This window comes from Lutra lutra, chromosome 1 (assembly GCF_902655055.1).
Source record: "Lutra lutra chromosome 1, mLutLut1.2, whole genome shotgun sequence".
In the NCBI taxonomy this organism is placed as follows: domain Eukaryota; kingdom Metazoa; phylum Chordata; class Mammalia; order Carnivora; family Mustelidae; genus Lutra; species Lutra lutra.
In genome coordinates this window covers 151,000,407-151,283,908 of record NC_062278.1, presented here as the reverse complement: position 1 = coordinate 151,283,908, position 283,502 = coordinate 151,000,407, and the positions used below count along the sequence as shown (strand labels likewise).

Here is a 283,502-nt window from a genome sequence, read left to right as displayed (position 1 = left end):
TTCTTTGGTTTGCATGGTTTGCAGATGGCTGCCTTCTCCCTTCCTCCAAACACAGACATTCTGAGTTACTGGGGTGGGGGGTCAGGACTTCAACATATGCATTTGGGGAGGGCACAGTTCAGCCCATGGCAGTGGCCTTGCCCTTCCGGTGGCCTGTACGTAGAGTCCTATATCCCCCCACAGCCTCCAACACTTGCTGCCATCCAGCTTTCTAAGTCTCACCCAACTAGTAGCATAAGGTGATATTTTACTGTTGTTTTAATATTCATTTCTCTGTATTCCTGATGATTTTAAACATCTTCCTATGTTTCTTAGCCTTTTGGGTTTTCTCTTCTGCAACTTGTTTTTCTATGAGGTTGCTGTCTTTCTTGCTGACCTATAGGAATTGCTTATGTAGCGATCCCTATCCGTTTCAGACATTGTAAAGATCTCGCATTCATTTCACTCTGCCTGTGACATCCTTACTTGCATTTAATCAAATTCATCAAGCATTTTACCTCAAAGGTTGTACCTGTAACTTTTTACTTTAGGAGCACTTTTCTATCCTAGGTCACAAAGGAACTTTCCTTCCTGTTCTTCAATGAACTTTCTAGTGTTTACCTTGCACATCCGACCCAGCAACATTGGAGAGCTGACTGCACAGCCAGGCAGCCCTCCCCGGCCAGGGGCACTGAAGGGGACCCCTTCCTCTCCAAGCCTCACTCCTTACGGGCACTGCTCAACGATGTGTGACAGTTGTCACGCAGCACTTCTGCTCCCGGGCCCCATTAGTGGGTAGAGCCCAAGAAAAAGGAAGGCAGTTCATCAGCCTGAACTGGCACCCAGCCCTCCTGGCGCAGAAAGGGCAGCTTTCATGGGCCAAGATTCCCCGTTTACTCTCTGCAGTGCCGCCAATGGCATAGGGAACCTTATTCCCAGCCCTGGGGAGGGAGCTCTAGGCTGCACTGTCACTGGCTCCCTAGGACATGCCTCAACTTCCCCACCTGAGCAACAAGGGGCTTGAACCGGGTGATGTCCCAAGGCTCTGCTGACTCCCAAATCCTGAACCCAATACCTTTGTGTTTATTTTGGAATATTTTGCCCTCCCCCCAAAGTTTTTTACTCAGGACAGATGGTGGAGAGAACCATGGAGCTCGAATTCCCCCGATGTGTTTGGGATACAGGCAGGAGAGGCTGGTGCATTTCCTTTCTGGGAATTCTGTCAGCTGCTTCAGGAAGGATCTCTGCAAAAGGGTGCCATCCCCTGGGCCTGGAGCCTGACGACCCGCTGGCGGCTGTGCCTCCTGCTGGCCATTTTGTGGCAGGGCTGGTCCTGGGAGACGGAAACCAAATGGGCCTCAGAGCGCAGACAGGAGCTCAGAGACTACAGCAGGGTAAATGCCGGCTACAGGCACAGATTAGCAGAAGCCAAGCCTGCAGATAAGGCAGGCCTCCCTGCCTGCCCCCACCCAGGGCTGCTCCCCGTGACTGCTATGTTGGCTTTTCCAAGGTCTCTCCTGGACCCATGATGGCATTCCAGAGTCTAGGTATTAGTGTTAAGGACTGAGGCAGCGCCCCTGTCCAGACACTGGACAGGAGGACCTGAATTCCACTTCTCTCAACATCCCCCCTCCATTATGCCAGACCCACCTCACACCCTCTCGGAAAACAGACCTGTTGCTCAGAATTTTTTTTTACACGAATACACGCACATTAATAAGCACCTTGGGTTTATTCTCCTCTCACTTCTGAAGCCACCTTATTTGATTTATATATACATAGTATATAAATGGCTAAACAATATTCTTTACATACGTTAACATGTTTAGGCTTTACTACTGTGTGAGAGTTTGTTAAAACATAGCCATCATTTATTCAAAATAGATCTTTGTTATTACATGAAAACAGTAAGAAGCTTGTACAACATGGACAGCAAGCATTCAAAACGAAGATGTGAAGTCAATGGTTTTGCCCTGGCTAAATCAGCCTCAATCTTTTATGCACTTAGTAGAAAGTCTATTAAATAGAATAGAATTCCGGGGGAGGTCAAGTCGTAGGAATAATTCATGAAATAATACTTCTGATGTAACCCCAGAATCACACGAGGGTTAAAGAAGGTCATATGTACCAAGCACAGGTTAGAACAATGGATCTGATCATTTTACCCTAAATAAAAGGCGCTTGTGGGCAGCAGCTCTGTCGTCAGTACACATGGCCAGATGTTTCCATATCCGGCCATTCCCAGATCACACTGACGAGGCCTTTTCCACAGGTTTCCTGCCAAGACGGTTTCCCAGAAACAGATCTGACATCACTGCTTCCCCGAAGGGAGAAGGTGGGAGAATCAGAGCTCTCCTCATTTGGGTGGGGGACAGACCCTGGGTTTGGTTCAACCTGCAGAACCAGCCTCCCTGGGTCCTGGAGGCCTCAACGCCAATGGTACCAAGAGCTCTGTGATTGGAGGGCAGGAGGCAGGTTCAAGGAGGAGAAAGAGAAGCCACTACCTTTCTAGAGTGAAAAAATGAGTCCATTTACATTGCAGTCTCATAAAATGCCCATTTCTGTAAGAAGACACAGCCACACCATGCTGCCTGAAGCTTGGACCTCCTTGTATAAGGTGAAGGCTTTTCTCCTCCTGCACGCGACCAAGGGATTCACCCAGCACTCTCCTCTACTAGGCTTTTATCCTCCTGCAAGCATGCAGGGGGAGCAGGCTGTTTCCGCCACTCCTCAGCTGAGGACACCGAGGCCTGTGGGCATGACATGCCCCTACCAGTGCAGGGCTGAGTAGAAGAGTCAAGCCGATCCCCAGGCCTCCCCCATCTCTCACAGGCACATCTCCTCTCTCTTCCTCCACCATGGACGCAGTGCACAGTGGAACTTCTCTGTACCTAGGCAGGATTCTGTGTGGAAACATCTGGAACGTGAACCATACTGCAGCAGGGGTGCACATCTATCTCCACAAATACTCCTGTGCCTCCTGGTCCTCACCTGTGCTGCTCTGGGCATGCATGGCAGCGGGCTCCTAAGGGCCACCAATCCCCCATATTACAGTGAGGGGTTGATTCCTTCCAGGAACAGCAAACATCAGCCCTGGATGCAGCCCCAACCTGCCCAGAGGCAGCTGCTTGAGGGCCCCCCACTCTGCTCCCCACCTGTGGCCTGCTTCCCATGCCCCCAACCGCTGGCCCTGCTGGGTGTCATTTTTGACTGTGAGCAGTGCTGAACACCCAAGTGCTCCTCCCCACTGAGCGTGGACTCCCACATGTGTGCTGAAGCTTCTAGCAGCACAGAGGCAGAGAGCTGGGCCTCAGGGCAGCCCAGCAACTACAATTGAAGATGGCTTTCTCATCCCTCCAGAGATTCCAGGTTCAGCCTGTGTGTTCAGGGCTGGAATGCATGGGACAGACATGGAAAGAGGCAGAGGAGTCCTAGAGAATGGGGCCACCTAAGAAAGGAACAGGGAGCTCCAGAGGAGGCAAATGTTTGAATTTCAGCACTCTTCTTGACACCCTTTGGCCTGCTCCTTAAGGAACTTTAAAATGGTGGGCCTTGCCTCACCATGCCTGCAACAAGAGTTCACATGTAACAGGGGGCAAGCCTGAGAAGCAAAACCAGGAGCCTCTAGTCACATTCCTTCTGCTGCCAGTGGTGGGGCTTCCTGTATTGAGAGGAAGTGCCAACCTAAATATGCCCCCCGACTGTCTCCAGCCAGGAAAAGGAAACTCAGGAATGATCCACATCACAGTAAGGCTAGCCTAGGGAAATGAAAACCAGAGTCTGTGCGTTTCTTTGACCAGCATACTTGGGGAAGGGAAAACCCTTCGGGCCTTGGCCCCTTGGTTGGGAAACCCTGGTCAAGAGTGCTGAGCCACACTGCCAGCCCAATACAGTAGATGGGAACAACGCACTCCGATGTTTAAGATCTTGCAGCATCTGATCCCAGAAGGCACTCTGAAGGTTTGTTTTCAACATTATTTCATCTATTCCTAGATCTACCCCTGGGAGGTCGGTTGGGCAGGTGGTATTTTACCCCTGGGAAAACAAAGTGCTAGAACAGCAATGAGTCTGTGGGGGAGTGAGGAGAACTCCTGCAAAGTGGCAGGGAGCAGCTTTCTAGCATCAAGGATGGCACAGCGGGGTTGCGGGGGTAGAGGGAGGCACAAAACTTCAGGCCTGAACCAGCCTGCGATTTCCCTTGGACAATATCCCCAGAACTTCTGTCCTATCACTTACCTCTTCCTCCAATAAGCTGAAGCGTCTTTCTGCTGGATTCTAGTTAAACAACACTTACGTACTGTTTGGCTAGGACATCTTTTCCCTTTTGTTTGCAAAAACCAATCTCAAACCCCATGTAGATGCTAATTGAGGACAACCACTTCCAACCAGGGGTAGATAACATCCCTGCTGCTGCAGAAGCATTCACCAGGAGGGACTTCTCTTCAGGGATGGTTCTCTACTGTCCGCTGAATGTGGATCACAGGCTCAGACCCCAAGAGCAAGAGCATCTGGGGTACAGGGCTACACGGCAACATCAGTAACACAGGGGCTCAAAATAAACAACTAAATAAACCTACAATTCACTTGTAAGCTGTTCTTATCAACTTTTAAAGCCCCACCCCCTTTTTTTTGGTGCTTCTAATTTACAAGGATTTGTTTCCCCTCCTTGGCTTCCCATTCTATTCTACCATCTCTTCAAAATTATGTCCCAGAAAACCTTTAGATGCACCTGCTGGGTATGCAGAAAATCATGCAGATGTAGAATCGAAGGAGAGACAACAATGAACTTGACATCTGAGGATAGTGCCAATATACCTCTCACAGCCAGATATTGTTTGATTAAAAATAGAAAATTGTATTATAAGAAAATAAAATGACTGCGGCAACATTTTCCCAACAATTTCCAGTCACATAAACTTGTTTTTCTTAAAGTGACATCAAGGTAGCTCAGTAGCAATACACTAACAGTAACAACCAACTACAACTGAATTCCCTAAAATAATATTCTTGCTTTCCCCCATGTACTCAATAACTCTTGAAATGGTTTCCAACTTTTTAAAAACTATCAAAGTAGGATTTCTTAATTTATTAAGACCACATAATTCAACCTTAAATCCCATGCAATTGCTGTTGAGCTATTCAGATTCCTACCAAGAAGAATCCAAAGGGCAGGCTCCCAATACGGTCTCCTGAATGGCACTGGACAACTCAGGCTGAAATTTCTGGAGACCTAAGGGACCTTATTCAGAGCCCCATTTTGGAAAGTTGTGATCAATCAACTATTTTGAAAATGAGACCAAAAAAGTAACTTTGCAGAGCACAGGGTTAGTTATACCTTGATGAAGCTTTAAAAAAATTAACACCTACTTAACTCCTGTTCATAAAGAATGAGGTTCTCGATCTAATTAAGATGACTGGGAAAGGTGTAAAGGAGTAATTAATTTGGGAGGGCTTCTGGGAACAGGGACACAAGGTCAGGCATTGCTCATCATTAAAATGACAGGTGCCCAGCTGCCATGTACAAGGCTTATGACAAGAGCATTTTTGTTTGTTTGTAATGCCCCCTGCATCTATAACGTGCCACTATGTGAATCCAGTCTGTGGCCCACTGCAGAGAGTCCTGAAATTCTCAGGCTTATAAGCTCATGGTCATGCTCACGATCTATGATCCAGTAGCACTGGTTACTCAATTTCTAAAATACTCAGATATGCCCTGCAAATAAATAAAAAAAACATTTCCATACCCACGCAGCTCCACCACCATAAAAAGTTGTAGATAAATTAAATAAATTCAGCTTTCTTAACCATTTTCTCAGCTTAAGTTTACCCTTTCCCTAAATGAAGATAAGTTCAATTTATATCCAAAATATATTTAAATATTCTAAAGGTACCATACCAGACCCAAGTTATCAAAAAATGTAAACAAAATTTATCTAGCTTATATTTCTGAGCTGTATTTTAAAATTTTTAATTCACCCTGTATTGACCCTCTATGAGAAACTAACCAAGTCACATTTAGACTGAAAAGCTGATTCGGATTTCAAAGTGGTTCCTCAGAGACAACTGCCAGTTACTAAAACTAGTGTTATTGGATTTCGTGGTTTATTGCGTCATTCGATTGAAAAGACCAAAACAATTCCGTTCTGATCTTCCAGTAATGCTCCTTGGGGGGTGAGCCCCCAAATTCTGCTGTCCCAAGGAGAGGTGCTGACCTGGAGATTCGCTGTAACGCTCAGCACAAAGCGGGGCCTGGGTCTCAAGCCACCTCCTGCCTTCCACTGCACCTGCTCAAAATCCCCCACTGTCGCTCTCCGCCTGGCTTGGTCGAAGGGAACTTCGAGGGTGAAAATCTGAGATGAAGTGGAGAAGCCAGAAGGGAAACAGAGATAACCCTCCTAAGAAAGCCAAAGGATCCATTCGTCACACAGAGTCGCCTTCACACTCCACAGTCCCACTGCTTCTCCTGAAGCTGCCTGGTCAGTATCTGATGCGAAGACAGAGAAGCCACCCCGATGTGAAAGAGGATTTGCCAGACATTCCGCAGCCCATGCAGGTACACGTTGCCCAGGCAGATAAAGAGCAGCAACAGCACCACCTTCCTTGTCCTGGCTGGACTGTAGAACAGGTACAAATAACACTGAAATGACACCAGAAGAGGCAGTCCAATCAGAGACGAGGAAATAGCCACGGGTCGGACGCAAGAAGCACGTCTTGCACCTGCACGCATGCGCACTGGCTTATTAAACCGAATTCACTAAGTGCGACCTGGACGCACTGGGTGAGTTGCTGGTAATCACTGGATGAAAGTGGAGATTCAGAAGACAGAAGAGAAGTGACACAGATATCACAGGAGGAATGAAAACACGGCACTCTTTAACACGTTTAAGAAACACAGAGCAATGCTCCGGCTGTGGGCTGTGGATAAAGAAGAGATGCAGGTAAGGGGAAGAGAGCCAGGCTAAGACACCCCAACGAGGCTGACTGGCCTCCAACTAAATTCTTCCTTCAGGGGAGTCATGACAGGCAGGACAGCCCGTGAAAGGAGCCATCTTTTATCATTTGTTTTTTCCTGAGTTACAACTACATCAGGGACCAACGTTCCCTAGACATCCCCCTTATCATGTCTTCAAAAACATTTCTGAAACAGGGAGAGTCTCACAGCCGGGAGAGCAACCGGTATTTTGTATAGGGCTATCACAGAGAAAAGAGGCCATTCTTGTTCTGCGAAAGGTAAAAAGTAGCTTTTTGGTTCAAAGTTGAAAAAAACAAGAAGCACATTCTCAAAACCCAGAGCAATTCAACAAAGGCTTAAGCTCCACTGGGTGGGGGAGAGCTCCCCATTGAAAGTGCTATCCAAGTAGGAATACAGCTGAGATAACAAAGGCCAAGGGATAAGACCCCCATCCCCCAGCCCTGAAACGCAGGCTCTGAGCACCTCAAATGGCAACACCCAAGGCTCCGGAGACTTGATTTCTCAAAAATGAGTGCATTTTCAGTCCTAGGTTGAAAATTTCTTTTGGGACAATCATGTCCTTCTTAAAAAATAGACCATTCTAGGACGGATGCAGAAAAGAGAAAAGAGAGGAAGTATCATGAGAACAGAAACTTTAATTGAAAGGAAAACAAACAAAAAAGCTTAAGAATGTAGAGAAAATACTGAAGTCCTCGCCTTTTGTGGAGAATGAGGAAAGAAAATTACAGTCAGGTTTTTTACTAGAATGAACTCTGCCTATAGGGGATTCAAGAGCTCCATTTTACTCCACCCCTTAAGTATGACACTTACTTGAAAATAACTAAATAATAATCAAAGCCCACTATTAATGTTGCAATGTTTATCTCATTTCCTAAGGACAGATTTGAATCAGATGGCATTACTATTAAAAACAATTTTGGGGAGGGGCTCCTGGGTGGCTCAGTTGGTTAAGTGTCTGCCTTTGGCTCAGGTCGTGATCTCAGGATTCTGGGACTGAGTCCCGCATGGGGCTCCCTGCTCACGGGGAGTCTGCGTCTACCTCTGCCCCTCCTCCCACTCATGTCCTGTCTCTCTCTCTCCCTCTCTCAAATAAATAAAATCTTAAAAAAAAAATTTTTTTTTTTTTTTTAACCTAGTCCTGGGTTTAAAAAAAAACACATATAAGTAGTGGTTACTTCTGCAGAAGGACAAATCTATACTTGGAGTGCCCTGACTATAAGTAAGACCCTGCCCGACATTAGTCAGGCCCAACCTAATCCCCACAGCAGTCTCATCCCTCCCTTCTTGGGTGTTGAGTCCAAATTTCTGGCTTCTGTTCAGCCATTGTCAAAGGCTCTGTGGCCTAGGGCAAGTGGCTTTCCCTTTCTAAGCCCAATATTCTTCCTCTGTAAAATGAAACAACTGGGCAGGATGGCCCTAGGGTCCCTCCAGTAAGGACCTAGTCCATGACATGCCTTGGTGGAACAAAATCACATCTAGAAACTTGTTGATGATTCCAAGAGAAGGACAAATTAAGTCCATGGAGTTCAACCCATTCATCAAAATATCAATGTTTCACCCACCTGGAAAATACAGGCTACAAAAGGAATAAGAAAAGCCAGAATATTTCCAATCTCCTCGTGGGCAACCTAAAACAAATATAAGAAACAGATACAAGAAAAGGAATATTCAGATGAATGGCAACACTAGGACATGAAGCCCTTCACACCTCGTTTGCTCTGGTATGGTGGATAATACAAAATCCCTGGCTGGGGGAGACATAAGTCCCCGTTTATTTACCAGAGCAAGGGTTGGCATGCAACTGTTTTCAACAGCCTGGGCGCACCACGCACCCTCATGTCCCTGTGCTTCTGTGCTAAGTGCCCAAGCTGGATTGCCTCCCAACGCCACCACTTCTCAAAATCCTACGCTTCTATCAGCACTCAGCTTTCCCTAACTCCACCCAACCCCGGGTACCGCTACCTCCTGAGTGATGTCACCACACTACCACCTTGCTGGCCAGGAACCTGTTCTAGTGTGTACAGATGCCTGGTAAGTATCGGGGTGTGAATAACCATGAACAAGAGTGGGAACCATGGCACACATTGGCTAAAGACAGGATATGGTGACAGGAGGTCACTGCTGCCCCTCTCCACACAGGTGAGCCTACATCAGTCTCCTGAGACCCAGCCTCAGCTGTGCTTCAGACTTTGGCTACCATCATCATGGCTGTGAGCATTACAGCTCTATTTTTAACAGTAGTATCTATCTGCTTACGCCTACAGTGATTCTGTACTTCTTAAAAAGTGTTTTAAAGGGCGCCTGGGTGGCTCAGTCATTAAGCGTCTGCCTTCAACTCAGGTCATGATCCCGGTGTTCTGGGATTGAGTTCCGCATTGGGCTCCCTGCTCCACGGGAAGCCTGCTTCTCCTTCTCCCACTCCCTCTGCTTGTGTTTCCTCTCTCACTGTCTCTCTCTCTGCCAAATAAATAAAATCTTTTTTTAAAAAAGTGTTTTTAAATACTTGAAATTTAGGGAAAAAAATGTTTTAAAAGCACTGAAATAGAAAGTTGCTTTGATTGGAGCAGGCTGGCAAATCAGCTTCCTGGTGCTACAGCTCTCTGACAAAGACACAGGGAGGGTAGTATCTGCATGATATAAATCAGAGTAGGAGGAACTTTTCCCAGGGGGACACAGCCTGAACCTCAAAGTTGTAGAATCAAATTTGCTCTTGAGCCATCGGGCCCCTGGTGTGACTCCTGGGGCCCCATGGATGTCTCCGTAGCACACTAGTTCTCACCAGATCCCCCTCGGGCCTCTGAGAACAACAGATACAAAAGAGCAAGTCTCATATTTGTTCAGCCAACTATAAAGAATGGACTTTAACATAAAAATCATATTTTAATTAAAAAATTTTGAAATCTTAGGGGCGCTTCGGTGGCTCAGTTGTGAAGTGTCTGCCTTCGGCTCGGGTCATGATCCCAGGGTCCTGGGATCGAGCCCCAAGAGCTCCCTGCTCAGGGGTAAGCCTGTTTCTCCCTCTCCCACTTGCCCTGCTTGTGTTCCCTCTCTTGGTGTATGTGTGTGTGTCTATCTCTCTGTCAAATAAATAAATAATCTTTTTAAAAAAAAATTTGAAATCTTGGTGCATAACAACCTTATAAGTGAAGTGGATCTCCACCAGTTTCTTCCACTATAGGTCCTTCAATGTAAAGTACAATAAAGAAAGGTTACCTGTAAAGAATGTTCTGCGAGGTGAATCCCACGGATGAGATTCAGAGCAGCACACATGATATTGAGAATAAGCGAGAGGACACCCAGGGCTGTCACTGGTTCCATTCGGAAATTAGGAGCTTCACAATTAAAAAAAATAAGTGTCTAGTGAACATAATTTCTACATGAAAGAAAAATAAACAGAGACATTAACTAGACCTCCACTAATGGCAGGCTCAGTATGTTAAACACAGAATTACAAACGTATTAGCTAAAAGCAGCAGCTGTTAGAGAGCAAAAAAGGCAAGAAATGAAGGACAGAATGGATCTGGGAATCTGAAGTGAGTTCTTCCAGAAAGAGGTCCTTCTCCAAAGAAGCACAGGTTTTTCAGGGCCTGATTTTCTCTCTATTTAAAGCTGTGGTTTTCAGCCAGCGGTGATTAACCCCTCAGTGGATATGTGGCAATGCTAGAGACATTTTGGGTTGTCAACACTGCAAACAGGGTGTCAGTGGTATCCAGTGGGTAGAGGCCATGAAGGCTTCTGAACATCCTACAATGCCCAGGACAGCCACTCACAATGAGGGATCATCTGGTACAAAATGTCAGTACGGCTTAGATTGAGAACTCCTGATTTAAAGCAATGTATGGCTTTATCTGTAAACTGGTTGTCAAATTCTGACAGCATTTCTATCATATACTTCAACTCTCAAATTTTAAACAAGGACAGTATTCAGTGTCTCCTGTGCTTCTAAAGTAATTCACAGCAAATGCAGTTTCTTAAATTCTAAAATAACTGGGAAGAGGAGGGAAACATTGATTATTTGAGCTATAAGCTGTTTCTGGAACTCTAGAACAAATGATCATTCTCTCTTCAAAGACATCTGCTAAGACTGATTCCAGGTCACACAATTAAATGGTGACTCCCTCCCACCCCCATTCTCTTACTGTGATCTTTTAAAATCATCCCTTCTTGTCCTACATTTCACACACACACACACTCACACACACACACACACACACGTACAAATATCTAGCCACAACCCTACTGATGCCTGTTGTTAGTGTGTTAGAGTTTCCACCGAGCTATCCAAGTTCCTATTAGAACAGAACATGCTACCTGTAAAGATTCTAGCCTCGGGACAATAGGGTGAGTCAAACCACTGTAAAATGTCCTAGAAAGATAAGCAAGTTGACATTTTCTGGATTTGCTTCTCTTGTCTAAGTGGTTAAAAAATAAAACACATATTACAAAGTTACCCCGTCTTTACATAAGGCAAAAGAAGCAGCTTGGGGCTCAAATGCCCCATGCTAAGAAAGTTAAGTCCATTCCCAATATAAATGACCACTTACTGACTGGCATGAAAGCCAATCCAGGAAAGTATTGGTTGAAATAGATTAAATCAAAACACAAAGGTAAGCCAAAAATGTGAACATTTTTAACACACCACTTTTAAATTTCAACCAATGAGCTCAGTATAAAAACTGTTAAGATAATTAGACTGTTATAGTGGAGACAACTCTATCTTTCAAAGAAGGATTCAGTTCTTACACCACTACAGAAGGCTTAGGATATAAATATCCACTTTAATTAAAAATTGGTTTGTGTGTAACAAGGAAAACAAAACAAAACAAAAAAAATCATGCTTTGTTACATGGTAGGTATTTAGTGACTAAAGGGGTTAATGCCAGATCACGTCACGGAATGCCAGGGCACTCAGCTTGGTAAACCACAGGGACAGATGGATGTCCCCAGGGCTCACGGAGAACCAGACAGTGAGAACGTTAGAAGCTGCAGCTCTGGCCCTACCTGCTATTATCCCCATGCCCTTCCCTCGCTCTGTTAAAGGGGACAAGGGTTTCTCAGTGGAGATTTGCAATGTTGCACTAAGTGATAAGGATTCCCTGGGGCACCTGGGTGGCTCAGTGGGTTAAGCCTCTGCCTTCAGCTCAGGTCATGATCCCAGAGTCCTGGGATTGAGCTCCACATGGGGCTCTCTGCTCAGCAGGGAGCCTGCTTCTCTCTCTCTGCCTACTTGTGATCTCTGTCAAATAAATAATAAAATCTTAAAAAAAAAAAAAAAAGATAAGGATTCCCTGTAAAAGCGAAAAATAGAAAAGAGAAAGAGAAAGAGCATGTATAAATCTACAGTTTAGTAAGTAACTTCCTTCATGTTGAAACTTGTAGACTTCACCCCAGTTAAGGAAACAATCTCTCAAGTCAATCTTCTGAACGTCATCACGAGTTGCCCACTCCCGCAATCAATTCGCTATCGTAAGAGTCAAGTGTTTTCTAACAGTCACCTGCAAACAGGATCAGTCCCTATATTTCCCCACATATTTCATCACCCACCCCCCAAAAAGCCTCCGATTTAAAGAAAAAAGAAAAAAAAAAAGGTCAGTGTCCATTTGAAATGCCTAACGTCATGCCATCTTCATCAACACCAGAGCACAGCTAACCACTTACCAGGCTCCAAGTGTATCTGTGTGTGACCGTTCATTATTCCATTTGCCACATCGGTGTCCTCCAGAGTGAGGACCACTGGAGGCTGGAACGCCAGCTCCTCCTGAATTTTTTCCAAGCTGCTCCCCATCTGAACACAACTTACGTGGTTAAAATGCCACTTCACTTTCTGAAGGATACTGTCTGCAAAAAGAGAGCAACCCAAGTTAAGCAGCTGCACGGGAATGGATCTCACAGAACAATACGTACAAAATGAAATTCACGTTTCTAAGCAAGCTACTAAGTCAGCCAGTGTGTTGAGACATACCTAACAGTCGAACAACTACTACGTGTCATTACCGGTCTCATCAATCTCTTCAGTGCATAATACTTAAAATACGCATGTCTACAGAGAAGGCAATGATGCTCTCCAGCATCTCAGCGATGAGGGAGTCAAAGGATAGGGGCTTGAGTCTTAGCTCAGCCACTTCTGATAGCACAGTCCAGGGCAATTCACTGAAACGTTTCAAAGCTTAACAAGGGAAGACAGTTATTCTTGAACTAATTACCCCAAAAAAAGGCATGTGAGAAAAAAATTACAAATAAATGTGATTCTATAAACTAAGATTCTATATTTGAAAGGTATTGGTTTTAATTATCGTATTTACCTTAGTATTAATCCACTACCAAGTTTTAGTAAGTATCTGAAGTAGTTTCAAACAGACTGGCAAAGCAAACTGATGCATAAGGCAGACACAGAATAGCTACTATGATATTCTCCTTCCACTCAGCAGGGGGCAGGCATGATGCTGGGGAAGGGTCTGCTGTCAGAGTGCACACAGCGCTTTAGCAGGAAAGCACATGCAGCGCCGAGGCGGGGAGAAGAACAGAGTCCACAGCTACTAAGGGACTGACAGCCAAGGGACTCCACAGCTGTGGTCTGTCCGGGGCTAGCTGCCCTCTTTGCAGGAAGAAGCGGGGCTGAGAGCAGCAGTGAACAAGGTCTCACAGGGAGACTTGGGGAGAACCTTCTGTCTGTGTCACAGGTCTGCCAGGCAAGAGGCCTGTATCCCAGGGACTTCCCCAGCACCTCTTAGGTGACAAAGAAATGCCAGCCGGTGGGCCACATGAGGGGGTCTGAGGGCTCTGGCAATAGTTCCAGAAAGTGACACTTCTCTGCACCCACCAGCTGCTGCCAGTCCCTTATTCGAGAGCATCACGGAGACAGCAGCTGTCTACACAGAGGCCACAGAAGGCCCCCCAACTCCCACCTCAACTCCTGTTCTCCCGAGAGCTCAGGATGACTTGACTCACCTGAGAAAAACAGAGCATACGCTGTAATTATCAAGCCTCTACAAGGCCTCTGTGGCAACGCCTAGGAAAAAACTACCCTCTTTCAGAGTAGTATTTCTGACCTCTGAGCAAAGGCCTAGTTTTTCTTATTTCCAAATGGATGCAGACCGATACTCTGATAAAAGGCAATAAAAAGACTGCAGGAATGTCAAATTACTGTATGAATTTCTAAACATTTGTTATTCTCACTTTCTGTACCAACCTCACGATAAGGGAACCACCCTTTGAGTAGTAACTCTAGAGCAGGGAGAGGTTGGCAAGTCTTCTTAAAGGGCTACATAGTCAATATTCTCAGCTTCTAGGGCCTGTATGGTCTCTGTCACAACTATTCAATTCTGCTGATGAGGGACAAAGCAGCCACAGGCGACCCATAAAATAATGAGCGTAGCTGACTTCCACTTTATTAAAAAAAGACAAACCAGGCACCTGGCCCTCGGACCACAGTTTGCTGACCCGTGCTTAGAGGACTAATGGGGAAAAACCGAGATGGGTTTCACCATTCCCCAACCCTGCCTCAGGCTCTGAGGAGATGGGAAGCCAGCACTAAGCCCTGAAGCTTTCCGGGCCGCGTCAATCACAGTGAAATCTCAGGGAACCAGGCTGACCTCCAGTGACATGCTACAGCACCTCCAGAGGTTTTCCTTGATGGCCAAAAGCCAAATCTAAACCATCAGTTTGACACACACAATGCCGTAAGAGAGAGCAATATATAAGAGAGAGGGTTACAAACCGAACTCAAGAAAGGCGTACGGCCTGGAGGCCAGGCCAATACAGGTGGTATCGTAGGAAGCTGTGAATTCCCACCACACGGTCTCCAGGAAGCAGAAGGCCATGGCTGCTGGACACTGGCGGGAGCAGATAGCCATGCAAGCCACATCCCGCAAAGAAGAGAAACTGAAACAAAGGGGCAACACCTGCATTAGCGGAGGGCCGACCCCTGTATTCCTGCCCCATACTCAGACACAGCCATGCCCGCGCCCGGCACCTGCCTGGCCTTGAGCAGCCCTGTAGCTGTTTGCTGCGTGTTTACTCTCTCTTCGGCTGGCCCTACCTGGCACTTTGCCTTTCTCATCCTTCCGCTAAACTAGGGAGCAGCTATTTGCCACTGACATTGTGTGATCGCTCTTTTTGATTCCTGAATGAGGGATGCATGTTCCACTAGGGAGAGGTAGCCTCAGGCTTCTCTATGCCTATAGAGCAAAATCTTCTTCTTCTTTAATCGACACTGAAAGCTTTCTAATGTTTAATCATCCTGGCATACTGAAATGAAGCCTTCTTGGGGGCAATTCATATATATTCACGTACACACAACTGCTAGATTTAGTTTGCTAATGTTTTCTTTAGGACTTTTGTGTCTATGTAATTTCCTTTCTTGCACTGTCTCTGGTTGTGGTATTGGGGTTATTCTGGTCTCATAAAACTGATGCAGGCTTTTCTCCTTCTTCCACTACTTTTCAGACTATCATGCTACCGTTTCAGGTTCTGGGGACTCAAGTTCTCTCTGTGGTGTCTACTGACTCCCACTCATTGAAAAATAGCTCTTTTGGTGTTCTGTAATTTTTGGTGAGAGGGACCAGTGTGAAGCTTTTTTTTTTTTTTTCTGTAAGAATCTCTCAAGGACTGAGTTGAGGCACACTTCTGGAGAAGCTTTTCATTTGCTCTGATCAGCTAGCTACTCCAGGAGTGTCATCAGTCTGGAACCAATACCAATCACTGAACCTTGGTTTAGACTTAAACTCCAGTCCCACATGAGGCACAGAAGCAGGGTTCCAATATCTTAGATGAGATTTTGCTTTTCCTTCCCATTCAAAGCCAAGTAAAGATGAGCAACTCCTGTACTGGTGGGCGGCTATTTCCCACCTGTCACGGTACCACCAGGGCTGTCGCCTGACCAGAAGGCCTTCCTCATGCCCGGGTCTTGTTCCTACGCCTCACCCAGTGGACGCCCACAGGCCTCTCCCTTTATTTGTGCGTGCTGAAACTCAGGGCCTGAGTTGATCCTGACTGTTCCCCAGGAGCCTCAGTGTCAGCTCACGCCCTTACCACCTTGATATCCTATTCCTTGTCACTTCTGGGACCTTGGGAATTCTTTCTTACCAGCTCAGCTACACATTGAGAACAATTTCTCATATACATTTACCCACATTTCAGGATGTTTCTGGCAAAGAGTTTTTAGGTTATACTGTTCTATCATCTTTTCTACATTAAAAACTTTGTCAATTAAAAAAAAAAAAAAAAGGACAGGACGCCTGGGTGGCTCAGCTGGTTAAGCGGCTGCCTTCGGCTCAGGTCATGATCCCAGCGTCCTGGGATCGAGTCCCACATCGGGCTCCTTGCTCAGCGGGGAGCCTGCTTCTCCCTCTGCCTCTGCCTACCACTCTGTCTGCCTGTGCTCATGCTCACTCCCCCCCCAACAAATAAATAAATAAAATCTTTAAAAAAAAAGAAAAAAAGGATAACCTCCTCCTTATACAAGGAACTTTCCAGAGGGCTTAAGTCTGTCTAGGGTGAGTATTTTCTATTTGAAAGAGAATCCCTATTTGTGGGCTGACTGTGTCTCCCAAAAAAGATATGCTGAAGTCCTAACTCCCAGTGCCTGTGACTATGACCTTATTTGGAAACAGTCTTTGCAGATGCAATCAAGATAAAATTAGGTTATAACGGATTGGGGTAGCCTCCATCCAATGACTGGTGTGAAATTTCGTTACAGAGACAGAGGGAAGAAGGCCATGTAACCAAGAAGGCAGAGACTGGAGTAACTCTTCCACGGGACATGGAATGACAAGGACTGCCAGCAACCACTAGAAGGTGGTAGAGAGGCATGCAAAGGCCTTCCTTAGAACCTCCAAGAGCCCATGCCCCTACGGACACCTTTACTTTGGACTTCTGGCCTCCAGAACTGTGAGAGAATAAATTCCTGATGTTGTAATTTATTAATAGTAACTGTGGGAAAATTTTTCAACCCCTTAACTATAAAATAAGCTATAATACTGCTTACCCGTATGGAAAAAAAAAAGCCTGTTTCATCTGTGAAAAATAATGGTGAATATTTAATCCAAAATACAAATGAGCAGAACATTTTACATTCCAGTTTTCACAAAAGACTGCTGAAACACCCAGAAAGTCCTTTGAAGTCACAGACCTTTTTTTCTTTTCTTATCAGAGAAAAGTTTTCCTATTTGCAGTCCAGCACCAAGTTCCCATAGGATGTTAGATAATCAGAGCATAATGAGGAAGGGACACAGAGGAAGGTGGTTTCAGGTATAGCTCAGTTTTTGCTCCTGAGCCCCCAGAGTCCACACACTAACAGAAGGGCAAGAGTAGGAGCAGCAGGCTCTGTGGGGGGCGAGGCGGGTGGCAATCACGCTCCCTTAATTCTCTGGCTGTAAATCCACACCACCTCAGACCACTATCTGACAGCAGACCCACTCGTGACACAGCATGTGATCACCTAATGTTATCCCCACACATGCTTCACAGTAAACCGAAGTTTGCAGATGTTCTGAAAAAGTGAGCATGCTTGCTTACTGTATATTGAAGTCACATCCTTCCGCAGAACCTCGACCTGGGTACTGGGCCAGTCGCAAGGCTAAAGTCTTGAGCCGTCTTCGGCATTCCAGAAAATCTTGAGTGTGGTAAAAGTCAGTGGAAGCAGAGAGAGGCAGTCCATCCCTCACCCTCACCACACAGGCAAAAAGGATCATAGACATGGTCTGCAGGGGAAGTCATGAGGACACCTGAGGAAAGCAAGGTCATCTTGTTACTGAAGGCAGATGATAGTGACAGAAACATCCCTGTGTCTGAAACGTCATTCTGGTGGTTTCACCCTCACCCCCACTGGAATTGCAGATGTTGCCTGTATTACTACCTTCCTGGCCTCTACTGCTATGTTGCTCCCTATCTTCCTCCTTTGTTTTCCTTCCTGTCTCTCCCTCACCTGTAACCCTGCTTTTCCTTCTAATGAATCTCTCCCCTTCCAGAATGAAACCAACTAGGATGAGGGAGAAAGGAATAGAGAAGCAAGGAAGCTGCATCAGAAAGGCTCAGGAGCAACAGCAATGACAGGTGGGTAGCTGGGACACAGGTAGCAAGATGGCCCCAAAGGGACTGGAGGTACCTGACCTGGAAGCATTAGGGGTGGGGTCCAGTGCCCTGTGCATTTCAGGTCACCCGGGGAGGCAGGTGTTGAACAGTTTAGTTGTCTTATCCTCACTGGCAGTAGAGGGATTCTGATCATCAACCTGAGTTGGTGGTGGGGAGAACAGAAGGCAAAAATGGAACTGAAAGCCAGAGTATGTCCTCCTGTATTTCTGCAAACATCTGATACCAAGCCAGTCTTCAAAATGATGACTGAGTCCCTACAGATGGCTAAAAAAGGAAGTAATTTAGCAAATTATATTACAGTGAGATCCTAAATATTTGGTCACAATATGTGGGCACTAGTAAGAGACAAAAGGAAATAGATTCTGAGCCCTCATGGTACTCTTGGCAAATCAGAACAAGGTGCTTCTCAGGGTAGAAACAGCCTGGACCAGTTCTGCTAGCAGAGCCTGGCTAGGTTTTAGCCCTAGCCGTTAACTCTGCAGGTGCTGGCACAGGGCATAACCTACACACATAAGCTATGGTAGCCCTACCACCAGAGATCAGTGAGGCGGCCACTGCAGCTTTAATGGCTCGTTCCATGCACCTACACATCCTGTTTCCAAGACTGGGTTTGTGAGGTCCTCTACCTGATGGGCTGTTAATAGGTACAGATGCTGGTAGACTTTCCTTTCCAAGAACTCCAAAGATGTAACCTCATTTGACCTCTCATTTCCTATAAGCAGGAAGAAAGGGGTACCCTCTGATGCACACTCTTCTCTTCACCTCTGTGGCTCGATGTATTCTCTGCCTGTGTCTGCTACTCCTCTGATCTCCCCATATCCAAATCCAGGTCAAGGACTGTCTCCAATCCACCCTTTCCGTGAAACCTTTCCCAGACTTGTCCAGGCAGAAGTACATCTACTTATCTCTTTGTTCTCTATTTTACTAATTTGCATTTCCATTACCTAAGTGTAAGTTTTAAGAATAAAGACCATATATAGGATGGATAAACGAATAATTATTCCCATTTTACCCATGAAGAGACTGCAGTGCTATAAAAACAAGAGAAGGCAAAAAGAAAAATTAGTCTATAAGCCAACAGATCCTACCAAGTCCATTGTCCCATCTCCCCACATATTCCATTGAGGAATAAAAATGTGAAAAGCCCCAGGAAAAATGCCTCCACACACAAAAGTGCTAAGTTCCCAGCACGGCTAGCAGGGCCTGGCCAACGGCCAGAAGGCCCTGTGGGCTGTACCACAGCTGTTTGGCCAATACTAAGACCTCGAGCACCGAAGAGGTCACCAGGGCTTGGATGTACGGAGGCTAATCTCATTACCTTCTTATACTTTCATGAATGTTTGAAATATTTAATTCAGAAATAAATTTTTAAAGATTTATGGGCACAAATCCCTGATAGAGACAGGGGAAGACTAAAAGATCAATGTGAGACTAGGACTTAGTGGGGAAACAAGAACCAGAACTTGCTTGTTACCTTGACAACAGTGTTATTTTGGTGAATGCAAGGTACAGCCATTCTGCAATGCATGTAGACAAGTGTTTAAGAATCCCTGTAATGAAGATGTTTCTGAGCACACTACTTGATAAGGAAGAACAACAACTTCAACAAGAATGCTAGGCCAAGATTTAAAGACGCTGAGTACTCCTCCCACCCTCCCTACTTCCCCACCACCAACCTAAAAAAGGGGAGAGAGAAAGAGAAAGAGAGAGAGAGAGAGAGAGAATATGAATCCATGAAATACCAAGAGAGTCAGAGACAGGACAGAAACACCCCAAGGCAAAATAAGAAAAGTACCTTCTAGGGGGCTGAGTAAATTCTGAGCTCTTTAAGGGAAAACAGTATGCATGTATTCCAACTGTCAACCCCCAATATCCTCTCTAGCGCTATTTTTATAGAACCTCTACTGTGTGCCAGGTATTGGTTTAAACCAGTAAAAAGGAAAACAATGAACTTTCCAAGTGATAGTAATCGAAGAACCAGTTCTACCACTCTCTAAAGGACCCAAACATCCCCTCCAGGCTCTCTACTTCACCCTCTTGATCCTTTTGGTGATAAAACCTGCCTCTCCTCAAACAATAGCATTCAAGATAGATAAAACCATTGGTCAGTTCTATCAAGTTAGTAGTACTGTAAACTAATGAAACCCACATCCATTTATTTAAAAATTTTTATGATGCTTACATGAAGGGGACACTGATATTAAGGGTCACCTGTGTTTGTGTACATGTATGAGTGTGTAAGTATATAGGACGGCAGCCGCCTGAGGCGTGGAGGGATTTTATACACGGCCTAAGAACAGAGACAACATGGTCTAAGAACAGAGACAACAGCATTTTATTCCTCTGTGACATGTACTTTGTATTCCAAAAGATGAAAAAACCTTAATACAAACAGGGAAAGGCTCATCTTTGTGTCTTCGGAGGGCCTGGTAAGAGCTTTGTATACTGTAGGGATCTGATGTTCGCAAATTCAGGTTATGAGCTATGATGAGATGGTCTATACTTGAATAAGAGATCTGATCACTGCTCAAAAAGAATGAACTGAGGACTTCTGCTTCTGAAAAGGTGGAGTTTAAGTACTTTTTCCTACTCCCACTAATAGTACTAAAAACCATGGACATTATTTATGAGATAAACATAAACATCTGAAAGGTGGAGAGAAGGTGGCAGACTAGCGAGGGACTTTGGGAACTGGGAAATATGACAGAGTTGTGTAAGCTTGCTCAGTTTTCTTTTTGCCTCATATATCCCGGTCTTGGTGCTGGAGAAGCTGGCAACTCAAAAATGCCAATGAATGTAGACAAAAAAAGAAGAAGGAGGAGAAAAAAAAAGACCCAACAATAAAAAAATTAAAAAAAAAAAAAATCCTCTCTCTATCCAAAGAAGCAGGAAAGGTGCATGCAGCCCAGCAAAACAGAAAAGTTTTAGACAAAAACATTCCACTCCAGTCAAACACCAAAGAAAAACTGTAGCCATCATTTATCTACAATAAAGGCTGAATTAAGAGCCCAGACTTCTACTCTTACCTGGCACTAATAAGGTGCCCCCCACAACTCTCCATGCTGCTGGCATGTCAGAGAAGACCAGGCAGGGAGCTACAGGCAGCAAGGAGCCAACCTCTCCCACTGTATCATTAAGGAGACAGAACTCCTATCTCTGCCCAGCAATAATGAGCAGCCCCTTTCCTCCAGGGAGCCAAAAAGAGGCCCAGTGGGGAAACCTGAACTTTTATTCCCACTTGGCAGTAATGAGATAGTGTTCCCACTTCCCTGCTAACATAAAGGCCAACTAAAACAGATCCAAGTAAGATCCAGAGTCTTGTAACATAACATCCAAGATGTCTGGGTTTCAATCAAAATTCACTGGCCATACTAAGAACCAGGAAAATCTCAGCTTGAGTAAGAAGAGACCATCAGCTGATGCTAACACCAAGATGATAGACTTTAAAGTAACTATCATAAAAAAGCTTCAATGAGCAATTATAAATACACTTGAAACAAATGAAAAATTAAAAGTCGCAGCAAAGAAATAGAAGATATAAAGAACCAGATGGAAGTTTTAGAATTTAAAAAATTCTAGAAGTAAAAAAATTCAATAGATGAGCTCAACAGCAAAATGGAGGGGACAGAAGAATGATTCAAATCAGTAGACATGAAGACAGAACAAAAAAATACTTAATTTGAACAATCTGAGAGAAATTAGATTGAAAATTATACAGAGTCTCAGGGACTGTAGGGCTATAACAAGTTATCTAACACACATGTCACTGGAGCACAAGAGAAAGAGAGCAGGACTGAAAAAGTATTCAAAGAGATCAGAAAATTTCCTAAATTTGACAAAAGATATAAGCCAACAGATTCAAAAAGCAGAATAAATCCCAGAAAGGATAAACCCAAAGAAATCCATGCCAACAAATACAACAGTCACTCTTGATAAAACTAGAGAGAGAAAAAATTTTGAAGGCAGCAAGAAATAATATCGGGGGGGGGGGGGAGGTTGGGGGCCAATTCAAATAACAGCAAATTTCTCATAGAAACCATGGAGGTCCAAAGAAAACATATTTCTCAAGTGCTAAAAGAACTGCCAACCTAGAATCCTGTATTTTCAGCAAAAATATCCTTCAAGAATGAAAGGAAAACTAAACCATATTTAGATGAAGAACACTGAAAGAATCTGTTACCAACACACCTGCTCTAAGAGAATGGCTAAAGGAAGTTCTCTAAACAGAAAGGAAATAATAAAAGAAAGAATCTTAGGAAAAAAGAAAACTCCACAGAGAGAACAAAAACATGGGAAAATACAAGATACTATCCTTCTTATAAGTTTTGTATATTATGTTTGATGATTAAAGCAATAACTAGAACATTTCTGGTGCTCTCAATGTATTTAGAGGAAATATTTAGGGGGTACAGAGATACAAAGGGAGGTAAAGTTTCTATGCTTCACTTGAAATGGTAAAATGCTAACTTCAGAAGACTATGATGAGTCATAAATATGCACAAACGTAGACATATGTATATGCATGTATAAGTATGTATATGTATATAAGCATGCATATACATATAATTACATACATATGTACACTGTAGCTGTATACTGGAGCAGCCACTGAAAAAGCTATAAAAAGAGATACCCTCAAAAACACCATATATAAATACAAATGGAATTCTAAAAGACATTTGAATTATTCACAGGCATGCAGGATCACAGGATCAAAAAACAATAAACAATAAACAGAAAACAAAAAAATAAAAGAGCATACTTAAGTTCTAATATATCAATGATTACATCAAATCTAAATGGTCTAAATATATATTAAAGACAGAGATTGACAGAGTTGATAAAAGACATGACCCAATTATTTACTTTCTCTAAGAAATTCACTTCAAATATAACAATATAGGTAAATTGAAAGTAAATAAATAGAAAAAAATACACCATGCAAACATTAATCAAAAGAAAGAGTGGGGCACCTGGGTGGCTCAGTCAGTTAAGCATCCAACTCTTAATTTCAGCTCAGGTCATGATCTCAGGGTTTTGGGATCCAGACCTGCATTGGATTCTGTGCTCAGCAGGGAGTCTGCTTGAGGATTCTCTCTCCCTCTCCCTCTGCCCCTGCCCATGTTCTCTCTCTCTCTCACACTCTCAAAAAAAAAAAAAAAAAAAAAAAAAAAAAAAAAAAAAGAATGAGTTACATTAAAATCAGATAAAGTACACTTCAAAGAAAATTCCAAAGATGGATAACATTACATAATAATAAAAGAATAAATCTACCAAGAAGACATAAAACTAAACATATATGCACCAAACAAAATAGGTGAAGCAAAATTGATAAGGTTAAAGGAGAAATAGACGAATCCACAACTACAGTTGAAAACTTCAACATTGCTCTCTCAACAATTGATAGAAAACCAGCAAAGATACAGAAGATCTCAACAACACTATCAACCAAAGTATGTAATCAACACTTAAAGAACACTGCATCCAACAAGAGAGTTCCTTTCAAGGACCCACAGAATATACAGCAAGATAGATGTGGGCCATAAAACAAACCTCAACAAATGTTTTAAAATGCATACAGAGTGTGATCTGGGACCACAATATAATCAATCTAAAAAGTAATAACAGAGAGGTACTAAAAACCTCCAAACACTTAAAAATTACACAACACATGGGGCACCTGGGTGGCTCAGTGGTTAAAGCCTCTGCCTTCAGCTCGGGTCATGATCTCAGGGTCCTGGGATCGAGCCCCACATCGGGCTCTCTGCTCACAGCAGGGAGCCTGCCTCCTCCTCCTCTCTCTCTCTGCCTGCCTCTCTGCCTACTCATGATCTGTCTGTCAAAATAAAAAAAAAAAAAAAATTACACAACACATTTTTAAATAACCCATGAGTCAAAAAGGAAGTCTCAAAGGAAACTTAAAAATACACTGAATAAAAAGGAAAAGTTATCAAAATTTGTGGGACACAGCTAAAGTAGTGTTAAGAGGGAAATTTATAGCACCAAATCCTAATATTAGAAAAAATAACAAGGGAATACTATAAACAACTCTATATCCATAAATCTGACAATGTAGATGAAATAGTCAGTTCCTCAAAAAGCACTACCACAATTCACCCAATATGAAATAGGTAATTTAAACAATCTTATAACCAAGTTTCCTATTAAGACATTTTCATTTGTAATTTTAGAACTTCTGCAATCTCTAAGCCGAGATGGTTTCACTGGATTCTACTGAACGTGTAAAAAATGTAACGAAGAATTAACACCAATTCTGCACAATCTCTTTCAAAAAATAAAAGAGGAAACAATTCTAAATTCTTTTTACGAAGATAATATGACCCTGATGTTAAACCCAGAAAACTATAGGCTAATAATCGTCATGAACTTATATGTGAAAATCCTTAACAAAATATTACCAACCAGAATTCAGCAATATAATAAAATGAATTAGACACCATAACCAAGTGAGTTTTATTACAAGGATGCAAGGCTGGCTAAACATAGTAAAATCAGTCACTATAATCCATTATATTAGCAGGCTAAAAAAAAAATCACACAATGATATCAATTAATATAGAAAGGACATCTAACGAAATTCAACACTTCCTCATGATAAAATCTTCAGCAAAATACAAAGAGAGGCGAACTTTCTCAACAAGGTGAAGAACATCTACAAAAAGCCTACAGCTAACATCATACTTAATGGTTAAAGACTGAATGCTTTCTCTCTAAAATCAGATATCAAACAATGATGTCTGTACTCACAGTTACTATTAAACATATTACTAGAAGTTCTACCCAGTGCAGTAAGGCAAGAAACAGAAATAAAAGGCATACAGATACAAAAGGAAGAAACAAAACTACTCTTATTTGCCAATGACATAACAATCTATACATGAAAAATCCTGAGGAGCCTACCAAAACACCTCCTAGAACTAATGAATTCAAAAAGGTTGCAAGATGTAAGATCAACATACAAAAATCAACTGTAGGGCGCCTGGGTGGCTCAGTGGGTTAAGGCCTCTGCCTCTGGCTCTGGTCACGATCTCAGGGTCCTGAGATGGGGTCCCGAATTGGGCTCTCTGCTCGGCGGGGAGCCTGCTTCCTCCTCTCTCTCTCTCTCTCTCTCTGCCTGCCTCTCTGCCTACTTGTGATCTTTCTCTGTGTGTCAAATAAATAAATAAATAAATATTTTTAAAAAAATCAACTGTATTTCTATAAACTAGCAAGAACACATAGAAAACAAAATTAAAAACAATTATGCCAAATTACAATTATGCCAAAAAATCTCAATGAAGCTATAATTTTTAAAATAAAATACTTAGGTATAAATTTAACTCAACATCTATAAGGCTTCTATGCTGAACACTACAAAACACTGCTGAAAGAAATCAAAGAAGTCTTAAATAAATGAGGAAATATACCATGATCATGGATCGGATGACTCAACGTAGTAAAGATGTTAATTCTCACCCAAATTGATACACTGGTTAAATGCACTTCCTATAAAAACAACAGAATGATAGTTTGTAGAGATAGATAAACCTATTCTAAAGTTTATGTGGGAAGGCAAAGAAACTAAAGTAGCTAAAACAATTTTTAAAAAGAATAAAGTGGAAGGAACCATGCTATCCTACTTCAAGACTTATTATATAGCTACACTAGTCAAGATTGAGTGCTACTGGCAGAGGAACAGAAACAAAGATCAATAGACAATACAGAAATAGACCTACAGAAGTACAGCCAAATGATTTTTGACAATGGTGCAAAAGCAATTCAGTGGATTGAGGATAGTTTTTTCTATAGTTGGTGATGCAGCAACGGATATCTATAAGGAAAGAAATTCTTGACCTAAATCTCACACCTTACATAAAAATCAATTCAAAATGTGTCATAAATGTAAATCTTAAAAAATAAAACTATAAAAATGGAAGAAAATAGAGAGGCAATCTTCAGGACTTGGAGAAGAGTTCTTAGACATGATACCAAAAGCATAATCCACAAAAGAAAAAAACAGTAAATTGGATTTCATCAAAATTAAAAATATTCAATCTGCAAAACCTCCTGCGAAAAGGATGAAAAGGCAATCCAGAGACTGGTAGAAAATATTTTTTAAACCACATATCTGATATATAGATATCTATATAACTGGAATCTATAAAGAACTCTCAAAATTCAACAGTAAAAAAAACAATCTAATTAGAAAATGGGTGAAGTACATGAACAGACATTTCACCAAAAAGAATACACAGGTGGCAAATAAGCACATGAAAAGATGTTCAGCATCACTAGCAATTAAGGGAAAAGTAACTTAAAATCACAATGAGATAATACTACATACCTATGAGAACAGCTAAAATTTTTTAAAGTGAAAATATCAAATGCTGGGAAGGCATGCATAGGAACTGAATCTCTCATATGTTACTATAAAACAGAACAGCCACTTGGGGAAAGTAGTTTGGCAGTGTCTTTTAAAACTAAACATGCAATTAACAAATGATCTATCAATCACACTCCTGGGCATTTATCTCAGAGAAATGAAAATTTATGTCCCCACAAACACCTGTGTACAATTGTTCTTAACAGCTTTATTTATAACAGTCAAGAACAGGAAATAACTAAATATCCTAAAAATAGTGAATGGTTAAAAAAACAATACATTCAGGGGCGCCTGGGTGGCTCAGTGGGTTAAAGCCTCTGCCTTCGGCTCAGGTCATGATCCCGGGGTTCTGGGACTGAGCCCCGCATCGGGGTCTCCTCTCAGCAGGGAGCCTGCTTCCTCCTCTCTCTCTGCCTGCCTCTCTGACTACTTGTGACCTCTCTCTCTGTCAAATAAATAAAAAATATCTTTAAAAAAAATACATTCATATAATGGAATACTACTCAGCACTAAAAAGAAAGGAACTATTGAAACTCAAAACAACTTGGATGGATCTCAAAAGCACGGTGTTGAACAACAACAAAAAAACCCTATCTCAAAAGGTCACGTATCATAGGAATCCTTTTATGTAACATTCTCAAAATGACAAAATTACAGAGATGGAGAAATGATTAGTGGTTGCCAAGGGTTAGGGTTGGTGGGGAGGAGGGGAATGAGTGTGACTAGTAAGGAGAACAAGAGGAAGATCTTTGTGGTGAAGCAACAATTCTGTATCTTGACTGTGATGGTGGTTATAGGAAACTACACATGGGGTAAAGTGACATGGAACTATATACACTTTATATCAACGTTAATTTCCTAGATTTGATATTGTACTATCCTTATTATGTAAGATGTAACCAATGGGGGAAACTAGGTAAAAGGTATATGGGGCCTCCCTATACTATCTTGGCAACTTCTTATAATTACTTTTAAATAAAATTTGAAGAAAAAAGTATTAACTTAAAGTCTTTATATCACTTACTTAAATGAGGCTTTTTATGTTTAAGTGTCATTTTCAAATAGTTCTATAAGTAGGCAATAATCTTTTCTGCTACTTAACTATAGTTTCAATGATTTATGCGCAAATGTTGAAAAACATGTTTATGGGGTGCCTGGGTGGCTTAGTTGTTAGGCATCTGCCTTTGGCTCAGGTCATGATCCTGGGGTCCTAGGATCGTGCCCAGCATCAGGCTCCCCACTCCGAGGGAAGCCTGCTTCTCCCTCTCCCACTCCCCGTTTGTGTTCCGTCTCTCGCTGTGTCTCTGTCAAGTAAATAAATAAAATCTTAAAAAAAAAAAATGAAAAACATGTTTTATAGCAAGCAGCTCCATAACTACATGACATTTCCAAACTGGAAGGTACTCTAATCTCAGAATTAATTACAATAAAAGCTGTTTACCGATAACTTGTATTCAGTTTAAAAAACAAGAAGTAGTGGTATAAATCTGGAAAATCATGCCACAATTATAGAAAAAAAAATATTATCCATTATATAAGGACAAAAGTAACCTCGGAGTACTCACACAGACACTAGTTTGTCTTCCAGGTCTTCCCAGCTCCTTCTACAGGTCAGTAGGCCTCATAACCTGACACCATGCCTGGCACACATGAGTAAGGTCTCAGTAAAAACTGCTAAGCAAATGAATGAATGACCTAAAAGCTGCTTTATTTTTGCCCACTGGGAAAAGAAATGTGGGTTTGCAGATCTTGCCATATTCTGATCCATATTTTGAGCACTGTTCCACAATAAATTTTTACTTAGAGAGGAAAAAAATTTATATAAATAGATTTTTTTAAAGTAGAAACTGAATTAGTAAGCAAATATACAGCACCCAAGTTACTATTAGGCTTTATGAAAATTATATTGTAATCTGTATCCCCCTTTCCCTAAATCCTCTTCTCAGCATCTATTTATAAACTGCTCATGTCATAGATTATCCCTCTTCTTCCAGCAAAGACTTTGTACCTAGCTGGAAGCCACCCTTGTTCCCACTGGTTTTTCTCCTCCCCACTTACACTTAGCCCTCTCCCAAATCCCTACCACATATACTCCTCCTCCTCCTCCCTCCAAAAGAGAGAGAGAAAGAAAACGTGAAAGAAAACATTAAATGACTAGGTCATGACCAGGCCTTGCAAAAGATTAACATAAGCAAACAAAAAAAGTTTTATTCGGCACTCAAATATTCAAACAAGTCTTGACCATAAGGCATATTACCCACTCCTCGAATATACAATGCAGAAAACAATACTGAGTTATGTCATCCTTACTGAATTCATCTTCAGCCACAAGACTTGAGAAATGGTTACCCAATTAAGATCACTCAGGCTCCTTTGTACCATGTTGGTTGGGGACAGTGTGGAGGGCGGGTGGTTAAGGTCAATTCTTTGATAGGAGCTAAGAAGAGTAGGGGACTGAACTTGATAGCCACTAATATTAAATGCGAGGCATTATGCTAGGAACTTTTAAACTGATAATGTTATTTAATGCTAATAACTATCTATGAGGTAGATAATCTAATAATCATAATCTATACTGAACAGGTGGGAAAACTGTAGTTTCAAAGGCATAAGTGATAGAGCCAGGATTCAAAACCAAACTTCCCTTACTCAAAATATTCAAAAGCCTGTGTAACCTTTTCACTTTATTCTGCCTCTCTAAATCCAGTCTTTGGGATTACACCTACTTTCTGCTAGAGCATTACTTACTAGTCAACTAATCAGAGACCTGTTAATAAAAGGAACAGAGGCCTAGGGTTACACTTGTTACAATTGTTCCTTACTCATTGTGTTTTTTTGAATAAGTCAGTTTTCCTCTCTGACCATCAATCACCTTTTGGATGCAGCTGGTTTCTGAAGCTCCTTCTAAGAATAAAACTTTCCAACTCCAGATGTCTTCTGTGTTGTCAACACATACAGATCTATAATAACCATCGTCTAAAATGTATTTTCCAGAGCAAACTCCATTATATCAACTTAATTAGATTTACCAATATTAAACCACTTTCAATTATTTTACATTCTAATTTTACTAAAATTACCTTTATCAGGATGAATTCCTTTGTAAACCTTAATTAAAATTACGTTTATCCATTGGTCTGAACCTTATTTTTTTGTTCTGACCCTGTAACAAATTTCACCAATTACTTTTGGCCACTGTGAATATTCTTTTGTGGCTCTGATTTCTAAAAACCTTTTTTCCCCAGAGTGCTTTTTATCCTTCTGGCTCCTGAGGTCTAGATGTAAGTCTATAATAGAAACAGATGTACAAAAAAAAAAAAAAGAAAGAAAGAAAGAAAGAAACAGATGTACATCACCTCCTACACCTGATAGTTCGGAAAAGCTGGTCCAATGCACCCAGTATTTGGTAACCCAAATCGTATAATTTCGGCATGCTAAGGAAACTTTTCTATTAAAATTAAACAGTACTCTGACAGGGGCTTCGTGGATAATCAAGGGAACGATCGCCCCCTCTCTCATTTGGACACACCCCTTCTCATCCCATTGGGAGCAGCGCTCGACGCGCATCTGTCAGCTTAGGGTTCCTGAAGGCGCGCGCCTCGGTTCTCCCCGAGTCCGGAGAACAGCCGGGGGAAGCGAGGGGGCAGACGACTCCTGGAAGCCCCACGAAGCCAGGTGGGGCTAAGCCCGGCCTGAGGGCGGGGCGGGCTCGGGGCCGCCTCCATCTCCAGGCCCGCCCTGTGCCACACCCGACGCCGCCCGCTTTCGGCTAACGGGCCGCGGCGCCCGCCTCCACCCGCGAGCCCTCACCTCGCCCTGACGGCGGCCTCCGGGAATCGGCGCCCGCCCGTTGCGCCCCCTCGCCGCCTCGCCGCGGTACCACCCGCCGCCTCCTCTGCAACCTCGGCCCACCGGGCGGACCCGGCCCAGGTCACTGGCGGATCCAGGCGCAGGTAGGCGGTGGTACGCATGCGCAAGTCTTGAATTCTCCATTCGCTGCTGCTAAGCGACACCCTCACCCGATCAGACCAATCCCGGAGCGCTTTCCCTGCCGGTCCGGGAGGAATCTTGAATGAGCGGGTTCTTAAAGGGCTGCAACCCAAATGTAGAGGGGGTGTGGCAGGGGCGCGCGCGCCTCCCAACTTAATTCCCATCTCCTGACTCTCACCCTCATGGGTTTGATGTCCAAGCCTGTAATTCCCACGTCCGGACGTGCCAGGAGACTTCTCGGTCTAAGCACGATTCCTGCCGGGGTAGAGTCCACAACTGACTTGCAGAGGCAGGGAGGTTCCGCGTAATTGCGCGACACGCCCCAGCTGTGTGTTCCGCTGTCTGCGCCCCGGGGCGGGGAGCAAGATAGGCAAGATAGGCAAACCAAAGAGCACCGCCTCCTGCCACACTGGATGAGGTGCTAAAGTCCGACCCCGTAGGCGTAGGGACACATCCCAGTCTGGGGATGGAGGCATTCATATCACAGATGGATGATCTAATGCAGAGGAGCAGAATTCGTCCATTTACTTTTCGTCCAACAAATTTTGAGCACCTGCTTTGCGCCAGACACTCTACCAGGCATTGGGGACACAACGAGGAACTCCTGACATTAAAAACTATGTTAAGAGAGGGCAGAGTGAGAGCACCCATCAAATAAACAATTACACATATGTTCAAATACAAACTGAGGTATATGTTCTTCAGAGAAGAACAAGGTTTTTCAGAGAAGTTACAGGAGGTTCTGTTCTGAACTTCGGAGTAAGAGGAGGCTTCCTTGAGAATGTGACACCTGCTGACTAGTAGCTAACTAAGCAAAGGGGGAAAGAAGAGTGTTTCAGACAGAGGGTAGAGTATGTATAAAGAACAGGGAGGCTCCTTGGAGGGATGAAAAGAAACAGGGTAGTACGTGAGAAACTAGTGTTTAACAGGCACAGAATTTCAGCTGGGGAAGATGAAAAAGTTCTGAAAAATGGATGATAGGGATGGCTGCACAACAACATAAAATTTTAAATGTCACAGAAATGTATATTTAAAAATGGTTAAAGTGGGGGCGCATGGGTGGCTTGGTTAGGTATCTGCTTTCAGCTCAGGTCATGATCCCAGGGTCCTGGAAGTGAGCCCAGTGTCAGGCTCCTTACCCAGCAGAGAGTCTGCTTCTCCTTCTGCCCCTCCCTCCCATTCGTGCTCTCTCTTGCTCACTCTCTTTCAAATAAATAAATAAAATCTTAAAATAAATAAAAGTTAAAATGGTTAAACTGGCAAATTTTATGTTATGTATATTTTGCCACACACACACACACACACACACACACACACACACACACAAAAGACATGGAAGGAAAAAATTCAGAGTTTAGAGAGTAAGGAATAGGGTGAGAACCACTAGAGAGAAGAGCTAAGTCTGTAGGATCTTATAGGCCCTGGCAGAAAGTTTAAGACAGTGGGAAACTGATCAAACTTGCGTATGTAAGATCACTTTGGCTGCTGTAGTTAAGACCAAAATGAAGAAGGCTCATGGAAGCTCTGACAGGTCCAGCTGGGAAGCCAGTGCAGCCATCTGGGCATGAGAGGATGATGCTAGAGCTTGGGCTTGGACTGGAGCCACAATGAGGAGGAAGAGAAGTAGCCAGTCTACAGACACTCATAGCAGCAAAATCAACAAGACGTGGTGGTGATTTGGATGTGGAAGAGTGACAAAGTATCTTCAAGGGTAATGCCACTCTTCAGCCTTGGGTGAATGGGTAGATAGTGGAAGGATTCATAGGACATAAAGAACACTGGAAGAGGACCTGATTTTGGAAAGAAGAATGACCACTAGTTCCATCTTAGACAAACTGAATTTGAGGCGCCTTTGAGATTTCTAGTTGGGATGTCAATGTAGGCAGTTGAATATATAATGTATGCATGAATATATATTCCATGTACCAGTCCGGGCTAGACATAGACTTTTTGAAAGTCACCACCACATGGGTGGAAATTGAAGCAGGGCAATTACATAGACAGAGAAAAATTACAAAATGAAAACAGAAGAGAGTTATGACAGAGTCCAAGACAAACTCCAGGGATCCCTGCCACCTGGTATTCACATTCTTGTGTAGTCCCCTCCCACACTGAGTCAGTGTTGGCCTGTGTGACGAATGATCATGAGCGTAGGTCATAAAAGGCACAAAGGATAAAGTCAATGGGATTTTTTGGGACTGACAAAGGAGACTGAAAAGGAGATTGAAAACCCCTTCACTGTATGGGCCTGGGAATAAGCTAGGATTCCCTCTCAAAGTGCATTCACAAGTGAATGAAAACAGGTTCTTCTCACCACAAGTCATGAAAACAAGGCTCTGGCTTGGATGGGGAAGGAAAAATTGGCACCAGACCCACAAAAACCCAGAGGTTCTGAAGCTCAGGCTATCAGAACCTGCAATGTGAGTGCTTTATAATAGGGCTTTGTGCCTTCTGACTGGTGCAGCTAGTGTGGCCCAGGCATCTCAGTGGACTGGGCTACAGAGGTGACGTGGCATCTGAAGTACTAGCCCTCCTCTCCAATCACTGGCCATTCTGACTCCAGAGGGTTTCTCTTCTGGGCTTCTTCATCCCTCCACTTCCAGGATCACACCCTAGATTGCTGTTATCACCGCAGAAGAGCTCCGTGTCCAAAGTTGTAAATGCAGACACCTGATCTCTGACTATTCTTAGGCTGTTCCCAGAAGTCTGCCCACTGTTCTCTAGCCTGCAGAAGCCTCCAGTCCACTTGGCCTTCTACTTTGTTCTGTGTATCACCTCTCTCCAAAGTTTATTTCCAATCACATCTCTCTACTCTTTCCCATCAGCTGAAAGTCCAAGATCTATCACTTCCATCACCTTCTTCCCAATATGCTCCATTGTGCAGTAATTCTTCTGTCACACCTGCCTGGCAGCACTCAAACTCTGGGGAAAAAAATTCAACCTTCTGGCTTCTCTATATCTGTTCCTGAGCTATAAGTATTGCTGGAAAAAAATCTCAAAGCCACACAGATTAGTGCTATGTACGTACATTGCCCACCTCCACCAAGTCCTTAACATGGTCCAGCATCCTATGTTTGCCTATCTCCAATTTTTCCCACAACCAACCTCGAAATCTCCCACATGCTCCCCAGATCTTTCACTCTTCAACATCCCCCTCCCTCTTCCAGATGCCTCCTTCACTGAGGAAAGAGCAACCATTAAAGTGAGAGTCCTCAGCTCCCACTAACTTCTGTCTCTCCAACTACCACTCATTCCCTTTTCCCTTTTACATCCAAACTTCCTGGGGGAAAGGGGCCTACTCTAAAGGTCCCATTTGCTTCACCTTTCCTGAATTTCACTGTCCCTGGGAATTCTCACTTTTGCCTCGACACATCACTGAAATTTCCTTCATTAAGGACATCAAAGTTCTAGTCTCTACCTTGATTGACCTTTCAACAGCCTTTGTAATTGCTTCTGTCATGCTTTCTCAGTCACTCTGATTTCTTATAGGACTGCCCCGCCTCTCCTGGATTTGGACGGGCCACGATTCCTGCGTGACCCTGGGCAAGGTACTCCCGCAGACAGACGGGACACCGTGCCTAAGCAGCGAGCCGCCTCTGCCAGACCCCGCCCCCGAGGCTAGCCCTCCGGACTGCGCAAATGCAAAGGAGGGGCAAACAGCTCCTAGCCCCGGGGACGGGGGCGGGGCCGAGACTGTCGCTCTAAGCATTGCTCTTGCGCGCCCAATCACAAATGACGTTCCGCCTGTTCACAGTCAACGAGAGGACCCAATCAACGCTGAGAACGTGGGCCCCACCTATCGTAGGTCCCTGCTGCGGCCGTAGTGCGTTTAGCTGGTTGGGTCCCATCTGGATGCGCTGGGGTCCGCAGGGCCTGAGGCCCAGGTCCAACCTGGCTTCCCGGGATGTCGGTGGCCTTCGTACCGGACTGGCTGAAAGGCAAGGCGGAAGTCAATCAGGAGACGATCCAGCGGGTGAGCGCTAACTCGGGCAGAGAGATGTTCCTTAGTTGAGATCCCAAGGGCTGCCGGTGGGTGCGGGAAGCTTCCTGGAGTGAGCGGAATCCCAGCTGAGGCTTGTGGTGTGCGTAGGGGGATGACTTTGCAGGGGTTTGGAGTGAGATGGGAACGAAGTTGGCAAAGGCACCGGGGCAGGACAGCCCGGCATTGGAGAGAGTTGGGGGAGGGCAGTGTTCTCTGCCGTCCTGATTACGCGCGCTGCACTGACCCCTTCTCTGGTCTTTCAGCTCTTGGAGGAGAATGACCAGCTCATCCGCTGTATAGTGGAGTATCAAAACAAAGGCCGGGCGAATGAGTGCGTCCAGTAAGTACCCGCCCAAACCCCCGACTTTTGAGTGCTGGGTGAAACCAGTGTTGTGATACAGCAGCTGCCCTGAACTAAGAGTCTTGCGTGATTGATCGCCGATGAGGCTCAGAGAGGTTACTTACCTGCCCAAGACTACACAGACAGCACATTGTGAAGCCTGGAGTTAGACGTGGCACCCTCTTCAAAATTTGACTTATGCTCATCGCAAACCTCCTTCACGTAAACGGGTCAGTTGATGACAACAGGGATGGGGAAGGGAACACATGGGAAACTAGTCTCAGGAGATGCTAGCTCTGGCCCGTTTCTCCTCCTGGATCCCCAGCTTATCCTTTTCCTGAGAGGGTCAGACCATTTGACTTTTTTTTTTTTTTTTTTTTTTTTTTTTTTAAGTAGGCTCCACGCCCAGTGTGGAGCCCAACACCGGTCTTGCACTCACCACTCTGAGATCTAGATCTGAGCTGAGATGAAGAGTCAGAAGCTTAACCGACAGAGCCACCCAGGTGCCCCACCCCCTTCATTTTCTAACTTGCACTTGGTCTGTAATGCACACAGGGACCAATAAAAGACTTCCACCTTAGGCCAAAGTCAAATTCTGCACAGTAATTGAATGTGCTATCTAGCTATATACCAAAATCAGAGAAAATAGTCTCTTGTAGGAATTATGCTCCATTTATTATAGAAAAGTACATTATTTCATTCTTACCGAAGACATCTTTAAGAAAACCATGCTTTTTTCCATCCCCTAAAAAAAATAAAATCAAATAAAATAAATCACCTATAGTTTCTCACTGAACAGCTCAGTGGAATAGTAGAGATAGCCATCTTTGTATAAGTCTTTACATTCAGTTCTGGCATCTGGTAGTTTACTTTTTTGCAGTTTATAGTAAACTCTCATTTTTCTATATGGAAAATAGTTGCAAAATATTCCTTTTGGTGTAGTGATTCTCAACCTGTGGGTAAGGAAGTTACCAAATTTCCTGGTGGGCTTTTTCACATTGCATGGGCCATGCTTCCTGCCCAAGTTCCCAGTCTGATTTGTCTTCCTGGGTAGAAAATTGTACCCCCTGATTGAGAATCACTACTTGTCGCGGCCGGCGCGACAAATCAGCCAGGAACATGCGGGTAAGAGGATGGTGAAAAGAAATTAAGAGACAGGGGCACCTGGGTGGCTCAGTGGGTTAAGCCTCTGCCTTCGGCTCGGGTCGTGATCCCAGGGTCCTGGGATCGAGCCCCGCATCGGACTCTCTGCTCAGCGGGGAGACTGCTTCCTCCTCTCTCTCTGCCTGCCTCTCTGCCTACTTGTGATTTCTGTCTGTCAAATAAATTTTAAAAAGAAAAAAAAAAAGAAATTAAGAGACAAAGAGATGGGGCCAGGAGGAGCACTGAGGAGGATGTCCAACAGCGCTAAATTTATTCAAAGCATTAAGGCCATATATATAGTGATATTACATCTGTGTCTAGTTAAACAACCACGAGTTCCTCGTGACGCCAAATGGCTGATGCCAGTACAAATACAGCAAACCTGAAAGTAATTTATGGGCTGTACTAGGGCAGCAAGGACCAGCAACGAACTTCTGACCCCAACTGAATTGTTCTCATTTGTTTAGCAAGCATGTGGAAGTCACGTAGGCGAGCGCACAACACATAGCACGGACCCTTTCTCAGTGCTACTCAACTTTTCCCGTCCTAAACCTTTTGTTAGGTTATTCAGACTTTAAAGGAGGCACAAGTCAGGGCCTGGTTTGGTCCTTGTCTCAAGCCTTATTGCGGCCTCCCACAACTATAGTAAGCTCAGATGATACCATAAGAGTGCCTTGTTCCTTCTTTAATTTTGTTCCACAAATACTTCATAACTACTACTGAATACCAGACACTGTATCAGCTACTGGGGAATCAGTATCAAAACCAGCTCTGCTTTTTATCAATCAGGTGCCACTCTGCTTTTATGGACTTTACATTCTAGAGCCTAGAATCTAGAGGGAGGAAGTCATACAATTAGGCACATACTAATAAGTGCTTTAAGTAAGAATAAAGCAGGCTAATTGGCAGGAAGGAGTGCTGAGCTAGCTAGATATTTAAAGCAGAGACAGCATTAGGTGGAAAAGCCCCCTTGACTGGAGCACACTAGTTGGCTTCAGGTCACAGCAAAGAGGACACTGCAGCCAGACCTCAGCCAGACCTCAGTGGGCGAAGGGAAAGTGGTAGAAGCTGAGGTCAGAGAGATGACCAGAGGCCCCAATCGTGTAGAGCTTTGTAGGCCACCAGAAGGGCTAGAAGGGCTCAGCTTTACTCAGAGTGAAATAGGAGCTTTTGGAGGGTTTAATTAGAGGTATGGCAAGTCTTGACTTAAACTGCACAATAATCACTTAGGTTGCTATGTGGGGGGTAGAGTAGGAGTGCAGAGGCAAGGCAGGGAGACCAGCTAGGAGACTGGTCCAATACAGCAAGGATAGTGGCTTGACCCAGAGAGGTAGCTATGAAAGTGATGTGTGAGAACAGATAGATTCTGGATGTATTTTTGTTGGTGTTAAACAAGGAGGTTGACGATAATGAATCATCCAATCAAGAGATGAGCCATTCCAATTGAGTGGGTAAATTCCTTTCCAGTCTTTTTTTCATGTTCAGCAAAACAAAGCCTCTAATTTTTGCCTCTTTTCACCCATAGGTACCAGCATGTGTTACACAGAAATCTCATTTATTTGGCTACCATTGCAGATGCCAACCCGACCAGTGCTTCAAAAGCAATGGAATAATCTTTCAGTTGGCTGTCCTGAGAACTTTACTGAGTATAATCCATGTTCTACGAAGTAAAGACAGGATCTTTACCAACTGAACTGCTTAAAACTTGAATGAACCCTCCGTGGCTCTTTTAAAAATGTGAAAATGTGAAGAAAGCTATTAAATGAACTGTATTTCAGTGTAAATATTTTAATAATTAAGCTCCAGACGTCCTCTTTCCTGAAATAAGTGTATTTGGATAACAGAGATGTCATGGGCATCTTCAATTCTACTTTTCAGTCTCAGCCTGAAGAGGAAAATGATCAGGTGATGGGGAATCAAGAGGAACTGGTGAGACTCCTGACTGACGCCCTGCCTAATGGATGTGTAATTGTGTGCTCCCTCCTCCAGTTTGTAGTTGTGGACCTGGCCATTTTCGGGTTGCTTTGAAATAAAGCCTGTCTTTCCACGAAACACTCATTTCAAGCCAGAGATTTGCGTATGATAAGTGTTGCATTTGGTCTTCTGGAAAAACTGTGGAGACTTAAAAAATATATATGTAATAACACCATTATCATTGCTAACAAAATGAATAGTAATTCTTAATATCATCTAATAATATCTTTTAAAATAGTTTTTAAAAATATCTTCTTCCTCTTATCTTTTTAAAGTTCTTGGCTGGGGGGGCGCCTGGGTGGCTCAGTGGGTTAAGCCGCTGCCTTCGGCTCAGGTCATGATCTCAGGGTCCTGGGATCGAGCCCCACATCGGGCTCTCTGCTCAGCAGTGAGCCTGCTTCCCCCTCTCTCTGCCTGCCTCTCTGCGTACTTGTGATGTCTTTCTCTCTCCGTCAAATAAATAAATAAAATCTTTAAAAAAAAAAAATAAAGCTCTTGGCTGGGGCTCTATACCAAAAGATTAACAAAAGCACATAAATTTAAGTTTTATGTGACATAGGAGCCCTTTATAAAGAAATGAAGACCCAAAGAAACAGTTAAACTTGATTATTTTTATATGTGATTAAATGAAAAGTGGAAAGCTGTGGAAAATTGAGAGGACAGAAGGATATGAGCTAAGTGTTGTAAATTGCGGGAACTTAGCATGGCCTTTTCATTCAAATTCTCAGTATCCCTCCATTTTAAGAGATAAGGATGCTCCTTTATTCTGGGCATAAGGAGGGCACCTCTCACAGGAGGGTCTCATGACCTGCTTCATGGGAGGTCAGAGAGTGCTTCCAACATCTGCCATTTCTCGACCTTCAGCTTAAAATATCCAGTAAGCCAAGGTGCCATAGTTTGGAGGAGCATGTCCTGAGCCCCATCAGTTATAGAATGTCTTTTTTTTTTTTAAGATTTTGTTTACTTACTTGTCAGAGAGACAGAGCACAAGCAGGGAGAGCAGCACACAGTGGCAGAAGCAGGCTTCCCACCAGGCAGGGAGCCCCATGTGGGACTCAATCCCAGCACCCTGGGATCACAACCTGAGCGGAAGGCAGATGCTTAACCAACTGAGCCACCCAGGCTTCCCCATAGAATGTCTTTTTGTTGATTTCTCTAACTCAGGATCCAAACAAGATTCATACACTACATTATGTTGATGTCCCTTAAGTCTCAATAAAAATAATTAGTAGTTCCCCTTCTTTGCCATTTGTTGGGAAAACTAGGTCATTTGCCCTAAAATTTCCCATTATAGAGTCACCTAGTTGGATCCCTATGGTGTCATTAAATATATCCCACTATTGCCCACTTTTCCTATAAACTGGTAGAGGTAGAGGCTCATTTGGACTCCAACTCTAATATTTTTGGCAAGTATACATCATGGGAGGTAAGAGATACTTGGTTTTGCATCACATCAGGAATGACCCGATTTATTAATCAGGTGCCCAATAGCCTTTCACCTAAATTATGATCTACCTAGTTTTGATCTATTACTTCATTAGGGATTGCATCCTGGTGATTTCCTATTTTATCATCCCTTCTGCCTGAATTAGCTTTGATCTATAAAGAACTTTGTCTTTGAGACTTACCTGTAAAATGAGGCAAGGAGATTTTCCTAAATGAACACAAAATTAGAACCTCCGGAGCCTGGCTCCTTTTGTAGGAATCAAGGTTGCAACGCAGAGAGACTATAATGTGTAAATAGTGAAGACAGACCTCATTTTGAATCCCAGTTCAAATCACAACCTCTGAGAGCTCTCATTTCCTCACCTATAAAATGAGGATAATGAAAGTAGTATCTGCCTTCTGAGGTTATAAGATTGAGATACTGTGATTGAGAGCTGGGCATGAAGTAAACACTCTGTGTGTTCATATGATCTCGGGGCTCTGGCCTTTTGGGCTCTTCTCAAGTCTGGGAAAAAGGCTGTTCTTTGCTCCTTCACCCATTCTTCCATCCTTAGGGTTCTAGCCAATTAGTGGACTCTTCCCCCATCCCAACTGTTCATGGGGTTGGTGCCCATACTCTATGCCAAATGGGCTGCTCACAGGCCTAACCTGATCAGCAGATACTGTGGGCACTATGCAACGTTTTTAGTTTTGAATTAGTTGCTAACATTTAGAGAGGATTTCCCATTATGGATTTCCCATTTCTAGCAATGCTGGGCCTGCAGGTCTCCATGGCAACCATCAGCTGGAGTTGGATGGCAGCTGTCTCCCTTTACTGGGCAGCTTGACTTGTTTATATATGGCTTGGCTCTAGCTGGAATGAGAGCACCAGCTGATGTTTCAATTTGGGTCTCGCCTAAAACAAGCCCGAAACAAGACCTTGGGTGCAGATAGTTTGTGAGATGATCCCAGGAAGCAGGAATAAGGCTGCAAGAAGAGTGAGATAGAGAAGGAGGAAAAGCCACTAAATGTATGTGTTACCAAGGTCACTGCTACAGGCAATAAGGACTCAGTCGCCAGGGGGCAAGAGGTGGGGGGCGATGATCTCAAAAGCATATAAATGTCCCAGAAGTATCTGCCTGAGTTGGGGTTGCCTACAGGGGAGTTAGTTCCCCTGAATTAACAAGCAGCCTTTGTAGCCAAGTCGGCCTTAGATGTCAGAGGAGAAAATAAAAAGTCACATGGCAGCTCCTGAGGTGGGCTTCTGCCAGCACAAGGTGAGTCTGACCTTGTAGAAACTGTCCACTACCAGCAAGGTAGGTGAGGGTCTGTGACAGAGCATCAGAGGTTCCACTATGGGCTCTGAGCAAGCCAGTAGGGCCTATAGGAGGTAAGTGTAGCAGGGGCAATGGTCTTGAAGACAAAGTTCAGTTCTCCCTCAGAGGGAAGGAGTTTTGTGACCTGCGTGTTTCCCTCCCTTTGTCTCTTGGAAGGTATTTCAGTCCACGTGTAGAGGACTGAAGCAGGGCCAATCAGAGGCCTCTGGAAATGGCCGAGGTGATTGAAGCCACAGTTTACCCTACTCTCCAGAGGGCCCTTTTCTGGGGAGATACACTGGAGAAGCTGGGGCAGGCCAGTTAGCTGTCCTCATACATGCCGCAGCTTACCTCTACCTGTCTGCTTCAGAGACAACCTGGAGCGTAAGTATCTGCCATCCCTCTTAAGGCACCCAGAAATCAATATAGTTATGAAAGGTGATTTAAAAAGGTAAAGACCAAACCTGACCACAATGTATTATCCACTCTCTCTTCTCAGAGGACCTCCTACTTCAAGATTAAGCCTCTCTACTCAGCCTGTCTGCGTTTTTCCAACTCTCAGGTCAAGCTGATCTCCCACCAGCCTACACGGGGCCCGAGCATTTCTCTGACATTTCCAAGCCTGCTTCCCAGAATTTGCAGCTGTGGTGACTTACTTCTGTCATTATCACATTCTCCTGAGATGAGGATATGGCAGCTAAAACAGAGAGCAGATAATTTGAGGTCAGGTTTATTCCACAAGATGTGAAGCTGTTTTTCCATTTCCTCTAAGGCTTTTTGACAGCGAGTCTGACTTTTGGGGACCCCATGTAACAATATGGCTAGGGAGGAAAGAATGTTCAGGGCTATTTCATATGCTCTTGAACGTCTGTAATAAGTTTCCATTACTAAAGGTGATCCTGAGTATATTTCTTAAGCTGGGTACATAGTATCTTCATTTTGTTGTTACTCTACCTCACACGTAATATGGTTTTGATTCCATACTAATTAAAGGAATTTGGGGAGCTTGGGGACTCAGTTGGTTAAGCAACTTCCTCTGGCTCAGGTTATGATCCAGGAGTCACAGGATCAAGTCCTGCACCGGGCTCCCTGCTCAGCAGGGAGTCTGCTTCTCCATTTGACCCTCCTCCCTATCATGCTCTCTCTCTCTCAAATAAATAAATAAAGTCTTTAAAAAATATATAAGCAATTTTAGGAAGTTAATTAATCTGTTACCTCTTTTCCCGATGAAAATCCTACAGATTCCTACGGAATCTCGATGTTCTGTTCCTTCACTGGGATCTTTCTTTCCTTCCTAAATCTTTTTAGTAAGAGTCTAGGGTCCAAAGGGAGGTTGTTTTCATTTCTGTTTATGATAAACTCATTCATTCAAAAAATACTTACTGATCCACTAGTATGTGCTGAAGGTACTACAGTGAGGAAGTCAGACAATGCCATTGCTCTCATGGTAACTTTATTCTTATATAAAGAAGACAACACAGTATAAATAACCTGTATTTATGGGGGAGTCAAGCAATAAAATAGAAACAATCAAGGAAAGCTTCACATGCTAATAAATGCCGTACAGAGAATTACAACAGGATCATGTGCTGGGGAGTGTCTGGGTGGCTACTTTCAAATTACGGAATCAAGAATGATGGGGCGCCTGGGTGGCTCAGCGGGTTAAGCTGCTGCCTTCGGCTCAGGTCATGATCTCAGGGTCCTGGGATCGAGCCCCGCATCAGGCTCTCTGCTCAGCAAAGAATCTGCTTCCTCCTGTCTCTCTGCCTGCCTCTCTGCCTGCTTGTGATCTCTCTCTGTCAAATAAATAAATAAATAATCTTTAAAAAAAAAAAAAAAAAAAGAATGACCTGAGGAGGTAAAATGGCAGCTGAGAGTTGAATAACAAGGAACCTGACATGTGACGGTCAAGGGAACTAGCAGTGCAGGCAGAAACAAGAACTATGCAAAGACTTTTCATTCCAAAGCGTTCTCTCTCTCTCCCATCCATTTATAGAGCAGTATTTGCCTATGTGATCATCAACTCAATTATAACATGAGTTCTCATTTGACTGGGCCTTGTGCTGGGCTCTACAGTGAGGAAAATAGAGAAGGGCACTGGGACTTGCTTTTAGGGAGCTCCCAATAAACCTGGCAAGTCAAAAGAGACCCACACCCAGCCACAGACCAGGGCACTATGTATGACCCAAGATGCTGAGAAACAGTCCAGATATTGAAGCTGCAGGGATTCCAAGTGTAAGTTATCAAGTGCTTTTTTTTTTAATGTGAAAGTTGCATTTTTTAAAAAAGATTTCATTTATTTATTTGACAGACAGAGATCACAAGTAGGCAGAGAGGCAGGCAGGGTGGGGTGGGGAGCAGGCTCCCCGCTGAGCAGAGCGCCTGATGTGGGGCTCAATCCCAAGACCCTGGGATCATGACCCGAGCTGAAGGCAGAGGCTTTAACCCACTGAGCCACCCAAGCGCCCCTCTCAAGTGCTTCTTATATATAGTTGGAAAAGTCTATGCTGAAAAGCATAGACTGAGCACTCTTGTCTGCTAACAAAAAATTGCCAGTTGCTGCAGTTTTCAGCATTCCACACTCATTCCTTAAAGTTTATTCCTTTAATTGTGCTGCATCTGACTCCCAACAGTTCATATCCATATCTCTATGCTGAGGACTTTTTTCTAAAACTGGAAGTCTGCCTTGCCCAGGCATAGCAGATCAGAAGAACCTGGGGATTACAGTGCTGGGAACAGCTCTCAACTAATGACTCAGTAGATGGGAGTATTAACATCCCAGCTCCCTCACCCATCCATAGAGACAATTCCAACATGTTTCTTCTTCTGTACTGGTTGCCAGAGTTCCCCCATCAGGGTTAAGGTCTAATCATCACTATGGTAGCTGGCTTAATAGCACACATTTTACTGCCTATCTTCCTTGTTCAATTCTCCACCCTCCAGATGCGAGTTTCTTAGGGCCGCGTCTTTTTTTTTTTTTTTTTAAGATTTTTTTTAATTTATTTATTTGACAGAGAGATCACAAGCAGGCAGAGAGGCAGGCAGAGAGAGGAGGAAGCAGGCTCCCCGCCAAGCAGAGAGCCCGACACGGGGCTCGATCCCAGGACTCTGAGACCACGACCCGAGCCAAAGGCAGCGGCTTAACCCACTGAGCCACCCAGGCGCCCCAGGGCCGCGTCTCAAATAAGCAACCTACACTCAAACCATTGTCTGAGAGTCTTCTTCTGAGAGAAACAACCAAGATACCAGTTGTTTAATGCCATATCCTTGGTGGGTAGACCCAGATGGACTGGCTGAGCAAATGTAGCCCCACAGCAGATGAAAAATTTTTACCAAAACCCAATCTACTTGCAAAAACGGGTGTCTAGAAAAGGCATCAGAGCCAAGGACAATTTAGAGTTTGAAATGAGAGAACAAGTTGATCAACACAGAGTAAGGAATCTGTCTGACAAGAAATGCTTATTGTAGTGAGTTTTTCATATGAATTTGATGGCATCCAAGCTCCCCACTAACAAGGATGAAGCCTTAGACATTTGTGAAAACACAGTCATGCTTTTTTTTTAAAAGATTTTTATTTATTTGACAGAGATCACAAGTAGGCAGAGAGGCAGGCAGAGAGAGAGAGGAGGAAGCAGGCTCCCCACCAAGCAGAGAGGTTGATGCCAGGACCCTGAGATCATGACCTGAGCCGAAGGCAGAGGCTCAACCCACTGAGCCACCCAGGAACCCCAAGGTCATGCTTTAAAGCAAGTTAGTGGGGGGGGGGGAAGCCACTTGCCTAAAATGCCAAAAGATGGGTGCATTATCCACATTTAAGGTAACTCCTTTTTTCTTTTCTTTTTTTTTAATTATTTAAGACCTTTATTAATGGGTGCTTGCTGTTTGTTGACTTTTTTTTTTAAATCAAGTTGTAAACTTCGATTGCAAATTAAAAATGAGGTTCTTAAAAATCTCAACTTGACCAGATATGAAATATAAAAACCTTCAAAGCTGTATTGAGAAAAATCAGGCTTTTAAAAAAAAACAAAAAACAAAACAAAACACCTCTGTCATTACCAAAAAGAAACATCTTTAGGCTAAAATAATAAAAACCCCATGCCACATACAGTTCTTCTTATCTGGTCAATAGGCAAAAAGCAAGCATTTAAGGTCTTCAGCTCCAATCTTCTGTTCATTTCTTATTGCTGGAATTTCATCTTCATTTCTTCGTGCTGGGTGACTAAACTGAAAAATGACGGTAGAAATGGTAAGCTGGCGTTTACTCAGCCTTGGGAGCGGACGAATTCTCAGCTGGCGGATTGGCTGCTCCTGTCTCTTTGCCACTTGTGGTTTAGGGTTATGTGGACGTCTGCCTCCGTAATTGAAGTTGTGGTGATGGGAGCGTGGAGGTGGCTGCTGACCTTGGATCTCATCTCCTTGGTTTTCCTTATCTTCCTCATTGCCATCCTTTCTAGGCTGTCTTTAGTGAGGAGGCCCCCTGCGGAATTGTGGTCTATAACCCCGATACATATTGTCTGGCTGGTCTACCTTGTTCTCCTCCATGCTGGTTGTCAGCACCTTCCACCACTTCTCCCTGCACAGGACTGCTGGAATGCAGCAGTCGAAGCCCATAGGGTCTCCCCACGTAGAAGGTGCTGTCGCCTGTAGAGCCAGCGCTGTTGGGCTTGGCCTTTGGGAGCACTTTCTGATCCTCCCTCTTTTCCGAATTCTCACTATTCTGGGAATTGCCAGGAATTGCGTGGAGGACCCCTGGGACATGGATACCGTCTGTAATGGTTCAGGTCTGCTGCGTGTTTACTGCCTTGCGCAGGAACTCCACCAGGGCTTGTCACAGCTGCTGCCTCCACACCCTTTTCTCCTTCAACAACATCAAACTCCACACTCTCTCCATCTTCCTCGCATAGGTGCTTCCCAGAGTTATTCTTCTTTATGGCAATCTGGTGTACAAATACGTCTTCCTGGGTGTCATTCCTGTTGATGAAACCATATCCGTTTCTTACACTGAATCATTTTACTGTTCCCAAAAACTTTCGCTGCAACAACCTTCCTGTCCCCGACAGCAGGTGCCGGGGATGGGAGGCCACCCGTGTTGCCGGGCTTGGTGCAGGCAGCGCTGGGGTGGGGGGGCGGCGGCCGCGGCTCTGTCTCCACCCTGCTGCTCATGGTGGTGGGGATGGTGGCTGTGGCCGGCTGCAGCTCTCCCCCAGGGTGTGATGGTAACTAGGCCGGTGGTGGCAGTAGGGTTACTTAGAGCTCTGTGGGGTCCGCTCTCCGCTCCCGATCGAACTCGACTTCTTAGACTTAGTAGTTGGCAGTCACTGCCCAAAGGGCCATCTCTGTGCTGCCATACCCCCATGCTTCTCCTGGTTACTAGCCCCACCCCAAGCTGATCAGCCTTGGTATCTGCCCACTATTGTGGCCGTCAAGACCAATAGGCATATGAACCCCATCACGTCAATCAAATCTCTCGCTGGGATTTTTCTCACTGGTGCTGGCAGGAAATGTGCTTTCCCCTCAGACTTCCCCAGGTATAAGGATGTGTGCTTGGAGCTGCTGTGGCCTTGTCTCCTGACCCTCATGGAGAAAGCCCATCTGCTCTTGACTAATAGCATGAGACTTACTCTGTCAAAACACATTTTCTGCAAAATGAAATGGTCTACTCCTTGTTTTCCACAAAAAAATCTAGGATTTAAGAAAAATGTTGTCAAATTTTCAATACATATTTTTATCAAATTCTGGTAATATTTGTTGCTGTGTTATAGGTCCTAAGATAACCCCAGGTTTGATGATTGGCTAGGAGGACTCATAGGATTCAGAATGTAACTGTACTCACAGCTATGATTTATTATACCAAAAGAACACAAAGCAAACTACCAAAGAGAAAAGGCATATGGGGTAAAGCCCAGAGGAAAACAGGTTCAAGCTTCCCCTTCCCAATGGAGTCACACAGGATGAGCTTAATTCCTCCAGGGATGAATCATAACAACACATGAGAAATGTCTACCAGGGAAGTTCATTAGAGACTCAGTGCCCAAAGTTTTCACTGGAGGATGGTCACATATGTACACATCCTCTACCTAGTACATACAAAATTTCCAGATTCCCAGAAGGAAAGCAGGTGTTCACCATAAACCATATTGTTTGCTCAAATAGTTTAGGCAGAGTGAAGCACTCAAATCACTTACCTCAAGTTTTCTGTAAGTGTAGGAAAATGACTATCATACAGATTCCCAGATTCCATCCAGAGAGCAACCTTTTAAGCAGGTTTTTCCAAAGATAGCAGTCTTGGACCTATTCTTTTCTGCACAATTTACCATTTAAGATACAGGATATCATTTTATAATGGTGTAAGCAAATAAGACAAAATTACATATGTATCTTCTCATTGGATTCCTTTTCTCTCCTTTTGTTTTTTTTTTCTAACCCTAAGAACATACAACGTAAAAGTCAATTTGGTAGAGATCCCTGCTTGAGGCTAAACTGTGGGACAATTGAGATAATCGTATGTCTTTCCTTTAATCTGTTAATATGGTGAATTATAGGAATAGATTCTCTGATGTTGAACCATCTTAGTATTCCTGAGTTAAAGCCAACCTAGGTCATGCACATTTGGGGGTTTAAATGCTGCTAAACTCCATTTCCTAATATTTTGTTTGGATTTTTAAATCCATGTATATAATGAGATTGGTCTATAACTTTCTTGCCCTATCTTTGTTTGGTATCCGTATCACAAGGTAAGTTAGGAAGCTGTCTTTTTCCGTTTTCTAAAATATTTTAAATGAGAAAAGATTATTGATACTTATGGGTCTGGTAAAATGGGCCCATGAAACAATGTGGAATCTGTGTTTTTGGAAAGGAAGACTGTTTATTCTTACTGATTTTTTTTTCTTACTGATTTTATTATGAGTAATTCCAAAGAAATATAAGAGTAGAGAACATATCTCAAAAATCCCCATATACCTCTCACCTAGACACAATAATTGTCAAGATTTTGCCACATTTGTTTCACTCATTATATAAAAAAAACTAAGAACATTTTCCTGCATAACCAAAATTTCATTATCTTTATCTTCATTATTAGGTACCTAACAAAATTAAGTATATTTCTTGGATTTCACCTAATATCTAGATCATTATCAAATTTCCCATTTGGTTATATCAAAATGTACTTCACAGTTGTTTGGAAGGAGATTAGGGATTACTAATTCAATTTCTTCAAAGGTTGCAGGTTTATTTAGGCCTTCCATTTCTTTGAGTCAATTTTGGTAATTTCTATTTTCTAGAAAATTATGTTTCATCCAAATTTCCCCACTAGCACTCCTGATTATTTTTGCTAGAGCTCTATCCATTGAAGTGCCAATTGCTGGTGTAATCCCACTTTAAAAGGCTTAACACCCAGAATCATTACCTGAAAACTCCTCCTACAAAGCGTTCTCCAAATTAAGCCTGAGTTTGTAAACTGCTTGGATATTATTTTTCTACTACTCTTGATGAGGGAGGAGGTATTAAGTCCTTTTGGTGGATGCTAGCCCTAGGCCTGCCTTGTCCCAGTAGTTTCTTCTTCACCTTAACCACAGACCAAATAGCATACCTTATCCTCAAATCATCTGAAATATAATTTCAACTCACAGGACAGAATAAAAGAATTTTGAGCAAGGAGGGAACTTAGAAAGTATTTCATCCTGCTTATTTTACAGTTGAAGAAATTGAACTCCAGGATCAAAGTGATTTGCCCTACATCATATAATCAGTGGCAGGAAAGAAACTTCAGTGGAGTGTCAAGATAAAAATGATTTTCAGGAGATTTAAAATATTTTAAATACTCCCCAAATTAAGCATTTCATTCCAGAGCTCTAAAGCCAATTTACATCGAAGCCAGCTGCCCAAAGCACAGTAATTACAAATCACTTCCCTGGGCAATGCTCCCGTTCTTTTCCTTTCACAAGTCTTTGTATGAAAGTTAGCTTTACCAACCCATTTCATCTATGAGTAGGTATGTACATTTCATCTTTTCCAAACCTATGGTTAGCTGTAACAGTGTAAGCAAAATCAGACCCAGGACCACTAGCTTCTCAATTCAGCCTAGGTTACAAAGGTGAAACCCAGGAGACTGTTGCTCTGATAGATACTGTAGACAGAGAGGTAGAACTGGCAACTTCTGACAAGGATAGCACTTTCATGAAGGTGCAGAAAGTCTCTGCACTTTACAAGGTGGCACAGATGCAAAAACAGATTAGAAACTACTTAAGTGAGCTTGATTTTTAAATTTACTATAAAGCTACAGTAATCAAAACAGTGTGCCATTTCACTCATTAGGATGGCAATTATTAAAAAAAAAAACAAACAGAAAATAACAAGTGTTGGTGAAGATGTTGAGAAATTGAAATCCTTGTGCAATGCAGATAGAAATGTAAAATAGTTCAGTCACTATGGAAAACAGAATGGCAGTTCCCCCATAAAAAACAGAATTAGCTTGGGATGCTTGGGTGGCTCAGTCCTTAAGTGTCTGCCTTTGGCTCAGCAGGGGAGTCCACTTCTCCAACTCTCTCTCCTTCTGCCCCTCTGCTGTCTCTCCCTCTCACTCTCTCAAATAAATAAATAAAATCTTTAAAAAAAATTTTTTTTAAAGATTTTATCTATTTGACAGAGAGAAAGAGAGCACAAGTAGGCAGAGAAGGAGACAGAGGGAGCGGGAGAAGCAGGCTCTCCACTGAGCAGGGAGCCTGATGCTGGGCTCAATCTCAGGATCCTGGGATCATGACCTGAGCTGAAGGCAGATGCTTAACTAACTGAGCCATCCAGGTGCCCTAAAAAAATAAAATAAAATAAAATAAAATAAAATAAAATAAAATAAAATAAAATAAAATAAAATAAATTTAAAACAGCTTATGACCCACCAAGTCTACTTCTGGGTGTATGCCCAAAGGAATTGAAAGCAGGATCTCAAAGAGATATTTACACACTCATCTTCACAGCAGCATTGTTCACAATAGCCAAATGATGGAAGCAACCCAAGTGTACATCTGCTGATGAATGGATAAAGAAATTATGGTATATTCATACAACGGAGTATTGTGTAGCCTTAAAAAAAGGAAATCCTCCAATATGTGAGAACATCGATGAAACTTGGGAATATTATGCTAAGTGAAACAAGTTAGACACCAAAGGACACATATTGTACGATTCCATTTAATATGTGGTAACTAAAACAGTCAAACTGTTAGTTAGAAGCAAATAGTAAAAGAGTGGTTGCCAGGGGATGGGAAGAGAGGGAAAGTAGTTCCTATCAACGGTTATAAAATCTCTCCCATGCAAAATGAATTCTAGAAATCTGCTTTACAACATTGGGCTATTGATAAAAATACCATATTGTACACCTGAAAATCTGTTAAGGTGGGGGGAGCTGGGTGGCTCTGTGGGTTGGGATCCAGCTGTGAGCCCAGTGCCAGGCTCCCTACTCAGTGAGGAGTCTGCTTGTCCCTTTCCCTCTGCTCTTCCTGCTACTCACTCAAGCACTCTCAAATAAATAAATAAAATCTGAAAATCTGTTAAGAGGGTAGATCTCATATAAAGTGTTCTTACCATAATAAATTAAAAAAAAAAAAAGGAGAGTGGTTGTCTGAGGCTGGGTAGAGAGAATGCAGTTATTGTTTAATGGATACAGAGTTTCAGTTTTCCAAAGTGAAAAAAGTTCTGTGGCTAGATGGTGGTGTTAATTGCACAACAATGTCAATGTACTGATTCTGAACCTTACACTTAAAAAGAGTTAAATGATAATTTTGTTAGTGTGTATTTTACAGTTTTTTTTAAAGATTTTATTTATTTATTTGACAAACTGAGATCACAAGTAGGCAGAGAAGCAGGCAGAGAGAGAGGAGGAAGCAGGCTCCCTGCTGAGCTGAGAGCCCGATGCGGGGCTCGATCCCAGGACTCGATCCCAGGACTCTGGGATCATGACCTGAGCCGAAGGCAGAGGCTTTAACCCACTGAGCCACCCAGGCGCCCTGTATTTTAGTTTTAAGAAAATAACTTAAAAACAAAAAAAAAACCAGTTTGGCCCTAACATAAAGATACATAGAACAGTTAACAAAATAGAGTCCAGAAACAGCAACACACAAAGCCAAGATAATTCAACAAACAAAAGGCAGGGTTCTTTTTCTCTTTCTTTCTTTCCTTTTTTTTTTTTTTTTTTGCTTGTTTCGTTTTTTTTTTTAAACAAATGGTGGTGGAACTCCTCCGTTTTCAAACTGAGAACAAAAACAAACAAAAAAACGAATCGCAACCTCTACCTGACACCCCAATGAAAAATTCCAATAGATTCTAGACTTACACGTAAAAGTTCTAGAGGAAAACACAGGAGAAAATTTTCCAGGAGTTTGGAGTAAACAGAGATTTCTTAGCACAGAAAAAGCAAACCACACGAAAAACTGATCGATCAACTTCAATAAAATTAACTGCTTTGCACAAACCACCATCAAAATAATGAAACGACCCAGCTCAGGAGAAAATACTCGGAATTATATATAACAGAAGATATGTATTTAGAACATACACATATCACCTGTTTAACAGAGCATTTGTACTCTGAACTCCCGCATTCAATGGTAAGACGAACACGAATACAACATGGGCAAAGGTCTTGAACTGACTTCACAAAAGATGAATGGGCTTGAACAAAGACTGTCCCTGCTATGCTGACGCCAGAGAAAAGACGGACGGACACCTAAGGCCTTTGAAGTGAAACAGTCTAAGAGGAAAAGAGTGTCATAACTACGCCTTGAGAAAACGAAAACAGGCCAAACGATCCGTCCGTTCACTGAACCTCGATTTCATTTCTCACGGCTTCCTCGCAAGTGTAGACAACACGGAAGCATCACGATACCGGAAAATGCGCGAACACTCACGGATCTTGAGGGAGGACCAGAGGAATCAGAGAGCGCAGGCATGATCAGAGCGCCCAGATTGGGCGACTGACTCTAACGCGAGGAAAGGGGCGGGGAAAAAGAAGACTAGCTCAGGTAGAGGAGCGCCGGGCTAGAAGCTCCTCCGGAGCTCCCAGACACGCCCACCTGCGCGCGCACTCTTCGGTTAAACACCCGCTTCGAGGCTGTGCTCTCGCGGTATTTGTCCCGACTCTCGCGGGGTTTAGCGTGGCACGGGCAGGCCGGCCTAGGGGAAGGGGTGGTGGTCCGTTAGTGGCGTTGGGCTCCGGCCGCTGCGGTGGCAGCGCTTTCCCCTCCGCTCACGGAGAGCTGCTCAGGCTGGAGGCCAACCAGGTGAAGAGCTCGCCCGCATGTGTGCGCGCTCTTTGGGAGTCGGGAGGCCCGGGGCTGGAGGGAACCCCCGCTCGGCCTCCGGTGGTATCGCGACGGGCCGGCGCGAGGCGATCGTGGCGCGGGCTCCGCCCCAGCCCCCGCCCTAGCTCCCGCCCTGATCGCTTTCCTCCCCCTTTCTCGTAGCTCTTGCCGCCGCCTCGGTCGCGATGGGGGCGCAGGACCGGCCGCAGTGCCACTTCGACATCGAGATCAACCGGGAGCCGGGTGAGCGGGAGGCTGGGCTCCTGCGGGGGCCTGGACCATCCTTGGGGAAGGGGAGGGGTCTATTCTCATCAACCCTCCCCCAACCCCTTTTGGGAGCGGGTAGGCGCAGTCAGCACTACCTTTGCTCCTGAGCGAAAATCAGTGGGAGAGGAGAGCGGCCGGAATCCGCCACTCCCATCCCACTCAGGGTCCGGGTCTCGCCCTCCGAAGCCCCTTGCCGGGACAGTCACGCCTTGCACCCCCGGACTGAGTGTTCGTACCATCCCTGGCGCCAAAGGGAAAGGGTGCAATCTGTCTCAGACTTTTTCTGTCTCAGTGTCTCTAAGGGGACAATCACTCCAATTCCTATTTCTGGTATTTTTCTCTGCTCTGAGGTTTGGATTCGTATATTTTGTATTACCTAATTCTTGTATATCGGTCTATTTTTCTTTAAGTATCTTTAGCCAGAATTTCTTGGTTCATGGGGAAATGACTTCGTGAAAGTCTTATGTGATAAAGCGAAGTGTTCTGTACCAACAGAGACTTGCAGCACGCATGCATTTAGCATTAATGCTTCGTCTTTCAAGGAATCCAGCCATTCCTTAATATATATTACTGAAAATAAAGTATTTTTTTCTAAATGGTAGTTGTTTCATTTTAAATAGCAGAGCCTGCTGGGTTCCGAACTGTTTTCTTAACCTTTTTTTTTTTTTTTTTTTTTTTTTGGTATCTGTGACATAAGTTTTAGTTGGAAATAAATATGCAGTCTTTGTGCAGCATCTTGTCCAGCAGATTCTTGAGAGCCTGCTGCTGTCCAAGACTCTGGGGATACAGCAATGAATAAAACAAAGGACTCTTCCTTGTAGTTTGTATTCTGCTGGGAGAAGACAGACCATAAACAAGGGGAAAAAAATACAGTGGCTTGTAGTAGGGGTACTGTTTTAATACGTTGGTCAGAAAAGGCTATTTTGAGATGACAGGCAAACATCTGAAGCAGAGGAGGGGGTAAGCCTTCCTGGATGTCTTTGAGGAGCATTTCTGGCCAAGGAAGTTAGTACAAAGGCACTGAGGAGGGAGTGTTCTTTGGTGTTTGAAGAACTGCCAGAAGCCCAGGGTGGAGTAGAGGAGGGATGAGAGTAGCAGGAAATGGCTATAGACCAACAGTAAGGACTTTTGACCCTGTGAGATAAGATATGGAAGGATTTTGAGCAAAGGAATGTTGTGATCTTAGAAATGTGGTTGCATTCTCTGTGTTTAATATTTTGAGCCTTGATCTTAATCCTTATCCTGTAGTGAGTCTGTGCTTCAGATAACAGGGCTTACTTTTTTTAAAGAATTAAAAATAGCAAATTGAACTTATTAAATAAAAAAGCTATTTGCCACTGTAAAAAAAATTAAAAATAGACTCATGAAAAGTATTCATATCCTAGATTTGCAAATAACCTTTGTTATGAAAAAGCTCCAGAATGTGTTGGTTAAATGTAGAACGAATTTCATGCTTATACTGTTCTACGTTAAGCCAGTTGATAATTGGCAATTTCATATAGTTCAATCTCCTATATAATACTTCAAGCACTTTTCAGTATATTACTTAAATAGTAGGTACTTGATTTTTACACAACTTTTAAGGATCACTTCAGCTGTTCAAGTGAGGTACCCTGCTTTGTAAGATTTAACCATTAGTAAGTATGTCATTGAGTACTTAGCCAAGTGATATTCTTGATTTCTTGTATTGTTAATACTTTACTTACTGTAAATAGAAAGTAGTATCAAAGATCCTTTAGGAGTGACCATACTGACCACATTAATGAGAGATCAAGAAGTACTGATAAGGGGCACCTGGGTGGCTCAGTTGGTGAAGCAACTGCCTTCAGCTCAGGTCGTGATCCCGAGTCCTGGGCGTGCCCCATGGGGAGATCCCTGCTCAGCAGGAAGTCCGCTTCTCCCTCTGATCCTCCCTTTCTTGTGCTTTCTCATTTTCTCTCTCAAGTAAGTAAAATCTTTTTTTTTTTTAAATTTTATTTATTTATTAATTGGACAGAGAATGACATTGAGAGAGGGAACATAAGCAGAGGGAGTGGAAGAGAGAAGTAGACTTCCTGCTGAGTAGGGAGCCCGATGCGGGGCTCATCCAGGATGACCTGAGCTGAAGGCAGATGCTTAACGACTGAGCCACCCAGGCGCCCCTCAAATAAGTAAAATCTTTAAAAGTTCTGATAGAAATTGAGTTGAATGCAGCACAGTATGTATTGTTTTCTATTACTATCCATGGAAATTTGTATGTTTTATAGTAAGTTATCAAGGCTTTTGAATTACAAAATGAGTTTTAAGTATGTGTTAGAAGAGGAAGGTGTCTATATAGAGAGTTTTCCTCTGTGAATCCAATAAAATAAGTTGGTTCCTATTTGAAATAATTCCAGGACTATACTTTAGGATTTTTTTTTCAGAAGGTTTTTAATTAAGATTTTAATTTCTTCAAAAGTTGCAGAACTATTCATCTTATTTCTTCTTGAGTGAGTTTATCTGTGGGATTTGTAGTGATAGCTCTTCTTTCATTCCTAATATTGATAATCTGTGCCCTTTGTCTTTTTTTCCTTGGTCTCTAGCTAGAGGTTTATCACTGTCATACTTACCATTTCAGAAAACTAAATTTTGGTTTTGTTGATCTTTTCCCCCTATTTTCTTCCAGTTTTAATGATTTCTGCTCTTCATATCTTTTCTGTTGCTTGCTTTGGATTACTTTGCTCTTTTTCTAGTTTCTGCGAGTGCAGATTTGTATTGTTGACTTGAGACCCTTTTCCAGTATAAGGATTTAATGCTATAAATTTCCTTTATATGCATGACCCCACAAATTTTGACATATTGTTCATTTTCTTTCAGCTCAGAATATTTTCTCTTTTCCCTTGAGGCTTAGTCTTTGGCTCAAGAATTATTGAGAAGTGTTTTAATTTCAGAGTACTTGGCTATTTTGCAGTTTTTGTGTTAATGATTTCTACTTTAATTCCATTATGGTTGGAGAACATACTTTATATGATCTCAGTTCTTCTAAAGTTATTAAGGTTTGATATGTTCTATTTTAGTGAATTTCCCATGTGCACTTTAAAAGAATATATATTCTGCTGTTTTTCCGTGGAGTGTCCTCTAAATGTCAACTTGAGTCAGTTGGCTAATGGTGTTGTTCAGTTTTTCCATATCCTGGCTGATTTTTTTGTCTTCTTGTTCTATTGTTTACCAAGAGAGGAATATCGAAGTCTCCATCGATAATTGTGGATTTAATTTCTTCTTTGAGTTCTGTTAGTTTTTGCTTTATTTTGTTTGAGGCTTTCTTATTAGTTGGATGCATATCCATTTAGGATTGTTATGTCTTCCTAACGAATTGACCCTTTTATCATTATGTAATGACCCTTGTTATTCCTGGTCATTTTTCTTGCTTGGAAACCTGCTTTGTCTGTTATGAATACTGCTACTTCATTTTTTTGTTAGTGTTTATCTGGTACGTCATTTTCTATCCTACTTTTAACTTATATTTAAAGTGTGTTTCTTGGGGTACCTTGCTGGCTCATTTGGTGGAGCATGAGGCTCTTGATCTCGGGATTGTGAGCTCAAGCTCCATGTTGGATGTAGAGATACTTGAAAATAAAATCTGGTGCACCTGTGTGGCTCAGTCGGTTGAGTCTCCAGCTCTTGAATTCAGCTCAGGTCATGAGCTAGTGGGGCCCTGCATTGGGTGTGGAGCCTGCTTGGGATTCTCCCTCTCCCTCTGCTCCCCGTCACCCCCCCCCCCAAAAAAAACCTTGAAAAAATAAAGTGGGTTTCTTACAGATGGTAAATAGATGGGTCTTTTTTTTTTTAACCCATTCTCATAATCTTTTAATCAGTATACTTAGGCTTTTACACTTAGTGCAATTATTATTTGTTTGGATTTGTCTTAATTGTTTTTGCTTCCTCTGTTTTCTTGCATTCTGGGTTATTTGAATATTTTTTAGTATTTCTTTTAAATTTTTCTGTTGACTTTTTGATGATCTTTATATTTTTTTTTAGTGGTTGCTTTAGAGATTATAATATATATCCTTGGCTTTTCACGGTGTACTTAGAATTAATATTTTACCACTTCAGGTGAAATGTTGAAACCATCCCACTATGTAATAACCCTTTACAACCTTTTGTTGTATTGGTTATATGTATTACATCTACAAACATTGAAAGCCTTTGCCTTCAAACGTCACACATACTAGCTTAAGAAGAGGAAAAAATATTATTAACTCACGTGTTTACATTTCTGATTCTTTTTTGTTCATTTCTGAAGTCTTAGGTTCCCTCTGGTATCATTTCCCTTTCACCTGAAGAATTTGTTTAAAGCATTTCTTTCAGAGCAGAACTTTGGCAATAAGTTCTCTTTTTTTTTTTAAAGATTTTATTTATTTATTTGAGAGAGAGACAGTGAGAGACAGCATGAGCGAGGAGAAGGTCAGAGGGAGAAGCAGACTCCCCATGGAGCTGGGAGCCCGATGTGGGACTCGATCCCGGGACCCCGGGATCATGACCTGAGCCGAAAGCAGTCCTCCAACCAACTGAGCCACCCAGGCGTCCCGGCAATAAGTTCTCTTTATTGGTTTTCTGGTTTTGGTTTTTCACCTGAGAATTTTACTTTGCCTTCTCTCTTTTTTTTTTTTTTTAAAGATTTTATTTATTTATTTGACAGAGAGAGATCACAAGTAGGCAGAGAGGCAGGCAGAGAAAGAGAGAGGAGGAAGCAGGCTCCATTCTGAGCAGAGAGCCCAATGCAGGGCTCAATCCCAGGACCCTGGGATCATGACCTGAGCTGAAGGCAGAGGCTTTAACCCACTGAGCCACCCAGGTGCCCCTCTTCTCCTTTTTTTTTTAAAGTAGGCTCCACGCCTAGCATGGAGCTCAGCAAGGGGCTTGAACTCACCACCCTGAGATCAACACCTGAGATCAAGAATCAGATGCCTAACGGACAGAGCCACCTAGGCACCCCAACTTTGCCTTTATTCTTGAAAGATATTTTCAGTAGTTACAGAATTTTGGGTTGATGATTACTTTTTTTTAAGCACTTGAAAAATGTTCCTTCTGGTCAGTTTGGTTTCTGATAAGAAATCTGTAGTCATGCAAATTTTTGTTGCCCCATATGTAATGTGTTGTTCTGGTGTGACTGCTTTTGAGATTTTTTTTATTTTGTCTCTAGATTTCAGCAGTTTTATTGTGATGTGTGTGGGTGTGAATTTCTTTGGTTTATTCTCTTTGGGGTTTCTGATCTTCTTGAATCTTTGTCTTTTGTGAAATATAAGACATTTTCAGCTACTACTTCTCCAGATAGTTTTCTGTCCAACACTCTTTCCTATCTTTCCAGGACTTTGATGACACAAATAAATCTTTTGATGTATTTTTTGAAGTCTGAGGCTTTGTTCAGTTTTTATTTTTGTCTTTTTTTCCTCTCTGTTTTGCACATTGAATAATTTCTATTAATTGGTTTTAAGTTCACTTTTTCCTCTGTCATCTTCATTGTATTGTTGAGCCCATCTCGTGAATTTTTAATTTTGACCATTTTATTTATTTTTTTAATTTCTTTGTGGTTTTGCTTGAGATTTTTTTTTTTCCATTCATTTTAAGAATATTTGTACTTAACATAGTGTGGTTGAAATAGCTGCTTTAAAGTCTTTGTCTTGGGGTGGTTGGGTGGCTCAGTCAGTTAAGCATCTGCCTTCAGCTAAGGTCATGATCCTGGAGTCCCAGGATTGAGTCCTACATTGGGCTCCCTGCTCATCGGAGAGTCTGCTTCTTCCTCTGCCCCTCATCCCGCTCTTGTGCTCTCTCTCACGCTGTCTCTCTCAAATAAATAAATAAAATCTTTAAAGTCTTTGTCTAACCATTTCTAGCATTGGTATTATCATAGAGTTGCTGTTTTTGCCCTTTCCTTATGGAATATGAGATTTTCATGGTTCTTTAAATGACAATAAATGTTGAATTGTATCTCGGACATTTTGTGTATTATGTTACATGACCCTGGGTCTAGTTTAAATCCGGTGGAGAGCCCTCACTGTTGGTGATGATGATGATTCTGTAGCAGGCAGTAAGCCTGGTTAGGTCTAGCCGGCAACCACCTTCTGCTGTTCAGAGTCATACCCACACATGTATAATGTATGGTTGAGCCCTGGAGTTCATAACACCATGGGACTGTTTTCTTGAGGGAGCTCCCTCTTCTTTGAGATTTCCCTAATATATTCTGGCCCTTAGGGACTCCCTTTTTTGGTCATCCAGCCAGAAAGCCAGGGTTTTAGTTTCCTTACTCTACGATGTGCTTCTTATAAATATGTCTGTCTCTGAGGCTAAGTGGCAAGAGAATTGAGAGTTAAAGAGCAGCAGGGATTCTTCTGTGCTCTTAGGAGCACAGTTCCTCTAGTCAGAAGGATTCTTTGCCTCCCTTGAAGTTTTATGTGCTTGTCCGGTCACCACTGTTCTTGCCACCATCCTTGTGGAATTGCCTAGGAGCTAGAACTAGAGAATGGAAAGAACGGAAAGAAAACGAGATTTCCCCCATTCACTGTCACCTGTAGGGGTCTCTTTCCTCAGAGCTCTTCTGTACCCAGAGTGCAGTTCCAGGTTTCAGATTGCTTTTGATTCCCAGCCACAAGATAAGGTAGGAAAACAAAATTCATTACTAATTCGGTGGACTTTTTTTGTGTTACTTCCCCAGTCTGCCTGCTTCCATTTTTTTTTTTTTCAGTGCTTAGATAATTGTTCCATGTTTTCTGTCCAAGGTTTCTTAGTTGCTTTCAGTGAGAAAGGTAGGGTAGAGTGTATTTATTCCATTTTTATTAAACCTGGAATTCCTTATAAATGTCTAAAAATGTTAACCGACAGAAATTAGCCAGTCATTTTTCATTGTCTTTACAAATAAGCTCTTGTTTCCTGAAGGCATTACTTTTTGTATGAAATGTGGTACCCAGTTTGGAAGTATGTGTGTATATATACGAAAACCTCATTGATTTCACATTGACAACTTCATTTTTCTAACAGACTTAACCTTAACCTTCTCTGGTTAAATGTTCTCTAGGGTTAGTGAGAGCCTCCCAGGGTGAGCATGAAATAGTCATCTTGTTTTTCCCTTTTTGGTGCCTCAGAAGCTTGCGTTTTCCTTGCCTTATCATTCAGATCCTTGGAGTCCAAGGAACCAGGTCTTAGATATCTGCCAATAAACTGATTTAATCCAGGTTAGTCAAGAATGGCCATTATGGGTTTTTTAAGTACATATGAGGGAGTTATCAGTAAGTTAAGTGAGGGTCATAAGTTGCCTTTATCACAACCTTGCTACGAGGGTACACCAAAAGTCACATTTTACCATACATAGACATTAGCAAACAAGTATGCCCACACATAAGAAAAAAAAGTTCTGTAAGTTTGATGGTGTCCCAGTTCTGTTTTCTTTCAGTGCCCCTGACACTTCTTATGTGAAAGATTCCTGCTCTTGAATATTGTCCTGCAAATGTTTGTCAGGTACCAGAATACTGTAAACATGTGGCTAGCCTCGGGATTTTTTGGTAGACCCAACCTCAGGTTCTACTCCAGTCGGTGACCCTCCAGATTCATTTGTCGTGTTAATGTAAGGGTATGGAATAGCTCCAGATATTTTTGTTCTGTCTGTATATCACTAATTCCGAACATCACTGATTTACCAGTAAAAACCCATTTCTAACGTGCATGTTGCTAGTAATAAAGCCCCAGGTTGATCAGAGATAGAATAGCAAAAGTATTTTTAGTAGCCATCTCTGAGGTGTGGCTTTTGATTCTCACTTTTAGAGGGTGTTTCTTTCTGGTTAAAGTTTAAAAACTCATCATTTATTTTTTTTTTTTCATGATTCCATCAACATTTATGTAAGGTATTTCAAAGTAAATTACAGTTATACTACATTATAATAGTAAAATGATATAGGCCTTTTGTTTTCAAATTGCAAGATGGCTTTCATGAGGGCCTAGGGTGTCAGACACCCATTTGTTCACTCTGATGACGCAACAGATATAATTCACAAGCAGTCAAGAAAACCTGTCTTCTACACCAGACATAACTGAGATTTGCAAAAATGTAAAATGATGACACATTAAAACCTCTTGTTCATTTTTGAAAATATAAATTATTAAAAATATTTGTGTTGGGACACCTGGGTGGCTCACTGGGTTAAATCCTCTGCCTTCTGCTCAGGTCGTGATTCCAGAGTCCTGGGATCGAGCCCCGAATTGGGCTCTCTGCTTGGCAGGGAGCCTGCTTCCTCCTCTCTCTCTGCCTGCCTCTCTGCCTACTTGTGATCTCTGTCAAATAGATAAATAAATAAAATCTTTAAAAAAAGTTTGTGTTAACATATAATAAGTTTATTAAAAACTGATTAACGTTTCTCCATTTTAATTTCTGTTATGATAAATATCAATAGATACAACCCATACAAAAAATCTTTAAGGTCCTCAGTAATTGTTAAGAATATAGAGGGGTGGGGCACTTGGGTGGTTCAGTTGGTTAAGTGGTTGCCCTTGGCTTAAGTCAAGATCTCAGAGTCCTGAGATCAAGTCCCCAGATCAGGTTCCCTGCTCATTGGGAAGTCTGCTTCTCCATCTCCCTCTGCTTGTGCTCTCTCGCATTCTCTCTCAAATAAATAAAATCTAAAAAAATATATATGGGGGGGGGGTTCCAAAAGCAAAAAGTTTGAGAACTACTGTTCTAGACACATGCTTTCACAGAATGCAAGCATTGGGCTTTATTTACAGATGTTTTGAACTTTTCTTTTGGCTATTATTTCACATTTATAAGAAGCTGAAAAATAAAATAAAAATCACCCATCTGTCCTTTATACAGAACCACCTCTTTACATTTTATTCCATTTGCTTATTTTTTTCTGCACATGCAATTTTTTCTGAATCATCTGAGGGTAAGTTACCTACATCATGGCTCTTTACTCATAAATACTTCAGTGTATTTTATTTAGCATATTTGTTTAGAATGGAGATGTTGCATAAGTGCAATGTAATTATCAACTTTATAAATTTGCATTGATGTGATACTTTAATCTACCATCTCTGTTCCTTCCATTTTTGTGATTGGCCCAAAAAGTCAATTATAGTATTCTTTCTCTTCCAATACAAAATCTAGTTTAGCCTCAGATACTGCATTCAGCTGCCATGTCACTTTATTCTCCATTTTTATACCTTTTTTCTATTTTTTTTTCTTTTATGACATTGACATTTTAGAGGAATACAGTGCCATTCCTCTTTTTTTTTTTTTTTTTTAAGATTTTATATATTTATTTGACAGAGCACAAGCAGAGGGAGAGGGAGAAGCAGACTTCCCAATGAGCAAGGAGCCCGATGGCAGGGCTCGATCCCAGGACCCAAGATCGTGACCTGAGCCGAAGGCAGTCATTTAACAGACTGAGCCACCCAGGTTCCCCGAAGTTTGTTTTCAAAAGTGATAACCAGGGTATTTTTTTAGAGGAATGATTGGCTTTGGAATTTTTTTTTTTTTTAATGTAGGCCTCAGAGCAATATTATAAAAACCTGGCAATTTATCAAAATAGATAAAAATAGATAAAGATAAAATATATAATAGATAGAAATATATATCTGAAATTGGTGTTTCTACTTCATTGACTAAAATTCACAAGGATCCAAAAAACAGTTGAAAATGGAGTACTACTTGTGACTTTGGGCAAGCCACTTGACCTCTTTGTAGAATGGAAATACTGTCAGTTTTGTCTTAATGTGGCTCTAAAGGTAGCACAGCAAAATTTGCTTATATTCAGAATTTCCCTTTAAACATCAGAGTCATCATATTTAAGATAGTTTCTGCTATGAGAGTGAGGCATGTGGGGATCTGGTATGTACTAAGGGAACAGGAGAAAGGCATTTGCTATCTCATCCTCACCCTGGTCCTGAGCTTGTGAATGGAGTGACTGGATGCAGTGGTCTCCACTATTTAGATAATTTCTTCCCTTTTTGTATACTCAGAAATTAAATAGGACTCCAGTGTAGTGGTAGTAGTAAAGTTGTTGGGAAGAATAATAAAATAATGCAACCAGCTACCTTACAGATAGCATTTTTATAAAATGAATTTATTGTGATGGCATGGATTAATTAAGGAACATGGTTTTAATTAGGCAGACTGCCGTTTGTGTTACAACAATCAGATAACAAGGTAGGGAGCTAGTATTGGAAACAAAGGCAATTGAACAGCACTGCTCTTCTAAATTATTCGTGTCTGTCCTAACTAATCTGAAAAACCACTGGAAGGATTATGCTAGTGAGAGTGCTGGGAAAAGGGGACAGAGTGAGGTGCGATCAGTTGTAGGATTTCCACAGTGATGTTGAAGTTTTACAGTGTACGACAGTGTACGCTTATAGCTAAAAACATGCCTTTATTAGTGATGCTCCTAACGAAAAAATCATTCTTATTTTTTTTAAAAGATTTATTTATTTATTTATTTGATAGAGATTACAAGTAGGCAGAGAGGCAGGCAGAGAGAGAGGAAGAAGCAGGCTCCCCACTAAGCAGAGAACCCAATGCGGGGCTTGATCCCAGAACCCCAGGATCATGACCTGAGCTGAAGGCAGAGGCTTTAACCCACTGAGCCACCCAGGTGCCCCCGAAAAAATCATTCTTTTTTTTTTTTTTTAAAGATTTTATTTATTTGACAGACAGAGATCACAAGTAGGCAGAGAGGCAGGCAGAGAGAGGAGGAAGCAGGCTCCCCGCTGAGCAGAGAGCCCGATGTGGGGCTCGATCCCAGGACCCTGGGATCATGACCTGAGCCGAAAGCAGAGGCTTTAACCCACTGAGCCACCCAGGCGCCCCCGAAAAAATCATTCTTAACTGCAATCTTAAATTCCCTTTTCTCCCACCTCCCATTTTCCCATAGAAACCATTGTTTTTATATGTGATTTTTGATAATGCAGTGTTTCTTTAAATGCTATCGTGTTACTTGCAGAGCAGACTGTTATTTGTAAAGAATCTGGCGCGGTATCTGACATGATTTTTTTTAATGCTTTAATTATTGTGTGTGCCTGAACATGAGCATGTACCCTGAGTCAAGTACATGGCTCTCATATTAAGGTATTTAGACAGACTTTTGTAAAGATTAAGCCTTTTTGTTCACATTTTAGGAAAAAGACTTGTTTCAGGTTTCTGTAAGCAAAAGGGTTTGGTATGGTTTCTTGCCCTTTTTTTGGTTTGTTCGTTCATTCATTCAGAAATTGGGCCTGAAGGGGCGCCTGGGTGGCTCAGTGGGTTAGGCCGCTGCCTTCGGCTCGGGTCATGGTCTCAGGGTCCTGGGATCGAGCCCCGCATCGGGCTCTCTGCTTGGCGGGGAGCCTGCTTCCTCCTCTCTCTCTGCCTGCCTCTCTGCCTGCTTGTGATCTCTCTCTGTCAAATAAATAAAATCTTTAAAAAAAAAAAAAAAAGAAAGAAAGAAATTGGGCCTGAAGAATGCAGTAATAACACCAGGCCTGATTGCATGGTTTTGAAGGCAGAAACATGGATTTTTATGGGGACTTTGAGAGGAGAAAGTTGACTTCATAGCACCCTCCTTTCCCTCTCCTTTCTCTTCCTCAACCCCAAGTGAAATATACAAACTTTTTTCCCCCCTTTTCTGCCTTTAACATAAGATGGCTGTTCCTTGTCTAACTCGTACCTCCTACCACCTCCTGCCCCCCCCACCTTGAATCCCTGTGCTTTTCTGTTACTTTTCTACCTTTGTTGATATTTGTCAGTGTTGTTGCCAGGGAATTGTGACTGGCATTAGTGGTATGAACTAGCTGTCCAGTACCATTCCTTACAGTTCTCTTTTGCACAGCATGTATGGAGTCTTCCCAGAATATATCTTTCAGCCTGAATCCTTGGGAGAACTTAGCGCTTACACAGATGGTCAGGTGTTCATTAAACACTTAGCTTACTGGGAATAAAAGCAGATGGAAACTAAAGAGATTTCTTTAAATAGGCAGAAAAAAGCTCAGGCTAAAAAGGGGAAGACTTGGGTGACTGACAGAGTTATCTAGAACTGAGGTAATGCTTTCAAAATTATCTCAGAAATTGCATTCAGAACCACTAGCTATGAATGCCTGACTGTATACCTTGCTACAGGTAGTTCCCTATTTTAGTTTGTGTTCCAAGAGACTGTGTCTTAAGTAGATTGCTATTTGGTGAAATCCCAAATTCCTGTTTCCAGTCCGTACAGACTTGCACAAATCACTGAAGCATTATTCTTAATTAGATAATTTGTGTAAGTAGAAGGCCTAAAAAGGGTAGATCTCTGTATTCAGGTTGGGTACCCCATATGATGGGGAAAAGGGAAGAGTTATGTCCCTAAATTAAACTCCAAGAAGGGATCCGCATAGGTAATGTAATTAATACAAAGACCTTGATGTTTTCATCAGAAACTGCAGTGACATTAGCAGTTTGGAAGTTACCCAAACAGACAGCCCAGATGGTGTGAACTACTACAACTACTGCTCTCTGTCTCCCTGCTCTTACCTAGCTGTTGTCATCACCTGAAAAACTTGGTGTTTTTTTCTAGAAGTCTAATTCTGGGAGTATAAGAAGGAGACTGTGAAGAGCAGAAATAAACCAAGGGTACCTAGCTTCTGCCCCAAGACAATCATCTTTCCCAGAGAGCCTGAATTTTTCCATTTAACTGTTAAATGCATACTGCAGTTCTGTTACACTGAAGTAAATGAGATCAGTTTGGGCAAATAAGCATCTCCTTTTAAAGAATGCTATCATTTCTAAGAAGATTTGTTTTTATACATGACCTGAACTTCATGCAGCAAGACTCCTTTCTTTAATTGATCGATGAGAGAGCCAGTCCAGGAATGTGTGGGGGGCAAGGGAGAGTTATGATGTTAGAACCTAGGAAGACAGCTGAGTATATTGGAAAGAGCACTGGTTGAGGACTCAGAAGACCAGGCTCTCGCTCTGCTCATTTCTATATAGGTGGCCTTTGATAAGTCACATTATTAATAGCTGTGATAATACGTGTGTGTGTGTGTGTGTGTGTGTGTGTGTGTGTGTGTGTGTGTAAAAAATTTTTTTAAAGTAGGCTCCATGCTCAGTGTAGAGCCCAACTCAGGGCTTGAACTCAACCCTGAGATCAAGACCAGAGCTGAGATTGAGAGTTGGACGCTTAACCGACTGGGCCACCCAGGTGCCCCAAAACCATGTATTTTTAGGTTGCCTTAGTCCGCACAATATTATGATGTAAGATTTATACCCATTTTACAAATGAGGAAACTCAGAGAGACTATTTGATCCAAGATCATATAGCTAGAAATTGATAGCCAGGTCTCTAGCCTAGGTTTTCTTTCTTATCTATTATACCATGGCTGCTGTGCAAAACCTAGGAATTAGCTTAATCGACTGAGCCACCTGGGCACCCCTTCATTCCTTGAAGAGCAGATTGGAGGGGAGTGCTGAGTCCTAGGGTACATTAGGATATTTGTTGGCCAAGGAGTGGAGCACCTGAGATGGGAAGGTTGGATATGGCAGTAGGGAATTCCTAAACAAAAAAGTATTTCTGAAATGTATCTTCCATTATCATTGGATACAGGAAGGGATGAAAAACTCCTTTTACTTCTTCCTCCCTTCCTAGAATTTTAGCTAATACTCTTAGTTATTTGCTTAATTACATCAAAATGATGGAACAGGTAGGCTTTCTTGGCTGTCCTCCGAACTTAATCACCACTTACAACACTGTTAGAAAATGTTTTCCATATTCCAAACCACCAATTTAAAGATGGTTTTTTAAACATGTAAGATTTAAAATGGAGATTGCCAGTGTTTATGAATGACACATTAGGAAAAGAAAGGAATATTACAGTCATTAAAGCTAATTTGCAAGTTCTAAACTATGTGACCTGAACTCTTGCTGCATCTGTTTGGCACATTTTAAGCTGAAAAGGGCTTCATTGTTTTTTTCTGTTAGTAAAAATAGTACATGCTAATTATAAAAATTCCAGTAATATTTAAAATCTTTTCTGATGGAGGTGTAATATTCCATTGTATATACTGGTTCATACACAATTTTTAAAAATAGTATATGCTACATACTGTTCTGGTCCTGCCTCTTTCTGTTAAAGAGCGTGTTCTCAACTTTTTTCCGTTTTAATAAATTGAGCTTTATGTGATCACTTTTAGTGGTTATATTGTTTGCCATCATATGAAAATATCTGTATTTGTTAGGCTGTATGAAAGTGATGGTTGCTAAACATAAAGGCTGAATAATGGGGGCTTAAATTTAAGACAGAAATTTTTCTCTTGCATGGCTCCCAGCAGATCCAGCCTGATGGTATCAGGGATCTAGGCTTTTTTGTCTTGTTTAATAACTCTGTGTTAGGGTGGATGGCTGGATGAAGCTCTTACCTGAAAAACTCAAGTTGGATAAATACAGATGAAATGATGGAATTAGAGGAAACATTTTGCTCAGTATGATTGGTTTGGGAAAGGATCATCAGTGGCCAAACCATTGGGTGAAAAGTTGTTATAGAACATGGTATGCTCTTAAGTTTCAAAATGTCATTCCACTTACTAGTGTAAAAGTGGGGGGAGGTTCTTTTATAACTGAGAGATCTGATTAATATTTCAGCATTGCCAGTAATGTGTCAAACTGACCTGTGCTTCCTGATGGGATGCAAAAAGAAAAAAAATAAGGAGTAGAGATGGGGACTGTTCTAGATGAAAAGGGACCAAGGCATGACAACCAAATCAGTGCATAATCTGCAGTTAGAGTCTTGGATTTTACAAAGAGGTATAGGGGAGCCTTGGTGGCATTGTTTGTTATGCCTCTGACTCTTGGTTTCAGCTCAGGTCATGATCTCAGGGTGGTGGAAATGAGGAGCTGTGTTAAGCTCAACGCTTGGCAGGGATCTCTGGGATTCTCTCTGTCCTTCTCCCTTCGCCTGTCTCCCCATGTGTGGTGTCTCGTCTCTCTCTCTCTCTCTCTTTCTCAGTCTTTAAAAAAGTATAATATAAAGGGCATGTGGAGTCAGTCGGGTAAATTTGAATATGGACTGTATTGGACTGTAGTGATAATCACTATTAACATGGTGTGGCGATGGTATTGGGTCTAGGTAGGGGAATGTCTTTGTTCTTTAGGAGTATATACAGAAGTAACGAGGGTGAAGCATAACAATGTCTTTAATTTTAAGTTTGAAAGGGGGGTGAGGGGCATCGCATGTTTGTTCAGATAACCTTCGGGGTCATTTTGTTAAATTCTTCTAGAAGTCTCAGTACTTTGGGGGGTTGCAATTAAAGGACTGTAGATTACTTTAGGGAAAATTGGACACATTTACAATTTTGAGTCTTCCTGTCTAAGAACAAAGTATGCCCCTCTTTTTATTCAAGTTGCCTTTATGGCTGTCAGAGGTTTGTAATTTTTTTGAGTCCTGCACTGTTACGGCTAAGTGGTTAAAAGGTTTTTATTGGTGTTGTGAATGTGATTTTAACTGTTACCTTTTTTACTAGTTCTTGTTGATCGTAAGATAAATATCAACAGTTTTAATGTTTCCATTAATATTTCAATTTGATTTTGTAGGTTATTTAGATGTACAGTTAAATCTTTCAAATAATGATAAATTTACTCTTTGTTATGTATACTTCTCATATGGTTCTCTTGTCTGTTGCATTGCTTAGAATTTCTAGAATGGAATTAAACAGTAGTGATGCTAACAAGCTCTTTTAACTTGTTCTTTCTTTAATGACATTAGTGCTGTACTAATGCTCCACCATTAAACATAATGCTGGCTATTGATTGGAAGGATGTCTGATAATTTTTGTGTTTTTGTTAAGGGATGAATGTTAATTTCATCAAATGGTCTATTGGTTTCTGTCTTAGGATATTTATAGAGTTCTTCCTTCACTTCAGTAAAATAATAGATTTCCTAAATTTTTTTTTGATTTTTAAAAAATTTATTTATTTTTTGATTTTTTATAAACATATATTTTTATCCCCAGGGGTACAGGCCTGTGAATCGCCAGGTTTACACACTTCACAGCACTCACCATAGCACATACCCTCCCCAATATCCATAGCCCCACCCCCCCCTCCCAACCCCCCTCCCCCCATCAACCCTCAGTTTGTTTTGTGAGATTAAGAGTCACTTATGGTTTGTCTCCCTCCCAATCCCATCTTGTTTCATTCATTCTTCTCCTACCCCCTTAACCCCCCATGTTGCATCTCCACTTCCTCATATCAGGGAGATCATATGATAGTTGTCTTTCTCTGATTGACTTATTTCGCTAAGCATGATACCCTCTAGTTCCATCCACGTCGTCGCAAATGGCAAGATTTCATTTCTTTTGATGGCTGCATAGTATTCCATTGTGTATATATACCACATCTTCATCCTTCTTTATTCCTAAATTTTTTTTTAAGATTTTATTTATTTTAATAGAGAACATGCATATACCCGCTTACGGGGAAGGAGCCCAAGAGTTGGATACTTAACTAACTGAGCCACCCAGGTGCCCCAGACTTCCTAGTATTTAATATTTTAATATTATAATATTTAATATTTAATAGTATATTTTAAAAAATGAGATTGGGATATATATATATATATACACGTACATATATATATATTTTTAAGATTTTATTTATATACCTGAGAGAGAGAGCACAAGTGGGCAAGGAGGGGGAAGGAGGAACAGACTCCCTGCTGAGCAGAGCCCAACACAGGGCTCTATCCCAGGATCCTGGGATCATGACCTGAGCTAAAGGCAGACGCTGAACAGACTAAGCCATCCAGGTGGCCCAATATATAGGATTTTTAAGGTTTGTTTTGTATCATCTTTCTTAGGCTTTGGTATCAGTTTGTTTCATAAAATATGTTAAGCTTTTCATCTTTTGCTGTGCTATGAAACAGTTGAGATGATATTACACTTTAATATGAAGAGTTACTTAACAATGCTCTTTTGGATAGATAGATACTTAATAGCATTTTAGTTTCTTTCTTGGCTCTGTTTTTTAGTCTCTGTCCGCATGGAGTTGTAATCCATACATTCTTTTAATTCTTTTTTCTATATTTTGGTATTCCTTTTTATTTTTCCTCCAAAAGAGCCAGCTTTGGAATTTATTTGTCAAGTCCAATATTTTTGTTTTCTAATTTATTAATTTCTGCTTGTACTTTCATTAAAAGCTTTTTTATATTTTTCTTACGTTTGTTTACTGCTTTTATCTTCATTTGAGTGATTAATTTATCTAATCATTAATGAAAATATTTAGAGTTGTATGCATTCATTGGGACAAAGAAGTGGTATTCAGAACCTTTTGCCTTCTGAGACCTGGCAGTTCTAAGATCTGGCCTCACTCCTTGACATCCTGGTTCCTAGAGTTCTTTGATTCTCTGATCTCAGCCCATATCCTTGTCAACTAACTACATGAGCCAATAAATTCTCTTGAGTTTTTGCTAGTACTATCTGCCGGATACCTTACCTGGGTGTTGATTGACCTGTCATGAAAAAAGCTCTGTGTGCCAAAAAAAATTATAGAACTGTTTGGTCTTAAATCTTATTTGTATTTTCTTGCTATTTGCTTTGCTTTGTTTCATATCTTTTTACTATGGATTACTCTGCCACAGTAATTTGAAAGATTTTTAATGTATTTTTAGCTCTGCAAGTGAATTATATGTTTGAGTATTCTTTTTTTTTTTTTTAAAGATTTTATTTATTTATTTGACAGAGAGAGATCACAAGTAGACGGAGAGGCAGGCAGAGAGAGAGAGAGAGGGAAGCAGGCCTCTTGCTGAGCAGAGAGCCCGATGCGGGACTCGATCCCAGGACCCTGAGATCATGACCTGAGCCGAAGGCAGCGGCTTAACCCACTGAGCCACCCAGGCGCCCCAATGTTTGAGTATTCTTTTTTTTTTTTTTTTATTTTTTTTTATTTTTTTTTAAAAATTTTATTTGTTTATTTGACAGAGAGAGATCACAAGTAGACAGAGAGGCAGGCAGAGAGAGAGAGAGGGAAGCAGGCTCCCCGCCGAGCAGAGAGCCCGATCCGGGACTCGATCCCAGGACCCTGAGATCATGACCTGAGCCGAAGGCAGCAGCTTAACCCACTGAGCCACCCAGGCGCCCAATGTTTGAGTATTCTTAACCATATTTCCTTTACCTGTTGACTCCCACTATGAAATATGAGGAAATGGACTTTTTCTAACCAACTCCACCCTCTCTTGTTGGTTTTAATGTACTGTGATATATATCTTCATGATATATTCATTAAGTATATAAAGCAGAGTATATTACAATGTGCATAATGTGCCACCTATTTTTTTAAACCAAGGAGCTACTTGTTTTATTTATCTTAAACTTGAGATATAATTGACATATAACATCTTAGTTTCAAGTATACCGCATAATGATTCAGTATATGTGTTTATATTGCAAAATGATCACCACAGGAAGTCTTGTTAATATCCATCACCACACAGTTAAAAATATTTTTCCTTGGGGCGCCTGGGTGGCTCAGTGGGTTAAGCTCTGCCTTCAGCTCAGGTCATGATCTCAGGGTCCCGGGATCGAGCTCCGCATCGGGCTCTCTGCTTAGTAGGGAGCCTGCTTCCCCTCTCTCTCTGCCTGCCTCTCTGCCTACTTATGATCTTTCTCTCTGTCAAATAAATAAATAAAATCTTAAAAAAAATTTTTTTTCCTTGTGATAACTTCCCTTACATTTTTTTCTTGTAATAAGAACTTTTAAGATCTACTCTCTTAGCAAACTTAGGCTGTTGTTTTAAAATAAGAATATATCAGTATTTGCCTGTGTGTACAAAAAGACTGGAAGCATACACATGAAATTGATGAAAGTGATTACCTATTGACAAAAGTGCGAATAAGACTTCTCACTCTTTACTTTTTTCTGCTGTTGGATTTTTGGATCATGAAAACGTTGCCTGTTCAAAAGAAAAAGAACATTTTTAGAAGGTTCTTAAAAATAACAAAAAAAATTTACTAATACATACTTTATTTCCCAGTAGTTGTAACATTTATATTTTGTAACCATAATTACTATGGTTATTTAGGTTTAATTCTGTGTTGTAATGGATTTAGTGCTCAGTGCCATTTTTTTTCTCATTCTTTTCTCATTAGTTCTTTGAGTCCTGTCTCAGGCTTATATTTCAAATAGATTTTTTTTTAAAGGTTTTATTTATTTATTTGAGAGCAGAATGAGAGAGAAAGAGAGAGCGCACAAGTGGGGTGGGGAGGGTGGAGGGGGGAGAGGAGGAGGCTCCCCACTGAGAGCAGGGCTCCATTCCTGGGCACCGGGATCATGACCTGAGCTGAAGGCAGACATTTAACTAGCTGAGCCACTCAGGCACCCCTCAGATAGATTTTTCAGGATAAAATCTCATTAATGTATTTCCTTTGCTATATATAGAATTTTTTTTCACAGTCTATTAGTTCCTTTAAGATGGTAGACAGTGTTCTGTTGTCTCCAGTTTCTAATGTAAAGTATCAGAAGTCAGCCTAATTTCTTTTTCCCTGTAGGTGACATGATTTTATTGCCTGGATGCTAGAAGGATTCTTTTCCTTTATACATCTGAAAATAGATTTTATTAAGTTATGTCTTGATGTCATGCCACTTGTAATAACTTTTCCTGGTATATAATGAATGCTTAAAAACAAAAAAGATTTATATATTTGTCAGAGAGCACAAGCAGGGGGAGCAGCAGGCAGAGGGAGAAGCAGGCTCCCTGCAGAGCAGGGAGCCTGATGTGGGACTCAATCCCAGAACCCTGGGATCAGGACCTGAGCCGAAGGCAGATACTTAACCAACTGAGCCACCCAGGCATCCCTAATGAATACTTTTTATCTGTGTATCTAGGTATTCCTTTGTTTATATTTTGTTAATCTCTATCTTTGAATAATATGGTTTCAAGTGTTCTTATTTTTGTTCAGTTATTTGTTGTGTACTTGTTCTGTGCCAGCCACTGTACAAATCAGTGGGGATAGAATGATGAGTAAAACAGATAAGGCCCCTATCCCTCTGCCCTCACACACATCAGTCAGGCTTAAGGTAGATATAAGTGCATTTTGTTCATACCACTCATGGCTTATCACACTAAGATTTGTAGCTGTCATTCCCAGCTAAGCTGTGAACTCCCCAAAACAAGCACAGTGTCTTATATACTGTTAAACAAACTTGACACATGGGGAAGAGCTCAGTTAAATGGGTAAATACCTGGCCTGATTTTGTTGAAATGGTGTACCCATTCCTTAATTTCCTCTTAGGTTTTGCTGTCTGCCTACCCACTATGATCTGTTCATACCTTTGTTCTTAATCCTCATCCCTTACTTGTATGTATGGTATTCTTTGTCCTGGGTAATATACCATTTCTTAAATTTTTTTTTCCAACCAGTGCTCATTTTTCCAGCTACTGTATCTTTTATGTCTATGATATGTGTCTCCTTTGTCACTCCTGCACCTCTAATTCCAGTGCAGGTGTTTCTAAGAACAAGAAACAATAATATTATTGAAAGATGATATTTTATTTTATGTAGATTATGGGTGCTTGCTGATTTTATTCCTGCCACCTAGTGGCCAAATCAGGATTACAACATGACTTAGGTGTTTCTTGGCTTTTCCTGTCTGTAGCCAGTGATTAAAAATGTGTTTATCGGGGCACCTGAGTGGCTCAGTCATTAAGCGTCTGCCTTCGGCTCAGGTCATGATCCCAGGGTCAGGGGATCGAACCTCACATCAGGCTCCCTGCTTACCCAGGAGTCAGCTTCACCCTCTTCCACTCCCCCTGCTTGTATTCTCTCTCTCTCTCTCTCTCTGCCAAATAAATAAAATCTTTTTTAAAAAATGTGTTTATATTACCTGAGTAATCTCAGTATTGTTCCCCTGTCATGGCTCTTTTAAAGGATCTGCATGTTGGTATATTGGGATTAAAATCAGAAGCCATTCCTGTTCTGTAATTTTTGTCCTTAGTCATGTATATTTTGCCCTAAAAACACCATACTGATGCTTACACAAACTAATGCTTAATATAAACCGGTTTCAGATTTTAGTTTGAGAGTTATAGAGGAGTGTGTATTCATTGGCACAGTGGTAGTTCCTTAAGAAGAAATCTTAGTACATATAAAAGATATTATTATTGAAAGTAATGACTGATTAACAAAGATTACTAAATCCCACTAAAGTATAAGTAGTGTTAACAGTATCCCGAGATCTTATTCATTCAAAGGCAGCATCATTTTCTGAAAAGGCATCAGCAGAGCATGTTAATTTATTACAGGAGACAGTAAACCTGTCGGGATATATACTGTTGGGAAATGGGGTTGCTATCATAATCCTTTTCAGTTAATGCCTGCTATCCTTTGAAAATAACTACTGAACCACACTGCTTCCTTGCTTATTTTCTCTCTCTCTCTTTCTTTCTTTCTTTCTTCCTATCTTAGAGAGAGAAAAGAGTAAGAGAGAGAGCATGAGAAGGGGAAGGTCAGAGTGAGAAGCAGACTCAGCTGAGCAGGGAGCCTAATTGCAGGACCTGATCCCGGGACTCCAGGATCATGACCTAAGCTGAAGGCAGTTGCTTAACCAACTGAGCCACCCGGGCACCCTGTTTTTTATCTTAAAGACTATACATCAGAATATTTTCCCTTTTGATTTTCAAAAAAGTATCTGTCTTCTATAAAATGGCTATTGCAATTTAATTGAAAAACATATGTTGAAAACTTGTTTATCTTGCTAATGACCTTAATTAGTTCAAGCTAGTATTTGCTGGAATGTATCCTATAGTGTTCACTTTAAAACTTTTTTTATTCAATTTGTAGGGAATTAATACTAGTGTACTGCTTTGTAGGTAGAGATCTTTTTGTGTTTTCCCGATAGAAAACTTTGACCTTGCCTTTTGTTTCTAGACTCTTCAGATTGAACATTTGTAGGCATTCTAAATTAAGAAGACAGTCTCAACCAATGTCTGAATGTCCATAGCCTTTCTCATGTCTTGCAAGCCCAGTTGGTTTAATCTGTTCTTTCTGTAGATTTTTAAGTTATTTTTCTGGTTTTGGCAGTGTTTCCAGCCTTGCATCATGATATTGAGACCAAAACAATGTGGTTTTGTTCTATTTTTTTCTTTACTCTTAAGAACATAATGCTGTAAAGGACACAAAACCTCTGCTCTAAGCCTTGTCCTATGAGACTGAGAAGTCAGTCAATAGAATCCTCTTTTCTTACCTAGTTAGAGGGTAAGATATTAGATGTGAGTGTGTTTTAAAAAATATCATTGTCTCGGGTGCCCGGTGTCTCAGTGGTTTAAGCGTCTGCTGGCTCAGGTCATAATCCCAGGGTGCTGGGATCAAGCCCTGTATCAGGCTCCCTGCTCAGCGGAGAGTTTGCTTCTACCTCTCCCTGTGCCACCCTCCTGCTTATGCTCTCTTGCTCTCTCTGTCAAATAGAGAAATAAAATCTTTTTTTTTTTTTTTAAAGATTTTATCTATTTATCCGACAGACAGAGACCACAAGCTGGCAGAGAGGCAGGCAGAGAGAGAGGAGAAAGCAGGCTCCCCGCTGAGCAGAGAGCCCGACGCGGGGCCCGATCCCAGGACCCTGAGACCACGACCCGAGCCGAAGGCAGAGGATTCAACCCACTGAGCCACCCAGGCGCCCCCGAGAAATAAAATCTTTTAAAAATTAAAAAAACAAAAAACATCATTGTTTGATATCCCTCTTTGAATATTAGGCCTGGAAATGTAATCACATTTAACTGTTTTCAAATGTATTAAAGCACTAGAGGGTTCAAAACTTCTAATCATCTGTAAAGGAGAAACTAGAAACATTTGAAACTTTCATCAGCTTTCTTTTGGAGGCATTAAAGGTTTTGAAAAAAAGAAAACTTGATGTTGAAATCACTATGGTTTTAAAAGGCTGAGTTTTTGATTGTTTAGATAATACCTTTTATCTAGAAAAGTAACCATTTTACAGGGATCCCAGATATCTAAATATGTTTGCAAAGTTAGATGATTTTGAACTTGATGCCAACCTAGCCAGCCATTTCCCAGGGGTTTATTATGAAGATGGATGAAAATACTTTTTTCATGCTGGTAAAATATTTCCATCTAAATACAGAGGATTATATTACTGCTATTATATGCATTTTTTAAAATTCCAATTTCTTGGGGTGACTCAGTGGCTCAGTCAGTTGGATGTCTGACTTTTGATTTGGGCTCAGGCTCTCATGGGTTGTGGGACTGGCCAGAGTTGGGCTCTCTGCTCAGTGGGGGAGTCTGCTTGAGATTCACTCCCTCGCCCTCTGCCCCTCCCCGCCCATGCATGTGCCTCCATGAGTGCTCTCTCCCAAAATAAAGACAGTCTTTAAAATTCTGATTTCCTTTTTCTTCATTCTTTTAGATATAAAGATCAGCTAGAACATTTTGAAATTGCTTTAAAATTTTGGCTCCATTGAAGCTATAGACAGAATGACATAAGAAAGTCTTGTATGATGCCATTATTCCACTTTTGATCTCTTAAAAGATGTCTTTTATGTAGTAGCTTTGTAGCTTTGTTTTCCCCTCAGAGGAACTGGCTGACATGGCCAAGAATAAATTCAGTTCTTAGTGACAGAGAATAAATCAAATCAGTTTGTGTCTGTGCTGAAAGTGACTTATATTTGGTCCACAGTTAATTTTGATTTACTTATAAGTCCCTTTGAATAAATAAAAATGTTTATTCCTAATGGAAAAGGTTCTTTAGATTAAAGGGAAAGGGGACATAGGAAAGTGATTGTAAATCAGAATACTATCTTTTACTTTGTTGAGAACCTTTCGTGAGGCCTGCAAAGTCAAAACTACTTTTAAAATAATACAATTTGCCTGTTGCGCTCTCATTCACAAGTCGAGTTTTCCAGAGATTACACAATGAGTAATGATGTCACCATTCTGACAGCTGATAGAACATGTGCTTTATATTCTTGTGTTTTAAAAATTTCTGAGTTTTAATTTATAATATAGTAAATAGCAATAGACATAACCCACATTGTAAAAGTGCAATCATTTTTAAGAATTGGAAGGAGTCCTGAGAACAAAACGTTTGTGAAGCACTTTTCTGTGGCGTAAATTTGTAGGCTTGCTCCTTATCATTTCCTGTGTATTGTATGTTTTTTGTCTGTTTAGTGTGTTTTGGGTATTTTTTAGGAACCATAAGCTCTTCTCTTTATGCTCTCTCAGGGAATAGAATGTGAGTTTTAGTTGTGGGTCACAATTCAGGAAGTTGGCTCTAAATAGTTCTTGCATTAAGGTAGAAAGCTAGATACAGAGGACAGAAGAACTTTCTTCTAACAGTATGGGCCACAATGACTGTCTTGTGATATGATGTGCTGTCATCACTGGAGGGGCTCAGGAATAAATTAGACAACTATTGAGACTATTTTAAAGCAAATTAATAGTGTTCTGGTAGGTAACTGTACTAAAAGGGATCTAATCATGTAAAGCCCCTTTACAAGACACTTGAAATCCTGCAGTTTTAGGGCTGAAACCACTGAGGCTGCCTGTGAATTCTGACACTAACAAATTGCGTGGAATTCTTGTTAGTTGGCATTGCTCAGTTAAATTTTTTCCAGTTAAGTCTTTTGAAAAATTAAATTACAAAATGGGCCTTTCAGTTTGTTAATTGTATCTGTCTATTTCTCCCATATAAAATGTGGCATATTTGGGACGCCTGGGTGGCTCAGTTGGTTGAGCAGCTGCCTTCGGCTCAGGTCATGATCCCAGCGTCCTGGGATCGAGTCCCGCATCGGGCTCCTTGCTCAGCGGGGAGCCTGCTTCTCCCTCTGCCTCTGCCTGCCATTCTGTCTGCCTGCACTCGCTCTCTCCCTCTCTCTCTGACAAATAAATAAAAAAATCTTAAATAAAAAAATAAAATGTGGCATATTTAATCATCTTGCTTACCTTTCTTTAATGTGTTTTGTTTCAGTTGGTCGCATTATGTTTCAGCTCTTTTCAGACATATGTCCAAAAACATGCAAAAACTTCCTCTGCCTATGCTCAGGTAAATGAATTATTAAATTATTTCTAATGAGAAGTTGTGGCTTAATAGTTTTATCTTGCTTTTCAGAGTAGATATTTTCTGTAAAAAGTGGCCGTAAAATGAATTTTTAGCACATTAAAAATGCTATTTTCACTGATAAGAAATCAGGGAAGCATTCTTAAAGGATAGAGATGACAAAGAAGTGGTCTCAAAAGTAAAAAAAGAAAGTACTACTGTGTGTAACAAAGTCATCTGTAAACATTGTAGTTCATAAATTCTAAATTTCAGTGTTTTGAACAAATTTACCATTCCAGATTCACAAGACTTCTAGTATTAGAAGATAGACAAAACATAATATGGCTGTTCTTCATTATATTTAATTGGATTTATATTTTTTAAAGTAGAAAAAAATAAAAACATGTATAACGTTATTTTAAAATAGCATTAAATTTTTAAATCCATGCTTGGATACACTTAAATACATATATGCTTTGCACCAATTCCTTGATTGCCCTCTTTTACTGGAGTGATAACTCTTTCTAATCCCTCTTTTCTCCTGTTGGCATGTAGAGTCTCTGCCACACAATTTAACATTTATATGCTGCTTGATATTTATTTTATTTTGTGTGTTATTTCCTCGTTGCCTCATACTTCGTATCTCTTACAGTGCCAACATGTATGGGAGGGACTGCACAAAGGACTAATTGGATGATTCTTTCCATGGAAAGATGTTTGTAGCTAAATTTCACTTTTTTTCCCCACCCCCCAGGAGAGAAAGGCCTTGGAAAAACAACTGGGAAGAAGTTATGTTACAAGGGTTCTACATTCCATCGTGTGGTTAAAAACTTCATGATTCAGGGTGGGGACTTCAGCGAAGGTAGAGCTAAAGTTATGCTTTTAATAACCATCCATCAGTTTCTTAAGCTATTATACTATTATAAGTGTTGTGTCACAGTGTGATGTAAATATTAAGTGGTCACTGAGTAGATGTGTAGAGCAAGAATGTATGAAAAGCAAAATAATAAGCCATTTTATTTTTATGTACTTTTAATAATAATATTATAAACAGTTGGTGAATTCCCTTACAATGAATGCCAAGTACTTTTGGATTATTTTTATTCTTCCTGAATTTTGCTGGTGTGATTACTTTTTGAAATAAATGGGTTATGGAGATAATAGTGTTTATTATAATAGGAGTGGACTCTTTTTTGGACTTTTATTTTCAAGATGAGGTTCACTGAAGATTTGTAGAATTTATTATAGCAGTCACAAGGTGTTAGCTTCTTTAGCAAATTGAAAGCATAAAAATAAATGTATTAATATATTTTTAATTTTCATTATAATTTAATGTAGCTCATTATTTGCAGGTAATGGAAAAGGCGGAGAATCAATTTATGGTGGATATTTTAAAGGTAAGGCTTAATATTTTATGGTCCTTTGTTTCAGTTCTGATATTAAAGCAAATTTGATCATGTACTTTTAATGAGGAGAGGTTTACTTATAGTTCACTTTTTGCATGGAACTAATGCTGCATGAAAATACTTTATTTGCATGAACTTGGGGATAAATTATATTGTAATATGTAACTTGTAATTGACAAGATTAATTAAGGCTAACTTTGTGGTTAAACATGACTTTCAGCATGGAGGTTAGGCAACTATATACATGAAAACTCCTATCTTCCTGCCTAAAACTGTCAACATATTCTTTTGTTTATAGAGAATGTGGTCTTTTGCAAAATGAAAAGGTAAGAGAACAAAGCTCAGTAACACAAACTCCAATTCTGTTCCCTTGCACCCTTCCTAATAAATTTGTGGACAGCCTGGGTTAGGTTGTGGCTGGATTTCTTATATTGCTTGAAGACTTGGAAAATTCTGTATACTGTTTCATACATGCATCTATATCTTTTTTCTTTTCGCGATGGGTTATTAGTTCTACATCAGGGAAAAAAATTCTAGTTGTATTTTTCCCCCCTTAAACCAAACAATTTCTTTTAATAAAAGTTGGCATTTCCTACTTTCTCAAAGGTTTGTATATTTTCTTTTGTATACTAGAACTATATGATTGTGTTTTATTCTTACAGTAGTAATATTTGCATTAAGTCTAACTATTGCACTTGCCCCAAAAAGCCTTAGAAAAGTCAGTTGCAGAGATTTATAATGGGATCCAATCTTACTAGATTTTAATGCCATGATAGCTTCAGTGTTATAATAGTCTTTTATATTTCTTCTGGGGGAAAATGGATTACTACTCTTTTTCAGAAGCCTGTTCCCAAGGTAATCATTTTTTAAAGTTTTCTATGTTTCTGTTTGTTCTATAGAAAAATTTGTTTGTATGAATGTTACAAGGAAATTTAAATTAGTTTTGAAGATATTTCTGCTGGAATTAAAATCATCTTTGAGTGATCTTTGTAACAGTTTTTCCTTTGAACCAGTAAGAAGTAGGTTCATTAGCTGGTTCTATCCGCTTATAGCAATTGGAAGCTAATGTTGTAGGCCACTTTAATGTGGTTGTTCCCTGTGGCAGATACTTGTGTATCTTATAATTATATTTTGCCCTTTAAGTTGTTGTTTTTATGGGACTTTCCTCCTTAGATAATTTTTGATCCTATCTATTAGGAGTCTGTATACTTGATTTAATTACAACTTAATTTATGTAACTTTTAATTTTTTGCTCTCATAGTCTAGCTTCAATACAGTTGAATAATAAGTTTACCATATAGAAATTAGGCACATAAGATTTTTAAACTTCTCCCATATATAGTGTGTTAAGCAAGATAATTGGAAAGTTGAAGAAAATGAGCTTTACTGTAGAGATTTTTCTAAAATCTCTTTACTAGTTTTCTCTGAAAGTTAATAGTTTACATTACCATTTAGCAAAAGTATGTTACTATTAAAAGTGACTGTTCTAAGGCTGTTTGTATAAAACATTAAATGTATATTCTTTTCCTCAAGGCTTTAAGTAGTATTTTTGATCTTTTTATGCTTTTGTATTTGATTAGTTAAAAAAATTTTTTTTCTAAATATTCAGACAAATATCTATACTGACCAGAAGAGGAATTTCATCCTTTGCTTTCTATTTATTACTGTGAACATTAATTACACTTTAAGAGTGTCTTATAATTGGAGACTGACAAATTTGTGTTTTCTTCAAACAGATGAAAACTTTATTCTCAAACATGACAGAGCGTTCCTTTTGTCAATGGCAAATCGAGGGAAACATACCAATGGTTCCCAGTTTTTCATGTGAGTAGGCATAATTCAGAGATGAGCTTTTCTTAAACAGAGAAGCGCTGTTCATGAGAAAGATGGTATAGTTAAACCAAGTTTAAATGCTAGAATTCTGTCAAATTGGACTTTGTTACTAATTTCTAACACTGCAGGAACTGGTAAGCTCTAACAGCCGCCTCAGCGTTCAGCATATATCCCCCGTTTGAAGGATGGTACTTAAGAGATGTAACTTGAAGATGAACCTTATCTTCAAAGTATGTTGTCATCTTAAGAAAAGAAATTGGCTTTGAATTAACAAGTTTGGAGGGTCAGTTTACCAAAACTAGATTGGGACATTAACTATTGATCAGCATTTAAAAATTGTTCATAGACTAGGACTAGATGTGCCCTTGGCCTGGAGAACACTTGTTTTGAGTAAACCATGGTGTGGTTGCTTTTTCTCTTATTATTGTTCTTTGAGCTAATTTGAGAGAGGTACCATTATTTTCTGATACTGTACAGAGATAAGTAACTTTGCTGTTGCATCAGCATTGTAAAAAAAAACTTAAATCTTTTGTGATCTCTATGGATAATTTAATTAACCCAATATTGCTATCATTTTCACCAAAATTTATGAGATTAGCACTCAGGAAACTTCAGAATGCTATATTTGCTTTTTAAAAAAACAAGCACCTTTTCATGTATATACAGGCACAACCAAAACCTTACTTGGCTTACTTTTAATTACATTTTTTTTTTTTAAAGATTTTATTTATCTATTTGACACAGAGAGATCACAGGTAGGCACAGAGGCAGGCAGAGAGGCAGGGGGAAGCAGGCTCCCTGCTGAGCAGGGATCCTTGATCCCAGGACCCTGAGACCATGACCTGAGCTGAAGGTAATCGCTTCTCAACCTTTTGGCTAAGATCAAGTGAGCTGAAGGCAGAGGCTTAATAACCCTCTGAGCCACCCAGCCCCTTTTTAGTTACATTCTTATCTAAAGCTACCGTAAAACCAATTTTTATTATAATCCCAGGATTTAAAATAGGAAAGATAATTGGCTAGCATGAAGTTTAATGCTTTTGATTGGAAGTAAATCTCCATAGTTGTACTATATATGTTGGAGAAATATTTTATTCATGGTTTTCCAGAAAAAGTTCTTGTCATCTTTCTGAATGGACGAATATGAATGGCGCTTCCCTGTCGTTAATAGAGTAAATTATTCATGTAAAATAAATCTCACATTTTAAATTTGTCTGCAAAATAGATTTCCAACATGATCTGATAAAGTTCAGATAAGGGGCATTCTGTTCATAAGAATGTCCTAAAAATGGAAAGCTGATGGAAGATCACAGTGCCTGGAGCTGTGCAGGAAAAAAGGAAGACCAAAAACATTTGTTCCTAGATCATGTTTTGATTCCATAGAGCAGTAGTTATTAATACTTCTCTACTAGAGTATTTTTCTTTCCTTAACCTTCTTAAAGGCCAAAAAAAAAAAAAAGGTAGTGGAAGATGTTTTGAAAACCTTCTTTTATAGTAATTTAATATAAAGCTATTTACTCTTTGAGGTTTCCCATTTCCATTTTTAAGCTTATCTGAACTGTGAACATGATAAACTAATGAAATTCATTGGTCAAGAAGCTACCATCTGAGGGCTCTAAAGTTTCTTTTAGATTTCCTTATTTTTAATATGAGTACATTGAATTTATCAGGTAGCAGCAGCTTCTTTCCATTGTTACATACCAGTTAGCTTGTTTAATCAAACGTTAAGAGTAAAAACCAGTGCAGTACATACATTAATTAATATCCAGTGTATGATGAAATTCTCTCTTCAGAAAATTTATTTTGTTTCTATGTTATTTAGTACTTGCCTAAGTCTTTTGTAGAAATGCTTAGTATCAAACAAAATTGCGGCCATTGCTGTTTCTACATAGTTTAATTTTACATTGGACTGCTGTTTCTGGCAAAGAGTGCCAAATGAAAATTTTAGCATCCGTGAATTAGGATTAAAAGTTTTAAGCTTGTTTTCATAATTAACTGTAGATGGCACTAAAATCACTGTGAACTTGTGTTGAAATAAAATTTTCTACTTTTAGTTTGAAATTTACTTCTAGAAATGAGTTTGTAGTTAAAAACAATCTTAAAAGTAATAGTGTTTTTGTACATACAAAAAAAAATCCTTTTTTTTTCTTTTTAATTTTTTTAAAGAGAATTTTGTAGCATGTCCTTTTTTAATGCTAGCTCAGAGAATCGGTTCCCCATGGTTGAAGGATAAAATAAAACTAACAATCACCTTTCTAAACAAAATACTTCCTTGCTTTTATAGTAAGGGAAAATGGAGATGATGATGGCCCATAAAAAGAAAATCTTTGAAAATCTCTGTCTTGCAAGCCCAGATCATTTTGGAGCTGAAGTAGTGAAAAAGTATAATGTACTGTCTCCAAGTTTTGTCTTTCATCCCAGCTAAGCCTTCTAAAAGCTGGGACTGCCAGGGCCACCCAAGGGTGGTGGTGCACTTGCCCCTCTCACCACAGCTCTTGCTGGGGTGCCTCAAACATCTCTTCTGCATTCCAGACAGGAAAGGGTAGTGTGAGAATGGGTGGTAAAACACCAAGAACTGCCTTTATATTTCTAGTTTTATAGGCTTAACAAGGACTTTTAATACAACCTTGGCAAAATCGTATTTGTAGTTCATATTCTAAATAAACTACTTTGTAATTCCTAAGGAGGAAATTTGATATCATAGTATATATCAAAATATTCCTCAAAGATTCTTGTGCTTCGTTCAGTAACTAATGAAGTAATGTCTTCATTACTGACACATTTAAAACCTCCCCTTCCTATGGCATGCATCATTTTTATTAAATGTAATTGTGCATATATTGCTTTCTTTGGTTGAAACAATTTATGTATATGATAAAAATCAGATTTGCTTCTATAAAGCTATTCGTGATTTCTGCAGTAACTGCTTTTATCTGCTATTTTAATCACGATTTTGCTTTGGGGGGGCCTACTATTCTTTTTGAAATAGTACTGCTCAAGAAACGTGGAGGAAGTGATAGACGGCACTGTCCCCATATATAACTGAGGAAATAATGGTTTGTTCATGTTGAGGTATTTCTGAAAGAATTCAAAGACCTGGAACCAAAGTAGTAACCAAGTTAACTTGGTATTTAGTCATTTTGTTCCTTTTATTATTTATTTGTTGAAGCCAAACACTAGGAAGAAACCATAATAAAAGCTATAGAATTATGAGGTCTTAGAGTGGAAAAGGATTTCAAGATCATCTTGTCCAACCTTTTCCTTATATAAATAATGCTAGGATAAAATGACACACCTGAAAACATTTTCTTTTCCTTTGGCTGTTAGTAATAACATTGTGTTAATTCTGTAATTTTCATTGTTTTTCTATACATTCATTGAAAAGATAAAGAAGGTATTGCATGAAGGAGTCATTAAAATGACTAGGTGGTTTATAGCTTTGTATAAATAACTATCACTTGGGTTAGAGCCACTGTTCTGGCTATCAGGAGACCTTGGTTCTAGTTTTATTGGCTATTTACCTTGAGTTAGTTTTGTCTTTCCTTTTTGGCTTATGAAGTATCTATCCCATTCTTAAAGATAAACATTTGGATATGAAGATGTGGACATAAGAAGAAGGGTGTTTTGTAGGTTGATCCTCAGTTTCTGAATATGTGGAATGATTTGTGTACAAACATCATCTTGCCTAAAGGAAAATAGTTGTAACTGCCTAATTTCCATCAGTCTGAAAGGTGCTGCAAAGAAGCTTCAGGCTCATTTGCCTAAATTAGGCAGCAGTCTTCATCAGCTGCAAACAGAACATTGACGTGGTGGTTACATTTGTCTTCCTTCACTTGGTCTGTGCAACCTTATGTACAGCCATGGAGTAGAAAGACCTGCAGAGCTTTGGTGAACAGTCTCTGTTGTTGGCCACTGTCAGTGGTCATGATAATCATAAAAATTTAAGAAAACAAGATAATGCAGAAAAGTCAAACTTTAAGCAAAAAGTGTTAACAGGTATAAATAGGATTATAGGAGGAAAATATAAAGTAGTTCCAGGATATGTTCTAACCAGACTTGGAATGGCTGCTTTCCTGAGTGGGAGAGAAGTGCTGATTGTTTCAGAGGAGAGCAAGGGGAGGTGAAGAGTGGTTTTGGGTTAAGGGGTTTATAAAGCTATGTTGCGATTTGGGGTAGCGAAAGTAAATTTGGGCAGAAATGCTTTTTCCCTCCACATACTCATGAATCTGTATGAGAATAAATGCTAGTAAGTGTCAGTAACCTGGAGGTTCTGGTTTTTCCTTCTTTTGGCTGGGGGGGGGGTAGTATCTATATGTGTACATTGCAAGATTTTTCATCAGCAAGATGTTGGTGAAACTTAACCATAAACCAAATTCTCTGAGTTTCAAGTGTCATCTGTAACATCCAGTCTTAAAATCACTTAGTGTTTATGTGACATATGTAGTAGCAACCTGGAAGGAGTTTTGTATCTAGTAGTGTTTGATGTGTATTAGATATTATGTTAACATTAGTGCTGAATTTTTGGTGACTTTTGGAACACACAGGGAGAACTCTGTAACATGGCTTGGTTAGTTTCCATGGCCCTTACACAAGCTGTGTGTCTCTATATCATTTGGTGCCTCTTCCATGATGATGTGTAGTGTCAGGAGTTGAAGGAAAAAATTGCATGTTCAAGGCTACATTAGACAGAAATAGGTTATCTTTATGTTCATACTACTTTACACCTGGAGTCACTTTTTTTTTTTTTAACAACATTCTTTGAAAACACCATATTATTTGAAATGTTGTATTCTTTTTTGGCAGTAATTCATGTATCAATCCTTTATAAGAAATTAAAGCTTGTTTTTAATAAGTATTTCAAGATGCAATAGTCTGAAACCTTTGTAAAGAATTTTATCCACTATATATGACATGGATTTTGGTCTGAGTATAACAGATACATTTAAAGTATAATAAAGTTGGTTAGACTGGTTTTTTTTTTTAATTTTTTTTTAAATTTTTTTTACAATGGGGAAAATCAGAGATTAGGCAAGTATCGTGGCCAAAATTTGACAGAATACTTCTGTACTTTCATCTCTCTTGCCTTTTTATCCTTTGAGAAGATCCTTAAAATTTTAGTTATGCATTATTATTATTATTCTTTTCGGGGACTGAACAACTACAGAAGTGTTGAACAGAAACTATAGTCCAAACTTTGCTCACTTATTCCTGATAGTGGTCTGTCGTGTGTGATGAAAAGATTTCAAATGTAGAAACATGAAAGATTTTTAACTATTTGAAGTGAATTACTAAAAAAAGAAGAGAAAGTTCCCTGAAATGTTGTTTTGAATTCTCTTAACTTAGTCCTTTTCATCGAAATTTTTGCTTTCCACTGGTAGTAACTCCTCCTGGGCGTTCAGATTTTTATATTCATGTATGTACTTGGGATACATTACTCTCTTGTTGAGAAAGATGTTTGTTGACTTAGCTAGTTTGTAGGATTTGCAAAGCGAAATATACTGTTTGGTTCCTCACACTCTAGTGTTAACAACATTAAGGCTCTGAGCAGATTCCCATTTTTACCACAGTGTTTTTCTTAAGCATAGTTCGTCTCTACGTACATATCCTATGTGAAAGAAAATTTAGAGCCCTCCATTTTAAAAAAGCTTTCTTGCTTTGCATAAAACTTGAAAATATTTAATTTCAGTTATATTGATATTAAAACATAGATTCAGTCTTGTCTTAAAAGTGTATTACAATTTATTTCTTGCCATTTTTGTGTAAAATTTACAGAAAGAGTGTTACATCGTGCGCTCCAAAGGTAATGTCTCATTACTCTAAGGCTCTCTTTTTCTTTCTTTGCCTTTATCTCTTTAATCCTATTGTTATGTGCTTTGAACCATTTTAAGCAAAACTTTGTTTGACTTATGGCAGCAGTACATGTAAAACAAGTGTGTTTATTGTTCGTAGTTAATCCTGGGAAGTATATTTTCATTTCAATGGCTTGTTGCCACCATGTTTCCACACCTCTTCTGGGGGAGGGCAGGGAAGAGGGTGTATTGTATATAATGGTGTAGATTTCATTTCAGTACAGAACTGTTAATTTCTGTATAAGGCCAAAAGCTTCTTTGGTAATGGTATAATAATGTAGATTGTTTTTTGGAGTAACAGTGACACTTTTCAATTTCTAGGATTTACAAACTTTAAATGAATCCTTATGCATATATTTTTTTTAGTATATGTGCTGCCGAAGCGAGCACCTTATGCATATATTTTTAAAGTACGTTCAGGGGGTGGAGGAAACTGGAAAATCAGTGTCTAAGTGACAGGAGAAAATGGAAATGTGAAAATATTGAAAGCTTTTATGATTTTGAAATGTTTTACGGTTCTTTCTCCTTTAGGCATGTTTTCATAAGCATGTATAAACTTACATATTTATGGTAGTCTCTGGCCTTAAGGTCTGAACTTACTTGAGTGTTGGCCCTGCATGGGTCTTTAACACTGCATAGTTTTGAAAGATCAGTGCAATTAAGATTTGGTGGGATGGGATCTCTTTGTCCGGTTGAGTAGGATTGAATAGCTTGGACCAGGAATATCATTTCTCCCTGCCCATTTGGCAGTGTCCTCTGTTTGTCCATGTCTGGTGTCAGCCTAGGGCCAGTATGCCTGCTTTACACTGTGAGTTCTGCTCCTGGAATGTAGGTTGAGAACCCCGAGGGGCTTCTTTGTTAAGGTACTCTTTTTTTTTTTTTTTTTTTTTAAGATTATTTATTTATTTAAAAGAGAGATCACAAGTAGGCAGAGAGGGAGGCAGAAGCAGGCTCCCTGCTGAGCAGAGAGCCCCATGCGGAGCTCATTCCCAGGACTCTGAGATCAAGACCCGAGCCGAAGGCAGAGGCTTAACCCTCTGAGCCACCCAGGTGCCCCTACTTTCAGTATTCTTAATATGCAATCCAGCCCGATATAAGTGCACATTCGTATGTCTGCCTCCTGAATTACGGATGCGAGTGATGGATTTAATTATTCATACCACTCCAAGCACAGCGGGCCCCCTGAAGTTTGTCCCTGAAATTATTGTTGTCTTCATTTGTTTACCCCACTGTTGCAGTAAAAGAGCCAAGTTTTTTTGTCTTCAGTTGTCATTCGAATTCAAAACAAAACTGGAATCTGTCATAAAGATAGCGATTCCATCCTCAGACTGAGTCTCAAGTGGTACATTGCTACCTCACTGCATTAACTAGAGTGTTTTCATCTCACCATTTGCTCCAGAGTTTTGCCAAAAACTCTGGTTTTTACAGGACTCCTCGGTTAGCCACTATGGCAAATTGAATTGGGTTCTGTGTGTTTTAGAAGAATCTGTAGGCTTTTCCCCCAGAAATCTGAGAGTTGTGAGAGAAAGGAACAGGGAAGGAGGAGGAATATCCCTAATCAATAAACCACTCCTTGTTTTCACTGCTACGTATTTGAAATCTGCCCCTTAACATTGTAGGACGTTTACCTTTACAGATTTTACCTCTTAGACCTTTCATACAGTGGAATCACTGTCTAGCATATGTACTAATTTCTTCCTATCATAAGTATGCTTTGGTAAAGTTTTCTATATATGGGAAGTACATTTCCATCTTAAAGTTATTATCCAAAGTAGTTTCTGGAAGCTAGTTTAATTATTTAAGCATTAGTTCCTTTCCTCACCTGCTTGCCAGATTTTGTCTTTTTTCTTTTCTTCTGCCTGTTTTTTACTCATTTTTACTATTTTATTGGCTTGAATTACAACTTCTCAGTCTTCTAAGGAGAATTTGAGACTTTGTGGTTTTAAAACTCATGATCGCTTTTAAAATTCTGGAACTTCTTAAATTGACGGTTTTTAAAATAAAATTTCTGTACTGCTTTTACACAACTGAATATTTTTAACGTAAGTATAAATGCTACCATTCCTTGTAGAATAATGATTTTAACATTGTTGTGAAGATTAAAATTGTGTTTTGTTGAATTACATGTCTTAGAATTGCCTTAAAATGAATATAAAAATTGATATCGGAGCTCCTAGCACAATTGACTGCTTTAAACATGGCCTGATAATCCAGTGTCCTTTCTCAAATTCTTCTGTTTCTCTAAACTAAGATTTTTGTGGTATATACTTCTGAGTTTAGTTATCTGCTTTTGAATTTTTTCACTGCAATTCACATAGTGTGAAGATTTGTGAAAATTCTATGGGAAACAACCAGTTTGGGTTCAAAATGTTTTAACCAAATGTATCCTGTAGGCTTCCCAAAAGTGACTATCTGCCAGTTGGTGATTGTAGAAGCAGCAGGTTGGGCATTTTTGGGCCAGAGAAATGCAGTGTCTATAATGTTATCCCTCATTACTTACTTGCTGTTAGAAGTGTTGACAAAGGGAAGGTTCGCTCCTTAGTGCCTATTCAGGGTCGCTCTGAGTGGCAGAGCTTCACCTTAGGTGGGAGGGGCAGGAAGTTCTGAAAACAGGACTCCTGCGGCCTACCTCCCATCTGCCTGCCTAAAAGATGCAGACTGACTCAGTATGAGAAATAACAAATAGGAGAACTCATTTAAGTGTGGAGTGCAGGTATCGATCACACTTTTCTTTCCTTAGGGCAAACAATAGTGCTTTTTATTCTTTTTAATTATTTTGATAAATTTTGAGTTTGTTTTGCTTTTGTTGTTTTGGATTCGGGAATAACTTTAATTTTAATGTATTTTTATGCTATCTATTTCCAAGTTGTTTCATACATATGTATAAGAATAGTCTTCATATTGGAGAAATAAATACAACTTTGTAATTCGTTATAATCTGAGTGATTTTTTTAACCAGTAAAATGGCTACTATTGCTGTTTGAAAGGTTTTTAAGTTTGAATGTTTACCACATTTAACTTTTTCCCTTTTTATCTTTACCTCTTTGTTCTCTACATGCTGTGCTTTAAACCCTTCTGCTCTGTTCACCTGAACACCTGGTTTTTGCCATCTTCTTTGTGTTGATGTTTATTACACAGTACCACAAAACCTGCTCCACACCTGGATGGGTAAGAGTGACATTTCACTACCTTGGGGAGTTGTTTGGGTGGCCAGTGCCATACAGGTTGAATTACGAATAAACCTCAAGGGGGCGCTCTTGATCTCTGGGTTAATCTCAAAGCCAAGCCCCTCCTTAAGGATCCTAGGTTAGTCAGTCTTGAGACCTCATAGCTATCGTGTCGCTGAGTGGGGTCTTTATCTGGGCCTATGGATAGACCTCCTAGTCATGATCTTTAGTGACCCTGTAGCAATAGTTCTGAGTATCAAGGGCAGTCTCTTCTCAGACTCTACCGTAAAATAGTTAAAGGATACTGTTTTAGGCAGAAAACTCAGTCCCAATTTGAGTCATTTTTGTTGTTTGTTCCTTTTATGAAGCACATTTCAAGTTCTACTTACCTTCCAGTTGTTTCATTCATCAAACACTTTATTTTATATTGAGGTGTGTAGACCAGTCATTTATAACAGTTGTGAATACTGCTTATGGCTTAATTGTCAGCAAACCAGTTCTTTCTCGAATTTGTATTATGACAGGGTTCATGTCGTCTTTGGATTAGTTATTTCTGGTTTTGAAGTAATTGAACAGATTGAAAATCTGAAAACAGATGCTGCAAGCAGACCTTATGCAGATGTGCGAGTTATTGATTGTGGGGTGCTTGCCACAAAATCAACAAAAGATGGTAAGGGTTTTGGGGTAGTGGGGGGAGCTAGGATATCAGTAAAACGTGTTGAAGACTATAACTTAAACATACCTCTTGGATTTTGGTAGTGGAGGAAACCATACAAATTGTATAGCAATAGCCTGATGGTTCTGTATCATACCTTCTACCCAGCCATGCACAAATCTTATCAAATCTCCCTTCTTTTTACTTCACCCTGCTGTCAGCCTTGTTCCAGACCTGGATGATTGCAGTAGCCTCATACCTGCTCGTTTACCTCTGTTCTTTTCTATAATCTTTTCTCAGCAGTAGTAAATTCCTGCTGGTCTCCTTGCTTGTACTCTTGATCTTCTGTAATCTGTCCTTAACAGCAACCAGAATGATCTTCTCCAAGGGCGCCCTCTCAGTCAGCCAAAGCTAACGGTTTTACTTGGTCTTTAAGGCAGTCTGCTCTCTGCAGTTTCTTTCACCTCTTCCCCCTCATTCATTGTCTTCCCAGCCATGTGGACCTTTATCCAGACTGCCAAACACACAGGGACTTTGTGTTGCCTGTCCCCTCTTTCTGCAGCACTCTCCATCCAGATATCTACATGACCCCTTAGCTCATTTCCTTCAGGTCTCTGTTGGAATGTAATTTTCTTTTCTTTCTTTCTTTCTTTTTTTTTTTTTTAAAGATTTTATTTATTTATTTGACAGAGATCACAAGTAGGCAGAGAGGCCGGCAGAGAGAGGGGGAGAAGCAGGCTCCCTGCTGAGCGGAGAGCCCAATACGGGGCTTGATCCCAGGACCCAAAGATCATGATTTGAGCCAAAGGCAGAGGCTTAACCCACGGAGCCACCCAGCCGGCCCCGAATGTAATTTTCAATTACCCCCTGACTCTACCTATTCCCTTTACCCTACTTTTTTTTGTGTTTCTGTCCTAGCACTTACCATTTATCATATTATGCAGTTACTTATTTTCTTACCTGATCCAGCTAGAATATAGGCCTCACGAGTGCAAGGGCTTTGTTACTTTACAATCTCAACAGCACATTGTATTATCAACGTAAAGAAAAGTTTATTAAATTTTGTCTTCAGTTTTCTGTTGATAAAGCATGTTTTACTATATTAGGTAGTCACATGTTTTACTCTGAAAGGTAGGCACTGAAATGCAGTACTAATAGTCTTGTTAATATTTCTTAAAAGTTTTTGAGAAAAAAAGGAAGAAACCAACTCATTCAGAAGACTCGGATTCCTCTTCCAATTCCTCTTCCTCTTCAGAATCTTCTTCAGAAAGTGAAATTGAACATGAGAGAAGCAGAAGAAGGAAACATAAGAGGCGGCCAAAAGTTAAACATTCTAAAAAGAGACGAAAGGAAGCAAGCAGTTCAGAAGAACCAAGGACTAAACACATTATGAGCCCAAAAGGGTAAGTGTGAAACACCAGGGGAATCTTAAGCTAAAACACACACACACACACCCTGATGGGGAAAACATGTGCAGTTGTGTAAACTTAGCTTTTTAACCTGTTGTTGAAAAAGGGTAATATTTTTTGGACTTTTATTTGAAATTTGACTATTCTAGGGGTAGCACAGACATTCCATATCAAAGATCTATGTGTTTGCAGGTGAAAAAAAAAAAATCCTTGTTCTCTACAAGCTATGCTTTAAGAAGAAAAAAGTTAGGATCGTTTGACAGTTTGATAGCAGAATTTTAGTACTATGTTCATGCTTTATATGTTCTCTTTGTGAAAACTGTACAAGCCTTTTGAGTGAGGTATGTAATTATCAAATTTATTGCTATTAATATTACGTAATATTATTTAATATTATTGTGAAATGCAAACATAGCACATTTTAATTGGTGACATGCTTTGTTCTCTCCAAGTCACTCTGAGAGGAGTCATACCAATGAAAAAAGGTCAGTTGATTCAAATGCTAAAAGGGAGAAGCCTGTGGTCCGCCCAGAGGAGATTCCTCCAGTTCCTGAGAACCGATTTTTACTGCGAAGAGACATGCCTCTCGTCACGGTGGAACCTGAGCCGTAAGTAGGGTGATTAACCAGTATTTTCATTCTGTGAGTGATCCCATCAGCTCATTGCAGTCCCACACTCCTTTACTGAGCATGACCTATAATCAAAGCACTTTGAATGGTACTGTGGGAGGTGCTAGGTTAATGAATGACATGTATCTGACTTGCAGAATTCTCATTCTACTAGTAGGGAAAGGGGGTTGGGTGGGCAAGTTGGCCAGGGGAGAAGTTTTTACTGGAGCTCTGGAAAGATTTCATTACTAACTTTTTTTCCCTTGGCTTTTCATTAAAGGTGAGATTAGGTTGTCAGAACAGAGGGTCAGTTGAACTGTTTGGATTCAGTTGAATGATAAAACGTGGTCCAATTTGAAGAGTGTTAAATTAATTGCGTGTTTGGGGATATAGTTTAGTATCATAAATATGTGACTCTTGCTGACTTGCAAAGTTGTAACTTCTCTGCATTGGACAGATAATGTGTAGCTTTGTAGATTTGGTCTACAGATCTACAAATCTACACATTTGAGACCAAATGTGTAGATTTGGTCTCAAAAAATACTATGTAGTATATTTTGTGTGTTACCTCAAGTTTAGAATTATTAAAAAAAAAAGTTGTTTGAACAAAAATACCATAATGTGGCATATCATTGATAAGTTCCCTATGAGTAGTTCCGTTGGAGGCTTAGAAGTGATGCACATGTCATTGTTTACAGTCAGGTTTCCACATAAGGTAATCATTTAGTTCATTAAACATTTTAAAATCCTAATATTGTCTCATTTTAAAAAGCTGTTATGAAATGAGATGTGTCTTTGAATTAAAAGCTTTCATGCTGATGTCTTCATTTCATATTCTGGCTTGTTAATAAATTTTAGTGGGACTCTCCTTTCTCAAAATACAAGACACCAAGTTCATTGGTCAAATCTGTTTGGCTTTCAAAAGTCAGGGAACTTGAAAGGTCAGTTTCTCTGTCTGGTGGTGGGTGTTATCCATGGGCCGGATTTGGTCTATTACCTGTACAGCCTGTGAGGTTAAAAAAAATGGTTTTTACATGATTGAATGTTTGTAGGGAAAAAAAAAAAAGGAGAGTAATATTTTGTGAAGTGTGGAAATTGAATGAAACCCAGATTTCAGTGTGCATAAATAAAGTTTTACTGGAACATCCATTTGTTCCGTGTAAGAAAATAGACAAGGGCTGTTTCTGTGCCACAGCTGCAGACTTGTGGAGCTATAGCGGAGTTTGTAGGTGGCACCCCGTTGCTTTATACTGCTGCTCTGTGCACTAGGCCTCACAGCGACGCCATTACCACTCTCCAGGATTTCAAGTACTACATGTATAACCCCTGTATGTGAAAAGATATTTTTATTTATTTTGATTTGATTTGATTTTTTTTTAAAGATTTTATTTATTTATTTGACAGAGATCACAAGTAGGCAGAAGAGCAGGCGGAGAAGAGAAGAAGCAGCAGGCTCCCTGCTCAGCAGAGAGCCTGATGTGGGGCTCAATCCCAGGATCATGACCTGAGCCGAAGGCAGAGGCTTAACCCACTGAGCCACCCAGGCACCCCTGAAAAGATATTTTTATTTTTATTTTTATTTTTTTTTTTTTAAGATTTTATTTATTTATTTGACAGAGACAGATCACAAGCAGGCAGAGAGGCAGGCAGAGAGAGGGGAGGAAGCAGGCTCCCCACAGAGCAGAGAGCCCGACGCGGGGCTCGATCCCAGGACCCTGAGATCATGACCTGAGCCGAAGGCAGCGGCTTAACCACTGAGCCACCCAGGCGCCCCTGAAAAGATATTTTTAAAGATAAAATACATATAGTCTCATTACAGATTAGCATTACTGTATGAACAGCATTATCTCTTTTGATAGGGAGCATTATGAATCCTACTTAAGTGAAATGTTATTCGCCCCCTGCAAAAGAACTCAGTTCCTCTCATTGGATCTTTAGTACAAAGAAATGATACTCAGGTGTCATGTTTCAAATATTACTGATAAAATATCAGTGAAAATTTGTTTTCTTGTCATCTAAGTACCTATCTGATAGCCTTAATTTTCTTCTTGGCCTACAAATCCTAAAATACTTACTACTCTTGGATCCTTTTCAGAAAAAGCTGGCTGACCTCTCTTACCTGGTAGTGGTAAACAGGTGATTGCATTTGTGATTGAAAAGTGCTGATAATTTTATTCGGTCATTACTCTTCTTTGGTCACATAATAATGTTCTTTTGGAAGTTATTTTGTGCAGAATTTTTTTAAATTATGATTGGCTGGTTTTGTGTCATACAAAGATAGCACAACTGATGTATTTTAGTAGGATCCTTGAGATTCTGATCAGTTGTTTGGGAGCTGTAATTAAGTGTGCTTCGAGAACTCAGCATATGTAAGGATAAGAAGCAGGGGTCGTCAGCCATAGTGAACTTGTCACCTTGCTGATTTACCAGCAGTTAAGCTCGTATCATTTGTAATTTGCTTAGTGGAATTTGGGTTCCACACTTGACTGCAGTTTCTTTGTTCTTGACCTTAGCAGTACTTTAGAATAATTTGCAGGCTTTTGAAAATACCAACTTCTGGGCCATACAGCAAATAAAATTAGAATGTTCTGGGGAGAAGGTAGAGGGTTATAGCATTGGATCAGTACCTAAAAGGTTCCCAGGTAAATGTTTATTTTTGCTGAACACATAGAGGTGAGTTCAGTCCTTTTCTTCATGAGGAAAATGGAGTTAACAGTTGCCTACCAAAAGCACCAACTTATCTCACTGTGAGAATTAAGTAATGTCATGAAATGACTGAAAAAAACTATATGTATACTTTGTAGTTAAGATTCTTCTGTAGAAGAATTGTATTTTTTTTGTTTGTTTGTTTGTTTATCTGGAACCTGATTCCTAGAGTCTTAGAAAACCCTATTGGAAGGGCTGAAGCAGTGTGGCTGGGTCGGAGCTGGGGTTCCATCCCAGCTGGGCTGTCCCCCTTCTGGGCTGCCACAATGGAACTCAGCGCCGAATGCCTCCGGGAAAAGCTGCGGTGGGACGCAGAGACAGAGCATATTGAAGTCGAAGACACGACTCCCAACCGTTGTGCGTCTAGCTTCCCCTCTGAACTTGTCGGCCAAGTTCAAGGGGAAGTCACTGCTTCAGAGACACCAGCTGGTGAACACATGCCTAGCCGAAGAGCTTCTGCACATTCATGCCTTTGAGCAGAAAACTCTGACCCCAGAGCAGTGGGCCCGTGAGAAGCAGAAATAAGAGACCAAGGCCTACACAGCCATTAAATTATGAATCAGAGCAAAAAAAAAAAAAAAAAGAAAGAAAAGAAAACCCTGTTGGCTTTAAGAGTCAAGTTATATTTCTTTATGTGACTTAGGGCAAGATTTGTAACCTCTTAATCTTAAAATTCTCTCTTTCAAATGAAGATGCTAATAGTACCTACCTCACAGTGTTATGAGAATTCAGTGAGTTAATATCTTTCAGGTGCTTGTTAACTAAATGTTAACAATGAAGAGTCTAAAAGGGAAATTAAGAAAGCAGTTCTATTTAAAACAACAGCTAAAAGAATAAAATACTTAGGAATAAATTTAAAGAGGTAAAAGACTTATACAGTGAAAATTATAAAATATTTAGACCTAAATAAATGGAAAGATGTCACATGTTCATGGTTTGGAAGACTTGATATTAATATGTCAGTACAGCAAGCTTTGGATTCAATGTAATCACTGTCAAATTCCAACAGCCTTTTTGCAGAAATGGAAAAGTCAATATCAGATCATATGGAATTGTAGGGGGCCCCAAATCACCAAAAACAATCTTGAGAAAGAAAGACAAAGTTGAGCGCCTGGGTGGCTCAGTTGGTTAAGCAACTGCCTTCAGCTCAGGTCATGATCCCAGAGTCCTGGGATCGAGTCCTGCATTGGGTTTCTGGCTCCATGGGGAATCTGCTTCTCCTCCCTCTGACCTCCCCTCTTATGCTTGCTCTCTCTCTCTCAAATAAATAAAATCTTGGAAAAAGAAAAAAGAAGGACAAAGTTGGAGCACTCATACCTTTTGATGTCAAAACTTAACATAGCTACAGTCATCAAAATAGTATGGTACTGGCATAAAGATAGATATATAGACCAATGGGATAGATTTGAGAGTCCAGAAATAAACATGTAGCAGTATGTATGGCCAGTTGATTTTAGAAAAGACTGCAAAATCCATTCAGTTGAGAAAGAAGTCTGTCTGTTCAATAAATGGTGCCGGAACAATTGGATTTCCACATGCAACAGAGTAATGCTGGATCCCTACTTCACATAATATACAAAAATTAAAATGGGTCCATGACCTGAATATAAGAACTAAAACTATAAAACTCTTAGAAAGCATAGAAGTAAATTTTTATGACCTTGGGTTTGGCAATGAATTCTTATATTTGACACCAAAAGCATGGACAACAATAATAAAAAGACAACTCAGTTTAAAAATAGGCACAGCATTTGAATAGATGTTTCATACAAATGGCCAGTAAACACATGAAAAGGTGCTTAACATCATTAGTCATTAGGGAAATACAAATCAAACCCACAGTGAGATAATACTCACCTGGCAAGATGGCTATAACTTTTGGGTTTTAAAACAAAACCCCCAAAAAACTAGTGTCAACAAGGATATGGAAAAATTGGAATCCTTATACATTGGTGGCAGGAGTCTAAAATTATTCAGACGTTGTGGAAAATAGTTTGGTTGTTCCTCAAAAAGTTAAACATAGATTTAACCATGTAACCAAGCAATTCCATGGCTAGGTATGTATTCAAAAGAATTGAAAATAGAAAATCAAACAGATACTTGTATGTCAGTGCTCATTGCAGTATATTCACAGTAGCAAAAAGAAAGTGATCCCAGTCACAAGCAGATGGTTGGATAAACAAAATGTGTTGTGTACATACAATGGAATGTTACTTGGCCATAAATGAGAGATTACCAGAGGCTGAGGGAGTTTGGGGGGAGGGCGAGGTATTCTTAATGGCGGGAGTTGGGTCTGGGTTAGTGAAAAAGTTTAAGAAAGATAGTAGTATGGTTGCACAACATCACTGTAATTAATACACTGAACTATACACTTAAATTAGCTAAAATGGCCAGTATTATACATGTTTGACTCAATTACATTTAAAATGCTTACTAACATAGTGTCTGCCACGTAGTAAGTACTCAGTAAGAGCTATCCATCATGCTAGTAACAGGGAAAAACTTGAGGTATGAAAACTTCTCACTCATGGGGAACGGTAGCTGCCACCAAGTCTATAGTCTTAGAGTTACCGTATGGCAGCAGATTCAGAGCCCTGAAGGAGGGGCAGCTTATTGTAGAGTTGGAGACAAATAAATTATTAAAAACATAAAATAAAAACAAGATGGGATTGGGAGGGAGACAAACCATAAGTGACTCTTAATCTCACAAAACAAACTGAGGGTTGCTGGGGGGAGGGGGATTGGGAGAGGGGGGTTGGGGTTATGGACATTGGGGAGGGTATGTGCTATGGTGAGTGCTGTGAAGTGTGTAAACCTGGCGATTCACAGACCTGTACCCCTGGGGATAAAAATATATGTTTATAAAAAATAAAATAAAATAATAATAAAGTTTTTAAAACAATTAAGTATCAGAGTCAGAAATATCTTAGGATTCCATTAGAATATCACTTAGAGACTGATAAAAAAGGATTTTGTTTAAAAGAAGTACTATGCTTAAAAAGATGCACAGTTCGTACCTACATTTCTACCCAGTTGGGTTACTTTTTTTTTTTTTTTTTAAGGTTTGGCATTTAAAGAGTGCCTAGAAAATCAGGTTACTTAGAGTGCCTCATTCTACAGAAGTGTTGGATCTAAATGAAATGACTATATTATAGGAGCATAAATTCTGCATTTAAATATTGAGAAAACTGCTTAGCATTTACTTAGTTTTACTTTTCAATCTTCTTTTCCAGGAAAATTCCTGATGTTACACCCATTGTTAGTGATCAGAAACCATCTGTATCAAAATCTGGACGGAAGATTAAAGGAAGGGGCACAATTGTATGTGTGTTAAGACTTTTCTTTTTTTCAAATTAGTATCTAAGTAAGCAGTATTGGCAGAATCCTAGCTTTAATTTTAGATATAGTCCAAGATCTGTTGAAGGAGCTAGTTGTATTCTCCATAGGTATATGAGGGTATTGCTATTAAAGTTTATTGTGCATTTTAAGTATGAAATGACATGTGAAATAGTGTGTTGAGAAATCTTAGTATGTTGAATAGTCTAGGCTAATGAATGTAACCCTTAGGACTTCAAAGGAAAAAAATCCCATTTCTTTCTCTTTTTTTTGCACCCCCCCCCCCTTTTTTAAGATTTTATTTATTCATTTGAGAGAGAGAGCACAATCAGGGAGAGGGGCAGAGGGAGGAGGAGAAACAGACTCTGGCTGAGCTGGGAGCCTGACATGGAGCTCGATCCCAGGACCTAGAGATCATAACCTAAGCCAGAGGCAGACGCTCAACCATCTGAGCCACCCAGGCGCCCCAATCCCATGTCTTTTAGTGTCTTATGTTTGATATAACTTCATATCGTCCTTTTGTACTTTAATCATTATTGCTTTTGAATGGCATCTGGGATTGGGTCTTATGCCTAACTCTCCCCTGTAGCAGACTATAATTGAGCAGTATTTTAAAAACAGTTATTCCTGTCTTTGTTTTTGAAGCGCTATCACACTCCTCCAAGGTCAAGATCATGTTCTGAATCAGACGATGATGATAGCAGTGAAACTCCTCCTCATTGGAAAGAAGAAATGCAGAGATTAAGAGCATACAGACCACCTAGTGGAGAAAAATGGAGTAAAGGAGATAAGTAAGAGCTTTGAGTATGAGCACAATCCTGTGTCTGTTATATTTTAAGTGTTAAGAGGCCAGAGACTGACTTCTGGACTTTTTATTAAAAGTTCAACTGTGACCAAAGAGAATTCCCATTTGGGAATACTTGGCAGGAAAAGAGCTATTAAGTAAGAGGGCTCATTGGCTTCAGGGTGCTTTTAAATCAAAATTTGGTCTTCCCTCACAAAACTATAAAACCACTGAATCTCTGAAAGATAATCTTGTACAATTTTAGAAATAATCAGGGCTTAAAAATCATATAGCAGATTCTTTTCCTAGCCAGGTCTCTTAGACACTGATGAATGAATTGGCAGGTAGGAAAATTGTACCTAGCATGTGCATTAACTTCTGACCCCACAGACTGTTGGTTATTCAGAAGTGTACCCTTCTCTTAACCCTTAGTAATGCCCCTCAGCGGAATATCTGTTGTAGAAATGGGGCTGGCTCCAGAATAGTTAGTGAAAAATACACCAGTGGGACCCTCTGTAATTGTTCCTGGTAGTAGCCTTCTCTTCTCTGTGGGTGTCCAGGGGAATGGTTAGATGTCGGAAGAGGGAATGTATCTGCTCTGTGAGAGTGGTTTAGACACAGTGGTATAGAGAACTCTTAATTTTGAGCCCTGACATTAACCCATTACCACTAAGATTGTAAAGCCTGCATCTATTTTCATGAACTATTCCCTCAATTTCTGTAGGAAGTAATTTAACTAAAACCTTAAGAGAAAGTCTTGATTACCTCTGTGAAGCTGAAATAAAATAATAGCCATGCTAGCTTCTTAAGAGGCTTCCTCTTTAGAATTCAGTCAGCTGTCCTGTATCTGCAGGGATTCAACAGATTGTTTGGGAACTTAATTTGACCCTCCCTCAGAAATTGTTCCAGGAGGCAGAGATGTCCAGATGTCATGAACATCCTAGCCAAGGAACTCAGTATGTCAGTAGTGCTCTCATGATGAATTGGTTCGGTTTGGTTCAAAACCGTTTTTCTGTCAAATTTGAAGTCTTTTGCTTAATCAAAAAAATCCTTTTATAAGTGAATCTGTCAGTAGTTGTCAGTATGTATCTCTGAAATTAAGAGGTTCAGATGAGGCCTATCACCCTTTGATGTGTCCTTCTACATGTGCTTAAAGTGTTGATGGAGTCAGTACTTTGTTCTTAACTAGGCTTTTGTCAAGCATTTGTATTGACAACAAATGTGTTTTAAACTTAAAGCATAGAAAACATGCTTAAAATAATTGCATGCATATTGTATCCTTTTCCATAGATTAAGTGACCCCTGTTCAAGCCGATGGGATGAGAGAAGCTTGTCCCAGAGATCCAGATCATGGTCCTATAATGGATATTATTCAGACCTTAGTACAGCAAGACACTCTGACAGTCACCATAAAAAACGCAGGAAAGAGAAAAAGGTTAAACATAAAAAGAAAGCTAAAAAGCAGAAACATTGCAGAAGACACAAGCAGACTAAGAAGAGAAGGATTATTGTACCGTCTGACATAGAATCCTCAAAGTCTTCCACCCGACGAATGAAATCCTCTTGTGATAGAGAAAGGAGATCTCGTTCTTCCTCGTTATCATCTCATCACTCATCAAAAAGGGACTGGTCTAAATCTGATAAAGATGACCAGAGCTCTTCAACCCATTCCAGCAGAGACTCCTACAGATCTAAATCTCACTCACAGTCTTATTCTAGAGGAAGCTCAAGATCAAGGACTCCGTCAAAATCCTCATCACATTCTCGAAGTAGATCAAAGTCCAGATCTACTTCCAAGTCAGGACACCAAAGGACAGCATCAAAATCACCAAGACGAACAACCTCTCAGATAAGTGAAAATAAACCAGTTAAAACGGAACCTTTACGAGCAACAGTGCCACAAAATGAAAACGTTGTAGTACAACCAGTGGTGGCGGAAAATATTCCTGTAATACCATTGAGTGACAGTCCCCCTCCTTCAAGGTGGAAGCCTGGACAGAAGCCCTGGAAGCCCTCTTATGAGCGAATTCAGGAAATGAAAGCTAAAACAACCCATTTGCTGCCCCTCCAGAGCACTTACAGTTTAGCAAATATCAAAGAGACTGGAAGTTCATCATCCTACCATAAAAGAGAAAAAAATTCAGAAAGTGATCGGAGTGCTTATTCAAAATACAGTGATAGAAGTTCGGAAAGCTCACCAAGGTCAAGGAGCAGATCTTCTAGGAGTAGATCTTATTCCAGATCATACACAAGGTCACGAAGTCTAGCTAGTTCACGTTCAAGATCTAGGTCTGCCTCATCTAGATCTCATTCACGAAATAAATACAGTGATCGTTCACAGTGTAGTAGATCTTCGTCATACTCTTCTGTTAGCAGTGATGAAGGAAGACGAGCCAAGAGAAAATTCAGATCCAGTGGGAAAAAAAAGAACACTTCAAATAAGAGGCACAGCAGCAGCTCTGAGAAGAGACTTCGCAATAAATATGTGAAAAGCAGGGACAAGTGTTCGAGTCAGAGAAAGTACAGTGAAAGCCGGTCGTCTTTAGATTATTCTTCAGACAGTGAACGGTCAAGTGTTCAGGTTACACAGTCAGCCCAGAAAAAAGAGAGGCGGGTCCAAATGGAAATGCACAGTAAGCAAGAGAAAAACAGAAATAAAGAGAAATCCAAGCCTGAACAGGAATGCCCTCTTTCAAAGAAAAGGGCCTCGAAGGACAATCTTTCTGATCACCTGAGAAATGGCAGTAAGCCCAAAAGGAAGAATTATGCTGGGAGTAAATGGGACTCTGAGTCAAACTCTGAACGAGATGTAACTAAAAACAGTCAGAGTATTTCCCGGCCATCTTCTGATAAGGAAGAAGGTGAAGCTACATCAGATTCTGAGTCAGAGTTTGGTGAAATTCACAGCAAAGCCAAACCCCTGACGAAATCTTCAGCAGGTACTTCGCTGCCTGATGGTAATGGTGCTTGGAAGTCAAGTAAGCAGCGGTCTTCAACCTCTGATTCTGATGGGTCCTATTCCAATTCAGAAAACACTAGAAGAAAGGCACGGAAGCATAAACACGGGTCAAAAGAAAATCTTAAAAGAGAACAGACCAAAAAAGCAAAGGAGAAATTAAAAGGGAAAAAAGACAAAAAGCACAAGGCTCCAAAACGAAAACAGGCGTTTCACTGGCAGCCTCCACTAGAATTTGGTGAGGAGGAAGAGGAGGAGATGAGTGAAAAACAAATTACTCAGGAGCCAAAAGAGAAAAAACAAGTTTCTGAAAATAGTGAAACCATGAAAGAAAATACTCCACACCCTGAGAAGTCCTGTGAAGAGGGCAGCCTCTCAGGTAAATGTAATCCAGTCTTGACTTCGTCAGATACCGATCAGCCTCCTAAAGAGGATGGTAAACTTGGCGCTTCTCCTACGGCTTTCAGTCCTGAGGAGCTTGCTGCTTCTCCCTCCAGCATTCAGCATGTTGCAGAAGATGTCCCGGGCGTTCTGGAGGATATCCTGCAGACAGATGACAACATGGACATCTGCACTCCTGACAGGAGCTCCCCAGCCAAGGAGGCATCCCCTCTGGGACATTCAAGGCTGGCTGCCCCAGACGTAAACATTGTTCTAAAACAGGATGTGCACACGGAGCCTCCTGAGACAGAGGAGGTAAAACAGGAAAGCAGCACGTCGGAAAGCAAAACGATGGGGGACGTGGGGAAACGGGACAGCAGCCCTGCTAGCCTGGCCTGTGCTGTCGAAAGCACTGTGAAGAGAGAGGGGGCTGAGAAGAGCCAGCTTGGTGTCCTGGATAACAAGTGGAAGCCCCTGCAAGGGGTGGGGAACCTGCCGGCACCGGTGACCCCCACATCCAGTGCCGTGGAGGTGAAAGCGCTGACTGCGGCCCCCGAGATGAAGCCGCAAGGTTTGAGGATAGAAATTAAAAGCAAAAATAAAGTTCGGCCTGGGTCTCTCTTTGATGAGGTAAGAAAGACGGCACGCTTAAACCGGAGGCCAAGGAATCAGGAGAGTTCAAGTGAAGAACAGACACCTAGTCGGGATGGGGATAGCCAGTCCAGGAGTCCGAGCAGATCTCGAAGTAAATCAGAAACCAAATCAAGACACAGAACAAGGTCTGTCTCCTATAGTCACTCAAGAAGTCGATCGCGAAGTTCCACGTCATCCTATCGGTGAGCAATGTAGTCCCCTCCCCCCAAGAGTCTGTTACTGTTTAACTTAGAAGAACATCAGAATTAGAGACAAATTTCTGGAAGGGAGTAAGGGGAAGTCTTGTGCTGTGTGACTGAGAGAGCCAATTGAGGACATAGGAAGTGGGGGTTTTAGGTGAAGAAATTTGGGTTCAGTGTCAAAAACTATTGCTTGTTAATTAAAGCTCTCTGGCAATAGACATGAATTTCCATGATAGGTGGCAAGTCTCTCTAATGGTGTGACACTGCTTTCCCCCCTTTCGGTGATGCCTTAGAAGGAAATCCTGAATTTACAGAATTATGTAGGATTGAGAGATCATTAATATAACCCTCCATTTTACACAAATGGAAGCTGGGGGCCACAGAGGCCAAGTTAACCTGCCCAAGACTTGCATCTGTTTAATCTTTATTCAGGGGTTAGCGGGGAGGAGCATGGTATAAACCATCATCTTTATATTGATTTATTTTGGTTCAAAGTTGGGTCTAACTTTTGTCATCAGCATAGACTGGATTGTGCAGAGAATGAGAATTTTTACAAACTAAAAAAAAATGAGTGATGTGATATGTTAATAAGTGATCTTTTTTTTTCCTTGTGAATATTTCATGGTTTTACCTATCTCTTAATTGCTCATATCCCTTAGTATACTGTGCTTGCTTTTCATCACTTGAGCCTAAAGTACAGTTAAGAATCTTTGAAATTTCCCCTTCCTATTCATCTTCCCTTTCTCACCCAGATTTCTTTAAAAATAGGAACCAGCACTTGCCATCTGTAGTAACTGTGTCCCATTTACTCTTTAGCTGCTTGTAGTCTGTCTGCTGCACCTTCCCTCCCCTGCCTCTTCCTAAAAGGGCAGGTACCTCATATGAGTGCCAGGGCATGTTTTCAGTCCTTTTGGTCCTTCTGGAATCTGCTTCTAGCTCAACTCGTCCCTCTCAGACCATTCTGTGCTTATGTTGCGGGCTCTTCTCCGTCCTTCCCCAGAGAACTGGGGAATCCTGGCCTGTTCTCTCTAGGTTCATATTCCTAGATGCAGGCACTATTGAGTGACTCTAGCCCCCCGTCTGCTTAACATCTGCCTTCCGTTCGTGCTTTTAATAGTTCTGAACTGCTGGCCACTCTCATTTAGCTTCCTGCTGCTACCTTTGGGGTAGGTGGCATTTTGCTTGATAAATGAAGACAGGGTTAGAAAGCCTGAGGAGTTTGCTTTAAGTTATGCCATGAGTGGGTAGTAGACCAGCAGCTAACCTTGCCTCCCCTACTAGGCTGTGAATTCACTTCAGTCTGGGACCATTTTCTACTCATCTTTCGTTACCTCACAGAATCTGCTCTATAACTATCGAGTAACTGACTAGACTTTGAGAACATAATGTGTTCATTCTCTTATAGATAAACTGGAAGTAGATCATGTCTTCTAAAACATAAGTACATAGTGAATAAAATAAAACCTATGAAGACGTTTCATAAGTAGCCTAGACATAGGGATTTGGTTCTGTCCTAAACAACAGGTGGAAAGTCGGAGGAGAAGGGTGGGGAGCCAAGGGAATGCAGAAGGGCAGAATTGTACTTTAACTTAAGTTCCTTGTTTTATTAAATATTAAATAGGTTGAAAAAAATTAAATGATTAGGTATAAATAATTTAAAATGTCATCTAGATTTTAAAAAATAGAGCTTTGACATCCTGATTATGTCCCTACCCAATGCCACTCTACTTTCTCTTCTCTCCTAGAATTAAACAGTATTGTAAATTTTTGTTGTAGTTTTGTTGTTTAGTTTTGCCACAAATATTTCTATTTGTATAGTGTTTTTGCATGCCTTCCAACAGAATCTTTACAGATATACATACCTACATACATGTTCTAGCTATGCATTTTTCACTGAACATTATGTTCCAAGAGATGTCTCTGTTGATGTATGTAGCTGTACTTCATTCATTTTGCTATTTGAGAATATTTTACTGCATATCTGTGCTTCTCCCCTCCCCCATTCTATATTTAATGGAGCTTTGGATCATTTCTTCTTCTGGTCTTAACAAATAGTACTCCAATGAATATACCTTTACTAGCCTTTTCTGGTTTATTTGATTCTCTTTGACTTAAACCATCATTAGCTGTCACTTTCAAACCCTCTGAGAAGAGTTTGTGAATGACCTTTCCTTTTGTTGTGTTCTCCCCTTCTAGTCCTACTAGGATTCATTTGAACAGCATGGTGAGTTAATATAATTCTATTTTTTCACTTTTAACTGTAGATCAAGAAGCTATTCCAGAAGTCGCAGCAGAGGATGGTACAGCAGAGGCCGCACAAGAAGCCGGAGCAGTTCCTACCGCAGTTACAAAAGTCACAGGTGAGTGTGGGAACCCCACCCTACCGTGGTCTGCATCCTGTCTGCTTTTCAAGGCCTGCACTGGCCAAGTGGGGGAGCTGTTGAGAAGGATCCTGTCATTGCTAAATACCAGACAGGCCTATTGTCTCATCTAGTTGTTTCTTTCTAGGAACTGTCAGAGTCTCACTGGCTATCCTCAGGATGTGATCTTATCAGAGTGAGGAAGGAGAAGCAGCAGAAATCTTTTTTAAAAAGGCCCTGCCCATTTTCTCCCCCCACCCTACTCCAGTATATCTTCCTTGACCTCCGTTCACATCTGTAGTCACCTCTTAGCTTGGGTTAGGGATTGGGATAGGAGGACTGATTTGTTAATAGGGGGCCACAGAACCTGTGCAGACTTCCCCTGCCCGTCCAGTTAGAGCCTCCCCAGTGACTTTGGTTATGAGCATCTCATAGAAGAATCAAAGTTAATCAGAATGAAATCCAACATGCTTTTAAAAAATCCAACATACTTTTGATAAATGAAATAAATACAGCTACTGGATTTCATTGTTTTTTTCCTTGATGGCAATAAGTGTCTCAATTTTTGATGTAACATGTCCTGACCCCCAAAATGATGGTCCCTCATGTGATTCCTATCAGGACATCCAGCAGGAGCAGATCCAGGAGCAGCTCGTATGACCCCCACAGTCGGTCCAGGTACAGACGGGGTGGGGAACCACCTATGGGGGCAGAATTGAAAAGCTGAATTTCATAAAACCTGTCATTCCCTTTTAAAAAGTGTTGTAGTCTGTTGAAAAATTGAAACACAAGTATTTGTCTCATGAAATCATCTCTATCTACATGAGGCTTTTTTTGATGGCTGTTGGCCCATTGTACTCTAGTGTCAAAGTGACAATGTCCAGTTGTAATGGCAGGTATTGATTGAATATAATGGCCTAAGAAGATCCACCAGATTCAGTCAGACTAAATCAGTGTGTTAACTTTATGATATTTTTCAATGCAGAAAAGAAATGAACATTTTTCTTTTGCATGTGGTAAGCCTCACTGGGGCACTTGTTAAATGTCTCCAGTACTTGCTGTGCAGATGTGCCCATGTTCTCAGAGAACACTGAGGAGATCATAAAAGTAAATGGAAGCCTGTGAGTATTTGAATGGGGAACTTAAGTGTGTGTTGTTGCTGTTGAAGCAGGTCCTACACTTATGATAGCTACTATAGCAGGAGTCGGAGTCGGAGCCGGAGCCAGAGGAGTGACAGTTACCACCGAGGCAGAAGTTACAACAGGCGATCCAGGTGGGTCTTCCTCCTTCAGAGCTCTGCACGGTACTGTGGGTACTTGGTGTGGGAGGTGGCTAACAGCTCGTAGAAGAGAGCATAATCGTCTGAGGTCAGAAATCTTTCTTTCTCTTGAATTTTAGCAACCCACAGGAAGTGGCTTTTGTATTAAGGGTTGCTGGTCAAGTTTGTTGGTTATTGTTAATATTTGAATCTAAAATGGATTTTGTAATATTTATATTCCCTTGGACACACAGTTTTTTTGGAAGGAGTAAAGAGAGAAGGCTGCATAGACCATGTCCCACTCCCTTAAATAGGACCAGTTGCTAAAAAGAGCTAAACCAATTTATTAGTTTTTTAAACTTAAAAAAAAAAGTATACTAAAATGTCATCATTGGCTTCAACAGCAGGGTTGAGGTGTATAGCATCAGTTTTAGTAAAAATATATTTATATAAATTACAGATATTTATAGATAGTACATTTTATAGAACTATTTGGGCTGGTACTGCCATAGTCTTTATGGTGACTTTTTGTAATGTCCCTTTCCTGGTCACTTTTGGTCTTAAATTTCCCCCATCCGTTGCAACTATAGTCAGTGATCCTTGTCTAATGTCAGTGTGATATAGACACCTCCCATTTTGAAACTCTTGAAGGGCTCCCTACTGGCCAGAGGGGCAGGTTCAGGCTCTTCAGCATCACATGTAAGGCCTCTCTACCTACCAGCTCCAGCTGGGGTTTTTCTGTCTTCCCTCCTTTAATGTGCTAGAACCTCTCCTTCTGCCTGGAGATACACACGCCTCTTGAGGTGGCCAGTTTCCCACCTACCTACCCTAAAGGTCTAAGTTACAACCCACTGCCCCAGGGGCCGTCCTGACTGATAACCCTGAGTTATATCACCCCCCGCCTCCCCACGGTGTGGCCTGTTTGTCTTGTCCTCTATTCTGTGCGGTCCTTGAGCCCCAGGAAACTATACTTTGTTTTGTCTACCGTATATGTCTCTAGCATCTAGTAAAGTGACCTCCTTTAATATTTTTCAAAATAACTGGTGACCGTTGCCAGGTCCTCCAGATGCACCGTCCCAGTGGTCCTGTCCATGCCTGCCCCACTTTCACCCTCATTGGGGTCCTCATTTTGGTTTCCATATTTTTAATGAATCTCTTCTTGTACCTTTTTTTATCCCTCGCTTCCTCTGTCTAATTAAATATCGATACTCATTTTGGGTAACATGGAAAATTATTCTCATTTGCACGAGTGGATTTTAAGTAATTTTCCAAGATGGCGATGTTTCATCTTAACCTTGGTATTACTGCCATCTCTCATTTAAAACATCTTTGAAAAGTCTGCACTGTTGTTACTGGCAGGACCCCACTCATTCACCCACTGTGCTATGCCCCATCAGTATTGCTTTCAAGCCACTTGTATCAAAAAAGAAGCTTCAAGAGGAATTCAAAGGGTTGAAGTTAAAAGGTGTCTATATATTTCTTTTGTTATACAGGAGTTGTAGATCTTATGGCTCTGACAGTGAAAGTGACCGAAGTTACTCTCATCACCGGAGCCCCAGTGAAAGCAGCACATATAGTTGAAAATGTCCCCTTTTTTGATACAAATTACATCTTGTTTGTAAATATCTGGTAACTTAAAAGTTTAAGAAACTTAATGGCAGTCTGTTGTTCTATTTCAATATTAGAGATAAGTTTCAAAAATAGGCACTTCTTAATTGTTATTGTCCATTTACATGTGCACAGAATTTAAAATACAGATATGTCTCCTAAAAATATTTTTATGCCACATTTTACAGTAGCCAACTATGGAAATGAATTTCATTTTCTTGAATCAAGAAGTCATGAAATTTAAGTATAATTTGCAATATTATTTTAGATTGTTTCTTTCCATCTCACGTATTCCTCAGAATACAGATTCTTTTTGCCCGTTTTTCAGGTTTTAGCCTATATGCTGCCAAGCACAGAACTGTGAAGAACTGTTAAAGGTGGCCAAATATTTATATACCACTTACACCGTCTTATACATATGTGCTCTTAAAAACAAACCACCCAGAATTGTTACTGATGGTAGCCAGGAGTCTGAGGCAGTGGCTCTGGAATTCTTAATTCCTTCCTTCCTTCCTTGGTTGTTCTCAGAGGATCAGGAACGTGGTCATCGTACAGCCCACCGTCTGTACTACTCCTGCCTGGTGGGTGAGGTTAGGAAGAATAAATCAGCCTTAACTACAAATACCTGGACTGTGTCTAAGGCCCTAATGTTTTATGTGCTTTGTAATACATACTCTCAGAAGTTTAGATTGTAAAGAACAATTCTGTTCCAGTTCCTGTTTTGGTGCTCGGTACCTTTTGGTGCCTCTTCAAGTATACGTCACATTAGAATCTCAGAGGAGAGAGAAGTGATTTTTTTTTTTCTTTAATTTGCTGGTAACCAGGCATGGTTCCTTCTTCTGAGCTGTATTCACTTTAAATATCTGGAGGGTCTCTCTTAAGCTCCGGTGTGGCCTAGGGTCCCCTGGAGCAGGCAGGATTGGCACATGGTGTCGTGTGGTCCCTCGGGGCTGTTGCACACAACTGGCACGTGTGCCTCTGGAAGAGCGGATTGACGAGTAGACTTCTAAGTACCACCAGAACCTCATTGCCACCATCCTGGAGACATTTTGGGGGGCTTTTAAGTCTTTTAAGTAAGAGGGATCTGCCCCAACAGCAGCTGAACTGTTCTAAGCACCAGCATGTTTTTCCTCTTCTACTGTGACCCACTCTGACTCAGTGATACTCGCAAGACATGAGTAAGTCCGGGACAACAGGGGAAGAGGGGTACACGACTGCACAGACGACAACCTTTTCAGCTTTGGGTGGTTCCTCCAACAGTGATTTGACCTGTAAAAACTGGTTGTGTGTGTGTGTGTGTGTGTGTGTGTGTGTGTGTGTGTGTGTGTTTAATCTTTTGAGTTTTTCCCCCAAGTGTACTTAATCACCTTAGTGCCAGTTTAAGCCAGTTATGCAGAAGAAATTCATATTGGATGTTTGATGTGGAATTCACACCCTACCCAGGCCTTGCTTGGGGTACTTGAGAAGCGGGAAAGAGCCCTCAGTTGGAGGGATCTGACAGCCCTTGATGGGTGGAGGGGTGACCTTGGATATTTTAAAACCATCACCCATAAAAGGTTCATAAACAGGGTTAAATGGTCAGCTGTTCGCCAGGTTGATAGACAAGAATACATTAGGAAAAAAGGACCCAAGTCAACTAGACCTACTTCCTAGTGAATGCAGAACAATACGTGATTCATGTGAAGGGTTTTCCAAAAGTTGCCTGTAATACTCCGTGGGAAAAAAAACTACATTCAGAACTCAAACAGAAATTGCCAAATCTAACTAGGTTAAGAAAAGTTACCCTTGGACAATACTGGTTTTCTCTTGCCATGTAACAAATTACCCCATGCTTAGCAGCTTAGAACAACACCCATTTCTTAGCTCACAGTTCTGTAGCTTGTGAGTCTGGCACAGTATGGCTGGATTCTCTGCTCAGCGTCTCTCTCACGAGGCTGAGATCAAGCGTCAGCAGGGCAGCATTCCTTTATGGAGACTTGGGAAGAATCTACTCCCAAGTTCATTTGGTTTCTTGTTGGTTGTCAGCCAGAGGTTTCTCCCTCATCTCCTGAAGGCTGCTCGCACTCTTCTTAACCGTTCCCCTCCATCTTCAAACCCTCAGTGGCTTATTATACTTCCCATTCCTCTGGCTTCCTCATCATTTTTAAGGTTCATGTGATTAGATCAAGCCCACTCATCAGGTCTCCCTATTTTCATGTCCGCTCTGCCATAGAACACAGCATAATCACAGGAGTGGCTGCATAGGTGCAGGGTCCTGGGATGGGGGTGGAAGCGGGGGTGCGGGTGGGGGCAGGCTGTTCTAGAACCCCACCTAACCCAGACAATAACTGCCCACTATGGGGAAGTTTCATCCCAAAAAGGTGGGCCCTAGAAGCCTCAATTGTTTCCTTCATGGAAAAGAACAGCCCTCAGCCACCGCATTCAAGTGTGTGTTTACTGAATGAACTACAAAAATAGCTTTTCTGCCTAGAGGGGATTGTTCTGTATTTTAAGTTATTTTTTAATAAAATTTAATTATGTTGTATATTGTGCTTCTTAATAGAAAATGTATTATTGGACTGTTTTTGTAATGTCTTGTTTACTGCAAATGAAACATGATATAGCTGGTATTGTTCAAAACCTGTAGAAAATACTTTTGTACATATCGGCAATGTCTAATTTGTATACACTTCATTTAAATGTTCCTAAAACTTGAAAGGGGGACCTTGTAGAAATTAAAATATATACTTAGTCTAAATCTGTGCCTGTTTCATCTTTCTTTTACTCATCCAGACTTCAGATCTCTCTAAGCGGAAAAGGAACCGTGGGGTCTCTTTGCTGACCCAGCCAGTAGAGAGACTTCATCTCTGCAGCTCATTTCCATCCTATGGCTGAGTGTTCTTGGTGGGGTGTGAGGTGGAGCTGGAGAGAACCTCAGGAAGATGGGGATGTTCAGTACCCAGAGAAGCGTTGATGGTGCTTGGTCTCGCTTCCCCTGCAAACTCCACATTTCCCCCCGGGCTTTGTGACCTGCCTACAGATGCCTTTGCTGAGGAGGGACGGGTCCCATCTCATCTGGGAGCTGCTGCCTCGGGATAGCACGCTTAGCTGTCCGTACCCCGGACAGCCTCTGCCTTCCCGCCCTGACAGCAGTTCGCTGGGCACACGGCACTCGCTCCTTGAGAAAGCATTCATGGTGATATTTTTAGTGTCCACAAGAGAATTTGCAGGGCAAGTACAATTAACTTTTTTCTCCTCAGAACTCAGAGGAATATGTATTTTCTTAGTGAATACAACATAACCTGTCACAGACTTAAAGAGATTCAATTTTCAGAATTAACGGTAGACGCCCAAGTCAGAATCCCTGACAATAGTCAAATCTAGATGCACTAAAATTTAAAGAAAATTTCAGTTTTTTTGCTGTAGAGGAGTCCCCAAGTGAGGTTCCTTTTTAGTGAGCTCCGGCATTCTGTTCACACTCTGATTCTGTTCATGTTATCATTCTGATAATGATCGCTTTGATCAGCTGGGCGGTGCTGGAGGGAAATGTGTCAAGGACTTTGGTCTGGCTGTTCTGAATTAGCTGGGCATTAAATAAGAGGTAAGAGAATTCAAGAAATATGCCCCTATCACAAGTGACCCTGAACACTGGCTTGGCATCACTGTTGGGGAGGGAGGGGAAGCTGTAGTTGGTGCAGAGAAACTTGCTGAGCTAGTGATGCAAATTAGCTGGCCAGGTGAGGCTTGGAAGCCACGCCTCACAGGCCTACCTCACTCGATGAAGAGCCAGGACTCAAGAGAGAGGGTTTCTAGAAAGAAGTCCCAGGAGAGACTTGTGAGAGAATGAGTTGGAACGCAAGCTGAGAGGAATCCTGGGCCGGAAGAAGTCCTTGGGTGCGGGGTAGGGGTTGGGGGGTGGGGAGGTGAGGGCACACTGCCAGGACACAAAGGCAGAAGGCTCTACTGGTCTGTTTAGAGGTTTTGGTAGAGGCAGTGCTTCCTTGCCCCTTTCCCCTCCCCCTGTAAATCATCCGGCCACCGTGAGCTGTGCCAGTCTTGAGGCCAAGTACTTCTGCCCCGTGGAGACCCTGGGCCCACCATTCATAGCTCCACAGGCTAGCCTGAGCACTGTTGAGTCTCCTCAACTGGCCTAGAGCCCCAAGGAAATCAGTAAAAAAGGAGTGACCCCAGGGCTGCAGCAGAGACACCTACATTCCGCCTCTGGAGTCCTGACCCTGAGCCTCTGACAGCTCTGTGTACTAAGAGGACTTGGACTGCCCATTGCTTGGCTCACAAGCCCACAAGCCCTGAAGGAGGGTGTGCACAACTGGCGCAGCTGGACGTGGAAATCGGTGGTGCCCGTCCCTTCCCAGGCTTGTCTGGTGAGGAGCTGGCCTACAGGGGGTTACCCAGGTCCTCCTGCAGCCAGCATCTCTACCAGCAGGCCAGGTTCCCAGAGAAGGGGGCTGAGAAGGACCCCACTGATCTCCGTGCCTCTGGCCTAATTTGATTTTATTTTGAATTAAGACCTCTCTGGCAACTATTCTACGGTACAGTCCTTAAGGGATTTGAGCCAGGCCCACACTGCCTGGATTCAAGTTCTACTCTGTCAATTCCTAATTGAGTAACTAGATAACTTGCTTGACCTTTGTAATTCAGCTCCTCAAATGAAAATCTGGGATACCAAGCCTCCTCCTTAGAAGTAGTGAGAATTAAATGCTCAGAACCAAGGATACATCAAAGGTCCAGGGACGCTGGCCCCTGGGATTGCCTCTAGGAGGAGGGTAGGAGCCCACAGGTTTCATGTGGAGGGCCAGGCTCAATCACTACTGAAAAGCCTCGGGTCCCTTGAACCAAAAGGGTGGGAGAGGATCCTAGAAGCTTCTGGGGAGGCCTTGAATGTGAATGCCAAGGCATGATGTTTACACAGCAGGAGGGAACTGGGCAACCTGCTGGTTTGAATTAGGCCCCTACCCCCCCAGCAGCTGTAGCCTATTAGTGTGGTGCTCAGTGGTGGCAGAACACAGGAGCAACACCCCCAGCTCCACACCCAGAGCTCCATGCTCTCCAACCCTGAAGGGACCTGAGTGAGCCCCTAGCGGGTAGCTCGAACCCTATCATCCCACTGACTTAATGCTGTGTTGTCCCCTTCTGTTCCTGGACACTGTCCACCTACTGTCCTATCGCAGCTACAGCAGCTATACAGCCTCCTGCCCGCCTAAGGAGGCTGAGTCCTCGGCACACATGCATGTACACACACACACACACACACACCCATCCCACCCTGGGCTGTTTATTCTTTCAAGGCTCAGTAGGGGAGAGTCTGGTGTCCCCAGGCAAGCCTGGGAACTGCCCTAGCACAGTTTGGGTCTGTTTCTCCTCGACACGGGACAGAAACCAGGCTAGATGCTTCGGGAAGTTATGAGGACACCCATGAGCTGACCTCTCAAAGCAGGGGCATGGCTTTGCTGACCTTGCCAGCACCCAGCCCCAAGTGTCCAAAGGATCACCCAGCTCCACACCTGTCTCCACAAACTGGATTACCCTTGGGGCCTGGGATTCTGACCTGGGATCCTCCTTCCCAATAACCCAGTCCAGAAAGCCTGCCTTGACCAACACTGAAGTGAAGCGCCCAGGGCAAGGCCCTCTCCAAAGCCAAGAGCAATTTTGCCATCCCTATCCAGCCACTCACTCCCACCCGACAAGAACCTTGACTCTACCATATCAAATCGCCTCTAGTTGCCTGCAGATGGTATCCTGTCTCCGCTCTCCTGGCCTTTGCAGGTGCCGTTCTCTGCCTGGAGTACCCCTTTTCTCCCTCTGCTCTAGTTAATGTTAACTGTCAGTCCTCAACTCTGAGTGGCCCCATTTGAGCCCACCATACTGGGCTTTTCAAACAGCCCCTTCCTGCCTGGTTCATGGGACCCAAGTGCCAGCAGCCTCTCCCAGAGCTGCCTCTGCCCTTGGGGCTCCCCTAGTAGATGGGCTAGAGACCAGAGAAGCAAGAGGGGAACATCTGTGGTCTTCAGGGCGATAGACCCCTGTTCCCGCTCTTCTCACCCCAACCTCCAGCCCCTCCTTGGCTTGACTGCTGCAGCAAGGCCAATCCCAAAGAGGCCAGCAGCCCTACCTTGGTTACGTAACGCTGGCCACGCCCCCTTGCCAAGCCTTGGCTGGAAGTGGGCCCAGGAGTGTCCAGAGCAGTCCACACAGCCAGGCTCCTTCTAGCCCTCAGGGGAGGCCACTCTCTCCCAAACTCTCCTTTCCCCAGCTCCTGACACTGGTACCCAGCTACGTGATTTGTCCTGCTCTGGGCCTCACTGTGTACAAGTAATGGGTACACAATCCTTCCCCTGTCACCTCCCAGTTCACTGCGGCTAGAACAGAGGACGAGGCAGAAAGCAGCACTGGGGGTGACAAGTTTGGTCAGGCATGCAGGCCACTCTGGCCTGGGTTCAGCCTGAGGCCTCCGGGAGCTGGACTGGCTGTCTGTGCACTTACCACGGCCACAGAAGTGAGGGATGTCTGCAGTGGCTCCTGCTGGGGGCATGTCCCCGGCTGTGCCCCTACTCTCCTCCCACGTCCTTACCCCGAGGGGCTCTCCCCACGCTCCATCTAGCTCTGTGTGTTCTTCCCCTTCATCTTGGCACTCTTTTGGTCACCCCCATCCGTGCCCCTGAGATGTCTTCTCCCTGGCCCTGGAGTCAGGAGGCCCTTGCCATGTTACAGGGCAGACCATCAGACTTTCTCATGGTGCCTGCCTGGGATCTTCACCTCTGTTCCATTTCCTCCCCTGGCACCCAGAACCAAGTGACTCTGAGCAGGCCCTAGAGTCCCTGCCCACTCAAGAGGAAGATGGCATCCCCAGGGGCCCCTGCTCCAGCCAGGCAGGGGCTGCTGTGTAAGCACACGGGCCCGTGTGCCCAGAGGGGTGTGGGGACCGTCAGGGTGAGGGCACTATCAGAGTGACCAGAGATAGGGCAGCTGCCAGTTTGGGGCGGGGTGGGGGGCACAGGAGGGCATTGGAATGATAACATGGGCCACACGAGAGGCCCACAGAGGCTCCCTCTCCACCCTGGTGGCTCAGCTACCACCTAGGCCCTGCCAGGCCAGCGCCCTGTGGTCCCCACCCTGCCGCCTGCTCAGGCTGGCAGCGTTCCTTTGCAGCCTCCTGCCAGCACGGCTTGCCCCCTGCCCCCACTGGTGTCCATGCCAGAGCAGCATTCCGCCGGCAGGGCTGCATCTCCCCAGCAGAGGCTGAGCGGGGAGGCTACTCAGCAGTGGTCGGGTCACATGGGGGAGGGGTGCAGTGGGGCCCCGGCCTCTGGCCCTCACTCCGCTCATCTTGCCTGGGCCCGCCACCTTCAGGGCTTGCTTGCTGCTGCTGTAGTTTGAGTTCTTGTATCTCCCGCCCTAGCGAGGGAGCGAGCAGCCAGAGGAGGCCACCAGGTAGGTATAGGTCAACCAGCACAGAGCAAAATGAGCCCTGGGCTGTCCTGGGCTAGGGGTGGGGGGCCGGGCTAGCTGGAGATCCCAGACTCACCCTCAGGTCAAAGCGGCCCAGGCCAGAGGGTGGGGGTGGTGAGCGAGGCTAGGGTACGGGGGTTCGGTCTCTCAGCTTGGGGTCGCTCAAGGGAGCAGGTGGAAGGCTTTGGGCAGCTAGTTGGGGAGTGGGCGCGCCCAGCTTCCCGATTTCAGGGCCACCTCCTACTCCGACCCCGCCTCTGTGGTGCAGCTGGAAGGCACCGAGATTAGACTCTGGGACGAACTTCCCGGCAGAAAGGGGGCTCGGCGCAGGAGAGTGAAGCCGGGGCCCATCGGTTGGGATGGGAGCAGTGAGACCTGGCTGGGGGCCCCGGCGGCCGGAGGCAGAGCAGGCTGCGGTGGAACCGCGCACACCACGCGTGTCCGCGCCCCCCGCCGGCACGCAGGGCGGCCTGGCCCTTTAAGCGTCCAGACGGCGGCCCCAGCTGACGCGCGGGCTCCAATCGGCGCCCCGCGCCCCCCGCCCGCCGCGCCCGAGGCTCTGGGGCCGCAGCTGCTCGGCGGCTGGACTCGCCGCGGCCCTGCGCCTCCGCCCGCCCGGCCGCGCCCCCGGGGGCCATGGTCGCGGGGCCCTGCGCGGGGGCGGCCCCCAGCGCGGCGCTTCATGGAGCGGCCCCGGCCCGGCCGCCGGGGGCAGCGCGATCCCGCGGGGCCCTGTGAGCCCCCAGCGCCACGGCACCATGGTACGCAAGGCCCTGCCTGTCCCCCCGCTTATCCGCCCACCTGCCCGCTCTGCCCTCCCGAGCGCACGGCCCGCCGGCTCCGGGTGGAGGAGTTGGAGGGATCTTCTCCCTCGCCGCGTCTCCCCGGCCCCTTCTCTCGGGTCCCCGCGGGCCAGGAATGCGGCTCTGTGGCGCGGCCCTCTGCGGGGAGGGGGTTAAATTCCTGGGGTGGGGGCCCGGGCGCGAGAGGCTGAGGTCTTACTCGGCACCCGCGGAGGGGGGCGCTTCTCTGCTTCTCTGAGCCTAGGACGGCGCCGCCCTCGGGCTGGGTGATGGCGGGGGGGCGGGGGGGGAAGGGGGAGGTCGGATTCCCGCCTGGGCCTTGGGCCACGTGGGCGCTGGAGCCGCCCTGCCTGGGGATTTGGGGCGACTGGGCCAAGCGGGGTGTGTTGGGGCGGGACGTCCTCAGCTCCTGTCCAAACTACTGTGTGACCTTGGGGCAGTCCTCTGCCCTCTCTGGGCCTGTGTCCTGGGAAAGGAGTGGGGCCATGAGTGCAGAAGAGGCTGGCACAGACACCCCCTCTCCAAAAGGAGGCGCCTGGGAGTCATGAACCTACGCCCCCTTGCTCAGTGTGGGTGCCCCCCTCCCCACACCGGGCTGCCGGGCAGTAAGGATTGGCGTGGGCGTTTGGGAGGTGGTGCAGATGTCTGCCCAGGTTTCATCCCAGTGCCTCCAGGGAGGCTCTGGGGCAGGCTAGGGAGCCTGTGGGGTTTCATGGCACAGAGACAGGGTACCCCTTCGAAGCAGAAGGCTCTGGCCCTGGGGAGCAGTCAAGGCAGGAGTCCCTGGCACCTGGCCTCTCCCCACCCCACCCCCGCCCCCAATGTCGCTTGCAAATAGAGTTTGAGGGCTTGACACCCCCTGGCAGTGGGAGCCCAAACCACTCCCCTGGTCTAGCATCTCAGGTCCTCCTGGGCTGAACTTGAGGGTGGGGTGTATGGCTGCAGCTGGCCCCCATGATAGGAAGGCATGTGTGCAGTTTCAGGGAACTGGCCCATCTGGCTGGGATGGGGGGGCAGTGCAGCTGGTGGGTCTTGTATGGGAGCTGCCAGGCGGGGTTGCGGGGGGACGATGAGCCCTGCTGAGGTAGTTGATGGGTTATGGACTCCCAGCAGCATGGGTGTGCCATCAAGGAAGTCCAGTCAGGGTGCCTGGTGGAGACTCTTGGGCCCCTCCAGGGTGCAGAGTGGCACTGGCTTGGGGCTTTCTGGCATGGGAACAGAGTCTTTGGGGCACCCATTATTCTCTGAGCTAACCACTCCTTCCCTGCTGAGATCAGGGGGCCCTGGCACCAGATCTGCGCACAGAAATGTCAGGCACTGCCTTTTTTTTTTTTCCCCAGTGCCAGGTAGGCACTGGGGGGCATTCTTTGATGGGAGACCAGAGAGGGCTGGGGGCCCTGTGGCCTAGGATGTGCTCCCCTTAACAGACCTGGCTTGAACGGGCCTTTATCCAAGCCACATCTGCCCCTGTCTGGCCCCTGGTGGGGCCCCGTCACAGCCCAGGTTGCACGCTGCCCTCTCATGGACCTGCAGGTGGCGGGGGTAATGGCGGGGTCCCGGCAAGCACAGCTGGTCCTCTGAGTCAGAGGTTCCCCAGATGCCTCTTCCTGCTTTTTCAGGCATCAAATGCCAAGAAATCCATCCATGGGGAGGGGTGTCCAGTCCTGCCCAGCAGGGAAGGGCTGGCCTTAAGCAGAGCTGGGAGTCTAAGAGCTCTGCCACTGCACACTGTGCGACCCTCCCCATCTGTTCTGAGCCTCGGTTTCCCCATCTGTGCAATAGAGTTTGGTCCCAGAAGATGAATCAGAATGAGTCAGAGGAGGGAGGTGGGAGGGACTTGGCACCATGTCCCCATTAGATTGGCCCGGCCTGGACAGGCCGGCAGTCCTGAGACAGAGGGGGCAGATGGGTGGCTTTTTGGCTGAGGGGAAGGAGGCGTAGGAGAACTCAGTAGCGTCCATCATCAAGAGTGGCCAGACGGGGATTGGAGAGCATCGGGTGGGTGCTGCTGGGCGTGGCTGGGTGTGCAGTGGTGGGGTGGGGGGCCAGGAACAGATCTGGAAGCAGGTTGCCCCTGAGGTTCTTTGAGGTTCATCCTGAGACCCCAGGCTGATTCTCATTCAGGCGACTGAGAAGGTGAACCCAGATATCACCTCCCCCCTCCCAGCCCAGTCTGGGCCCACCGCTGCTGCCCCACCAGTGGAAGGACTAGCATGGAGGGTTGGGGTGGGCTGTGGATGGATGGGCTTGCAGGGAAGGTGCTTGGGGGAGAAAACCTGATGGCTCTGTGGCAGTGAGGCAAGGTACTCCTCACATATAGGAGGCTCTGACCCAGCTCGACAGGGCCTAAGGATGGCCAGAAACTGGACCATGCAGGTTTAGTCCAGCCAGGCAAGTGATCCATAGATGGTAACTGAAAAACTGCCCTGCACCCGGGCAAGGGAGTGGGCAGCCTGCTTCTCAGTGCTGGCCATCTTTTGGGAAAGCTGCTGTGGAGTACCCAGGAATGATTAATCCAGCCCTTATTCTAGACAATTCACAGGGGCTGGTTGTGGCTCAGGAGCCTGATAATCTGACCCATCAGACTTTGAGGACCTCTCTGGGGCTCCAAATTCCCCAGGTAGCGCAGCTTCCAAGATGGGGCCATCTCCGAGCCTCTGTGCCTCGACCACACCTGACCTGGGCTCTGGGGTCCTAGAGGGAAGAGGGTCTAGGGCAGGCCTTGGGGGCCTCCTGTCTCTAAGCCTGGTGGACAGAAAACACAGCAGTGTCCTTCTACCTCCACAGAACCTCTGTGTGAGGGGGAGATGCCGGCAGCCAGGCCTGAGGCCCTGGGCAGCAGCCTGGCCCAGTAAGGAAGGGCTGCCTAGATCCCACCGGCCTCCTCCAGCAGGGCAGGAAGACCAAGGTCTGGGCCTGGATTTCTTTCCAAGAATTTCTATCCCTGCAAAGACTTAGGCCCAGGCCTTGAGGCCCACTGCCGGTGAGGTGAGGGGTTCCTAGGTACTATCCCTGGGGCACAGTAGCAGCCAGAGGCCAACCAGTGAGCCAGTGAGCCTTTCATTCTGGAGGGACCTGGGGTCAGGCAGGCGTGGCTTTATTTGTGCGTGCGAGGGAGAGAATCCGCAGAGCTCAGGAACTGCTAAAGGAATGCTTGCTTCTGGGGTGGACCCCTTGCCCCAGTTTGCCCGGACTGGCCCAGTGTTAGCATGGAAAGCCCCTAAGTCCCATGCACTCTGGGATGCCAGTGACCCTCGTCCCTGTTCCTTCCTCTTCCCTTCTCTTTCCCTTCCCTGCCCAGGAGGACTTCCTGTCTCACAGGGAAGAGCTGGACGCCCAGAAAAGTTAACCAACTCACTCAGGAGCTGCCGGTCGTGATTGGAATCTGAGTTCTGAGGGGCAGCTAGCTTGGGCCCGAGCCCTGGCTCCCCGCGTCCTGGCCAGAGCTCTGGGTCCTTTTCTAGAACACGAAGACTGGAGTGTCGGGCAGGCTGCCTCCTGCACAGTGGGCGCTGCCCGGGCTGCTGGCCTTGACCTGACCTATGCCCTCTGCTCCCCCCCTCCGCCCCTCGCAGTTGCTGGTTGAGAAGACGACAGACTCACCGGCGGCCGAGTTCTCGCTGGTGGAGGACGTGGCCCTGCACTTTGCCTGCTTGATGGGCCGCCTGAACGAGCAGCGCCTCTTCCAGCCTGACCTCTGCGACGTGGACCTGGTGCTGGTCCCCCAGCGCAGCGTCTTCCCAGCACACAAGGGCGTGCTGGCTGCCTACAGCCAGTTCTTCCACTCGCTCTTCACCCAGAACAAGCAGCTGCAGCGCGTGGAGCTGTCCCTGGAGGCGCTGGCCCCCGGTGGCCTGCAGCAGATCCTCAACTTCATCTACACGTCCAAGCTGCTGGTCAACGCGGCCAACGTGCACGAGGTGCTCAGCGCCGCCTCGTTGCTGCAGATGGCCGACATCGCCGCGTCCTGCCAGGAGCTGCTGGACGCCCGCTCCCTGGGTCCCCCGGGCCCCAGCGCCGTGGCCCTGGCCCCGCCGGCCACCGGGGGCTGCACCCCGGCCGCACCCCCCTACTACTGTGACATCAAGCAGGAGGCAGACGCCCCGGGCCTGCCCAAGATCTATGCCCGTGAGGGCCCTGACCCCTACTCCGTGCGTGTCGAGGACGGGGCCGGGACTGCGGGGGGCCCAGTGCCGGCCGCCATCGGGCCGGCTCAGCCCTTCTTCAAGGAGGAGAAGGAGGGTGGTGCCGAGGAGGCCAGTGGGCCCCCGGGCAGCCTCTGCAAGCTGGAGGGTGGGGAGGGGCTGGAGGAAGAGCTTGGGGGTTCCGGCACCTACAGCCGCCGGGAGCAGTCCCAGATCATTGTGGAGGTGAACCTCAACAACCAGACTCTGCACGTGTCTACGGGGCCTGAGGGCAAGCCAGGCTCCACCACAGGCCCGGCCACCATGGTGCTGGGCCGGGAGGACGGGCTGCAGAGACACTCAGAGGATGAGGAGGAGGAAGAGGAGGAGGAGGAGGAGGAAGAGGAGGAGGAAGAGGAGGGTGGCGGCAGTGGAGGGGAGGAAGAGGAAGAGGAGGAAGAGGAAGGTGGCAGTCAGGGAGAGGAGGAAGAAGAGGAGGAGGAAGGGCACAGTGAGCCAGAGGAGGAAGAGGAGGAGGAAGAGGAAGGGCACAGTGAGCAGGATCAAGAGAGCTCAGAGGAGGAGGAAGAGGAGGAAGAAGGGGGGGAGGCGGGGAGCAGGCAGGGGCCAGCGGGGCGGCGGGGCAGCAGGGCAGAGCCCCCTCCCCACAGCCGCATGGCCACGAGGTCTCGAGAGAACGCCCGACGCCGAGGCCCCCCTGAGCCCGAGGAGGCCAGGCCTCGGGGTGGGAAGAGGCCCAAGCCTGCCCCAGGGGGAGCCCCTGCAGCGGCCCAAGGGCCACAGGCCACTGACGGGCTGGGGGCCAAGGTGAAGCTGGAAGAGAAGCAGCACCACCCGTGTCAGAAGTGCCCTCGAGTCTTCAACAACCGCTGGTACCTGGAGAAGCACATGAACGTGACCCACAGCCGCATGCAGATCTGTGACCAGTGTGGCAAGCGCTTCCTGCTGGAGAGCGAGCTGCTACTGCACCGGCAGACAGACTGTGAGCGCAACATCCAGGTGGGCCTGGGGGGCTCCTCCTAGGGCGGGTGGGGCAGGGCTGGGCTGGAGGGCCGAAGGCTGGCCCCCCAGGGTCCTGCTGCCTGCTGTGCCCAGACACACTTACCCCTGGCCCATGGCGCCAACCCGGGCCCAGGGTGGTGAGCACTCAGAGGAGAACACCAAGGAGGGCTTCCTGGAGGAGGCAGCTAGACCTGGGCTTTGGCACATGGAGACATGTGCAGATGGGACAGGAACAAACAGTACTCTTGGCCAGAGGGGCAGAGGGGACGATGAGAGGAGGGAGTTGTCTGAGTACTTGAGGCTGATAGATAGCCAGCTCTGAGGAGGGGTGAGCCTGTGTTTTAGTAAATACTAAGGCTGCTGGAAGGCCATCAGGGCCACCACGCATAGTTTCTCAGGCTGGGCTCCGCACAGAAGCCCAGACGAGGAGGGGCAGGGTTTGCCCGGAGGGGGCGCCATTTCCACTTGCACAGAGGCTGAATACAGCAAGGGGGTGGCCCGGAGGAGGAAGCCCCTGCTGTTAGCTCTTTGGAGATGCCAGCTGGCCTGGGCTTGGTAAGAGGGATTGGATGAGAAATTTGGGAAAAGCAGGGGCTGCCGGGGCCAAGCAGGGGGGCTGGGCTGGCTGCCAGGCCTCGTCGGCCTGAGTGTGCGCCAGCTCTGCCTCCCAGGATGCAGGCAGCACAGGGCCTGCCAGGCTGCTTTTTATCCCTTCTGGCCACGAGGGGGTTGTGGGGGCAGCAAGTAGGCGAGTGCTAATTGCCTGAGCTAATTGCTAATTGCAGTGCCCTGTGGAGAAAGTGTTACCTGGAGGGTTACCTGGTCTCCTGCCCCGTCCTCCTGCACCTGTTCCCACTTGCCTGCCCGCTGGGCTGCCCTTTGTCTCTCCACTGCACACACCCGAACCTTCCTTTCCGAGGGGAAAGCTGCATGTACCTCTTCTGACCTGGGCACCTTGACCCGAGTCCAGTTCTGCCCCAGTTCTGACCTGCTCCAACCCTCTGGAAGTGTCTCCTATGGGGATGGGGAGGACAAGAGGAGGAGGGGAGCATGGACCCTGGGGTTCCCACTACCATCCCATTTCCTCATGGGACCCGGGACCCCTGCAGCTTCCCACCCCAGCCAGCACTTTGGCACCTCTCTCCTTCGGGATCTCCAGGGTGTTGGGGCATAGGTCCTGGCAGGGAAGAGGCCAGACGTGGGATCTGAGAAGGGCTTCTCCATGCACTGTATCCAACCTCCTCACACACCATGGCCCTTCGGCCAGTTATGTGTTTCCCCTCGGTAGACAGGTGCCTTGTTGAAATGAGCACGGAGTCAGGGCTTCCTGTATAGGGGGTCCCTGACCCGAGTCCAGTTCAAGGGTAAGGAAGGGCCCCAGGCCGCAGCTCAGGGTAGGTGGGCATCTTTTTAGGGAGTTACTATCCCCAACTCCCAGAATGTCAGATTTGGCGGGCTGCTGGACATCGAGGGCTCTCCCTCCAGCACAGTCCATGTGCAGAAACTGAGGTCCAGAGAGGGGCAGATTGTCCCAGGGCACACAGTCCTGACAAAGGACCCAGGGCCTAACATCCTCTCCCTTTGCAGTGTGTGACGTGTGGCAAAGCTTTTAAAAAGCTCTGGTCTCTCCACGAGCACAACAAGATCGTGCATGGCTATGCAGAGAAGAAGTTCTCATGTGAGATCTGTGAGAAGAAGTTCTACACCATGGCCCATGTGCGCAAGCACATGGTTGGTAAGTCTGGCCCCAGGAGGAATGGGGTCTGGGGTCAGAGCTGGGCCAGCTGCTGGTTATGCTGGGAAGGACTTCTCATCCCAAGGCAGCGTGAAGGTGTGAGGAGGCCCCTCTCAACTGGGAAGCCTGGGAAAATTTGTTGCAGTGGCAGGTGTGACCTGGATAGGCTCAGAGGTCGGGGCTACCATGTAGGGTTGGGCAAGTTGGACACTGAGCAAGCGTTCCTGGACAAGATGGAAGGGGGTGCCCAGAATCCAGCTGGCACACTGCTAACCAGACTATGCATCTTAGCATGGGGTTTTGGCCACCAGGGAAAGGAATACCTTTTCCTAAATTACACTGAATGCCATATGGGCTGACACAGGCCCTGTCTCAGTTTGATGACAACTGTGCCTCTCATTTTTTTCTCACTTTATGACCCTTATAGGCCTTCAGGCTCCTCTGAATGAGGAGGCCCCCACAAATGTGTGCTGAGCTCCTCCTTTGTCTTGGGATGGCTGTCCCTCCCCTCTAGGAGGGCCTGACTGGCAGTCTGGTGTTCGAGTGGCCCTCCTTTCTTTGCCAGCTTCGGGTCTGGGGCTCAAGAGAGGTGTGGCCCCGGGCCAGGTCTTACCCCTTTCTCTAGCCTCCTGGGAGCTGGGACCCTGGGGTGGAGGTCCAGGCCAGGAGCATGTTGCATAGCCCAGGACTGGTGGTCTTCCTGGGCTCAGCTTCCCCAGCCTCTGAGCTGTAAGGGGAACTCTCTGGACCCAGTCACTTCCTTGAAGAGTTTGTTTGTCTTCATCTGTCCGTGGTTTTGGGGGGAACACAGCCATTCCCTCTGGACTACCCAGTGTCATCCCCTGTAAAGCCCACCTTTGAGGTTCAGTACCACTCCTGGCCTCTTTCCGTAGAAAGACACTCTGAGGCGCACAGAGGCAGTGCGGAGAGCCAGTGGTGGGGCCAGGGTCTGAGCCGAAGCCAGTACTTCTTGGGGTCCTTGCCCCAAAGTCAGCCCCAGGTGCTAGACCAAGGCTCTGAGGCAGACCGTGAAGCAGAGGGGCCTCCCAGGAGGCCCAGTAAGGGAGGTGGCCAGGCAGGGATCCCCTAGGAGCGGCCGTGGTGGTCGCTCTGAGACATAATGGCCTACCCCACAGCCCACACCAAGGACATGCCCTTCACCTGCGAGACCTGTGGGAAGTCCTTCAAACGAAGCATGTCTCTCAAAGTGCACTCACTGCAGCACTCTGGGGAGAAACCCTTCCGGTGCGAGGTGAGTCCCTTTCTCTGCCTGCCCCAAGGGTCACCCTGGACCCGCAAGGGTCAGGAGCAGCAGCTGTTTCACAACCAGGGAGTTGGGGGCAGTGGAGTCCAGGATTCAGAAAGAGGGATGGCCCCCTGGTGTCTGTGGTCCCCACCTCCCACAGCGTTCTGACCCAACCGCTGCCCACTTACCCCCCTCCCACCCCCACCCTCAGCCGCCCCTCCCTGACCCAGCCCCCACACAGTCAAGGTGAGCCCTGCCCTTGGTCTGCCACCAGGCAGGGGACAGACTGTCTGGAGAGGTCCAGAGAGGCACATCTCAGGCAGAGCAGCAGGCTGCGGGGTAGGGGGGACGGTGTTCCGACAAGGAGCAAGGATGGGGGTCCTTGGCCTTATGTAGGACGACTCCCTCCATTCTGTGGCCTTTTCCCACCTCCTGCCTTCCCTCCCGGCCTGGGCCCTGGCCGCCCTTAACCCCTTCTCTGCCCCTGCGCCCCTGCCCCAGGAGCCCCTCTCCGTGTGTGTCCACCCTGTGCCCCTAAGTCCCCGCAGCTGCTCCCCACCTTGCTGCTCTCTACCTTGCGCCTGGGCCTCACCCTCCCCCCACCCGCAGAACTGCAACGAGCGCTTCCAGTACAAGTACCAGCTGCGCTCCCACATGAGCATCCACATCGGCCACAAGCAGTTCATGTGCCAGTGGTGCGGCAAGGACTTCAACATGAAGCAGTACTTCGATGAGCACATGAAGACCCACACAGGTACGCGCACCTCCCAACGGCGGGGTGGGGGCGGCGTGCAAGGCTGCAGGGGGGGCTCCCCCCCGCCCCCCCGCGCTGCCCCAAGATGCCTGCCTGCGATGGCCCCAGCCGCGCCCCTTCTCCACTCCGGTCCTCCTCCGTTCACCCTTCTCCCGGGCTCAGCGCCGTCCTCTGCACCTCTCCCTGGGCAGGGAGGCCCCGCGGGTGCCGGGGTGCACCGACTTCTCGGTGACGCCCCTCTGCCCGTGTCAACGCCCAGGGGAGAAGCCGTACATCTGTGAGATCTGTGGCAAGAGCTTCACCAGCCGCCCCAACATGAAGCGGCACCGGCGCACACACACTGGCGAGAAGCCGTACCCCTGCGACGTCTGCGGCCAGCGCTTCCGCTTCTCCAACATGCTCAAGGCGCACAAGGAGAAATGCTTCCGCGTCAGTCACCCCCTGGCCGGCGACGGCCCCCCTTCCGGCCCCGGCCTGGCCCCGGCCCAGCCTCCCGCGCACACGCTGCCCCTGCTCCCGGGGCTGCCCCAGACCCTGCCTCCCCCGCCCCACCTCCCGCCCCCACCTCCACTCTTCTCTACCACTGCCACTCCCGGTGGGAGGATGAGCGCCAACAACTGACTGCGGGAGCGCACACGCGGGGGCTCCCGGGGCCGCCTCTGGGAGGGACCCCGGCCCGCCCCTCCTGCCTGGGATCAGACAGCGACACCGGCCACCCCCATCTCCAGACGTGGCTGGACCCGTGCCGTTTGAGGCCCCTGACCATGGGGGTGTGCAGGCTGGTGGCCCCCTGTGCGGGGTGGGGGGGATCCTCACTCCCAAGTGCCCCCCTTTCAGTGACTCCTTGAAGCCTTTGCCTTTTCTTTTCTTTCTTTCTTTTTTTTTTTTTTTGGAAGTGAAGGAAAAAGAAAAGAGCAACCTATTTGCAGCACGCCCTCCAGGTGAGGGGGGTGCTGGAAGTCTGCAGGTACAGCAGGGAGGGAGAGCCTGGGAGCAGGTGTGACGGGTCACTCACCTGAGGCCTGAGCTGGAGGGCATTGCCCAGGCAAGCCCAGGTCAGCTTCAGTGGCTCATCTCAGCTTCCCTTGTGCCCCCTAACTTGCTCCCTCATCCTGGAGGCTGTGGGGAAAAGTTGGGGTGTCAGCCTCCCTGGAAGGAGTCGTGGATCCCGTCTGAGGACTGTGGACAATGAGGCAGGGCTTGAGTGTGGATGCCCACGAGTGTGTTGTGGGCGGAGTGGCGAACTGTGAAGGCTGCAGACCCAACTTTGCACCGTGTGCAGTGGGGCAGGCAGGGGCTGGACCCCAGGTGTTTGCTCTCTCACTCACCACCCTGCCGGCAGGCACAGGGATCCCTGAGCTGTACCAGATGCCTCGAGGTCACTGAATCCAGGAGAAGACATATCCCCAGAAGCTGCTGGGCCATGGGGGGCTGGGGGCTCGGCCCCAGGTGGGCAGATGGGCTGGCTCCCGCAGCTCTAGATGCCGGGGACTGCAGTCCAAGAGTCCCTGCAACTGGGTGAACCCCAAGGGCAGGTCCTGAGAAGGAGGCCATGTTTGAAGGTTTCAAGGTGCTATCAGTGGGGCAGGGGGCAGGGCAGCTGTTCATAGCGCACCCAGGTCCTCACGAGCTGCCCTGGTTGTCTCTCCCACGCCAGAGGAGATGTTTGTGTCTGTCTCATCCCTGCTCTGAAGGCAGAGGCCTCATCTTCTTCCTGGGCCTGGCCACAACCCACTCCAGGCCGGTGTGCAGCCTCCCTGTCCTTGCAGGGCCTCTGCACCATGGGCAGGGTGCCTGTAGCCCTGGTGATGAGAGGCACCTACACATTCAGGCCCCAGGGTGGGGGGTCAGGGTTTTGGGGGAGCCCCAGCCCGTGCCCAATGCTTGCCCCCATGAGGCCAGCACTAATAGGACACCCTTTTTTGTTGTCATTTAATGTCTTCATTCTTGCCTCACAAATGGGGAGGAAGGTTCCATAAGCTACGTGTTTCCTAGTTAAGCTCTTTCCTTTTGTGTTTATACAGTTTTGTTTGTTATACTCTGCACCTTAAACCCCCACGACTACCCTCACACCACCACCTTCCCAAGCATGGCTGGAGTGGGAAGAGGCCTAAGCCCAAGGAGGACAGTGGCAGGGGGCGGGGTTGGGGGTAGGGGACTGGGCCCCATCAGCCCAAGGGCTGAAGGGGTTGGAACCCCTCTGACCTCCTTGTGAGGCCCATGGCGCTGGGTGGGGGCTGGGGACATTTTAATCATCAATAAACGAAGCACTTTATTCTGTACAGATGTGGGCAGGTCCAAGAAGCCCAAGTGATTTGAGGATTTATAATCCAAGCTACACACCCCCAGATTGTTCTCCGGATGCACAGGGGGGCAGTGCCCTGGCCTAGGGCTGCAGCAGAAGTATTACAAGTCAGAGCCTCCAGAGTACCCTCAGAACAGCCCTGCTGTCCTTTGGAGAGAGAAGATGGGCCCCTCACTGAGAGAGGAAGCGTGCCTCCCTGTCTGGCTCCCAGTTCTGCAGCTCCCTTACCCCAAGGCTGGGGGTTCTAGACTCCCGCTGTACTATAGCTCCCTCTTCTGCACCCCTTGATCTCTGGGCTTCCATGACATCCTCAGGGTCCCCCCCCCTTCCTCCGTTTCCTCCTTTTCCTTGCTATTTCTAACCTCTGGTCCCAGGGCCTGGCAGCTCTTCAGAACTGGCTCACATTTGCCCCAAGAAAGTTGGTCTCCCCCGATTTGCTGTAGGTCAGGACCCCTAAGGGTTCCCCAACACCTGACACTGACACCAGGGTCTCCCATGGTGACTGGTGGCCTTATCACCAGCTAGCCCCACTGCAGCCTTAGTGAGGGAGCCTGAGGGACTCTGGACAGGCCGGGGCCCCGTGAGGCCACACTTTGATAAGCAGAGGCTGGAGATGGGTATGGGGCAGAGGAGGAGACCTGGTGTGGAAACCCTGTCCCATGACTTGGCTCCCTGTTCTAATACACTTCTCCTCTGAGGGCAGGGGTCCAGGCGGCAGGCTGGGCTCTGGTCACAATGGTCATTGTAGCTGTGGGTGGGCACAGCCAAACCCTCTCCTGGGAGGCCCCTGTCCCAGCGGTGACAGGAGCCCTGGTCCCTGGTGCTAAATGCTCTCTTCCCCTTGGGCCAGTGTGGGTGGGAGCTCCTTTCCAGCCAGATCAGAAGGGTCTGAAGCAATAATGGAACCTCATCGGTGCCAGTGTGGGCAGGGGTTCTTGTTTTACCAGCTTTTACATTTCCTTTTTATTTTTAAAACAAATAAACGTGCACCTAGATGTGGGATTAAGGGGACCGGGGCCGCATACCCACTTTCCGGGGCTGGTGGCGGGGAAGTGGGGTCGGGACCATCACCTCCTGCTGGAGATGTGCTGGGGGTGGGAAACCCCTCAGTCCAGATGGACTTTCCAGCCCATTTGGCCAGAACTCCGGTCGGAAACCTGGGTCTGCTCCCTCCTCAGCTCCCCATGGGCTCCCTGGTCTTGGGCCAGCTGGGGGTGAGCAGAGAGATGAGGCGGGGCCTCAAACTGGGGCTAGAGCGCAGTCTCTGACCTTGCCATGTACGGCCACAGCACCCCTCAGCGGGGGGTCCGTGGTGGCAGAATGGCTGTGCCAGGTGTGTGGATGCTTGATGTCTGGGCCCCAAGGGCGTGGAGGGATAGCAGGAGGGTGAGGACGAGAGTGAAGGGGAATAAAGTCAGTACAACTGTCCCTTGGCCCGGCCTCTTCTTTACATATTGCCTACCCTCTCCTCTGGCTGGAAAGACCTAGAGCACCTGCAGGCTTGCCATAGGCCTGGGCTTTAGGAACACCGAGAGTCAGGAGCTGAGGCAAGAACAGAGATGTGCCTCCAAGCCGATGTTTGGTCCTAAGCTGGATGCAGAAGGGGATTCTAGGAGGAGAGAGATTCTGGGGTTGCTGACACTGAGGTCCCTGAAGGCAGCCCCTGCAGGAAGCCAGAGCCCACAGGGAGCTCCAGGACAGCCCAGGCCACTCCTGCTCCTGAGCTCAGCAGTTGGCCGGCAAGGGCAGTTTGAAGACCCCTGCTATCAGAGATGCTGACGTGAACACCAGGGAGACAAAAGCTCAGATGGAAGGCAGCTAGTGGCCTCCAAGGAGGGAGCAGACAGTCCTCTCTGGGGACCTCTAAGAATTAATTCCTTATGCAGGTGATCCATGGACCCTGGCTCTGTGCCAGGTGGAACTCTAGGTCCCCAGGACTGTGTGCTGAATGAGACCCCTGGCTTTGTGACCCTTGGCACAAGATGCACGCGGTGTCTGAGCAGGAGGGGCTGGGTAGATTCCTGAGCCAGAGACAAGATGCCGGTGCCCCCCATCCATTGAGGCTGGAGATGGGTGTGGGGGAGCTGGTCCTATCCCAGGACAGGTTTCCTGTTCTTGTACACCACCCCTCCGAGGACAGGGGTCCAAAGAGCAGGTCCCAGAATCTGGGAGCCTTTCCACACAGCCCTACTTCTTTGGCCAAAAGGAATGGGCTCACTCAGTTTCAGTCACCCTGAAAACAAGGCTTGTGGGTAAACCTGAAGGCCTGGCTGCTCCCACGAGTCTCGGGATTCTGCTTCTGTGTTTCTGCTTTCCACCCGTCTTGCCACCATCTGCTTGCACGACGCTTCTCTGCACAGGCTCTTCCTTCAGTCCCACCCCATCCCACCCCAATCATTCTAATAACGTTCCCAACTTCCTACTCCAATGCTGCTCAGGCACGAGTCTCACTGGGCTGGGAGGAAAAGGCCACAGGGTGGTGGTGGGCACCATGGCTGGTGTCCCTGGAACACTCGTTCTCCCCCGGTTTTGCTCTCTGGGACCAAACAGCTTGTTAAAACCTCATGTCCTGGAGAACAGGCCCTGTATTTACACCTGAGTCCCAGGAAAGGTGGGGAAGGCGAGCATGTCTTCTACTTTGGGCAGGTAGTGCTCACAATCAGGAAAAGGTGGTCCAAAATCATGGGGTGGCCACAAAGAGCCCCTCCCCCACCCTGAATCCTGGTTCTGGCTCCAGGCATTCTGAGAGAAACCACGGCACATGCCAGCGCTCTGGACACAGGTCTGAAGTATACTGCCTCCTATAGGAAGCTCCCAGACTGGCAAGGCCAAGTCGCTGGGCAGGTTCCATAACGGATTCTTCCCTAGGTGATGCCCCTCTTCCATAGCATCAGTGGCTCCTGGGCGAAGGGTAAGACCAGTACATGCTGTGAGCCATGTGTGGCCCAATGCCACACAGCACTGTGTTGTGTAGAATCCCTGGGAAAATACTGATTTTTTACAATTAAAATTTTTCTTAGACATAGTTGAAAAAGTCAGATATTTCTGGAAGGCCTTTTTTCTCTTAAATAGAAGTTGCAGTGGCCTGTATACCCTCTTAGTTCCAATTCAATTGGTATTTTTCATGTCGACTTTCATGCCTATGAAATCACGCCTTCACTCCTACTTCCTGATGGATTCAGTGTTAGGTATCATTTATTGATTTCTTTCTTCAACACTCCCAACACACTCCCAACACACACACACACACACACACACACACACACACACACACACACAGCTTCTCTTCTCCTTTCTCCAAGCACATTTATATTATTATTTGGGGGTTAGATTAACATGCAGTGTAAATATTATGACTATGTAATGCTGATCTCAATCAAGCCATGTCATAGAATATGATTCCTTTCCCTTTCCTGTACAACTTTTCCCCTTCTCTCTTCAAAATGTGGTTCCTTTGGCTTCTAGGTGCCTATCGCTTCTGTGTCCCCAAACCCTGCCATAAGGGTAACTCTCCTTCTCATAAGTGCACACACAACGGGTGTCCCATCATCTCCCTCTTGGCGGTGTCTCTCCAGAACCCTTGCTCACCTCTGGAGTGGTTGACTTCCCCCAGCTGTCGTGGTGGGATCTCCCACCCTCCTGAGGACTTCCTTTGCCTTTGCCAGTTCCTAGATGCACCTCCTGTTCCCCTGAGTCCTCTATCTTCCTCGATCTGTGCTTGCCCCCTCAATTTGGACGTGAAGTACGTCCTCCAGGGGCTTCCTGAGGAGGGGCTGATGGGCACGTGGAAAGCCGTGGCCAGGCCCGATGTGATTGGTCCTTCCCTAGTCTCGCAGGAGGCAGCAGACCTAGGGACCATCCTTACAGGGCTTCATCATCACCACCACTCGAGAGCAGGGTGGCAAGACGACCCTGGCATGTACCAAAGTGACGCCATCTCCCTTAAGGACACTTCGGCTTAAGAACAACCCCAGACCTACATTCCCTGTCACACTGCTGAGACCGGATCCCTTCAAATTGACTGCCGAAAACTAACCTCCAAAAGGTTTATGTCTTAGTGGACTACTTTTTTTTCTAATCCTGAAATGTAGCTTCTCTTCGGGACCACTTCAGGGAATGAAATTCTGAAGATCTTGACTATTTTTATTCTACCCTCACACGGGGATGACTTCGTGTGGGCACAGAACCCTCGGTTAAAAATTGTTTTCCCCTCGGGATTTTATTTTATTTTTAAGATTTTGTTTATTTTGAGAGAGAGCACAAGAGGGGGAGGGGCTGAGAGAGAAGCAAGCTCCCTGCTGAGCAAGGAGTCCTCTGCGGGGCTCGATCCCAGGACTCCAGGATCATGACCTGAGCCGAAGGCACCCAGGCACCTTTCCCTCAGGGTTTTAGATGCCAGTGTTTCTGTTGGGAAGCCCGATCCTGTCTTGACCCCGATGCTGTGTAGGTGGCCTGCTTCTTACTCTCTGAGGCCTTCAGGGCCTCTGCTCTGCCTCCAGCATTGTGAGCCGTCACAGCTATGTCCCCGGTGTGGGTTTTTTCTCACCCAGTGAGCGCAGGACTCAGGGAGCCCTGTTGGTTCAGGAAACTTATCTGAATTACGCCTTTAACCGTCTGTCTCTGTTTTTCTCTGTTCTTCAGCTCCTGTCATTTAGATATTGGACCCCCTGGGCAGCTTCTCTCATTCTCTTACCTAATATCATGGTCTTCATCTTTTTTCTTCTACTTTCTGGGAGATTTCCTCAAATGTGTTTTCCAAGCCTTCTAATGAGTACTACATTTCTGCCATTATAGTTTTCAATTTCCAAAAGGTCTTTGTTTCTCTGGGAGTTCCTTTTTTTTTTTTTTTTTTTTTTTAAGATTTTATTTATTTATTTGACAGAGAGAGAGAGAACACAAGCAGGCAGAGAGGCAGAAGCAGGCTCCCCACGGAGCAGAGAGCCCAATGCGGGGCTCAATCCCAGGACCCTGGGATCATGACCTGAGGTGAAGGCAGAGGCTTAACCCACTGAGCCACCCAGGCACCCCAGGAAGTTCCTTTTTTACAGCATGTTTCCCTTTATTATGTAAGGATCTTTCTGATATTATTACTAGCAATGTGTGACTTCTTTCTGCTTCCAACTATTTTTTATCTTTGTTGCCTCTAATTTCCTTTCCTTTCACTTGTTTTTTATGAGACTTTTTTAGAATGAGATTTTCCTTAAATGTTGGGTGATCTTTGATCACTTTCCTCATTGAAATTTTTAGTAATAGGGGTACCTGTGTGGCTCAATCAGTTAAGCGTCTGCCTTCAGCTCAGGTCATGAACCCAGGGTGCTGGAATCAAGCCTCATGTCAGATTCTCTGCTCAGTGGGCTGTCTGCTTCTCTTCCCTCTGCCCCTCCCCCCAACTCATGCTGTCTCTCTCTTTCACTCTCTCTATCGCAAATAAATGAGTAAAATCTTTTTTTAAAAGATTTTATTTATTTATTTGACAGACAGAGAGCCCAAGTAGGCAGAGAGGCAGGAGAGAGAGAGAGAGAGAGAGGGAAACAGGCTCCCTGCTGAGCAGAGAGCCCAATGCGGGGGCTCTATCCCAGCACCGTGACCTCATGACCCGACCTGAAGTCAGAGGCTTAACCCACTAAGCCAACCAGGCGCCCAAAATCTTCTTTTAAAAAAGAAATTTTTATTGCAATTAGAGTCATACACAGCCATAAGAAATGATACAGAGAAACCTCTTTTTAAAAAATTTTTTAAATTATTTTTAAATTTTTTTTATTTTTTATTAACATTATCACAGCACTCACCATAGCACATACCTTCCCCAGTGTCCATAACCCAACTACCCTCTCCCTACCCCTCTCCCCCAGGCAACCCTCAGTTTGTTTTGTGAGATTAAGAGTCTCTTATGGTTTGTCTCCCTCCCAATCCCATCTTGTTTCATTTCAGAGAAATCTCTTATACGTTGTACCTAGTTTCCCCCAATGATAATGTTTTGCACAACTAGTACAATACCACAACCAAGACATTGACAGTCACATTCCACCAATCTTATCCAGATTTCCCGTTTTACTTGTTCTCACTGGTGTGTGTATTTACTTCTTAGAATTTTATCACACATGTATATTCACATATACACCACCACCATGGTGACAGAACATTCCAGAACCATGGGCTTCTATCTCTTGCCCTTTTTGCCCTCTTATAACTATACACAACCCCCTCTCTGTCCCTAAGCACTGGCAACCACTGATGTGGTGGTTGTCATTTAAAAATTTTTATCGTTTCAAAATGTTATATTAATGTGTATGGTATCTTTTGGGATTGACTTTTTTCACTCAGCCTAATTGCCTGGAGATTGACCCAAGTGACTGTGTATATCAATAGCTCATTCTTTTGTATGGCTGAGTAGTATTCTACAGTTAGTATGTCCTACATTGATCTGCTGAAGGAGAACAAGGCTGCTTCTCATATTTTGCTATTACTCATAAAGCTGCTATGAGTATTCCCGCATAGGTTTTGTATGAACGTAAGTGTTACTTTCTCGGGGATAAATGCCGCAGAGGACAATTGCTGGGTTATGTAAATAGTTGCTTGTTTAGTTTTATCAGAAACCGCCAAAGTATTTTTTTGTGAGGCTGTACCACTTTGCACCCCCACTAGCAATGTGTGAGGGATACAGTTTCTCTTCATCTTCACCAGCATTTGGGTGTTGTCACGATTTTTTATTTTAGATGCTCTGACAGATGTGCAGTGACATGGTGGTTTTAATTTGGATTTCCCCGAAGAGTAATGATATCGGACATCTTTTCAGAGATGGTTTGCCATCTGTACATCATCTTGGATGAAATATCAGTTCGGGTCTTCTGCCTATTTTCCAGTTGCATTGTTGGTTTTCTTTTTTACTGTTGAGTTTTGAGATCTGCTTGTGCATCTAGATATTGCAAATACTTTCTCCAAGTCCACAGCGTGTCTCTCCAGCCTCTTCCCATGGGCTTTTGCAGATCATAAGTTTTGTATTTTGATGAGGTCTGACTTATCAAATTCTCCTTTTATGGATCATCCTTTTGGTATTGGGTCTAAGAACTCTTTCTCTAGCCAAATGCCAAAGCTACTCTCCAGTCGTTGGTCCCCCCCTCTCAAAGTTTAGGTTTTATTCACATTTTTAATTTTTTAAAAAGATTTTATTTATTGATCTGACAGAGGGAGAGCGAGCATGCAAGTAGGGTGAGCAGCAGGGGGAGAGGGAGAAGCAGACATGCCGCTGAGCAATGAGCCCAATATAGGACTCGATCCCAGGACCCAAAATCATGACCCGAGCTGAAGATAGATGCTTAACCAACTGAACCACCCAGACACCCCTTGTTTCACATTTTTTTTTCTTTTTTTTTTTTTTTAAAGATTTTATTTATTTATTTGACAGAGAGAAATCACAAGTAGGCAGAGAGGCAGGCAGAGAGAGAGGAGGAAGCAGGCTCCCTGCTGAGCAGAAAGCCCGATGTGGGGCTCGAACCCAGGACCTGGGATCATGACCTGAGCCGAAGGCAGCGGCTTAACCCACTGAGCCACCCAGGCGCCCCTGTTTCACACTTTTTAAAAAAGATTCTCACTTACTTTATTCTTTAGGAGCCAACTCTAGTCATGGGACCAACAGTGCTATAGTTTTTTTTTTTTTTAATTGTGGTAAAATACACATAACATAAAAGTCACCATCTTAACCCTTTTTAAGTGTACAGTCAGTGGCAGCAAGTACATTCACACTGTTGTATAACCAACCATCCACAGAACTCTTTTCATCTCGTAAAACTGAAACCTGTACCCATGAAACCCTAACTCCCTATGCTCCCCCGGGCCACTACCAAGCCCTCACAACCACCATTTTACTTTCTGCCTCCATGATTTTGACTCTGCTAGATACCTCACATTCGTGGAATCATACAGTATTTGTCTTTTTCTGACTGTCTTATTTCACTTACTATAATGTCCTCAAAGTTCACCCATGTTGTGGCATGTGTCAGAATGTCCTTCCCTTTTAAGGCTGAGTAATGTTCCATTGTGTATAAACTATATTTTATTTCTCCATTCATCCATGTGGACATGTGGGTTGCTTCCATCTTTTGGTTGTTGGGAATCATGCTGCAATTCACATGGGTATACCTGTTTTTAAGACCTTTGGGTCTATAACCAGAAGTGGATTGCTAGAGCATATCGTAATTGTATTTTTAATTTTTTTTAAAGATTTTATTTATTTATTTGACAGAGAGAAATCACAAGTAGGCAGAGGAGCAGGCAGAGAGAGAGAGGAGGAAGCAGGCTCCCTGCTGAGCAGAAAGCCCGAAGCGGGGCTCGAACCCAGGACCTGGGATCATGACCTGAGCTGAAGGCAGCGGCTTAACCCACTGAGCCACCCAGGCGCCCCTGTATTTTTAATTTTTTGATGAACCACCATGCTGTTTTTCATAGTGTCAGTGTCTGTACCATTTTACATTCCCACTAACAGTACAGAGAGTTCCAATTTCTGCACACCTCCACCAACACCTGTTTGTTAGTTTAGTTTGTTTGTTTTTAAACAGTAGCCATTTTAATGGGTGAGATGGTGTCTTGTGGTTTGTGTTTACATTTCCCTAGTGATGAGTGGTGTTGAACAGCTGTTCATGTGCTCGTGGGCCTTTTGCACACCTTTTTGGGAAAAGGTTGAGGCAAGTCCTTTGCCCATTTTAAAAAAGATTTTATTTTTTTTTAATTTTTTTATTTTTTCAGCATAACAGTATTCATTATTTTTGCACCACATCCAGTGCTCCATGCAATCCGTGCCCTCTACAATACCCACAACCCGGTGCCCCCAACCTCCCACCCCCCACCCCTTCAAAATCCTCAGATCCTTTTTCAGAGTCCATAGTCTCTCATGGTTCACCTCCCCTTCCAATTTCCCTCAACTCCCTTCTCCTCTCCATCTCCCCTTGTCCTCCATGCTATTTGTTATGCTCCACAAATAAGTGAAACCATATGATAATTGACTCTCTCTGCTTGACTTATTTCACTCAGCATAATCTCTTCCAGTCCCGTCCATGTTGCTACAAAACTTGGGTATTCATCCTTTCTTTTTTCTTTTTTTTTTTTTTTTTTTACAGCTTCATAAACATATATTTTTATCCCCAGGGGTACAGGTCTGCGAATCGCCAGGTTTACACACTTCACAGCACTCACCATAGCACATACCCTCCCCAATATCCATAACCCCACCCCCCTCTCCCAAACCCCTCCCCCCATCAACCCTCAGTTTGTTTTGTGAGATTAAGAGTCACTTATGGTTTGTCTCCCTCCCAATCCCATCTTGTTTCATTTACTCTTCTCCTACCCCCTCAACCCCCCATGTTGCATCTCCTCTCCCTCATATCAGGGAGATCATATGATAGTTGTCTTTCTCCAATTGACTTATTTCGCTAAGCATGATACCCTCTAGTTCCATCCACGTCGTCGCAAATGGCAAGATTTCATTTCTTTTGATGGCTGCATAGTATTCCATTGTGTATATATATCACATCTTCCTTATCCATTCGTCTGTAGATGGACATCTAGGTTCTTTCCATAGTTTGGCTATTGTAGACATTGCTGCTATAAACATTCGGGTGCACGTGCCCCTTCGGATCACTACGTTTGTATCTTTAGGGTAAATACCCAGCAGTGCAATTGCAGGGTCATAGGGTAGTTCTATTTTCAACATTTTGAGGAACCTCCATGCTGTTTTCCAGAGTGGTTGCACCAGCTTGCATTCCCACCAACAGTGTAGGAGGGTTCCCCTTTCTCCACATCCTCGCCAGCATCTGTCATTTCCTGACTTGTTAATTTTAGCCATTCTGACTGGTGTGAGGTGATATCTCATGGTGGTTTTGATTTGTATTTCCCTGATGCCGAGTGATATGGAGCACTTTTTCATGTGTCTGTTGGCCATCTGGATGTCTTCTTTGCAGAAATGTCTGTTCATGTCCTCTGCCCATTTCTTGATTGGATTATTTGTTCTTTGGGTGTTGAGTTTGCTAAGTTCTTTATAGATTTTGGACACTAGCCCTTTATCTGATATGTCATTTGCAAATATCTTCTCCCATTCTGTCAGTTGTCTTTTGGTTTTGTTAACTGTTTCCTTTGCTGTACAAAAGCTTTTGATCTTGATAAAATCCCAAAAGTTCATTTTTGCCCTTGCTTCCCTTGCCTTTGGCGATGTTCCTCGGAAGATGTTGCTGCGGCTGAGGTCGAAGAGGTTGCTGCCTGTGTTCTCCTCAAGGATTTTGATGGATTCCTTTCTCACATTGAGATCCTTCATCCATTTTGAGTCTATTTTCGTGTGTGGTGTAAGGAAATGATCCAATTTCATTTTTCTGCATGTGGCTGTCCAATTTTCCCAACACCATTTATTGAAGAGGCTGTCTTTTTTCCATTGGACATTCTTTCCTGCTTTGTCGAAGATGAGTTGACCATAGAGTTGAGGGTCCATTTCTGGGCTCTCTATTCTGTTCCATTGATCTATGTGTCTGTTTTTGTGCCAGTACCATGCTGTCTTGATGATGACAGCTTTGTAATAGAGCTTGAAGTCCGGAATCGTGATGCCACCAACTTTGGCTTTCTTTTTCAATATTGCTTTGGCTATTCGAGGGCTTTTCTGGTTCCATATAAATTTTAGGATTATTTGTTCCATTTCTTTGAAAAAAATGGATGGTACTTTGATAGGAATTGCATTAAATGTGTAGATTGCTGTAAATAGCATAGACATTTTCACAATATTTATTCTTCCAATCCAGGAGCATGGAACATTTTTCCATTTCTTTGTGTCTTCCTCAATTTCTTTCATGAGTACTTTATAGTTTTCTGAGTATAGATTCTTAGTCTCTTTGGTTAGGTTTATTCCTAGGTATCTTATAGTTTTGGGTGCAATTGTAAATGAGATGGAATCCTTAATTTCTCTTTCTTCTGTCTTGTTGTTGGTGTAGAGAAATGCAACTGATTTCTGTGCATTGATTTTATATCCTGACACTTTACTGAATTCCTGTACAAGTTCTAGCAGTTTTGGAGTGGAGTCTTTTGGGTTTTCCACATATAGTATCATATCATCTGCAAAGAGTGATAGTTTGACATCTTCTTTGCCGATTTGGATGCCTTTAATTTCCTTTTGTTGTCTGATTGCTGAGGCTAGGACTTCTAGTACTATGTTGAATAGCAGTGGTGATAACGGACATCCCTGCTGTGTTCCTGACCTTAGCGGAAAAGCTTTCAGTTTTTCTCCATTGAGAATGATATTTGCGGTGGGTTTTTTCATAGATGGCTTTGATAATATTGAGGTATGTGCCCTCTATCCCTACACTTTGAAGAGTTTTGATCAGGAAGGGATGCTGTACTTTGTCAAATGCTTTTTCAGCATCTATGGAGAGTATCATATGGTTCTTGTTCTTTCTTTTATTAATGTGTTGTATCACATTGATTGATTTGCGGATGTTGAACCAGCCTTGCAGCCCTGGAATAAATCCCACTTGGTCGTGGTGAATAATCCTTTTAATGTACTGTTGAATCCTATTGGCTAGTATTTTGGCGAGAATTTTTGCATCTGTGTTCATCAAGGATATTGGTCTGTAGTTCTCTTTTTTGTTGGGATCCTTGTCTGGTTTTGGGATCAAGGTGATGCTGGCCTCATAAAATGAGTTTGGAAGTTTTCCTTCTATTTCTATTTTTTGGAACAGTTTCAGGAGAATAGGAATTAGTTCTTCTTTAAATGTTTGGTAGAATTCCCCCGGGAAGCCGTCTGGCCCTGGGCTTTTGTTTGTTTGGAGATTTTTGATGACTGTTTCAATCTCCTTACTGGTTATGGGTCTGTTCAGGCTTTCTATTTCTTCCTGGTTCAGTTGTGGTAGATTATATCTCTCTAGGAATGCATCCATTTCTTCCAGATTGTCAAATTTGTTGGCATAGAGTGTCTCATAGTATGTTCTTATAATTGTCTCTATTTCTTTGGTGTTCGTTGTGATCTCTCCTCTTTCATTCATGATTTTATTTATTTGGGTCCTTTCTCTTTTCTTTTTGATAAGTCTGGCCAGGGGTTTATCGATCTTATTAATTCTTTCAAAGAACCAGCTCCTAGTTTCGTTGATTTGTTCTATTGTTTTTTTGGTTTCTATTTCATTGATTTCTGCTCTGATCTTTATGATTTCTCTTCTCCTGCTGGGTTTAGGGTTTCTTTCTTGTTCTTTCTTCAGCTCCTTTAGGTGTAGGGTTAGGTTGTGTACCTGAGACCTTTCTTGTTTCTTGAGAAAGGCTTGTACCGCTATATATTTTCCTCTCAGGACTGCCTTTGTTGTGTCCCACAGATTCTGAACCGTTGTGTTTTCATTATCATTTGTTTCCATGAATTTTTTCAATTCTTCTTTAATTTCCTGGTTGACCCATTCATTCTTTAGAAGGATGCTGTTTAGTCTCCATGTATTTGGGTTCTTTCCAAATTTCCTCTTGTTATTGAGTTCTAGCTTTAGAGCATTGTGGTCTGAAACTATGCAGGGAATGATCCCAATCTTTTGATACCGGTTGAGACTTGATTTAGGACCAAGAATGTGATCTATTCTGGAGAATGTTCCATGTGCACTAGAGAAGAATGTGTATTCTGTTGCTTTGGGATGAAATGTTCTGAATATATCTGTGATGTCCATCTGGTCCAGTGTGTCATTTAAGGCCTTGATTTCCTTGTTGATCTTTTGCTTGGATGATCTGTCCATTTCAGTGAGGGGAGTGTTAAAGTCCCCTACTATTATTGTATTATTGTCGATGTGTTTCTTTGATTTTGTTATTAATTGGTTTATATAGTTGGCTGCTCCCACGTTAGGGGCATAGATATTTAAAATTGTTAGATCTTCTTGTTGGACACATCCTTTGAGTATGATATAGTGTCCTTCCTCATCTCTTATTATAGTCTTTGGCTTAAAATCTAATTGATCTGCTATAAGGATTGCCACTCCTGCTTTCTTCTGATGTCCATTAGCATGGTAAATTCTTTTCCACCCCCTCACTTTAAACCTGGGGGTGTCTTCGGGTTTAAGATGAGTTTCTTGTAGGCAACATATAGATGGGTTTTGTTTTTTTATCCATTCTGATACCCTGTGTCTTTTGATTGGGGCATTTAGCCCATTAACATTCAGGGTAAGTGTTGAGAGATATGAATTTAGTGCCATTGTATTGCCTGTAAGGTGACTGTTATTGTATATTGTCTCTGTTTCTTTCTGATCTACTACTTTTAGGGTCTCTCTTTGCTTAGAGGACCCCTTTCAATATTTCCTGTAGAGCTGGTTTGGTATTTGCAAATTCTTTCAGTTTTTGTTTGTCCTGGAAGCTTTTAATCTCTCCTTCTATTTTCAATGATAGCCTAGCTGGATATAGTATTCTTGGCTGCATGTTTTTCTCATTTAGTACTCTGAATATATCATGCCAGCTCTTTCTGGCCTGCCAGGTCTCTGTGGATAAGTCTGCTGCCAATCTAATATTTTTACCATTGTACGTTACAGACTTCTTTTCCTGGGCTGCTTTCAGGATCTTTTCTTTGTCACTAAGACTTGTAAATTTTACTATTAGGTGACGGGGTGTGGACCTATTCTTATTGATTTTGAGGGGGGTTCTCTGAACCTCCTGAATTTTGATGCTTGTTCCCTTTGCCATATTGGGGAAATTCTCTCCAATAATTCTCTCCAATATACCTTCTGCTCCCCTCTCTGTTTCCTCTTCTTCTGGAATCCCAATTATTCTAATGTTGTTTCGTCTTATGGTGTCACTTATCTCTCAAATTCTCCCCTCGTGGTCCAGTAGCTGTTTGTCCCTCTTTTGCTCAGCTTCTTTATTCTCTGTCATTTGGTCTTCTATATCACTAATTCTTTCTTCTGCCTCATTTATCCTAGCAGTGAGAGCCTCCATTTTTTATTGCACCTCATTAATAGCTTTTTTGATTTCAACTTGGTTAGATTTTAGTTCTTTTATTTCTCCAGAAAGGGCTTTTATATCTCCCGAGAGGGTTGCTTTAATATCTTCCATGCCTTTTTCAAGCCCGGCTAGAACCTTGAGAATCGTCATTCTGAACTCTATTTTATCTGACATATTACCAATGCCTGTATTGATTAGGTCCCTAGCCTTTGGTACTGCCTCTTGTTCTTTTTTTTTTTTTTTAAGATTCCATTTATTATTTATTTGACAGAGAGAAATCACAAGTAGGCAGAGAGGCAGGCAGAGAGAGAGGAGGAAGCAGGCTCCCCGCTGAGCAGAAAGCCCGATGCGGGGCTCGAACCCAGGACCTGGGATCATGAACTGAGCCGAAGGCAGCGGCCCAACCCACTGAGCCACCCAGGCACCCCTTGTTCTTTTTTTTTTGTTGTGAATTTTTCCGCCTTGTCATTTTGTCCAGATAAGAGTTTATGAAGGAGCAAGTAAAATACTAAAAGGGTGGCAACAACCCCAGGAAAATATGCTTTAGCCAAATCAGAAGAGATCCCAAATTGTGAGGGGGGAGAAAGGGGATAAAAAGGGGTTCAGAAAGAAAAAAAAAAAAAGAAACTATTAATAAAAGAAAGCCGATAAAGAAAAAATATAAAAAGAGGAAAAAAATATATATATATTAGATAAACTTGCAGATAGTGGTTGATTTTCTGTTTCTAGAATTGCTGTTCTTCTTCTCTTTGATCTCCCATTGGATTTGTAGGTGTTTGCAATCTTTAGATAAGCTATTTAGCTGATCTCCCGCTACCCGAAGTAGTCTCAGCCTGCTACTTCTCCGCCATCTTGACTCCTCAAAAGATTTTATTTTTAAGTAATCTCTACACCCAACATGGGGCTTGAACTCACAACCCTGAGAACAAGAGTCACACACTCTACCAACTGAGCCAGCCAGGCACCCCTATTTGCCCATTTTTAAAATCAGGTTGTCTGTTTCATTGTTATTGTTGACTCTTGGGCCTTCTTTATATTTTTTGGGTACTAAAACTGTATATGATTTACAAATATATTCTACTATCCCATGGGTTGCCTTTTCTGTCAATTGTGTTCTTCCATGTACAGAATTGTTAAATTTTTATATAGTTCAATCTGGTTTTTTTCTTTTTCGCCTATGCTTTTGGTGTTGTATCCAAGAAATTGTCAGATCTGATGTCATGAAGTTTCACCCATATTTTCTTCTAAAAGCTTTCTAGTTTTTGCTCTTACATTTTGTGTTTATCTTTGGTTCTAAGACAAGGGTCCAACTTCATTCTTTTGGGTATGGATATCTGGTTCTCTGAACACCAGTTGTTGAAAAGAATATTTCGTTTCCTCATTGAATGGTTTTGGTACTTTTGCCACCAATCATTTGACCATATATGTGAGAGTTTATTTCTGGGCCCTCTGTTCTGTTCCACTGGTCTCTATGTCTGTCTTTATGCCAGGACCACACAGTTTTGATTACTTTAGGTTTATAGTTAAGTTTTGAAAAAAAAAAAATGTGTGAGACCTCTAACTTTGTTATTCTTTTTCAAGGTTGTTTAAGATGTTTTACATTTTAAGCCCGTGATCCATTTTGAGTTAATTTTTGTATAAAGCATAAGAATAATATTGAAAAAATTTTTTCCACTTATGAATGTCTAATTGCTCCAGAACCATTGGTTGAAAAGTCTCTTTCCTCCGTTGACTTGCTTTTGACCTTTGTCAAACATCAGTTGAACATTACCTGGATCTATTTCTGGGTCCTCTATTATGTTCCATTGATCTATGTGTCTGGTGCTCTGCCAATACCCCACAATCCTGATGACTAGAGCCACATAGGAAGCCTTAATATCAGGTAGAGTGATTCCTCCCACTTCATTCTTCCTTGTCAAGATTGTTTTTACTATTCTAGGTCATGCACTGTTCTATACAAATTTTAGAATAAGCCTGTCTATGTCTATTAAAAATGTTTCCAGGACTTTCATAGGCATTGAATTAAACCTATAGTTCAGTTTGGGGAGAACTGACATCTTTACTGTGTAGAGCCTTGTAATCCATGAACATAGTATGTTTCTCCATTTATTTAGGTCTTCTATGATTTCTTTCATCAGCATTTTGTAATTTTCAGCATGGTTCTTACATGTGGTTTATTAGGAATATTCATAAGTATTTCAATATCTTTGGAGTGATTATAAATAGCATTGCTTTAAATTTTGGTTTCTACATGTTCATTGTGAGTAGATGGAAATGCAGTTAATCTTTGTGGGTTGATCTCATATCCTGTGACATTGCTGAGGCCATTTATTAATTCCTAAAGGTCTTTTTTTTTTTTTTTTTTGTAGATTGCCTGGAGTTATTTATCTTTCATTCCAGATAGTTTCACCAGATATAGAATTCACCACTGACAGTTCTTTCAGTTCTTGAAGAATGTTGTGCCACTTCTTTTTGACCTCCACGGATTCTGATAAAAAATCCACCATCACTTGAATTAGGGTTCCCCTATAGGTAATGTGTTTTTCCTTTCTGGTTGCTTCCATGATTTTTTCTTTTGTCTTTAGTGTTTGGAAGTTTAATTATGATGTGTTTTGGCATGGATTTCTTTGGGTTTATCCCTGTTTGGGGTTTGCTCAGGCTATTGAATTTGCAGATTTGTGTCTTTCACCAAATTTTGGAAGTTTTCAGGCTTTATTTCTTCAGTTAGTCTTGCAGTCCCTCTCTCCTCTCCTCTGGGACTGTAATGATACAAATGGTGGATCTTTGGTTACTGTCTCATGGGCCCAAGATGCCATCCATTGTTTTTGTTTTTTTGTTTTTTGTTTTTTCACTCCACTCTCTCTCTGTTCTTTGGATTGGATAAACCCTATTCACCTGTCCTCAAGTGGACTGATTCTATCCTCTGTCATCTCCCCTACCCTAGTGAGGCCATCCAGCAGGTCTTTATTTCTGTTATTGTATTTTTCAGTTCTATTATTTCCATCTGGCTCTTCTATATAACTTCTATTTCTTTACTGAGATTTTCCCCTTTTCCAAATTTATTTCAAGAGCATTGTACTGATTGCTGAACCATTTTTATGATAGTTGCTTTAAAATCCTTGCCAGAAAATGTCAACATCTGATTAATGTCACTGTTGGCATCAGCTGATGCTTTCTGCATTCAAGTAGTGATTTTCCTGGTTATTATTATGATGGGTAATTTTTTTTTTTTTTACTGTACCCTGGACATTTTGGCTTTATGTTTAGAAGACTTCGGGCTCTATTTGGTTCTTTTTTTATAACAGGTGGTTGCCCTGTTTAAGTTTGGCATGCAGGTGCTGGCCTACTTTTGTGGGCTGAGGTTCCAACGACAATTTAATTTTCAGAGACTTTGCTGTGTTATTTTCACCTGCTTGGTTTATCTGGTGCTGCTGGGGCTCCCACCTGTTCCTGCTGCTGCTGCCAGAGAGAGCAGAAGGAGTTTCCCCAGGCCAGGTTGCCCAGGGTCCCTTGGCAGGGAGATGGGTCTCAGGCCAGGTATGGAAGTACAGTGCTTTCCCTGGCTGCTTGTTGTTAGTGGGCTTCTGACACACTCCCCTTGCTGGTGATACTGCATTTGTTTGGTATTGTCATTGGGACTCCTGTTCAATTTGTGAGATAAATAAACCCACCCGGGTAATCCTTTGTTGGGTGTGTGTGAGGGAGACACCTGCTGCTGAGATGTTCCTTCATTCTTAGATTCCCAAACCAATTAGTCATCCTTCTTCCACCTTTCTGAGTTACCCTTTAATTGCCTCTTGCGTATCTCCATGGTTTATCATTGTACTTAACAGAGAAGAATGGGGAGAAATGAGTCCCATACTGTGTAGGCCAGAAGTCATCCTTTCAATAATTTTTTTTTTTAGTTTTTTTATTTTTTCAGCATAACAGTATTCATTATTTTTGCACCACACCCAGTGCTCCATGCAATCCGTGCCCTCTAAAATACCCACCACCTGGTGCCCCCAACCTCCCACCCCCCACCCCTTCAAAATTCTCAGATCCTTTTTCAGAGTCCATAGTCTCTCATGGTTCACCTCCCCTTCCAATTTCCCTCAACTCCCTTCTCCTCTCCATCTCCCCTTGTCCTCCATGCTATTTGTTATGCTCCATAAATAAGTGAAACCATATGATAATTGACTCTCTCTGCTTGACTTATTTCACTCAGCATAATCTCTTCCAGTCCCGTCCATGTTGCTACAAAACTTGGGTATTCATCCTCAATAATTTTTTTTTTATTATAGCACCAAAGAGCTCAGTGGCAGCCTTATAAACTTGGGGGCTTCACTTTACATGGGTCTCACTGTGTCTTTGAGGTCCCTTGATTACTGATATCTTTTTTTTTCTTCTAGACTGTCAGAGGTCAGGGAAAGTTCTGTTTCCCTGGGGAAGGACCACTGATGTGAGACTGTCCCAAACATAGAAAGACTTAGGAGGTGTGAGGAGACGACCAAGAGTGACAAGTGTCTACCACATATGGACATATAGCATGGCTACTCCAGCAAATACTCAGCAGCTGAGTCATCGCCCCACAAGCCCACGTCGGGGTGAGGCCTGTTCATGCATTGAGGGCAGCAGATGTTGTTGAATTTCTTGGTGCATTGGCAAGGTGTTCTCTGACCCTGGCAAAACGTGTGTAAATTTTCTCAAGATTTTCCCTTGGCCTTTTTCTTAAATAACCCTTGTGATGTGCTAAGTTTCCTAATGAAGGCAGAACATGAGTGGGCAAACTCGCTGAAGCTCAAAATAGTTATCTGTGTGAAAGAAGTCAGAACAGAAAGACAGACAGACTCCATGATTCTGCTTATATAAAACTTTAGAAAATGCAAATGGATGACGGTGATGGAAAGTGGAATATTGACTATCTAGGCTGGAGTTGTTGTGGGGAGAGTTGAGGGAGTGATTAAAGTAGGGCACAAGGACATGTGGCTGATGGATACATTCTTTAACTTGATTATGGTGCTGGTTTCATAGATATCTATATATATCTATATATATATCTATATATAAAACTATATATATATATATAGTTTCATGGGTATGTGTGTGTATATATCAAAACTTACCAAATTGTGGGATAATTGGTTGGCTCAGTCAGTTAAGCATTTGCCTTTGGCTCAGGTCATGACCAGGGGTCCTGGGATTGAGTCCCCCATAATTGGACTCCCTGCTCAGTGGGGAGTCTGCTTCTCCTTCTCCCTCTGTGGGCCTTCCAAACCCCATCATGCTCTATCTCTACCTCATGCTCATGCGCTCTTTTTCTCAAATAAATAAATAAAATCTTTTTTAAAAAACTTATCAAATTGTATACTTTAAGTACATGTAGTTAATTGTATGTCACTTATGCCTCAACAAAGCTGTTTAAAAAAGAAACATGACAAGACTATTTGCTGGCCATCTAAATTTCAGTTTCTGTAAAAGGGGGTAAATAATATAATTTTGGGTAAGATTAAGTGAGTAAAAATGAGGGGCGCCTGGGTGGCTCAACCAGTTAAGCATTTGCCTTCTGCTCAGGTCATGACCCGGGGTCCTGGGATGGAGTCTCCCATTGTTGGACTCCCTGCTCAGTGGGAAGTCTGCTTCTCCCTCCCCCTTTGCCCCTCCCCTTGTTTGTATGCTCTCTCTCTCTCTCTCAAATAAATAATCTTTTAAAAAAATAAATAAGTAAAAATTAAAAGGATGAAGTGAGATGACATTTTCCCTTGAGTCAACCAAAAGCCATGCAGTCATGCTCTGTCCCTCTCTACTGTACTCACATCCAATCCCTGGCTGACTCTTTGGGTGACTGGGGGCAGTGGCTGGGGGCAGAGGTGAAATAGGATCGGCCATGAGTTGGTGACTAGATAGTTGCTGAAATGGGGAGGTGGGTACATGTTAAACTGGCATATTATTCTCTTTACTTATGGATATGTTTGCCTTTCTCATAACTATAAACAATAAACAGTGGCACTCCATTTCACTGAAGGGAAAAACTGGCCCAAGTGGCCCTACATGATGCCCCCACCCTAATCCCCTGTCCTTTTCTCCTCCTACTCACCTCTTCATTCATTGTTCCAGCCCCACTGGAACCTGCCAGGTACACTCCTGCCTCAGGGCCTTTGCTCAAGCTGTACCCCACCCCCCACCAAGAATCCTCCTATCCCATGGCTTGAACCTGCTAAAATGGCATCCTTTCAGTGAGTTCATCCTGACTGTTCCACTAAAATTATTACCACTACCACCTGTCCTTTTCCATGACCCCTTTTCTGCTACTTGTCATCAGCAGTTACTATCATCTGACATCCTGTGTAACTACTTGTTGCTGACTCCTCCCATGACTTGGGCTGAATGTAAGTACCATAAAGACAGGAATTCCTGCCTGATGTGTTCACTGTTGAATCCTCAGCACTGAACAGAGTGCACAGCAGGTTCTCGATGAATGAATGAATGAGCTACATATGAATACGCTAGTGGAATGCCTAGGAGGGACTGAACACTACGGGAGTCATCATAATCTAAAAATATGTCACTGAGTCACCTGATAAACATAAGTTAATTGTTCCGTATATACTTTCTGTCCTGGTCTTTGGGAAATGAAACAACCGCTAATTTTTTTTGTTGTTGTTAATTAGTGGGAAGCAATATGGTAGGGAGGGATTCCCACAAGTCTTCGGAGGTGAGCACATCTGCTTTGAATCCTGGCATGGGCTCTTGCCAGCTATGTGACCTGACCAACTTGCTCAGCCCCTTAGAGCCTGATATCGTCACTGATGGTCCCTGTTGGAAATGGTTTGCAATCGGGGCTGGGCTGGAAGCACTGGGGTGAGATTTGACCCTTTCTGCAAGAGGAACAGGACCACCTCCAGAACCTGTCCAGTGGCTGCCTCTCTTAGACCTGTTGGTGGGGTGAGCAAACGATGGTTGAAAGCATTGCTCACGGGGGGACAGGCAGTGACATCTCTGAGATCACAAAAGGGGAGGTGATTCAGACCTGGGCCATCTTTTGGTCTCTTCTCTAATCCCTCCACCCACCAAGCCCGAGGTTATAAACAAGTGACTCAGAGGAATGATGGGAGAATGCCCCATAACAGTTCACACTAGTGTCCTGGGGGCTAAATTTAACCCACAGCTGCAACTTCTGGCACTTTGGGAACAAGTTAATCTTGGTGGCTGCGAATGATTGTGTGTGTGTGTGCGTGTGTGTGTGTGTGTGTGTGTAGTGGGGGAAGGGTGGTAAGTCCAGAGAAGGCTGGGCATCAGTACTGGCTACCCTGAGCCTTTACCTTGACACCTCTTTGGTGGTAGACAGGGTGCAAGGGCCCCAAGGCCAAGGTAGGCTCTTATCAAGCTTATATGGATCAAGAACAGTGAGCATAGACAGCTATCTCGCAGTATTAAACTCTTAGAGTGTTACCTTTTGAACATTAGACTCCAGACTGTCCCTCCCCTAGAATATTAAAACCCTGGGAATTTAAGTACCTAGAATAGTTGAATCCTAGGAAATTACTTTCTTAGCATGTCTAACACCTTGCAATGTTAAAACCCTGTGACATTGTATTCCCAGGAACACTGAACCTCAGCAGAGCTGAGGCCCTTAGACTCTAATTCATGAAACTCCCCATTGTGTAGAAAGGGAAACTGAGGCTCAACAGAGCCATGTGACCTGTGCAGGCCCTCAGAAAAGTAGTGACCAAGTTTATCCTAAAGCACCTTCTTGCTTTCTTGCACAGTCTAAGGAGGGTCTCAGATTTGGAGTAGGAAGGGGTAAGGTCTTCCCATTTTAAAGGTACGGCAACAAGGTCTCCAATGAGTGAATGCCTTTCCAAGTTCATTGAACAGGAAACCCAAGCACACTATATCCAGGGATGGCTGGGATGAGATATACTCAGGGAGGAACACAGAAGCACCCAGACAGAAAGGCCCAGGAGGCATGAACGAAGGGAGATCCTGGGGGAAGGACACCGATGCTTCTCTCTCCCTGGACTGAGGGGCAGAGCTTGGGTCAACCCCTCCCCTCAGGGGCATTGCCTGACCAAGGAATGTAGTCAAGGCCTTGCTGTGCTCCATTTAGAAATGAGGCAGTGAGGCTCTCATAGGCCCAAATTCCCCACCCCTGTCCCATAAGTGCCCGGAGCTGAGTCAAGGCCACTCTGGGAGGGGTCCTCTGCCCAGCTGTCCCCTCCGTGTCATGTGCAGGAAGCCAGGCAGCTCGCCTTACAGAGCCCTGTCCACCTCTATATATAGCCCCGCGAAGACAGCTGCGTAGAGGAAGAGTGACCCAGAAGGGAAGCAGGGGAATAGAAAGAGGAGGCCCCGGCCAGACAGCAGCACCCCCAAGCCACTCACCATGACGCTGGGCTTGGAGCAGGCGGAGGAGCAGCGTCTGTACCAGCAGACGCTCCTGCAGGATGGGCTCAAGGACATGCTGGACCACGGCAAGTTCCTCGACTGTGTGGTGCGGGTGGGTGAGCGCGAATTCCCATGCCACCGCCTGGTGCTGGCCGCCTGCAGCCCCTACTTCCGCGCGCGCTTCCTGGCGGAGCCCGAGCACGCGGGCGAGTTGCGCCTGGAGGAGGTGTCCCCGGACGTGGTGGCGCAGGTGCTGCACTACCTGTACACGTCGGAGATCGCGCTGGACGAGGCGAGCGTGCAGGACTTGTTCGCCGCCGCGCACCGCTTCCAGATCCCGTCCATCTTCACCATCTGCGTGTCCTTCCTACAGAAGCGCCTGTGTCTCGCCAACTGCCTGGCTGTCTTCCGCCTGGGCCTCCTGCTCGACTGCGCACGCCTGGCCGTGGCCGCCCGCGACTTCATCTGCGCGCGCTTCTCGCTGGTGGCGCGCGACGCCGACTTCCTCGGGCTCTCGGCCGACGAGCTCATCGCCATCATTTCCAGTGACGGCCTCAATGTGGAGAAGGAAGAGGCCGTGTTCGAGGCGGTGATGCGGTGGGCGGGCAGCGGCGACGCCAAGGCGCAGGAGGAGCGCCAGCGGTCGCTGCCCACCGTCTTCGAGAGCGTGCGCTGCCGCCTGCTGCCGCGGGCCTTTCTGGAGAGCCGCGTGGAGAAACACCCTCTGGTGCGTGCCCAGCCGGAGCTGCTGCGCAAGGTGCAGATGGTGAAGGACGCACACGAGGGCCGCCTCACCGTGCTGCGCAAGAAGAAGAAGGACAAGGGGAAGGAGGCAGCCGGGGCCAAGGCCGCTGACAAGAGCGCGGGCGAAGCCAAGGCGGAGGACGAGGAGGAGGAGGCGGAACGCATCCTACCTGGGATCCTCAATGACACTCTGCGCTTTGGCATGTTCCTGCAGGACCTCATCTTCATGATCAGTGAGGAGGGGGCTGTGGCCTATGATCCGGCAGCCAACGAGTGTTACTGTGCCTCCCTCTCAACCCAGATCCCCAAGAACCATGTCAGCCTCGTGACCAAGGAGAACCAGGTCTTTGTGGCTGGGGGCCTCTTCTACAACGAGGACAGCCAAGAGGACCCCATGAGTGCTTACTTCTTGCAGGTGCCTGCCCAGCCCTGGGAGGGGCAGCCAGTGCCGGTTCTGGGAACGGGGGTCAGCTTTGGGGCCCGTGAGAGACTTGTGTCTACTTGTTGGGGTGCCACTGTGTCTAAGATGAGATGTAGACCAGAGAGGTTGACTGACAGCCACTTACCTGAAGGTTGAAGACAGTTCTAGGCAACTGACAATTAGTATAACACTGATGTCTCAGTTTCAGGGGCATGTGAGCCCCCCGGAGGTCTAGTATGTTGGAGGCCCTCTCTCTGCACAGGGATTGGGATCAGGCAAAGTGAGGAGGAGGAGCAAGTCAGTGGAAGGGTCTGGGGCAGGACCTTGGCATGAGGCCAGGCCTGGAGTATAGGATAAGAGTGTCCTATACACAGGTACCATCCTGCCTAGTCTTCTCACCGTACAGATGAGAAAACTGAGGCCCAGAAAGGACCAGTAGAGTCGGGTGACCAGTCCAAGTCGTAGGGTGCTGCGGGATCTCAGAGGGCAGACGTGGTTTCCTGGTGACTGACCATGTAGTTTTGGGTCTTGCCATTTGGGTGGAATTTGGACACATGAAGGGAAGTTAGGGTGTTTCTGCCTGAGGAATGGTGAGCAAGGGACACGAATTGGAATGAGCCTAGTGAGTGGTGTGCTTGGTGAGGCCTGACCAAGTGTAGAGAAGATTGAGGGGCAACTAGGCATGGGAGGGCGCAGGGAGGGAAGGGGGCAACTCCAGCAGTTTCCAGCCAAGGTATTTCATGGGCATTGTTTATTTTCTCTGGGCCTCAGTTTGTAACTGGGGATATTATTCTTCCTGCTTGATAAGGTTGTTTGAAGGTTATAGATGGTTATAAAGTGTCCATCGGCACATTGCTCCCTCAGAAAGCTGAGCCACAGATATGGTTGTTAAGACTGTGGAGGTGTAACAGGGCGTCAGACTTTTGGGGATGGTTGGTAGAGCTGTACAGTTTTCTGTACAGTGGGGTTGGGTGGAAAACGGAGGGCAGGCAGGCCTCAGTTCCCGAGTTGTACTGGGGAAGGGACATGGCTCTGCGTGGGGGGCCCCATTGGTGCTGTGATGTGGTCTCTGGGCTCCCATCTCCGGGTCCCTCCGTGGTTCTCATCCTGGGGGGAGGTTAGGGTACTGCCTCCAGGGATGGCCTCCAGGCTGCGCTGGCCTTACCTGGAGACCTGGCCTCGTCTGTGACCCAGGGTGGCGGGGCTGGGCTGTGCTGGGCTGGGCTGGGAGAGTAGGGGGTGTGGGGCCGGTGGCTGACTGGATGCCTGACCCGCAGTTTGACCACCTGGACTCCGAGTGGCTGGGGATGCCGCCGCTGCCCTCGCCGCGCTGCCTCTTCGGCCTGGGAGAGGCTCTCAATTCCATCTACGTGGTCGGCGGCCGAGAGCTCAAGGACGGCGAGCGCAGCCTAGACTCGGTCATGTGCTACGACCGTCTGTGAGCGGGGGCCCGGGGCGGGGTTAGAGGGGCGCGGCTGGAGCCAAAGCCAAAGCCCGCGACTGAGAGCGGGGGCTGGGGGCGGGGTTGAGGGGCCCTGGGGCGGGGCCCGGGGGCGGTGTTGAGAGGACCGCGGGGGGCCAAAACCAGAGCCCGGGGCTGCGGGCTGGGGCTGGGGGCGGGGTTGAGGGGCCCGGGGGCGGGGTTGAGGGGCCCGGGGGCAGGGTTGAGGGGCACGGCGGCCGCCCGGGCCAGGGCCACTGCCAGGGCCAGAATCCCGGGCTGCGGGCGGAGGCGGATTTGGGTAGGGCAGAGCGGTGGGCCGCTGTGTGGGAGCGGGGGCCCGAGAGATGCCGGTAATACATCGGGTGTGGCCCGGATATGTGTTGGGTGTGTGGGTGAATGCAGAGGCAGGGACCCAGCGCACTCCTGAACCGGGCGCTCGCCCGACTCCGGTCTCCTCCAGGTCGTTCAAATGGGGCGAATCGGATCCGCTGCCTTACGCCGTGTACGGCCACGCGGTGCTCTCCCATATGGACCTGGTCTACGTCATTGGCGGCAAAGGCAGTGACAGGTGAGGCTCGGGACTGGCGCGAGGGCAGGAGCAGGGTTGTAGGTCAGAGCGGGAGCACAGTCTCCCCAGGCTGTCGGGGATTTGTACGGGCTGCCTGGGCAAGGCGTCCGGAGCGGCTGAACCAGAGGAGCGGCGCTGTGTTCAGGCTTCCTCCCTCTCACTTACTGTCCTCCATCCCCCAGGAAGTGCCTGAAGAAGATGTGTGTCTACGACCCTAAGAAGTTCGAGTGGAAGGAGCTGGCACCCATGCAGACTGCCCGCTCCCTCTTCGGGGCCACCGTCCACGATGGCCGCATTTTTGTAGCCGCTGGGGTCACAGACACGGGGCTGACCAGTTCAGCTGAAGTGTACAGCATTACAGACAACAAGTATGGCTGTTTCCTGCCCCTTTCCCTAGGCAGCCAGGGACCAAGGGCCCCACTGTGACTGCCTGGCTGTGTGACTTTGGACCTGTTGGCTCGCTCTGTGATGGCCCTGGCAGGAACCATGGTTGCTGCCCCTGGACATCAGCACAGAAGTAGCCTCTCTCTCCTGATCAGCCATGAGGGGGGCATCCCCCACAATTTGGGCCCAGGGTTAGGGCCAGCTTGGTCTGCAGGAGACAGTTCCCAGGAGTGCGGGGGGAGATGCTTGGTTCCTTGTTTAGAGAGTCATACTGGGCAGGAGTCTGGTGCTGGGCGGTCAGGGGAAAACTGAACTGGCAGTCCACCTGGACTTGGCCAGCAAAAGGGATGGCGGGAGAAGGATGCCCCAGGCCAAGGAAAGTTGGTGCCAAGGCAGTTAGGAGGAAAAAGGCAGGCCTGTTGAAGGAAAGGTTGGATGGGGATGGGGAAGTGAGGATGGGGGTACTGGGGCTGGAGAGGGGCCAGGCAGGGCTGAGGGACTTAATCCTGAGAGCGGTGAAATGCCTGTGATGGGTTTTAGGCTCACATCTGTGTTTCTTAGGTGACAGCTGATGTAGAGAACAGATTAGAGATTTCCCAGGAGGCAGGGGTACAGCCATAGAGTGGGAGGGGGTGGTAGCCTGCAGTTGGGGCACAGGAGAAAGACGTAGGCCAGTGCTTCTCCCACTGTGATGTGCACGTGAATCTCCTAGGGGTCATGTTAAAATGCAGATTCTTATTCTCGGGCCTGGGGAAGGGCCTGAGTGTATATTTCTAACAACCCCTGCCCCCTTCCCCCCCACCCCCTGCAACCCAGCTCAGGTGCTGCTGATGCTGCTGGTCCATGGGTCACACTTAGAGTAGCAAGAGTTTAGGAGATAGAAAAAATATAATTTAGAGACTGATTGGATGTTGGGGAAAAGAGATGTGGATACTTTTGAGAGAGGGTGTGAGATCATTTAATGGAGAACCACCGGGGTTAGATCAGAAATGTGAGGGTCCAGTTAGGACATGTGGATTTGAGGGGCCTGGGAGTGTCCAGGAGGAGCCCATCAGGGCAGAGAGAATGCTGAGCTGGAGAGATCTGGGTACAACGGCAAACGGAGGGGATGAACTCCCTCAGGAGAGAGAGTATAAGAGGGAGAAGCTGAGGCCCAAGCCCCAGGGATTGTGGGGGCGGATGCATTATCCAGGAAGGAATCTGAGGACATGAGAGCAGGTGGGAGGTGGGCAGGTGGGAGGTGAGAACGTCACATCAACAGAGACGTGTGTTGTGCCTGGATTTTATGTTCTGTGGTGGCTGGGGACGGGAGAGCTGTTTTGGAGCGTAGGGATGAAGGCCCAATTTCAAGGTCAGAGGAGGGGAGTGAAGAGACCCTGAGAATAATTGGGCAGTGAAGAGGGGAAGAAGGGTGGGGCACGGGCATCAGGGGAGGGCAGCTCCCCTGGAAGAATTAGTTCAGGAGCAAAGGAGGGCCACTGGGGGGATCCATGGTGGATGGCATGGGGTAGACAGGATGCTATGACCAGGGAACCATAAAGGGAAATGGGAGGCGCAGGAGAATGGGGAAGACCAGAGGGCAGGTCAGGACACAGGAGGCTGTGCTGGGAACATGGGTGCTTGGAATTCAGGTTTCCAAGGGGTTTGTAGCTAGAGCTGTGGGTGCTGGGGCTGCTGAGGCCCCTGGGTGACACACCCCTTCACGCCCCCTCCTCCCCACCAGGTGGGCACCCTTCGAAGCCTTCCCACAGGAACGCAGCTCGCTCAGCCTGGTCAGCCTGGCGGGCACCCTGTATGCCATTGGTGGCTTTGCCACGCTGGAGACTGAGTCTGGAGAGTTGGTCCCCACAGAGCTCAATGACATCTGGAGGTGAGCCTGGGCCCAGGGAAGTCCCCAAGCAAGGCTGATGGCCCCCAGCGGCACCTGGCAAGCTCATCTGGGGATAGGGTGATCCTCTTCCAGGGAGTCCCCTGGGGAAGGGACAGCAGACATGCCCGGCTCAACCCGGTTCTTTCCCGTTTGACTAGCAAGATCCCGGTGGGCTCACAGGGGACCACGCCCGACTGTGAAGTCTCAAGCATGCCGAAGCCAGGAGCTGGCCCAGGCTTAGGGCCCAGACCCATGGAAACAGGCCCCTGGGAGTAGAGGGGGCCCTGAAGAGGCAGCAAGGCCTTTCTCCCCACTCTGTCCTGAGTACTCTCGCTGGAGGGGAAAGCTGGGGCCAGGATTGAGAAGAAGCTGGACCCCAACTGCCCAGAACCATCACTTTCCAAGCTGGCCCTTTCTGGGGGTGGAGGGAAGAGGTTTCGGTGCCTGGGGCACCTGCTGAAACTTCCCTTATTCCCACTGCTATGTGGGGACAGGGGGTCTTGGGGGGACATGTAGAGTACCGAGTACAGAATTCTCCAGAGGAGGTGCTGTGGAGATGCAGGCCTTCTTGGAGGAGTGTGACATTCCTTGAGAGGTGACCCTTCTTGGAACGTGGGGTGGCTGTTCTTTGGGGGATGGGCCTTATGGTGGGGAGCCCTTTCCTAGGGCATGAGAATTCTCCAGAACCAGACCTTTCTGGAGATGGGCCTGGGGCTTCAGGGACATCCTCAGCCACCCCTCCCTGCTGGGGCCCACTCTGCACTCAGCTGACCCAGCTCTGTGTCCCTGTCCCCACTCCTCCCTCTCACCCCTAGATATAATGAGGATGAGAAGAAGTGGGAGGGTGTCCTGCGCGAGATAGCCTACGCAGCCGGCGCCACCTTCCTTCCTGTGCGGCTCAACGTGCTGCGCCTGACCAAGATGTGACCAGCCCCGAGGCCTGAGCTGAGCTCCCCTCCCACTCTGCGGCCACACGCGCCTGGATTTGGGGGCTCCCAAGAGGAGGTGGGGAGGGGCCAGAGTCCACCTGGATCCCATCCTGCCACCTGGGGTGCTCTTCAGCAGGGGAGAACTCACTGCCCAGTCCTAGCCTTGCCGGCAGGGCCCAGGAACTTTAGGGCTCTCTGGTCCCCGTTTCCCCAGTCTTCTTGTTCCATGAACCAGAGCCACAGGGGGGTGTCCCAAGCTGCATTCTGGGCCCGTCCCAGCCCACCTGTGTGCCAAGGAGGAAGTACCTACAGGACCCCAACTTCTTGCCTGTCAGCTGGGGAGCATCCGTCTCCAGCACACTCAGCAGCCTGGAGAGGAATAAAGTGCCTTTTGAGCAAGTAGCTCAGGGTCTAGAATCAGGTCCTCCAGGAGTCCGTGACCAGGTGGTTGAAGATGCCAGGTTGAGTGCCTGGGTTGCCCAGGGCAGTGGCCTCCACACTCTATGGGTGTATCGCCTCCACATTCTGGTGCCCCTAGAGCCTGACCCCCCCTCCCTGGGGCTCAGAGACCCCACCTCCTCATACAGCATGGACTAGAAGCCAGGAGATTGCTGGTGGAAGGGACAGGGAATAGCCGAACTGTGGTAGAAAAGTCTTTTATTCTAGTGGTCAGGCCCCCTCCGGCCTGGCCTGGGCCAGACCTGGGAGTAGCTGAGCAGTGCCCATTCCTCTCCCCTCTTACTCCTCCCAGCTACTCCGGCTTCTCTTTGTCCTGCATCTGCTCCTCTTCTAGTGCCAGGGTTCGCTCTCGTTCCTTCACCAGCTGGACACCACAGTAGGTGACGAACAGGACAGCCAGAGTAGTCTGGGGGAAGCCTGTGTGGGGAAGAGGTCATCGACGCCTGGGAGCAGGACCCCAGCCTCAGTGATGCTTTCCTTCTCATGCCTCTCCCCACTTGATTGGCCCTCCCTGCTGAGTCCCCAGGGTGTTGGGCTGCAATGGCGGCATTTCAGGAGGTCACAGTCCTCAAGGTGAATGCCTGGCACTTTCTGTGTCCACACCCCCGTCCCTCACCTGTGAGTAGCAGGCGCCTGGCGACCAGCTCTGTGAACTCAAGGCTGTTCAGGCTTACAAGGTTGTACATGATGATGGCCCAGAAGTTCACGGCCCCAAAGAGAGCTCGGACCCTGCGAGACATCTGCTCCGACAGAGAAGCCTGCCCAGTCCAGGAAGGCATCGGCAAGAGGGCCAGGGGAAAGAGGACATGGTGGGTCAGAGACCCTGACCACATGGCTACCCCAGGTCCTGGGGATGAGCTTGGGTCCCTGAGAGTCCCCAGGGCAGCCCTCCCTCATTGTTAAAGATGGGAATACTGACCACCTAGCCCGGCCCAGGTGTCCACACTCCACAGAAGGGGGTGCTAGATACCCACAGGGGGAGCCATTGCCCTGATAGCCAGGAAGTCGTGGTGAGAAAGTTCTGGACTGAGAACTCTTCAGGAACTCCACATGTGGCTGGAAGATCCCAGAGAGCAGCAATGCCACCCCCTCCAGTGACCCAGCCAAACCCTGCCCCCAACATTTCCCACTCACCTCAATTTGTGCTAGAGGCCCCCACTCTGCCAGCTTCTGCGCCCAGAGCTCAAAGTTGAGGCCAAAGCAGTTCAGGAATGACCATAGGTAAACGATATCACAAGGTCCAAGCCACAGAGTAGTGATGGCAAATGTGGCCACAGTGGCCCCCAGCTCTGGGATCACCTCGGAGTGCTCCCCACCAATGTGATCATACACGTACCTGCAAGAAAGGCAGGAGAAAGGACCAGCGGGGGGTGTGGGAGAGGGCAGGTAGGAGAAAGGCAAAGAATATACCACAGGGCAGCCCTCCTCAACACTGTCATCCTGGGGAATGTCCCATGTTCCTGATCTCAGATGCCTGGTCCTCCTCTACCCAAGTTCAGAATGTGGAAGGCTCAGCTTTGAACTTCGATGTCTTCTCATCCATTCCCCAAGCAATCTCATCTGACCCAAGACTTTGAACACTGTCTCTAGGCTGATGAGCCCCAAATCTATGTCTTTAGCCCACTTTCTTGACTCACACATCCAACTGTCACTAGACATCTCATTTGAATGACTGAGTCCCCCATCCCTGTTGAAACCTGCTGCATCCTCATCTCAGATAATGACACTTCCCTCTACTCAAGCCTTGGCACCATCTTGGACTGTCAGTTCCCCTCCCCACATCCAACTCAGCAAGTTCTGTGGGCTCTATGCAGTCCTGATTGCTGCTTGCTACCCCCACTACCGCTACTTGTCCAGCAGGTCATCTCCTCTCATAGATTATTGCAAGAGTCTCTTAAGTCATTTCCCTGCCTCTGCCTTTGGCCCCCTACCATCCGTTCTCCCATGGCAGCCAGAGTCAGATCATAGGACTTCCACAATCAAACGTGCCCCCAAGGCTCCCCATTACGATTAGAATAGACCACCTCCTTACTAAGGCTAGAAGATCCCACGATGTCTGGTTTCTGCCTCCTTCCCTGATCTCACACCCACCAGTTAGCCCTCATTCCTGCTTTCCTGTCTCTCAGATACACAGAGCATGTTCCAGCCTCAAGCCTATACACTTGCTCCTTCTCCCTGAAATTCTCTTCCCTAGATTTCCTTATCACTCTAGTCTCAATTCAAATATCATCCCACAGAGGCTTCCCCAGACCACAAACTATAGAAGCTTCTATCCTGTGGCCAGCTTCTGTCCCATCACACTTGTTTTATTTTTTTTCATAATGCTTACCACTCTCTAAAATTATCTTATTTATATTTTGTTTACCTGTTTATGGGCTGTTTCTCCCCACTAGAGTGTAAGCTCCATGTGTTCAGAGTCTTTGCCATGGTCACTGCTGTATCCCCAGTGCCTAGAACAGTGCCTGGCACATAGTAGGTACCCAATAAATATTTGTTAAATAAATTCAGTAGAAGACCCATTGAGTAACACTTCTCTATGCCTTGACCTATTCATTTCCAATGGTTTCTTCTCCACACCATATTCCAACTTCGTCACCACTTGAAATTTCATTCTGTCCTAGTTACCATTCTCCACCCACCCCCTCCTGATGTGGCCCCCAGCTCCAGTTCTTCTGGAGAACTGGGATCTCATTGACTCCTCCCTCTCTTCCTCACCTTGAGATCCTATCTTTACCACCCTCTTTAACTGGCTTAAATCCAATGAGTCATCTTTATAAATAACCTAAAACCCCTTATCCTTCTCTTCTTCCCACCCAACTGGGAGAGCCCAATCACCCACATTCTCCTCACTTGCACCCAAGAAGCTAAGCCCTGATGAGGAATATCTCATCCCTTCACGTGCTAGAGTCCATAAATCCACCACCTCCAACCCCACCCGGGATCTCAGTGCTAAGGCTTCTCTAGTCAGCTTCTCGTGCCATGCTCTGCAGTGGCTAATCCACCCTTCTCTCTCCCCCAATGGTGAGTAGGTGTCGTGGGGGGGTCTAGGCAAGAAGAAAGGGGCCACGAAGATGCTGCCTCCCTCCATGCCCAACCCTGCATCTCTCAGCAGCTGACCTTGCCTCCTATTTCATGAAGAAAACTGAAGGCTTCAGGTGGACCCTTACTTCTTGACACTAACCCGCCACCCTGCACCCATGCTGGCTTCTCTTCTTCCTCCCTGTCCTGAAGCCACGCCTGTGCCTAGCACTGGTTCCATCACCTCCTCCCTCTTTGGAGACCTCACTCTGTCAATCACCTCTCTATCCTGCCTCCCAAACTTAGACTTCCTCTTAGCAACCAGGCATGTTACACTATTTGCTGTCTTAAGACACCTCACGTCTCCCTTCAGCAACTCCTCTGTCTCCCCCTCACTAGCTAGCTTCCCCAGCAGCATCTGACCCAGCTGCCCCCACCGTGCCTGGATGGTCTTCCTGGTTTCCAGACTGTCATGTGGTCCCGACTGTTCTGCTCCTCTGACCACAACTTTCAGTCCCTTCTGCCACTCTCCTCTCTCCCCGCAGTGGGAGTCCTTCCAGCTCCAATCCCAGCTGCACCTTCTTTCTTCTTCTTTACTCTCTCTCCTTGGGAACGTATGCACTCCCAAGGACTAAAGACCACTGTCCCACACTCATAAAGCTCAGAGCTACATCGGTCCTCCAGACTTCTCTGAACCCCAGACCCTCAGACCCAGCCACCTCCCTGAACCTCCACAAGGATATGTCCCAGATTCCAACTATTTCTCACACAAAACCCCTTTCTTTTTTTTTTTTTTTTTTTTTTTTTTTAAATTTTTTATTTTTTCAGCATAACAGTATTCATTATTTTTGCACCACACCCAGTGCTCCATGCAATCCGTGCCCTCTACAATACCCACCACCTGGTGCCCCCACAAAACCCCTTTCTGATGCCGCCCCTCCATCTTCCCAGGCAGAAAGGAATCTAGGGGTCATTTCCTTCTCCTTCTTGATCCCCACAATCCATTGCCAAGTCCTGTCCAGGATCCCTGCTGTGTGTCTTGACTCCAACCATTTCTCTCACCTCCAGCGCCCCCATTCATGTCCAAACCCCTTTCACCTAGCCCACTGCCACAACCCCCTCCTTGCTTCCTCTGGCTCAGGGAATGGGCCATCTTTTAAAACGTGGACCCATCTCTGCACTGCCGGAGTCACACACCTCGCGGGATGACTGTGACCATTACTCCACCCTCCCCCCCCCAACCCCAACTCACTTGCAAAGCCAGTCGTTGATGCCACGGTCAAAGTGCCTGTGGGGGGAGAGCAGATGGGTGTGAATCAGCCAGGAGTAGAGCTTGGGGGAGGGGCGGGGAATGGGAGAAAGAGGCTACGAGAGGGTGAGGATCCCTGCGGTGTTTCCCGCGGATCTCACACTCACGTTTCAGCGAAGACATAGAGGGCTGTGATGCACTTGGGAGCCTGAGGTGGGTCCAAGTGGTCCAGGCGCGCCACGGTGTTGACCACGCCGAAAAGGACGGCAGCCTTCACCCAGTCGTACACCAGGTTTGAGTAGGCCAAGCCAGCTGGGGACAGGGTGTGGTCACTGCCTGGGGGGAGTCATGTGGGTCTCCGCTCCCAGGATCCCCCCAAATTGTGGTGGGAAGGCAGGAAACAGGGCCCTACCCTACAGCCTCTCTCCTCAGGTCAGGTCGTAGAGAAGGCCCTGGCAGCCGACCCGCCCCCACGGAGGCCACACCCCCATTTCCTGGGGGAGGAGCTGGTCCGGCCCGCCCCAGGGAGACCCCATTGGGGCAGTGGAAATCAATCTGAGGCCCTTGCGAGGCGGGCTCTGCAGCTATCGCTCTGGCCTCACAGAGCAGAGCTAACTCCAAGTCCCAAGCATTTCAGAGAGTAAATCCCGGCTCCCCCACCCTTGGATCAGTGCTGTGCCCTTTCAGGTGTCAGCTCCCCCAGCAGTGACGCCCTGGGGCGCAGAGGGTCTGTCTTTCTGTCTTTCCCAGCCCCGTGTTCTGGCCCAGACGAGCACCCACCGAGGGCGCTGTCCGGGAGGCGGTTGGCAAACTTGAGGTCACTGGGGATGGTGAGGATGTAGAAGAAGTGGAAGAAGATGTCCACGGCCATGATGGCCACGACGCTGAGGCCGGCCTGGGCCCGGATGCGCCACAGCTCGCCCTCGCGCCTCACCGGCTCCACCTGGCTCATCTGGGAGATGCGAAGTGTCTGAGTGGGGAGGCAAGGCCTGCCGGAGGAGGGTCTGAATGGGGGGGTCACCAACTGGGGATCCGTGGGTGAGGGGAGAGGTGGCTTCATCCTGGCGGCCCTCCCTGAGCCTGGAGTCACTTCTCCTGCCTGTGACCTCTGTCTGAGCAGGGAATGCGGCCCCAAGCTGGGGTCTGAGGAGGCTGGGTATTACAGCTTCATCCTGGAGTCATGACTGAAGGTGAGGTCGCAACCTGTCCTGGGAGCCCTAGCTGACATGGGAGCCCCTGACTGAAGAGGGAGACCCAGCCCTGCTCTGGAAGCCCACAGGGTGTCCACTCACCTGGGCGTGGAAGCGATCAAAGGTCATGATGGGCCCAAAGAAGAAGAAAGGCAGGTAGAAGTTGTACTTGAGCAGGTCAGCTAGGGAGTAGCGGCGGTCAGGGTGGGCACAGCTCTCCAGCGCGAAGCTGGCACAACGCAGTACCGTGAAACCACTGCCCCCGTGAAACAGCACCTCTTGAAGATCAAAAGTGCCTGTTACCAACCCGCTCTGGATGGGAGAGAACAGGCCGCCAGCTCACCAGTTGCCCCTGTCTCTGGGAAGCCCACCCAGCTTCCCACAGGGGCCCAGCCTCATCCTTCCCCCTCCTCTCTTGCAGAGCCAATCAACAACACTAGCCACCAAGGGCTCATTCATGTTAACTGTTTGGATAGCACAGGGAACAAGCAGGACATGTCCCCCCTGTGGTGAAGGGGACCACTCTGTGGGCAGGCATGTGCCCCAGAGACTTGGAGACAGGTGGGAAGTGAAGGAAATGCTTGGGGAGTCTCAGGAAATGAGGGCTTTGGATGGGGTGAGAAGTTTGGGGTCCTAGTCCTGCACCCTCCACCCTTCCCCCTCCCCCCTGCACACCTGCCAGGAGATTAGGGGATCCAGCTTGAAGGAGGCAAGGCTGGCTAGGCTGAGGCCAAGACAGAGCCAGGGTTGGCCCAAGAGTGAGGCCAAGTAGAGGCTGACACAGTGGCCAAGCAGTAGCAGCAGGTACCAAGGGCCCATTGTGCCCAGCACAGCCAGGGCCCCATACACGGCATACATCCAGGAACGGAGCTGTGGACAGGGAGAAGGGATGGTTTATCTATCCATACAAATGGAGGTGGGACCCCCAGCACTTGTAGCTCAGGGGGAGCTGGCAGGGGAGGCTGGGGTGGCTCAGGTTCAACTCACCTGGGGGGCAACCATCGTGCAGAGTTTAGCAAATAGCACGTGTCCAGAGAGGGCGAAGACGATGATGTTGCGGAAGGAGGTGAACCACATCACCCACTCGAAGTCAGCCACGTCCTGGGGCAGGCCCGGGCAGTTAAGGAGGTGTAGGGGGGCAGGATGGGCTGGTACTTTGGCTGAGCAGAGCCCCAGCATCTCCCCAACCCCCATATTCTTATGCATTAGAGGACAGCCATGGCTGGAGGCCCTCGCCTTCTCCTCTGGGGTAAGTGCCAGCCAGGTAGGTAGAGAGAAATGAAGGGTGGGGTGTGTGAGCTGCCGTGCCCCTCTGTTCGGCATATTGCCTGACATTCCACCATTCATGGCACTGTTCCTGGGAAAGACAGTGCTGGGGGCCCCTGCTGAAGCATGTCTCAATTTATTTCCTAAATGAGCAGTGCCTGGGGGCAGGCTTGACGTGGCCCCAGGAGGACACAGAGTGGACCGGTAGAGAAACAGAAGACTCTGAAGCTCAAGCCAGAGACCCTCCTCACCGTGAGCCCTCTGTTACATGGGAACATCTGGAATGGGGGAGAGTTGGAAAGGGTCTGGGATGTGAGAGACATGCCGGGATCAGGGACCTCTGTCAGGGACCCAGGGGTGTGGGGGACCTACCATCTTCCGGCCAATGTACTCCCAGCCAGGTCGCACAGACTCCCGGAAGGCCTTCCGGTGGGCCCCATCTGAAAACAGAGTGTGGCCTCAGTGGGGGATGGGGGGACTTCGCGCCCACACCCACACCTGCCCCTACAGCTGGGCTGACCATGACCCTGGGGAGATGGGAATGGGTCTAAGTCTCTCTTTCTCTGCTTCTACTTCTCTCTGGGTCTCATTGTATGTCTCGGGCCAGGTCTCTGACTATACCCCGGAGAGTCGGAGTTTCTCTTTCTCTCTCTGTGGCTCTGTGTGCAGATCTCTGTCAGGGCCTCTGCATCTGTCTCTCCCTGTGACTTCACCTAACTCAGCCCAAACCCCTGGGCTTAGGGAATATCCTGGGTCTGGAGCCTTGAAGTTTATACCTTTGCTGGGTGGAACCCTGAGCCCGCAGGGGAAGAAGCATCCCACTCCCTGCTCCAGAGCCCGGCTGTTACCTTGTGAAGCTTCAAGGAGGCCCCTACCAGCATAGGCCAGAGCCCCACTCAGCACCAGGGAGTATAAGCCCAGCTCCGCCGCAGGCAACGCTGTCTTGATGCCCATAGCCTGGGTGGTGCTGGGGGAGACAGATTGGGTGAGGGTAGTGCTGCCCCTAGCCCTGCCTCGCCCTACCTGATGGTCCCCCGTGGAGATGGTGGGGATCCCATATGGGATCTCAAGCTATTATCCTACTTCTCCGGTCCCCCACTCGTCCCAGACACCATAACATCTAGTACCTGTTCCTAGCTGCTGCTCTAGCTCCCGCCCACCCATTTGAAGGCTTTTGAAAGCGTAATCTTCACTCTCAGCCTGCCCGCCTACCTTCATTGACCCTTTCATACCTTTCAGGTGGACTGGTCCCCACCCTTTGCTCGAATGGCTCCTGCCAAGGCCTCAGGTGACCTTCATGTGAGGGGACTCCATCTATGTCACCTCAATCATGTTTCTGGCCCCCAGGACCCCCAACCCCCTCAGTAAACCTCCTTCAGTTCCTGACAATGCCCCCCGCCCCCTACCGCCCATGCCCTCTTCTCGGATTCCCACACCCCTCCAGAGCTGCCTTCACTTCCCTGAGATCTCCTGGCCTCCCAGGTCCTGTCCCCAGTATTGAGCTTTCTTACCTCTCATTCAGCCTCCAGCCTCTCACTGATTCCCATTGCCCCAACCAGCCCCTGAGCCCCAGCCCGCCACTTCCCTGTTCCCTGCCCTGTGTCCGTGGCTATACCAGCCCATTTTCTGTGCTTGTGTCTTCAGGCCCTGGATGCTGGCTAGAGGTGGTGCTATTTGAAGAGGTGCCCTGGGGTAGTGGGTGTGGGGCCAGGCAGGGCCAGACAGGGCCCCAGGGAGGGCGTTGGCCTCTGTCCAAGGTGCTGACCAGTATCAGGCTCACGGTGAGCCTAACCACACCCTTCTTCCAGGGCCTAGTTCTTCTCCAGGATGGGCCACCCCCTCTTATGCCCCTCCTATGCTCCAGCCTGGACTTGGGCTTTCCCAAGGGTGCCTTGGGTAACAGACCCAGGGCCAAATTAAAGGGAGGAATGTGTCTAAGCACTTTCTTGGGCTGGGCTGGGCTGGGCCAAGAGGTGGCTGGCATGGCCCTGTCTCCCACACCTGATCCTCCTCCCCCAAATTCCCCTTCCCAGCATTGGAACCAGCTCTCCCAGCCCCCCAGAGTCAGCATTCTCCCCACTTCATATACAGAGGGGTCATGGACCAGAGAGGGGCGGGGACCTGTCAAGGTCACACAGCGAGCCTGGGACAGGATTGTGTGTTCCCAGTGAGCCCTTTGGAATCTCAGATAAGAGCATTTCCGCCCCTACCCATACCAGGGGGCTCTCCAGACTGACTTCTGCAGTGCTGGCCTGAGGGCTGAGGCGTCTCCTCATCAGCCAGGTGGGGGGAGGGAGGCCTGGAGGATCGGGTTAATGGAGCAGGAGCTTGAAACCGGAGCACAGTGAAGAGCCCGAGAAATAGCTTTGTCAGCTGCCTCCCACTTGCTACTTTCCAATTTTAGCTCCCCATGGCCGGTGCAGGGTGTCCCCAGTGAGGCCTCCATGAGCAGGACCAAGGCTGGCCCCTGGCTTGCGACCTCTTCCAATAGACCCCCGGACCTGGGCCCGTTGGATACAGTCCTGCCCCCTGCCCCCTGATCTGCCTGCCTCAGGCACACCTGAGGTAAAGACTGCTTTGGGACCTGAAGTCTGGGATGAGGGGCTTAAGGTGGGCTCCACGGGTCTCAAGGACCCCAGAGTAGCTGAATTCCCGGCTGGCACTGACCTTGAGGAGGCTGTGAGGGACCCTGGCACACTGCCCACCTCGGGGCTCCGGGGTCCTGCGTCCAACCGTGCGTCCGTCCGACCAGCCAGGCTCTGGGGCCACAGTGGGGTGTGTCCAGGCCTGGGGTCCCCACCCCTTCAAGGCTGTGAGAGGTGAGTGGTGACAGCAGGAGGAGGGTGGAGGAGGGCAGAGAGGAGGTGGCCTTCCTGGAGCGGAGCGGAGCTAAGCAGAGTGGAGCAGAGCCTAGCGCTGCAGAGCTGCTGGCCACAGGGAGCTGCAGGGAGGATCGTGGCGGGGCAGGGGTGGGGGAAGGGGTGGCCAGTGGCATAGGCTCTAACAGGGACACCTGGGCCGCACTTCAGCCTGCCTCTCTTGGTCTGTAGAGCCTATGCCCCCCTCTCCCTGCTGACCAGAACTCCCCTCTTCCGGGAAGTCTTCTGGGAACCCCCCACTGGCCTCTTGTGAGCCCTGCCCCCATTGCATGCACACACATGCACACTGCATGCTCAGCTCCATACTCTAGCCCACATCTTTATATGGGAACTCCCAAGGGCTGTCCCAGGGCAGATCCAGTAGTCCCCTGTCCTGGTTCATTTCACTAATCAAGAATCTTTGCTGCCCAGGTGTTAGTGCCTGGGGGAGGACTGGCTTGACTGAAGGATTGGAACAGGCATGAGAAACGTGGTGGAGGGGTCCCATACCCCAGCCCTGTCCCACAGGCAGTTGTCCAGGTGGCGAGGTGCTAGCAGGGTCACCTGGCAAGGCTTAAATAGATTCTTGGAGTGACTAACATCTCTTGAATGTCCCTAATCAACCAGAAGCCCTCTGGGGGCAGCAGGACATGGCCCTCATTCATGCAAGGGGCACCCAAGGCCTCAGCTCCTCCTTCCCAATGGGTAAGAGTATCCTAAAGAAACTGCCAAAAGGACAGGAACACGTTTAGGAAGAGGACCCCAGAGTCTAGGGGAGCTGGATGTACTTGTGCCTTCTCTGTGGGGACCAATTCAGGCATGTGCGGTGAGCGGGACCTGGGGTTTGGGGGTTTGTAGGAGCTGTGTGACTGTAACAAGTCACAGGACAGGTCCTGGAACTCCTGCTGATCCCTGGACTCCAGCCATGGGCTCAGCAGAGGATGGGGAAAGAAGGTGCTGTGCCCTGCGACCCTCCTCCACCCCCTAATAGGGGAACTTCCAGAGCCTGACCAAGGTCTGAGAAGGGGAGAGTCCCCTACCCTCCCACAATGCCCTTAGGCAATGAGCTTCCTCCCAAGCAGACACATTGGCCCAGAGGAAGAAGCAAGGAGACCTCAGCATCAGAACGACACAAAAGAACGACATGGAGGCCTTCATCACTGGTGCCCACCCCCAAGAAGTGTACACCAAGATTACCGCACAGTATAGGGGCTGGGTGAGTGCGGCAGTTGGGATCACGGGCACTCGAGTTGGCCAGCATCAGAGATGAACGCCTCAGCCAGAATGCAGGGGTTAGGGAGGGCTTTCTGGACAGGGGTGGGCGTGGGGGTAAAGCTGAGCAGAGTCCTGAGGTAGAGTCAATGGTTGTTAGAAGGGCAGTAAGTTAATCACAGTAGGTGGACATGGCTCTAAGGCTTTACATGGACTTACTCTTTTTAATATCACCACAACCCCTAGGGAAGGTGTTTCCATTTCCCCCATTTGATAGAAAAGCATACTGATGCACAAGGAGTTCAGCCCCGTAAGCTTCTGGGGCTGATAACCCTGCAGGGGAAAGAACCCTGCTCATCCACCCTAGGTGCAGGTTGTGACCAGCTTGGGCCAGCTGTCTAGTTGGTACCCCCATGAGACTCAAAGAGAATGGCTCAGAGAAGCAGATGGGGGGTTTGGCTCTGCAGTCGAGAGCCAGGTTCAGCCAGCTGACTTGTTCCTGAGTCCCAGATCTGCCTCGCTGGTGGGATCTGCTTCTCAGAGCCTCAGATCTTCATTTGTAAATGGGCCTGCTCTGACCTTATTGGGCTTTTGGGGGGATTCCATGACTCACTCCATGAAGGGCATGGCTCGCTGAATTGCTCATAAAGAAAGCCACAGAGGTCTCACCCCAGAAGCCCAGAGAAGCAGGGCTCACATAGCAGGAGCTGTGCACAGTGGCGTCTGCAGGGAGCCTGGCATTTGGGGATGGCAGGCTGGATAGAGGGCTCTGGAGGCCTCTTAGACCTGGTGCTGGACAGTCCAAGGCCAGCTCCATCCTGTATGAGGGTAGTGGCAAGGAAGGGTGCCTGGCGTGATCAGCCCACAGAACAAGGGGAGGAAGCAGACTGGGCTTAGACCAGCACAAGGGCCTGGGTCAGCTTCTCGAAGGCTGCCGGGCCCCTGGGAGAGATGTAATGGGCAGGGGTGGGGCAATTCTCTCAGGTCTCAGCATCTCTTTTCATTTCTCGGTGTGTTGTTGCTCGAAGTAAAAATGCATGGAGGGTAGTGGGTATATGCAAGGCTTGGGGACTGCAGGCAGTGCCTGTGGAGAATGGGTGGGGTGACTGTGGGCTTGCTGGCACTGGCGGTGCAGAGGGAGAGGCGAGGCTGGTTCCTGCCACTGCATATGCGGGCTCAGAAGAGGACCCCCACTATAGGCCATCCTGCCTTGAGCTCCTGAAAGCAGGGAGGGGTCCCATGACAATGGAATGTATTTGGAGCTTGAATCAGCCTAAGCCAGGCTGTGACCTTGTCCAGCTCCATTGTGGTGCCCCAGAGGCCTTCGTGGGGATGGTGGCCAAGCCATACCCACAGCTCCACCAGGTCTCACCTTCAGCGCAGGAACCTGAGCACCCAGGCCTCCTGCACCTGCCTGAGGTGCAGCCAGGGAGAGTCCTCACGTGAGGCCTCTCCCCAGCCCAGCCCCTTTACTTGTCCTTGCCCCTCGGCTCTCCAAGCACCTCTCCTCCTCCTCCTCCTGCCCCGACCTTTGGCTCTGGGCACAGACCTCAGTGTTCTCATCCGTGAAAGGCAAGTCCAGCCCAACTGCTGTCGACCCACTGCCCAGCCACCCAAGGGAAGGGTCCCAGGGACAGGTGGTGCGGCTTGGGAGGGACCATGGGCACCAAGCTGGACAGACCAGGTTGACCCACTCCATGCCTGGCCCACTTGCATCCAGATCCTCAGGGCCCCAGTCCTTGGTCCCTCTGACAACCCCTCCCTGCCTTAGAAAGTTCTGCTCCCTGGCTCTCCTGGGCCTTCCCCTTCCACCCCCAAGCCCCAACCCCTCAGGGAAATACAAACAGCCCCTGCTCCATCCAAATCTGGGTGATGAGCCTGGAAGCCTCAGCACAGGTGGTGAGAGGCTCTGAGGGGCTGCATTCTGTCTCTGCATCCCATAACCTCCTGCTTCCTCATGGCCCTACTTCCTATGCCATCTGACTTGACCAGGAGCTCCCTGAAAACAGCAAATCAGATTGACCTCTGGGCCCCTCACAGGCCTGGAGAGGCTGGTGTGCTGGTGGCACTCATTGCCTGATGGCCGGCCAGCTGAGTGGACGGTGGCCGACACCACCGTGCCTGACACATAGAACAGCAGCCCTTTAAGGAGGCTTCTATTCCTGTCTGCATTTTACAGATGAAGACATGGGGGCTTGGGGAGGTTAAGCAACCCGCCCAAGGTCATGAAGCTGATGAATGGGGAAAGAGATGTGCCCCAGGCACCCCCACCTATTCAGACCCTGTGACTTGATGCCCTTTCCTCTCTCAGATGCAGCCCTGAGCCAGGAAGGGCAGCCAAACGACCCTCCAGTGGTTAGGATGTGTGCGATGCCATCCTGGCCCTCCCTGAGGAGATCCCTGCCTCTGCCCATCCCTGAGGAAGGACAGCTGGTCCTCTGCCTGCTTATCACTCCCAGGGACTCCACTGAGGGCCGGAGCATGCACCGCCCACACTCAGATCCCCCTGCGGGGGCTTCCCCACGCCTGCAGGGGAAGGCACGGTCTATTCGGTCTGGTGCCCTAACTCTGCTTTAGGCCACTCCTCACCGTCACACTCTGTCCCTTCCTGCACAGGGCCTCTCAGTCCTCTGGCTCTGCCTGGCCAGCTCCTTTCACAAGGAATCAGAGAAAAACTCTTCCTTTCCTGGGACCCTTAGGACCCCATCAGCATTGTGGCTTCATCCTGATGGCCTTCATTGTAACTTGCCAGGGACCTCTAGACCTGTGCCACTCCAGATGGGGTTAGGGGTGTCCTGGCTGGGGGGGGCCAGCGCACAGTACCTGCACAGCCCACCCCTGAGGAAGGGCCTGAGCAGAGAGTTCCCAGGAGCCCCAGAGGGCTTCCCTCCCAGAGGTCTCTGTATGGCTCGCATGCCTGCACCTGTGAGTCACCATGCAAGTGACTGGTCTTCGTGTGCTGGGGTGTGAGCACGTGCCCATGTGGCAGGCCTATGAGTTTGGAGCCAGCGTGGTCTGGGGCCGTGTGTATGCCCATGCTGCTGTGTGCTCCTGGGTCTAGGTATTTCTGTGCACCTGCAGCTTTGTGGGGATCTGTGTGTACCCAGGTGTGGTTAAGAGGTCTGGTTGGTCTATATGGCTGTGGGTGACTTTCCTTAGGGCCACCCTTCCCCAGGGCTGTGAGTGCAGTGAGGCGGGGGGATGACGCTGTGACAGAGGGACATTGGGGGCTCACCCCTATGTGGCCATGAAAGAGTAACACTGTGCCTTGGCCTGGACTCACTGCCTCAGAACCTCCCTTCCCGGCCTGAAGCTCCTGCCCAGTGATCCCCGCCCCTCACCAGCATCCACTAGCTGCAGCCTGTGGGAGCAAATGGAGGGGACCCCTGGAGCAGCTGGCTGGGGGTAAGCGAATCGCTCAACTTGGAAGACCCTGCTTTTGTAGTCAGGCCCCACCAGGGTTAAATGTTAGCCCAACTCCTTTCTAAAAGCCTCCGTTTCTTCATCAGCAAAAGAGGGTGACAAATCCCTGGGTCACTAGAAGACTAGACGGGGTCAGGTTTCCACAGCAGATGCTCACTCACTGGGGACCTGTGACGATTGTGAAAATAATCATTATTATTACCAGTCCGAAGGTCTGCAGCTGAGGAAGAGCCCTGAAGAGTGGGCTGACAAAGTGGTGGGGAGCACGTGCCCCCAAGTCTTCGAAGGTCGGGGTAGCCGCAGATGGAGCCATGGAGGGGGAGCTGGGAGAGGGTGGGCGTAATGTCCTAGGAAGGTGGAGGGGTGGGGCTGGGGGAGGTTCGAAGCTGGAGCCCTCACACTGTCCCGTGCGGATGGAGTCCTGTGGGTCTGCAGGGCCTCCCAGCTGGGTCTGAGGCCAAGGGTGATGAGCACCTGGCTCAGGGACTGCCTCTGTCTTTCCACAGCTGGCTGGCCATCCCAGACCTCTCGCTGGTGCTGAGAGGGCTGCTGGGCCTCCTCCCCTGCCATTGTCCGGCCTGTCCAGGTTCGGTGTTCGCCTCCGGGGCTCTGCTTGGGCCTCTCCTTTGCCCTCCAGGTCTGACATGTGGGCTTTGGCCACCCTTGGAGAACATTTTCCAGGAGAAGGGGCTCAGCTGGTTGGCCCAGGTTGGCTTCCAGGAGCAGGTAGAGGCCTCTCCGGGCCTAAGGCTGCCCCGTCCCGCCAGGCTGACCCCGGGTCACCATCCTGGTAGTGTCGGCCTTCTGCTGCCGCAGAGCCTGCAGAAAGACCCCTTTCACCTGGCCCAGAGTCTCGTGGTACATTCGGAAATCCTCCTCCTTTCCACGCAGGGCACTGCCCAGGGCAGCCTTCAGCATTTCATTCTCCTCCACCTGGATGGCCAGCCTGGGCCACATGAAGAAAGGGCTCAGTGTGGCCCACGCTAGCATACATGTGCTAGCACACATGTGTACAGGGGTACTGGGGACAGGGCTGGTGGCACAGCTGCTCTTGCAGCTCTCTGACCTCTCCCCTCCTCCCCTGGACCCTGGGGGAGTACCATGTGGGATTCCTCTCTGTACCCGCCCACAGCCCTGGGCTTGGCACCCGGTAATTCTCCCAAATGTTGGCTGCCTCAAAGATGAGTACTAATCTGTAGGGGTCCCCCACCCTTCCTTGAACATCACTGTCTTTGACCCTGAAAGTTTAACTGAGTGATAAAAGTGGCTTCAGCAACCCAGGCTTAGTCAAACTCTTGGAACTTGGAGGCCATCAGAGATGCAGCTGGGTCTCTCTGCCCTTTGATGGCCAGCTGCTGAATTGCAGGTTTAGAATCCAGGACCAGCAGGCGGCCCTCCAGACAAACAACCCAAATGGGGAGAGACATGATCCTTCTGCCCATGGAAGTACTGCCACCCAGACAATGCCACCCTTAGGAAGATGGGACAGGAGAGCACCTGGTGGTCAGCTCCTCCATCTGAGTTTCCATGGGCACATTGGAGAGCTGGGTGAAGGATGGGTCCTTCCTTTCACTCCCGTTCGGGTTGAGCCTGGTGTTGGAAGTGGGCAGACCTGTGGGGCAGTAGCAGCCACTTTCTGTGATGAGGCCATGGCCCTGTGTAAATGCTCTCCTTCCCCCCTCTCCACTCCACTGCCTATTTCTTGCTTTCCCACTTGCTGAAACATTATACTTTCTTCAAGATGGAGGACAAGGCACATAGCCTATTAAGTTGTCCAATCACTATGTCAAATCACTACGCCTGAAACTAACACTATGTGTCAACTATACTTCAATTCAAAATTTTTTTTTTCTTTAAGATGCAGGACAAGGGCTGCCTCCTTCCTTGATGCCTGCTCTGTATTCCCTTGGACTCACGCTTGGGTCTCTTCTACAACCCTGATTGTGCTTACTAAGGTGGGTCCTCTTGTGACTGTCTCCATCTTTGCAATTCACAAGTTTCTGGCAGGCAGCCAGGGCTGAAGTCTGGTCTGCATTTGAGCCTGAGTCTAGATCACCACTGCCTCTTATGCCCTCATACCACTGAGTCCTCCCTGCCTCCAAAGCCTACCCTGACCTGGTCCCTACATTCATATAGGGGGTCCATGGTGGCCAGGGCCAGAGGCCACAGAATACTCAGAAAAGGAAATCAAAGGTGACTGGTAGGAATTTGGGCACCATCCGGCATCAGAAAACCCGTGCAGAAAAGGCCCTCAGAGGTGGCGTGGTTCTCAGGGATGGTGTGGCCCAGGGAAAATCACCTGGCATCAGTAGACTTGGCTTTCACCCCCTGCTGTGTGGCCTCTGGTAAACCATCAACCTTTCTGAGCTGGTTTTCTCATCTGTAAAATGAGGATAATAGTTCTTGCCTCCAGAGCTTTGTGAGGCCTGGGTGAATTCATTTTTTTTTACCTTGAGGCCCTAAGTGATCAGACCACCTCCTCAGAATTCTGTCATTTCTCTGAGCTTGCCTCATGCTCCCCTCCCCTCACCACATGCCAGCCTCACTTGCTATGCCTTGCTATTCCTTCAAGCCTCCAGCCAAGCTCTGACTGCGGTGCCTTTGCACTTGCTTTTCTGTAGAGTATCTGTACGCCTCATCGCCTGCCCCTCCCGCTGTCTCTGTGTGGATGCCAGCTCCTCAGTGAGGTCTTCACTGGCCTCCTGGAAACCAGCTGCTCTCTCAGTGCCTCCTATCCCCTCCTCTGCTGCCAGCCCCAGCCCCAGCCTCCATCTGACTTCGCATGTCTCTTACTATTTTTTGCTTTGTTTTGTTTTTGTAAATTATCCATCTTCCTCACTGGAGTGTAACTGCCATTGGAGGGACCAAATTCCAGACTCAGGTCTCCTCTTTCTACAGATGGGGGTGGTGGTGCTCTAATCTCTGAAGTAGTGGTGCTCTACCCACATCACAGGCCAGCAGGTGGAAAAGGCCACAAGGATACCTTCTGTCAAGCAGCTGCTCTTTGCTGTCTAGGCAGAACTAAAATGGTTTGTTCTGCTGTGGCTGAGCACCCCCTGGATAGGTTACTCAGCACATTCCTAGAGGACCTATTCTTGAAGGTCCAGCAGGGCTAACCTATAGGGACCTTCCCCAGCCTGGACCCTCAGCAGCTACTGGAAGGGCCCTTGAGTTCTCGGCCCTGCTGATGGGACAAGGGAAAAGTGCACAACTTCTGCTTTGTACCTCATCCTGACATGTGTTTCTGGAACATTCTGATCTTATCTGGGCTGGGGACAAAGGTCTGAGTGTCCTTGTTAGGGGAGGGGATGGGGGATAGACTGCGGTGTGGAGAGGCAGGGCAGTGGGGGCTGGACCTCCCCTCCAGAGCCTATTGGGGATTGGGATGGGGACATCAGAGGGAGGCAGGTCTAGCCCCTCTGTACTAAAGATTCTTCCCTCCTTGGATTCTGGTGCTGGCATCCTGCACCCCTAGCTGGGCCCAGCCGCATAAGATGCTGATGATGCTGCTGGTCTGGGGATCACACCTTAAGAATTACTGTGTTAGGGGCACCCAGGTGGTTCAGTTGGTTAAGCATCTGCCTTTAACTCAGGTCATGATCCCAGAGTCCTAGGATTGAGCCCCACATTAAGCCCCGCATCAGGCTCCTGGTTCAGTGGGGAGTCTACTTCTCCCTCTCCCTATTCCCTTTACCCAGCTCTTGTGCTCTCTCTCTCTCAAATAAATAAACAAAATCTTTTTTTAAAAAATCACTGTGTTAGAGCAATAAATCTTTTAGTTGAGGACAACAAAATCTCCCTCTGCAGCTAGGCGTGGTCATGTGATGAGGATCTGTCCTGGGGATGAAGGCAGAAGTGACACAAGCAGCCTTAGCCTCATGCCCTTAAAAGGTGAGGAGCAGGTTGTCCCCCCCTCCCTCCTCTCCTTCCTGCTGCTGGTGGGGAAGCTAAAGGCACCACCTTAGACCACGGAGGCTGCATGTTGGGCATGGTGGGACAGAAGGTGGAGCCGCCCTGTCCCCAGGCCTATGGAGAAGCCTCATCACCTCTGCTTACTTCATCCCTGCTCACATGCAGCCAGCAGCAGAGACAGAATCTTCTCCTGGTCAGCCACTGCTGCCCTGGCCTCCTTGCAGGCCAACTTTGCCCCGGGACCAACTCTAAACAGCCTCATCTTGGGGCAGAGGGTTAAGGGCTGGGGTGGGGGCGGCAGCTGAGGTCATTTAGCAGAGGCACGGTCACCCCACGGAAGGGTTTGCAGATATCTGGGTCAGGGCCACCTGCGAGCCCACTGGGGCTCCTGGTTCTGACCAGGAGGCCAAGGAAAGAGGACCCCCAGCAGCACGGGCAGGCAGAGCGCCACCCTGATGGAGGCCTCTGCTTCCCACGTTCTTCTCGAAGGGACTGAACCGGTGCTGCTGATGGGCTTCTCCATTAGCAGCAAGGCTGCCCCCTCCCCGCCCCGACACTGGGGCCCCTGGTCCAGCCCCTACCTGTTTTGCTCCTGGGGGCTGCTCTCTGACTGACCGACGTCCTCCCAGGCTCCAGGCGCATCTTCTCAAGATGTTGCTCTAGCACCACGCTGCGGTGCCGCTCCTCCTGCAGCTTCTTCTCAGATTCCAGAAGCTTGCTGTTGCTCTCCTCCACCCTGGGGATCAGACAGGAGGGGCTGCTGTACCCCCGGGCAGGCAGGGGCAACCCCCACCCCAGCGGCTCTGGCTCTCAGAGAGGCAGGCGCATCTTACACCAGTGGTGGTGTGACTTGTGCTTTATTTTTACTGCAGGAACACAGGAACATGTGTTTAAAAATCATATAGTTCTCTCCAAGGCTTAAAATGAAAAGCTTGTCAGCCGCTCACACTCCTCCCCACTCCCATTTCCGGCTCTCCAGAAGCAATCGCTTAGAACACTTTGAGCTGTTTCTTTGAATATTTACCGCCGTATTTCTACAGATGCCCATACTGCTATTTTTCAAGATTTAAATATAATCTTTAGACTTCCTGTCACGCGACACGAGAATTTAGCTTGCATTTAGCCCTCTCAAACAGAGTCAGCCCTTACCAAACAGAATCACCCCTCCACCTCCCAAGGTAATTACATACCATTTTTCAGCTGAATTAATAGTAAGGGGTGTATTAGTTTTCTGTTGCTGCTGTAACAAATTACCACAAACTTAGCAGCTTAAAACAACACGCATTTATTATCTCACAGTTCTGAAAGTCAAAGATCAGCAGGCTCTGTTGGTTAGTCAAGCCAAAATCAGAGGCGTTGGCTGACCTGGGCTCTTACCTGGAGATTCTGGGGGAGAGTCCACTTCTAGGATTACTCAGATTATTAAAAGCATTCAGTCCCAGTTGAAGGACTGAGGTCCCTGTTTCCCGCTGGCTGTTGGCTGGGTGATTTTCATCTTTTAGACTTCCCTTGGCCCTCTAGAGCTTCAAGGCCAAACAGATACCCTGAGCATGCTCTGAATCTATCCAACTTCTGTAGCATCTCTGGATGACCCCAGCTGGAGAAATTTCTCTGCTTTTAAGAGCTCAAGTGATTAGATTGGGCCCACCTGGTAATCCAGGATAATCTTCCTATTTTAGGGCCCATAACTATAATTACATCTGCAAAGTCCCTTTTGCCATATATCATAAAGTGTTCACAGACACAACAGCAGGGAATGAAGGGCATGGGAGACGAAAATCCTGTCTACCACAGGGGGAGTTACATTAGAACAATTATTCAAACATGGAACATGGCAATGGTCACATTTTCTTTCTTATTTATTTTTTTTGCTTTTCTCGGAGTTAGTGATTGCCTTCTGTTTATTATTATTTATTGTTATGACTTATTATTATTTTCCATATGCCCATCATGAATTCATGGGACTTGAAGGTACTGCCATTTGGCCATTTCACATGAAAGATTTGTTTAATCTCACTGGGGCTGGGGTTACGGTCTCTCTTGTGGCTAGGTATGGCATTTCAGACTTCTGTGATACAGAAGATTCAGCTAGAACGCCAGGACTCCCTGAAATGTAACCTAAGCAAAGGGTTGCATATACACATGGCAAATCAGAGTGAAGGTCTGGAAATTTACAGTGTTGGAGGAAGTGGTCTTCCACTTCAATGAAGAGTCAAGAAGGAGCAGAATGGTGACAATTATCAACAGCATACAACTACCAACACAAAGCTGTATACTTACACAGTTATTCAGCTACTAACTTGACTTGTTCAAGCATGTTCCCTGAAACTTTATTTGCAAAAGCTAAAAACAAAAAAAAAAAACAACAAAAAAAAGCCAACCCCATAAAAAACTACAAGTCCATCAATAGAGGAAATACAGAATGAGTGGTAAATATTCATACCATGGAATGTGATAGAATAGGGCAGGGTTCAACCCAGTGGCTGTCAGCCCTATGTCCACAGGTAGCTATTTCAACTGAAATCAATGAAAAGGAAATATAATTAAAAATTCAGTTCTTCAGTCACACCAGCCCCATTTCAAGTGATCCAAGTCACATGTGGCTAACGGCCCCTGCACTGGACAGTAGAGCTATAGAACATCTCCACCATCGCAGAAAGTTCTGCTGGACAGCACTGGTCTGGCCACGAGAAGGAATGAAGTAGAGCTACATGTACAAGCACAGATCTCCACATCATGGGATCAGAGAAGAAAAGTGCCACAAGAACGCGTACAATATGATGCCGCTTATATAAATAAAGGACAAATAAGTCATAGTGGGTTAACACAATAAAAATGCTCCTTAGCCAAAAAAAGAATATGTACTGACCTGAAGAGGATGTCTGAGATACATTATTGAGTGAACGAAGTAGCAGAAGATTATGCATTATATATAACCTAATTAAAAATTTTATAACAGGGGCTGCCTGGGTGGCTCAGTGGGTTAAGCCTCTGCCTTCGGCTCGGGTCATGATCTCGGGGTCCTAGGATCGAGTCCCACATCGGGCTCTCTGCTGGGCGGGGAGCCTGCTTCCTCCTCCTCTCTCTCTCTCTTTCTCTGCTTGCTTCTCTGCCTACTTGTGATCTCTCTCTGTCAAATAAATAAAATCTTTAAAAAAAAATTTTATAACAGATTAAAAATTTAAAAACAAATAGATACCAGCGCTCAGGAAACTCAGCCAATACGCTGACAACAGGGACATGCACCAGTTACTGACTAGACAGTGGGGGAAGGGTAAGGGGCTTTCATTTTTCTGTTGTGTATTTCAGCGATGTTTGCATTTTACAAAGGTTCGTATTCTGTTTGTGCTGGAGGAAATAAACGAACAGCAAACACCACAGCAATGCGAAAGCACTTGATGATTCCCACAGAGTTTAGGAACAACCAAACCTTTGGTTTCTCCTTCCCAAATGTGCCTTCCTCATCTTGATAAATGTCACCGCCAACCATACGGTTGCCTAGCTTAAACACCCGGGGAGCACTCTTGCCTTCTCTCTCTTCCTTGCTACTTGCGGCTTCCGATTTATCCGCAGGCCCTGCAGCTCCACCTCTAAACACACACTGGGGCCAGCCTCCTTCACCTGGTCTGGGGCTGCTCCTCCCCAGGCCTCCCTTCACAGTTTCTTTCTTTCTTTCTTTCTTTCTTTCTTTCTTTCTTTCTTTCTTTCTTTCTTTCTTCTTCTTTCTTTCTTTCTTTCTTCTCTTTCATATTTTATTTATTTTCAGAGACAGAGCAAAAGCAGGGGAGCAGCAGGCAGAGGGAGAAGCAGGCTCCCCACTGAGCAGGGAACCTGATATGGGACTCGATCCCAGGACCCTGGGATCATGACTGAGGCTGAAGGCAGCCACTTAACCGACTGAGCCACTCAGGTGTCCCACAGTTTCACTTTCTAATCAAGTCTTCCCATTGGGATTCTGATTGTTCTATTTGGACCAGTCTTGATTCTCACAGATTTTTTTCTTCTTTGATCACAAAATGGGCTAATTTGTCTCGATGCTTGTCATGGCTTCAGGGTAACTCTTACCAGGTCTCTCACACCATGTGCATCAACCTTCTGACAGACCAGATTTTTTTTTCCTTTGTCATTTTACTTTGTAATTGATTTTTTTAAAGATTTTATTTATTTGACAGACAGAGATCACAAGTAGGCAGAGAGGCAGGCAGAGAAGGGGGGGAGCAGGCTCCCTGCTGAGCAGAGAGCCCGATGTGGGGCTCGATCCCAGGACCCCAAGATCATGACCCGAGCCGAAGGCAGAGGCCTCAACCCACTGAGCCACCCAGGCACCCCATTGTAATTGATTTTTATTAGAATTCAAGAGTCTGACCAAACTGACCCAGTGGCAGTATAAAGTGAATGATATTAAGTAAGGCAAGTCATTTGTGAATATGTTCATGTAAAAATTTTGTTTTCATGAGGACTCTAAGTGTGGGGATACTGACAAAGGATACTCAGATAAGGAGGTCCCCCTACCCAGGTATTAATTTAATATAAATGATACAAGACCTTTATGAAAGACAAACATACATAATATTATACTACATACATAATACTGTATACATAATTCATAAAGAGCTCTTTATGGATGTAAAGAAAAAATATAAATGACTCCCTAAAAAATGTGCAATAGTTTGAATAGATATTTAACAGAAAAGGCTATAAACAGGGGCACTCAGTTGGGTGGCTCAGTCTGTTAAGTATGTGCCTTCGGCTCAGGTAATGATCCCAGGGTCCTGGGATTGAGTCACACATCAGGCTCCCTGCTCAGCAGGAGCCTGCTTCTCCCTCTACCTTCCCCCCTGCTTATGATCTCTCTCTCTGATAAATAAATAAAATCTTTTTAAAAAAGGCTATAAGCATGTGAAAAATATACCCATCCCCACTTTTGGTTATAGCAAAGTAGATCAAAACAAATGAGATAATAGTGTTCCTTTATTAGTTTGGAAATATGTTATGGATTGATAAAACTTTGTAGTGGTGAGGGTATGGGGAAATGGCAGATAGTTCCCATTATTAATGGGAATGCAAATGGATTTATGTTAAAAGGGCAATATACCATTATTTGTGAACATTTAAATGTACACATTCTTTGATCCAGTGATTCCATTTAGAAACTGACAGTGATATACTCTTGCAAAAATGAGAAGATGTGTTTAGCATGAGTTTATCTTGTAATAAAAACGTGCATATGTGCACATATGTCCAGGCACGTATATACATATATCTGCAGGTACATTTTTGGATGTGCAAAGAAAACATTTAGAAGTTCTGGCAGTTCTTTTATATGGGGAATGGGGAACTGCAGGTTGGAAAAGAAGGCTTTTTACAATAACAGAAATACGTTTGTAATAGAAAAACTAATAAAACTTCCAATCGCATAGAGCAGGGATTTTGATGCCAATGTGAGGGCAGAAGCTATAATCCCGGGTTCCTATAAGGCAGCAAACTGCAAGGAAGCTCCCTGCATGATTCTGGAAGTCTCCAGAGTGCTCTGTTTGCAATAAAAGACTGAGACACCCATAAGCCAGGGAAGTGGTAAGGAAGTCTGTAGTCTATCAGGGCCTTAAGTGTGGGAGGGGGGAAGCACCAATCACGAGAAACTGAAACACAAGGCCAGTGCTCATGTGCTCAGGAAACCCTAAAACAATAAATTAGCACAAAGAACCAATCAGAGACCACTGAACCCCAAAGCTCCACAGAGACCAAAGCAGAACCATTCCACAGGAGCACTTTCCTAACCCGAGAACTCCCACAGGAAAAGACAAATGACCAACAACACTGAAGACAAGCTCACAGAAATAACATGAAAGTGCAAACCACATAGAGAAATTGTTCACTAGGAGGGGAAGTCAACAGACATTACTTAGGGTCGTAAGTAATGAAGAGGAGAGAGCAACTCTGAAGGGATGAGTGAGTTTAAAATTAATACAAGGAGAAGTCTTCCTCATGAAGGCTTCTTTTTACTGCTAGAAGTGAAAAAATAAGTTATTAAAATAGGTTTCGTGGCAGAGGAAGTGCAACTGAAGAGATTTAGGGAGCTGGAAGCCAGATTTGAAGAAACCATGCAGTTATCAGCCCAAAATATCACGGAGGTTTAAGAGCTGCAGAGAAAAGAAGAAGAAGGTCTACTGTGGGCTGACTAGGCATTTCAGACGAGAAGAACAGAAACAATGAGGAGAGGCAACACATGGAGAGATGCCCCTGGCAATATACAGACTGAAGACCTCGGAATGAAAAAGCACACCAATTCCCAAGTAGCAGAAATACAATGAGATAGAGTGCCTAGACCCACCACAGTGAGACTTCCAAATGCCAAAGACAAAAGGAATATCTGAAAAAATATCTAGAGAGAAAAGAGGTGACTAGGAAGGAATAACAACCAGACTGACAGTAGATTTCTTTTGGCCACAGCGGATGCTCAAAGACAGTGAGCTGTCATAGCCTCCTGGTGCAGAGAGAAAGTACCCGACCATCTAGACTTCTACACCAAATGAAATTCTCTTTCAAGTGAAAGGCAGAAAAAAGATTCCAAAATAAGCAAGGACACGGAGGGCTTACCATCCACGTGGTCTCAGCTGAACAAAAGGAAGCCCTTCAGTAAGAAGGAAGCTGAACCCAGAAGGGAGACTGAGAAAGTAGAAGCAAGAGTGACAGGAGACATTTTTGAGTTGGTCAAAGTAAGTGAACACTGGCTAATTTTTTTTTAAAAGATTTTATTTATTTATTTGACAGACAGAGATCACAAGTAGGCAGAGAGTCAGGCGGGGAAGGGGAGCGGGGAGAAGGTTCCCCGCTGAGCAGAGACCCAGATGTGGGGCTCGATCCCAGGACCCTGAGACCATGACTTGAGCCGAAGGCAGAGGCTTAACCCACTGAGCCACCCAGGCGCCCCTGGCTAATTTTTAAAAAGATTAACTTGGAGGGTTAATGTCAGAAGGTTAGAAAGAAGAATGCAGTATTAGAGAAATTTAGAAACCAGTAACATGAAAGACACAAGTAGGGGAGTCAGAGTTAAACACTGTAAATTTCTCAGGGTACCTGGGTGGCTCAGTCAGAAAAGCATGGGACTCTTGATCTCGGGGATGTGAGTTCAAGCCCCATGTTGGGGGTAGAGATTACTAAAACAAAACAAAAACCTCTATGGTTATCCTATTGCTCAAAGGGATAATAAAGAAATCTACTGACTTTAGACTTGCTAAATTCTATGTTAAAAGTTATAGGTAACCACTAAAAGAATAGAGATAGAATGTATGACTTCCAAACTTGTATGAAAGAGAGGGAAATAAAACCTGACCTATCCAAAAGAAAGGAGAACAGAGAAAAAGGAGCAGAAAAATCACGGCAAATAGAAAATATTAATTGAGATGATCAAACTATTTCCAAATACTACAAAAATGAAAATGGATTAAACTCTAATCAAGCACCAAGTCTCAGGTTGAATTTCAAAACAAAGCCAAGGGGTGCCTGGATGGCTTGTTCAGTTAAGTGTCCGACTTGGTTTGAGCTCAGGTCATGACCTCAAGGTTATGGATCGAGCCCCACATCAGCCCCAGGTGGGGCTCCATGCTCAGCGGGGAGTCTGCTTGGGATTCTTTCTCTCCTTCTCCCTCTGCCCCTCCCCCTTCTCTCACACACACCTTCTCTCTCTCTCTCAAATAAATAAATGAAATCTTTAAAAAAAATAAAAACTAAAAACAAAGCCAATTATATGCTTTTCAAAAAGAGACATGTTTAGTGACCTCTGTCATGGCAGACTAAGCAGACTAGCCCCTCCTATTGTAAACAACTAGAAAAGTGGATAAAATATCAGAAATAAGTTGTTCTCAAACACTGGACAACAGGACGAGAGGCAATGAACCCTGGGCACAGGACTTGAGAGAAGGGAAACAAGGATGAGCTCTATTGTCATTTTTAGTCTGACTGCATGAAGAGAGGGGGTAAGGGGACCCCCAAGCGGAGCACAGTGGTCTCACTGGGATAAGGACACAAGACTGGGAGCTTGTAGGGGGCCTGAGGCCACTGGCAGTGGTAGGGCAGAGTATGAAAGGCAAAACTCTGCCTCCCTGATGTAAGACCAGAACAGACTCCCCAGAAAAAGAAGGGAGTAGAAAAACTGGGGATCTCTGAGAAGGGCAGGTCCTATACTTCAGAGTGAGAAATCCAAACAGGTTTGGGGGCATCTGAATGCTCTCTTGTTAGAGCGCCAGGAGACAGCAATGCCCCTGAGTGGGAAAGGCCATGTGTCTTGGCTCATGGGCCTGGGACAGCCTCCAAGAGCTAGGTCCCCCGCACCCTAAAATGACACAGAGCAGCAGAGTGAACCCAAAAAGATCAAGCTAAGAGAAAATCACACATGCGTGACCCTAGTGAGTGTCTCCTTAAATTCTGTGCCCCGAGTGCCTTGCTTGCCTCCCACGAATCCCAGCTCTGCATAGGGAGGCTCTGGGCGAGGGAATAGCACGTGGAGAAAGAGGCCAGTAAAGGAGAAGTGAGGCACCTCCATGGAGCTTCCTGTGGAACCGGGCCATGTGAGTCATGCGGGCGTCATGTGGACTAGAATCCCCTAGCTAACTCACGGAGCCACGAGAAGGAATATACCATCGTGTTTGAAGCCACAAAGTGTGGAGTGGCTTGTTACACAGCAATACACAACGGAGTCACCTTGGTTCACGAAACCCCCCAAAACTCTGGCTCCACTCGAGGGAAACGGGAGAATGTTTCTTCCATTTGGTAGACTGGAGGCTTGTACCAGCCACTACATTTCAGTTACAGAAAAAGAATTAATGTTACTTTTCTCTTATCCCTGAGTATGTCTGCAATTCGTGTCTTCATGGGTTACACACACATACACAAGAAACCATTAAAGCTGGTCCCTTCTCACTGCTTAGGTACTGGCCATCCATTGACCACTTCCCAGCAGCCCTCACTCCTTCTTTGCTAACTGTAGTCTGTTTTTCCCTTTGGCAAGCCATCCCTCCTCCACTCTGTGAGCACCTGTAGGTACTTCCAATCAATGTGCTTGGCCTACATTCAGGGAAGGACCTGTGAGCGACCTAGGCTAGCTAGACCTTCTCTCCCAGAACCCACTGGCACAGGAACCTGAAGCCATCGGGCCAGTGCGGGTTCCTACCACCGCATCCAGCTCCCAAGATTCCCAGACTTCCTTGGGCTCCTCTCCTGTCCCACCCCTTGAAACCTGCCAGCACCTTCCAAAATCTGCTTTTCCCTTAAGTAGCCAGGATTGGTTTCTACTGTCTGTCACCACAGAGCCCTGGCCGCATGCCCCGGTAGGGCAGGAACTCAGTGGTGTCCTCTATATTTTTCAGTGTGGAGGTCACACAGTTGGGCCATGCATTGGCCTGAGTACCTGCAATTCTTGCCAAAAGGGTCACTTGAACAAGGAGCACTGATTTATCTGAATGGAAGTCTGTCAACAGACCCTTGGAGAAAATTCTGCCTCCTGGTCCACTGCCTGGGGCCACACGCTTCCCTTCCTCTCCCCCAGAGAAGTCTCAGCAGCCATCTATGAGCAGCTCTCGCTCTTTATAATTCAGATGTGCATCAAGCCTTTGTCTTCCCACCAACTCCCCCAGTGCCCTGAGGAAGGTGTCCTGTTCATCAGAGATTTTGATTATTTGTGGACTGATCTGACTGATAGAACTGCTCCAGAGAGCCTCTCCCCTGAGACTCTCACCTCACGTCCTCATGCATGTGACAGTCCCACTGAATACACGTGGGACAGGGCAAACCTCACTTGTGACAATAGGGGCCCCAAGGCTGTGGGAAACCTAGGTAGGCAGACAAGTAGCGAATGGGAATACTTTAGGCCAACACCATGGAAGCTGAACTCTCCAGGAAGGTGGACCCAGTCACAGATGAGACCGGGTCCCTGTCCAAGCCTTGTGCCAGGCTGTCACACCCCCAGTCCACACAGGCCCACAATAGCTCATCCCTGGGCGCCATGTGTTACCGTTTCTGCAGGACACTGACAAACTCGGTGAGCCGGTCACGCTCCACTTCAGCAGCCTGCCAGAGGGCCTTGAATTCTGTCACCTGTGTCTGCCAGCCTTTCTGTTCGGGGGAGTCTGAGAACCTGCGGACCAGGGTGGGGCAGAGGTCAGAGGTCAGAAGTCATCTGAGGGGTTATCTGACGATGCACACTTACCCATGATGGTGGGAGGGATCGGAAGAACATTCAGGGATCCTCAGAGACAGCCACAGAGAAGGAAGCCAGCCCAGTCCTTCCTGGGCTTGCTGGTCCTCCTCCTCTGGCTTCTTCTCAGTCCATCATTCCTGTGCCTGCTGAAATCTCCAGATCTCACTCAGCTGGTTGCACAGCTGACCCCACCGGGGCTAGAGCTGCATCAGTACCTCTGTCCATCCAGTCCCTGTATGGGGCCTGGAATTGGGCTGGCTGCTATAGAATTTGGCCCTTGAGGACCTAGGGTGGCCTGGGTACCTGTGTGGCCAGGGGCCTGGCTGCTCTGCCATTGCCAGGTGAGCCCAACCTCTGTCTCCCTGTCAACCTGCCCTGTCCTCCTGTAGCCCCTGACTTGGCCCCATGCCCAGCCCACTTTCATGGACGCTTGGCTTGGTGATTTGGTCAGTTTTCTTCAGTGCTGATCTAGCCTGTCACCGCTTCCCTCCTTATCACTGGGCCTGCCTACTGGACCCTTACCCACTGGCTGGAGCCCAGACAGAAGGGGAGCCCTGCCTCCCACCCACCCCCACCCCAGAGCGCACATGTGAGTCCCAAGCTGCTCTCTGCTTTGCTCTCACCTTTCCCCTAGAAACCCTGGTGGCCCTGGTTTGCTCCTCTAGGATCACAGGACACAGGGAGAGCTGGGCTGGAGTATGCGAGACCAGAGGTTAACTTGGTCTGGGGTCTTGGGCAGGTCTCTTTCCCTCTCTGGCCCTGGGTCCTCCTTTTGAACACTGAGGGGTTGGCTGAGATGGGCCTGAGGATTGCAGAGCCTTCTGTGTTCTGACTCCTAAATACACTTTAAGGCCTCGCTGCTCCAAGTATGGTCTCTGAGTCAGGAGCTGGGGTCCAGACCTGCCGAGTCAGAGCCCACATCTAACCCAGCAGATAGCCGGTGGGTCTATGTGCACGCTGACTTTCAGAAAAGCTCTGGTCATCTCACCTCCAGGATTTTCTCTTGGGGGGAGAGGGAGGGGAGGGCCATAGAAGAAAGGGGCTCTCTTCCCAGACACCCCATCACAGTCACCATACCAGCCCCAGTAGACATTCTCTCTGGGGTCACTCCTGCCTGTCCTGTCACTGACGGAAGAGGATGGTATGCTCCATGGAGACAGGGCCGGCACATGGTTGGGTTCAGCAAGCTTTTGGGTAGTATACAACACGGAAGTTTGGGAACTAGCAGTCTGGACAGCCGAGGAGCACATCTGCTCCTGCTTCCCTGTGGAGGGCAAAGGTTACAGCCACATAGGCGTGGAAGGGGTCTTGAGGACCATCTTGTCCTTCTTCCTGCTCCCACTACTGTGACTAAAACCTCAGGGAGACAGAGCCTGTCCATTCTCCGTGGGGCACCAGGAGGCCTTCCACTTTGGGAAGTGTGGCATGAACCCTTGTGGCTCAGAGCAGCCCACTCTCACCCAAATGCCCTGGTGACCCCAGGCTGATGGGTGGGGCAGCCGTAGGGTCGGCCTTGGCCCACGGTCCCCGTGCTGCCAAATGTCAGGCCAAAAGTGTCTCAGGCCCTTCTTGGGAAATAACATCTCAGAGATGATCACTGCCTGGAGCCATACAGCAAGTCAAACATAGAGTCGGGCTTCACAGAGGCCTGGCCCAGAGCCTGAGCTGACCTGCCTAAGGGGTGGGGATGGGGGCTGACAGCAGGAGCATGGCTCCAGTGGACAAGGGGCAGGGCTCAGGACAGGGCTCAGAGGCAGGACAAAGCCACCATTTGTCTGTGAGCTGGCAGGAAGAACAAAAAGCCCATTGAAGGCCTAGGCTTGATTCTAACAACAAAGAGGGGGCCAGAGAGCTGAGGGGATATCAGTGACTTAAAGTGGGAACCCATATGACATGAAATTCTTCCCTTAGAGACTGATTCTTGTGGGGAAGAGAAGACAAGGAAGGGAGCTGGGCTGGAAGCCCTGGAAGGAGCCCTGGAAGGTTCCTTGTGTTAACTCTGTGGTAGCAGGAAGGGACGTTAGACTGCAAGCCAGAGGCCAAGACTCTGGTCCAGTAGCTTCTTGCTCTATCACCTCGGACAAGGCACTGGGTCTCCCTGACCCTCCACATCCTTATGTAAACTTGGAGGGGTCCCTGGACGTGGCCTGGCCTCGGTTTCCCCTCCTTTCAGTGGGATGGCAGTACTGGCTGAGCGATCAAGGGTGGGAGGGACCATGGGGGCCCTGAGGTCCTGGGTTCATACCTGGGTGAAGCCCCATGAGGACTGGACAGAGAAGGCCATGTGAGAGCAGATTCCACCAGCGTGTGGCCCAGGCTGGTCACGGAGCTGTGTGAAGGCAGAAGGGGCTCATCAACCCAGGAAGGCAGGCTGGGCCTCGCCTGGGAGGAGAGCAGGGGCCAGCAGGGATCCGGGGAGCCCAAGGAAGTGGCCAGTGCCGGCCCTGGCAGCAACCTGGACTGGGCAGTCCTGCGGATTTGCTGCCCTTCTTTCCAGGACTCTTGCTGGCTCAAAACAAGACAGAACCAGGAGGCATCAGAGCCTCGAGCAATCCAACACAGGTCTTTTGGGGAGTCCTAGAAACAGGTGCGTTTCAAGGCCAGCTCAGAGACAATATCACAGGCAGCTCCCACCAGAATTATTACTGCCACCAGTAATAATATCTGGGCCTAACTGGCTCCCCCACGCAGATGCAGGCTAATGGAATACGAGAGGCCCTCATATTGCAAGGACAATGCCACAGTCATCTTAAAATTGCACCCGTGGCTTCTCAGAGGAGGCAGGCTTTCTTCTAAATAATTAATATTCACTTTCCAACCCTTCTATCCCATTTTTTTTTCTTTCTTACCGAGAAGATCCAAGCCTGCCAACGTGATCGCCTGCTGAGGCCGGGGACTTGGTCTGGCCCGGGTCCTCCAGGAACTTGGTGTAGGCGGTGTTGACCTCGGTCCCACCAGACCCCTTGCCCACTCCTTTATTCTGAAGATACTGCAGGGAACAGACGTGGGGTCGATTCTCAGCGCTTTGGCTCAGAGGCCTGGAGAAGGCAGGAGGGGGGCCTTGGCTAGAGCGTGGGGCTTTGAGGGGATATGAAAGAGGCTTCTTTTCAGGAGTGGAAAGCCAGGCCTGTTTGGTGAAGGCGGTGAAGGCACTCCTTGCATGATAATGGTGTCTAATAATGACTCTCTTCAGAAAGGGAGCTACATGGCGCCAGGGGGCCACTGGGCCGGGAAGCTGTTCTACATTCAGGTCCCAAAGGGAAGTGCACAGCCTTTGATTCGGGCCAGATCAGAGACTGATGTCTTTGAGTGGACACACCTCTCCAGGGCAGCCCCACCCACACAGAGTGAATGCCAGGTGTGACTTGAGGCCAGCTGCCTTTGTCAGCTGGAGACACTTGGACTTGGCAGACAGCCGGAAGGAGAGAGGTTGGCAGGGCCTCAACAAGGGCCACAGTCTTGGGGGGAGGCTGGGCTCACCAGGCCCCCTTCTCTCCTCCTCCCACCTCCTTCTTCCGGATAGCTGGTGAGGCCGGATTGAAGAAGGAGTCCCCCGAGGACCCCCAGCAGGGGTGGACAGTTGGTGTGAGAGCCAGCCCACCCGGCATGTCCCCCAGCCCCAGCCCCAGCCCCCCTGAGATGCACCCATCAGCTGTCTGCTGGGTCACACTTGGCCCCCAGCCATGATCTCTGAGGTAAGAAGTGCTTCCCTTTTGTGTGTCCGGAGGCAGGACAGTGGTGAGGTGAAACTCCTGGAATGCTCCCGTGTGTTCCTTCAGATTTCACTTCCCAGTAGGAAGCAAGCAGGGCAAAGACGGCGAGGCAGTGCCCCCCGCTCACTGCCACACACATCCTGTCCCCAGGCCTTTGACATAACCCTGGGCTCCCCTCAGCCTCGGGGACTTCAGCATTTTCCACCCCAGCCACCGGAGTCCTAGGGGATGGACGGCTTGAGGGAGACAAACCACCAGCCCCAACAAACACCAGCCCAAGGCTGGAGCTGAGGAGCTCCAGGGCTCCCATGCTTTTGAGGGGATTGTGGAACTCTGGGAATAAAGGGCAGGGCTGCTCTGTGACATGCCTTAGGCTATACCAGTCAGCCTGGCTGTGAGGCTTCTCTGTCACTGGGAGATTTGTGTGCCTGTCAAGGTTGCCAAGTCCCCTCCCCTCTGAACACTACCACCACCTCTGGAAGGAGCTGCAGAGAACCCATGGCGCCTGACTCTTGGCAGCCTGGGCTATGCCCATAAGGCATCTGTCAAGGTCCAACCCTTCAGGAGCTCCCTCACTGGATAGCATTTGTGGGCCTCTACTGGCTGCCCAGTCCTGGGCCAAGCCAGGAGGCACTGAGGTATACGCCTCTGGGTGTGGGGGGCAGGAAAACGATCGCACAGGGTGACAACAGTTTGTCTTGGGGATGCACAGGGAGTTAGGAGAGTGCCCAAGAGGGGCACAGAGCACAGCCTGGGGGCCCTGGGGCTCCCTGGAGGAGCTCATGACTTGGTAATTCCTAAAGGCTGGGGGCCCCTGGCCAGACAGTGGCAGTGGGGGAGGAAAGGGAAGGCACGTGCTTCAGGCATGCGCACAGGCCTGGAGTGGGGAGAAAGCAGGGCTGTGTGAGGAGCTAAATGGTGGTCATGCAGCCAGAGTGTGGGAGGAAAGGGAGGGTGAAGAGGAGATGCAGGAGGGAAGGCAGCAGGAGCTCGTCATGTGGGGCCCTGCAAGCTGGGTGGAGTACCGCTTCCTTTCCACCCTCCCGCTGCCTGGAATACGAACGTGAAGCCTGGCACTGCAGCCACCATCTTGGATTGTTAAGATGAGGGCCACAGCTGGGGGGGCGGTGAGGAGATGCAGGAGGGAGCCTGGACCCCTAAGGATTGAGGCCAAGGGCGACTGGGAGCCACAGACAGGCTTTGTGCAGAGGCAGGAGACAACCAGGAAAGAGAGGAAAGGTATGTGAGAAGGGATGGGAAGCCAGATGGAAGCTGAGGGCCAGAGTGGAGCTGGGGAGGACGTGGTGTGGCCTGAGGGAAGATAAGTGGAGAGGAGAGGAAGCTGCTGAGATTTCTTTGGATGGTAGATGGACTTGCTGGGGCTTGGAGACAATGTCGGGCCCGGCTGGTGCCCAACTCACCTGCACACTGAGTTGGCCGATCTCCACCTCCAGCTGCTGCACCTTGGCCTCCCGCTCTGCCACCATGGCCCGTAGCTGGGTGATGAGGCTGCTGCTCTGCTGAACCTCACTGTTGACCCTCTGGTCCAGGTGGCGCTGCGACGCCCGGGTCTTCTCCTCCTGCAGGCTCAGGCTACCCAGAATCTCCTGGAGCTGCTTCAGCTGGTCCTGCGGGGCCAGGCAGGAGGGCAGATGACAGACAAGGTCAGCCATGACCCCTGGGCAAGGCAGGACAGGGAAGACCGCCTTCTGTCACCCACTCCTTGCTGAGGCAGGAACCTAACAGTGGGACACCACCTGTTCCTTTGAGAAGCAGGAGGACTTTCCTTGCCTGCCCTTGGGGGACTCACCAGGCAGGTGGGGACCATGCCCTTGTCCTGTCCTCAACTTCCTTCTCTGAGATGGGGTCGAGAAGGACATCGAAGGTACTCTCGGGACGACAGAAAGCACCTCAGCCAGTGGGGGAGATATTTGGGGAAGAAGAAACCCTATCCCTCTGCTGGGAGATGGCCTTGAAGGCAGTACCTGGACCCCTGGCCAGGGATCCCTCAGCACCTGACTGAGGCCCCCCATCTCCTGCAGATGCCCCCAGGACACTAGCAGGCTGGAGGCTTCACTTGACAGTCAACAGGAAGGACAGGTCAGTGACTGGGAACACGGAGGGAACTGAGGCCCAGAGAGCCCAAGGGCACAGTGCTGGTGGATGGCCTGGCTGGGGCTCGTCTGCAGCCTTCATCCTGCCGTCTGCAGTAACACGGAATGATGGCACACAGCGACCGCCAAGGACAGGCAGCTCCACAGCTTATTTAAAAACTGGGAGCTGAGGCTCAGAGAGGGGGTGCCACTGGCCTAGTGTTCCCCAGGGAGGTATCCCCAGAGGTGTACTCCTCCTGCCACCCCAGGCCCCCCAGCCAAGCCAGGCATGGCCATCCCGGGGGCCTGGGGCACAATTTGGGATTCAGAGACCCAAACCCTGGGGCAGCACAGATCCCAGAGAGAAAAGGCCAGGCTAGGGGTCAGGAGAGCAGTGGGCCTTATGGTCAGAGCAACCTGGTTTGAACTCAGTTGTACAATCTTGGACGACTTAGTCAACTAATTGGAGTCTTAGTTTCCCCAGGTGTGAAAGGGGATTAGAACAGACGACCCTAGGGGTTGTCTTGGTGACTAACCATTATGAACCACATGTACCCCAAGTACCCAGAAGGGACTGTATGCTGTCACACGGACAAGAATTTGTTCTGGACCTTCAGTTGTCCCTTCCATTCCTTGATGGAATGACCCAGTGTGTACTCCCGTCTCCTCCCCCCAAACCCACTTCTTCCCTTCTGGGGTCCACAGGTCCAGTGGCTGTGCCAGGCTCTCACACGTTACAGCCGGCACCAACACCACACAACACGATGTGTACGTGTGCTTGGGCAGCCTCAGAGCTGCTCCTGTCCCTGGTGTGTGGCTTTGGGGCTGGCACTCAGGTGAGGCCACGGGCTTCTGAAGGATGCAGGTGGCGGCCTCTGGGGTCTATGAGGGCTCACTCTGCCTGGGGCCGGGTCACGGGCTTCCGGGCGGGTTGGGGGCCCCGTGTTGGAGGCACCGGGTGCTCTCGTCAGGCCTGAGCGGCGGAGCCATACCAAGAGAGCGTCGATGAGCTCATCATCATGCCGGCCCTTCTCCACCAGGGTCCCCATCTGACTCCTGAGGGTCTTCACTTCGCTGGATAGCACCTTATTCCGGGACCTGACACCCTCCAACTTCTTCTTCAGTTCTTCAAGCTCTTTCTGGAGAGCATCCCGCTCAGCCACAAGTTTCTGTAATTAGGAAGGACAGTCCTGGGCAGTGATGCTGAAGGGATCCCAGGCTCCCTCTCACAGGTGAGGCCCAGGGACAGGAGGGGACTTCTGAAGCCTGGAGAGCAAGGCAGCAGAGCTGGGGCCCCAGCTCCTGGGCCCCACCTCTCCGGGGTGCCAGGTGGGGCCTTGCCCTGTACGTGACAGATGTCACTAATAGATGACAGCACTCCTCCGTCAGCCCAAGAACACAGGCATCAAGGCAGCTGCCCTTGCTCTGTCAGGGTCAGACATGAGAGGAGCCCCACTTGCCAACTGTGGGCTAAGTCTAGGGTTCAAACAGAAGTGCTCACCCCACCAAGAGCCAGAATGAAAGGGAGGGGCCACCCTGCTGTGTCACCTCACTTCCTCTGCGCGTGTCCAGCACGTCAGCCCAGACTGCGCCATGCTCTGGTCAGCTACTAATGGGCAACTCAAGTGCTGGGCATACCTTCAGAGTCTCCCTTCCTCCCTCCTTCCCTTCCTCCTCCTTCCCTTCCTTCTCCCTTTCCTTCCCTTCCCTTCCTTCCTTCCTTCTCAAATAAGGCCTCAGCTGAGGGGCTACTGTGTGCTTTAAACTGTTATAGGTGCTGGGAAAACAGCAGAGAACAAAACAGTGTGTCCCCAAGGATCTAACACCCTAGCTGGGGAGACAGATGTTAAACGTTTACCTGTTATCATTGCTTACCTGTTGCTCTGCTTATGGAAAACTGGGGAAGGGAATGGGGTGGGGAAGGACAATGGCATGGTCAGGGAAGTCCTCTCTGAAAGTTGACATCTGAGAAGAGACTAAAGGAGGTGACAGGATGAGCAAAGGCCCTGGGGTAGAACATGTGTGGCTAGAGCACAGTGAGAGAGGGGAGAGGTCAGGGGCAAGGTCAGACAGGGCAGAGACTAGATTAGGTAAACCATCAGGAACCAAGATTGAGACCCTGAGGAGGGTTTTGGGCAAGAGGTGATGTAATCTGCTTTGGTCTTGAGGGTTAATTATCATTGGAAAAGTGTTTTCAGATCCTTGTGGAAGTGAATTACAGAAATGAAAAATTGTAGATGATGAATCCTGAAGACCACCGATCTTTGCTGTAGGCACCCTTTTTTACCTGCTGCTCTGCTGTCTACACACTCTAGGCTCTAGCAGGCATCTGGCAGAGGAAGGACACACAGGGAATAACTTCCTTCCACCCACGTTGTGGCTTACAATTGGTTCAATGACCGCAATATATTCTGTTCTGTGTGAATATGTAACTCTTAAGCTAGGGCACCTCAAACCCAACATTTTCAAACCCAATATTTCAAATTTCCCATCTCCCTTGAGTTCCCTCCCTGTCTCCCCTACCCACCTGTTAGACTCACTGGAAGTCCTGCACAATCCTTCTGCTTCTCCCCTTTCTATCCCGTCACTGAGCCCTGTAAAGTCGACCTTCAAATGTGGCAGGTGTCTGGCCTTTGGCTATAGTCCTACTTCCTTGGTTCAGGTCCTCGGTCTTGTCTCAAATGGATTATTGCCTCTGCCTTCCATGTGTCCTCCGACCTAGGTGCCCCTGCCCCCACCTAACCATGTGACCTTTCCAACATGCACAGCCGTCATGTCCCTCCACAACTTAAAACACTTTGGTGGTTCTCCACTTCCTTCAAATAAGAGCCCAAACCTCTGGCTGGCTTACAAGGTCAAGGAGGACATGGCCGGGCCAGCCTCTCCAGGCCCACTGTTCCCTCCTGACACCTGATGATCTAGAATCCTGGGGGTGTACTACAGGTCACAATGTGTACATGGTCACAATGTTCCTAACACAGGGTCTAGTCCTGGATTGGCACTCACGAATGGAAGTCTCCTGATGGAAAAGTAAGGCCTCATTATTAGGAAGCCTACTACCTGCCAGCATCCCATCCCACTTTTTCCTCTACTTTCTTTGAGAAAGCCCTGCTCCCCACTTCTGAGAGGCTGACTCAGCTCCCAGACCTGGAGTAGGGATCTGAAGCCCGGCTGGTCAGAGCAGCCTGGACCCTCAGTGGCAGTGACCAGCTCAGGGATGGGCTCATGGCCTAAGCTAGCCAGGGGACAACTTCATTCTGGGACTGGGTTGGAACCACTGGGAAAGAGAAGCCTTTTGTTTGTGGGGGCCAGGCTGGAAGAGAGAGGCTGGGACTACTGGGCGTCCCCATGGGAGAGAGTGAAGCTGGTCCAGAAGAAATGGCAGCAAGACCACATCCCCAGATCCCTGGATCCCTCTGTGCCTGAACCTAGGCCACCTCTATACCACTCATCTACACAAGCCAATCAATTCTGTTTGTCGCACAAGCCTGGTAGAGTGGGGCTCCTGCCACTCCTGGCATAGTCAGGGAGATGCGGCACCCAGCTTTCAGCAGTCTGGAGCTCTTCTCCCCCGAGCCCCACCTAACCCTGTCCCTGGGCCATCATCACTCTGGGCCCTGACCATCTCTGCTCCTTCTACGGTGAGAATTTCAGGTCTAGCATCTCCAGAACACCCGAAGCTCAGGAAATGGGCTGATGACCCAGTCAGGCAGTTCCAGCTGGATTGACAGACAGGACACGAAGAAGAGGCACTGGGGGGACCCCCAAGCCCCAGGTATCTCCTGCCTCTAAGGAGTGGCTCAGAGCTCGTGACCACATGGGCCTCAGGGCCCTGCAGAGGTGGTCACGATCTCCTGGTCCCGTGGACCCAACTGACCTCTTCCCTGGACCTGCATTACCTCCCAGCCCTCCTGTTTTTCCCTTTCCAGGCTGCGGATCCTCAGCAGGTTTTTCTCCTGTGCTGACAGCTTCCTTGGGTCTGGATAGACAGGCAGCTCATCACGGGGTATTCCTGCAGACTGGCTCCGGGTCTGTCCCAACTGCTTCTCCAGCTCGCGAACCTGAGGGGGTAAAACTCGTCATTGCACAGGGGGTCTGCCCTCACAGACTCAGCCACTCAGGGGCTGCCCTGAGGTGCTCGACAGGAAGCCCCACTAGACAGAGGACGCTGCTATTCAAGGTGGATGCAGGATCCCCGTGTGAGGGCCACTGAAGTGGGGGCGGGAGGTCTGAGGTGGCATCTTGAGCCAAGCAGGGGAGGACAGGAGGGAGGTTTAGCTTGAGAATGAGAAAAATCACCCCCTCGCTTAGGGGTTCTGTGAGACCAAGAAGCAGATGTGACTCCAGGAATCTGGGAGGAATAGGATGGAGTACAAGGACGGACTCTCTGACCCAAGACCAGGTGCGCTCCCTGGGAGATGTGGGGTCCTGGCCACTTGCAAGAGACGCTTCAGAGGGAGGGCGGGGTTTAAAAGCTGGGAGACCAGTTCAAAGCCTCACTAGCTGTGTGACTGTGCACAGCTTACTTAACCTCTCTGAATCTCGGGCCCCCTCATCTGTGAAATGGGTTCCCCCCACATAATGTTATAAGGATTCAGTATCCTGAACTTGTCTTGAGTCTGGGAACCCCCAAGATGCTTCTTGGGATGACAAATCTTGGGGCCCACTCCAGACCAACAAGTCAGAGCTCCAGGGGAAGGATGGGGAATCTGCATTTTAAACAAGGCCTATGGGCACTTTTTAGGGCTAGGTAATTTTAAGAAACCCCAAGATGGCCTGGGTGAAGCCTTCAGCATGTCCAGCACTCACAGGCTCTCAGCAAGTGGCAGGTAGATATCACCCCACAGAACGATGGCTTTATTGCACTGGGGTAGAAGTGAATAACTCCTAGGGTTCTTCTAGTCCTGATTCCCATGGTGATACAACATAAATGATGGAATACCTTGGGTAAATCTGTGCGGGGCCCAAATTCCCTAGGATCCCCAGTAAAGGGCAGTGGCATCGTTTTGAAAGCACATATCAGCGCCCTCGTGTGGCACTGTGTGGTAATTCCATTTAAGCATTAGAGAACACAGTGTGAAACTCTCAATCGTTTATTTACACAGCTTAACAATGACAACTAACAACTAATGTGTCAGTGCTTATTATGGCCCGGCACTGTGCTGGGTACTTTACAGATGTTATTTCATTTAACCCACAACACTCTCCATTTGCAGGTGAGGAGACTGAGGTGCAGAGGGTCGAAGTGACTTGTCTAAGGTCACTGAAACTGTAGACCAGTGACTGAGGCCAGACTCAAACTGTGGTCTCTTGAACCCCAAGGCCACACATCGGTCATTCATCACAGTGTTCTGGACACCATCCCCTCTTCGTGTTGGCTTCAAGGATCCCACAGGAGGCCCCAAGGATCCAAGAGACCCAGGAACTGTGAACTTGAAGTCCCTGGGGATGAAGGCCATGTGCTTGGCTAATAGGGGAAGTTACATTCCTACTCTTGGCTTCTTGGCTTGAAGGGGAAAGAAGAAGTTAACCACATTCAACCTTTGTACAGTGTTCGCTCTGCGCCAGGCACTGTGTTGGCCATTTTATGCGCATTGACTCATTCAGTCCTCCCATCAACCCTGTGGGAGAGCCCCTATCGTTATCCATGGTATAGGGAGAAGAAAACCGAGGCCCAGAGAGGTGAAGGAACTTGCCCAAGGTCGTACAGCTGCTGAGTTGAGAGCTGGGATTTGAGTCCAAGCAGTTTGGCTCCAGAGCGCCAGCTTTTAGCCTCTAAAGATGTTCCAAAATATTTAGAACATAAGGAGGGAGACAAGGCTAAGTCTTTACTGGGTAACTCAAACTTTCAAAAGTCTACAAGCATCTGGACAAAACTGGAAAAAGCCGGCAAGTACAACAGTCACGCGAATTTACATGAACTAGGGGAAAAAATATGCCTAGAGTAAAATAAATCAAAGGTTTTGGCATGTGTTAAGCGCCAGGGACTGGCACGTGGTAAGTGTTATATAAATGCTTGTTCATCAAATAACAAATTAAAATCAGGCTGTGGGGGGAGAATATTCAACAGCCCTGCAAGTATGCTCTGCTGGGCCTGAGGGCCTTTTTAGGGTTCTGTGTCTCTCACGTGGGGTGGCGTGACCTTTCTGGGGGTATTTCAAGCCCTCTGTTCAGGGCCTTTGGCAGAAGTTCACTCACCTTGCTTTGCAGCACGAGAATCTGTTGAGCCCGGCCCCTCCAGGTCCCCGGGGAGGACAGGAGCTGCTGGACATTCACATCTTCGCCGACCTCGCTGGTCAAAACCTGAAAAGGGCGGGGCCTTTACTGAGGCCAGGGGAGAGGGCCCCCACCAGAGCCCTAAAAGTGATGCATCCTCAGAAGCAGCGCTGGGGGCGTGGGGCTCCCAGAGGGCCTGGCCCCCCATCTGCACCCCTGCCTCTTGCTTCAAAGGCCAGCTGACCATGCTCTCGGAGCAGCGGTCCCTGGGAAAGTAGCCATCCCCTTGTCCCTGCATTTCTAGGTGATGCTTCCAGCAGGCAAGGGACTGCCAACAGTGCCCAGATGGGGTCCTCTGGTCTTGACATATTCTGGGATGAGTGAACCACAAAGTTGACCAAAATCTGCTTCCTCAATTTGTTCACCTGCCACTTAGAACTGAGATCCTTCTGGATGGCTGCAGGAAGTATGCTACCACAGTGCCTTGTCCTCTGTGAAAAGCCTCTGACTAGCGGCCATGCCTGAGTGCAGTGAGGAGAACCCCTAAATGTCAACTGGGGATGTTTGATTCCAGAAAGTTTCAACATTGCGGCTGTTGGAGGGTGGGGCACAGGCCCTACTTCAAGGCTTTGAGGTGGAAACAAAACCCTCCAGTGGGTGCCCTGGGCCCCTGAAGCCTGTCACGGGAACCAATCTAGCGCCCCGAGTCTCTGGCGCTTGTTTCCACAATAGAACACTGTTTTGGAAATCTTGGCTAGTCTGGGTGGTTCCAGCAGGGAAGACAAATGCCAGAGAATTCACTATGTAAATAAAAATAAATAATGAACCAGCTGGGACTGTGTCCCAAGTCTGAGTATTTTCCTTTGAAAGGAGCCTTTAATACACAAACAACCTATTCATTTCCTAATATTACAGAGAGCAGAGGGCGGGAGGCAAGTCTGGGCAGGCTTCCAAGTCCAAGGTGGCTTATGAAGGAGAGACCCAGGATCCACTAGGGTGCACATAGCTCAAGGGAAATCTACAGAACTCTCCCTGGGTAGAGGGCACTGTCCTCCTCTGTCCGGGCTGGGGAGGGCACCACAAGGGCCCCTCAGGCAGCCAGCAACCCCACTCACCAATGGTGTGTAGGAAGGGCTGACAGAAGGAAGTTACTGGATCTGGACCCTGGCCCAGAGTATGATACTCACAGGGCCCAGCACTTGGTGCTCCTGAATGGAACCCATTGTCCTGGCCATGCTCTTCCCAATCCCAGCCCCACAAGAACACCTGAGCCCTGGCTCTGGAATACCTTCTGGGCCATCCGGAGCTCCTGCTTCACGGACTGGATCTGGTTGCGGAGGTCACTCATCTTCAGGTTTGTGGCCGCCAGCCTGTCCTGCAAGGCCTTCACCTCTGGGGTCTCTGGCTAGTTGGGCAGGACAGACGAGAGAGTGGTCACTTATTGCTGAAGTCATCACAACAATCCTGGTTCCATTCACCCAGGGCTGTGCCAGGCACCGGGCTAGGGGCTCCAGGTGATGCAAGTCATTGAATCGTCAAGAAGATCTGTGAGGTGGGTTCGGTTGTCAGTCCCTTCCAGATGTGCATGCAAAGCAGAGGCTAGAGGAGGTGGGGGGAGTCCTCTTGGCTGGGGTGGGGGTGGGGAACCTGGCTGGGACAGGTGGAGCAGGGACGTGTATCGTGGCAGCCCACTTCTAGGGACTGAGGCCTTTCCTCAGAGTCTTGCAGAACCAGGGACAAGGGTGGTGGCCACCAAGGGGGAGTCCTTGGAGGAGGCCTGCAAGCTCCACCCCTTCCAGACCCTTCTTAGGCGTGGGCTCTCTCTGCTATGCTCGGGAGACTGGAACCACAGCAAAACCATCTCCACTCAGAATAAAGAGGAGACTAGTTCCATCACAGAAGGCAACCCCCAATGACCACCCTAACTTGGGGTCTCCTTCTCCTGAAACCATCAGCTTGGGCCTTGAGCTCTCCTTCCTGGCAAGGAGCTCCCGCAGCAGAAATAGGGACCCAGTTTCGTTGCCAAATGCTCTGTTTCTGTGGCCTGAAGAACTGCAGCAACCATGAAAACTCTGCCGGCTGGAACTCTTAGCCATGTCTTTTTTTTTTTTTAATTATGTTTTATTTAAACTACTTGGATGTAAATTTTCCTCAAATGTGCCGCCCATGTCTCCGTCTTCAGTAGAAGTTTCTGAGGCTCTCAGAAGGTTGGTATTAAAGGGATTCCACAGTTAGCCCATTGGAACCCCTTCCATAAGTGATAAAAATAAGGCCCAGAAAGGGGGAGTAACTTGCCCTGGGACACACAGCCAGCTGGGGATGACATGAGTCGGGTTAGGAGGAGCCCGGTCCTTCCCCTGCCCTAGCTGATTATCTCACTTGAAGCTATTTCTGGCACCCAGGCATCAAGGGTGGGTGGAGCAGCCCATCAGGCAATGATGCCAAGACCATCTGCTCCTGCCCCGACAGACCAGGTAGGCTGAACTTCTGGGAAGCCAGGTAGGTGTTGCAGTGACTTTCTGAGCTTTCCTCACTAGGCACACGCAGAATCTTCCCAGACCCTGGTGCGGAAGGCAGATCTGCAGAGATTGGGTCTGGGAAGTTCCCTGGTCCCCAGAGGTTGTGGACAGCCCAGGTGAAAATCACCAGGAAAGGAAATGGGAACCAGACACAAAGTCCGAGAAGATTGACCTCATCTGGTTTCCTCATTTATGGAATGAATACAAGAATCCTTCTCTGTCCTGTTTCTTCACAGCACCACCACAAGGCTCAACAGCATACCCAGTGTGAACAGAGTATAAACTGGGAACTTACATAAAACACAAATGTATCTTTAAAAATAAGGTGTGTGTGTGTGTGCGTGTCCTCCCCCCCACCTCTGGCCCCTGCATCTGACTGCTGCTTGCCATTCCTGCTCCCTGCTGTTGGATGCCTGTCCCCCCGCCGCCTGCCTAACGGGCCTTTGGTACCACTAGGCCTGCTGGCCCTGACAGGCCATGGTGCAGAAGCTGTGTTTGTGAGCGTCCCATGTGATGACCGTGATCCTGCTCAAACCACAGGGAGAGCACGCATTGCGGACAGATCTAGAACACAGGCCATGACTCCCCCTCTCTGAGCCTGGTCTCGTCATCTGTAAAATAGGGTATATTAACCCCAGGGCCCAGGAGGCCTGTGAGTGTTGAGACAAGAGGCACATGAAGTGTGCTGTCTAAAACAGATTCTGTCAGAGGGCAATGCTGGGGGGCCTGGCCTGGCCTGGGGTAGCTGGCAAAGGGGCTAGCCAGTGTCCTAGGGAGGGCTGGGCCCACGTGCGTGGCAGCCTTCTCCCCTCTGCTCTGCCAAGCCCCGTCCTCCCCTCCTGGACAGCTGGGCCAACCCCACATCACTGCCATCTCAGAGCTGCCTCTGCCCAGAGTGAAATTCCACAGGCTTTGTGGGGGACCTGAGTGGGAGCCTAACCCTCCCCTCCCCTGGGCTATTTTCTGTGAGGGAGTAACTGCAACGCAGTGCGGGGGGAACAGATGATGCCAGTACTCTCGCAGCTCAGCCTCGGGGAGCCCCGCGCCCACCATGCCATGTGGGGACAGGCCATTCAGCTCCACTCTGGAATGTGCTTTGGCCCCCGCATAGACCTCTGAAGTGTGGTTCAGGCTTGGGCTACCCTGAATGAGGTAGTGAGGGTGCATGCTGCTTTGGTTCTCTCTCTGACCAGAAGGTGCCCTGGAAAACACAGGGTACAGCTGAACGGAGGCTTGCCGCCCGTTACCCCCTCTTCTGTCAGAAGCCTGCCAGGCTCCCTGCGGCCACTAAGCAAAGCTGAGAGCTCCAGCTCTAGCTGCTGGTCGGTCAAGGCCGCCCTCCGTGGGTGACCCCACCCTAGCCTTGTGTGGCTTACATTCCCCTTTCCCCTTGTGGGCCCAGGGCTGCAGCAAAACACTGTCCAGCCAACACCCAGCTAGCAAACAGAATAGGGATACTTAGTGCTCCCTGGCCTCTCAGCCTTGGCCTGTATGGCTCCTGTTGGAGGGAACCTGCCCCACCATCCCCCTTCTGCAGCAAGGCCCACCCCAGGACCCCCTCCTCCAGCCCACCTCCTGGCAGTCTCACAGGGAGGGTGTGCTCCCTCTGTGAACTCTGAGGCCCTGAGGCTCTTTCGGAGGCCCTGTCCCTGCTTCCCTTCGGTGTGGCTACTCATCTCCCCTCCTGGGCTCCCCTGTGGACAGAGGCCCTGTCTTGGATTCCCTGTGTCACAGGGCTCAGAAAAACCTATCACGCCCAAAAAGTGACTGAACGAGCATCCTCCCATCAATGGCGGCCTCATCAGGGACATGGCAACTCAATGTTTTGGATAAACTGGGAGCTGCTTAGCAATGTCCCCTGGAACCAGGAAAAACTCTACAGAACAGCCCCTGCCAAGGGCAGAGCCCCTCTATCACCTCCCCAGACATGAGACAGAGTTACCCAAGACTAGCCTTCACCCCCCTAGATTCCCCACCATGGGAACTCTGGGGGCCTATCACTATAGACTGAAGGCTGAATTCTCCCCAAGAGAGGCAAGCGGTGGCTTGACCCTGAGTTGTAGGCAAAGGGAGGTGGAGCTGGAAAAGGAGCACTAAACACGGAGTCCTAAGGTTTGGCTCCTTGTATCCCCAAGAACACCACTGGGAGGCCTCCTGGGTTGTTCTAAAGACTCTGAGGTTCCTTATTATCTGGCATGGGCTCCACGCCCCTCCCTGGAGCCCATAGAGTCACACTGCCTTCCTTTCATGGAGCCGCAATTCCCATTGCCTGGGTTCCAGGCCCTACTCACTGGCCGAGTAGAACGGAATCTGGGGAACAAGCCACCATTCCCAACAGTCACCCCAACTTTGTAGATTTAGAGCTCCAAAAAGGGAAGACTTCTCACAATATGAAATGTCCCCTCACCCCCAACAGGACTCAATTGGGCAGTAATGCACTCCCTGTCCTGGGGTAAGTAAGCGGCTGGATGTCTTCCCAGTGAGGATGCTACAAAGGATACTGCTGGGCTGAGAGTGGGAGGCCATTTGGACCAGGCCTTCCCTGCTGGTCTTGAAATTCTAGGTTTCGAGGGTCCTCGGGCCCTTCCTGTTCTCCCTCTCTGGGGACTGAATCTGTTAGTCCTTCACTAACCTCCACTGCGGACATTCTTGTCCTCAGGCCACAGACTTGGTTACTGTTCCCTGATGGCCATGCTGAGGATGCTTTTCACTGGTGGGCACTGGCTCAGTGGGGTGGACCCCGGACGGAGGCGCCTACACTCCCACAGAGGACAGGAAGCCCAGGCCCATGGCTGCCTCACAGACTCCCCAGCACAGAAGAGAATTCATACCAAGGCTCTGTCTCCCATCTGAGCTCTCGACGCCTTGGCTTCCGCGTTGGTGGCCGCTGTGGCTGGTAGTTTGGCCAGGGCCACCTGCAGCTGCAAAGCAAACCTTGCACTTAATATTGGATTCTGTTTGGCAACTGTGAGGCCTGAGTGCAGTGCTCCATGTCACCGCCAGGTGTGTGGTTACTGGATCTCACTGGTTCACCTTTCAGCTCACTTTAGGACCATTCACGGAAGAACTCGCCCCTACAAACAGCTCTGCAATGGGAGAGGGTTTAATGGATCATCTGGCCCACTCCCCAGTCACACACTAGGATTCACTAACAGCTTCACACTTAATACTGCAGCCGTGGTCCATATCCTGGAGCTCCGTCCACAATCTGGGAGGCACAATGTAAAGGGATAATGGACTTCATGTGGCAGACAGGAAGACAGGGTCAGAGATGCTAAGAAACTGCCCCACTGGCTCAGGGCCTGGAGCCGAGCCCAGAGCTTCATACAGCCCTTTTAAAGCTTTCCCAGTTGTTCACCCAAAGACCAGACCACATCTGACAAGGCCGGGGGTGACCTGCCCTCCCACCTCTCTAACTTCATCTTCCTCTACTCTTGGCCACCTGGGTTTCCTCTCAGACCTTCATCCCCACTCAGGGCCTTGGCGCCTGCTGAGCCCTCTGCATGGGGGCTGGAGGGGGCATCCCACACCTTTGCCGGTGTGGCCCCTTCCCACCCTCCAGGGACCCACTGTGTGCATCCCCTCCTCTAAGGGGCCCTTGGTGCTGGGTCTGCCTCTGAGGAGGGCAAGGCCCATGCCTATTCTGCTCCTGGCACAGAGCTTGAGGTGGTTCTCAGACCATTTGTTACAGAATAACGAAGTTCTAATTCAGTGGCAGCATTTAACAACTGAGGGGGACTGTGGAGGGTCACAGAATTGGGGTCACAATGAGGCACCACTGTGTGCTGTGTGACTCAAGAAAGCCCCCTAATATAGCCATATTATTATTAAGTTAATTAATATTAATATAAACCACATAAGAGAGCTACATAGGTTTTCTGTAGCACGTGGATTCCATCCCAGCTCCAAAGGTACCATGAACTGCTTGGGCTGTGTCCTTGCAAGAGGGGGGTCTGTGACTAGCAGTGGGAGGAGAGGGGGCAGCAGAAAGAGGAAGATGGCAAAAGTGAGACGAGCTGCTGGAGTGCTTCCGGGTCTAGCTTCACACTAGCAAGGATCCCTGTTAATTTAGGTACAAATGTTTACCTAGTGCTTGCTACCTGCCAGGCACAGGTTGAAACGTTTTACACTGTTACATCTCCTAATGGTCAGAAAAACCTTACAGTTAGTACTGTTAGTACTGTATGTGTCAGATGGAGGAAACTGAGGCACGGTGCGTTTATAACCTACTGGAAGTCACAAAGCAGGTTAGTGATGAAACTGAATTTCACACCCAGGTGGTCAGGCTCCAGATCCGAGTCCTAACCACCCTGATGGCTGCCTCCCTGTGCCCTGTGTCCCCCCTTGCTTCTAGACACACTCCCCCCCGCCCCAGGACATGACAAAGACTGAGGAACTCTTGTAAACACTGACCCACCAGCCCTTCAGAAGGACCCAAAGCATCTACATGTGGCTCCCTCTCTGGAGGAGTAGACCAGGGCCCTGGGAGTCCCCTCTGGGGGCAGGAAAATGACCAAGGCCCCTCACTTCCCGCTCCAGCTCCCGGACACGACTGCCCAGCTGCCTGACTCTGGTTTTTGCGCTCTCCGACTCTGCTGCCAGCACCCGGTTCTTTTTGGACAGCTCCACAACCTTGGTGGCAATCGCATCCCCGGCCACACCGGCTGTCCCTACAATAAAGTAAAACAGAGAGGTCAGTGAAACACACAGGCCTACACATCAAACTCATGGCACACTACCAGTGGCCCCGGGGTTTTAAAAGCTAGAACACTCATGGAAGGGCAGAGCCTCAGGCAAGTGACCACGTACCTGGGAACCCTGAAACCCAACTCCAATGAGTAGAAATGCAGCTGCTCCGAAAAGTATACATTTTACTTCTATGGGATGTAAGTTTATTGCCCCAATTCTTCATGTCCTCCTCAATGACAGGGTTACATATCCACACCCTAGGCTCTATGACTCTGCCGTGCCCTCTAGCCAATAGGGTGTACCCCCTCGACCCTTCTATGCCTGCCTGACTCTGGCTCAGCCAATGACTTGTTTGGCCAATGGGTTGTTAGCAGATAAGGCACAGGTAGAGGCTTGAACAGGACTTGGGCAGTTAATTCCCCCTCTTTTTGCTTGTACTGTCCACAAGTACACAGCCAGACCAGCTGACTGGTCCCAGGAAGAGGAAGAGACACGTGGAACAAAGCTGAACCGCCCTAGCCAGGCCTGGCCTAGATCTGCTGAGCCCCAATTAACCCCAGATGTTTGAGCTTAATCCATGCTTCTTGCTGAATGCTGCTGACATTACATGCTGGTTTCCTGCACACAGTTTTGTGGTGACACCTTACCAGTACAAACGCACGCATCCATTTGTAAATATTTTTTGGGTTTCATCAAGTATTGGGCACTCTCTGTACTAGGGATTTAATGGTGAATAAAAAAGACTTATGGAGTTTACATTCTAGCTGGGACGAAAGATAATAAAAAACAAATAAATATATATTCCAATGTCCAGGAGGACCATGGGCTATGAAATAAAGGGAAGCTGGGCAAGAGGGTGAGAGGGATCGGTGACACTATTTTAGTTGGAGTTTAGTTTAGTCCAGGAGGAAAGGCATGTCCGAGGAGATCCGTGTGCACAGAGACCTGGATGAATAATGAAGTGAGGGTCAAGCCATAAAGAAGAGTGTTCTCAACTAGGAAAAGTATTCTAAGTAGAGGACACAGCGAGTGCAAAGGTCCAGAGGCAGGAATATGTTTGGAGTATCTGAGGACCATCAGGCAGTGCAGAGTAGCTGGAACACAGTGGGCAAGGGCAGGAGGCTGGGGAAGAGGTAGCTGGAAGGATGGGAATGTGGGAAGTTGAAAGATGTGGTGCTGTGCCGATGGCAGGCAACGAGACTTTGCCCACCTTGGCTACTGACTGACTGGACAGCCTGAGAGCCCCCAGCCCAGCTGTGCAATGGCAGGTCTGGTCAGATGGTCTGCAAGTTCTCTGAACGCTTCTGCCACTCTAGCAATGGGTAACTGGCAGGGGCACCTTTCTAGGCCTGCTTTTTAATATGACTGTCACAAGCCTCAGAACAGCCTGAGAGTGACAACTGGTGGAAGGTAAACAAGCATGCTGGATGGCTTTCAAGGCGACTCAGCCCAGGCTTGCTGCTGATGGCCTGGGCCCGGCACCGAGTAGGGCAACTAGGAGTGGCTGCCCTTGGCCATCTTCCATCTGCTGAAGAGGGCAGGGACGCTTCAAGAGAAAGGGCTCAGAACATGGGGATGGCAGCCAGACCTAGAAGTACACATGGCCCAGCAGCGAGTTTTCTGGGTTATGTTTTCCTTCCAGGACTCAAAAATCCCGGAACTAGAGGTCATGAAGAGGTCCAAGAGAGGCCCTCTCTAGTCTTTTTTTTTTTTTTTTTTAAGATTTTTACTTATTTCAGAGAGAAAGAAAGAGAGTGTACAAGCTGGGGAGACAGGCAGAGGGAGAGGGAGAAGCAGACTCCCTGCTGAACAGGAAGCCGGATGGGGAACTTGATCCCAGGACCCTGAGATCAGGACCCGGGCCAAAGGCAGATGCTAAACTGACTGAGCCACCCAGGTGTTCCTACTAGGCCCTTTCTAGTCTAAAGGGCAGGAAGGGGGACTCAGAGAAAATAAGAAAAAAAAAATTTTTTTTTCGGCTTTCCTAAACCCCACTCTTGAAGCTTCAACCACATGGTAAGGGGGCAGCAATGAATGGACAAGCACAAAAATGCTAAATATATGGGTAAATATAATAGGCTATTTGTGTCTCCTTAGGCTTTTTATGTGTAATGGTTGAGAGCAAATATTATAACACTGTTTGTTGGGATTTTCAATATATAGAGATACAATATGTATAAAGCTGCATTCTACAGGGGAGGGCAAAGGGACCGATAGGGTGGTCGTTTCTTCATTCTGCTTGAGGCGGCAAAATACTAATTCTAAGTAGACTATGAAAAGGTACATATCTTGTGCTCACCTGAGCAATCACTAAAAACTCATACAAAGAAATAGAGTTTTTAAAAAAACAGAATTAAAGCAATCACCAAAGATCCAGCTAAAAGAAAACCAGTCTGTCAGCTGTCAGCAGCCCATTCCTTGTGGCCTGGTCTAAAAACATGCGCCAGGCCCATCAGACTTTTCTGTTCCAGACTTGACGTTGGAAATCAGAAATGGGAACTGCACAGCAAGGACTGGATTCAAGCGGTCTTGAGGAAGTGTTAGGGCTGGGAATCAGAGGAGGCCATGAGCAAGCAGGCAGAGACGACAAAGAGAGAGCATGGGACAGGTTGGGCAAGAGGGAGGGACCCCCAGATCCCCAGTCTCCCAGGGTGAGGAAGCATCTTGTGCTTCCCCCTACAGCTTATGGGCTTCTCTAGAGCCCTGTCCAAGGGCAAGTTGCCCCTTCACATCTGAGCTCGAGCCAGGCTGGGTGTGTTTCTATGTCTCACAACTCCATCTCCTCAGTGTGGTTTTTGTTTTAGACAGAAGAGGCCCAAAGAATGGAGGGAGACGCATTGGGCTACCCAGGGTCTTTAGGATACCAAATTCCCTTTGCTTTTTCATTCAGTACTGGTGCTTTGTATGCACCCACACTTAAAGAGACTGGCTCTTGAAGGCAGGGAGGGACTCCCTGGCAGATGGCAGCAGAGGCCCGTTGTTATCTGTGATTGGTTACACCAACTTTCTGGTTTAGTCAGCTACCTGGGAATTGCTCAATGGGTATAGATGGAATAGAGGACAGTCAGGGCCAAAGTCCCCACCAGATCTGCAGGGCCAAGGTCTAGCTTATAACCACAGAGCCAATGTCCAGCCCACACCCACAGAGCTAAGGTCAACTCCAGGACCACAGGCCAACGTCCCTACCAACAGAGCCAAAGTCCAGCCCCACGTGAAGGCAAGCCCCACTCTAGACCCTCCAGGGTCCTAGGAAATCCCCTCAGAACAGCTACCTTCCCTGTCCCATCCACTTTTCTGTGGCAGCACATGCTGTGGGGAAAATGCCTACTTCCACTGGGGTTTTTTCACATCCAAATACAATGTCTGAGCCAAACACAATGCTTTGGTGATTGTTTAAGTCTCCACCAATTCCAGGGGCACCTGGGTGGCTCAGAATGGATCCCACTAGCCCACTGACATGCAGCAAGAACCTATGGAGAGCACCTATTGTGAGTCCTAGATGGGCCATCAGCACTGCCCGGAAAGCCTGCTGACTGTCCCCGCTGTTCTCGCACTCCCATTTCCTGGCACACTGGCCTCCCCGGCCTGCTCTCTTCCTCCACTCGATGCTTCACTTCCCGCCCTCATCTGGACAAGCCTGACCGAAGCTGGCCCTTGGCACTCTCTCTTGAGCACCTGCCCTCTGCAACCTGCTGTTTGCCCTGTTCAGGGGTGCTCCACGGTGGCGGCGGCTGAGCCCGCTACGGGTACTTCTCGGTCAGGGCGGGGGTGGGGTGGGGTGGGGATTTTCACAGCCACGCTGCGGCTACCTGTGAAGGCAAATCTGTCCTCTTCTATTTTCTTTTTGAGATGTTTGATTTCAAAGTCCCTTTCCTTCAGCAGCTTGTACAATCGCCCATTTTCATCCACCGTCTCCCTGAGCTGCTCTCGAAGGTGTGCAACCTCATCTTCAAGCATCCTACAAGGGAAAGAATTACAGAGAGCAATGGGCGGGAGTCAGGCTTCTGCCGCGCAGGTGTGCTGTACCCGGCCAGACACTAGGTGGCGGTAAGAACGGGCATGTACGACGGGGGCCTGCGTGGCTCAGTGGAGTTGAACCTCTGCCTTCTGCTCAGGGTTCTGGGATTGAGCCCTGCATCGGGCTCTCTGCTCAGCTGGGAGCCTGCTTCTCCCTCTCTCTCTGCCCCTGCTTGTGTTCCCTCTCTCGCTGTGTCTCTCTGTCACATAAATAAATAAAATCTTTTAATAAAGTAAAATAAAATAAAATAAAATAAAATAAAATAAAACAAAATAAAATAAAGTAGGCTCCACATCCAGCATGGAGCCCAACGCAGGGCTTGAACTCATGACCTCATGACCCTTAAAACAAGACCTGAGCTGAAATCAAAAGTTGGATGTTTAACTGACTGTGCTGCCCAGAGGCCCCTGGTATTATCATTAGTGTTGTTATTCTACCAATGGCACAAGTCTCCACCAATTCCAGCTTCTCCCGATTTGGGGAAAGATCATTGGGAAGTAGGCCTGGAGTTAACTTAGAGCTAATAGCCATAGGAACTTTTTCAATTAATGAACAACCTGTATGTTTTTCCCAATTAGCATTTTTTAGCATAATATTTTGAAAATTGAGAAATCATAAAAAGTAGAATCTCAAAACGGAGAAGAGAGATGCTGGGCCAAACCAGAAACAAAGAGACAACTCAACAATTATTATGGTTTCTTTTTCTTCTTTTCTTTCTTTCTTTCTTTTTTCTTTTTTCTTTTTTTTTTTTTTTTACTTGCAGAGAATCTTGTATCAACATAGCCTTCTGTTTCTAATAGCAAGAATAAATCAATATGCATCTGTGATATTGCTGAATTTAGAGCAAAATGAGAAGATTCTGAACTCCTTTCAACCTTTTCACTGCAAAGAACCAAGGAATGAATCAAGAGCTTTTTTATGCAGGTATGTTTATGGATTGTTATGTGTCAGAAGAGGGAAATTGGCATAGGAGAATGATCCCAGATGAGAGTTTGGAGCAATGATCTTTTATGAACCATGACAGTTAGCCAATCAGCTCCTCAGAAACCCAAACACGATTTTCATGAAAGAGAGACTGAATAAGAAAATTCAAGTGAATAAACTACACCCTGATGAGCTTCCAGTTTTCCATTTGACTTAAAATGATTTTTAAATACAATTCATACAAACTTATATCCACAGGGGCACAGATCTATCAGACATTTGTGGCTCAACTTAGAAACATACATCTAATCAACCTGATCAGTCCAGTGGTCTGTGATCAGTTCACCCCCTCTCTCCCTCTCCCTCCAGTGCTCCTGGGAGAGTTCAAACTTGCATTTACCTCTGCTCAAAGCTGTTTTTCGAGTTTTGCTCCCCAGCTTGGAGAAGGCTGAGGCCATCGGAGATCTCAAAGGACTCTTTTTGGTCATCAACTTTGATTTCGAGGCTCAATTCCTTTTCCTTCTGTTTCTCCATCTGCTTCTGTAACCTCTTGTGCTGCATCTCCTGCATGGCCTTGAACTGGAGGCGTAAGGTGTCCTGTGTGCCTTCGTCTGCTGCCATCTAGCCCTAGGAGTAGGAAAAGCAGCAAACCCCACCAAGTACACATTTCATGAGAGTACTCAGCACACAGTTCTATCTACAGTCTCCAAGTCCGGAGGACCCTGCTCAGCCTTGTGTGTGTCCATATAGAAGCTCAGAAGACCCACCCTCACCTCAAATCCCCTGAAAGCCAAAGCTGAACTGAGCATCCTCCCCAGCCCTGAATACGCCACCAGACCAGGAATGGTGGTCAGACTATGCCCCAGTCCTCAAACTCAACACTGTTCTCCTTCCTGTCTCTGAAAACGGTGGCTCTCAGCTCTGGCTGGATTTTCAGCTCTCCTAGGAGCCCCTAAAATATAGCAAAGCTTGGGACAACATTCTTGGACCAGTTAAATCCCAGTTTCTAGGAGTGAGGTCCAGACATCATTACTTTTTAAATTTTAAGTATAATTTACGCATGGTAAAGTGCATAAATCTGAGTATACGTTCAATGAGTCTTAACCTAAGTATACATCCTTATGGTGGCCACCCAGATCAGGGTATCAGGTACTTCCTGTCCCCCAGCAGGCTATCTTGTGCCCTCTCCAGGCAGGAGTGCCCCCTCCCCCAGGTACCCACTATTCTGACCTCTGCCATTAAAGATGGGTTTTCTTTTCAATCAGCTCTACTGAAGTATAATTCATTGATACTAAAATATTCCATTTTAGGTGTGCAATTGAGTCTTGACAAATACATATACTTGTGTCGCTGCATATGTGTCATTGGCTCATCCCTATTTATGGTTGCGTAGTACCCCACTGTGTAGGTATATCACAGTTCGTTCACACACTCACCTGTTATTGGTCACCGAACTGTTTCCATTGTCAGCTAATATGAATAAAGCTGCTATGAAGATTCATATATAAGAAAGTCTTTGTGTGAACATACGTTTTTTATTTCCTTTGGGTAAATACATTGAAGTAGAAATGTCAGATTATATGGTAAAGTTATGTTAGCTTTATAAGAAACTGCTCAATTGTTTGCTAGAGTGACTATAACATTTTTCATTCCCACCAGCAGTGTATGAGAGTTCCCATTGCTCCACAGCCTTGTCAGCATTTAGTATGGTCAGTCTCAATTTTAGTCTTTCTAGTAGGTATGTAGTAATATCTCAGTGTGCCTTCAATTTACATTTCCATGATGTCAAATTATATTGAGCATCTTCTCATGGGCTTACTGGCCATTTGCATATCTTCTTTTGGGATGTGTCTGTATATATATAAATTTTTTTTTGGCCCAGTTTTAAATAGCATGGTCTATTTATTATTGAGTGGTCAGAGTTCCTTATACATTCTGGGTAGTTTTGTCACTTTTGAACTTCAGATAAACAGAATAATAGAGCACTGACACTAGAATTTTTAAATGGTCCACACCTGATTTTAAAGTGTAGACAATTGTTAAGCACCCCTACCTTAAGCCAAACCTAAGCCACACCATTTACCCACCATACAATTACTCATAAATCTTACGGGTTCTCCATAAATATATTCACATCTGCCCCCATATTTCTAGCTCCACTGATACCACTCTCACTGTCATGCTCATGGCCACCTCAGGGCCTTTGCACTTGCGATTCTCTCTCCCTGGAATGTTCTCCCACCCCCCACACCCTCAGCCAACAACTACTTGACTCACTTCTCTCAAATGTTACCTTATCAGAGAGGCCTCTGTACTCTACTCTTGTAGAAATCTTTCTCTCACTTCCCATGCTCCTTACCCTTTGGTATCTTCCTCCACAGCACTTAGCTTCCCTTGACATGCTGTATGTTTGTTGGTTGTTGGGCTGTTTGCCAGCCCAACAATGGTAGGCACTGTGTGATGTTCACTGTTGGGCCCTCAGTGCCTAGAATGGGGCTTGGTGTGTAGCAGGTATGAAGTGAGTATTTGGTGAACTAATGATGGATGGTTCTGTTCCCAGGACTGCTCAGGGGGTCCCTCCTGCCCTGGCTGTCCTCTCCCTCTTCCCACCTCACTTAGAGTCTAGCCTGCATTGGCCAAGGGACTGCTTTCTTTATTTTTTTTTTAAGATTTTATTTATTTATTTGATAGAGAGAGATCACAAGTAGGCAGAGAGGCAGGCAGAGAGAGAGGAAGGGAAGCAGGCTCCCCGCTGAGCAGAGAACCCGACGCGGGGCTCCATCCCAGGACCCCAGGATTATGATCTGAGCCGAAGGCAGAGGCATTAACTCATTGAGCCACCCAGGCACCCTGGGACTTCTTTCTTTAAAGCACAGCTCTGAGCCTGACATACCCAGCACCAAAGAGCCTCATTAGATGCCCATTAGCTGCAAAACCAAGTCCAATGGCATTAAAGGCTTTGGGGGCTTAAGCCTCTGTCTCTCCTTCCAGCCTATAGTCCTCTCTAGTGTCCCCTTCCTCCTCTGTCTCTACATCTCCCCCTCCCCTGACTTAAACCTTGCTAGTTCCCCCAGGCCCAGCATAAATAGCACTTCCTGACCCTCCAGGAAGAATATGTTCCCAGCTTCTACACCTCTCCACTGGGCTTATCTCCACCCTGTCCATAGAGGTGGTCCCAGAGCCTATACCAAGGGCTTCTTAAACCTATCTCAGTATCAAATCTCTAGGGATACGATCTATAAGTAGTGATGTCCAGGCCCCAGCCCTGGAGGTTCCATCGAATGAGTCTGGATTGGAGACTAGGCATGGGGCTGTGTTAGCGCGGCCCAGGTGGCTGGGACGTGCTGAGGACTGGGCCTGCAGTCTGACCTTGAGCCTGTTGCAGTAAAAGAGGCACTGGTGTCACCTTGGAATTCCTTACCAGGTAGCTTCGCCCATAAAAGGAAATATGCATTAAAGAATTAACTCATCATTCTGGGTTGTCCACACCCAGCCCATTCCAAAGAAAGGTTTGACCCTTGACCTGCTCCTAGAAGCTAACCTCTAAGTCTTTGGTATATCCTTCCTGGCAACAATGCCCTTCTTGATCTGGGTGACTTGGGCCACTGCAGATGGTCTGTACTAGCTAACAATGTGATTTTTATGATGGGGCCCTTAGGCCACGCCATATATCAGCTTGACCTCCACAGGGGTGGGAAATTCAATGACTAAGGTCAGCCATGCAGGCAGTCAGCCATGCCTATGTGACTGAGCCACAGTAAGAACCCGGGACCCCAAGGCTTGGGTGAGCTATTCTGGCTAGCAACGCTCCATGCGTGTTGTTGGGAGAAGCAAGCACTGTTCCTGAGACTCCACTGGGAGAGGAAAACTGGAACCTTGTGTCTCATGTCTCCTGGACTCTGCCCAATGTGCCTTTCTCCTTTGCTGATTCTAATCTGGACCTTTTTGTCATAATTAACTGTATAACAGCTTTTCTGAGCTCTGAGAATGCTTCTATCAAATCGTGGAAACTGAGGCTAGTCTTGGGGTTCCTCAAACTACAGGAACCCCTGAACACCTCTGGTGAATGTGTGACAGCCCTAGATAAGTCTCCACTCACACTTTATTAAATAAGCAGACAAACAAACAAAAGGGTTTTTATTGGGGGGTCAATCACATAGGCATGGCTGATTGCCTGCATGGTTGACCTTAGTCATTCCATTTCCCAACCCATCTTTTGGGACACCCAGAGATATAATGTAACTTAACAACTGGACTCAATGTTACAAACAGGCAAATCAGACTTTTTCTGTAAAGGGCCAGACAGTAAACATTTTAGGCTTTGTGGGCCACATGGTTTCTGTTGTAAGTACTGTGCTCTGCCATTGTAGCAGAAAGTAGCACTAGATAAGCCAGAAATGAGTGGGTGTGACTGCATTCAGATAAAACTTTATTGCAAAAACAGGCAGTGGGCTGGATTGGGACTGTGGGACCTTAGCTTGCCAACCCAATTTAGGGGAATTTCACCTGAAAAAGTGTTCAGAGATTGAAGAAAACCCTACTGAGCCTATTATTTGAAAATATAACCCAAGAGTTTAAAAATAAGTTTATCCTGTGATTCCCTATTTCCGTAGATTGTAAGAGGGGACAATCATATACTTCATTTTTCAAATTGGGTCACCTTGGAGAGTGAAAGGGAGAGCTATTAATAATCATTTTGGGTCAAGAGCAACTTGGAGGCTGTGCCTAGAATATAAAGCAGCAGTTCCCACCCCTGCTGAACACTGGAACCACTTGGGAAGCTGTAAGGATCCTGGTGCCTGGGTCCCACACCCAGGGTTTCTGAAGTCACAGGTCAGGGTGCAGCCTGGGTGTCAGACATGCTGGTCTGGGCTACTGATTACCAGTTGCCTGGCCCAAGCTGAGAAGGTACCAAGGGTTCAGAGTGAACTTGGCTCTGTGTGAGTCCAGAGTGTTTCTAGACCTCTTTGGATCTTAACCCCTCTTCAAGAAGCATGAGATGACAGGGAGGCCACAGATGTGCTGGGAGGGGCGAATGCAAAGCGGGGGTGGGGTGTGTGTGGGTGTTTGTGTGAAGATACTTTGTTAGCTATTCATTGGCAGGAACAAAATATTTTTTTCCCCCTTCCTGGTGATTTCTCTTGGGGACTCCCTTCCTCCCCTCCTTGCCCCACACCTAGATGCTTCCTGTCCCTCACAGTGATGCCTGTGACCTATCAGCAGAAAACCTCCCATGGCTGCTGGGCCCGCAGTGCCTCAGCCCCATGATATGGCTGGGGAAGCCGCCAGCCACTCCTTCACCTCACAAGGTCACCTCTTCTGCACCTTATCTCCAGCCTGCTCGCCCCAGTATGCTCCTAGTACCTCCCCATCTCTCTGGCTGCCTGCTTCCCACCTTAGCTCCGGGTCTTGTCTCGGTACCTCTAATCTATACCACATATGGCCATTTAGGACCTTTCTAAAACCAGATCTACATGGCTCCTACCTCTCCAAGACCCTGCCAGGACTCATGGAGGGTACTCTGGCTGGCCCGAGGGTGCCATCCATCCCACATTTTTATTTAACTTTTATTTAACTGAATTTGTTGCCAACATTCAAAGATCTTCAGATTTCAATTAAAGCCAGATTTCCAGCTTCTTTTTAAAAAGTTTACAGGTCTGGCCATTCTGGGTCCATAGCCCAGCATGAATAGCAGTGTCTGGGCAGAAGGAGTGCCCTCTGGGCAGCCTATGCTCTTCCCACTTAACACCATCCAGACCACCCCAAGATGCTGCAGCCGGCACATCAGCCACCTGGTGTCACTGCTTGGAAATGCTGTTCTTTCTCTTACACCTGCTGGATTCAACCACTTTCACTTCCCATCAGCCCCAGCAGATGTCTGTGTTTGTGACTCCTCCTAATGCTCAAGCCTAGAGGCATCGCAGAGCCTTGCTTCAGCCTCTCTACCTTCCTGGAATGCCTTCCTCCCCCGGCTTTTCCCCCTTTAACTCTTTAGCCTTTAGGATTCCCCTGGGGGGCACACTGTGGACTCCTAGAATCCCCTGAGTGTCCCTTAATCACAAAACTTACTTCAATGTATTATAATTATCTATGATTTTGTTTCTATTCCTTCCTTTTACTAAGAGGACTCCTAAGGGCAGTGGTCTTATTTTTTTAATTCTCAGCATCTCACCCAGAATGGGCTTTTGGTTATTTATAGAATTGTCATTGAAAGAATGTAGCAGGTGCTCAAGGATGAAGGGGAAAAAATGAATGCATGAGACAGAGAATAAACAAACGTGGTTGCCAGAGAGGAGCGGGTGGGAGATGGGCCAAATGGGTGAAGGGGAGTGGGAGGTACAGACTTCTAGTTATGGAATGAGTAAGTCACGGAATGAAAGGTACAGCACAGGGAATATAGTCGATGATACTGTAATAGCATCATATGGTGACAGATGGTGGCCACGTTTATTGTGGTGAGCACAGCACAACATATAGACTTGTCCAATCACTCTGTCATACACCTGAAACTAACGTAACATTGGGGGCAACTATGAGTTTTTAACAAAAACTTAAAAATGAGTGACTGAGTGAATATATGAACAAGGAGTAACTTGTAAAGCCTTTTCTTCTGTTCCTGATGTGCACTTGAAATCACTGGGGAACAGATATTTCCTAGATGCATACTGTTACCTGGGCAAATTAATCTCTGTGCTTCAGTTTTCCCATCTGTAAAATGGAGGGATAGTCGTTATATACTTCACAGGGTGGCTGTTCACTCACGGAGTAAACAAGAGAATGCATGGCAAGTGTTAATAGTGCCTGGCCCAGAAGGTCTCCTGATGATTTAGCTCTTTTTTTTTTTTTTTTTTTTTTGACAATTTAGCTCTTATTATCTTTTTCCTCCATGAAATGGGGTGTCCTCACCCCGGTCAAGCCTGTGAGAGACAGACAGCACCACAGACAGACAGGGCCCTCTGGTCTACATCAGCCCCCAGGTTGCTGGCACCTGCTCTGTGCTCTGCTGGCAACCAGTGGAGATTTGGATTTCGTTGACCTGGGCTGTGGCCTGGGCCTCTGTGTGTTTTCACTTATTTTTTATTTTATTTGTGTGTTTGGTTTTTTTTTTTACATCTATTTTTGCAGTTTCCCATGTGAGTCTAACGATGAGGTAGGCCTGAGAATGAGGGGAGGTAAGCAGTCTGAGGGGCTGGGGAGACCTGCAGGAGAGAGCACCTCCATCAGCCTGAAGCTGAGCACTAAAGAAACTGGCTTAGGGTGGGGAAAAGGGGGTGCTGGAGTTGGGGGATGGGGTGCAGAGGGCTGTCCTGTCAGAAGAGCATTTGCAGAGAGAATGTGATGAGTGTGGGGAACTGAGAAAGGCTCAGGACGGCCAGAGGGCAGGGCAGAGGTTTGGGGAGGGACTGGAAAGAAGGCCTTATCTGACCTAAGGACCCTGAACTTCATCCTGAGAATGTTGGGGATGTTCAGAGGGTGCAGACAGGATCACACTTGCATTTTGTGAAGCTGGAGGCAAAGGGGCCTAGCTGGGAGGATGTTTCCAGAAAGGAACATGGTCCTGAAACAAGGCTATGGCCATGGTGATGGAGAATAGGGAACAGGAATGGTGGCAAATGGAAGAGATGGGAAGCAAGGATGCAGCCTAGAAGGAGAGGGGAATCTAGTGGGTTTGGGTTTAAGTGGCTGGGGAGATGGTGGGCCTGGGCAAAAGAGTTTTCCAAACTGCAGGCAAGCCTGGTGCCAGGCACTGCTAAATTTGAGACTCCCTTGGCTTTCTACATGGAGATGCTGGGTGGGTCTGTGGCTCAGAAGGGCAGACTGAGCTGGAACCTCAGGAGCCCTAGATTGGGAGGTGGACAAAATCCAGTGGGGAGAAGGTGAGCAGGAGTCTGGGAAGGAGCTGAGAGAGAAGGAAGGGGACAATGGAGGAAGAAGAGATAGCCAGGAGCAGATAGAAGTAAGCAGATACTACTAGGTAGATATGGTGACAGATGGGTGAGTCTGAGCAAAAAAGAGGCAGGTGGGCTGATCAGGGCAGAGGCTGTGGGGGCAGGAGGCTGCAATTAGGGGTCACTGAAGGGTGGATGCCAGAGACCTCCCGAGATGGGCCCCAGACCACATTCTTCCTCCTCTTCCTAAACAACTTAATTACAAATCAAGGTAGACCCTTGACCAAAGACAACACAGATCTCAGTAGGGGATGCTGATTCCCAGGAAGCAGAAAGGAAAACTTATACTTTATAAAAGCAAATAACAATAATGCTAAAGCTAGATTTTTCAAAACACCCTTTAGCCCCACCTGATTCCTGACTAGTTCATGACCATGTGGTTGGTAAACATTAAGAACAGGAGCAAAGATATACCTGTGCTTTGTATTTTGGGGAGTCAAGATGAAAGAATGGAAGACTTCCTGTCACCTTCCATGTACTCTCAAGGTGGAAAATCTTATGTTCATCTCGAATCTTGTCTCTGTAGTATAAGCCAGCATGGGTACGGTGCTAAGTTGACATGCATGCCACAAATGAATAAAGAAGCCAAGCAGCTGTTTTGGCCTTAGAGCAAATAGCACCGAAGACATTCAAGTTGATTTCATTTGGTCCTGGAGAGTGTGGTTGAAAGATCACTCAGCAAATGTGTACTGGCATCGCACAGAGAGCTATAGATAGATCTCTTCATATGGAGCTTGTGGTTTGGAGGAGGAGTCAGACATTGGTCCAATGATCCCATTAAAAAAAGCATAAAATGGTCACTGGGATGCTCTGAAGGAGAGACATAGGGTTGAGACTCTCCATCAGGGAGTCTGACATAGTCTGGAGAATCTAGGAGAGAAGTCCCGAGGAAGTGAGCTGAGACCTGAAGTATGAGTAAGAGCTAAGCAGAGGAAGAGCATTTGGGGCAGAGGGACAGCATGTGTGGAGGCCCTGTGGCAGAGTGAAAAATGGCTTGGCCTCTAATGACCAGAGACCTCTACTCCCCTTGCACGTCTAATCCATCAGCAAATTCTCTTGGTCTACATTCAGAATATACCCAGAACCCAAGCACTTGCCACCTCCTGATCCCTGCTATAGCCTCCTAATTTCTGTCCTTACATCTGCCCTTGCCCGCAACCCCATGGTCTCTTCTCAACACTCACGCTGTTAATACATAAGTCAGACCATGCCCACCTCAGCATAAAAATAGGGCCTCGTGTAATCTGGTTCCTCTGCCAACTCATCTTTCATTATCAAGGACACATCAAATTCACAGACTCTTCTGCTGGCTGTTCCTCTGCTGGAATGTTCTTTCCAAGGTACTCGTTGTTATTGATTCTTTGGGATTTTCTACACAGACAATCAGGTCATCTGGGAACAGGATCATTTTATTTCTTCCTTTCCAACCTGTAATGGTTACTTTTCCTCTCCCACTGCCAGACAGGTAGATAGGTATTTACTCAAAGGGCATGTTCTCAGGGAGCCTTCCTTGCCTACCCTACCTAGTTCTGTATTCCCTTCCCCTGCTTCCAGCCCTTGAACTCCCTCTTCCCTACCCATGTTTATTTTTCTCCATCATGTTTTTCAAAGTCTGATATACAGAACATTTTATCTGTTTATCATCTATGTTCTCTAACTAGTACATAAGCTACCTGACACGGCACATCTTCATTGCTGTCTTTCAGATCTGCAACAGAATTTAGCACACATTTAGGTGCTCAGTATTTCTGGAAAAATGACTAATTAGGCCTTTGTTAGTCCCACCATCTTTGGTAACCAGCTGTTATCTGCGAACATGCTATTCATAAGTAATGATAACAAGTGCTTAGACAAGCATTATCTTTTAAAATCCATCTTAATAATACTGGGCCTTCTACATGTGGTGCTCTGGGGCATAACCAGGGTCTTGTTACTTGTTCTGGACTTAAGGAGTGGATGTGGAGGGGCAGAGAGTTTTAAAAGTTAAAGCTGAACAGAACTTCTGACATGTAAAGAGTTTAGAAGCTATCATTTCTATCCTCACAATAAGAAAAAAATCTAAAAATCAACAACTGGAAATCAGTGGAGCTCAGAATCATTAGACAGTTGAGGTCATAGGGCAAATTGCTCCCAGAAAACTGGAGAGTCAGGTGAATACAAAGAATTAGCTTACTAGGAGCAGAAGTCTACAGCTAGACTCGATATCAGTAGACACACTAACCTGTAACTGAGTAATTGTTGGGGGCTCGGTGTGAACTAGCTTGCAGTTTTAAAACTCCAAGGGGTCTAGTTCTTTGGGGGCCCTCATACTTTTATGATTTTTAGCCCCAGGAACCCTACCAGATTCTCACTGTGAAAATCAGAGGAAAATCCAATCCTGCTTCTGGCAGTGGGAGAGAAAAAGACTGGAAAGAAAAAAATAAAACTTTCTTGTTCTCAGATGACATGACTTTATGTAGAAAATCCCAAAGAATCAACAAAAAGAACAAAAAGAAATCCTGGAACTAAAAAGCAACTATAGGGGTGCTTGTGTGGTCAGTGGTTTAAGCCTCTGCCTTTGGCTCAGGTCATGATCTCTGGGTCCCGGGATTGAGCCCCACATCGAGCCCCACATCGGGCTCTCTGCACAGCAGGGAGCCTACTTTCCCCCTCCCCCTCTGCCTGCTTCTCTGCCTACTTAGGATCTCTCTCTCTCTGTCAAATAAATAAATAAAATCTTTAAAAAAATAAAAATAAAAAGCAACTATAGCAAGGTTAAGGACACAAGTTTAGTAAACAACAGTCAATTGTTTTCCTATATGCCAGCAAAGAACAACTAGGAACTGAAATTTAAATGTAACACCATTTGCATTCACATAAAAATGGAAATACTTTATTATATATCTAACAAGATATGTAAAAGATCTGTATGAGGCAAACTATAAAACTCGGATGAAAGAAATCAAAGAAGAACTAAATAAATATTCCATGTTCATGAACAGGAAGACTTCACTACTGTTAAGATGTCAGTTCTTCCCCCAAATAAACAAAACAAACAAACAAAAAAGTTGTCAGTTCTTCCTAACTTGATCTATAGTTTCAACACAATCCCAGTCAAAATCCCATCAAGTTACTTTGTGGCTACTAACAAACTGATTCTAAAGTTTATATGAAAAGTCATAAGACCTAGAATAGCCAATACAATTTTGAAGAAAAAGAATGAAATTGGAGGACTGATGCTATCCAACTTCCTATAAAGCTACAGAAATTAAAACAGTGTGGTACTGGGGAAAAAACAAACAGATCAATGGAATGGAACTAAGAGAGCCCAGAAATAGATCCACACAAAAGGAGTCCACTGATCTTTGAAAGGAAGCAAAGGCAATTCAATAGTGTTTTTGACAAATGGTGCTGGAACAACTGGATATCACACAACAAAATGAATCTAGACACAGACTTTACACCTTTCACAAAATTAACTCAAAATGGATCATAGATATAAATGTAAAATGAAAAACTGTAAACTATTTGAAGACAATATAGGGAAAAAATCTAGATGGCTTTGGGTTTAGGAGTGAGTTTTAAGATACAATACCAAAAGCATGATCCAGGAAAGAAAAAACTGGTAAGTTGGACTTCATTAAAATTAAAAACTTCTGCTCTTCAAAAGACACTGTTAAGAGAATGAAAAGACTAGCCACAGTCTGGGAGAAAACTTTGACTGCAGAACACATATCTGATAAAGGACTGCATGCAAAATATGCAAAAGAAGTCTTAAAACTTAACAATATGAAAACAACCCAAATAAAAAATGAGCAGAAGATCTGAATACACATCTCACCAAAGAAGATATATAAGATGGCAAATAAGCATAGGAAAAGATGTTCCACACCATATGTAGTTAGGAATTGCAAATTAAAACAATGAGATACTACTACACACCTATTAGAATGGCTAAAATCCAAAATACTGATAACACCAAATGTTGGCAAGGATTTAAAGCAACAGGAACTTTCCTTCATTGCTGGTGGGAATGCAAAATGGTACAGCCACTTTGGAACACAGAATGGCAGCTTCTTGCAAAGCTAACCATATTCTTACCAAATGATCCAACAATCATATTAACCCAAATGTGTTGAAAAGTTATGTCTACACAAAAACCTGTAAGTGAATATTTATAGCAACTTTATGCATAATTACCTAAAATGAGAAACAACCAAGATATCCTCCTGTATGTGAAAAAGATAAAAACAATTGGTACAACCATACAAGGAAATATTGTTTAGTGATGAAAAGAAATGAACTATCAAGCCATGAAAAAGCGTGAAGGAAAATTAAATGCATATTGCCAAGTGAAGAAGCCAGTCTGAAAAGGCTACATTCTGTATGACTCCAACTATATGACATTCTGGAAAAGGCAAAACTACAGAGAAGTAAAAAGATCAGTGGTGGCCAGGGTTTGGGGAGAGGGGAGGGAAGGATGAACAGTGGAGCACAAATGGGTTTTTAGGACAATGAAACTCTTCTGTAAGATACTTGAATGGTGGATACTTGACATTATGCATTTGGCAAAACCCACAGAACTGTACAACACACACATTCACACAGCCCCTAACGTAAACTATGGACTTTTAAAGTTAATAAGGACATAGCTCTAGCGGTAGTAACAATGTATCACAGCAATGCATGATGGTAATAATGGGGAAAAGGGAAGCTATATAGGAACTCTGTATTTTCTGTTCAATGTTTCTGTAAATCTTAAAACTTCTCTAAGAAATAAAGCCTATTTATTAAATTTTTTTTTTTTTTTAAAGTTAAAGCTAAGTCTGCATGGAAGGAACTTTAGGCTCAGGAAAGATTTGGAGCCAAAGGATGGGGAGAATGGCACCTACCCACTAGGCTACTCCTGAAGCAAAGCAAAGGTCCCAGAGGCAGTTGAGCACTGGGAACAGACACCAGGGAGGAAGGGCTGAGGCATCTCGCAGGCACGAGCCTCTCTGCCTCCACCAGCCTCCCTCTTCCTTCTCTTTTTTATTATGTTCTCCTAGAGTATTCCGAGCAACAGCCTGGGGTCCTGGGGGTGGAGAGGAGAAGCCCAAGAGATTCCCAATTGAGACCCCTGTGCATCTACTAGTCGCCTGTCAGGACCCTCATCAACGTAGGGATGGGTTTGGGGTGGGGCGCACAGGTCTGGTTCGCCCGGCGGGAGTCCCGCTCTGAGGGGACTCGCTCATCTGGGTTTCGGTCCGTGGGGGCTGGCCCTGAATCGGGAATATGAGGGAAGTGGATAGCAACAAGTCGCTTAGTTCCCGCTCCACCTCTCAGTACGGCGCAGTAGGGGATAACCAGAAGAGGGTGCTGGTCCGACGGACCTGGGTCGGAGTTCCGACCATGGCGCCTACTGTGTTACTTTGGGCAGCTGATCCCTCTGTGCACCTCACTAACTCCTGTAAACACACGGAATCTAAGTCTCTGTTTGGAGAGGCGAGGAAGCTCTACATGGAGATTGACAGAATGAAGTGGGGAGAGACCTCGCTCGCCAGGCAGGCAGTGAGCACCGGGCAGCCGCAGGGAAGGATGCCCGGGCGAGCTTGTGCGCTCCCACCCAGGTCCGGCACCCCCCACCCCCAGCCCCAGCAGCTGCTGGCTCCCCGGGCTTCAGCCTAGGACCTCCCGCCCTTCCCAGCACTTACAGCCGTCACTCCGCTCCTCACTTGCATGCAAGGCCAAAGCAGCTCTGTCTCCTCTTCCCCACGCCGGCACGCGCTGCCCCAGCAACCGTCACTAGGGAAACCAGCAACGTCACGACCAGCGTGACGTCTCCACGTGTCTACGGAGGCCGAGGGGGCTGTGGGAGCTGGAAAAGTGACGGTGGCGTTTGTGGACCAGGTTGAGGAGGGGTGGGAATAGGGGCGGTAGGCTGAAATAGGAGTCTTGTGCCTGAAACTTTAACGTTGGCCCAGTTACCTGGTTCTGGAACATGTTTTAAAAGTTTCGTCGGCTAAACATTTTGTGCAGAGATGCACGTTCAGTTGTCCTGTAAGGGAGGTGAAAATGATCCCACCACGAAATTTAACGTATTCTGCAGGTCTTTGAAAAATGGGGGAAATTGTGTTGTGATAGTGAGTGAAAAAAGCAGGATGCAAAATAGTAATTGCTAAATTGTTTTTAAAAAGAAACAAGACTGTGAGGAACACAGAAATATTAAAAGAAAATGATTATATTTGGGTGGTGGAATTACAGTGCTGTTTTTCTTCTTGCATTTTGGGGAATTTTAAAAATAATGAATATGGGGGCGCCTGGGTGGCTCAGTGGGTTGGGCTGCTGCCTTCGGCTCGGGTCATGATCTCGGGGTCCTGGAATCGAGCCCCGCATTGGGCTCTCTGCTCAGCAGGGAGCCTGCTTCCTCCTCTCTCTCTGCCTGCCTCTCTGCCTACTTGTGATCTCTGTCTGTCAAATAAATAAATAAAATCTTTAAAAAAAAAAAGAATATTCCAACTATTTAAAAAAAATAAAAATAATGAATATGGTTTATTTTCATCGTGGAAAAAACACTTGTATGTTTGTTTTTTTAAGACACTGCCCAACCTAAATCACTACCATATTAATGGCTATGTGAAAGTAGGAGGCAAATTTCTATGAAAGGAAATGGAAGGAAGCTTTCCAAGTATTGATTCAGGCCTTTGTAATTTGAAAATGTCCAGACATCTCATAATCGATTTTCTTTCTTTTTTCCTCATAAGGCATTCACCCCATAGACATTCAGAAAGATGTGGCACCAGACCACACTTTGCAATACCAATCAGAATACTGACACTGATACTCCTATCTTATTCATGTTTCATTTGTATTCATGTTTGTGATGTAATTTGTTCTCTTCAATTTGACAACATGAGTAGGATTTTGTACACACCACCACAGTCAGGACACTTCATTCACCACAAAGATCCCTCTCTTCGAGGATTATAACCACATTCACATCCCTCTCTCACCTCCCAGTCCCTAAACCCTGGTAACCATTCATCTTCCTTTTCTAAATGTTGTCATTTCAAAAACTTTATGCAAATATACAATATCTAACTTTCAGGGATTGATTTTTCTTTCTTCTTTTTTTTTTTTTTTACTCAGAGAAATTCTCTGGAAATTCATCCAAATTATTGTGTGTGTATCAATAATTTGCTCCTTTTCATGGCTGGGTAGTTTTCCATGGTATGGACATGCCAGTTTGTTTAATCATTTACCCACTGGAAGGCTTCTGGGTTGTTTCCAGTTTGGGGATACTATGAATAAAGCTGATAGGAACATTTATGTACAGTTTTTTTGTGTGAACCTAAATTCTCATTTCTCTGGGATAAATGCCCAAGAGTGCAGTTGTATGGCAACTGCATGTTTAGTTCTATAAGAAACAGCCAGGGGCGCTTGGGTGGCTCAGTGGGTTAAAGCCTCTGCTTTCAGCTCAAGTCATGATCCCAGGGTCCTGGGATTGAGCCCTACATCAGGCTCTCTGCTTGGCTGGGAGCCTGCTTCCTCCTCTCTCTGCCTACTTGTGATCTCTGTCAAATAAATGAATAAAATCTTAAAAAAAAAAAAAGAAAGAAAAGAAACAGCCAACCTGTTTTCTAGAGTGGGTGTACCATTTCACATTCCCACCAGCAACTGTACATTGAGTGACCCAGTTTCTTGCCAGTATTTGATGAATTTTCTATTTTGTGTTAGCCATTCTAATAGGTATGTAGTGACACCTCATTGTGGTTCTAATGTGCATGTTGGGTGATGATATAGAGCATTTTTCTTATTTGCTTGTTATCTATCATTTTTGGTATTCATGTCTTTTGTCCTATATCTGTAGAATTTTGAGAATTCTCTGTATATTCTAGATACCAGTCCTTCGTTGGATATGTGGCTTGTAAATATTTCCTTCCAATCTGTAGCTTGTCTTTTAATTTTCTTTGAATGGGCTTTCGCAGAACAAAAGGTTTTGGTTTTGATGAAGTCCATTTTATCAATCTTTTGTGGATCATTTAAGAACTCCTTGCCAAAAACAAAATAAACAAACAAAAAACCCCTTGTCTAGCTCTGGATCCCAAAGATTTTTCCCTATGATTTTCTAAGTGTTAGATTTTTATGTCACAATTTACCTTGACATAATCTTTGCATGAAATGTAAAGTTGAGGTTGTGGTTACCCCCAACCTTCGGCTTATGGATGTCCAATTGCTACAGCACCATTGTTGAAAGGTAGCCTTCCTCCATGGAATTGCTTTTGAACCTTTGTCAAAAATCAGCTGAGCAAACTCAACAACAAAACAACCTAATTTGAAAATAGGAAAGGACTTGAATGAATTCCTCAAAAAAAAAGATGGCCAACAAGCATATGGAAAGATGCTTAACATCACTACCCTTTAGGGGAATACAAATCAAAACCACAGTGAAATACCACTTCATTAGCATGACTACCAAAAAAAAAAAAAAAAAAAAAAAGGAAAATAACAAGTGCAGATCAGGATGAGGAAAGCAACCCTTATGCACTGCTAGCGGGGTATAAAATGGTAAAGCTTCTATAGAAAAGTCTGGCAGTTCCTCAAGAACTTAAACATAGGATTATATGATCCAGGAATTTCACTTCTGGGTATAGAACCAAAATATGAAAGCAGGAACTCAAAGAGATATTTGTACACCAATGTTCATAGAAGCACTATTCACAATAGCCCAAGGTGGAAACAACCCAAGTGTCCATCAACAGATGAATGGATATACAGAATGTGCTCTATCCATACAGTGGAATATTATTTGGCCATAAAAAAGAAATTCTGACATGCTGCAATATAGATGAGCCTTGAAAATATTATGCTAAAGTGAAATGAGCCAGACATAAAAGGACAAATATTATATAATTCCACTTATATTAGGTACCTAGAAAAGGCAAATACATAAAGAGTAGAAGAGAGGTTGCCAGGGGCCGGGGAAAAGGGAAACTGGATTTATTAAAGGGTATTAAGTTTCTCTTTGGCACGATGACAAGGTTCTGGAGGCAGATGGCGTTAACAGTTGCACAGCATTGTCAAGTGTACTTTGTGCCACTGAATTGTACACTTAAGGTTAAAATAGTAAACTTTGTTGTGTATATTTTACAATAAAATAAAAAAATCAGTTGCACCGATGTGTGTGGACCTAACTGCTTCTTTTCCTAATCCCTCAATTAGGTCTTTCCCATAGCTCCAACTTTAAAGCGGGACTTTTATCCATGCTTATTTATTTTTTAAAAGATGATCATAAGGTCACCAAATAGATTTTCCCTCACTGGAATTATATGCACTGCCCTACAAAGAAATATAACATAAGCAGTGATCCTATTCTTACTATGAGAAGCAAAATTGAATTGAATAAATGATCAGAAGAAAGAATTCTCTGACATTAGTCAAGTCACAAACCTCAATTTTCTTAAAATAACAATAGTACTCTTATAACCATGACAATCAAATAGGTCATGAAAGTGTTTTGTAAACTGTGAAATGCTCTTCAGGTTTATTATTACATATTTTGCTGCTTTGTGTCAAAATGGGAGCAAGCTTTGCTGCAGCTTAAAACTAAGGCGCCATTTGGCTCTACACATTTCAGACCTCTCCACTTATGGACTTCAACTTTGCAGGTCCAAAATCTAATTTGGTCATTATACCATAAATGTCTACTGGGGCTAGACTTAACAGCAGTCATGGCATTAAGTGATTGACATATAAACCAGAGCACTAAGCCACTAGTTTACATTAGGGAATTGTGACCCATATCCAGAGCCTCTCCCTTCCCAGAATCAAACACCCACAAAGCCAAGCGACATTGGAAAGATATTCTGAGCATGGATTCAGAGCAAACAGAGGCAAACTGCCTTGAGATATTTTTGACCCAGTGTTAAGCCTTATAAAAATATTCCTCATAATCAGGAACCCCTCCCCCCTCCAAGAGACAAAAATTGTTCGTTTTCACCAGGGGCAAGATCCTTCTTGCTGGAAGGTGCTAAATATACGTCAGTTCCACCTCAACTCACCATGGATTTGGGCTTTCTTTGCTGGTTTTCAGCCTCTAACAGACCCCTCCCAGTACACTTTGTGTTTTAGTGTAACACCATTTTGGCTACAGTCAAGTCTTATTTTATTCATGGTGCTATTTCATCTAAAATGTGTTTGTACATATGGGGATCTCACTCATCGTATGTTGATCTTATTAGAAAACTCAAATGTTCTGCCAAGATTCAGTAGTCCTTAGTTCCAAGGGACCTCTCTGATGGATGAGATCTACCTTGGCTCTCCTCCTAGCCTTCAGCATAATGGACTGGTCATTATATTTTACTCAAAATTTCTCAATTTCACTCTTGGCTCATATCATGGTTTTTCAAAACACTTGGATGAGTTACCTGGTGTCAGGAATTCTTGGTTTCTCCCTGTTGATTAGGTTCCCAGTGCCTTGAGTACATATTAGTTTTTTATTTTACCAGCTTCACAGTAAAGACCATTTATATAGAGAATTCATTCACCTTTCTTCTCATAAAGGCCACAACAAATACTGAGAATTTTCATAAATGAAGAAATCTGAGGACAAAGCAGCTGTGGCACATTGGAAAAAAAACACTGGACTTAGGACCTGAATAGGGAAGGAATGCATGTGTGTGTGATGGAAGGTGGAAATGAAGGTAAGACTTCTATTTCTTGAATAGTTATTACTGTATGTACCTTCTTTATCTACCTTCCCTTCCATCATGCAGTTTCTCCATGTGACCAAGGCTCTAGGTTTGTGCTCTGCCACTTTTCAATTTTATGTATTTGAGTAAATTAGTTTTCCTTGTGGATAAAGTCAGGGTAATATGTACTTCAGCGTCTTTTTGTGGGGAACTAGAAGAGTACTGAAGTGTTTACTATACAGCAAAGCAGCACACAAAAGTATTGTTTTTTTCTTACAAAAGTGTTGTCTTAGGCATTTACAACTCATTATGGGAAGATATGAGAAAAGGGAAAGTTCACTGTGGCCTACAAGAGTTCAGAGAAGCTTTACAAAATAGAATTTGGGGTGGGTCTTTATGATGTGCATTTTAATTATCTGGGAATGGGGAAAGGGAACACTCAGAAAACCAGTGGCACAGGAGCAAAGGTGTTGGGGGCAGTGGAGAGCACAGGGCTTTGGCACTCCTGAAGTAGGTCACAGGACAGGAGATGAAGGGCCTACATTTAAAGTAGTAGCAACAGGTGGAAAAAGACAAATCTGTTTATGAAAACCTGGCAGGTTTGGTGAGTGGTTTAACAGTGATAACACAGGAGAAAGTAAAGACATTTCTAAGAGTTTGAGGCCAGAGGGTCAGAGGGAGGTGGAGGTTGTCAGTGACAGAGATGGGTGAGCCAAGGGGCACCAGTGGGGAAGACAGTAAGTACAGTTATGTGCAGGCTGAGTTTAGGTACAGCCATGAAAGGAAGGATGGCATCTCCTCCTCACATTGTGAAATTTTTGTCTGTGACACTTCAGTTACACTGGAGACACGAAAAAAACCAAATACCATTATACGCAGCTCAGAATACTAGAGAGGACCTGTTAACTGAGTTCCTCTGAAGGGATCATGTGGACACTGACCTCCAAACTAGAATTATGACTGCTGAATTTAGGGAAAAAAATTTCTAATGTATACCTTGCTAAAAGAAAATTCTTTATTTCAAAGAGGATCAGGTATATAAATAGTAATTGGCAATTCTATCATTTGACACAGGAGAACTTTAAAATACCTTATTCATTCAGCTTTGTTCTGGCCTAGTAGGTATATTATGATGCGCTGTAGATGTACATAGAGATAGAGCCTAAATTTCAAGTTCCTGAAACTCTCCAAGTAGCATTTCCTCATCTGTGAGGCAAGAGGGTTGCCCTAACTGATGCACTACTCCAAAATCCTGACAGAGAAGCCGTGTACTTTGAAGATTTCAGTTCCAACTCTTACCACCAGATGTCACTGTTGCTCATCAAAAATAGGGAACTTCTGGGGACTGACTCAAATGCAAAAAAACAAAACCTATTTATTCCCATTAAACAAATATTTATTGAACATTTATATGAGACAGGCACTAGTGCCAGGTGCTCTGAATGAAAAGGATCATCATGGCCTCAAATATACTAAAGGAGAGGGGCGCCTGGGTGGCTCAGTGGGTTAAGCCTCTGCCTTCGGCTCAGGTCATGGTCTCAGGGTCCTGGGATGGAGCAGGGAGCCTGCTTCCCTTCCTCTCTCTTTCTGCCTGCCTCTCTGCTTACTTGTGATCTCTGTCAAATAAATAAAATCTTAAAAAAAAAAATACTAAAGGAGACATGGAAGCAATCACACATCAATGCCCCAATAACATAGAAACATTAAGCCAAGGAATCAAACTCTCAGTGAAAATCAACATACCATCTCTTTAAGGTACAATATCGCTTCCTGAGGGGTACCTATCTCTGATTCCAAACCTGGGTTAAGTGTCGCACCCCCCCATCCACCACGCTGGATGTTATTGCTGCTACCTCTCCCTAGCATTCAACAGGCTTTCTATAATCACTTAATGGCGGCCTTCCCCAAGCTTACCACAGTACCGACTGGCGTAGCAGTCATTTGTAGAGTTTCCTTCCACATCAGGTGCTGTGCTAAGATCCTTACAGTCACCACTGCATTTTACCATCCCTCTCAGCCACTAATATTGCCCCCATCTTACAGATGACTTGGGTAATAGGTGGCAGAGCTGTGAACCCAGGACTGACTTAATAACATGTAATATCACAACCACCTAAGCCACTTTTAAGAACTTCATTATCTGATGCCAATCTATTCATCCAGCTAATTTACCACTCTCTTCCTTGAATGAGCAACCCCACCTTTAATTACATAATGCTCAGTACCCTTCCAACACTTTGCTTTTGTTTGCCCTATCCTCTGGCAATGGCCCAGGCCAACTTCTCTCAAATGAGTATTTATTTGGTTTAACAAATCAGTAATATACTCATCTGTTAGAACAATTTTCTGAAAATTGTTCCCAAATTTGTTCTACAGAAGGCTTATCCTTCGTGAAACAATTGCTAGGACTGCCTACCAGGATCTCCTATCAGGTCTATTGGAACCTGAGAAAATAGTTCCTAGTAATAGTTTTTATTTTTAAAGCATTTTTCAGACTCATATAATGACCTATAAGCTATATAGGACTGTAGAAATTACCTAGCTCACCTTCTCATTTTATACCTAAGATTGAGAAAACTCGGATTTAATCCAAGTTTAAGAGTCAGTGGTGAGTCAAGACCATGCTGTAACCTCTTGCCTAACTTTATTAATTTATGGTAACTGTGGCCACTCAATTTCATAAAGGCCATCATTTCTAATACCTGTTGGCATCTATGATTTGACTGCCCAGGTTCTAGTCCCAAACCTACAACCCTCTCTAGCTTTGTAACCCTGGGTTAGATATTTACACTCATGCCTCAGTCTCCTCCTCTGTCAAATAAGGATAATTCCTACCTCTTAGGACTGTTAGTAAATCTAAATGACATTATACATGAAAAGCACTTAGAATAGTGTGTGGCACATAGTAAATACTCAACAGATATTAACGATTATTCCTGTTTGATAAATATACTTTAACCATAGTTCCTACCAAAGGTACACAACATTTTCTTTTTTTCTTGGAACTTAATCCTTGTTTTACTAAGGAATGACTGATTTTTTTCCAAATTGAAATAAATACAAGGCAATTGATATGTTCACCTTCTTTACTAACACTACATTTACCATGTTATCACCATGGAATGTAAATTTAGGTTAGACAAGAAAATTTCACAAATTTAATAAAGCATTCTAGAGTATACCAAAGTTTGTGTATTATGTCTGACCAAACTACCTTGCGAATAAATCATCAATCACTTCAACTATAGGTAATTTGTTAACATTTATGATTCTTACAGAGAAAATAAACAAGCTTCATACATTTAAAAAAGTGTTTTTCACTTAATCTTTGCATAGTACTTAAAATACACATTTCAACATTTAAAAATTATCCTAATACCAAAGCAGCATAAATATAACTGCAATTACAAAAAAAACTAAACTGGGATCCACAGTTAGGTTATTCTCATGTTTACAAGTATGATTCTGAAATAAATACTACTTCTAAACAGCTCTTTATCGGCTTTTTAGGTTTGGTTTAAATAAACATATTTTAGGTTGTGGGGAAGCTTACTATATTCCATGCACTGTTCTGAAAGGATTAAGAGCCAACCAGTCCTAAAAACTAAAGTACCCAATCAATCTGCAAAATAGGCAGAAAAAAATTAAATGGAATTCCTACATAACATCAAAAGCATGTTTTGATACTAGAATCAAATCAGCAACTAGGAGTACTTCAGGATTGGCACACTGTCCTCTTTATAACTGATTTTATCACAAGAGTTTAAGGAGGAGCATATTTTACCACTGTCCAGTCCATTTAAAAGTGACACGTTTCTTCTTTTGTGCTAATGTGACTCCCCTGAATGACCTAGCGAGTTGACTGGTCACTAGTAATTTGGTAACCAGGCAAATCAAGCCTGCAAGAAAGGAAGCCAATACTTAAACTACTGTATTATTTGACCCATTCAAATGATTCATTTTCAACATAAACATATAAACTCAATATGAGATGCCTAACTAAAGCAAACACCACCAACAAAACCGAGACAGCTTCTCTTCTTCTAAGGTTTAGGCTTTGCCCAGAATTCCTTATACATGGAATACCCCATACCTAAAGAAAAAAAAAAGTAGTTAAACATTTAATATTTTCCATGATATTAAGAAAACGGAAAACAGTTCATAAAATAGCTAAAAGTAGCACCTTGCTAGCATGCAATATTTACAAGGGGAACAAGATCCCAGGCTGTTTATATTCTTGCCTTCTTTATTTAAATTTCTGAAATTCTTTTTATATAGGTTCCCAGTAGCTCGAGGCTAGTGTGACTACTTCAGACTACTGAAATATTTGTCTTAAAGAACAATTAATATTTATCTTACAACTTTAAAAGGAGTTACTCTTGCCATGTAATGTAAGTAAAGCCAACAAAATTATAAAGCCAATAAAAGACTGTAATACCTACATTAAAAAAACATTTTCTGGGGCACCTGGATGACCCAGTCAGTTAAGCATCTGACTCTTGATTTTGGCTTAAGCATAATCTCAGGGTCCTGAGATCAAGCCCCATGTTGGTCTCCCCATTGAATGTGGAGGCTGCTTAGATTCTCTCTATCCCTCTCCCTCAACCTGTCTCACCCCCTTGGGCTCTAAAAAAAACCAATAAATTTTTCCACTTTCAAAAGTTCAATAAAATAATAGTCATATGTCATATGTCTCTTCCAGATAATGGCTCTTACTACCAACCCTATTTACATATTTAGACCCTAATAAAATTATAAGTTCTATGATGGACAGAACGGCCTTTTTTTATCTTTAAGACATGTAAAACAAATAAAACATTTACTGTATCAGACAGTAAAAACTGTGTCACTAATTGAACTACCTTTATTAATACAATTTTTATGCAAAAAATATAAGTGACATTTCAAACTATTTCAAAGTCAGCTAAAAGTACCTACCTTGATTTATAAAATCTATTAATGCAAATTAGAAACGTGAAAATTTCCTCTAAGAACCTACCAAGAGTCATTGCTCCCACAACAAAGCCTTGGGCTGCCACACGCATGTGGATCAAGTGAACAGACATTTTAGTATTTCCCCTGCTCTTCAATTTATATAATCCATATGCAACAATTGCTGCAAACCCGGCCATTCCTGTAACACAAAGTGTCACAAGTATGTCATTACATGGGGTCAGGGAAGCAAGATGACTTTACTATCAATCAATGTAAACCTCTACTATTTTTACAAAGATGTTCTATTGAGACCATTAATTAACTAACACACAAATTGAGTTTTTAATTTTCCCTCTTAAAATCCAAAACCCATAATTGGTAGTAAACAGTAGCAGATTCAGGAAGTTAAGATTATCTTCAAATTGTGGGCTGTGCAGACAGTAAGATGCTTTAAGAGTGCCAAGGGAACTCTTCCTCTCAGTCCTATTTCCTCCCCTGAGAGGAATCAGTTAACATAGCAGAGACTGTAATAAACCATAACTGTGAGGTTAAGCTTTTTTATTGAGCCTTGTTGAGTCCTTCTAGCAAATCACTGAGACTGAGGGTGGTCATGGGGTCCCCCAACACATTCACTGAAATGAGAGTCAATAAATGAAGGCTGAAGACACACAGAAGAATTTTTATAGACAGTGTTGTATCAAGGCAATCTTACATATTTCAACAACATAGGAACAAAATATATGAAAACAAATGCTTTCAGGATGTGCCTGGTGAATGAGTTGACCACACTTCTACTGATTTATAGCTTACAACAAACTGATTATTAGAACATCAAAGTCAAACTTACCAATGGGAACAAACGGTGCCTCTCTAGCTTTTCGGATAAGTTTAGATCCCTGATCTTCATCATATGAAGAAAGAGAAACATCTGTGCCGGTTGACATAGTGGCTGAAGAATCCTCCTGAAAGAGAATTTCCAGGAAGTTCTACAATTAAAAGCATCTTGAACACTGAATGGCTGGATGTACTTAAAATGCTCCTACTTTCCACCTAAAAACCTGGTATGTTGTCCATGAAGTTTAGAAAGTATTTTTTAGAAATTAACTTTTAACCTGTAGCTACCTTTAGGAAGAATTGTATTTATCCCCCCCCCCATTGTTTTTATGTTCATCCCATACAACCAATTCCTTTTTATTTATTTATATTTAAGTAGGCTCCACACCCAGCATGGAGCCCAAGGTGGGGCTTGAACTCACAACCCTGAGATCAAGACCTGAGCTGAGATCAAGAGTCAGATGCTTAATTGACTGAGCTACAGGGCACCCCAACCAATTCCTTTTTGGCAGCACATTGCTGATAACAGTGAAAGTTTTGTTTTGTTCTTTTAAGATTTTATTTATTTATTTGACAGACAGATCACAAGTAGGCAGAGAGGCAGGCAGAGAGAGAGAGAGGAGGAAGCAGACTCCCTGCTGAGCGGAGAGCCCGATGAGGGACTCCATCCCAGAACCCCAGGATCATGACCTGAGCAGAAGGCAGAGGCTTTAACCCACTGAGTCACCCAGGCACCCCAAATTTTTTTTAATTGAAATAACTTTTGTCTTGCTTTCTCAAATAAATAAAATCTTAAAAAAAAAATAAAGCTTTTATTTTAAATACTATTGTTAGAAATGCCTCTTTTTAAGCATAATTTATGTTCAATTGAACATAATATAGCCTTTTGGGTTGTTTTTTTTTTTAACCTAGGGTTATCATTTTTAACATCACTGCAGCAAAAAAACGATCCTCAGGACCTTCTTAATGAATGAATGTCTCCTAAGCTTCAGCTCGACTTTCCTTTACATACCTTACATTCCCTGGACCTCCCTCTTAAAACTCTCTACCTTCTTTTATAGAGACCAAAGACTCCATTCTCCCTTTTTCAGTCATCTCCTTTTACACCTATTTAACAGGTGTTTCATCACAATGAGAAAATAACAAAGTCAGTTTCACCTTAGTCAAAATAAATATGTATATACTTCCCTCTTCACTGAGCTGATTTAAACTGCCTGTAAATGTTACCCATAGATAAAAGAAGGGAGTCAAACACATGTTAAGTGTACAAGTCTGATTAGTGTCAGTTACAATAACTTCAAAAGGCAATTGCCTATCCCACTACCCATGTAACATCTTACCTTCACTTCTGGGTTTCTTCATGTGCATCACGCATCATACTCCCTTCAATAACCACTCTCATTCAACACTTTGCTATTGCGGGGGTGTGAGCCATAGGTAAGACCCTCAAAGAAAAGTCAACTCTAGAGGGCGGTGTACTGCTTAGTTTGAAAAGTGAAATCATCCTTCTGAGCCCCCATCCCCATTGGGAAGAATCCAATTCTATCATCTGACAAAGAAATCCTTAATCCCAGGACCCTGAGATCATGACCTGACCTGAAGGCAGAGGCTTAACACACTGAGCCATCCAGGTGCCCCAGGAATTATCTTTAAAAACAAGAAAGTCAGTGGTCTTTCCTCTAATCCCTCACATCTGGATCAATAAAATTTTCAACAGGTCCGTGGAGCAAAAGTCTTTTCTCCCTCCTTCAGGAAGACAGAGGATGGCAGTCTCTTTCCTGTACATATATGAAAAGAAAATCCACTCATCTCCAGTCCTCACCTATGATACAGAATCTAAAGTTTGTATGAGTAGGTCATCTGATCAGATTTTCAGAAAGTAATCCTTAGAGTAAGAATAAGGGTGTGGGGGTAACCATGTGGTCATTATTTGCTTTCAGTGACTAAAGATAACCTGTCTCTGATGGAGAACACCCTGTGGCACACTTAAAGACAAAAGAGGGATATAAAAAGTCCAACACTCACACCACAGATTAAACTATAATTCAAATTCTATTTCTCTACCTAACATACATATATTCACAACACTCCTTGCATATAAAATTTGGTAATTCTCTTCCTAATTACCATCTGACCCAAGCATTCATGATTTGCAGCCATACAAATGGAAAATGGCTAACTTTTAAAAGTACCAGGATCAGTAACTAAGAATCATATAATTTGATAACAACCAGATGATTAATCCATGCCAATAGCCTAATTTTACAGAAGGAAAGGGGTTATATGAATTGTTCAACACCAAGAATATATCTCTGGCCGGCAAGGATTAGAACCCAGATCTCCTAACACACAGTTCAGAGTTCTTCTAACTGACAGTATATTGCCAAAGCACCAATCTTATGATGCTGATAATACACTTAATCTGAAAAAGATTAAAATTCATTTCTTAACAGAAGCCTGCATTTCTTTCTTTCAATTGTAAAAAATATGCAAGTCATGCCTAAAATTATATGGAACTTCCTTCCCTAGTGACTTAACTCACCCACCAATTTCAACTGTGCTTTGAATAGACCTTTTTCACTCGCGCCACTTCTAGGTTTTCCTTTATTTTAATTTTCTCACCTGCCCATTGCAACCGACCCAGATCTCTATCAAAAAGTTGAACAGGTACAAAAACAGGCATCAATGATCAGATGATATTCAAAGCCAGTTTGAAAACACTAAATATTCCCTAAACTTAGTAAGATACTACTGCAGACCTTTCCAAATGCATGGGAACTTAGAAAAGACCTCAGGGAGGATGAGCTGTCCAGCGTGAAGTGATGTAACAGACTGAAGGATCTTCACAGCCTGTCATTTTGGTCACAGGAACTACTAACAACAAGGGCTTCAAATTCTGGTTTTCCATCCGTCACCTGTCAGCTTGTTTAAAATGGGTGCAAAGGCCCCACCCTGGAGATTCTGATTCAGAGGGTATGGAGCAGGGGACCCAAGGAATCTGTATTTTTAGAGGCCCCCTTCGATTGATTCTGGGGCACAAGGAAGTAACAGATGCCCTGGGATACAGGACTCAAACTTGTGTGTCATGCTGGGGCCTGATGCCGCTTCGATCTGTCTGAACTTTTCCATCCAAACCGGTCAAACTCGAAAGTGCCTGCGTGCTTCTGGAAGCATAAATCCTGCGGTGGGGATTACCCCACAGAGGGAACTAGCTGCAGCCCGCACCCGTGATGGAAGGGAGAAAGGCGAGTAACACCGCCGAATCATTTCAGCGGCTCCCAATCTAAACCCGCGCTCTGTTTTCCCCATCTCTCACTGGCTGGCTTAGCTTTCAGGATGAAATTTAAATTCCGTCACAGATGCAGATGCTTCCTACAGGGCCTGAGGCCTTCTTACCGTCCCCGGGTAGGACAGGGTCGCCCAGCGTGGGAGGAAACCCGCGGTTCGGGAGAAGAGTAAGGTGGTGTGGTTTTACGCCCTCAACCTTTCGAACCGCCCCACCCCCTGTCTCCTCGCGTGACCTTGTCTGGACTCCAAGGCCGGAGCGCTCGCCCTCCCAAAACCCTCCTCACTCACCGCGCGGGCCGGCTCTCCGGAAGGCTCCCGGCTTCGGGAACTATCCGCGTTACCGGCTCCCTGAGGTCGGCCCCAGCCCCCTCCATGGCTCTCTCGTTACCGCCCCCTCCGCGAGTCTTCCTTCTCGGCCACGATTCACTCCACAAGCTTCTATTTCATCCCCTCACCGGACAGGCCGTGAGACACCCCCCCCCCCAAATTTCCCTGAACCACGAGGTCGGGCCCGAGACCCGCCAATTTCTACTTTCCCCCTTCAACCCGGCCATCGCCCCCCTCCTTCCAGCCCCGTGGCCCCCATCACTCCCAAGGCGCGCTCGGCGAAGCCAAGCGCTGCCGCACTTCTTCCCGCCCCACGGTCGCGTAGCCTCCGCTCCCAGGACTCCCTCAATCTTCACATACCTACAGGGACAGGACTCAGGCTCCAACTGGTTTCTGGCTCTCACCCACGCTCGCCGTCCAGCCGGCTTCTTCTCGTCCCGCCCACACCAAGCCCTAGCCAATAAGAAGCCAGCGCCCGGCAGACGAGTGTCCCGGTGGGTGCGTGCGTGTGCGGGGTGGGTAGGGCGGGTCCCGGATTGGCCCGGGCGGCGCGCGTGGGCGGTGGCTCCGCGTCTCCTGCTCTCACGTAGGGATCTCGTCCTGCACGAGAGTTCAGCGTCAGGGCTTCGCGCGAGCGCTCTTCCGCGCAGCTGGCTCCCAGCCGGGCGGAACCTCAGATTTCTGTCGCGCTTTTCCTTTAGTGCAGCCGCGACGAGCATCGCGAACATTGTGTTCCGCGCGCGGGCGGGGCGGGGCCGAGCCTGACGCGTTTTGACCGCAGCCAGTCCTTGGGAGGCTTGGAGGAGGACGTGCTTGTCTTCCGGGGCGCCGGCCGCGGTGAGGCGAAGGAGCGCTAGTCCGTTCCGTTCCCCTGGTGGTTCTGTGCTGCAGCGAACGTGCGCTGTCGGGCCTCTCGCGGAGCTTTTCCTGGGGTTTACAGTGTGGTGAGGGGCAGCCATTAGTCGCAAGCATGGGGTCGCTAGAGGAGACCTCACGCTGAATGGGGGGGTTCTCTGAGAAGTGTCAGCGCCCCTTGGTGAGGGTGAACTTCGGGAGACAGCTCCTAACTTGTTCGTAGGACATAATCAGTCTGTATGGCGAATTGATGCGAAGCATCAACGACTGTGCCACCGGGGAGTTGCGGCTAAATTAGAATCCCGTAGTAGAACCTTGAATTGAGGCATATTGCCAATACTGTATCACACAGGTAGGAACTTTGTGACACTGCCTCCGGATTTTTGAAAAATTCTTTGTCTCATAATTAAGACACATATAGGAAACATTCATGCTATCGGTGTAGAATGAAAACCCCCATACCTTGATTATCTGGTATGTTTTCAGCTACTTGAAGGCACATACTTTGGTTCATGCCCATCTCGGAGCATTGTCTTTGAGCTCAGTAGGAGCCCAATGGAGGGGCTGCAAAAATAAGTAGGGATAATCAGGGTCTTACTTAGGATAACTAAAACGACAAAAGAGCCCGAGAGATTTGAAAATGAAGGCAAGTCCTCAAGTCCTGTGATTCTGGAAATACAAAGGCTGACAGCCGCCGTAAGCGCATTCATTCCTGAAGGGGGTTTGTATAAATCAAAATAATGTTAGCTCATTTCCGGAGAATGAGATTTGGGAGCAGGGAAACTTGAGTGGCAGCCCCAGGCTGGCCACGTAGTAGTCACGACTGACGGCTTTACCTCTCAAAACTTCACTTTCTTCGTTTGTAAAATGTCGATAATAGTGGTGCTGGTTAGTGAGGAAATAACACGTAGAGTGTTAGCACAGTGCCTGGCTTGAAAAATGCTTTAAAAGTGCTATTGCTTTAAAAAAAAAAATTCCTGTGCCATGAATTGTATGGAAAGAGGCAGACCCTGCCTTATTTGTGTGAGAAATTCTCTCTCTCATCGATATTTAGAACCAAAAGCTTGGTAAATGATAACTATCTGAAAGATTTTTTAATAGAAATTATTCTGCTACACTTTATTCCATATTGTGTTTCTGTAAAGTTTCGCAGGCGAGGTAAACACAACACCAGGCACGGTGGGCGCAAGGCAAGATTTATTAAAGGCATCTCCGGCGAAGTTTCGGGGCTCAGGAGAACAGGAGCCAGGAAAGTCCCGCGGGAGGAGGTGGGCACCCTTGGGCAAGGTTCCTCGACTCCGTAAAGGGGAGTGGGGGAAGTCGCGCTGGGAGGGAGGCGGCGGGGGATCTTTTATCAGGCCAAGGCTGGGCATGGGCTCATTTCCGTATATGGTAGGGTATTTGGTGATCGGAGGGTATGAGGTGGGGGGTCCTGATACTTCTGTTTCCTGCATAGGTATCGGGTTACCTATGGAGACGTGACCTGGGCATACATCCTTTTGGCGGGAGAGTCAAGGGTTAAGGAAAGGGGGAAGGCGGGGGGGCTGGAAGATGGCGGCCCGGCAGTCATTTCTATTGTCCTCCTGCACTCCCGGAGCCCGCCGACCCAACAGTTTCAAGAAAAGGACAGCGACAACTGACAAACCATTACATCTTTCATAATGTAGACATAATTGGTAACAAATATACATCATGCATTATTTCATTCTCCTTACTCTGTCATTTGGAAGTATAATTGATACAGAAGACATTAAAAATTATTTAGGTTCTCATGTATTAAACTAACCCACTTGTAGTTTATAGAGGAGAAGACAGTACAAGCAGCATCTGCCTATTTTGCTAATTTCCCCTCTTTTGAGAATCTTTGTAACTTCTCACGTTTCAAGTAGCAGTCTACACATGTTTGTATCTACTATAAGAGAAATGGGCTTCAAAACTCAGATGTCTATTTAGGCTGAGGCCCAGCCTAAAGCTACATTACCTTGTTTTTTTAATACCCTTCTTAAAACTACTTTGTGATCTTTGTGGAATTTTGTCTAAACCAAATGTTAAATCTTTCGAGCAAATTGGTAATATCTGCAGATATATTTTTTAAAGATTTTTATTTATTTATTTGACAGATCACAAGTAGGCAGAGAGGCAGACAGAGAGAGGGAAGCAGGCTCCCTGCTGAGAGCCTGATGGCAGGGGGGTGGAGAGGGGTGGGCTCTATCCCAAGTTCCTGGGATCCCAGGACCCTGGGATCATGACCTGAGCCGAAGGCAGAGGCTTTAACTCACTGAGCCTCCCAGGGATCCCATCTGCAGATATTTTTGAAACCACAGTTCAAAGTCCCTTTCAGCAATCACTGGACATGTATATTGTGTTGGGCACTGTTCTGGATTCAGAAGTTAAAGATTTAGTTCCTTCTCTGAGATGATTTATAATCTTTTTAGGTAGAAAGAACAGATATAGAAAAACATCAAAGACAGTTTATGATAAGTGCTTTGAATGTGGCTTCAGGTAGATATCCTAGTGAATGCGCAGTTTCAGAGAAGGCTTCTTGGGACTGGGACTTGAATGAGTGAACTTTGAGGAATGATGATTAGCATGTAAATAAGTTGGGAGACTCTTTCAGAAAGAGGAAACAATGGGCAGAGGAATAGCAGTAGACTATGGAATTGTAGCTCCAGCATAGACAATGAGTGGGGAAAAGAAAAAAAAAAAAAGAATTGTGACTAAAGCAGAGTCAGAATAATGGGAAGTAGGTTTAAGCTACCTGGGAGAGGACTTTAAACACTGGTTACCTTGCACAGTATTCTATTAGGTGGCCCTTGAAGGTTTTGGAGCAGGATGTTGACAAGAATACATTTGAGGTAGTTTGTAGTGAAGTAGAATGGATTAGAAAGGGAATATCAGTGTTACACAGCCAGAAAATTAAAAACTATTCAGTATGTAGCTCATTATATTATTTGTACTGAGGCCACATTCTTCGTCTCAAGGATATGGAAGGCTGCTACATGCGGGGGCGTCATCCCTCTAACCTCCTGGACAAGGACCGCTGCTTTGAAGCAGCAATTGTCCTTACAAAGCAGTTCCCAGGGAGAACTGCCAAGGCTGAGACATCATAAAATTCAGGGCTACTCATAATATGGGACAGTTTTGTACCTTTTACACTTTGCAGAGTCATGGAATAGTACTTAAACTGTTTGTTTTAAACAGAAATTTCCCAGGTACATTAATAGCATGTTTTAAAGTTTTATTTATTTATTTTTAATTTTATTTATTTATTTTGACAGAGAGAGAGCATAGGCAGGGGGAGCGAGGGGCAGAGGCAGAGGGAGAAGCAGATTCCCCACTGAACCATGAGCCTGAAGACCCCGGAATCATGACCAGAGCGGAAACCAGACACTTAACCGACTTACCCACCCAACTGCCCTTAAAGTTTTATTTAAAGTTAGCCCACAAGGTAGGAGCTTTAGGCAAACGAAAGAATCTCCTGTGGCAAAAAGTAATTGGGTCCCTCCCTGGACTGCTTTTGTAAGTCTTCCAAGCATTTTGTAAGAAATGCTATTTTTCGCCCCCAGGAGCAGCTGCTGATCACATCAGACCACCCTGTTCTGCTCAGGTGTGACAGGTTCTCTTTTTCACAACTTAATATATTTCAAAACATTAAGTCTGAGGTACCTTGTCCATTGCTCTGCCCTTTAGAAAGAATAGTTACAAAATGTAATCTCAAAGTTCTCCAGAGGAAGGAAAGTCACAACTACCTTTTACATTTTATGAGAGGCAGTATGATAGTGTTTAAGACCACAGACTCTGGAGCTTGCTTTGCTGCTTACAAGCTGTGTGTGATACTGAGCAAGTTACTTAATCATTCTGTGCCTCAGTTTCTTCACTTGTACAAAATAGGACCTACATAATAGGACTCTGGGGAGGCTCAGGTGATATGTAAAACTGCAACATTGCCCGGCATATATAGTAAGTGCTATATATGTTAATTATTATGACATTTCTGGTTTTGTTTTTGTGTGTATGAATTCCTGGCAGTTCAACTTAGCTAAGTTGTAAACACCACTGGTGGTTTCACTTGTGTGTATGTGTTTGTATGGTTTCCATATTTAAAAGTCTTTTGGTTACAGAGGATTTGCATACAAATCATAAATATAAGATGCTCACAACCAGACTTTAAGAGAGCAGAAGCAAGGAACATCAGGGACTTTCTTTAATTTCTTCAGTTGACACTCTCTCCTACTTTTCAATCATTGGTTTCATTCAACCATGTAAAATATTTTTCCTATTAGTAACCAATAGGGCAGTAGGATTTGTGTCTTTAGATAGGGATATTTTCCATAGTGAACTAACGTATTGTACTTTATTTTTTTTTTAATTTTATTTATTTATTTGACAGAGATCACAAGTAGGCAGAACAGGCAGAGAGAGAGAGAGAGAGAGAGGAGGAAGCATGCTCCCCGCTGAGCAGAAAGCCAGACGCGGGGCTCGATCCCAGGACCCTGAGATCATGACCTGAGCCAAGGCAGAGGCTTAACCCACTGAGCCACCTAGGTGCCCCACATATTGTACTTTAAATGTCTTAGTCTTGAATTGATTTTTCCACTAATGCACTTAGTATCACTTGTTATTGTTGTTCCAGGCAACAGCACTCTTCTTAATAAGTACCAAGGGGAAAAAATGTAGTGGAGTGGAAAGGGGACTAGACTGTCCCCAGGACTGCTACTTGCATGTGGTCAAAAGACATGGATTTGTATGCTGACTTGAATGCTTATTAGCATTATGACCTTAAACAAGTTACTTAGCCTGTTGGAATCTCAACTTTTCATCAACAAAACAGGGATATTAATAGGTACCTTATAGGGTTACACTGTCTGTAAAGAACCCTATATAAGATACCAAGAACAGGGCTTGGGGCATAATAGACACTCAGGACATATTAGTTCCCCTTTCTAAACCAACCCCCTTCCTCTTGCTGCCATATTCCTAGGCAGTAACCAGCAATGCAACCTTAAATTACATTTCTTTTCTAGACCTATAAGTTTCCTGAACCAAGCTCCTAAGTCATCCTTTTATTTATCTTTGCTCAGCCTCACCTTCCAGTCCCCTGATATCCCCACAAACCCTTTCCACTGAGAACACTGAGAACTTCTCTCACCTCTCCCTTTGCCCCCACCTCTGGGCTTACCTGCACCCACCTTGGTCATTTCTTCTGTTCTTGGGTGCCTTTCTCCCACTGAACACCAGTCACCCGGTACTGGACTCCATCATTTCCTTCCACCTCGCTTATCAGTGTTTGCACTCTCATCTGTAATTTTGCTTGGTCTTTCTTGTTACAGGCTTCTCATACCCAAGATTCTTCTACTTATAAAAAGCTCCCTCCTAGCTTCTTAATCCTTCCTGTAGTTATTGCTTTATTTTCTCTCCCCCAGCTTAGGAGAAAAAAAGCGTGTATACCTATTTCCGCATCACTCTTTGCTTAACCCACTTGTTTCTATTCCTGTCACACTACTAAGACTACAGTAGAGAAGGACATCATTCAGTGGATACAATTCAGTTTCTTAGCGCATATTATGATTTGACTCCTCTACTGTGCTTGACACCAGGAATCTTCTCTTGACACCTTTCTTTTGGTTCTTGCAATCTGGCCATTCTTTCTTAGTTCCTGTCACTGAATTCACTTCTGCTGTCCCTTAAATGTTGGTGTTTTCCAGGATTCTGTTCTTACACTTTCCTTCTTACTGTCTTTTCTCCTCTTGGGATCATCTCATGTACCCTCATGGGTTTTTATTCCCATCTGTATACTGATGCTCTCTTGTCTTCTATCTGCCTGAGCTCTAGAACTCTATACTCAACGGTGTGTTGAACGTCTCTACCTCAGTAGTCCACAGATTCCACAACATGTGTATAAATGAATTAATCATGACTCCCCTGTCCTTCCTCCTGCTCTGGACAGTTCCCTCCTGATAAGTACTTTCTCCTAAATTCCCTGACTTGGTTGGTGGAACAGCTATCCATCACATTAACCAAATATGAAACCTGGATGAATCCTGACACAACTTCCTCCTTTCTCCACATCCAGCCAGTGACATCTGGACAGAGAATTGAATGATGAGGGGCCAGCCCTGTGAAACTCTGTGGGAAGATTTAAGGCAGAGATGAGACTCTGCCTTTACTCTCATAGTAATGTGCTCTGACCAAACTGGCCCAGATTTGCCTGACTCCTGTATGCAGTGATGTTAAGAGGTTTATTTATATAGGAAAGCTCTTAAACAGATCAAATAAGGAAATGCTTTTATATCATCTTAGGGTGGAACACAATACTGTTTTCACTGACAATATTTTCAAACAAAAAGCTGTGAGGTTGTCAAACACAAAAATGGATCTTAGATTCAATGCAGCTCCTCAAATTCCTTTTTTGTTCTTTGAGGGAGGGAGCAGGGGAGATAGATAGGCAGGTGGGGTGAGTCCGCATAGACCTCCCCTAACTTAGATGAAGCTCTCCTGCCTGCTGACTTTGTTTTGAAGACACTCAGATTTGGGATTAACAACACAATCATTCCTTCTTAAAAATTTATATAATTTTATATTTCATATATTCTGTTATTATGCCCTTTAATAGAGAATATTCAGTTTTGTGTTTAATATCCTGACTTTTTAAATTAAAATACTTACAATCTTAAAGATTGCCTTATATTTATGATCTGTATTTTTTTAAAGGTTTTTATTTATTTATTTGACAGAGAGAGACACAGCAAGAGAGGGAAGGGGAGAGGAAGAAGCAGGCTTCCTGCTGAGCAAGGAATCTCATGTGGGGCTCAATCCTAGGACCCTGGGATCATGACCTGACCCGAAGGCAGACGCTTAAGGACTAAGCCACCCAGGCGCCCCTTATGATCTGTATTTGCACAGGTTGTATGAAAATACAATTGATTACTGGAAGCAAAAGCTTTGCTTATCATAAGCAAATAGCTCTTTCTATCGGAGAGGATAAACATTATTTTTCTCCCTGGGCTCCCTCCCTAGCTGCTTTCTGGCTCTTGACATGATGTTGAGTACCATGGTTATATGTGAACATTGGCTTGCCAGCATTGTGCAGCAGAGCCTCTGTTACAGGGATCTTTGTATTGCCTACAATGCTAGCTTAGTGGCATCCTGTACATGGGAGGCCTCCAGTGAGTACTGGCTGAATGACTGTCTCTTCGCAGCCTCTTTGCAGAGGTGAGTCACTGAGTTCAGTGACATGGGCTGCATCTCAGCTACTGGGGCTGCAGTAGCTAGGCGGGGCCTATAGGCTCCCATGGCTTCTTAATTCTCTTGGTCACCACCCTTTACACAGTCGTCCTCTCACAGCACCCCCCTTGCTTCTGCCCTACTGCCTTGGATACTGATTGCCTCTCTGCTTCCCCTCACTCTGTCTCTCCCAACAATGATTTAGGGCTATTTTTATAGTCTGCTAATTCTCTAAGAATGAGGTGCCTCTTCTGGGAGGCATTGCTATCCTCAGTGGCACTGCAAATAGGTTTTTGTTGACTGATCTCCAGGCTCTCCAAGTCATTTTGCCCACACCCTGATTACAAGGCACCATCTGTTTGCCTCAGTGGCTTAATGAATCGAGAGCTCATAATGTAGTTGATATCTAAAATGATCCTAATCACAGTAAGGACAGAATAATGGTCTCCTTCAGCAGAGATGGATGGACAATACTTTTATAGCTTTGCAGAAAGACGGATATGCAAACAGACACTTCACCCAAATTGGTGGCCCTGAGTTACTCTCCCTATGCTGATGCTTTTGCTCAGGGACAGAAACCCATCTGCTTTGTTTCAGGAGACACAAGAAAGAAAGATTATTTGTCTGACCCAAGTTCACTCAGTGAATCATTCAAGTACTAGCCATCATAGTCCTTCTGCCACTTTGGTTTATGAGGCCAGAGGAATTTTTCAAGCATGAAGAACATTAGAATAACCATTAAAAATGTGAACTAGTGGGCGCCTGGGTGGCTCAGTGGTTAAAGCCTCTGCCTTCGGCTCAGGTCATGATCCCAGGGTCCTGGGATCGAGTTCCGCATCGGGCTCTCTGCTCAGCAGGGAGCCTACCTCCTCCTCCTCCTCTCTCTCTCTCTCTCTCTCTCTGCCTGCCTCTCTGCCTACTTGTGATCTGTCTGTGAAATAAACAAATAAAAATCTTAAAAAAAAATGTGAACTAGTAACCTTGGCCTGTTGCCTAGTATAATAGGGCTGATCAGAGTGAAACAGCTGATTGTGGTGTGTGTACTATGCAGTGATTTCTCTAGAAATTGAGTGGGCTGGTAAGTAGTTTTAAAAGATTTATTACCACTTCTGGATAATTTGTTCTTCAGTTAGCTGAGATCTGGAATCCTTGTGACCCATGGGCTGCAGTGAGTGAGTTGTTTCTGACCTCTCCATTACCTGCAAGTATCTTGGACCAGAAGCGAGCAGAGCCACACGCAGCGGCCCAAACAACCTGTTCTACCCTGTCACGTGCTCCATGCCTACCGTTCTCTAGGCACGCTGCTATGTACTTGAGATGCTGTCATGTCTCTGATCATGAAAGTGGCTCTGTCATCTACATATTGGTATATGTATACCCATATGTATATGGGTATATGTATACCCATTTTACACACGAGGAACCTGAGGATTAGCACAATGAAGTAACTTGCTAGAGTTTCCATAGAGGCAGAGGCAGGATTTGAAGCCAGTCCTGTTTAGTTAATGTTTTTTCTGGAATGCTCCATTGCCTTCCAGCGCTCTTTCCCCCTACCTGTTCTGATTGTCTGTCTCACCTTCTGTTTCCCTGTCAGATCCTTATCAACCACAAGTGTTTTTGGAAATATGAAAATATGTGTGTGGGCGCCTGGGTGGCACAGTTGGTTGAGTGTCTGCCTTCAGCTCTGTTAGGATCTCAGAGTCCTGGGATTGAGCCCTGCATGTGGCTCTCTGCTCAGCGGGGAGTCTGCTTCTCCCTCTCACTCTCCCTCTGCGTGCGATCTCTCTCAAATAAATAAAATATTTAAAAATATATGTATGTGTGTGTATATATAGGTGTACACAGACACAATGTGCTTTTAATATCTATATGCCTATATAGTTAGATGTAGGTATTTATAGACAGATATAAATGAACAGAATCCGGAAAGATAAACCCCTCAAATGTTAATGGTTCTTTTATCTGAGTAGGAGAATAATTTGAGCTTTTCATTTTTTTTCTTCGTGTTTTTCTATACTTCTGAAACTAAATATTACTGTGACCAGGAAGCAGTTTTTTAAATCTTTCACATCCTTTCAAGTTCATGTGCTACTAACTTTATGAGTAAAATCTTTCCCAACTTCACTTTTCCTCTTGAAACACACTCCTTTCCCTAGCACTTTGTATTGTCTTGGGGCATTTCTAGCATTTTGCTTTGTATTCTGTGTAACCTCAGTTTCCCAGGGCCCACAAACTTATAGAGGGGAAGAGTCAGGGAGGCACAGCTAATGATGAAAATGGTGATTAACAGACTAATTTTTGTACCCATCATGAAGGCTAGAATCTTCCTGCTATATCCACCATGTCCCAGACTTTGTTCTCTTCCCATCACTGTGTTCTTGGCCATGTCTCCTCTACACTGCTGTTCCTGCGACATGAGTGAACCATCATGCCCAGTCTGCTTTTTGTGTGTGATGCTGTCCTCTCTCCTATCACTCAGTACCAAGCTAGGCCCCGTTATTCCATCATGCCTCACACGGGCCAGGCTATGTCTCTACTCTCCATCACTTTGCTAAAGTGGGACCATCTCTTTCCACCCAGGTTGTACTTTTCAAAAGTTATCCCCTTCCCCTCATTTTCTTAATCTCTGATAAAACCTATTGTATGATAACTCATGTTTTCCTGTTTCCTGTTTCTTAACTTACCCTCTCCCCTGTCCCCTTATCTAGAAGATCTTGCACTAAGATTAGGTCAGGGGTCAGAGTATGCTGGCCCAATCCTTCCCTCCCAGTCAAGGGCCCCAGACAGAAGGGTGCACAACTGTTCTCTCTTATGTGGGAGATCAAGGCGTGATTTCATTCTATAATTTATTCAAGTGTCTCTTTCCTGGGTAGCTTGTTAGCCTTCATCTCACCAGTCATTCCCTTTCCAGGGAAGACTGTCTGTGGCTCCCAGGACTGGAAGCTCGTGGCCTGCTCTGACAAGCCATGCTTAGGTAGATGAGCACAGCCAACCCTGCTTGGGCTGCCAGTCCACTCTTCTAAGCCTCTCAGTTAGCTTCTCAGCCTCTCAATTAGCTTCTAAGACCCTTAGGAGCCGAGGACCATTCAGATTTGTACACTCTGCAGCAACTAGCACGGTTGGATAGGATGGCAAGAGCCCCATTAACTTTTGTGGAATGAATTACTGAAATCTATTGGATTTCTGTGCTTTGCTTTTCTCCTTTATTAACACAGCAAACAATCTAATAAGGGTGATTAGTTGCACTTTGTTCTATATTAAGTATATCACACTGATTCTGATTCTGTGACTTATTTTGAGTTTTAAAACATCGAAGTATAATCCATATACTGTAAAATTCACCCCTGCAAAGTTAACAGTTTAGCGGTTTTTAATATATTCACGGAGTTGTATAACCATCACCATATCACTGCTAACTGATTCCAGAACAACGTTCCATCATGCCAAATATAGGTGACATTCTTTATCATTCCCTGTTACCCTCCTACCCCAGACCTCTCCAGTAACCACCACTCTGTTTTCTTTCTCTTTAGATTTGCCTGTTCTGGACATTTCACAAAAAGGGAATCATAGGACATGTGGACTTTTGTGTCTGATTTCTTTCATTTAGCACAGCGTTTTCAAGGTTCATACATGTTATAGCATGAATAGGTGTTTCATTACTTTTTAATGGCTAAATAATATTCCCCTGCATGGATAGTCCACATTTTTGTATATCCATTCATCACTTGATGAACATTTGGGTTGTTTCTTCTTTCTTGCTATTATGAATAAAGTTACTAGGAACATTCATGTACATGTTTTTTTCTTGGGACATATGATTTGAATTTTGGGGGGTATAAGCCAAGGCCTATGGTAACTTTTTTTTTTTTTTTTAAAGATTTTATTTGTTTATTTGACAGAGAGAAATCACAAGTAAACAGAGAGGCAGGCAGAGAGGAGGAAGCAGGCTCCCTGCTGAGCAGAAAGCCCGATGTGGGGCTCGAACCCAGGACCTGGGATCATGACCTGAGCCGAAGGCAGCGGCTTAACCCACTGAGCCACCCAGGCGCCCCGGCCTATGGTAACTTTATGTTTAACTTTTTAAGGAACTGCCAAATTGTTTTCTAAAGTAGCTGCATTTTACATTCCCAAAAGCAATGCATGAGGGTTCTAGTTTACCCACATCTATACCTACACATGTCATCATCCATCTTTTGATTATAACTATCCCAGTGGGTGTGAAGTGGTATATCATTGTGGTTTTAATTTGCATTTCCCTGATGGCTAATAATATTGAGTTTCTTTTCATGTGTTCATTTGTCATTTGTTATTTTGGGGGAAATATCTGTCTAGTTTACTGCATGTTTTTCTCATGTGTTTAGAAGGTGGGGGAGAAACAGTGAACTATCCTCCAGATTGATACTGGTAATTTGTGCCCTTCCCATACCAGCAAAAGGCCTGTGTAATCTATTTGCCCGTGAGACAGAGGACATGTAATCTGCCCACTGTACCCCAGGGTAGGGGTATTGGCACAGCAGCCCTTGCCTGAGGTGGCACTGGGGGCAGTCTGTCAACAGCTCATATGCTGGAATTTTTAAAAGGCAAATGTAATCTTTTTACTATTTCCCAAGTAGATTGGGGACCTCAGTGCTTTGATTTACAGTGGACCCATCCTACAGCATCAGACAGAGTCAAAGTTCCCTCCAGCAGAAGGGCTCTTGCCCAGGCTAGTGCATCTGCTTCATGATTGCCTGGCAGTGTGGGTAGGGAGTGAGCGGACACCTGCTGTACATGGGCAGCTGCATCAGGTTTAGTGCATACAACCCGAATATATTGCCTGAGGTCTGCTCCCCATAGGGCTTTATTTAATATAGCCCAGCTTCCTTTGTGCCATTGCAGCATCCACGTTGTTAACCCTTTCCACACTGCCCAGCTATCAGTAGCCAGATCTCAAATCAGTGGGCATGGGTTCATGTGTTAACACAGTCCATAACACTCTCAACTCTGCCCACTGACTACTTTGTTTAGTTCCTTCTTCAAACCAAAGTACATTAGAATCTAGTTGGATGGCACAGGAATGCCTAAGAGGCAGGTTTCCCTGGAATCTGCCATCAGTATACCATGTGTCTTCTGCACCTTCGTTCTTTGCTTGGGGGAGAAGAGACATAATGTCACCAACTTCTGGAAGTTGGGCTGAGTTGACATAAGCGACCGGCCCTTATAATGAGTGCAGTTCATGAGATAGCAGGCTGATATTGTAAGTGCTCCTATGCTGTCGGTAAGTGTGCCATTTCTGTAAGGTGCTTACTTGGGCACAGGCGTTCTTATGTTTGCTGAACACATCCTTAATCTATCCTGGCCCAGAGGTTTGTATTACCGCTGGCAGGTCAACAGTCAGTCCTCCCTGTGTTGTGGTGCAAGATAGACAGCTAATAGTTGTTTCTCAATGGGACTGTATCTGATTTCTTTTAAATTTCTTGAGACTTGTTTTATGGCCTAACATGGTCTGTCCTGGAGAATGCTCCATATGCACTTGAGAAGAATGTATATTCTGTGGTCGTTGAGTGGAGTGTTCTACTTATCTGAGTTTTAATTATTCACTTTTCATCTTTTAAAACACTCAACCATCGGTTGAGTCCCAGGTCCAAAAGATCTCATCTGTCAAGTCTTCATTAATACATCTCACCAGCTAAAAATGTACAGTTTCCTTGTCTCAATTTCTGTCACCCATAACTGTGGTATATGGGTAGGCCAACACCCATAACGGTGTTATAAATTCTGTTATTACAGGTCAGTCTTGCTAAACTCTGATGTTTGGGGTGTGTGTATGTGTGTAGGGACCATATCTTAACTGTATCTCCATATCCCTGAAATATTACTTCCCTAATAACTTTAAAGCATGCCATTGAAAGGATAAAACAATGTGGTGACTATTGAACCCCTGTTAACTGCTGAGCTCTAGGCTATATACTGTAGAGATTAGAGCAGAAGAAATGCAGTGTGCTCTGCCTCTGGAGAACCTGAAGCTTCATTACGAAGACTGCATCTACATGAGAACCCTTTAACATAGGATTTGACCGAGTGCAAGGACAAGGGCTCTAGGAGGTTAGGCTTGTCCTCCTTGCCTTTCTCCATGCATGGGATAGAGTCTCATAGAGTTTTGAGGTTGCAAGTTTGCAAAAACCATCAGGACTGCTGATTTCCAGCCATCAGTCAGTGTAGAATCCTCTGGCAGCTGGTCATCTAGCTTAGACATGCCTCCACTTATATACTCTCACCCACATGAAGAGACCCCTACACTCCCCACTCAGGACTAGATGACGGTTGTTTGCCAGCTTTGGGCAGTGAGAGAAAATCAGATTGCCTTTTAGCTAAATGTATGCATCTTTCAGTCTTTGCCATAAAAGAAACTGCAAGTCCGAAAGAATGCATGTAAGGTCAACAAAGAAAGGAAAGAGCTCTAGTCAAAAGCTTGAATCATTGGACAGGTCAAATGATACTTACATGCTGACTTAGCTAAGGAAAGTCAGATCAAGTTCATCCCAAGAGGATCACTTCTAGGGGTAACAAATGAATTATTTTGAGGCCTGTTATCCTCCTAGACCTCACATGTAAGGGAATGTCCTTGGAGGGTCTGAGGTATGAGATTTGAAGAAGTGAATTCATTCTACATGCCACTTAGACATTTTATTCTATCTAATTTAGGATAAAGACTGATAATTTCTGGGGCTAAGCAGATACTCCTGGAGGTTTCTTGTCAGGAATGCAGTGTAATAAAGGAGGTTTTCAAGCCAGAATGTAAAACTCTTCTCTAGTAATCTTTGAAAATAGAATCCTCTTAGTAGATAAAAGTATTTTATGAAGTACAATACTTGCAATTTTGGTGGAGCAAGTTACATAAAACAGTAGGATAATACAAGGGCTGGCCTACAATTGTATATAATAGTGGAAAGGAATAGTATCTTTGTCACAGTCATGGTCATGTGGATTGACAGCCACTGAACCATCTGATGCTAGGAGAGTTAGAGAAGGGACAGAACAGATCTTCTGATGGGTAACAGATGTAGACAGGGTGGAAGAGAAGAGATGAGGTCAGTGAGAGGGCCATAGAGGTTGGAATGTATCAGAAATACTACTGGATCAATGCAAAGTACCCAGAAAGCTGTGGACCTGGCCTTTGGTAGAGGCAACACACAGGAAAACTGCTGTCTCTGTGTCCACCTAGGTATGTCAAGACTCTTTACAGCTTTCAAACAGATTAGCTCACTAGGTGCAAATAAATCACCCACATGATTCCTGTGTTCCTGGCAATAGCTCCTATTGAATTGATGACTAAGGCATTCCACCTATGACTTTTCAGAAATTCTCTTCCCAAGGAGGTCAGGGGAGAAAATGGGTGTGGCAGGCCAGGAATGATGGGCAATTCTGGGTGGGCCTGAGTGAGTCACCTTTCCCAGAGCTAATACCAGAGACCAGGCCAAAGGGTTTTGCCTCTGCTGCTCATTCTTTTCACCTTTTCCCCAAATCCTGACCCTGTTAGCTCTTTAACTTTTCTGATATGAACCTGGAGCTGGAACAGCTCTAACTTTATAGACAGGGACCCTGAGGCCCAGAGAGGAGAAGGGATTTGCCCTAATTCCCATAGCACATGGATTTCAGAGTTGAGAGTAGAAGGTCTCCTGACTACCAGCCCCTTGCACTCTGTCCGCCACCATGTGACTTTCCTCTTTGAGTCTTTTCCCCATTGTGCCAACTGAGAGGCAAAAAGGACACAGGACATGGCAGAAATTTGAAGGGGTTATCCCTCAACTATAAAGTGCCCTATGGAACAGGAGAAGTTTGGGAGCAGAGGCTCATCTTCTGTGACCCTATTCTCAAGAGAAGAGCTGGTTTCAAGTCACATTTTCTAAAATGTAAACTCTGGAAAAAAGTAAGTAAATGAAAAACAAATAAAATATAAACTCTGAACTAACAAACTTTGTGATGCTTTCATCAGTCTCTAATATTTTTCTGAACAAATATTGGGATCTCTTTTCAAAGTTTTGTTTTCTCCCTTTTTACATAGCTTTTAAAAAAATAATTATCTTTTTATTCAGGTATAGTTAACATACAGTGTTTTATTAGTTTTAGGTGTCCAATATAGTGATTCAACAATTCTGTACTAACTGCTTGCTCATCATGATAGGTGCACTTTTTATCCCCTTCACCTGTTTCAGCCATCCTCCCACCTGCCCTCCCCTCGGACAACCACCCATTCTCTATATTAAACTTTTTTAAAGTTTGGTATCTTACAACAAGGTCCATATTTCTCTCTCCCGAGAAAGGTCATTCTTCTTGCCTGAATGTCCCAAGGCCTCTCTTCCTCCAGTGACCAAAGAGCAACCCTGGAGGGTTGAATCAGAGAAAGCATGTCAAGTTCCATATGTAAAGAATTAGAGGTGCTGGTCTCTCTGGCTGATGAGTGAGACCAGCACTCACTCCTCTTTCATTTTGCAGTGTGGTCCCTGATGTGGTTTTGGAATACAGGTGAGGTTCCGTGGGGTGGGATCTGGAGCCGATGACCAAGAAAGAATTCTTGAAACATCTTGAATGCAAAATGGTGGTTTATTAAAGCACGGGGACAGGACCCATGGTCAGGGGCAGGGTTGCGAGGGGTGGCTGATTATATACTATGGGGTTGGGATAGGTAAGGAAAAAAGGAGATTTTGAAAGAACTTTCATATGCTAAAGAGGACCTAAAAGATATCCTAGGCCTTGCCTTAGTCAAGTTAAGGTGATTTTTTCCCCTCTAGCAAGGCATTAACATTAAGATAGTTGGGAGCTTCCTGGAAGAATGTCACACTTCTCCCACCCAGGAGTGGGGTTGGGGTAGGGGGAGGGAGGTTGCAAGATGTCAGCTTATGCTTTGTGTCTCCAGTCAGTCTTCTGCTCCCTCATAAGTCCCTACAAAATCTTGCTGTTAAATCTTTTATGTTTCCCCTTCCCCCAACAATCTGGCATAGTCAACAAGGCATGGAGCAACCAACTCCAAGAGGAGCAGAGGTGTAATGCAGGACGAAACACGTGCCCACTAGTGAGACCCTTAATGTCTTACTGTCCTGTCCTCCTGTGGGCGTCTTGGAGGCTTCCATTCCTGGGGATGCTGCATCTAAGTTCCATGTCTGGGCTGGGTACCCCCCCGCCCCACCAAAGGCATTGTTGTTTGAGACAAGCATCATAAGCTAAACCTGGCTGTGTATCTGTTTGACTATCTGGCCTTTGTCGTACCCTTCTGCTCTCAGACTCCTCAAAATCAGGTGTACCTATTTCTCCTTAGGCTAGACAATTGTTCCATGGACAATGCTCTTGTCTGGGTCAGGAGGGGACCTCCAGCTTCTCCCATAACGTCAATTTTAAACACTTTGGTTCCTCTTACATATAATCAAGGATTGGTGTATCAGAGATGAACTAAAACTTCCGAGATTGGTCCTGGGACCATAATTTACTGAAATGTTTAAGGAAAAAAAAGTTCTTCTCATCATGGCCAGACTGAGTCAGACATCTGAGAAAAGGAAAAAATTAAAAGCCTAATTCCTTAATTGCCACCCAGAGTTGCAGCATTTCATTAAGGCTATTGGTAAAATTCTTTTCTGCAAAGTCTTTTATGTACAAGTACAAAGGGATAGCAGAAAGTCAAGCCCTCCTACCTTTAGAGGAGATGTGCCAGTTGTTACTTATTATCTCCTCATTCCAGATCCATCATCCTTCATTGCCTTGCTTTGGATACGAGGACATTTCTTTGCCGGGAGGCTCAATGTTGAGCTTTATTAGTAGGGAGTATTGGAGAGCAAATTTCACGATATAAGCAGGTGGTTTCTTGCCCTCTAGCTTCTACCTACTAGTACACCAGCTGTGGGGGCCAAGCCAGGGCCCATGGTTTCCTGCCCATTGGCCTCAGCTGCTGACTATGGACCAGCTCTGACCCTGACAATCCAGTGAACTTCTTTGCCATGGGGGGAGTCAGTGGCATTAGTCACAACTTCTCCAATGAGGTCTGCATCCCAGCCTTAGGGAGGGTCTCCCTCCCCTTCCAAGTTGGTTCTTTTGGTTACCCTCCCTCTGTTCTAGGGTATTCTTTGGAGTTCTCTTTTATTCCCTCCTCTTAGTTAGTTCACCTTTAAATAGTAATTCTTTCTATTAAACTGTTCCCGCTCAAATTACTGTGGTTATTGTTTCCTGAATGTCCTTCCATGGGCCTTGATGCTGAAAATGTAATTACTAGTAAACAACAGTACCCCTTAGGTCAAGATTTTGATAAATTCAAAATTTACTGTGAAAATACATGGGTCCTAATAGAAACTACACAATAGAAACTACACAAAACGGGTCAGAACAAATTTTATTCAACCAGAAATCATATCTATGAGTATTACACTTAGAATTGGTATTAAATCATTGTGTGGTTTAATGGTCATGAAATGAAACTCTTACAAAACACTGGAGATGATGATTTCTAGAATAAGCAGATTCTCCCTTTTCCTCGAGTAGCATCGGCGCTCAGAACATTCAAACAGCAGAAAGCCTCTATCTTTTAAGACCTTAGGACAATTAACTGTTAGATACCCAGTGCTGTCAAATTGGAAAAAACCTCACCAATCCATCTGTTAGATAAAGGAATCCCACTGCCACACACAGAATGTGACTCTAGACCAGCACTGTCCAATGGAAACAGATGGTGGACCACCAATGTAATTTAAAATTTTCTAATGGTCACATTAAAAAAGAGAGAGAGAGAGAAACAGGTGAAATTAACTTTAATAATATATTTAATTTAACTCAAAATATTGAAAATATTGTCAAGATAATAATCATTATTAAGTTATTAATTAATATTAAATTGTTAATAAGATACTGACCCTGTTTTATTTGTACCAGGTCTTTGAACTCTAGTGTGTGCTTAATACCGGCAGACTTCTCAGTGTAGACTAGTCAAATTTCAAGGACTCAGTAACTACATATGGCTAGTGGCCACTCACTCTGTTGGACAGTGTAGCTCCAGAACATGGTTTGACCATCATGGGATGTCATGAGAGCAACTATTTGGGACACAGTTTAAAAAAAAAAAAAGAGGTACTCCTAGGTGGTTCAGTTGGTCAAGGGTAAGACTCTTGATTTTGCCTTGATCTCAAGGTCTTGAGATTGAGCCCACTGTGGAGCTTCTTGCTGAGCGTTGAGGCTGCTTAAGATTCTCTCTCTCCCAATCCATCTGCCCCCCACCACCCGCTTGTGTGTGCTCTCTCTCTTAAAAAAATTGAAAAATAAAAAAAAATTATAAAAAATATTGGACTTTATTCTGTACGTTTATTGATCATATTAACATTGTATTTTAAACCATTTTCTTGTATTAGATACAAATAAACATAGTGTTTATGTGAATTATTATAGGAATCAAGATTTTCAGTCTAAAAGAAAAGGAAGTGCAATTACAGAATTAAGAATTTAAGTGGGGGAAACTGTTGAGCGCTACTATAGAGCTTGTTACTTAATCATGTTGCTATGAACCCACTTATTGGTATCCTGAAAATTACAGAAAATGTTAAAAACAGCAGGAGACATTTTTTGACTCAAAGGGAATATTAGTAGAATGAAGCTCTAAGTTCTGACCTTGAGTCACGGGAAGCCACGTGAAATAGCCAAAATCCAACTGAATCTAATTTTAAAGATCTGTAGGAGTTACATGGTTGTATGAATATGGCAGAACACAATTCCATCAGGTCTTCATGTTTTTGAGATATTATTTATTTATTTGACAGAAAGAGAAAGAGAGCACAAACAGGGGGAATGGCAGGCAGAGGGAGAGCGAGAAGCAGGTTCCCTATTGAGCATGGATCCCGATGCGGGCTCTATCCCAGGACTCTGGGATCATGACCTGAGCCCAAGGCAGACATTCAACCCACTGAGCCACCCAGGTGTTCCATGTCTTCATGTCTTAAAATTAAATGCAAAAGACATTACTGTGGAACCTCAAATTCAAGCATCTCTAGATATATCTACATAAATTTTTAAGTAAAAATATTTACATAACTTCATATATGTACATTTCTTTATCTTAAGATTTCAAAACTCAATCAAGTAACCACCTTGGCTAGGAGCTGCAGACTTTTAGGGAGAAGAACTTGAATCCAGGGAAGTGGACTAGGTGATCCCTTCTTTGTATATTTAGCTATATATTTACTCTTTTGTTTTGGAGTGTTTCACAGCAAATCCCAGATATCATATATTTTCATCCAATTATTATCCTCTTGACATTATGGAGCCATTAACATAATCATATATGGAGCCATTAACATAATCATGTAATCATTAACATAATCATAATCATCGGCAACATTAGGGTTGCTAAAGGGGCCTCAAAATTCTCTGCCTCCCAGCTCAAGTATCTGCTAATAAATAGCTTCAATTCACTGGTATTTGCTTTCTTCTTTATTGCTTTCTTTAGGTGGGAAAAAATGTAACCTTAGAATAAATCATAGAAATATTATGGGTCTCTTCTAGACCCATTAGTATTAATATTTTTGCATGGTAAGAAACTGGCTTTGCATATTTGATGTTTTATATATCTGTCAGAGGAGGATGGGTTTGGTCTGGTAGAATGACAGATTTGTAATTGATTTGAAATGTTTGAGCAATACAGATTTTTTTATTTTATGAGGAAATCTTGCTAAATTATTCTTAATATTAAAATATCTATGATATCTTTGAATTCCTAATATTTACACATCTAGAGTTTTGGATTTACAAGTATGAATTTTTACCCAGAAAGTATTGTTTATTTAAAGTCAAGCAGTTGATGGCGCCTGGGTGTCTCAGTTGGTTGAGTGACTGCCTTCGGCTCAGGTCATGGTCCTGGAGTCCTGGGACCGAGTCCGGCATCAGGATCCCAGCTCCGAGGGGAGTCTGCTTCTCCCTCTGACCTTCTCCCCTCTCATGCTCTGACTGCCTCTCTCTCAAATAAATAAATAAAATTTTAAAAAAAAATAAAGTTAAGCAGTTGAAGTGCATAAAGGGAAATGCTTGAGATGAAGCAGTCCACTAGGTAAATACATTATAAACACCCTCTTCTAATCCCTAGCCCCTTGTCACTTTCCAACAAACAACCACAGAGCCTACAAAGTGGAGGCCCCAATCAAGAAAACCTGCCTGGACACTAACAGGTTGCTATCCTGTCTTATCTTGTTTGTAGCTTTCACCGAGATTGGTGACTTATGGTCCCCAAGTCCACCTCCCCTCCCTGCTCATCAGAGCTAGCATCTTAGCACACAGCTGGATGAAGGAGAATGATAGAATAAAAAATGCTAGGCATGCACCCGGATTTTGCAATATATTGGTTTTTTCATTGTGTGCACTGCTTTCTTCTGCACTGGTAATGTGGGGAAGCACTCTGGAAGCCAGGGCCCAGCGTTAGGCTCGTCCACTGGCTCAGAGCTAGTATGCGTATTCTTTTGGTAGCCTTGAGGCGACCCCTACTGGAAGGCAGATGCTACCACAGTCAGAACTTTAAAAGGCATTACTTCCTGGGGGGAAAAATAGACTCCTATCTAAACTCAAACTAATGTTCTCATTTTATGCGACAACTTTTCCAACATATGTATAAATTACAAACCACACATCCCTCCCTACTTCCAAAACTCTGATGAGATAGAAGCAAAACTATGGCACTAAGCAAAAACTATATAGAACTTTCAACAAGTGGGCTTTATGTGGCCTGAGGCTTTACCAAGGATCAAGATGAGGGGGCCTGGGTGACTCTGTCAGTTAAGCGTCTGCCTTCAGCTCAGGTCATGATTCCAGGGTCCTGGGATCAAGCCCCACTTCTGGCTCCTTGATCAACAGGAAGCCTGCTTCTCCCTCTCCCTCTGCCTGCTGCTCCCCATGCTTATGCTCTCTGTCAAATAAATAAGTAAAATCTTGAATGAAAGAAAGAAAGGAAGGAAGGAAGGAAGGAAGAGAGAGAGATGAACTCAAATTCTACAATTCTACAATCCACCAGATTTGGGGATCCAGCCCATTTCAGTAGTATTATCTAGCTAGCATTCCAATAGTGGCCGAGAACTTTCTTATTTGTCTGTTGCTTCCTTATTACCAAGTATTCATGTGCTGGGTTCCTTTGCAGCCCAGGCCATCCTGGACCCCATATAATGCATATGTTTAGCAGGCTATGAAAAAGAATTTCAAGAAAGAACCCAGATGGAAGGAGTCCTATGATGTCCTCTTGACCATTGCCACATCTCTATGGGGCTCTAGATGATCCTTGAGGATACAAGAGTGACAAGCCACAACCATATCAAAATCTGTAGCAAGCAAGGTAAATCTGTTTAATAGAGACCGCCAAAGACCTGTGGAAGATTTATTCTAGAAAGGAAAAGGGGTTGCTGGGTGTATCCAAGATGGACCAAGTGAAGGCTGCAAAGAAGTTTTGTAGGACATATGGAGATGCCAGATAAATAACCTCAAGTCTAGTGTATAGAGTGGGAGACTGCTTGTCTAATATTAGGATTCTTAAGTCCTCACCTTGTTTACTACCGTAGTTACTGCTGCATATCAGGAAGATCCTTCTTCCCTGCCCCTTTCCACCATAGCTCTCTCTTTCAAATGTCTTTTGCAGTGGTGACTCACAGCCATCCAGTAGTTGGTACACAACAGATTTTAGCATTGTCTGTAAAGTTCTTGGCTGCATCTTTGGGATGCAATGTGCTAGATACTCTAAAAATTCCTCCAGCTAAAGACTACCTGAGACATGAATCCTCCCTGATATAGTAAGTGTGTGATGGTCAGCTGCTTTGGAATGTAGAGAATTCTTCATGTTTTGGAACATTTGGTTTTATATCCTTTCTCTAGCTCTAATCCTTGGAACTGAGATTTTTTTTTAAAGATTTTATTTTTTGACAGACAGATCACAAATAGGCAGAGAGGCAGGCAGAGAGAGAGGGGGAAGCAGGCACCCGCTGAGCAGAGACCCCGATGTGGGGCTCTATCCCAGGACCCTGAGATCATGACCTGAGCCGAAGGCAGAGGCTTTAACCCACTGAGCCACCAAGGTGCCCTGGAACTGGGATTTTTGAACTCGAGAGGCCCATTGTAAAACCTGTGGGGATTCTAGAACATGGTCTAATGTGACTAAAGTTGTCATTGGGACTCTAAAAACCAAAGAGTTGTCTCCTGCCTCTGTAAAGGAAGAATAAAATAGCTCAGGAATTTTAACAGTGACTCAAAGTAGATAGAAGAAGATACCCAGAAAATTGGAGAAGTATTCTAGTTTCTTCACTTTATAAGAGAGGAATACTGTATCAGTTGGTTCAGGTAGATCCTGGACATTGGTGGACAATTATTAAGTTATTAATTACAAATTAATTATCTTAATTGCAAGATGAACTTGTATGTATTTGTTATGCTACTTACGGTTCACTTGCCATGTTAAATTAAACAAGCTTCACTCCCAACTCTTAATTTTTGAAAGATGAAAACATGAGCCTCTGGGGAACAGAGGAACAAAGCCAAGATTATATGAAATTACTTATAGCCTAAAAGGACATATTTATAGCCTATTAAATATATATCGTGGATGTACATCTATCAAAGGGAGGATGTAAAAAGGAAAGCAGCTCCTGTCATCTCTAGAATCTCATATCATTTATTCTGAAAGATAAATCCTGAATTAGCATAAATCTTTAGCACTGACTCCATGCACAGAAAATATGACCCTCCTTATGTATCTTAAATGTTTTACTAAACTATGACCTTTTTCAATGTACATTATCAGAGCCCCCTTGTAAATAGCCTTCTGAAGTTTGCTAATATAGGTTTGTCAATCACAGACCTAAATATAAAAGTAAAAATTATAAAATTTCTAGAGGAAAACGTAAGAGAAAATCTTTAAGAGTTTAGGGTAAGCAAAGATTTCTTAGGTAAGACAAAAAAAATACAATCTATAAAAGAAAAAAATAAATTTTTTCGACTTCACAAAAATTAAGAACTTCTGTTCTTCAAAAGATACTGTTAAAATAATGGAAAGTAGGAAAAAGCATTTGCAAATCATATGTCCAATAAAGGACTTGTATCCATGATCTATAAAGAGCCCTGCAGGGGTACCTGGGTGGCTCAGTCGTTTAAGCATCTGATCTCAGGGTCATGAGTTCAAGCCCTATGTTGGGCTCCACCCAGTGTGGAGCCTACTTAAAAAAGAAATATTTTTTAAAGAGCCCTGTATACCCAAGAATAAGAAGACAAACAGCTTATTTTTTTTTAATGTGAAAAAGTTTTGAAAAGACACTTGATGTATGGATGGTAATTAAGCATATGAAAATATGTTCAATATCATTAGTTTCTAAGGTAATGCAAATTAAAACCGGAATAAAATACTACTTCACATTTACTAGAATGGCTAAGACTGACCATACCAAGTACTTAGGAGGATGTAGAGCAATTGGAACTCTCATATTTTGCTAGTGGAAATTCAAAATGGTACAGCCCCTTTTGGAAAATGGATTTCGTGGTTCCTTACACAGTTAAGCACATACTTACCATACAACTCAGCCATTCCATTCCTAGTATTTACCCAAGTGAGATGAAACCTATATTTACACAAAATCCCACATAATATTGTTTATAGAAGTTTTATTTGTAATCGCACACACACACACATGCATGCACATACAACTGGAAACAAACTTAATGTCCTTCAGCTGTGGAGTGGATAAACATCCGTAAGTGCATCCATAAGTGTTGTTAGAGAGAATGTAATTTGGTACAATCACTTTGGAAAACTGGCAGTGTTTATCAAAGTCAAACATATACCCCAGCAATTGCACGGCTAGAGACCCATTAGAAATGCATAATATGTTTGCCAAAAGGCTTATACCAGGATGTTCATGGCAGTACTACTTGTAATAACCCTGTGAGCAAGAGTCTGACTCCATTTTTTATGTTTGACCACTGATAGCCTTCAAGCCCATTACTCCCTTTTTCCTTCCTGTCCCACATCTGAACATGCTGCTGAGAAAACCCAGGTTTCCCAGGTGTGGGTGGGAATCACAGCCACACCAACTCCAGCCTGTGGAAGAGGGAGTCTTCATCCTGGACCTCCTACACCCCAAACCACTGTAAAATCCAGAGCCATTTTCCCCTTCTACTCAAACCAGTCTGGCTTGAGTGTAGCTGCGCTCTCCCCCGAAAGCCTCACTATGTGAGTAATGAATCTCTCAGACCCCCTGGGTGAGTGTATTGTGTCACCGGTCTCCAGCTCTGAACCAATTCTGGATAGGACGATACCACCCTTCATGGAGCAACTACATAGTAAACCCCAAAGTAGAAACAATTCAAATGCCCAGTCAACAGATAAACAGATAAATAAATTATTGCATAATCACCCAATGGAACTTAGAGGACAGTGAGAATAAATGAACTACTTCATGTAATCTTATGATGTTTAACAAAGGAAACCAACACAAAAGAATATATTATTGTGTTATTATAATTATAATTTTTTAATTTAAGTGTAATTGACACAATGTTAAATTATTTTCAGGTGTCTAGCATGTATTGAGAGTTCAACTTCTCTCTACATTATGCTATGCTCACCACAAATATAACTACTTTCTGTCACTATATAACACTATCACAGTATCAATGACCATATTCCCTATGCTTCACCCCTTATTTCTCTGACTTATTCATTCCATAATTGGAAGACAGTATCTCCCCCTCCTCTTCACCCATTTCGCACATTCTCCACTCTCCTACTCTGTGGTAACCATCAATTCTCCATATTTATAGGTCTGATTCTGCTTTTTGGCTGTTTATTCATTTGTTTCATTTTCTAGGTTCCATATATGAGTGAAAGCATATGATATTTATCTTTCTCAGTATGACTTATTTCATTTAGCATAATATTCTCTAGGTCCATCCATGTTGCCACAAATGGCAAGATCTCATCCTTCTTTATGAGTACATAATATTCTTTTGTATCTGCGTATACATGTATATACATATACGTGTATATACATGTATGTATACACACATACACACATACCACGTCTTCTTCATCCATTTGTCAATCAGTGGACAGTTAGAGTCTTTCCATATTAAGGCTATTGTAAATAATGCTATAATAATATAGGGGTACATAGAGCATTTCAAATTAGGGTATTCATTTTCTTTTTTTTTTTAAGATTTTATTTATTTATTTGACAGAGAGAGAAAGACATCACAAGTAGGCAGAGAGGCAGGCAGAGGGAGAGGGGGAAGCAGGCTCCCCGCTGAGCAGAGAGCACGATTCGGGGCTCGATCCCAGGACCCTGAGATCATGACTTGAGCCAAAGGCAGAGGCTTAACCCACTGAGCCACCCAGGTGCCCCTAGTGTATTCATTTTCTTTGAGAAATACCCAGTTGTGGAATTACTGGATCATATGATATTTCTATTTTAATTTTTTAAAAGAAGATTTTATTTATTTGAGAGAGAGATCATGAGCAGTGCAGGGGGTGGTGCAGAGGGAAAGGGAGACGGAGAAGCAGTCTCCCTGCTGTGCAGGGAGCCCAGTGTGGGGCTCCAACCCAGGATCCCAACAGCATGACCTGAACTGAAGGCAGATGCTTAACCAACTGGGCCACCCAGGAGCCCCTGTATTTTAATTTTTTAGGAACCTCTATATAGTTTTCCATAGTGGCCGCACCAATTTACATTCTCACCAACAGTGCATGAGGGTTCCCTTTTCTCCACATCCTTGCAACACTTGTTATTTCTTGTCTTTCTAATTTTAGCCATTCTGCCTGGTGTGAGGTGATATCTCATCAGGTTTTGACTTGCATTTCCCTGATTATGAGTGATGTTGAGCATCTTTTCATGTGTCTGTTGGCCATTTGTATGTCTTCTTTGGAAAATTGTCTATTCAGTAGCTTGCCTTTTTTGTTGTTGCTGATAGTTTTCTTTGCTGTGCAAAAGCTTTTTATTTTGAGGTAGTCCCAACAGTTTATATTTGCTATTGCTCCCCTTGCCTCAGAAGACATATGTAGAAAAATGTTGCTACAGCCAATGTCAGAGAAACTACTACTTGTGCTCTTTTCTAGGATTTTTATGGTTTTAGGTCTCACCTATAGGTTTTTAGCCTATTTTGAGTTTATTTTTGTGAATAGTGTTAGAAAGTGGTTCGGTTTCATTCTCTTGCATGGAGCTGTCCAGTTTTCCCAGCACCATTTATTGAAGAGATTGTCTTTCCCCCCATTGTATATTCTTGTCTCCTTTGTCATACTTTAATTGGCCATGTAATCATGGGTTTATTTCTGGGCTCTCTCTTCTGTTCTATTGAGCTATGTGTCTGTTTTTGTGCCAGTACCATAATGTTTGATTATTACAGCTTTGTAGTATTGTGATACCTCCAGCTTTGTTCTGCTGTTTCAAGATTTCTTAAGTTAGGTGCACCTGGGTGGCTCAGTGGGTTAAGCCTCTGCCTTCAGCTCAGGTCATGATCTCAGGGTCCTGGGATCGAGTCCCACATCGGGCTCTCTGCTCTGCAGGGAGCCTGCTTCCTCCTCTCTCTCTCTCTCTCTCTCTCTGCTTGCCTCTCTGCCCACTTGTGATCTCTGTCAAGTAAATAAAATCTTAAAAAAAAAGAAGATTTCTTAAGTTATTTGGGGTCTTTGTGGTTCTATACACAAATTTTAGGTTATTTGTTCTAGTTCTGTGAAAAATGTTATTGGTATTTTGATAAGGATTACATTGAATCTGTTTATTGCTTTGCGCAGTATGGACTTTTTAACAATATTCAGTCTTCCAATTTTAGTATATGTGCTGCCAAAGCGAGCACAATATTCAGTCTTCCAATCATGAGCATGGAATATCTTTCCTTTTGTGTCATCTTCAATTTCTTTTTTTTTTTAAGATTTTATTTATTTATTTGACAGACAGAGATCACAAGTAGGCAGAGAGGCAGGCAGAGAGAGAGGAGGAAGCAGGCTCCCTGCTGAGCAGAAAGCCCGATGTGGGACTCTATTCCAGGACCCTGGGATCATGACCTGAGCCGAAGACACAGGCTTTAACCCACTGAGCCACCCAGGCGCCCCGCATCTTCAATTTCTAAGAATATATTCTTTATGACTACATTTAAATAAAGTGTAAGAGTAGGCAGTTAGCCTATGTTAAAAGTCAGGATAGTCACCACCATTCTTAGAGTAGTAGGTTGCTGGAAAGGAGCACAAAGTGGGTGTTTTTTCTGAATGTCAGGCTCAATTTGGAAGAGAAAAAAAAAAAAATGGCAGGGCAAGGTGAGAGAACTCACCTTGAGTTGAGTGTTGAGTGTTGAGTGTTGAGTTCCCGCTCTGCCCTTGGGCTGAAGGGTTAAGAGTGTGAAGCAGCCCCACCTAGTGGACAAATGTGAATATGCATGTCAATGCTTAGAAGAGGAGAGACGATGCTCTCCTGGGTGCCTCCTTGGGTCAGCCAATTTGGGAAGTTGGGTGAAGAGTCTGGGCTCAGAAATGGCATAGAGTATGTCAGAAGAGTCTGTAGTCAGATTTTCTGTCCTGCTACAGAAATATGGGCTCAGCCAGTCTGAGGGGGGACAAATGACTTCCCTGATAAGAGAGGTAGGAAGCCCAGGGAAAGGTAGACCCTATCCCATCTGAGGGCTCTCCTACCCCCAGGCTTTGTGTGTCCCACCATGCAGTCTGGGCTGGGACTGGACTTCAGCTTTACTCAGGTATGAGATGTTAATCCAATAAGACAGGTAGTGATCCCCATTCTAGAAGTGAGGGAGATGAGGCCCAGGTAATTTGGCTTGTAAATGGTAGAATTAAGGTTTGAACCTGAGTCTGTCTGGCTCCAGACCCAGCCCTAAATCATGATTCTCTATGTAGTGACTTAACCTCCTTTGTCTCCTGGCTCCCTCTGGCAATCTGGTGAAGCCTATGGGCCTAACTCAGAATAATGTTTTAAAAAGCATAAAATAGGGATGCCTGGGTGGCTCAGTTGGTTGAGCAGCTGCCTTCGGCTTGGGTCATGATCCCAGCATCCTGGGATCGAGTCCCACATCAGGCTCCTTGTTCTGTGGGGAGCCTGCTTCTCCCTCTGCCTCTGCCTGCCACTCTGTCTGCCTGTGCTTGCGCACACACTCTCTCTCTCTCTGACAAATAAATAAATAAAATCTTAAAAAAAAATAAAAAATAAAAAGCATAAAATAAAATGCATAAGGAGGTGGGAGAGGGGAAAAAAGAAAAAAATACATAAGATTAGCAATCCTATTGAAATTGCCAAGAACTGCTGATCCTGTTAAAATACAAATACCACGATATTCTGTCAATTGGGGCATGGTATGACTATCATGTGTTTCTTTATTGATGTCTTAAATACAAGGGCATCTGCAACATCCAGAATTTCCAGAACGTGATGTGTAAATATTTTGAGATGTCTGCTACATCACTGGTGATATGAAATAAAGCTATCAATGACTTTACTGGTGACCAGCCATGAATCACATTCCATTTGAAGGAAATGCTGAATTCCCATCAAAGGTCGATGAAAATAAGAATCTAATCTTGTTCTTATCTAAGTACATGGACTGCCTGCATGCTAGGCTGAGTCCACTGGGGAGCTGTGGACGGCAGGTTAAGACATCTTAATTTTGTTGTCCTGACTCATCCCCCCGTCCCCCTGACTATTCCCAGGGCTTCACTGGAAACCAGCCTGTGAGTGGATAACTTGGAAAGAGTGCGGGGTGTTTGTTAAACAAGAAGCAAAGATCACAGGGCCCAACAGACACTTACTGAAGGCCTGCAAACCTCAAACATGTTGTTGGGTACAGAAACACACAGGAGGAAGGTGCAGCCTTTCTTTTAAGAAGACCCCAGCCTGGTAGAGACAGTAACCCCAAGGAGTTTATGATTAACCTCCAAATGAATTAAACAAGCAGGAATTGAATGCTTTGGGGACAGAGGAAGAGTAATCCTAAGTGTAGGGCAGTCCAGGAGGTTCTGGAAGGGGCAACAGTATGGCTGGCAGAGGGTAGTATAATGCAGTAGTCAGGTGCACAGGCTCTGTTGTCAGATGGCCTGAATTCAAAACCTGGCTCCATCACTTCCTAGCTATGGGTAAGTCTGATCTCTCCATACCTCAGTTTCCTCATCTGTAAAATGGGGTGAGCCCAATACTTTATAGGGCTGGTGTGAAGATTAATGAGTTTAAATGCTGTTAACCATGATAATGGTACTGATATTGGATAGGTGGATGGAGGGAAGGGATGAATCCTTTCTGGGCTTAGGGACAGCTTGAGCTATACATAGGCTAGGATTGTTTTCTTGTGAAAGGAGCAGGTGAGGGAGGGCCACTGTCTGGGTGATTTAAGGTGAAACACAGAAGGCATGTTTTATTTTCATAATTGTGCTTTTGTTTTATTTTGCCAGGGAATAGATCAAAGCTTTGACCTTACCAATAGTACTCCATAAGATAGGGCTAGTGTGAATATTTAAGTTTCAAAAAAGTGGTGAGTTGATTTATAGAGAGTATTCATACAATATTACACAGTCCAGGTGATACAGGGATATTGCAAAAAATGAGAACATGGTAGCAAAAAATGTGAAAATGCCTGGTTTGAATAACTGGATTGGGAAATAGGAATCACTTTCAATTTGACAGACTGTCCTGGCTCAGCCCAGCAATCCCTGCAGCCCTGAATGGGACACAGGGGCTGATGGTAAATACACAGTATTTAGGAAAACTCAGCAGTACTGTCCACACCCTTTTATTTCTGGATACACTTAAGGGCAATATTTCATATTGTAGGTTACCACCCAGAAACATGTTGTGAAATCAGCTAATGGATCATGTCCAGCATTTAGAAAATACGAAACAAAACAGAATAGAAAATATCAAAGTACATTGTGGGTAGTTATGGTAATTGTTATTTTGTAAAGCTTATGCAATGGACTGTCAGGTAAAATGTATTTCCTCCAGTGGGTCTGATCAGTGGAAACAGACCTGGCTTCTAGACCAAGTTCTGCTCTTGCCCTGCTGTCTAGCAGAGTGGTCCCCAACCCTGAGAGCCTTAGAGACAGATGAATTTTGCTGGGTGGCTAACTGAGATGTGAAAGTGCTATTTATTCTCAGGGTTCTGTTTTAGCCATAGTGTTCTTGAGCCTATCTATATGTGCAGAGCCCTCCACTTGGGAGGGGTTGAGTTCTCCAGGAGGGAGGACTGGGATCAGGCCAAATAGGTCCCTAGAGTTTTCAATGTCACCTTCCTGGTCTCAGCCACATGTTCCTCTTTCCAGATTTTCAGCTCACACCCAGGTCTTCTGCTTCCAAACATTCCATCACATTTCTAGTTATAGCATTTCCTTATCTCCCATGGTTTCCTCATTTTGTGGCCACCTTCCCACTCTAATAATGTGTAATATCTGGGTGGAGCATGTATTCATCCTGAAACAGCCTCTGCTGTTGTTCTGCCCCACCTCTTCCAAGACCCACTGTCCTGTGGAACGAGAAGGGCCAGGGGGTCCTCCATAGATCTCTAGCAGTTCAGCCCCTAGATTTGGTTTCTCAGTTTTCTCCCATTGAAGCTCCGTAAGGATAGCTGGGCGGCAATTCAAGGGGGCAATCCTTAGCTGGAGTATGTTGATAACTGTATTAGCTGCTCCTGAAACAAAGATTGCAATGTAAATTTTGGTTTGGTCTACATGAAATTGCCATTTTTATAAGCCAAAGAAGGTCGACCATTGACAATGTCTTGTGGTATAAGTAGTAGTTTATTCCAGAGACACAGGCAGGAGAGTGGGGAAGTGAGGCAAGGGAGGGAAGAGTGTGTTACTCCCGTTAACCCTGTGGGTAGCCAGAGCTTCATCACACTGAGAAGCTCGGGGTAGTACAGAACACATACCTCAGAGTTATTCCAACTCAGGCGCAAGGGAGGTGGGGTAGTTCTGTACCAACTCACCCCAGTCATTTGTTGAAGATGTTTGTGGGGATGGAGAGCCACACAGGCTGGGCGGGGGCCAAACAGGCTTTGTTAGCCAGAGCAGGCCGTCAAATGAAGCAGGGTACGTCTTGCCAGGGGGAAGTGGGTAGCGTATACTAAGCAGAGGAGGCCAGAGTTTGGGAGGACCTCCACCAGAGCCTGCTGCAGAAGCTATGCCCCTGGACTCTCAAAGTGCCACTAGCTCTTGGCCGCATACTCAAGTATACAAGTAAACATGGTCATATTTTTCTAGAACAACTTATTATTTGTTTTGAGACCCTAATCCACAAGAAATTGAAAAATAAATCTTGGTCACTGTGCAGGTCACTCATTTCTCAGAATTGTATCAGTTCTATGACTTGGTCAGTGCCAAGGTTCAAGCAAGCATGTGCCACCTGATCTTTGGTGGCTTCTATCCATGTGGACCTTCACTTAGACGTCATTTCCTGCCTTTCTGTTGCTCACCAACCCCATCCGTCCACACTCAGTATGATCCACTGGCATTGTCAGACTCTGGCTGGAAGGCAGAGCCTAATGTCTAAACTGACTTGCTTCCCTCAGACCTCTCATCTCCCCAGCCTGGGAAATAATGTTTTAGATGGATATAGGATAGAAAGGGAGGCTTAATGTCCTCAAACTCCTGTACTCCAAGGACAAGGAAAACTTGGAAGACATTTTCTGAGGTCTGGCTGCTTGAGTGGAGGGAAAATCAATATGGGGAAACATCAATTAACATTTCAGAAATGCCCCACTCCCATGACCAATGCAGTGTGATCACTGCCTCTTCCATACCTGCTCCCTTTACTACTCATCTCCCTTTATGTTCATTATCACTGCATAGCCAGAGAGGGTAAGTTGCCATTTTATTTTTTTTTTTAAGATTTAGTTTATTTAGGGGTGCCCGGGTGGCTCAGTGGGTTAAAGCCTCTGCCTTCGGCTCAGGTCATGATCCCAGGGTCCTGGGATCGAGCCCCGCATCAGGCTCTCTGCTCAGCAGGGAGCCTGCTTCCTCTTCTCTCTCTGCCTTCTGCTCTGCCTACTTGTGATCTCTGTCTGTCAAATAAATAAATTAATTAATTAATTTAAAAAAAGATTTAGTTTATTTATTTGAGAGGGAGAGAAAGAGAAAGAGCAAGCAGGGGGAAGGTCACAGGCAGAGGAAGAAGCAGACTCCCCACTGAGCAGGGCTCAGTCCCAGGACCCTGAGATCACAACCTAAGTCAGAGGCAGACGCTTGACTGACTGAGCCACCGAGGTGCCCCAGAAAGTTGCCATTTTAAACAAGGCAGGGGTTCTTAACTTGAGGGCCCATGATCTAATTCAGGGAACCCTAAATTTGGATAGGAAGAAAATTTACATTTTTATTTTCATTAACCTCTAACAAAATTGACATCTCCTTCAATCATGAATGTAAGCATAGTAGTATTAGCAGGACTTCATCTTAAAACACTGTTCACGGGGCTCCTGGGTGGCTCAGCAGGTTAAGCCTCTGCCTTCGGTTCAGGTCATGATCCCAGGGTCCTGGGATCGAGTCCCGCATTGGGCTCCTTGCTCAGCAGGGAGCCTGCTTCTCTCTCTGCCTTTTCCTGCTACTCTGCCTGCTTGTGCTCTCTCTCTCTCTGACAAATAAATAAATAAAATCTTAAAAAAAAGAAAAAAACAAAACACTGTTCATATTCACCACTGTCATCAGAGTTGTAAGATCCCCTCCTAGTTCTTTTGAAATGTGTTAATAATGAAATGCATACATTCCTGTATCATAAATGTGTTTTTAGCATGTTTTAATAATTATATTTCAGAGTAATGTTTTAACTTTTTATTTTAAGGTAAGATTAATTTAACATAGACATGAATTTCAAGAAATAGTTCAGGCAGATCCTGTATGCCTTTCACCCAATTTCTCCCCATGTACTATCTTGCAAAACTATAGTACAATATCACAACCAGTAGACTGATGTTGCTACAGTCCCCATCCTTGATTCTGATCTCACCAGTTTTATGTGCACTTGTGTGTGTGTGTATGTATTTAGTTCCATGCAGTTTTATCTCATGTGTAGATTTGTGTGACCATGACAACAGTTCTGTCACCACAAGGATCCCTCGTGCTATTCTTTCATAGTCAGACACTTGCCATCCCCTCCCTTCCCTAAACACTGGCATCCACTAATCTGTTCTCCATCTCTATAATTTTGTCATTTAAAAAATGTCATGTAAGGGAATCTATACCTTTTTGAGGTTTACATACTTTCCAAAGTAGATAAGCTTTTGAGACTGGTTTGTTTTCATTCTGTATAATTCCCTTGAGGTCAACCCAAATTGTCGTGTAGATAATAATTTGTTCCTTTTTGTTCTTGAGTGGTGTTCCACGGTAGGCATGTACCTAATTTATTTAACCATTTTCCCACTGAGGACATTGGATTGTTTCCAATCCTGAGGTACAATTGCTTTTTAACATTTCTTGCTTTATGTTTTTAAAAATATTATTCTGAGAGAAAGTCTAAGGCTTTGCTACACTGCCCAAGGGGCCCACTGGCACAAAAATGTAGTTCTAAGGAGAAGGAGGACTATGTATTTCCATATTATCCTTTTCTCCATAGGGACTGGGTGGGATTGGGGACAGGGGTCAGGAGAGGTATTTCAATGATGATCTGTGCTGCGGGTGAAACCTGAGGCAGGTGGTCTCCGTCACTGCAGTGAGCCCCTGAGCTGATCTTCACTGTAATGAGGGGAGTGCCTCTGTGGGAAGGAGACTCAGTGACTGAAAAGGGGCCAGAAAAAAGCAAGGGACCCAGACACAGGTCAACTTGAAATCCAACCGGGGCCCCAACCTAAGGAATACCTGTCATGCTCACAAAGGAGGTGTGAGTGATTCTGAGGAGACAGAGTCCCAGGGCTGAGTCCCATACCTGGATGTGTAGGGGTAGGGGAACAGCTGGGGGAGATGAGCTATGAGTGGGCTGTAGAGTTCAAGGTTGCAAAGACTCAGAGCTAGAAGTGACTGTGGCAGTACAAGCTGCTGGGAGTTTTAGCAGTTTTAGTTTTAGCACCTATTAGGTGCAAGCCTATTTCATTCCTTTTCAAAAAACCATGTGACCTCAGTTGGCACTGTTTACATTTTATTTCACCTGTGAGACTCTTATTTTGGTTGGAGGAGTCAGGGGACACACTGTGATGATCACCAAATCTCCTATCTCCCAAGAGCAGCCCCCTAATGGGGACATTTGGGGTAGAATTTGTGATATCTCCTTCTTTTTATGCCCAGCCCTGTGTGACCTTGACAGAAATCTGGTAGCTAAGTGCCAAGGAATGCTAGTAGCTAAGACCCCATTCAGGAGGAAGATGCTACAGAAAGATCGGCGTGGTGGGTAGGGTGGGGGTTGGAGCAGAGTCAGCAGAAGGAGACCATAAATCATCAAAGGTAAAACAGCCACAGTTGTGCAACCACTAAAGAATGAATGGGCCTTGGCATTGAGCATCAGTGACTGCTCAACTCACAAGAAGGGCAACAGTCTGACAGTCGTGCCCCTTAATGGATGAACAGCACCAGCTGTGAAGTATCAAAGCTAAATCTGGTCAAAACGCAAACTCCCAGTTTACAGAAAAACATGAGGGCAGAGAAATGTGCTCAACACCATCAAGGAAGCAATCAGCAAAATCCAGACCATGGGAATCCCAACATACAGGACAAACAACCAGTTTCTTCAATAAGAAAAAGTTTTGAGGAAAAGCAAAAAGATGGAGGTGGGAAAGGAACCTATAGATTTAAAAAGACAACATACACATCAGCCATTCATAGTGTGGACCTTATATGGATCCTGGTCCAAACAAACACACTGTAAAGGGAAAAGATTATGACATTAGTGACTGGATACTTGATGATATTAAAGAATTATTGTTAAGTTTTGACAACGATCGATCTTTTAAAGGCACATATCAATATTCATGAATTACATGACACAAAGTCTGATATTTGCTTCAAAATAATACAGGAAGGGATAAGTGGGTGGGTGTGTACATGAAAAAGATTGGGCACTGGTTGATAATTGAAGCTGGATGATGGAAGCATGGGAGCTCATTATATTATCTTGGTATTTTGGGGGGACTGTTTGAAAAATACCATAATAAACAACTTAGCAAAACTATAAAACATATCTGGTGAGGAGGGGAGAACATCTGGATTCAGAGGGAGATGTGGTCAACCAACTGGCTGGGGATCAAGGTCGGGAGTGGGGAGTCCTGCTGCCTGCGCCTGGGACAGACACTTGGGGAAAGCCTCCTGGATGGACACATGAGATGAAAAGATGAAGGAATAATCAAGCAAGACTTTCTTTCATTGCTCAACCATTGATTAACAGTCAGCTTTCCAAGAGTTTTGAAAAGGAATGAAATGGGTTTGCTCCTAGCACTTCAAAAGAAAGTAATATCAGAACTTGGGAAGATGGCAGAGTATTAGGGAGACCCTGAACTTGTCTTGTCCTTCGAATTTAGCTAGATCAACATTCAATTATTTTTGAACAACTGGGAAGATGATCCGAGAATGAAGAAACAATCTGCACAGTTGGAGGGAGAGAACATGGCAGATGTGAGGCTTATCTTAACAAACAAAGCTCATTTACTTAAGGGTCCAAGCACTCCCCACTACAAGCAAGGAGGAACTCTGTAGAGGAAGGTCTAGTGGGAAAGAGCAGCCAAAACACAACAGAGTGTACACAGCATGCACCAGAAACACTTCCTAAAGTTTTTGTTGTTGTTATTACTGCTGTTTTTGCTGGGTTTCTCTTTCCTCCTTTCTTTTCTGGACATAATAACTAGACAGGGAAATTCACCCCAAAAGAAAGAATAGGAGGTAATATCCACTGCCAGGGATTTAATCAATACAGATATAAGTAAAATGTCTGAACTAGAATTTAAAACACGATTATAAAGAAACTAGCTGGGCTTGGGGGAAAAAATAGGAGAAACTAGAGAATCCCTTACTGGAGAAGTAGAAGAACTAAGATCTAATCCGGCTGAAATGAAAAATGCTATTACTGAGATGCCGTCACAGATGGAGGCTTTTTAACAGCAAGGATAAATGAGGCAGAAGAGAGAGTCAGTGATATTGAAGACAAAATGATGGAAAATAAGGAAGCTGAAAAGGAGAAAGACAACTACTGGATCGCAAAGAGAGACTTTAAGAACTCTAGTAGTTCCATAAAATGAAATAATATCTGAATAATAGGGGTCCTAGAAGATGACGAGTGGGAGAGAGGGACAGAAAATTTATTTGAACAAACTATAGCTGAGAACTTCCCTATTTTGGGAAGGAAACAGGCATTCAAGTCTGGGAGGCATAAGAACCCCCCTCAAAATCAATAAAAATAGGTTGACACTTCAACATCCTATAGTGAAGCTTGACAATTTCAAAGAGAAAGAGAAAATCCTGAAAGCAGCTTGGGACAAGAGGTCCTTAACTTACAAGTGCAGAATCACAAGGCTGGCAGCAGACCTGTCCGTAGACACCTGGCAGGCCAGAAAGGACTGGCATGATATATTCAATGTGCTAAATGGGAAAAATATGCGGCCAAGAATTTTTTTTTAAAGATTTTATTTATTTATTTGACAGAGAGCGATCACAAGTAGACAGAGAGGCAGGCAGAGAGAGGGAGGGAAGCAGGCTCCCTGCTGAGCAGAGAGCCCGATGTGGGACTCGATCCCAGGACCCTGAGATCACAACCTGAGCTGAAGGCAGCGGCTTAACCCACTGAGCCACCCAGGCGCCCTGCAGCCAAGAATATTTTTTAAAAATATTTTATTTATTTATTTATCAGATAGAGATCACAAGTAGGCAGAGAGGCAGGCAGAGAGAGAGGAGGAAGCAGGCTCCCTGCCAAGCAGAGAGCCCAATGCGGGGCTTGATCCCAGGACGCTGGGATCATAACCTGAGCCAAAGGCAGAGGCTTAACCCACTGAGCCACCCAGGTGCCCCAGCAGCCAAGAATATTTTATTCAGCAATGCTGTCATTCAGAATAGAAGGAGAGATAAAGGATTTCCAGGGCAAACAAAAAGTAAAGGAATTTGTGAACACTAAACCAGCCCTGGAAGAAATATTAAAGAGGATAATTTGAGCAAAGAGAGAGGCCAAACAAAGACCAGAAAGGAACAAAGACAATCTACAGGAACAGCAACTTTACAGGTAATACTATGGCACTAATTTCAGATCTTTCAATAATTTCTCTGAATGTAAACAGACCAAATGCTCCAATCAAAAAGCAAAGGGTATCAGAATGGGTAAAAAAAAAAAACAAAACAAAACAAGACCCATTGATATGCTGCTTACAGGAGACTCATTTTAGACCCAGAGTCACCTCCAGATTGAAAGTGAGGAGGTGGAGAACCATTTATCATGCCAATGAAATCAAAAGAAATTTAGAGTGGCCATCCTTATATCAGACAAACTAGAATTTAAACCAAAGACTATAAGAGATGAAGGATATTATGTCATGATAAAAGGGTATATCCAACAAGAAAATCTAACACTTGTAAATATTTATGCCCCTAACTTGGGGAGCAACCAAATATTTAAAACTATTAATAACCAAATTAAAGAAGCATACTGAGGGGTGCCTGGGTGGCTCAGTCAGTTGAACATCTGCCTTCTGGTCAGGTCATGATCCCAGGGTCTGGGGGTGGAGCCCTGCGTGGGTGTCCCTGCTCAGTGGGAAATCTGCTTCTCCCTCATCCCTCTGCTCTTCCCCACCTCCCCCTCTTGTGTCTCTCCCTCTCTCTCACTGGCTCTTTCTCTTTTAAATAAATCTCTAAAAAAAATAAAGAAAAACAATGATAATAATATAATAATAATAGGGGGCTTTAACACCCCACTCACACCAATGGACAGATCACATAAACAGAAGATCAATAAAGAAACGAGGACATTGAATAACACACTGGACCAGATGGACTTAACAGGTATAGTCAGAGCATTTCATCCTAAAGCAGCAGAATATACATTCTTCTCAAATGCATATAACATTTCCCAGAACAGATCACATATTGGGTCACAAATAAGGTCTCAACTGGTACAAAAAGATTGAGATCAGTTCATGCATATTTTCAGACCACAGTGCTTTAGAACTTGAAGTCAACTACAAGAAAAAATCTGGAAGGACCACAATACATGCAGGTTAAAGAACATCCTACTAAAGAATGAATGGGCCAACTAGGAAATTAAAGAACAATTTAAAAAAAAAAATGGAAGAAATGAAAATGAAAACACGATAGTTCAGAACCTTTGGGATGAAGCAAAGGTGGTCCTAAGAGGGAAGTATATAGCAATACAGGCCTTTCTCAAGAAACAAGAAAAGTCTCAAATACACAATCTAACCTTACACCTAAAGGAGCTGGAAAAAGAACAGCAAATAAAGCCTAAATCCAGCAGGAGAAGAGAAATAATAAAGATTACAGCAGAAATCAATGATACAGAAATAAAAAAACAGAACAGATAAACAAAAGTAAGAGCTGGTTCTTTGAAAGAATTAATAAAATCAATAAACCCCTAGCCAGAATTATCAAAAAGAAGAGAGAAAGGACCCAAATAAATAAAACCATGAATGGGAGAGGAGAGATCACAACCAACACTGAAGAAATACAAAGAATTATAAGAGAACATTAGGAGTCATTATATGTCAACAAATTAGGCAATCTGGAAGAAATTGATGCATTCCTAGAAACATACAAACTACCAAAACTGAAACAGAAAAATAGAAACCCTGAACAGATCCATAACCAGCAAAGAAATTGAATCAGTAATGAAAAATCTCCCAACAAGGGCGCCTGGGTGGCTCAGTTGGTTGGTCGACTGCCTTTGGCTCGGGTCATGATCCTGGAATCCCAGGATCAAGTCCTGCATCAGGCTTCCAGCTCCATGGGGAATCTGTTTCTCCCTCTGACCTTCTCCCCTCTCATGTTCTCTCTCACTCTCTCTCTCTCTCAAATAAATAAATAAAATATTTTTTAAAATCTCCAACAAACAAGAGTCCAGGGCTGGATGGCTTTCTAGCAGAATTATACCAAGCATTTAAAGAAGAATTAATACCTAGCGATTCACAGACCTGTACCCCTGGGGCTAACAATACATTATATGTTTATAAAAAAATTAAAAAATTATAAAAAAGAAGAAGAATTAATACCTAACCTTCTGAAACTGTTTCAAAAAAATAAAAATGGAAGGAAAACTTCCAAATCATTCTATGAGGTCAGCATTACCAAACCAGACAAAAGACCCCACTAAAAAGAATTACAGATCAATATCCCTGTTGAACATGGATGAAGAAATTCTCACCAAGATACTAGCTAATAGGATTGAAACAGTACATTAAAAGGATTATTCACCACAACCAAGTAGGATTTATTCCTGGGCCACAAGGGTAGTTCAAACTCTATAATCAATCAGTGTGATATACCACATTAATAAAAGAAAGGACATGAATGATTCTCTCAATATGATCCTCTCAATTGATGCAGAAAGAAACATTTGACAAAATACAGCATCCTTTTAAAAAAAAAAAGATTTATTTATTTGACAGAGAAAGACACACAGAGAGAGGAAACATAGTAGGGGTAGTGGGAGAGGGAGAAGCAGGCTTCATGCCGAGCAGGGAGTCGGATGAGGAGCTCGATCCCAGGACCCTGGGATCATGACCTGAGCCAAACATAGATGCTTAATGACTGAGCCACCCAGAAACCCCTACAGCATCCTTTCTTGATAAAAACTCTCCACTGTGTAGGGATAGAGGGAATATACCTCAATATTATAAAAGCAACATATGAAAAACCCATAGCAAATATCATCTTCAACAGGGAAAAACTGAGAGCTTTCCCCTTAAGGATAGGAACACAAAAACGATGTCCACTCTCACCACTGTTGTTCAACATAGTACTGGAAGTCCTAGCCTCAGCAGTCAGACAACACAAAGAGATAAAAGGATCTAAATCAGCAGAGAGGAAGTCAAATTTTCACTCTTTGCAGACAACATAGTACTCCATGTAGAAAACCCAAAAGACTCCAGCAAAAAATTGCTAGAACTGATACAGGAATTCAGCAAAATGGCAAGATATAAAATCAATGCACAGAAGTCAGTTGCATTTCTATACCCTAGCAATGAGGCAGAAGAAAGAGAATTCAAGGAATTGATCCCATTTACAATTGCACCAGAAACCATAAGATACCTACGAGTAAACCTAACCAACGAAGTCATAGAATCTGTACTCTGAAAACTAGAGGACTCTTACAAAGGAAACTGAGGAAGACACAAAGAAATGGAAAAACATTCCATGCTCATGCATTCGAAGAACAAATATTGTTAAAATGTCTATGCTACCCAAAGTAGTCTACACACTCAAGGCAATCCCTATCAAAATACCATTGACATTTTTCACAGAGCTGGAACAAACAATCTTAAAATTTGTATGGAACCAGAAAAGACCCCAAATAGTTAAAGGAATGTTGAAAAAGAAAACCAAAGCTGGAAGCATCACAATTCCGGACTTCAAGCTCTATTACAAAGCTATAATAATCAAGATGGTATGGTACTGGCACAAAACCAGACACACAGATCAATGGAACAGAATAGAGAACCCAGAAATGGACTTTCAGCTCCATGGTTGACTAATCTTTGACAAAGCAGGGAAGAATATCCAATTTTAAAAAAAGACAATCTCTTCAACAAATGGTGTTGGGAAAATTGGATATCTGCATGAAGAAGATTGAAACTGGACCACTTTCTCATACCACACACAAAATAAACTCAAAATGGATGAAACACCTAAGTGTGAAACAGGAATCCATCAAAATCCTAGAAGACAATGCAGGCAACAACCTCTTTGACGTTGACCACAGCAGCTTCTTGCTAGACACGTCTTCAAAGGCAAGAGAAACAAAAGCAAAAATGAACTATTGGGACTCGATCAAGATGAAAAGCTTTTGCACAGCAAAGGAAACAGTCAACAGAACTAAAAAGGCAACCTATAGAATGGGACAAGATACTGGCAAATCATATCAGATAAAGAGCTGGTATCCAAAATCTAGAAAGAACTTACCAAATTCAACATCCAGAAAACAAAAAATCCAATCAAGAAATGAGCAGAACACATAAACAGATACTTCTCCAAAGAAGGCATACAAATGGACAACAGATACATGAGAAGATGCTCAAAATCACTCAGCATCAGGAAAATACACATCAAAACCACAATGAGATACCATTTCATACCAGTCAGAATGGTTAAAATGAACAACTCAGGAAACAACAGATGTTGGTGAGAAAGGAAAACCCTCTTACACTGTTGGTGGGAATGCAAACGGTGCAACCACTCTGGAAAACAGTATGGAGGTTCCTCAAAAAGTTAAAAATAGAGTTACACTATGACCCAGTAATTGCACTACTAGGTATTTATCCAAAGGTTATAAACATCGTGATTTGAAGGGACACCTGCACCTGAATGTTTATAGCAGCAATGTCCACAATAGCCAAAATATAGAAAAAAAAAACAAACAGATGTCCACTGACAGATGAATGGATAAAGAAGATGTGGGGGGGACCTGGGTGGCTCAGGGGATTGAGCCTCTGCCTTCAGCTCAGGTCATGATCCCAGGGTCCTGGGATTGAGCCCTGCATCGGGCTCTCTGCTCAGCCGGGAGCCTGCTTTCCTCTCTCTCTCTGCCTGCCTCTCTGCCTCCTTGTGATCTCTGCCTGTCAAATAAATGAATAAAATCTTAAAAAAAAAAGAAGATGTGGTAAATATATACAATGGAATATTACTCAGCCATTAAAAAGAATGAATCTTGCCATTTGCAACGATGTAGATGGAACTAGAGTGTATTATGCTAAGTGAAATAAGTCATTCAGAGAAAGACAAATGCCATATGCTTTCACTCACATGTGGAATTTAAGAAACAAAACATGATTGTAGGGGAAGGGAAGGAAAAATAAAGTAAGACAAAAACAGAGAAGGAGGCAAAACATCAGAGACTACAGGGAGCAAACTGAGGGTTGCTGGAGGGGAGGAGGGTGGGGGATGGCATAATTAGGTGATGGGCATTAAGGAGGGCACTTGTTGGAATGAGCACTGAGTATTGTATGCAACTGATGAATCACTGAATTGTGTCCCTGAAAATAATGATACAGTATATGTTCATTAAATTGAATTTAAATAAAAAATTTTTAAAAGTAGTATCAGAGGAATGTAATTGACTGCAGAGGGCCGACAGCTCAGCCTGTTCATGCCACCCACTTCCTTCCAGGCTTAGCTCTAAGCACCAATTTCCAAGCCCTATGTTGTCTTCTTTACCTCGCAGTGTACCCAGCTGCTCCTATATGCTGTCCCTGACCTCAGGCTGGCTGGGTATCATGTGTTCCCAGAAGCACAGACACCAGCCCTCCTGGGCAGAGTCCCAAAGCCAACAACAGAGTGTCACAGCTTAAGGAATATGGACACCATTGAGTCCAACTGTACAACTACCCTACAGACAGGGAGAGTGAGCCCCAGAGAAACCGAGGGACTAGAATCCATGTACGAAAATCTCTGGGACCATCTTAGATAAGAGTAGTTAATTCTTGGGAAGGATTTCTACATAGAAACGTACATTCTCTCAATAAATTTTTACTGAGTGTCTGCTGTGTTATCACCAGCTGGGCTATGATGTGAGGGATCCTCAGATGAATGGGAAATAACTTCTGTCTTAGAATAGCTATCTAGAACTGAGTTAGAAGGGTTGCAGAGTAGGAAGGAGAAAAGAATTAAACAGAACATTCATATATACTGTGGGCAAGAGAGCACTGGTATTGGAGCCAGATGGCCCTGGTGATTCCTATCAACTATGTGATTCCAGGAAAGTGACTTGCCCTCTCTGAGCCTTGGCAGCCTTGTCTACAAAATGTGTGTGATAACCTCGCTTTGCCTACCCACAGAGAAGACATCTGGAGAACTCTAACATGTAATATGTGGTTGAAGACATTTTAATAAATGAATAAATACACTGATTGCAAACAAACATGTTTGTACCAAGGCAAGGGACTGGTACATGGTGGAACAGTCACACACGCCATCCCTTCCTCTGCTGAAAGCAGCCCCCCTCCCAAAGCCCTGAACACAACACACTGGGAAGAGGTACAAAAAGAGAGACAGGCTGGGTGGCTAGAAGGGACCAGCCGGTGGGGGTAGCACAGAAAGAGGAAATGGAAGAGGTGAGATGAGCAGAATTTCCTTCCTGTTTTGCCGTCAATGGAGCATGATAGGAAGAAGTTGGTCTGGCGTGAGACTCTGGCGTGACGTCTATTCAACGTGAGTAAACATGGGTGTTACAAGAACTTCTAAATTGGAGGGCAAGTTTGCAGTTTAGAAACTGCAAACTTGGAGAACCTAGAGAGAGTCCAGACTGACTGTGTAATGGGCTTGGCGCAGAAAGGGATGAAGTTTGCCCAAGGAAGACAGAAAATAGAGAGAAAGGGACGGAGAGTGAGGCAGAGCTGGAGACAGGGCCAAATGGGGGCTCCGTCTTCAGAACCCCAGCTTGTCAAGTGCTGGCCGAGCTCTGTCAGCAAGTCAACTGCCCAGCTCCCTAGCCTGGGCTCCATGAGTAGCACCAGGCACTGCGTACAGATGAACAAAACCCTGACTATGAGGAGTTTGCAGGCTAGCAGGGAGACAGACTTGCCCCTGGGCAATATTTCCTCTAAAGACAGGAAGCTCAAAGCAAGGCATCGGGGAGCGCTGGAGAGATTGGGGAAGCTTCTGGAGGGGAGATGGGCCTGGAGTTGGCTGGTGGAGGACAGGAAGGGTCAGGCTGCCAGCAAAAGTTTCACAGATTCAAGTCCTCAGTTGACAAGAGAAGCAGGTGTTTTGAAAATGTGATGTCACTTTTTGCTATAATACTAGATGCGGCCAATGTGTTCAAATTGTGTGTTAGGAGTGTGCGAGAACAGTATGTATTTTAAGGTCTGTATTCTGAAGTTGAAGCAGCGTGGTCTCCTGAAGGAGAGGGCCCTGTGCATCTCAGCTGCCTGGCTTCAGAGGCTAGGGTCTGCACCCTTCCCAGAGCAAATAACCCTTGCACATCTTAAAATGCAAGAAGATGAGGCAGAGCCTTCTCCTCCCAGCCCACTTCAACATGGGAAAGTCCCTCTTGTCCTTAGGTAGTCTGTCTTGCAGTAGTGCCCGGCTGTCTTTGCTTTGGCCGCTCTTGGGGTCCGTGGAGAACAGCTGGGAACTAAACCCCAGGAGGAGGGTGCTTCCTCTGCACCAAGGAATATGGTAAAGTGCTGCGCAGCTGTCTGCCGCCTGACTTCTCGGCTGGCGGCTATACCCGCACTGGGCAGAGAAGAGCGGGCGAAGGATGAAAAACACAGGACATGTGAGGTCTGAGCTGGTGCTGCTACTGGGACAGGCCTGGGTGGATCTATGGAGGGCAGGATGAATTATGGAAGAGCCTACCTGGCCAGGGTCAGCCCTTCCTGGAACTCGCTGACTCTGGAACCATGACTGACTTCCCGTGGCTGGGACCTATCCGTTTCTTTGCTGGGAAAGTGCCTCAGTGAATTCCCCAGAAACCTGGCCCTTGGTGCAAGGGCTCGGAATCTGCCCTGCACACAGAGAGTAGGTGACTGAGGGGCTATGGCTGGAAATCCAGCTCAACAGGAAGCAGATGGACTGAAGTATTTCGAAAGAGGATGAGACTATTGAACAGCAAAATTGATGATGATAATAACGGAATAAATTTAATACTCCTGAGTCCATAACAATATACATAAATAAATTGAGAGAAGGGCCAACTCTTTCTTATGGTAAAGTCCAATTAGTAAATGTTAAAAAAAAAAAAAAAGATGTAAACTGTGAGAGAGATTTGCTGGGGTAAGAGGTTATAGCTCCCTGAGCTGGAATTTTTGACGCAGGCATAAAAACTGGTGTCGTTTTGTAACGTTCCTGGATAAATGGCTGAGTCTTGCAGGTTTTGGCATAGTTCTACAAGATAATTATTACTGATACTGGCAGAGGGTGAAGCCAGCGTTCCAGCCCTGCCAGGGTTACCGCTCGGGCAACTGGTTTGAGCAACGGCATGAAGGTTCCTCCCTTTCTGGCTAGAAGTGTGATGGTGCCCCAGA

At 45.4% G+C, this 283,502-nt stretch overlaps 8 protein-coding genes, 2 long non-coding RNA genes and 2 pseudogenes across 33 annotated transcripts in view; 6 read left to right on the top strand and 6 right to left on the bottom strand.

Moving 5' to 3' along the window:
* The window catches only part of SEC22C (SEC22 homolog C, vesicle trafficking protein), a 30,906-nt gene extending 202 nt beyond the window's left edge, over positions 1–30,704 (bottom strand). The window contains exons 1-9 of one of the 11 annotated variants that reach the window (XM_047739379.1): positions 30,237–30,365; positions 27,994–28,066; positions 24,010–24,013; positions 17,468–17,676; positions 14,670–14,833; positions 12,611–12,790; positions 10,166–10,284; positions 8,515–8,580; positions 1,829–6,616 (exon numbers count right to left, since the gene is read on the bottom strand). In XM_047739379.1, coding sequence (XP_047595335.1) covers positions 6,416–6,616; positions 8,515–8,580; positions 10,166–10,284; positions 12,611–12,790; positions 14,670–14,833; positions 17,468–17,649 — 912 coding nt within the window. In that variant the 5' untranslated portion in view covers positions 17,650–17,676; positions 24,010–24,013; positions 27,994–28,066; positions 30,237–30,365 and the 3' untranslated portion in view covers positions 1,829–6,415. The other 10 variants (XM_047739383.1, XM_047739380.1, XM_047739386.1 and 7 more) reach the window with 10 other exon arrangements.
* Positions 30,705–34,199: 3,495 nt separating this feature from the next.
* Positions 34,200–37,933, top strand: SS18L2 (SS18 like 2). Its single transcript, XM_047739389.1, has 3 exons — positions 34,200–34,389; positions 34,662–34,738; positions 37,407–37,933. The coding sequence occupies exons 1-3, from the start codon at positions 34,321–34,323 to the stop codon at positions 37,492–37,494; spliced, it is 234 nt and encodes a 77-aa protein (XP_047595345.1). The 5' UTR covers positions 34,200–34,320; the 3' UTR covers positions 37,495–37,933.
* A 6,273-nt stretch (positions 37,934–44,206) lies between these two features.
* On the bottom strand, positions 44,207–46,210 carry LOC125105781 (Y-box-binding protein 1-like; annotated as a pseudogene).
* Positions 46,211–51,735: 5,525 nt separating this feature from the next.
* NKTR (natural killer cell triggering receptor) lies at positions 51,736–109,659 on the top strand. Of its 7 annotated transcripts, none has more exons than XM_047739369.1 (17): positions 51,736–51,872; positions 52,056–52,136; positions 77,078–77,152; positions 77,901–78,008; positions 78,499–78,543; positions 80,289–80,376; positions 89,370–89,399; positions 89,923–90,068; positions 91,234–91,456; positions 91,915–92,070; positions 98,010–98,097; positions 98,758–98,903; positions 100,187–103,069; positions 105,334–105,429; positions 106,051–106,107; positions 106,601–106,702; positions 108,181–109,659. In XM_047739369.1, exons 2-17 carry the CDS (start codon positions 52,079–52,081, stop codon positions 108,266–108,268), a joined length of 4,389 nt encoding a protein of 1,462 aa, XP_047595325.1. In that variant the 5' UTR covers positions 51,736–51,872; positions 52,056–52,078; the 3' UTR covers positions 108,269–109,659. The 7 variants fall into 7 exon arrangements, with proteins under 7 accessions (XP_047595325.1, XP_047595324.1, XP_047595326.1 ...); XM_047739368.1 differs by having other exon boundaries at positions 106,598–106,702; XM_047739370.1 differs by lacking the exon at positions 80,289–80,376 and adding an exon at positions 78,851–78,878 and having other exon boundaries at positions 106,598–106,702.
* On the top strand, positions 93,809–95,339 carry LOC125105797 (bolA-like protein 2; annotated as a pseudogene).
* LOC125105813 (uncharacterized) lies at positions 109,643–116,182 on the bottom strand. The gene is made up of 2 exons (XR_007129069.1): positions 115,818–116,182; positions 109,643–111,196 (listed from the first exon to the last, which is right to left on the bottom strand). It is a non-coding gene; the product is annotated as an uncharacterized LOC125105813 (long non-coding RNA).
* Positions 116,182–127,712, top strand: ZBTB47 (zinc finger and BTB domain containing 47). Its single transcript, XM_047739376.1, has 6 exons — positions 116,182–116,502; positions 120,120–121,688; positions 123,279–123,426; positions 124,563–124,678; positions 125,282–125,426; positions 125,686–127,712. Exons 1-6 carry the CDS (start codon positions 116,500–116,502, stop codon positions 126,045–126,047), a joined length of 2,343 nt encoding a protein of 780 aa, XP_047595332.1. The 5' UTR covers positions 116,182–116,499; the 3' UTR covers positions 126,048–127,712.
* A 22,180-nt stretch (positions 127,713–149,892) lies between these two features.
* Positions 149,893–159,373, top strand: KLHL40 (kelch like family member 40). Its single transcript, XM_047739287.1, has 6 exons — positions 149,893–151,186; positions 152,470–152,630; positions 153,097–153,204; positions 153,387–153,572; positions 155,312–155,458; positions 156,274–159,373. The coding sequence occupies exons 1-6, from the start codon at positions 150,026–150,028 to the stop codon at positions 156,383–156,385; spliced, it is 1,875 nt and encodes a 624-aa protein (XP_047595243.1). The 5' UTR covers positions 149,893–150,025; the 3' UTR covers positions 156,386–159,373.
* On the bottom strand, positions 157,028–166,579 carry HHATL (hedgehog acyltransferase like). Of its 4 annotated transcripts, XM_047739320.1 has the most exons (12): positions 166,237–166,369; positions 164,418–164,536; positions 163,942–164,009; positions 163,291–163,404; positions 162,979–163,173; positions 162,406–162,615; positions 161,894–162,065; positions 161,281–161,425; positions 161,117–161,152; positions 157,981–158,182; positions 157,463–157,604; positions 157,028–157,263 (listed from the first exon to the last, which is right to left on the bottom strand). In XM_047739320.1, exons 2-12 carry the CDS (start codon positions 164,521–164,523, stop codon positions 157,139–157,141), a joined length of 1,515 nt encoding a protein of 504 aa, XP_047595276.1. In that variant the 5' UTR covers positions 164,524–164,536; positions 166,237–166,369; the 3' UTR covers positions 157,028–157,138. The 4 variants fall into 4 exon arrangements, with proteins under 4 accessions (XP_047595276.1, XP_047595262.1, XP_047595257.1 ...); XM_047739306.1 differs by lacking the exon at positions 164,418–164,536 and having other exon boundaries at positions 157,028–157,289; positions 166,237–166,579; XM_047739301.1 differs by lacking the exon at positions 164,418–164,536 and having other exon boundaries at positions 166,237–166,579.
* A 3,357-nt stretch (positions 166,580–169,936) lies between these two features.
* On the bottom strand, positions 169,937–223,049 carry CCDC13 (coiled-coil domain containing 13). 3 transcript variants are annotated; one of them, XM_047739265.1, is made up of 16 exons: positions 222,963–223,049; positions 209,742–209,968; positions 208,209–208,357; positions 204,238–204,380; positions 202,542–202,631; positions 198,480–198,596; positions 197,174–197,278; positions 194,875–195,036; positions 191,968–192,144; positions 190,304–190,510; positions 188,019–188,158; positions 187,415–187,498; positions 184,984–185,106; positions 175,556–175,710; positions 172,560–172,674; positions 169,937–172,008 (listed from the first exon to the last, which is right to left on the bottom strand). In XM_047739265.1, the coding sequence occupies exons 2-16, from the start codon at positions 209,960–209,962 to the stop codon at positions 171,807–171,809; spliced, it is 2,190 nt and encodes a 729-aa protein (XP_047595221.1). In that variant the 5' UTR covers positions 209,963–209,968; positions 222,963–223,049; the 3' UTR covers positions 169,937–171,806. The 3 variants fall into 3 exon arrangements, with proteins under 3 accessions (XP_047595221.1, XP_047595234.1, XP_047595231.1); XM_047739275.1 differs by lacking the exon at positions 169,937–172,008 and adding an exon at positions 173,362–173,442 and having other exon boundaries at positions 172,592–172,674; XM_047739278.1 differs by lacking the exon at positions 172,560–172,674 and having other exon boundaries at positions 171,858–172,008.
* A 7,962-nt stretch (positions 223,050–231,011) lies between these two features.
* On the bottom strand, positions 231,012–237,833 carry HIGD1A (HIG1 hypoxia inducible domain family member 1A). 3 transcript variants are annotated; one of them, XM_047739333.1, is made up of 4 exons: positions 237,684–237,833; positions 233,722–233,836; positions 232,939–233,073; positions 231,012–232,032 (listed from the first exon to the last, which is right to left on the bottom strand). In XM_047739333.1, the coding sequence occupies exons 2-4, from the start codon at positions 233,816–233,818 to the stop codon at positions 231,983–231,985; spliced, it is 282 nt and encodes a 93-aa protein (XP_047595289.1). In that variant the 5' UTR covers positions 233,819–233,836; positions 237,684–237,833; the 3' UTR covers positions 231,012–231,982. The 3 variants fall into 3 exon arrangements, with proteins under 3 accessions (XP_047595289.1, XP_047595300.1, XP_047595307.1); XM_047739344.1 differs by having other exon boundaries at positions 233,722–233,833; positions 237,684–237,822; XM_047739351.1 differs by having other exon boundaries at positions 237,688–237,723.
* Positions 237,834–237,869: 36 nt separating this feature from the next.
* On the top strand, positions 237,870–249,228 carry LOC125105687 (uncharacterized). Its single transcript, XR_007128988.1, has 3 exons — positions 237,870–238,530; positions 241,745–241,785; positions 248,936–249,228. It is a non-coding gene; the product is annotated as an uncharacterized LOC125105687 (long non-coding RNA).
* The last annotated feature ends 34,274 nt before the right edge of the window (positions 249,229–283,502 follow it).

What these genes read in the sequence shown, in the direction of transcription:
- SS18L2 (XM_047739389.1), top strand. Translation starts at nt 34,321, where the DNA reads ATGTCGGTGGCCTTCGTACCGGACTGGCTGAAAGGCAAGGCGGAAGTC. An exon ending in ATCAGGAGACGATCCAGCGG is followed by an intron (nt 34,390 to 34,661) that starts GTGAGCGCTAAC and finishes CTGGTCTTTCAG; the next exon opens with CTCTTGGAGGAGAATGACCA. An exon ending in CGGGCGAATGAGTGCGTCCA is followed by an intron (nt 34,739 to 37,406) that starts GTAAGTACCCGC and finishes TTTCACCCATAG; the next exon opens with GTACCAGCATGTGTTACACA.
- NKTR (XM_047739368.1), top strand. Translation starts at nt 52,079, where the DNA reads ATGGGGGCGCAGGACCGGCCGCAGTGCCACTTCGACATCGAGATCAAC. An exon ending in CTTCCTCTGCCTATGCTCAG is followed by an intron (nt 77,153 to 77,900) that starts GTAAATGAATTA and finishes CCCACCCCCCAG; the next exon opens with GAGAGAAAGGCCTTGGAAAA. An exon ending in CGCAGTTACAAAAGTCACAG is followed by an intron (nt 105,430 to 106,050) that starts GTGAGTGTGGGA and finishes GATTCCTATCAG; the next exon opens with GACATCCAGCAGGAGCAGAT.
- ZBTB47 (XM_047739376.1), top strand. An exon ending in AGAAACCCTTCCGGTGCGAG is followed by an intron (nt 124,679 to 125,281) that starts GTGAGTCCCTTT and finishes CCCCACCCGCAG; the next exon opens with AACTGCAACGAGCGCTTCCA. An exon ending in GCACATGAAGACCCACACAG is followed by an intron (nt 125,427 to 125,685) that starts GTACGCGCACCT and finishes GTCAACGCCCAG; the next exon opens with GGGAGAAGCCGTACATCTGT.
- KLHL40 (XM_047739287.1), top strand. Translation starts at nt 150,026, where the DNA reads ATGACGCTGGGCTTGGAGCAGGCGGAGGAGCAGCGTCTGTACCAGCAG. An exon ending in TGAGTGCTTACTTCTTGCAG is followed by an intron (nt 151,187 to 152,469) that starts GTGCCTGCCCAG and finishes CCTGACCCGCAG; the next exon opens with TTTGACCACCTGGACTCCGA. An exon ending in GAGCTCAATGACATCTGGAG is followed by an intron (nt 155,459 to 156,273) that starts GTGAGCCTGGGC and finishes TCTCACCCCTAG; the next exon opens with ATATAATGAGGATGAGAAGA.
- HHATL (XM_047739301.1), bottom strand. Translation starts at nt 166,564, where the DNA reads ATGCCACTGGCCACCCCTTCCCCCACCCCTGCCCCGCCACGATCCTCC. An exon ending in TTGATCGCTTCCACGCCCAG is followed by an intron (nt 162,066 to 162,405) that starts GTGAGTGGACAC and finishes CGCATCTCCCAG; the next exon opens with ATGAGCCAGGTGGAGCCGGT. An exon ending in CTCTATGTCTTCGCTGAAAC is followed by an intron (nt 161,153 to 161,280) that starts GTGAGTGTGAGA and finishes CTCCCCCCACAG; the next exon opens with GCACTTTGACCGTGGCATCA.
- CCDC13 (XM_047739265.1), bottom strand. Translation starts at nt 209,962, where the DNA reads ATGGCAGCAGACGAAGGCACACAGGACACCTTACGCCTCCAGTTCAAG. An exon ending in TCCGGGAGCTGGAGCGGGAA is followed by an intron (nt 202,632 to 204,237) that starts GTGAGGGGCCTT and finishes TTTGCTTTGCAG; the next exon opens with CTGCAGGTGGCCCTGGCCAA. An exon ending in ATGGAGGAGCTGACCACCAG is followed by an intron (nt 172,009 to 172,559) that starts GTGCTCTCCTGT and finishes CATGTGGCCCAG; the next exon opens with GCTGGCCATCCAGGTGGAGG.
- HIGD1A (XM_047739333.1), bottom strand. Translation starts at nt 233,818, where the DNA reads ATGTCAACCGGCACAGATGTTTCTCTTTCTTCATATGATGAAGATCAG. An exon ending in GGCACCGTTTGTTCCCATTG is followed by an intron (nt 233,074 to 233,721) that starts GTAAGTTTGACT and finishes TTTGTGTTACAG; the next exon opens with GAATGGCCGGGTTTGCAGCA. An exon ending in TGTGGGAGCAATGACTCTTG is followed by an intron (nt 232,033 to 232,938) that starts GTAGGTTCTTAG and finishes TTTTTTCTTTAG; the next exon opens with GTATGGGGTATTCCATGTAT.